The 288,358-nt window shown below is 38.4% G+C and overlaps 2 protein-coding genes and 4 pseudogenes across 12 annotated transcripts; 3 read left to right on the plus strand and 3 right to left on the minus strand.

Moving 5' to 3' along the window:
- Positions 1-21,037: 21,037 nt before the first annotated feature.
- VEPH1 (ventricular zone expressed PH domain containing 1) lies at positions 21,038-232,487 on the minus strand. 11 transcript variants are annotated; one of them, XM_036219927.1, is made up of 15 exons: positions 232,312-232,487; positions 208,953-209,103; positions 198,561-198,852; positions 185,376-185,591; positions 173,258-173,432; positions 149,957-150,123; positions 139,370-139,579; positions 115,879-116,099; positions 101,665-101,874; positions 100,663-101,060; positions 68,590-68,729; positions 65,823-65,957; positions 40,425-40,542; positions 25,109-25,245; positions 21,038-22,151 (listed from the first exon to the last, which is right to left on the minus strand). In XM_036219927.1, exons 3-15 carry the CDS (start codon positions 198,696-198,698, stop codon positions 21,915-21,917), a joined length of 2,502 nt encoding a protein of 833 aa, XP_036075820.1. In that variant the 5' UTR covers positions 198,699-198,852; positions 208,953-209,103; positions 232,312-232,487; the 3' UTR covers positions 21,038-21,914. The 11 variants fall into 11 exon arrangements, 9 of the variants coding, with proteins under 9 accessions (XP_036075820.1, XP_036075818.1, XP_036075817.1 ...); XM_036219925.1 differs by lacking the exons at positions 208,953-209,103; positions 232,312-232,487 and adding an exon at positions 207,023-207,867; XM_036219924.1 differs by lacking the exons at positions 208,953-209,103; positions 232,312-232,487 and adding an exon at positions 206,829-207,012.
- On the plus strand, positions 99,038-99,156 carry LOC118601968 (annotated as a pseudogene).
- On the plus strand, positions 157,073-162,921 carry PTX3 (pentraxin 3). Its single transcript, XM_016148771.2, has 3 exons — positions 157,073-157,350; positions 157,791-158,192; positions 161,700-162,921. Exons 1-3 carry the CDS (start codon positions 157,221-157,223, stop codon positions 162,311-162,313), a joined length of 1,146 nt encoding a protein of 381 aa, XP_016004257.2. The 5' UTR covers positions 157,073-157,220; the 3' UTR covers positions 162,314-162,921.
- On the minus strand, positions 219,634-219,752 carry LOC118601886 (annotated as a pseudogene).
- A 36,303-nt stretch (positions 232,488-268,790) lies between the features above and the next one.
- LOC118602078 lies at positions 268,791-268,908 on the minus strand (annotated as a pseudogene).
- Positions 268,909-286,978: 18,070 nt separating this feature from the next.
- LOC107513087 lies at positions 286,979-287,467 on the plus strand (annotated as a pseudogene).
- Positions 287,468-288,358: the final 891 nt, after the last annotated feature.

A 288,358-nucleotide genomic window follows, 5' to 3' on the forward strand; every position in this document is an offset into this window, starting at 1 on the left:
AACTCTTCACACCTGTGACTTACGTGCTCATTCTCCTCGTATGTAACCCATCTCTGCAGTCCCCATCTTGCCCACATGGCTCCTCGCCTCATTCAGGCTGAGACACCCTGTGCTTGGCTGTCCTCACTCATGGACACCTTTTGACCCTGCTTGGGCTCCAGCACTCTGTACTGGGTGGCCTGGATGCCCTCCTCACCCTATTTGGGCTCTGATAGCCTACACCAGGTCACCCTACTTGAGAACACCTAGCTCTGGATCTGATCACCGCATAGGACAGCCATTCTGGGAGGTTACTCCCTTGTTTGACTTGAGCTCTGATATCTGCTTGGGTCACTGTGTCTCTCCTTCTGTGGCAGATGCTTACCTTACTCCACTCCACTTCCTGATTTCAGGACTATGTTGTTGGGAAGGGCAAGCAGGAGAAAAGATGAGGGAAGAAAAGGAAGAGTAAGATCTACTTTAAATTCTAAAATTTGAAAGAAATGAAACAATGTACACTATATATTTGTTTTCCATACCAAGTGAAGCTTTGTCTATGTCTTTTTCTTTCTTTTTCTTTCTTCCTTTTTTCTTTCTTTCTTTCTTTCTTTCTTTCTTTCTTTCTTTCTTTCTTTCTTTCTTTCTTTCTTTCTTTTCTTCCTTCCTTCCTTCCTTCCTTCCTTCCTTCCTTCCTTCCTTCCTTTCTTTCTTTCTTTCTTTCTTTCTTTCTTTCTTTCTTTCTTTCTTTCTTTCTTTTTTTGTCTAAGTCTTTTACAAAGACTAAAAGATTAAACATGTTTTAAAACTTTACATTTACTTTTTTCTGGGACTAATATAATGCTGGGTAATTAAACTCAGGTTCCTTATTTATATTCGTATTTGGGGCCAGAAAGGAAGTGTCTTTTAATATACAATCTTTCCTTTTTTAATATGCCTAGAAGGATTGGAAAATATTGGGAATTAACAATTATTGGTGAAGAGACTAGATTGTAAAGCTATTATAGTTTAAAATAAGGGCTAGCATTGCTCCCTTTAATCATTTCATGCAATTTTGCCCCAAAGGCATTTATTCTTGTCTTTACCCATTGAAATGCATTGTAAACCTTATTAATTTAATCCAGATGAAGCCAAACAGTTATTTCTGACTCCATTTGCCATTCTATTGAGGTAATTACTACCAAGTGATCAGTGATTGAGTCTGAACAAATGCATTTAATTATTGTTAATTGAATAACCACTGAGTTAATTAAACTGTCATAGGATATTATACTGGAAACTGATTGAATAAAATTTGTCAGTATACCTTCATGAAATTACATCCTAGGGAAGATAATAAAGGAGGAAAATTTCTTTTCACTTAGATAAAAAGATACAATAAATGCTCATTAAAAGAGATATTTTTTTACTATCTGGGAGCTGGGGTGGCTTGAGGGAGATAAATAACAGTTTTATTTATACAAACTCTTAATATAGCAAACATCTCAAATTAATCAACAAAGTTGGAAAATCCAGTGCCTTATCTGAGAATTTTAATATCTAGCTAATAAGCTGGATTAAAAAAAATTTATCTGTATAGTCAGTTGTTTATTTTCCTATGTAAAAGCTAGTAACAAGGTGAGGTTAAATAACCTAAAGTCAAAGGGCTTAAAAATGGCCACAAGCCCATTCCTTTTTTTTTTATTTTAAAACTCAAGAACCAAGCAATTTTCTTAATAATAATAGAGCATAAAGTACAGGTTTTCTGTCTCTGACTGGCTCAACCTTGCATCATTCCATGATTCTGGCTCAGGATTCTTGCTAACCATAATGTAGAGTTGCAGGGCCTTAATGCAGACCATGATTCTGGAATTATTGTCTCATAAATTCACAGATCCAAAAAGAAGTGAGATGTTTTGTACTTGGTAATGCAATGAGAGAGTTTGAGGGTTTGAGGGTTATTGCAAATAAGTTAAGTTCCTCTGCAGAATACACAGAATTCAAGAAGCTTAAACTTTCTCACTGAAAATGAAAGATGATCAAAATATCCAATGATATGTTTAGTGATTCATCACGACCTTCAAAATACATTTCACTTTTCTTTAAATGGATGTGTGTTTTTAAAAACATAGTCTGAATTCAGTTTCAAGGCTCTGACAATTCTTGAAGAACATTGAATAACAGAATCAATAGAAACAAGCTTAAGGAAATTGTGAACAAGGATATAAAGGTAAAATTCTCTGGAAATAGTCAAGGAAAAAGATTACTGACCACAATGAATGAGACCCCATTTGAATCTGGGAGGATAGAGAAGCAATAACTTGAAGAATCAATAGGAAAAGTACTTTGCTATGAGACAAGAACAACACTTTCGCATTCAGAAGCGAACAACTCCGAGACTTCGAAGAAACCCTTTTTTTGTCTTCTTTTTTCATTTCTTTGTGTTTAAATCCTTAAGACTTCGGTGACGGAGCTGCATCTGATAATAGCATCATGCACTTTGGGAACTACTGCCTCATGCCCAGGATGTTGTCAGCCATCCCCAACATCCCTCGTCCATCCCTGCTTGCCTCCCCAACGCTCCACCGTTTTTAGACAGACTCCATTCTGAAACTGTATCTGAATTTCAAAAAACGCTTGCCTGAAGAAAGAGTTCTTTTAAATTTATAGAAGTTAAGGATTTTAAACAGAGAACTTTTCCAAGCACAAAACCAGATTATGAGGGAAAGAAGGGCTGTCTTTCTAGGGGCTAGTTTATGTCCAATTCATAAGTACAAACACATGGGGGCCTGTTACACAATTCAATACCAGTTTAGGAGATAAGGAAAAGGATAGATGGGAGTTCAGACCAGTGACTGATTATTCTGAATTCAGAAGTCCAGAGAGTTTCTGAGATATTAAATAGGTTATATCATGTATAACATCAAATTTTGATGCATATAAAACTCAAGTCATCTATTGAAATCTGTGGTTCTTAATGATGTGAAGAAGTCTTAGCCTGCCAGTAGTAATCAAGGTTATACTGTTCCCAGTTCTTCATTCTCTCCTATAATAAAAAGATACATGCATGTTCTTTGCCATGGAAATGTGAAGTGCTTCCCACAATGGAAAGATTATATTTTCATACCCTATTGACGATGGACTTGGTTGTGTGACTTCTTTTGGCCTATGGAATGTAAGCAAAGGTGACAGTGTGCCAGTTCCAAGCCAAAGCCTTAAGAGAAAGTGCATATTTCTGTACTTACCTCTAGCGCTCCATCATCACCGTGAGAATTACATGACATAGGTAGCTGTAGCCACTGAGAATTTGGGATTATTTCTTACCACATCATAAACTGGTCTATCCTGACTGACATGCTTACTTATTGTAAATATTGTATAATTACAGTGCTTGTACAGTTTTAGGCACTTTGACAATAAATATTAGTTAAATAAATTGAATAAAAAATGAATTTAACATTCAGTCAACAAACTTCTGTAATTGTGGGAGGAGTTAGCTCGGTTCAGCAAATATTTATTGACTGGGGCATATATATAAATTACATGAATTAGACACAATTTGTAACCTGAGAGATTTGGTTGGAAGATAAACTTGGAAAGGTTGATCATTGTCAGGATGCAGAGAACCTTGAATTAAAGACTAAAGAATTATATTTGGCTTTGTAGATAATGATGGGGGGAGAGTGTCAATGGATTTTGAGTAGAGAGAATTACTATTAAACTGTTCTTTTAGAAAAATTAATCTGCTGGTGATGGAGGAGTTTCAAAAAGACCAATTGTGATGCTGTTTTAGTAATCTAGGTCTAAGAATATGAGGGCCTGGGCCAGAGTGCTGGTGACTGAAATGAAAGGGCATAATCAGAAATGAAGAGATTAGAAACTAAAAACAGGATATTAGGTATGTGAGAGGTGGGAAGGTGAGGAAGAAAAATGATTTAAGAATAGTTCTGAGGTCCCACATCTGTGATGCCACTAGGGGGAAGTCAAGACAGATTATGGCTTTTTTTTTTTTTATGTGTTGAATTTGAGGGATAACAGCTCATTCGTGGATAAATGTTCTGAAGGTCAGTATGTGAAGAGAGATTGGATGGGGCTTGGCAGAGACGTCATGCCAGAACTAGAGTGTGACCACACATTGGAAATAATGAGCAGATGAGGTAGCCAAGGGAGAGCTTGAAGAGAGAGGACAGCATGGGGCTTTGGGAGAAGTCCACATTTGAGGACAAGACAATGAAGAGGAATCAGCAAAGGAGACTGGGGAGTAGTCAGAAATGTGGGATAAGTAATATAGATAATTTTTATTGAACACTTACTATGCACTCAGAATTTTACATATATTCTCTTATCTAATCCTCATAGCCTCCCCGGAAAGAAGAGTTATCCAGTTTTACAGATAAGCAAACTGAGACTGAGAAAAGCTTAAGAATTTTCCCTTAAGGTCAAATGGCTACTGAATAGTGATGACAAAACCTAATTGTTCTTAATCACTGCAAAAACTCAAATGATCTGTTTTACAAGAACCAATACAGAGAAGGGGCTGAACAGCATTAGGCTGACCAGATGCTGTAGAGTTCAAGAGGAATGTCGTTTGAGGAAAATCCATTGATTTGATGAACAGGAAGCGATTGTTGTGAGTAGAATGGTGGAGCAGGAGCTTCGATACAGGGGTAAAGTCATGGGTGGGCGGAACCGACACGGAAGGAATTGGTGGAGACAACCAATCAGAAAACATTTGGCCTCTCCAGAAAGGATCGTATCCGAGAGGGCTATCAGAGCTAGGTTAATGGGTGTAATTACTTCCAAGACCACTTCCAAGACAAAATGAAAGAATACAGTAGAGCCAGAAAGTGAAGATTCCACAAGAGTTCCACAAAGGTGATTTTTTGAGGAGAATGGAAAGACTGGCAAGGGAAGGGACAACTGCTAATTTCAGGAACAGAGGAAAAGGCCAACTGAGTGAAGGTCATCTATTCAATTCATTAGAATGTACTGACGTTTCCTTTGCTGCATTGATACCAAAATAAGGCCATTTTTAATTTAGACTAGCTCAGAATTAAATTTTCCAGTTATTAAAATATCTGACAGTTTGTGAAAGTGTGAGTAGTTCTTTAAACGTATAAATAAAAAGTTGATTTACAAAAACAAAATTATAAAAATTCTTTCAAGTTATGCTCCAGAGTCTTTAATACTTTACTTTAGGAGAAAACTATTCCTTTACCTGCTGAACTTACTTCTAGTGCCTGGTCTGTATTCTGACTCTAAAAAAAAAAATAGCATTTAATAAAATACTCATATTTTGAATACATTTTATGCAGCTGTTTTTAAAAAACATTATTAGAAACATCTTTGCATCTTAAGTGTACTTGTTTTGGCAGCTTTAAGTCACGATTTACAGATTGAAATCATTTTAATAATAACTCATTGGTTTCTTATATAAATTCCAAGGCATGTCTAAGAGTCTGTCATTTCAATCCCAATCAATTTTTTTTCTAAACAAACAAAATATCAAGACTTAAGAATTAATTATGTGCTTAAACATTTAGTAACTCCCTAAAAAGTTGGTGAAGTAAAATGCCTAGAAATCGTCCCCTTAGTATGCTAACTAAAGGCAACCTTGAAGAATGTCCTTAGCTTTGTCAGAATTTAAGGAACATAAAAGTTATTGGGAAATCTTATGAAATTTAAAAGGGAACAGAACACATGCTATAAAACATAGGAAAGGAACTCAATATTTTTATCAGAAGCAAGTTTCCTCATAAAAAGGAAAAAGAAATATAATTTAATTTGCATGACTTTTTGTCAACTCTGGTTTATTTTGTTGCTTTTGTTTATTTATTTGCTTGTTAGGATTTGGCTGTTGGGCATTTGGACTAAGGCCTGAAGAACTCTGAGCTCCATTGCCCCTGACTTGCCAAGCAGTGTAAGTAAATTGCATCTTTTAATATTTGTGAATCTTGGGACAGAGGAGATTATCATGCCACTTACTTTATAGAATGTGTTGAGAGTTTTTCTATAAACAACTGAGCAATGCTTCAAACTCCAGAGAGTAGCTGGCGAGGAGGAGAGCGGGGCCGAGGAGGCAGTGTGCAAACTGAGCAACCGTAGGGCCCCGCAGGGCTCACCTGCAGTTCTGTGCAGGGCTGGCTGCACGTGTGGCTTCCTGGACACCACTTTCTCTCCATTGTCTTTGTTGCTCCTCCAATCCCTTTGCTGACTCTTCTTCCTTGATCTGGGCCTGAAATGCAGAGATTCTCTAAAGTTCTAGTTGTACCCTCTTTTCTTCTTGCATTACCCATGGAGCTTTCTTTTTCACTCTGGAGTTTCCAATCATATTTCTAAATATCAATCGGACATCTGTCCATTCACACCCTGTTGGTACCCCAGATATAACACCTCCAAAATTTAGCATGTCTTCCAGCCCTCACCCACAATGCCTTCCTCCCCAGACTCCTGTTGATTAACAGGTTTTCAGAGTCTATGAAACTAGAAATGCTTTCACCTCCTTCACCTCCTACCTCCAGTCAATGGCTCCTGCAGCAGAGTATGGCTGCAACCTCATTTTCTGGCCATACTGCCCCTCTACCTGAACTGTGATTCAGATGTGCTACTTTTGCTCATAAAGCACATGATAAATGTTCTTGGCCCATGTTTGTTTGTCCTCCTATGATACCCTTCCTGCCTTTTCTGCTCGTTTGGATTATACCAATCCATCAAACTCCAGCTCCATTAGAAAAGCATAATATACTATGTTTAGAACATGTAGAACTCTAATAAATATTTTGGGGGCTGAATTAAGTGAAAAGTACAAAAACCTCATGGTACAAATACAAAACAGGGATTTAATTTCATTAGCTGAGAAATTTAATGTCAGTGTAAGTTAAGTTTACTATCTGATCTCCCTCCTCCCTGTAGGCCCATGCCTTGGTGTGGCTTGCCTTGAGCAATCCTTCCCTAGATCTTGACTTAAAGAGAATTTCCATCTATCTATCTATCTGTCTGTCTGTCTGTCTGTCTATCTATCTATCCATCCATCCATCCATCTATCATCTATCGATATAGACACAATATGTGTATATATAGATTTTTTTTTTAACTAAAACGACACTGCAATGAACAAATTTTATGGGTGACTTTTTCAAATATATCTGTAGCTTAACTTCCTAGCACTGAAATTGCTGAATAGAAAGGAACATGGATGGAAACGTTTGATACAGGTTGACAAATTATATCAGCTACCCTTATACCAAAAGTGTATGAAAATGTTTGGTTTCCCTGCCCTTGGCAAAAGTCGGTATTATCAAACTTAGATTTTTGCTATTTTTATCAATTAAAATGTTGTTTTAGTTTACATTTCCTTAATTATTTATGAGGTTTAGCATCCTTTCAAATGTGTATTGGTTATTTGTATCTCTTTTTCTGCCTTTCCTGTTCATGTCTTTGTTCAATGTTTTATTTAGTTGGCCATCTTTTTCTTTACCGATTATTCCTGTTCCTTATACATTTAGGAAACTAGCCCTTTGTCTACAATACAGGTTGTAAATAGTACAGGTTTACCAATTGTCTTTTGATTTTGTTCATTATTTTTTATTGTACAGAAATTTAAAAATTTGATAGTTAAGTTTATCCGTCTTCTTTATGCTTTTTTACATTCTGAGAAAAGTCTTCTACATTCTAAAGTTATAAATAGACATACCCAGTTTTCTTCAACTGTTATTATAGTTTCTTTTTCAGAGTTTAAATCTTTGATCTATATGAAATTTACTTTGATATAAGGAGTAAGACGGGGATTTGTCTTAATTTTTTTCCCAAATGGTTCCTAGTTATACCAATTCCACTTATTGAATAATCTTTTGCTCACTTATCTGAAATGTAGCCTTTATACTAAGACCTAGTGCATGGTAAGGTGTATTTCTGAATTCTGTACTATTTAATTAGAGAAGTTTTATGGGTCTCTAAACCACTAATTTAGGAGGTCCAGCATTAGATCAGCATTACTCTAGATCCAGATCTATTAGTGGGTATACATTTCACCGTCACAAAATTCAGGCGTGCAAAGATGTACCTTTGTTTTTCTACACCCGAATTTCATCTACGCTTGAGCCCCCATGTCCATTCTGCAGCAGGACACTTAATTCAGCCAATTCAAGGTATCTCCGTCTCCCATGGGTGATCTAAGCTCTGGGGATTGGAAATGGCAACAGCTTCACTCTTATTCAGGCTTTGGTTATGGAGTGAATCTGTTCGATGGCCATCTTTTTCTTCGTCCGTTTTCTGATGGTATCTAGGAGATGTAACTCAATCTGTCTGATTCGTATCACTGTGCACTGGTAGCAACTTCCATCCCCAGAAGGGCGATCATTTGCTAGTTTCAGGCACCTGTGCCCTCTTTCTCATCCCAGGACCCCTCTTAGCTTTCTCGAGCCCTTTACTTGGAGGCTTTGGAACTCTTGGTTGCTTTCCCTTCACTGCTAAGAGGTGCTGAGTTTCTATGAAACTGTGCTCAGGCCCATCTACCTGGGCATCTCTCAGCCTTTGCCACTTCTCAGTTCTAGCCTCATGTTGAATATGGGCTGCTCCATGAAGCTTTCCACATCTCTTGGCCACCCCTTGAGAAGGGAAGCAAAATTTTTCTGTGATCTCAGATCTTCCTAAAAATCTATCTGGGATTTTTCTTAGAAGTCTTCACTTCAGCACCAAGGATTTGAACTTGGGACGTGCAGGATATGGAGGGCCTTTTCTTAGGAATTCATATTAATTACTCATTGTCTTGCTCTCATTTCCTACTTCTTTCCTGCAACCTGTCAAATTTTTCTCTGGTTTTGGAGAGGAGGCAGTGGCTGTGGTGGGGAGGTGGGGGGGAATGATTTATTTATCACCCTATGATCTTTTCAACTCCATTGTTTATACAACAAACTTTGAAGAATAAACTTCTTGTTCAGACCACTGGATCCTGATATTCGAAGCCAAACTTTTGGAACGAAAATAATCTTTTGTCTCTCAAAAGTCCAATTCATACAAATAAAAATATTTTGCCTTTCAATAAGTTCATTTCTGTTATGAATTTTAAGAGACTGTTTTGGAACTCATGTTCTTGCTGAAGCAGAAAGAGTCATGGGCACAAAGAAGTCCTCGGGGGAAGGATGCTGGGGAGAAGCTTTTGTTAATACCTCAGAAAGTCATTTGCAACACTGAGTCCTTGACCTGGCACCTAGACTCCTGTCTCCATGCCGGTAATCACTCCATCGTTTATGAGATCTATTTCGACTAACTGCTGACTGGGGTCCTCCCAGTTCTTTTGCTCTTCTTTTGCTTAGTCCCTACTGTCTTTTGAACTGACATCCTGCCTGGCTTCCTTCACCATCAATCCTCCTAAGGACCAGAGTTTTAGAATCTACCACCTTCTCTTTGTCGGAGTCATCATTTTGATTGCAGAACTGTCTACCTTCCAAACTTTTGCCTCCTCTGTTCTGGGAGTCTCCTGATGAATTCGCCATCTGCCTCCTGTTGCAGCTGCTGGACCTTTCCTGATCACCTCCTTAACATACCCCAGCCCCTCTGCCTGGCAGGAGGGCAGAGAGAGTATTCTAGTGTGGGAGGCCCAGAGGTGTGGGGTGGGTGGGTGGGTGGGGACACAATGTGAGGAGGGCGCAAAAGAGAGTTACTGCAAGAAAAGCAACATGGGCAGAAGGTGGGTTGCCAAGCATCATCAGGTTGCCCAGTTGAGCCCAGACTGGCTTCAAAGGGCTGTCTGTGAATCCTTATGGATTATTACTTTGATGTTTTTCTGTAATTAGTGATTCTTTTACATGACATTTTCCTCTTCCCTCCCATTTTATTTCCTACTCCTGAATATTCTTCGGGTCTCTTCTGAGAATTTAGTCATCATAGAGATAGCTTCTAAACGTAGGCTTGACCTACACAGTTTATCTTCCATATGATTTCATTTCTTTTTTGATATTTTTAAATCTCGTTATACTGCATTAAGCCTAATCTCTTTAGATTTATGTCTTGGTTCACTCATTTTTTCTCCATTCTTTGCTACTTATCCCACATCCCAGGTTTTCATTTCCATGGTTATATTTTCATTTCTAGAATTTCTATTTCATTCTTTTTTATATCTTCTGGGTATTTGAAAATAGCATCTTATTCTTTTATTGTTTAGATCATATTTAACTGCCTTAATTATCTAATCTTCCGTGGGGGGCAACCTCACGTTTTTCTCAGGGGCTTTTATTTAAAACAAACAAAGACAAAACCTTTACAACTTTTTGCTTTTTTGAAGCTGATATCCTAAATATGGAAATATATGCATAAATAATAGAGAATCTTAATTCCACTTGGATGATCCTTGTGAAAAGTTGCTTGAAAGTTGTTCTACAGATTCCTCTACTCTGAAATATATTTCTGATTTAATTATGCCTCACTAGATGCTGGCTGCCTGGGACCCAGTTTTGAATCCCCACCTCACCTACTTTTATTTGTTCTATGTACTCATGTTGTGCTGTTGGTTTTCACTGTGGCCTATTATTTTTTTAAATGGTGGCAATCAATTTATTAACCAATATGGTTTCAAAAACAATTCTGTTATTCATTTGCTCTCCTGTAGACCCCTTGCCCTCCGCTGCCACCTCTATCTCCGACTACACGCAGAGGACGTCCATTGCCTCAGAAACAGGATGCTGAAAAGAAGTTAGAGAGAAGTAATAGTGAATTGTCAGCTTGGAATTTCAGAATAGATTCTGAAACTCACAGCAGAGATAACACTTAGAGAAAATAAGGTTTTAAGTCTCCCAAGTCAGGATTTTGAGGTTAAAAATTCGTGACCCCAAAGAATCAGGATATGAACCTTGTTGCATAAATCATATGTTTGGGAATACTGTGGAGAAGAGGGACCAGGAAAAACCTGTATAAACGGGGAATACCTTGAATTGACTTTCTCCTGAGTTAACTATGACACCATTTTTTAATATCTGAACTTATGGCTCAAGTCTTAAGTTCAGATATAAAGAAATAAAGAAAATTACATTACTTATGTGTTTGAATTCATGAGCTGGTGTTTGTACCCTCACACATCCTGTGAAACATGTCATAGCCTTGGGTGGGAAGATTTTGAGGCTGTTGTTCCATTAGAATGTTGTCTTTGTGAGGCCCTAAAGGAAACGTTCTTGGGTCTCAGTGTTGGGAGTATTTTCTTCCTCTGGGCAACTGGTTTATTTGTAGTCTTAGAAACTGGATCTGATTGAATCTCACTCTTAATTTTGGCTGCGTGAAAGCACGAGTCAGCTCTGAACCCTACCTACCTTTAGCTAATGGATAGGACTTCATGGCATGCATTTCATCTACTTATCTCACCCTGGTGACTATTCTTCCTGCCTTATTTTCCTTTTGCCATTTGCCTTTACTTACTCTAAATCTGATTAGACTCTCTGGGAAGCAGACTCTGATATAGAATTTAAGACACACAATGTTTACAAAGGAGTACCCTTGGGGTCAACATCTGTGCAAAGGAGTGGAGAAGAATACAGATTGGGGATGGGCAGAAGGCGGGCTTCAATGCAGCTCCAGTGATGGCATCGCTGACTGCCAGGGGAGATCCAGAGTAGAACAGCCCCTCAGAGTTGTCTTAAGTTGAGCCTGAACGCTAGGCCTTTATATGCCTCCAGTAACCATTCATTAGATCTCAGCTGCCCCAGGAAGATGACACTGGCCAAGTGGCTCTCTGCAGCTGAGGCAATCCTTGAAGGGAGTGACAGCTGAAGGGTGTTCACCAACAGCACTCCCAAAGCTGGGGCACCAAGTTCTTCATTGGAGGGGGGCTTCGTGTTGCATTGGTACTATCGATTAAATGTTTGTGTCCCCCCTCAAATTCATATATTGAAACCTAGTCTCAAATATGATGATATTTGGAGGTGGGGCCTTTGGGAGGCAGTTATGTGATGAAAGCAGAGCTCTCGTGAATGGGATTAATGCCCTAATAAAAGACACCCCACATTGCTCCCTCATCACTTCTGCCCGGTGAAGACACAGCACGAAGACCCCTGTCTATGAACCAGGAAGCGGCTCTCACCCAATCTGCTGGCACCTTGATCTCAGACCTCCCGGCCTCCAGAACTGTGAGAAATAAATGTCTGTCGCTCACCAGGCACCTAATCTAGGGTAATTTGTTGTGGCAGCCTGAATGGACTAAGGCAATCAGTATCTACCACACTTATTTAAAAAATCTAGTATATATATTTTAGAATATTATAAATAAGTTTTGGAACAAGGGCACAAATAAGTAGTTACAAGTAAGTGACTTCCATCCTTGCCCGTTTATGTTGTCTCTTTCTTAACTTCGATCCCGAATCTTTACATATGCTATTCCCTAAGACTAGAATGTCCCTCCTCTTTTTTGACTGTAAGAGTATGAAAGGAGAGGTCTAAACTAGAAGATAATTAGGTTCCTTCTTCAAGGCCCAGCACATTATCACCTCAGGAGAGGGTTTACTGACCCCCTCCAGGCAGAGTCAGCTGCCTCCTCCTCTGTCTCTACTGTGCATCCCCCAGCCCCACGTTACAGTATCATGATCCCTTTATACCCCTGATTCTCTACAGACACTTCCCCTCGAACTTCACCCCTTTCAAGTGTTTTCTTTATCATGAGTGGAGCTACCAACCAACCTACTGGTGCCAGAGTCGGGGGTAGATTCCCACTCATCAGAAAGTCCTCAAGTTTTATTTCTAAGTTTCCATTTCTCCCCATTTCCGGTGCTGCTGCCTTCTTTTTACTTGTATTATCATACTAGCTTTCTATCTTTCTCTCAGTTTCTAGTCTTGCTTTCCTAACAACTCATTCCGTGCACAGCAGCTGGAGTACTCTTATAAAATGCTGACCTAATCATGTCACCCTGTTTTAAGCCTGTCCGTAGCTCTCCCTTGGGGCCTTCTGACTGGTCCACCACACCGGCCTCACTACCCTCATCGGGTAGCGTTTTCTGGCCACACTGGCTGTTTTGATGCCTCTGATGTGCTGTGCACCTTTTCCTCCAGGGTCTTCTCACATTCTCTTCTCTCTTTCTGGTCTGCTTTTCCTCTACTTCTGTAGATTAGTAACCCCTCTGCATCCTTCAGCCTTCAGGCCCTGTATCTCTTCCTCTAAGAAGCTACCCCTCTCCTTTCACAATCCTTATCTATTGTGCTGCTTTGGAGTCTGGTCACATGGCAATGTCATAGTTAATTAAGAATAGACTTCAACATCTTTCTCATCTACTAGAACACATGTTGGGACATCTTGATCACCTCAGCATTCCTAATGCCTAGTGTAGGACCTGCACATAGGAGGCACTTTATGTTTCAATCTACTTACTGGATAAATATGTACTTGTTTACTGAGTTTGTTAAAGGCTTGGCCGGCCAATTTATTAGTCATCTTTGAGCTCCCATACCCTAGCATAGTATCTGGCATATGTTTGTTAAATGAATAAACACCTCAATCAAATTATTTAAAGTGTTATCTTGGAGGGGGAAGCAGATATTTTGTGTGGCTGTGGAGAGAGAACCAGGCTAGGACTAAAGTTAAAAATTAAGGAAAGTCTGAATTAAAAAAAAAAAATTGATGAGTAACCTAATAGGAATCACATCTGACCACTTGTTTTGGGGTTCTGGAATTATGGGTAATTGAAATTATAATTTAATATTCTTTTCATGTTTTCTGAATTTCCTATACTAAATCTTATTTTCATAATTGGAAAAAATTATTTAAAAAGATGCGGACTGGTGATAAAGTAATGGTTCTGTGTCCCTATAAGTGTTTGAGCAGCTGGGAATGACACCTGCCAATAATGACAAGAAAGAGACTTCTCCATGGGGTGGCGGTTTGGACCCTACATGCTCTAAGATTCCGCCTGCTCTAATAGCCTATGATATTGCTAAGTGAATGATAAGTGCTGAGTCCTCTTCCTTGGAAGAACTTGGTCTAGTCTCCTTGGCTGCCTTATATACTGCTGGTGGCTTCCTTACCCTGGAACCACACTGTGACAGTATTGGCTACAGTGACATTTCATCTGTATTTACCTGAGATGGCTGATATAACAGCAAGATTTCAGAGACAACAATATTAACAGTGATGCCAAGAGCATGAATATGTAGGTGAGAGGTGTTTGTGTGGTAATGCATAAGATATTTCTCTATGAAATGTTTGAGTGAGTCCTGATTAAAATGCCCTCAAATCAGTACTTAAAGCACACATACCCTAAGTGTTATATTTAATGGCTAATTTTCCAAGATAGATATTTCCAAACTGTTATTTTGATTAAATTAAAAAAAAAGATGAGCCCTCTTCTGATTTGTGTGTTTATGAGCTAGTTTGGTAAACAGGATTATTGTTTTTCTCTTTAAGAGATAAGACATTGAGACCAGTTCCTTCAAATTATAATAGCTCTGAATTAAGAGGGAACAAAATACCCTAGGGGAAATCTGGTTTGTAGAAGTGTCAAGGGCAGTTCAACACACATAAAATTTTTCTGATTGCATGAAATCCAGCCTAGTTAGACAGAAAGATGGTAGGAGAAAAAGCTAATTTAAGATAATGAAATAAGATTGATTTCTACAAAGTACATGTGAAAACAATTGTTTTGTTGTTGTAGCACCTGTGCAAAAGAGTATGTGTCTGTATATGTGTATAAATGTGCGCTATACCGAGAAATGTTATCCTGACATAAGTAGACTGTTAGTTAAAAAATAAAACAAGGCAAAAAAAAATTGTAAAAGAATTCAAAAGGGAAAAATTAGAATTTCCTATTATTAACCCCCTTTCTCTCCAGTTTCCAATGAAGTCTCGTGGAGCACTGTTATTCCTGTGAGCAACTGAGTCTGTCCTTTGTTTACTTTACATTTTCATATGATTTGAGTACTTTATAACTCCTTAGGGTTCTCGGGACCAAAGTGAATTCTAATAATTTTATTGATTGAATGACAGAGGAAATACATTTTCTTTCTATTTAATAGGAGCTTTAAAAAGGTTTGTTCTACCAAGGCATAAGGAACTATGTAAACACAATGTGTGTGATTATCCTCTCACAGAAAAATGCACAAGAAAGTTCCAAGATATCCAGCTCCACTCCCCAAACACCCAGAGAGTTTTTCTTTGAAGTGGAAAGGTTCAGTATGTCTTTGTCGGGGGTGTAGACTGAGAAGAATGTCAATATGAAAAGGTTTCTGTGAGGCTGGGATTCTCATGACAGGACCCAGGAGCTGGAGCTTGTTGTCTGTTCTGCCAAGTACATGACTCTAGGGTGTTGTACAATCTGGTAATAGAGGCGCTTGTGGAGGTGGAAACCTGTCTCATCAAAGTACTTTGAATAGAACCTTCTTCACCTAGGCATGCACCTGAAAAAACCCAGCCTTGGGGATTGTCCTACTCCTCTAAAGTTCATACATCCCACCACCCATTGCACCCACTCTGCTCTATGCCTACTTCTGCTCTTCTCTGGTTCTTCAGCTTCCAACTTGGCTCCAGACCTACTGTTGTGTTTGGTACGGTTGACCTCAAGGGTATCTTCCAGAAAATGCTCCTCCTACTTGGTTTGGAATTCCTCCTCAGAAACCATCCCAATTTCACCCCCAGGCTCTCCAGTCTGTGACAGTGTGTGAAAGACACACCGTGGTCTCCCTGCCCTCATCTCTGCCATCTTGCTTCCCTGGCGGGGAAGAGAATTTGGATAAAGGGGAGCACGGGAATGGGGACACAGAGGCACCGGAAACATGGCTTGTGTGTAGACATCAGCCATTGTTATTGTCATCAAAAGAGGGTGTGGTGGTTAATTTTGTATAAGTTGACTGGCCTAAGAGATGCCCAGAGAGCTGGCGAAACATTATTTCTTAGCGTGTCTGGAAGAGAGTACCGTTTTGAATCAATAGACTGAGTAAAGAAATCCACCCTCGGCAATGAGGGTGGGCATCACCCAATTCTTGGAAGCCAGAATGCAAAAAACAGGTGAAGAAAGGCTGAATTCTTTCTTTCTTTTTGAGCCAGGATGTTCATCTTCTGCTGCCCTTGGACATCAGAATTGCTGGTTTTTGGGTTTTCAGACTCTAGGACTTACACAGTGGCCCCTGGTCCTCAGGCCTTTGACCTTGGACTTGGAGTTACATTATTGTTTTCCCTGGTCCTTAGGCCTTTGGACTTCGACTGATTTATACCACTGGCTTTCCTGGGTCTCCAGCTTGGAGGTGGCAGTTTGTGGGACTTCTCAGCCTCAGTAACCGCATGAGCCAATTCCTATAATAAACCTTCTGTCTAGCTCTCTATACAAATCCTAATGGTTCTGTTTCTCAAGAGTAATATAGGGCGTAAGCACTCACAAGAATGGCTGATCTCACACCTTTGAGAATTAATGGATGCATCAGAGGCATTTAAACCATTTTAATAGATTAATTTTTTTTTAACATTTGCAATATGCTTTATTGTTCACAAAACATATATGTACAGTTTTGATTACTATGAAACAAGCCCCTATGGAACTCTTAAGTTAATACTTACTTTTGCTCATTTATTTACATTTTTTCTCCCATACTTTAACAGTTCTGAAACTGGGATGTGTCTCACAATCAGTAGTTGTCTTTCACCAGGAATGCTGTGGCTAGGTGTCGCTCGAACTTGGTTTCAACTCTGTGTTGTCACTTCATTTGAGTCAAGTGCAGAGTCGACACTACATGTGTTAATTGCTGTTTAGCAGGTTTTTAAAAATTATGATATGATTTGACTTTGAAATAAAAAGTTATTATATGCACAGTAAAGCACTGAAATCGTGGTTCGGGATGAAATGTGACATTAGCGAGCCTAAGAGCCATCATTGGAGGAATGACCACAGTTCCATATGGTCTTGCAAAGCAACCGCTAAATGTTTTTTACTTAGGAAGACATCGACATGTAGATAAAACCATGTTTCATTTTGTTGCTGAAATTGATATAACAGAATTACCTACCATACACTACACAAAGTACCTAAGTCGGAAGAAACCGCCAAATCTGTCAGAATAGATAAAAGATTAATAGATAATTTTAAAGTAAAACACTACTTGTTGTACTCCTATTAAGGCACTGCATCGTAATTCCATTGGTAGGATATTTTCCTTCCTTAGGGGTACACCAAAGATGGGGTGTCATTATCAAGCACCTGTTGAGTTAAAGGTCTCTGCTGGATCCTCTTAAATGACATTTAAGCCTTATACCAATTCTGCTCCATAGATATTTTCATCTCCAGCCTAGAGATGAGAGATGAGTAATTTGCTCAGGTTGGTAATTTAGTTTTAGTAGAGCTAGGACTCGAATCCTCATGTGTCCATGCCCAGAGCCCGTCATTTTCTTTAGACTCTACTTCCTCTGTAGGAATCTCCCTAATTTTCAACCTCTTTGTTTTTCAGAGGAAACTTGGGAGGAATTGCCCCAAGAGATCTACACACCGGTGCTATTCTGGTATAAAATGACATCTTGGATTTTCCTTGGTTTTTCATCTGAAAACTTAGAATTTAGGGATGAAAATCTTAACTGGAGCAATTTAAACCTAGCATTTAAAATCCTGACTAGGACATTTATGATACTTACTGCTCTTCAGGACACCTTGAGTTCAGCTCACATATTCTCTCATCTCATCTCAGAATCATTTCCTAAAATGCGAAATGCTCTTCAACCAGGTAATCTTTATTTATGCCTGAGAATAGGCCTCAAAGGATTATCCTAAATTTAAAAGTAGACAAGTTGAAGATGACCCAGTGACTGTCCCTCGAATCACCAGCTATAAGGATTGTTTAGAAAACCCAGTATTAGGAAAATATTGAACATTTGTACCTACCAAACTCCAGGTTCTCAAAAAATAATCAGATGAGATTCTCACACATAAACACTTATCTTTCCACAGTTATCTGTGTGGGAAAAAGCATTGAAATAAAAAATCAAAACCATGTGAATTTCCGTCCATGATTGTAATTGTATTCATACCAACATTTAAAAAGGATTAAACATGTTTCAAAAAGTGGTTTCTTCTTAGATCAGCATCGGGAACAGCCACCCTCTTGGGAAAGGCCAGTCTGTGGTAAACCAGCCAGCAACAGGGGTGGAAGTGCCAGAATCATCAGTGGTAAGCTGATGATTCTGAAATTCCTAGTGAAGTTCTGAACCCAGGAGAATTTGCCTGCATTTGGAATTACTGCATTACGGAGTGAAATCAGGAAGCTCGTTATTTACACTTCACACATTTACTTCCTTTTAGATCTGGTTCAAAGGCTCTGAGAGTTGTGTTCTGAACTAGAGGCATTCTGTTAATTAGATCACAAGGACTTCGTAGCAAGTAGCGAAGATAATTCTCTTCCTCCAGATTGAGCTGGTCGAGCCATGCTCTTTCTTGGGACAAACTTCCAGTGAAAACAGAGTTAGGACATGGCCGGCGTTTTACTGCAACCTGCTACGAAAGGTTCGAACACATTATTGGCATTTAAAATGCTAATAACTAATGCAATGGGACTTAATATTTTATTTTTATTTGTCAGTTACCAGTATTTTATTTTTTTAAAAAATTAATTTTTTTTTGTGGTGACGGTTAACGAAATCCAATAAGTTTCATCTGTACACTTTAACAATACGGCATATATATATATATTTACACTGTGTGTTTACCTCCCATAGACCAGTTTTTTCTAATCGATCAAACCAACTAGGGTTACTCACTGACTCTTAAGAATGAGCTAGTAGATTTAAAAATAATATTTAGAGAATCATTTATGACTCTGCCTAGTCTCACCCTTTTCCTACCCAGCTTCATAGGAGGAGATATTCCTCCAGTCCAAAGTGAATCATTTATTAATATTCTGAATGTATACATTAAAATTAAATTTGCCATCTGTTTCACCTCTCAGACCATAGCTTCAGAATTTTCTTGCTCAGTGAATGTCACCATCATTCATTAAGTTTCCCAAGAAAGCATTAGATGTTACCAGAGACTCTGTCCTCCCCATTCCTACACTCCAGCTCCCAGCTCCATCCAATTTGCCAGTGTCCTGTCCATTTTACTAATTCGATATTTTTCCTGCATTTCCATTTCCCGCTGTCTCCTCTGCTATGACATCAGTCCAGGTCCTCACTACCTTTCAAGAACTGCTCAAATAATCTTTCTGCTATAATTTTTGATTACCTTATAATCCATTCACTATATCGGTATCAAAATTTTAAATGCAAATCTTCTTAAAACCTTGTAATGGTGCTTTACCACATTAAAGGAAAAGTTCAAGATCTTTAGCATGGAACCAAGCGCTTCATGCTCTGGCCCCGCGGGCCCTTCCAGCATCACTCTGCACCATCCCCCAGCAGGCCCCTTATGTTCCAGTCCTAGATAAGGACTTGGTGTTTGGCAGATGGACCATGTTCCCTCTCCCTCTTTTGCCTCTGCAAGGTGGTTTCCTCTACCAACCATTTGCTCTTTGCCGGCAACACTCCTACTACTTCTTTACGATGAGCTCATTCTCTTGACACCTTTGAGAAACAGGAAGGGAGCCTACGCTGAGTTCAAAGTCAATTACAGTGGTACCTTCTCTTGTGTTTCTGTAGAACCCTATGCGAACCTCCATCAAAGCACTTGTCATGTAGCATGTCGATTTTTGTTGTTAGGGGAGGAGCTGGGTCTTTTATTTTTGTCTCTCTAGGCCAAGCTCGATACCTGTTACTTAGTAGCTGCTCCATAAATTGCTGCAGCATAAAAGAGTTTAATCTTTTCTTCATTACTTCTGGAAACTGCTCGAGCAAAGTTATTTTTCCTCTTCCTTTCTATATTTTAAATTTCTTGCCCTTAAGTCTAATTCATCTTTAAAATAAACAACAAAACACTTTCTACATCTTAGCCCTACTTTGTTGTAAAGATAGTCCAATTACTGCTTTAAATTCTAAACTCCTACTGATTACTCAACCCACTGAAATTTGGTTTTTACCTCATCGCTCCAATGAAATTGTTCTTACCAATGATAGCAATTGCTTTCCAGGTGCAAAAGTCATTCTTTATCTGAAGTGATTACTCTCCAGGATTTCACATGGTTGATCTCTCCCTTTTCCCTGAAAACCTTACTTATTTTGGCTGTTGTGACATTATTTCCCCTGGTCTGTGACATCTCTGAACACTAGTCAACCCATCCAGCTTGCCTTTGCTTAAATGCTGGATGTCCCAAGGAAGCCCCTGGTAGGTGTTATGGCTTATTCTCCCTGAGTAATTTCATCTAATTCCACATATTCAGTGACCATCTGTATATCCAATAAGCCCATATTTTGACTTTTAGAACTCTATTTCCAACTTGTAATAACTTCCGTGACTCACAATACCTTTGAAGTTTACATGTTAAAATTGAATCATGTTCTTCCTCAAACTTGGTCTTTTATATTTCCTATCCTAGTGAGTTAGCAGTAGAGTCAGGGTAAAATTAAAGGGGTCGACTACTTGAAATCTTTCTCTAGGTTTTTATGCTAGACTACACAGTTAATAAATGTCAAGGAAAGATATTATCTTTCATGTGTATTTCAAGTTAGCTTTTGTATTAGTTATCTGTGGCTATGTAACAAATTACCACACATTTAGAGGCTTAAAACAGCATATAGTTATTATCCCATAGTCTCTGCAGGTTGGAAGGCCAAGCATGGCTTAGCTGGGTCCTCCACTCAGTGGTTCACAAAGCTGCAATCAAGGTGTTATCTGAGGCTTGGGATCCTCTTCCAAGTTCACTGATGGCAAAATTTATTTACGTGAAGCTGTAGAACTCATAGCAGCTTGCTTATTCAAGGCCAGTGTGAGAGAGAGTCTCTGACTTGTTCACCCTGTTTTAAAGGGCTCATCTGGTTAGGTCAGGCCCACCCAGAATCATATCCTTTTGATTAACCAAAAGTCAGCTGATTAAGGACCTTAATTAAATTTACAAAATCTCTTCACTTTAGCCAGCTAATGTAACACAATCATGTGAGAGACTCTCTTGTCCCTTTGCCATACACTATTAGTTAGAAGCAAGTTATAGGTCCCACCACATTCAAGGGGAGAGGGTTATACCAGGGTCATTGGGAGTCATTCTAGAATTCTGCTTACCATAGTTTAATTAAAAAATATATATATATGAGTAATGGCAAAAACCAATACATGTTTGTAATTTGGAAGTATTAAAAGGTTGACTATAAAGAAAAATTATAGCACTTTAAAATCCCAAAGTTTAATGGAAGTGGCACATATTTTGAAGATGGAAGAAAATAGTTTTCTATGCTTATCCTAGCTTACACTTACTGCCTTGGACAGGGGATATATCAAAGTAGCTAAACTTTAGCTCACATTATATGAACCTAAAAGGAATCATCAGATAAGTAGTTCTAAAAGATAGACATTTAATTACCTAACTAGCTTAACTTGAGAACCGTTTTACCATGTACTAGCCTCATTTGCGTTAGGAGAGAATAAGCGTAATTATATGTCTTTAAGTAAGTCATATGGTTTTCCTCAGTGTCCATTAATTTGACTTTTCCTAATGGATTTTTTTCTCTCTTATAATACTTTTGAGACTGTTTTTTGTTGAACTCCCTTTCTTTCCTTAGGATAGGTAGTTTAGGTACCTTTTAAAGTTGTTTTCTTACAATGTACAATGACATATCTACAGAAGTTTCCAGATTCTGACTCTCCCCTTTCTGGCCCCATACCATCCATACCTCCTTTTTTTGTATGCATTACATAGATGTTCTGGAGTTAATGCAACCACCATTAGGATATGAAATGTACTAAGAGTCCTGCCACTTTTAGGTCTTGCTTCTTAGGGAAAACTGTTCCACTGGTATTTGGTAAAAAGTAACATGACTTGGTGAATTTATCTCTCTCTCTCTGTCTCTCTCTCTCTTTTCTTTTTTATCATTGGCAATGATAATGCAATGCCCATTGCATGCATTCGGTGTGAGGTCGGCTTGCAGATCCCTATAGATATGTGGTTACTTCTCTGCTTTCCCTCTCTTTTGCTTGGGCAACTGCCACATTGATGCACTGGAGCCACTCTTCTGCATTCTTCTCGTCCTTGGCCTTGAAAACATAAGTTTTATTGTCTGTGAAGATTTCGAAAGCCCGAGGGAGAGAGCGGTCCCTGCGTTTCCTGGCCACAACTTTCACACTCTGTACTTTGCTGAGTTCTATCGGGGAGTCATCAGGATCGTCTTTCTGGAAAGCAGATGGGAAGGAAAGAGCATGAGCTGGCTCCCAGGGTGTGGCAAGATCCCTAGCTGCTGGAGAATTTTCCAAGAGGAACAGAACCTTTTCATTTCTTGTGGCTCAAGACCCTAGTTATTTTGGGTACTAAGGCCTCAAAGAGTCATTAGAACAATGGAAGGAAGATGGAATTGGCCTTTTATTATAATATAAAATGGCACTAGTATCATAAGATAGACAATCTATTGAAAAATACAGTGAGATTGGGGAAATTGCTTAATTCATATTTCTTTGATTTTGTCATTTTTATTGATATTAACATGGTATTAATAGAGCAAAACACAACAGTACAATTTGGAGTATTATTAACTCAGAATTTGAGATAATTTGGGTGGCATGAAATTGAATTTTCCTTTGTGTTATCTCTGAGAAAGGGATATTAATTGAGTCAACAGGGTGCCAATGTTTAAATAGATCAAACTGTTTTTGAAAATTTCTGGAGCTTTGGAAGCATGATTTGTCTACAAACATGGAGTGGAGGAATATTAATGATTTACATTTCGCTTCATCTAAGCAGAGGCTTAAGAATCTCTATAACACAGGAGCCTCACAGTGGGCTAGCACCAATAGTCTTAAGGGATCACACACTTCTTTAAAGCAATTTCAGTCTTTAACATCTCTGAATCCACTTTGCCCACTGGGGGATGGATGTACCTGTGGCGAGGATCTTGTCAATTATCCTTTCTCGCCTGCCCTATACCATCACTCTTCTTTCAGTTTGCAATGGGAGGACATCCTTCTCACTCATCCCAAACTTTCTATATTTGCGACTTGGAAAAATCTCAAGAGCATCAAACAGTCAAACAAGCAAACAAACAAACAAACAAACAAAAAATCAGTTCAGAATACTGATGCCAGGGAAGCATCCTTCAATAAGGCAACATAATTATTCCCCATCTATTTCATTAAGAGATGCATTTCTAATAGCATTTCACTTTTTACTGTTTAATAACTATTTGTTACATTTGGTATATATGGTTTTTCATAAATGATATAATTTTTTTAAAGACAAAAATAAAACTCATTTAGACTGATGGTCATAAGAAATTAAAATAATTAAATTTCAATTTATATACATAGTTTTACTGCAGTGCAAAATGTTAGGGCGATCATGATAAAATGCTGTGGGAGAGGTAGAACAAAAATATGATTTCAAGGAAAAACGAAATGATGCAAACATTTCTGTTAAAGAGGAACGAATTTATATATTATTTTAAATGGATGACGTTGAGTGTCAAACTGCTATGATATTTTATCCCATTCACCTTTTTTTACCTATCCCCCAACCTCCTTCTCATCTGACAATTATCAATTGGTTCTCTGTATTTATGAGTTTGTTTCTGTTTTATTTATTTTGGTTTTTTAGATTCCACATATAAGTGAAATAATATAGCATTTATCTTTCTCTGTCTGACTTATTTCACTTAGCATAATACCCTCTGGGTCTCGAATGGTTACATTTAAAGGAGAAGTTTGATATTTTTATTTTAAAATGACAACATTAAAGTTCAACAGAAATTACAGTTTGTGCAACTGTGAAAACATCATAAAAGTGTCGATGTAACTTAAAATGCTACAAGGTAGTATGTAGATTTTCTAAAATTCTCTTAGGGGATATGCAGGGTAAAGTTTGAAGATGTCTGTACTAGATAATATTTTGTTAGCTTAATTTGGTTTGTAGTAAGTATCTGAAAGTAATAAATTGTATTTCTTTGAAATAGTCTATAGTACAGAAATTGACATATGGAGAAACTGATGAAGAAAGAAATGTTGCCATAGTTACCTAATGAAGGGCAGTGAATTAACCAAGACAGGAAGTCAAAGAACACTATTGACTAACTGGTTGGCTGAGATCAAGACCTTAACAATGCAAAAGTAGAAAGTTACATTACAGACTTTCATTTGTTATTTTAAAATGTACATTTTCTTCATTTATAAGAAAGGCCTTTTATAATGTGACTGAAGTTTCAACCGGACTGCTGACCACTGCTAACTGACTATGCCCCTGGGGGTGAGAGAGGCATTGTTTTGATCTTCATACAATCCCATATTATTTCTCAATATTTGAGCCACATGTTCTGGAATATCGAACCATTATTCCTGATAAAGATGTCAAACAAGTTAGCCAATTATAAAATAGTTTATAATCTAGTATGGCATATAAGCACTGATAAGCTATTATTATTATATTTCAAAATAGCCAAGTAGGTCAAGATTTCATTCCCTTGATCCTGAATCAGTAGAGTTTAATGATATATAAAACCAATTTGAAAAGAAGGGGATAATTTTGCACTGTTGATGAGAAATAGAATGCTATTTCAGAGTTTTCTCACTGAAAATTCAGAATACAGATATTTACTGAGCATCCTAGTTCAGATCGAAAATTATATTAAATGAATATATATTAATTCTTTTAGAATCCTATTTTATTCATTAAGTGAATATTAAATGAATGAAAGCTTAGTAATGTTTTTTTTGCTAATCAGAATTGAACTTCGTTGACTACAAATTTACTTAAAATAAACTGGCCTTTATTTCTTCCTCAGGTTCCCACCTATAAATATAGCCTATAATTATGAAAGAAATCAGAATCAATATAATAAGCCATAAATTTAGGTAGGTGATCCATAAGGAACAAAAAGTAGTGTTCCAGTCAAGAGCACGGAGCAGTCCTTTTGTAGTTCAACAACAACCAAAAAGTTCCCGTAATAAACTGAAGAGGGATTAGTGAAGCAACTAACAAAGAACTGAACAGAACAGACAAGTGAAGGGAACATATGTAAAATGACATTGTAAAATGGAGAAGAAGAAAAAACATTGGCATTTTAACTCACAACAAAATGCCTAGCTGTTTGCCACTGGCTTAAGATCTTAAAAATGCAAGCGTAAAAGATGACAGAAAAACTTACAGACTTTCCTTTTTGAAACAGAAGTTGATTTCCAGCCAGCGTGAAATAACGGGTTTTCCACCGTTTGATGAACTTCCATCTGACCTGCTTCTCTTTAAGTTTTCCTTCCATGAGAGGCTGGCCGTCTTGATTTACAACTGTTGAAGGTACCAGAATGGTCAAGCATTTATTTTCCATTTTTTATTTGGCAAGTGATCAAAAATCAGAATTGTCCAATGAACCAGAACCCAGTAAGCATATTTGGAAAGTGGGCTAATAAATTATGAATTTGGTTAACTTTTCCCCCTTCGTTTCTAAAAGAATGTGCAATTTAGACAGGATGATGGGAAAGTGTTGAAAGCCCTTATCAATATTTTCAAAAGGAAATAATCCGCAAAAAGAGCATCTGGTTAGCAGTTTCTAAGGTTCATCCAGATAGCCAGCTTTCTCTGTTTCTTAACTCTTTTGTTTCATGATATTCTGTTCATATAAACTGCTTAGAAATATAGCTTCATAAATAATCACAATCCACGTATATTGAGCTATTTGGCAGTAAAAGTCAATGCAGTGCTCCAAAAGACATGCTGTCCTAAAGCCATAAGAGCTGCAAAGGCAAATTTTCCCAGCTCTTTTGAACATGTTATTTCCACGCTCTGGAACACACATACTCTCTCTTCGCTCTCCACATTCCCATCTTCGCCTAGTCAACAACTAATCATTTCATGTTTCAATTCAAATGTTGCTTCCTTTGAGAGGCCTTCCACAAACCCAGACCAGACTGGCTTCACCTGTTATGTATTCTCATAGCATCTGGTATGTTTCTTTTATATCAGGCATCATCATTTGTAGATTGTTGTGGGTGTTTATTTTATTAATATCTTTCTTTCCTGTTCAGCTGAGCTCTGTGAAGGCAGCGTCTTTGCTTTGTTCACTGTTATATCACTGGGCATCTAACATGGTGCCTGGCAAATAGTAGGGAATCTATAAATATTTATTGAATGAATGGATTAATTTGACATCAAAGCAGACTGTTTATGATTACATGTAATCATAGAATTAGAAGATGTTACCGTATCAGAAGTTTAGGTGTCAAACTGAAGAATTTCATTTCTTTTGCCAATTATACAAAATTCACTCTTCAAATTCATATGAATTTCTGGGGAGTATGACAATATTTACTTATGTACATTTATGTTCAATTTGCACAGAATGTTGAAAGAAATGAGATTTGCTCTACCGGTTGGAAATTTGAACAGTGCCGTTCGATCATATGAACAGAGCCTATCCCTCCCACCCACCCTACCACTATTTTTTTCTAACGTAGGTCGAATAACTACCTCAGGGGGATTTGTCCACTTTGCCGGCATTTTCAGAGTAACAATAATGGAATGTATGAAATGTATAGTTTTTATAAACCAAAGTTAACTGAGGCTAGCAGGACCAGCTCACACAGTGTCCGCCTGGGCTAGCAGTTTAGCAAGTGTTTACTAAGTGTGCTGTTGAGTCATAAAGGGTACTACAGCTCATCTGAGAGGAGGAAGGAAAGGTCCAAGAGGAGAGTCAAGAGGATGAAGATGGATACAAAACAAACAAACAAACAAACTACAACAACAAAAACGAAGCCAAAATTATGTTAAAAATTTTTTTAAAACACAACCATTTCACATGCTTTCAAATTAGAAAAAAAATAGTAATCAAATTGTAATATTCCAAGATTTTGAATAAAAATTCAGAAGAGTTTAGATCTGAGTTCTCGCAACTATAGTTTTCTGATCAGCAATGAGGACATAATAGTAGCTCTCTCCTGCTTAACAAGGATGTTGAGAGATCAAAAACCAAAATAAAGAAATTTACGTGAGGACACTAGGTAAGTGGCAAGGCACTACTCCCTCCCTGCACTACTGTTATTAAAGACTTTACAGTTTCTATAATCACATTGCCTTCTTGCCATGGTTTTAATGGAAAGATGATTTAATGCGATGTCATTTATTAACAGCATACTTTTCTAGTCTTCATCTTTTCTATTTTTTCAAAGAAACATTTGAAGTAACCATGATATCTCAGCTAACTATGATAACCATGATTTGAAGTCATAATTGATTTAGATAATATTTAAGTACATGGATCCTTCTAGATATGAGATAAGGAATTAGCTATAAGTATTTCTCCTCAATGCAGGCCCAAATGTTTCACTTGAAGAGTATGTGACAAAAATTTCCATGGAGCACTTGGCAAAGTAGTTGAAGGAATTGTTCGAGACAAAGAATGGATGGATCATCATCCCCACATACCAGCATTCCCATAATGACAGTTGGGACTCAAAACAAAGTGATAGGCTTATTTGAGAGCAAAAGGATGAAGGACTGTAGAGATATGCTGGTAAGCAAAAAACTTTTCATCGTAGCCCAGTAAAAATTAACCCTGGAGAGAGGGTTTTAGGGAGAAAACATTGGCAGAACTTTAATGTAGCTGCGCGTTAGGGCCCTAATTTAGTCATTAGAGTTAGCTTTAGATAATTCTGTAAAATCCAGGTTACTTGTAGCTGTAGAATTAATTTAAAAATAGTATCAAAAGTGAAAGGAGAAGACTTAAAATTTTTTCCAGCTGCTATCCCGTATCTTAAATTGTTTTTGCAATTATGTCTAGCATATGCATAACTAACTGTGTGTCATTTTAATAGTTCTGCTGTCCATAGCACGTCCTTGTAAGCAATAGTTCTCATATGATATCACAGTCTCTTTATAGTTAAAACAGAGAGCTAATTCTTTCTAAGGATGATCACATTTCATTTGAAAAATAACATGTGAAATGAAGCTATGATCATGTGCCTAAACTACCTTGTTTGCACGTAATGCATACAGCATATTTAAATATTTTCTCACTTGCCAATTAGCACATTATTTCATTCAAAGCACCACAGTTTGGCTAAGACAATCTCTACCAAGCTGGATCTGTTCCTTTCTTTAGTTATCAGTTGGCTGAAAAAATTATGGAATATTAAACTGAATTCTGTAGTGCAACTGGAACTCAAACTGTTCCTGTTTATCAACTTAAAAAAGTCAGAATGCTAATTCAAATGTTTATATAGTAGTTGTATTTCTTTTGTGCACCTACCATTGAAAATACTTACATTGATAAAAAATGAATTTTGAAGTTGTTACTCTTACTCAGCATAAAGTTGGCGAATAAGAATGAATTACCAGATAGACACCTTAAAGCTGAGAAGCCCCACAGCAGGAAGAGTAAAGCAGTAAAGAATATTCCTCAGTTCATCTATTGACCATTCAGCCATCCCACACAGACTTTTGAGCATAGATAAGCTGTAAAGCACTGTATTTGGATTTGAGGAAGTTACAAAGCCCAGCTCAGGAAGAGCTTGAATTTATCATCTTTTTTTTGGGGGGGGGGGTGCAGCGGGGAAAAGCACTTTACAAATTCTACAGCTCGATGTTTGGAGAGTACCACTGGAGAAGTAACTACAGCACTACAGCACTCAGAGGATATTCTACTTCTAGCTGGGAGGAGGTGACATGTGAGCTGGGTGAAGAAGGGAGAAAGGATATTCTAGGAAGAGTGCAGCAAAGGACCGAAGTAACAGGAGGGATGTGTGAGGGAAAATACACGGAGAGAAAAAAATCCTAAAAATGCCGGAAGAATTAATGAACTCAGAAGCAAGTTTGTAAAGCAGTTGCTTTAGGGTACAGTTATGGGCTGAAGGCTGAGAGTATGAAGACGATTCAAGATTTCTTAGGTGTAAGATCCAGGAAAGAGGCTGGGTGTCAAATGGTCATGGAGAGGTCATATGGGACTTTATTTGAAAGTTCTTCTGAAACCCCATTTTGGAAGACTTTGCTTTCCTTAAGGACTAAGGAGAGGCCTCGGGCCTGTGAAGGTCCTCCAGTCAGCATGAATGTGAAGCCTCATGGATCCCAGATGGGATCGGCTATGTGTCACGCAGTGTCCTGGCAGAAACAGATGGCACTTCAAGCTGGGTAATTGAGGTGAGTTAATAAAGGGACTATTTATACAGATGTGGACAAGGTGTAGGAAAAACACCATAGTTCTCTGGGGCCAGAAACCCTGGAAGGCCTAACAAACAGTCCTCTGCCTGAAGAGCAAAGGGGAGAGGATGCTTGGCCGCACAACGAGAGCACTGCCTAGCAGGAGCTGTGACCATGGGTAGAGGAGACAGTCAACCTGCAGTGACAAAGCAGAGAGCGAGCAAGGAATACATAACCCAGCTTCACTGTTCTCCCTCCCTCTCAGCTCTTGCTGTTGTCCCCAGTGGTCACATGTAACTGAACACCAGAGCTAAGGGAGACTGGAACACACGGGAGAGGCACCTGTCTTAAACTGGGGCGTGGGAAGCGGGAAAGCCTCCTGGAGTGGATGTTGTCTGAGCTGAATTCTGAGGGACAAGTAGAAGTTTTGAGGGTGAAGTGAGGAAGGGTATTCTGGGGGAAAAAAAAGTCATATGCAAAGTGCCAAGGCTTAAAGAGGGGGCATGAAATGCGTTCTGGGAAATGTAACTCATTCTATGTGATGGAAACCTGGTGGGACTTGAAGAGCAAGAGATGAGTTATGAGATTCAAGGAGAGACTAATTCTAAAGGTGCTTAGACATCATGCAGAGTGGACTCTAATACTTTGTAATGTAACATAATGAAAAATAATTTCTGTAGTCATACAACCCCTTTTATTACAGGGGCTCAAGAATTCAACAATTCAAGGTCTCCACCTTGTTCTAAGATTTATTACAATTCTGTAACAGCCAATTACAATTTATTTAAACATGGTGTGTCGAAATCCATATTTACTCCTGATTATAATAGATTATACAGGGCTGAAACTTTCTCTGTTATATGCTTAGAGTTTATGGGGTAAGGGCAGTGGCTTCAGAGCCGGACCTTAGTTGAAGTCTAAAGTCTGCTACTTAACAGCTGGCTGGTTTTGCGTGTTATTTAACTTCACCGAGCTTCAGTTTTCTCCTCTCTAGAGATGTCATTTAACAACAGGGCCACCATGAATGGCTATGCAGGTTGTTCACTGCACAAGAGCACTCAGCTACAGTGGTGAGCAGGGCCTGAAATTCAGCCTGAATTTTGCTGTTCAAACCATGCACTCCAGGTGGACTTCACTCACCATAAATAAAGCCACATAAAAGTGCCACAAAGGTTAACATGGCCTTGCTTAACCAAGTGCCTGGTATGTAGTAAGGAATCAATAAATAATAGCTGCTATCATCATGATAATTAGCATTGTCATCATCGTTAACATATAATGATCATCCTCATCCTTTTATTGTGAGAACTAGCTGGTAGATTTATAAATACCATATGCTAATGGCTTTACAATAAAACCCACCTCTCTCCCTCCAATCAAAAATGTAGTGAAACATACAGTTAGGAACAGTGTGAGAATTCAGAGTGAGACAGGAACCCTTTTGAGGTTCAAGGACTGCAGGCTTTGAACTTCAGGTATGAGGGGCAATTCAGAGTCCCAAAAAGGAGTTTTTGAGTAACTGATTCGTTTATTCATCAATACTGCCATTTTCAAGCCCAGCCAATAATTGATTGAGCTTCGTTGGGAGTGTTTGCCACACTATTGGTGTTGGCTCCCTTTTCCTCCAGACTTTCTGCTTGTTTTTATGACAGTAGATGGTGACCCTCACATAACCACTATTCCCATTGCACCTCGACTTCCATCCAGACTCAGAAATTACTTACAGCATGTGCTTTCTGGCTTCTGCAACTATTGTTTTGAAAGTATTGTGCTGTGCGTGAATACTCCATAATTGACACTGTCATGAACTTAATTTGTGTTATTTGAATCCTTAGATGTTCTTTCCTGATTGTAAAGATAAATACCTTTTAAAAAAAGGCATATGAAAAATTACAAATCTCAAATACTTAGTTTTAAAATAGGAACTGAATTTTGAGATTTTTCCTGGAAATCACTGCTTCTGGGAAGCAGTCTGTGGAGAATTTCTTTGTATGTATTGAGAGTCTCAAATTTACTTGAATTTCCTTCCATGGTTTTACCGATTTGTGTGTGAATGTGCCAGCTGTCAGAAAGCCAACTGTGATTACAGGAGACATGCTTAACGAGGGATAGAAGCACTAAATGAGGAGGTCATAGGAGCCACATTTAGTAGACAGAGTGTCTGTGGTTTTTGGAATCACTAAGGATCATAATGAGTGGCATGTTTCTTATGAATATCCAGGCAGTGTTTTAGGGTGCTATATTTTCTTATTAGTAGTGAATAAATGAGGAGGCATAATCCCACATCGATTTTGTAGCATCCTACAAGATGCCACAGGTCCCAAATGGGCCAGACAGACTCAATCTGACAGCAGCCCTTTGAGGGCACTTTCACTTGTGACCGAATGGCTTTCTTTCTCAGTAATTCCATACCCATAAAAATGTAGTGTGCTTTCTATGCTTCTCTAGCAATTGCTGAAATAATCATCTAACAAAGCCTCAGAACTACTATTTTATAAGCCTGTTAAGCAATGTTTCCCAAACTGTGTTCTGAGGGCCACCCATATTGAAATTACTAAAATGCACATTCCAAAGCACTACTCCAAACCTATCAAATCACAATTTTGGGGTGGGTTTAGAGACCCTGCATTTTTAACAAGATCTCTAGGTGATTCTAATGTAGCTCAGGAATGTCTAGGAAATGATGGTAGCCTTGCAGTAGATCACAGTAATAGATGATATAACACACAAAATAATAAAACTACAAAACCAATAGTGGGAAGAAAATTGTTATAACCTTTGCATAAAATTAAAGAATAAAATAGCAGTGTAAAATCACATGCATGTCCTTGGCTTAAGTCAAGAGAATTACAGAAAAAAATGCTCAGAATCAACATTTGTAGAATTTGGCTTATTTATTATGTCAGCAGTTAAACAAAAATTCTAAAACCGCTTGCCAAGAAGGCAACCTGTTCAGTAGTTTTGAACAATAAGTATGATCTCCTTTGTGCCTTCATGGGAAGCTATCAAGAAAGATTGGCCCAGACTTGCCTGTAATGACTAGTAGGGACCAATGGCAAAAGATCAGGGATGGTGGAAGTGAATTGAAATAATGGCTCAATCTTAGAATTGAACTTTCAACAAGAAAGGGTTCCACACACACTTCTCATGTTGGTCCCACATTGTTCTCCCAATAATATGATCTCACGGATAGATATTACTGGCAATAGCTGGCTCCAGAGTTTTAGACAGTTTTAAATGTTGAATGCTTTCCAACACTGCTTATGCATTGTAGAGATCTCCTTGCATGGGGAAAAATAGATCAGACACATTTGTACCAGGTCTGTGACAAGGAGGGTCACCTTGTTTTGTTGTACAAATTGAGCACATCCTATTCATCGCCCTACCTGCCTGTACATCCTTGGTGTTTTAGAACATTCTAAGTGTTGTCTACAATGCTTTTGTGAAATTATTTGACACAAGTTCCATCTGTTGTAGTGCAACACTTGACCTCAGACCTTTTGGCAATAAATAGAAGTCTTCCAGTGTCTGCATTGGAAGCTTTACCATCACACTCTGTGTATTTGATATATAAGTATATTTGCTACATATATGTATACATGACACCTAGTCTCTGTTAAATAAAATGATCTCTCACAGTACTTTTGAAAACAACTTGTTTGAAAAGTTACTGTTTATACAAATAATATATTTAGCACAAAATGTATACTGCATATGTCATTATATGAATACGACTTTTTATCTCAAAATGTATCACTGTGAACTTATTAGTTTTTTGTCATAACCTGAGAAAAACTTTACTAAAAATTTTCAGAGAAGATACAAACTTTAGTTGCTCACTTATTTGGTAAGTATTTATTGAGCTTCTGACATGTGCCAGGGGGTGAGGATGGATGGAGGAGGGGAGTTCCTTTCGCAGAACTTATTATTTGTTGGAGGAATAGATGTTCATCGGATAATCACATGGAGAAAAACAAGATGGCAGCTGTAACGGTGTTTGTCATGAGGGGAGGTCGGAGGCACTTAGAGGATGTTAGTATTAATCAGGAAGGTGGCAGAAGGCTTTTCTGAGGCAGTGAGTTTGAGTTGTAATGAGAAGGCTGAAATCTACATTAACTAGGTAAAGAGGAGAGAAAGGGCACTTTGGGAAGAAAGGCAGCACAGGAAGAAGTGTGGTGCATAGTGGAAACTGAATGAAGGCCCTTCTGGCTAGAACAGAGAGGAGCAGATGGCATATGGGACAAGATGAGGCTGCAGAGGGTGGGGGAGACCGTGGCATGTGAGGCTGTGAGGGGCATGCTATGGAGTTTGGTCTTTAAGCTAAAAGCCATGGGAAGATACTGTAAGGTTTTATGCAGGCTGTGGTACCATCAAATTTGTGCTTTGAAGAGATCATTTTGCCTGAGTGGGAGAAAGATCTTCAGTAGAGTCTGGAGTAGCTCAATTATTGACATCATTTCAGACAATAGGTGATTGTATCTTGCTCTAGGGCAATGGAGAGAGACAGAGTTGAGAGCAATTGAAAAGCTAAAATCCACAGTATTGAGTGATGGATTGATTAGATGAGGGTGAGGGAGAGAACAGTGGGTCTCTGGCTGGTCCAATAGAATGGGTGATGTCATGTTTACTGAGATAGAGAATACTGGAAGAGGACCAAGTGGTCTTTAGGGGCAAGGGAGAGACAATCATGAGTTTTAATTTAAATGAATAGAGTTTGAGGTGCTTTTGAAGCACCAGCTAGGCAGTAGGAAAGTAAATCTAGAGTTCAGAGGAGACGCCTGGACTGCAGATAGGCATTTGGTAATTGTCTCATTGAAGTGGTTACCGGAGATGCAGAACCAGCAAAGACTGACTGGGGAGGGAGTGTACAGTGAGGAGAAGAGAGTTGCGCCAACAATGAATAGCTGGATGGAGGACGGTGGGCCTGGAAAGGAGGCCAGGGACTGTTTAGAGAGTCAGAGAGAGATCAGAAGTTAAAGAAAGAGAATATTTGAAGGAGCAGATACTGGTCAACAGAATTGAATGCCACCAAACAGCAAGTTAACACAAGGACTGAAACATATCCAGTGCATGGGTAACTCACATGACTTTAATGGCTATAGAGATAATGGGCTCAGAAGGCAGATCAGAGAGGGTTAAGTCAGGAGGAAAAGGAGACAAGGAAATGCAGAGGCTGAGCACTGACAACTCTTTTGGCTTTAAAGAGGAGGTGAGAGAAAGGCAGTAGGTGAAGGGAAAGGAGAGGGTAAGCCAGTTGAATGTATTTAAAAGCCAATAGAAGGGATGGAGAAATTGAATAGGGAAGACAGAAAGGGTAATCTATACTACAGAGTTTCTGAGAAGGTGAGGTCAAAATATGGCCACCCTCTTGAGATAGTGGATGACTTCATTCTCAGTGGGTTCTAAAAGCACCTGTATGTCTTTTACATAGGTGAATTTGTGGTTGAAAAACAAATTTCATTATCAAAGTATTCATATAGGTAAATAAAAAATTAAGATTACTCTGAAAGGTGATAGCTAGAGCACTTTTTTTCTTTTTCTTTTTTTCTTTTTTTTTTTTTGAGCACTTTTAACATATATGAAGTTCTTTATTTTAAAAGCTACATAAAATTGTTTAAATCAGTGTCATTCTGAGCCAGACCTTACTCAGTCTAGTCTGCCTTTGTAAAGCATGCTTCTCCTCCTTCGGATATTGGCTTGACTCAGCTTATTCTCCAAGTGAAAAAGAACATTTTTGCAAGCATGATGATTGGTTTATGGATAACCACAGAGTGACTAATGCTTTGCTGCAAGTATAAGGCCTTTCAGACACTTTTATCTATATCAAGACGATTGCTGACCCATTATGGAAAGGCAGAGAATTAGGAAAGTGATGCTGGATGAACAATAAATGTTAACCCCTGAAGGGTGCTAGGTTACTGATCTTAGCATATTTCTCACTGAGGCTCAAAAGTTATTAGCAAGTTTACTAGGGGCTCTGTGTGTTTATGTAAATTGAAACCTTTCAATACAATATAAAAATTGAGTATCCATAAGGTGTACACAGAAATATTTTCTTATAAAAGTTTATTTTGCAAAAGATGCTATTTCAAGGTTTTTATTCAATAAGATTTTTTTTTAATTTTGAGAAAATATCAGATTTTTTAAAGTTAGACTTAAATGTCACATTTCAAAATAAATCCTATTTTTTCCGTAGTCATCCTATTACTTAAATGATCCATGAATTACTCAATCATCTATCTATTTGCCAAATACTTATTAAACACTGCTATGTGCCAGGCTCCAGTCAGGGCACACAAAGGTAAATAATCCATGATCCTTCCTCCTCTAGTTTTCTGTCTAGTGGGGGAGATCGATGGCAACATGCTGTGTACACTGCATGGACAGAGAGCAGAAAGTACAGAGAGGAGAGAATTTATTCTGTCTAGGGGTGGTGTGTCCATGTGTGCCACTGTGAGTACACGTGTGCGTGCGTGTGTGTGTGTGTGTGTGTGGTTGAAAGAGAAGAAGAAGGAGAGAGGGAGAAAGGGGGGAGGGTGTTTTCTGCCAGAAAGGCAGAATACATGAAGATAGGAAGAGGCGGAAAAAGGAAAAGATTCCAGGATAACGTTATCTGAGTAAATAAGTGTGTATTTGTTTTGTCATAAAGTAATTCAAAGTATTTTTGAAAAACAAACTAGGTTTTATGTAATTAATCGATATTTAGTAGTCACTAACAGTATATAAACATGAAAATGTGAAATTGTCCTACAAAGCAGTGTATTGTTTTTGAACTCCACCAACATTTAGCATATGTGACAATATTCTAACATATGACAAGAGGGAAGGCTTCATGAGACAAACCCAGCCATTGTGTAAGTCCAAAATGGGTTTTTTTTACCTTTAAAGTTCTGTGAATGTTGATGCTGTAATTAAATTGAAAAGTTTTATATGAATGGACTCATAAGGCTATTCGTGTCTTACAGTCAGGTTCTCAGAGGTCATTTAGCACATTTTCACACTGGCACCTGGAATGGAAGGTCGCCCAGCCTACACTGAAGGTGTCCAGTAAAGGAGGGCCACCACATATTACTGGTTTGTAGTGTTTGAATAAAACCTCTTCACAGAGGCCTTTCTTTTCTTGATATCATCTTGAAACCATCTCTATTTTCCATGTGATATAATGCACAACATGTTCTTACAGCACAAATATTTGAAATCAAGTTCTAAATAGGAATCATGATAGCAGGTTGTCTGAAAAAATTTTCATTCTTTTGTAACTTAAGGAGACCTCACATTCAATACCTAAATTGTCTAATGACTAAGAGAGCACTCACACTGTGGAATGCTCAGTTTTGTAAAGGAGGACACAAGCGCCAAAACTGAGCCATCTCTGGGTTGTTTTCTGTAGAGTGTAAGAACAAAGGCATCTAAAGTGTCTCAAGAAACAAGAGTGAAAGTCATGACCTAGTTCCCTTGTTCTTTAAAAAATGTTACCGAATAGAAAGCCAGATACATTCCAGGAGGGCCCTGCTGACTAACTCTTACTGTTATCATGCACTAGCAATTCCAAGACATGATAAAAGGGATTTGCTCAGTTTTCCAGGAATAAGTCCTGTTCTATTGAATCTACTTGCTCAATATCTGTTCTCTCAATCCTATGGAGTAATGGGATTGGCAATAAACACCACTAGGCAGGTCTCTCAGGATTCTTGAGTTATTTCAGTGATTTTCTAATCTACTCTGTACTTTTATTAAATGATTATCAGAAACTGAATCAGCAATTGGAGGGTCTGGAAATAGCTTCTGCTGTAACCATTTCCCACATGCGATCACTTCCCATATATTCTCATACAAAGTCCCTGCACTTCTTTAAGTAAAATAAGTCATTGATCACTTGGTCTTTCCAATATATTGTAAGAAAGTGGAATAACTGTTGTTGGAATTTCCAATATTCCATGTCCTCAACTTGGATTTGCTCGAGATCAAAGTTTTGGGTTCAGGAATTAACCTGGATTAAAGTCTTAGTTCTACTGCTTAGTAGCTATGTGACCTTCAGACAATTATGAACCTCTCTGTGTTTTAGTTTCCTTATCTGTAAAATGGAGTCAATAATGGTGACTTACTAAGAAAAATGCATGTGAAATTTGGCGCATAGTGAGCATGATAAATGCCAACAATTATAATCATTTCAGGACCTTTATACTATTCTAGCATTCGCTTACCTCTTCGTCTGCACCTAATCGAACTAAAAATAATATTTTATTGAATACCAAATATTAAATTCCTGTGAATTCGGGCATGTTGATGGTGGAGTTGGTGGGAAGATGAGTGGGAGTTGTTGTGACGTGAAGAGGAGAATGTCCTTAAGGTGACCGTATAAACCAGATGGTTTGCTGTCAATTTCTCAAGTAGCATAGTTTATTCTACACACTCTTAAGAAGTATTTGTATTTCAGTATGTATTTCCTGAAGTCTAGTTAAAGTTTTCTAATTACTTCATGTTTCGTTCCTCTTTTATGGAAATACCAGAGAATTTTTTTTAATGCCTGAACAATGAATACTTGACAATAATTACTGTATTATTTGTTAGGACCGTAAAAAACAAAACAAAACAAAACAAAACAAAAAAAAACAAAAACAAAAACCCAAATCCAGTTTCTTCAGCCTTTTGCCCTACACTCCAATCATAACTTCTTTAGACCCTTCCTTCCCGAGGCTGACAGGACATCTGGACCCTGCGGGACACTGATGAAACCCAGAACAGTAACAGGACTTGGGCACAGTGTACCAGGCACTCACACAGGCAGGGGAGTGAACCCTTTGTTTTATATGTGGTGACTTCTCTCAAGGAAAAAACAAGCACCAACATCTATTTACCAGATTCAAAATGCACCAGATATGGAACAATGATGTGTTTGACATGATTAACACATAATCACAATCTTGAAACATCATATTTTAATATTCAAGGCTTTGGTGTTGCCATTTCTAAATATTCTTTCTTTCTGTCTTTCACTCACTCAACAAGTATTTATTGCATGCTAAAAATATACAAGAAAGTATGCTAGATCTTTCCATATATGCCTTCTGGCCTAACAGGATTATGGATTGTTTTAAGGCAGAGATATTGTACCATTTGTTATCCAAGGCTCAGCCTATAGAAGACATTTTGCCCAACTCAACAAATGTGCATTATATAAATGAAAAATGAGATATAAGTATTATGCTAGCTATGTATAATCAAATAACATTTATTTCTATGTCTTGATCATCTATAAACTTATAATTTAAGCAAGATATGAATGCAAGTATCATCTCTGTGAATAATATATATGCCAGTACTATTATATTAGACCTTTTACTTAGAGTAAATATATAATTTATATGCTTATATAAAAATCAGAAGATACAATCAATAACCCACATAAAATTTTTAGGGAGTCAAGAGTTTTTGGTGAAAATACTAGTTTAAAATGAGATTTCAATCAGACTCAAACCCCTTTTCATGTAGTAAAAGGAAGTGAGCAAAGGAATTCAAGCACACTGAAGTTTTTGGGGCCAAACATTTTGATTCAATATGTTCTGCTATAAAATATTTGGCCTTGTTTGAATTTTTATTGCTATATGTTCTCAGTCTATATTTAACTGTGAGAAATAAGGAAGAGTGAATGTGCAAAATGTTCTTTTCAAGTGCATAGCACTGAATTTGAGAAAACATATATTAAAGGAACACTGTGTTTTTAACTTGCAGCCCCTTTCCTGAGGCCTCTCTTGGCTAGATATGTTGAACTGTTTATTGAATTAAGGACTCCACTTACTTGCAATGGAAATTCTGAAGGACCTCTCAGAGCCGCCTAAGATAAGCACCTTACTTCATCATGCTCTCAAAGTTTTTCTTATGTTTCATCTTTTTCATAGGTGAAATTGGAAAGTTTTTTTTAATGGAGACATTCCATTTCGCAATTCCCTATTGCTCAAATTAACTTGTTAAAAATTGGAAATTGGGGTGTTCACTCTGGCGTCAGCTCAACCCTGGCTCTGTAATCAGCCAACAATCTGTGCCTCACAAAAGCTGCATTCTTAACTGCCAGCTTCTTCCATCCATACCTTTTCCATGGGGTAATGCATTTTAATTGGTACATCTCTGCGAGCCCCTCACATCTCCATCTGGCCAAATAAACACAGTTTTTTGTTTTTTGTTTTTTTTCTATTCAGCCTCAACTCCTTGGCAGTTAGCAAAGATAGACTTGCCACAATGGGTAATCTTTAAAATGCACAAAAGTCTAAAATCGAAGGCATGGGTATAGGTGGTATAATCAATGGCTGTCTAGAGGGTGGCTTGTCTACAGAGTGGCTTTGTGCTTGACAGTGTTATAACACAGCTCTTGTGGTTCAAACTGCAGTCCCTGAGCAGTGACAGTGTTGAGAGCTCTGTGTCCTCTCCAAGGGCAAAAGTACTGGTGACATATCCCATGTCCATGGACAACATAAAATTTTGAACATAGGCTTACTACCAACCAATTTCCACTAGTCAGATCGGGGCCCGTACGACCAGGAGGCAGAAGGGTGAAACAGTTAAGAGCGTGGGCTCTGCAGGCAGGTTGCATGCCAATCCTGCCACTGCTAACTTACTACCCGCGTGACTTTGGCAGTTATCAAATTGCTCTGTGCTTCAGTTTGTCCATCAGTAAAATGGAGATAATATTAGAAATAACCTCATAAGGTCATTTTGAAGGTTAGATGAGATATCCGACATGTTTAATACAGAGCTTGGCTCATATTCACTAACAATTAGTCTTTTTAATCAAGGTCAGCAGACTAAATTCCTTGGGCAGCAGAAAGGAAGGGGAAGTATGACTAACTAGTTATGAAGTTATTCTTTGAATAATTCCTTATCCTGTATTTTTGCTTCTTACACGATGTAATCAAAGCAAAGGTGTGAGGGATAAATGACTAGGCGATAACATTAAGTGTGGTCTTATGTCTTTGAGGCTTTGGACACAATGCTTCTTTTTCTCTAACCCTCAGGGTCATTTGGATTGAAATGAAGAATGGTTCCAGGGCCAAATGGCCAGTACTGCTTTCTTGGCAGCCTTCTATAGGTAAGATATTGTTTCTTTTGCTCATTTCCAGTTTACATTTCTCTCCCATTCCACATCATCTCTTTTTCTCACCCTCACTTCGGTGAGATACCTCTCTCAGCACGAAGCAGAGATGATCAGGCACACCTCTGTGCATCATCACGACTGATGATGTTTATGCAAGAAGAAGGCCAACTAGAAGAGCAGGGCTCATAGATCCTTGTTAAGACCAGGGGCACGCATGATGCTTAGCGGCAAGGGGGAGCTCTCTCACCGGTTGCTTTTTCAGGGTTGTTGCACATGAAGCATTGCCACGCTCCTGCTGCTTCACTGAAGCCGAACACATCAAAGAACCTCACTTCTTCCAGATGGAGCTGTACCTGGTCCAGATCCTGTTTCAGGAAAACAAAGCACAAGGAACACAATGATCTGCCTGCTACATAGCGCATTCCGAGACTGGGAAGCGGGTTGTAGAAGCAGGATGGCCAATGCTTAATCTGTGCTATGGATGAGGACAGAGTATTGAGAAGATCTCTCCTGTCTCACCGTGGAAAAGAGCAGCACCTCAAACTCTTCCAAGGGAGTGCTCTTTAATGCAGAGGCAGTGAGCATGGGCTCCAGGGCAGGGCGGAGGCTGAGGAGTCAGAGCCTGAAGTGGCCCAGAATTTTCTTGCATCTAGTGGCAGCTCCAGAATCTCTAAAAAGTAGGGATATCTAAGTGGCAGCATGGTAGAAAGGGATGCCACTGAGGGGTTTGTCATTTGCGTACATGTTACATAACATTGATAATCAATTATCCATAGCAAAAAATTATTGTTATTAGGTTGGTTTTACAGGGGGCTGATGAAAAATATGGGGGAGGGCTTAATCCTTCAGCACTCGGCTCTATCATTGTGTTAGCTGTATGTTTTATCTTAAAAGTGTATGCAAATTTTGCATTCTGTTCCATAATATGGCTGTATTGATTTTAATGGAAAAGAATGTCTTAAATTACTTATCAGTAAATTAATTAACTTTGTCTCCTCCAAATGGTTGAGCAGAATTGACACTCCAAGAAGACTGCCCATGTTTTAAGTGCCCTGCGGCATCTTGCCAATGTGTTCCTATTTAAGAGGCAGAGGAGAGAGGTTTCATTACACTGTAAATGGATGGAAAACTATTAGCTTAACCAAATTAAATAGCTCTACTGTCCTCCTGAGGCTTTCCTATTATGTAAATGACTTGTATCCTCTGCTACAGGGTGGCCAGAACTGCAGTCTTAAAAGGTTGCTTTCCTAAGAGGCATTTAATGCTCTTGCTAGCTTTGCATGTGCCCAGCCGACTTATGTGTTCATCCTCAGTAGCTCTGTGATTTTATTTCCCTTCCTCTGGTCCACAGACTCATTATCTTCTACCCATAGTAATAGCTCCTAGTGTGTCCAAGAGCTGAGCGATGGAGGCGCTATTTGCACTGTTTATGGTGGATCTAAAATAGAGAATGGTCAAGTGGCTACCCATATGCTACCCCAAAGTCCCGGTTTTCTAGGTCTTCATTTTTTGATGGAGGTGAGAAGTATGCTAGATCCTAAGCTCCTTGAGGGCAGAAACATATCTATGTCATTCATAGTTGTATCCTCAGACTCTAGTCCAGCATCAGGAGTGGATTAACACATTGGTTTACAAGCCCAGCACAAAGTTTATTGATGAACTATATGAACATATTATGAGAATTTTAAGGGGATTCTTTTTAGAGAACATTTACACTCACCGGAACATAAATACCATGAGGTCAGGGGTTTTGTCTCTTATATTCTTGTCTGTTGTCACCTCAGCACCTAAAAGTGCTTGTCACATAAGCAAGCATGAAATAAACACATGTGGAATAACGAAAGGCATAAACTGGCACTAGAAAAGCTTTTCTTTCTTTCTTTTTTTTTAGGCGAGGCAACCCTTGGTTGACCTCACAGATTGCAAGGATCTCATCAGTTTACAATCCCATATTTTTTATTTTTCACGCCTACAGCACCTGATCTCACTAGGTAGGTGGTCTCCCATCCAAATACTAACCAGACCAGACCCTACTTAGCTTCCAAGATCAGACAGGTTCGGGCTTGTTCAGGGTGGCATGGCCATAGACTAGAAATACTTGGAAACATTCTTTCTTTAGACTATTTCAGCTCATGTTATCAGAGTGGACATTTTGGAGGCTCCATGAGCTGAATATAGCATTTTGTTGGTAGCATTTAATACCATATTTTAGGCATTCCAATAGACACTGTATATACAGCATGTCGTTTCAACAAAAGTGATTTCTAATATGTTCAGTGTGAAAAAAAAGACTTGAAAATAATTTTTTAAAAACATGTTCCCAAGACAGAGACCAAAGAAGCACCTGGGAGTTCTGTAGGTTTCAAAGGATGAAATCCATATTAAAATTTATGGGAGAAAAGCAGATGTTCATAAATATCAGCTTCAAAACTGCTAAGTCTCTGAAGTCTGCACTTGGCCATTGGCATGCAGATCACTTCCCTATTTCCCACGCAATTAAGGATCAATTTTTCATTCACCACGAGCACTGCCAGCAAACAAAGTACTTAAGATAGTACTTAAGGGTTACTTATTTTTCCTGTTCAGAGACCAGAAATGTCCCAGGTTGTTGCCTATAATCCACATTTGTCTTGGCAAAAAGTTACTTAAAAAGTTTAAGACAGATGGCAAGCTCCATCCCGGTGTTCAGGTTCTGAAGTCAAAAGCAGGCTTCCTTCTTCAGAGGATTTCGGTGTCGTGCAAAGGGAATTGAGTGAAGAAGATGGATGGTAGTTCTATGAACTGTTGAAGTTGGCAGTAACAGCCAACTGTAATAGAGAGACGGATGAAACATGTGGAGTTCCAAATATTGGTGGAAAATCAAAGCAAAATAAACCACAAAACAAGCAAACACAAACCGACAACCAGTGATACCTAAATTTTTGGAATTTTTGACCTCTTAACGTGGTTGAGGTCATTATTTCTCTTGCCCACTGATCTTCTTTACCCTCCTGGGTCCTGTAGCTCCCCCAGACCTTGCCCAAGAATTGCTATATGGTGTCTCTTTCATTTTTCTTTTCTGTTTTTTTTTTTTTTTTAAGACAGGAGAACTAAGATTGACTCATTTAGAGAACTACAAATTTCCTTTAAGACAACTAGACTCCAGAAGAATAATAAAAACCATTTATATCTAAGTACTGTTCCATTTAGTTCAATGGGATTGGAGAGGACAGACTCTTGGGTGACCCCTCTCAATAATTCCCATCTCCTGGTGTTCATCCCTTTGCATAATGCCTTCCCCCTAAGGGTAGGAGGGATCTGGCAAATGTGATAGGATATCAAGCTCATGATTATGATATTACACTCACACAGAGGACTTGTCTTGCTAGATGTGTAGAGAGGTCCACCTGCTTGAAGAAGCAAGCTGCCATGTTGTGAACTCCCCGTGGAGAGGGTCACATGGTAGGGAACTGTGGGTGGTCTCTAGGACCTGAAGGCAACCTTCTGCCAACAACCAGTGAGAGATCCAGGCCTGAAGTCCTACTAAGTCAAATAAATGATTTTTGCAAACAACCTGAATGAGAAGCAGACCCTTCTCATTCGAGCCTCTAAATGAGAACACAGCCCAGCCAATATTTCCATTGCAGCTTTATGAGACCTTGAGCAGAGGACTCAGCTAAGTCACAAACAGATTCCTGACTCAAGGAAACAGATACAAAATATGTGTTGTTTTAAGCTGCTGGGTTTGCAGTGATTTGATATACAGCAATAAAAATAAATACTGAGATTGTGCCATGAAGAAGGGAATGTTATCCTGTTGGCTATTTCTCGATGAAAATAATGATTCTGCTTAGAGTGTCACATTTGTTCAAGTACGCTTCAGATTAGACCTCAATAAATCCTGAAGAGTACTGAAATCCAAATTATTTCTGTTGATTTAAAGAAAAAACATATAATCATAGTAAGCATACACTAAGAAGGATTTCTCTGATAAACACCATCTAATTCAAAAGGGATAAAGGCCCCTGAAGAAAAATCGATGTTTTTAAACAGCTGATGAAATGAGTGTTACTCCAGTTTTAGAAAATATCATTAATAGGAGCAGGAATTTGGAAAATCATATAAAAAGTCCCGTGCAAAGCCTCTTAGGGGAAAAATAAGCCAGGCAGCATGGAAAGATGAGAGGATATTTACAACATCATTTTGATGACAATGACAGCATGAGTCAACGCTATGGATTCCATAAAAGTGCAAAGTGGCCTCTGGATTTTATAATGTGGTCTATGTACTGTGAGAGGGCCCTGGGAAGCAATTTTCCAGAAATCAGTGAGAGCATACATCTGGAAGAACTTTGGGTTCTGGCACATTATAATTCTGTTCTAAAGATATTTTTGCACAGATACAAAACAGGATTGATTGCCTCATGTGCTGTGTGCCTATGGTTAATAGGATCAACTTTAGGCACATAGTTCAAGTATGTTTTTAGGAAACGTAAATGAGTGTTGTTTTTTAAATGATCCCCAATATTTTCACATAAGAGTAAAGCTTTATGTCCTTATAGCTATTTCTAGTGCATCTATTCTAACTCTATGAGGTCCCGGGTGTGAAATCAACTTATTAAGGAAAGAAAATTAATGATTCAGTTCTCTACTGTTTATCTTTATATTACTTATATTTTCCTACATTGTGCAGGTATAGTGCCTTAAAAGAGATACTGTATGTTGAATGAATAAACTAGCAAAAGACACTAAATAATATTATGCTATAATTTAATTTTTAAATTTATTTCAATTTCTGAAAAAGTTTGCTGTTGAATTCAATTCATAGAACTTAGTCTTTATAGCATCTGGTGTCAGGATAAATAGAGGAAGGAGACATAGTCTTGTATTCCAAGGAAGCAAGAAGGTAATTGATTGGGTCCACAGTTTCCCTTACAGAAGGCATCAGAAATACACCTTTATTTGTGTTTGGTTGTGATTCTTATTAAGATTCTTTTACTGTGACTCTTTTGGCCCCCAACTGGATTGAAGCTCCTTAGCAAGAAGAATGGCTATTATTCTGTAGCTTCTGACAATACTTAGTGTAGTACTTTACCATAGTAGATGTTCAATAATTTTTTATAAATTTCTACTAATTGAAATGCATAGATTTTATCTCTAATTTATGTCAACAGTAACATTTAATTTTTTCAATTTTCAGCTGTGACCATAACACCCTTTGGAACACATTTATTTTTAAAAATGTATATCTGCATCTTTGTGTGTATTATAGGAATTCGTTTTACTTAATTTGATAAAATAAGTTTTTAGAATAAAGTGTTAGTAACTGAAGAATGTTTGCCTGACTATATAGCATGTTGACTGCATGTCCTCAAGACTCTCAGCTTTTCCAGATCACCAGTTCTCAGGAGGTGTCAGCATCAGGAATCCTGGAGAAACTTGTTAAGTTTATATTAAGCTTACATCAGATATAGGTTCCACTCCTGAAAGCCTAACCCTATAAGTCTGTGTTCAGGCCTGGGAGTCTGAATTTTTAAACAAGCTTCCCAAGTTATTCCGATGTGCACTGACTGAGAAATTGATCCTACACCGTTAGGAACAGATGTGGGGATGGCTGATCTGTCTCTCTTAATTGGTATCTGAGGACTTCGTCAGTCCTTATGGGCATATATTCATGCCTTTCCACAATAGGTTTCATGTGACAAAATACATAATCTGGTTGCAAGAGCAAAAATTCCATTTTTGAAAATCAGAGACGTTACTCTTCCAAATTGTGCAATATAGAAGGGAGAGATGAAGTGTGAAAACTGAACTCGTTGGGCCTTCTCTGAAACTTGGCAGAAGGCAGGGATGAGTGAAAGCGAGGTGAGCAACAGGTGGGAGACAGACTCTAAGCAGAAAGAGCAAGGGTGTTTCATTATTCAGCATGGAACCGTCTCTCCTTTTTCCATCCCAAATCAGCAAGAGAAGTCTAGGTACATATGAATATATGAGGTCAATGTGGCAAGCTTCTCACTATCATTAGAGATCATGAAATAGACTCGACTGTCTTCCTATCCTTTGAGTCCCAGTGTGTTGGAAAGAAATGAATTGCTTCTTGGCATGTCACGGCAGTTTCTGACTGTGGGTCTGGCTCAGAGTGTCTGGAAGAAAGCATTCATTTTCGTTTGATTCATTTCAGAGAGAAGTTCTGAAGAACTCTTTTATTTAAGAACCAACCAATATGATAGGATATTTGCTTTGGTTCAAAAAGTCAAATCTTCACATTCATCTAAGGATCATGAAGAAATAATTCAATTACAGAATGTTGGCAATAAACATAAGAGTTTAAATAAAGCCAATATAAGCATATGGATTGAGTGGAAAATAAAACTGGCAAATTGGGCAAAGCTTCATAAATGTTTGATAAACTCATAGTTAATTTCTTTATGAATCCAGTTAAAAAATTTAGCCCATCAAAACCAACAAATTATTTTTTATCAGAGTGAAAGTAAGGACAAGAGACTACCGAGGTTCAAAACGTTAAGAAAACTGACGTTTTTACAGGGGTGACAGCAGTAAAATATAATCAGTGAAAGCCAGCATCCACATGCCCTCCTTTCATATTGGAAAGCAAAGAATTGCAGTGATTTTTTCCTTTCCTAATCGATGGTTGCCACCTGCATTGAACAACTATGTACCGAGCATCTAGTACAATTCTGTACTACTACGTGGTTCTAGACTGCAGAGTCTGGTATGCAAAGAGCTCATTGGAAGGCTTTCTTTTTCTTCCTTTGGAAATCATTTAGGGAGATAACCATGCTCCTTGGCTATGGGGGTTATTTGTCAGGGACAAAGTCTTATTTTTCCCTTTTATCCCTGATACCACTCTCATTCCTAGACTGTTCCTCCCACTTCCCCTTAAGTCAGTTCTCTTCTGAGTTTGATATGTGTCTTTCAACTGATACATCTCTTGAAATATGTGTAGCAACGTTTAGTGTATTTTTTCATTTTCACAAGTGATGTTTTGCCACAGACACTCTGTATTTCTTCTTCACATAAGATCTCTACATAGTGTCGTATTTAGTTTGTTGCCTCTGCTGTTGCCAAGTGACCTCCTAGCGTTCATGTACCCCACCACATTTTATCTAACCATTCTGCTAGGGACAGGCACCCGGTGTGCTTTCGCCTTTGCACTTACATGAACCATGCGACAGGAGTAGCCTCATGCCTGTCCCCTTGTGGACATGAGCAAGAATTTTGGGGGATGATCACGCAGAAGTGAAATTGCTGAATCATCGGCATGTGTAAGACTATAGATGAAATCTTTTTATGTTTCTGCACAGTTTGGATTTTCTGAGCAAATTTTACTGCAGCTTGAAACCTGGGTTAGAAGAACAAGCTTTAGAAGTTAGTTTATAGGGCTAATTAGAAAGTGAGAGAGCATCTAGAGAGATTTCTCTTCCTGGAAGTTATGTGTTTATTTTCCAAGGTAGGGATGAGACACAAGATTTGGAATTATCCCTGGGTTGTCAGCTGGAGACACAGTCCCATCTGCCTCTTGGAGAGATTTATTTACATACCAAAGGGTCAGAGTAGGAAACAGGGTCCTTCCTAAGGAGCAAAGATTTGTCTTTCCTTCTTTCAAATGAGAAGGAACAGCTGTCCCTCCCCTATATAAATATCTAGATTCATATTTTCAGGGTTCCTTAACTACAGAACAGACCCTTGCATGTGTAGAATGATGTCTGCTTCTCATTGTGTTGCCTTAGGCAACTGAGGCAAAGGGAAACTGGTGAGGTTATTTACTGTCAATAGTAATAACCTGCTCTGCTCCAGAAATCTTGCTTTCATGAGACATTAAAAATTTAACATTATGAATATCCTTAACTTCACTGGGTTCTGATAAATTGCTTTCCAAAATGGCCGTCTAATTTATATTCCCACAAGCACAGTCTGAAGAATTCCTTTTCCACATCACAACGGAAGGCCTATCTAGACTCTGAAACTTCTGGAAGAACTTCCATCCAACCACCCTTTCCCATGTCTGAAACAGGCCATTCTTTGGGTGACTACAGACATATTGGCCTGATTGCATCAGGGGCTTGCAACAGTCTCCAGAGACTTTTTAAACTGTTGCTTCTTAAGCCATGGGAAAAATCAACCACACTTCTGTAGAAACCATTGTCGTTTTCTCCATCTTTATCGCTGTCATGAGAAGCATTCCAGGTTTTGGGACTCAGACCACTCTTTTTAGGTACAATGATTTTAATACATTAGTGCATAGCAACGTTTGGCCAGGGTCTAGTTTTACTTTAAGAACCGTTATTTCGTTGACATTTTAACTACTTGGAGCAGTTACAAAGGTGATCAAACCGACTCTACCATAGACTTATGGAGAAGGTGTGGCGCCCCATGACATGGGAATTTTAAATGTCTCCATTTAGTCATTCAACAGATAGAGCACAGCAGTAAGCACTGGTGCAGTAATAGTGATCAAGGCAGAAGTAGTAAGTTGAACTTAGAGAAATAGATAAAGTGAGCTACGGTCTATTTATGCAATGGAAAAATTTCCAGACGCTAAAACGAATGCACTAACTCTGCGTGTATGAACAGCTATTTTTTAAAAAAGATAATGTTAACCATAGAAAGCATATTGCAAAAGATATATCAAATATGATAACACATACGTAAAATTTTAAAACAATAGTACAAAAACATTCATGGAAATAATACACACCAACTTCGTGGAAGTATTACCAACAGTTTCTTTTTGTAAAGGGAGATATTTGAAGTAAATACGGAAGAAATACAAGCATCTCTTCTATCTAGTGGTGGGAACAAAATCATGTTTCTGTGCTTTTCTGAATTTATGGGCTATTTCATAATTTAATAAAAAAAATAAGAGTGAGGCAGAGAACACAGTTCTGTGAAGCAAAGGGACACGCAGGGGTTAGTCTCTTTGGGGGCTTCCTTGTAGGGGAGTCCCATTATTTTGCCTGTGTGAGGCTGGCTTTGGGGTGAAAGTCAGTAAAGGACCATGTCTTTCTCTGATTTTTGTACATATTCCTGTTTGGGGCAAGGGGAGCTCCGTGTTAAGGCTTCTTTTAATCTAGGTCTTCAAACTGGGAGACAAAGAAAGAGATAAGCATGCAATGCAAAGTGTTTAAAATATATTCTATTATTTTGTTTTGGAAAACAAAACAAGCCAAAATAAAGCATGCTGATACCAAGTTTTATTTTAGGGAAGTGTTATAGAAATAAGTGACACTTAGGAATAAGACTTTTTCTCTGCAGAGTAGTATGGCATAAAGAAGTTAGGTTTTGGAGCCAGAGGATCTGAGTTTGTGCCCTGCTACTGTCGTTCACTAGCAGTTCTTGGGGAATACCTTAATTTCTCAGTGCTTTCAACGCATTCCTCAGTCTGTAAAATGACAGCAATCCCTAAGCTGTCTCCTTCAGAGAGTTTTTGCTGCAAATCTATTCATGGATAATTATACTAACTGTAGAGAAATAATACAAAGTAGTGATAATGGTGATGATTTGAACAAAACAAAATAAGAAGCTCCTTTTTATGAATATAAAATATAGTGCTTCTTCTTCTTTTTTTTTTTTGTCTCAGCTAGATGAATATGTAAGACTTTCTGAAATGAATGACTTGTTTAAGAAACACTGATGTTAGGTGCCTAAGAAACATATTTCATTTCTAAAAGAAAGTAACATATTATCTGTCTGTTTTTGTTAGTTTGTTGTCAAACCCAGGAATATTGGATGTAATGAGATGCAAACATAGCAGGATGTAATGTAACGTGAACATTCGAAAGGGGAATAATGACATGTGCATGGTTGATGGGGCCGTAATGAGATGTACAAATAGAAATGCACATAGAAATGTGCATGGGTAATGGTGGAATGAGATGCACAAATGGATGGGCGTAAGGATAAAAGCATTTAGGGGGGATGTAATGCGATTTACAAATGGAGGCATAAAATAAGGAGGGTAGGAAGGGCAGGTTGTGATAAGAGCTGAGAGAGAGAATGCAGCGCTACGCATGAATGGTGGAGCTAATAATAAGTACATGATGAGGATGTAATGAGATAAAAATGGAATGGCATAATGAGGTTCACAGATGGAAGGACGTAATGAGCTGTGCAGAAAGGAGGGAATAATGGCAAGCATGAAAGGAAGGATTTAATACTGTGAATAAAGAAATGGGCATAAGAAGATGTGAGGAGCGAAAGGAGGAGCAGGAAGAAAGGGACGTTGGTGAAGGAATGGGAAATAACAAGGTGGGCAAATGGATCACCCTAATGAGAAGCTGAAATTAAAGGGTGCAATGAGGTGTGCCCATTTAGGGACTAATTAGACACATACATGAGATTATAATAAGGCACCTGGGTCCTGATAAGATACAGACCATTGTATTCGTTTCTTACTAAGGAGGTGAAAACGGAAAAAATTTAGAGCAGAGCCACAGAGATACCTAGATTGTTACAAATCTGGAAAAGAGAAAACTAAACAGGTACTTTAACTACAGTTTTGAAATTTACGAATAGTTTTATTGGTGCTGTTTGGGACACTTACTCCATGCCAGGTGCTCTGCTGGGTATTTAAATGTATCATCTCATTTAGCCTTCCTAGCAACAATATGAGGAAGGTGGATTAGTTCCTAGTTTATAGATGAAGAAATTGAGCTACAGTGAGGTCAACCGGCTTTTGCTCAGATTCCCAGAACACACTGGTGATGGAAATGTAACTCAGGCCAAGTCGACTGGATCCAGCTGCCTTTGCCTCAATTCTGATGTTTCTGTGAGTACTCCGTGACACCCTCTGCCACAGAATCACACGATCACTTGTCAAAGATGCAGAGTCCCAGGCCCACCCCAGCAAGTACTATTTGCAAAATTCATGGAAGCCCCGGAAACTTGTATTTAAATAAGCTCTCCAGTACCTGCTGCATGTGCTAAGGTCTGGGAACTACTCAGCCAGACCAGAGTTGGGGACTGTTATAAGGCTTCTCGTTAGTTTTAGTGAATAATCATGAAGAAATGAACAGTTTGGGTTGGCTGCAAGAGGAACTGGACAAGGAATTTGAGACCCTGGAATGAGGAATCAGATGATTTGTGCATTTAACAGAGGATTTTTCAAAAAGGCCCCTTTCCCTCAGATTGGTCTTCAATAGGAACCCAGAATTATGTTAAAAATGTTATAAAATGCAAAAATGTATAGAAAATAATTAGACTCTAGGAAATGTGTATTTACCGATTTCAAAAAAGTAAAGATCACTCTATAGTCTATAACCCCTAAGGGAAAGAAGATAATGTGTCCTTAGAATTCAAAGTTGGCTGACCTACATGCAACTTTCAGGGTTCTAAAAATAAAAGCAAATAGTGCCACTGTTCTCTTTCTTGATAAGTTTAGTATTAAGATATTTAAATTGCTAAAATGTTTTAGATGAAAAACCCAGAACTTATATTTTGAAATGAATGTTAAACTTGAATGACTACTCCATTTTAGTGATACAGCCTCTGCTCAAAACATTTTTAGAAGTTTCTTTTGAAATTGTTTTTAAAATATATCCATGAGCCACACAGGAAAAAGTTTCATTACTTTAGTGAAACCCAGCTTTTAACTAGGAAAACTATTATTCAGTTGAAGACATGTATTATATGTATTATATATATATTTTTAAGTTTATTGGGGTAACATTGGTTAATACAATTATATAATTTTCAAGTGTACATTATAATTTGAAATCTATATATTCTACTGTGTGAGTACCACCAGAGTCCAGTTTCCTTCAGCTACCATATACTTGATCCCATTGACCCACTTCAACCGCCCCCAACCCCCTATATTTGACTGCCTTTACCCTGTCTACCACTTCCCCCCTCCCCCACCCTCTGGTAACCACTAGTCCATTGTCCATGTCCCTGAGTCCCTGTTTGTCCTGTTCATTTGTTGCTTTTAGGTTTATATCCCACATATAAGTGATATGTGATTTTCAACTTTTTCAGTCTGGCTTATTTTGCTCAGCATGATTATCTCAAGGTCCATCTAAGTTGTTGCAAATGGCAGTATTTCATCTCTTCTTATGGCTGAGTAATATTCCATTGTATATATATACCACACCTTCTTTATCCAATCATCTATCGTAGGACACTTCAGTTGCTTACATGTTCCAGCCACTATGAATAATGCTGCTATGAACATCGGTGTGCAAATATCTTTTCTGATATAGGTTTTCACGTCTTTGGGGTAAATACTCAGTAGAAAGATTGCTGGATCATATGGTAGATCAATTCTCAGTTTTTTGAGGAACCTCCATACTGTTTTCCATAGTGGCTATACCAGTATTATGTCTCATAACATCCCTGCACAATGGGTACTAGTATTTTCTGCACTTTGCAGGTAAAGAAGATGAGGCTGAGAGAATTAAATAAAAGAATTGGTAAGTGGAAGAGCTAGGATTCAGACCCAGATTGTGAATTTCTAAGGACCACACTTTAACTTTTCTTGAAAAGAGGTGCCGTTTATGCTAATAGTTTAGCAGCCAGCGTTTTTAAGTATTCACACAATATCCATCATTGCACCAAGGGAAAAAGAAAAAGATTTTACTCATGCACTGATTATTTAAGAAAAGAACCTAAACCACTATTGGGTTAGAATAGACATTTCAGAGGTACTGCATACCTCTGTCCCCCCAGGAATAGAGTTATTTCGTTAACTATTTTCAAAAGTTTTTTTTTTTTAATTTCCTTGACTGATGCAGAACATCTGGTTGACTGTGAAGGAATGTTCACTACAGTAGTAAAATTGACATGCTTCATTATAGGACAGTTTGGTTTGTGTAACATAAAGGAAATACAATACATATGATAAACCAAGATTTAAACAAACCAAGAAAATATTTCTTATTCCAATGTTAATTTCTTTATAAAAGCTATGTACAACATAAACACAGTATATGTGAATGGTGGTTAGGGAGATATTAACAGTATGTATCAATTAGACAAGTATAAGGGCAATACTTTCTAGTTTTTTAATAGTAAGCGTAACTGTCATTTAGATTGAATGTGTTTAACAAAATCATGTGTAATTGTTCGATATAATGAGTTGTGTGGATGGAATCAAATGTAGGGCCCTATAGATTTTTATAATGTAGAGTTCTTAAGGGAAAAAATGAATCCAAATGAATGTAGAAACATTATTTAGGGAGGCAACATTTAGAATTTGGCTAGACTTTCAAACTCAGTGGTCCCAAGGCATTAATAAAAGTCATGCTTGTAAAAGTCTCCAGAAGACATGTCAGTTTTCAAGGACTCTTCACCTTTGAGCCTTTCCTCTTACCTTAATTATGTTAATCCCAGAAGAACTATTACATGGTTATGGTGGAGGAGTGCAAATCCACTGATAATACATAAACAGAGATAAAAATTCATCTCGTGCAAAAGTTAATACTCTCCCAGTGCTACCCAGCATTGCGAGCCTCACGCACAGAGCCTGATGTAAGCACGGCGGTCACAGTCAGCCTCACTCTCCTTGCTCCATTGTCTGTCTGCCTTAGCCTTGGCCAGCAGTGTGACGAATGAGCCTGTGTCCTTGTTTCCAAGGGGAGTAGCAGAGCATGTGCTGGGGCCAGGAGGAGAAGCAGAGGGCTCTTGTGAAGAGAGGCTCAGCACAAATCCATCATCTTCTTTCAGAAAACAACTTTTTTTTTTTTTTTTCCTGGGCTCTAAAGACCACATTTCTGTTTCTCGAATCAGGTTTCCTGAGTGCGGACTCTTCTCCTTCAGCATTTTAAATCTTTTCTTTGGGTCTGCATCTTTACTCTCTATCTTTTCAAACACATATCTCCCCTACCTTGAAAACTCACTATTTCATTACCACACAACAACAACAACAACAACAACAACAACAACAACAACAACAAAAGCCCATTTTAGCATTTGAACAGCTGATCACTGCTGGATAAAATCATATTTCCATTTTACTTGGAACCTGTCATCTCAGATCCCAATATTCCTTATTGCCTGACGGCCCTACTATATTTCTCCAGTAAGTTCCTTTTGCTGAGGATTTAATTTCAGACTTTCTCTTTCCTCAAACCTCGCACATTCTATTCCTTCTTTCCCCAGCCTATTTTCACCTGATGGCCTCACCTCTTATTTCACTGAAAAAGATAAAATACTATCAAAAAGAACTTACTCATCCTTCCACCGTCAGATCTACTGCTTGATTTGAGCCTGCATGCAATGACTTTTCCTCTTATCTGCTTGTCATTCTCACTCTCTCTATTGCCATCTATTGTTCTGGGGGCTTCGGTGTTAAACCATCTCCATACTCCCTCCATTACCAACCCATTCAGCACCAAATGTTTACAAGAGCTGTCTGCATATGTCACATCTCCTTCCTCATTCTTTCTTTCACAATTCCCCACCTACCCTTGGTTGAACCTTGCCCTTAAAACTGCTCTTTCCACGTTGCCCAAACGATGGACTCCTTTCTGTACTACCTTCCTTGATCTGGCTGCCCATCCACTTCTCTCTTTTTCTTGGACATTATCTTAAGATCTGTAGCCTCTACATTTTCTGGGTTTCTTTTGTCTCTTGGCTGCTCTCTGGATTCAATCCTGACCTGAGTCCTTTTCCTCTCTGTAATCTTCCCAAGGCGTTCATCATCTCTGTGCTAATGATGCCCTCGTTTATATTTCTAACCTAAACCGCTTCACATTTGCCTGCTAGAACATCTCACAGGCATTTTACACTTAAGAGGTTCAAAAGCCTCCCTCATTCACCTTTACACCCCACCCATTCGCTTGCTATGTCCCTCTTACCTCCAAAATTTATATTGAACGTGTTGTCCCTACCAGGGCCATCCCAGCTTAAACTACTCTCTTCTCTCATCTGGGTTAGCAGTCGTCTCCTTTGGCATCTCCCTGATTCCGCTCTGGCCCCATCTGATGTAGGCTCCACACAGCAGACTAAGTGATCTTTTGAAGATAAACTGGGTCACGTCTGCTGCTCAAAACTCTTCGGTGACTTCCTATGGACTGCAATAAAATCTAATGAAATCGGTCCTGGCTCACAAGGCCAGAGGTGAATTCCTCCAGACGAAGGCTCAACTTGCCTTTCTGTTCACTGCGCTTTCCACTTATCCTTCCACTTCTTCCAGCACTGCAAGTTCACTCCTGGGGGGCCATGACCATCCGCAGGGATACAGGAAGAAGGCGATATTAGGAGTTTCACTTTATTTTTCATCTCATCTTTTAACATTTCTATTTTTGAAGGTTTTATAATGGAAATAGTAAGTTTAACAACACGCACATATTTAATTTATAAGTAAATAAATATAAACATTGAGGATGCTTGCTCAGAATTGTTTTTCTGATGGGATGTGTGATTTAAATTCGGAGGAGAACGCTCTAACATGCCAAGGCGTTGCCTTGCTTTTCTTATTCTTTCTCTCTTTTTGTTTTTTGCTGTCAAGGCCTTTGTACAAAACATTCTCTTTGCCAGGAAAGCTCAGCAGACATCACCTCAGTGAAGCCTTCCTTGACCATCCAACAAATGCTTCTATCCTTCATCACTTCCTTCGGCATTTTATATTTTTACAGTCTCTATCATGGTGGAATTGTGCATTTGTTTACTTGTATATTGCTGTCTCCATCTGGGCAGGGCATGATTGCTTATGTCTGGTCCCTGCACCTTGCTTGGCCTGCTGCAGGCATTCCCCCAAATATTTTTAACTGAATGAATGAACTTAGAGTCAGATGTACCATGACTTCACTGTGATCTTTTGTCTCTTCCATGTTATTGCTGATGTCATTCTCTTTACATGGAACCATTTTCCTCCTTCTTTAAAAAACCCAGACTCTGTATTTTAATGCCTATTATTCTCCCAACGAGCTAGCTCCCTCTGCACAAGGAGTATCTCAGACCTTTTCATCTGCACCCAAATCCCACCTTCAATCTGCCCTCTGAACCCCCTTGCCTCCAGTTTCCTATAATGATTTGCATTTTCGTGGAGTTTTCCCCTTAATCACTGGATTTACCCCTTGGCCTGGCTTCTTTGCATAGACTCTTATTCACATCTACTTTTTTTCTCTTTTCCTCACCTTTGCTTCTTAGATACTGCCTATCAGATGTTCCAAGCTCATAGCCCAGGAGCCCTTACCCCAATCCAGGTTTCTAAATTCCAAACCTAATTCCCATCTACTCCATTCCCATCTAGCTGCTCTGAAAAGGAGGTTCAACATAGCTAACCTCTCTCAAACACCACGATTCATACCGTTCTCCCATGAGGCTGGCCGACAACACTTGTCACTCACATCACGTGTGTAGACTTAAATTTCTCATAAGAATTTGAATAGTTAACAGCTTATATATAATAAGCCCACTCCTTATTTCCTTTCTTATACATTTATTTATTCAAGCACTGTATTAACAGTGTAACTCAAACACTAGATCTAAGCCTTGGGAGCATCAGGAGGTTTCTTTTTGTTCTACTCAGAATTGGTGCTTTAGTTTTATTTATGCTTTGACACTCCTGCCAGTTACCCTGGGAACTGTCAAGTGTGTTTGTAGCAATGTGGACCGAAAACAAATCTCCAAATGTTAGCCAGATGGGGCACATTTTATTTCAGCAGCAAATTTCATTTTTTTTGTTTTGTTTTGTTTCCATAATTGGCATAGTTTTGAGACCTCATTTCTATGGCATATGGAATTTCTCCATGCTTTGGGAACTAGAACATGTGTGTCGATGAAGGAGATTTCTCTCTTAAATTCTAGTCTTTATGAATCCCCCAGGCAACTCTGTCAAGTGTCTGGTCTTCCCCTGGTCAGAGCGCCTCACTTTCCACGGGCTGGGCGCACATGCACTGGAATGGAATTATCGATTGTATCTCTAGTTACTCCACGGATGCCATTCTCCTCATTTATGAAATAAATCAGTGGATTTTCTACCTTCTTTCTAACATTCTTATTTTATAATGAAAATTGATTATCTTAAAATGGAATATTCTTTAAGTAAGCTGCTCATTTACATTTACTTACATAAAGCAAAATAACTAAAAGTTGTACTTATGTAATATTTTTTCTTTCATTATAAAAGAAATACATACATAGAGAAAATTTAGAAAATGCTGGTTCCGTCAACTAGAGCTTACCATTGCTAACATTTTTGTATATTTCTTTTCTGTCATTTTAACGGGCGATCCTCCAAATAATCTTTATATAAATAATTTTCTATTCTGCAATGTGGTATTTAACTTAAGTATTGTTTCATGTCATTAAACATTTCTCATAAACATTATTAGGTTTAATACTCTTCCATATGAATAAATATATACATTATTTTAATTCTCCCATCTCTGGATATATCTCTATCTCTATATTTATATCTATACATCTATATGTAATACTCTCATTCTCCCATCTTTAGACATTGAGGCTATTTACAAATCACTCCACAATACTTTTTTGTTATGTATATCTTAAGTTTTGTACATATTTCAGATTATTTCTTTAGAACAGATTCCTAGAAGTGTAATCATTGTGTTAAAGGATAGGAATATTTTTAAGACTCTTGACTGGATCGCTAAATTGTTTTTTAGAAATGCTGAAATAATTTACAACAAGTGGAAATGGGTAAGAGTGTCTAAATGCTCTTACTCTAGCCAGCACCGATTACTGTCTTTAAAAAAAAAATTAATTAAAAAGGGTTATATTATTTTAATTTCAACTTTTATATCTTGACTATTAATAAGGCTGAATACTTTTTCTGAACTTAAAGTCTCATTTGCTCATGTCCTTGGCCCATTGATTATTGATTTCCATGAACTTATAGTACCACAGATATTAAACTTTGTCTTTTATGCTTGTTCCACATATTTTTATTTTAAGTTATTATGTGGACAGTTTTTGCTTTTTTATAAACTTTTTTTATGTAGTCAAAACTCTCAATCCTCTACTCTTAGACATTACTTATAAGTTTAATTAAATTAAAAAAAAAAAAAGAAAGAAAATCACGTACAAAGTATAATATAATAAATACCCATGTACTTGCTGGTTAAACTTATCAAATACTCCTGTTTTGCTTCTGATTTTAAAAAAGAAATGAAGTTACAGATGCAATTAAGATCTTAATCTCCTTCCCAGGAATGCTTCCCTCCCTCCTTCCCCATTTCCTCATTGTCCAGAGGTGATGCCATCATGAATTTGGTGTGCTTCTAAACGTGGTTTTATATTTTTATCACAAGTATATGTACTCATAAATAATGCATAGTATTGCCTAGTGTGTTTTAAAAATTTATGCAAGCTATCATACTATTCATGTCATACTCTTGCAACTTGCTTATTAAAACTCAATATTATGTTTTTCAAGATTTATCCCATTTTACTACATATAGGCCTAATTAATTCCCTTTCACCGACTGTACAGAATGACTGTACCACACATTTCTCTTCATTCTTCTACTACTGATGCCCTTTGCATTGATCCTGATTTTTTGATGCAAACAATGCTCAGTTAACACCTGTACATGTCTCCTGTTAGAGGTATGTGAGCATTTTACCTACAAAAGGAATTGCAAGGTAATAAGGTATGATGAATTTATAATATAATCAGCTATTACCAGACTGCTCTTTTAAAAAGGTTGTAAAGGAAAATTTGTCTTAAACCTTGTCTAGGACAGAACATTTTTGTATGTTATAATACAAAACCTCCTCATGAAAAGAAATGAGCTTTTCTGATAAAATACTTAAGCTCTACTAAGAGAGAACGTAAATGTTCTCACAGTGGAGAGATAAATATGTGTGGTAGTGAATCTGTTAACTAACTAGATAGGGGAATTCTCATCTAGGGATGCTTAGGCATTTTTTAAAAATTTGTTTTATTTATTTTTATTATTAGTTTCAAGTATACAATACATTGGTTAGACATTTATATAGTTAATAAAGTGATCCCCCTAATTGCTCTTTCTCTCCTCTGGCTCTCCACCTAGCCATTCCATTGCTGCTGACTGCATTCCCTATGCCGTGCTCCCCATCCCTGGGACCATCTATCAACTACTAATTTGAATTTCTTTAACCCTTTACTCCTTTCTTCCAGCCCCCAAAGTCTCCTCCCCTCTTTAAGCATTTTTTAAATAACCTTTAAATGAAATTAAGACTTCTGGAAAGCTAGTTACTCACCCATATTGACTGTCAGCTAGCTGTCTAATTTAATATATTAAATACATGTATTTATATATTTTTTATATTTGAATCTAATTTAATTATTATATATTTTTTTCTCAAATGCTTTTTCCTAAGCAGGTAAACCTGTTTTATTCTCATCTGTTGTGTATAAACATTCTCATTTTTTCATGGTTTTGCCAAAACTTGTATTGTTATAATTCTTTATTCTTGCTAGTCTGATCCTTGTAAAATGGTGCATTATTTTAAAAAATTCGAATCAGTTATTTCAATGATTTTTAGTGAGTCTAAATATCTTACATTTTTTAGTCATTTGAATTTCCTGTTTATTGACTTTTCTGTTCATGTTCTTTGCTGAGTTTTCTCATAGGTCGTTTGTCTCTTCCTTGCTGATTTGTAGGAGATTTTTGCATGGGTTATATATATTTCAAATACCTTTTCATAGTTTGTACTTGATTTTAACTTTGTTACAGTGTGTTTTGTTATACAAAAATTTGAAGTTTTCATGCAGTCAAATCTATTCATTTTTTTTTCATGATTTCTACTCACTTATATCTTAAGAAGTTCTTAGCCTGAAGTTGGTTATAAAGACAACCTTTGATATTTTCCTCTCGTTGTAAAGTTTCATTGATTACATTTAGACCTCTAATCTATCTGGACTTAATTTAGCTATATAGCGTCTGGGAGGTATCTAATTTTATCTTTAAAAGTATGGGGAAAGTCGCATGTCCTCATACTATTTAAAAATATTTTATTTTCTCCTCACTGATTTGAAATCCTCCCTTTTCGTCAACCAAGCATCTATATTTGCTTGAGGCTACCTTTGGACTCTTTATTCTTTACCATTAATTTATCCCTGTAGCAATAATTATGCTTTCATCTTATCATAGTTTTAGAATAGGCTTTCTTTTCATAGTAGAAAACTTTTCTCTTCTATGCTCTTTTTCAGAATCATTTTGGTTATTCTACAATTAGTTGTTAAACTCCATGAAGAAATTCTGTTGATATTATGATTAAAAGTGAAATTGTATTTATATTTTAATTTGGAAGAAATTTTCAGTTGTGTGATAATGAGTACTCCTAGCTATGAGAAGGGTATATCTTTCCATTAATTCAGGTTTAAAAAATGTTTTAATTAATATTTAGAAATTTTTCTTCACTAAAGAGTTTTTCATCTTTTCTTGTATTTATTCCTAGATCTCTTACATTTTTGTTGCTATTATAAGTGGTATATTTTTGTTGCATTTTCTAATAGTTAATACGCATATTTGTGTTTACTATTGATTTTATATGTTGATCTTCTATCAAAGTTATGATTAACTTCATCAATCCCCCTTATAAGTTCTAAAGGTTAGATTCTCTCAAATATTTATACAAATAATTTTATTGCCGGTAAGTAATTTCTCTCTCCCCCTGTCTCTCCTGTTTCTTTCAATCTTCATATCTTTTCTTTGTTTTTCTTGACTTTCTGCATTGGGTACTGCAATAAAATGTTAAATACTGAAGGTGACAGCAGGCATTCTTGTCTAATTTCTAACTATAGAAAATGCTTGTACCTTTTTTATACATATAAAGTTAACTCTAGGATTTTCGTGACTAGTTTATTTTTGCTAGTTTAAAAACATTTACTTCTTTGAAATTTTATTTTATTCTGGGAAGAACACTTAAAATAAGATCTACCTTAACAAATTTCCATGTGTACAATACATTATCGTTGAGTATAGGTAGGAGGTTTCACAGCAGGGCTCTAGAGCTAGTTCATCTTGTTTGACTAGTCTAGTTTGTTTTTTTTTTAAGGTTTTAACTTGTTTTATAGTAGTTTAACAATTATATATATATGTATAAATACATATATATATATAGAGAGAGATTATATGTACATAATTGAGTCAGTTTCTGGACTATGTAGTCTGTTCCATTTATCTGCATGCTAATCCTTGCCATAAAAGTGGAATGATTTAATGATTATAGTATGTGTTAATATTTAGGAAAGTTCTCTTATTTTTTTCCCCCCAAATTTAAAAACTAGTCTCAACTGTTTATCTTTTACTTATGTTTTACCATCACTTCATAAGGCATCAAAAATCATTCTGCTAGAATTTAAATTGGAATTTAGTTGATGTTATTTGCCTTAGAAGTATTAACACCTTTGCAATGTTCATTATTCCCAGCCAGGAATCTGATATGTCACTGTTTTTTCAAGCCTCATTTCTCTCTATTGCTCTGCGACTTTGAGAAAATTAATTAATCTCTCTTCTACTTAGTTTGCTCTTTGTAAAGTATGAATAATAATATCTATCTCACAGGGTTGTTGTTGGAATTAAGTGAAATAATTGATATTAAATGCACAGTGGAGTGATTGGCATATTCTAAATGCCCAATAAAAGTTAATTATTATTATGATGATGACTATTATTAATTCTAATAGTTTTTTTGATTCTCAGATTATCTGACAATAATGTTGATTTTATTTCCTTCTTTCAAGTAGTATAATCCTTACTTCTGTCTTGTATTCTATTTATTCAACATATTATTATTATTTTAATGCCTACTATGAGCCAGGCATGTTCTTTAGACACCCAAGATTCTGCATGAATAAGACAGACAAGGTCCCAGTCTTATTAGGGAGACAGATATTAATGAAGTTTTTATACAAAACATTTGATTATTAAAAGCAGATGTTGAATTTTATCAAATGCCATTTAAATACCTAGAGATGATAATATTTTAATTTGAATTATTGAACTGATACCTTATATTTATATTAAAATTTTCTTATATTTTTATAACTTAAAAAATTATAGCATTACACTGCATAAGGATTTTCACATTTCTACTCTTGTGTGAGAATAGTAAATAGTTTGCAAATTATAATTTGAATTTTCTACTGCAAATTCCTGTTTGACATTTGGAGAGTGTTTTCTGGTAATGTTGGTCTGATCAAATCAGAAAAGTACAATCCTTCAGGTTCATCTTTCAGGTTGTCCTTCAGGTTTATCTTTCCAGCTCTACTCTGAACCTCTCTTAATGCATCTGAGACAGATTTTGAATTTATGTTTTCTTGAGGGATGGAAGGAGGTAAGAGGAGAGGGAGAGAGAAAGGGAAGATAGGAGGGAGAGAGACAGAGAGACAGAGAGAGAACAAGATAGAAACACTAGCTCAAAGCAGAACATTAGCTAACATTTATTGAGAAATCACAAGGGTAGTAATTGTTTTGAAAGCCCTCTATGTATTAACTTATTAAATCCTCAAACAGCTCTACAAGGTAGCTACCGATATTATTTATCATCTTTGTACAGGTAAAGAAACTGAGGCACAGACTCAAAGGCCTCAGAATTGGAAAGTGGCAGAGCCAGATTTTAAACCCAGGTAATCTGGCTTCAGAGTCAACATGCTTGACTATTCTGGTAGGTGTGAGTTAAGATAGGTAGGTTATCTGCCATCATGAACACAAAACTTTAGTTTTTCACAAAACAAAAGATTGTTTCTTCCCTATGCAAAGTGTGTGGTGCCACCCCTGCCTTTAGGCCCTTTGCAAGTTAATAGATGTCTTGCTGTTGATTTTCAGTTCTAAAATTCCAAGATACTACAAAAAGCAACCACAATAACAGCCTCTCCAGAGCTTTACATTCTACAGACTCAGGACTTATTCAAGGAGTTTCTTCCTTCATTGCTGAATCCTGAACCACTTGGCTTCAGTGTTAACTCCGTCAGGGCAGCAGATAAACATGTGCTCATCACTTTAAAAACACTGCTCTGTGTGTGTGTGTGTGTGTGTGTGTGTGTATACTGTTCATATGGTAAAAATAAAGCAGTCTTTGGACCTTTTTCACAGCTATTTTGAATTTGGTGTGTAGAACACTTCATAAAAAATAGGAGACAATTAATTTGAGAAATACTGAGGCAAATAATGTTGTCACATAACGTATAGTCTAGATATCAAAGTTTTTTCTAATATCCAGGCATAAACCAAATTATGAAACTTTAAAAATTTTGAAACAGCTTGGTTTACAGTTAATTTTTCCCTAGAGGAACACTTATTGGTATAAAACAAGAAATATGAATAAGTGTACAGGTTTGCCAACTTTTTTTTTTTTTTTAAATCTCTTAGGACTTGACGCTGCCTGCCAATTTACTAGTTGCCTCTACTTAAAATACAGTTCATAATACAAAATTTATAAGAATTTGAGGCATTGTCTTTAAATGTGATACAGCAGTTTAAAACTTGAATGAAATATGCAAAGAATCCCCTTCTACTTTGCATTGATGCAATTGTGGTATTTCCTTTGCTCTTTAATACTGCACATCTAATTCTTAAACCAAAGCTAGCAAATAATGGTGCAATAGTTGAGTGTGTCTTCCTTGTCTTACTGTAAATAAACTGATTAATCACACCCATTTCTCATCCCTTTACAATCCTTCAGCACTTAAAAGGTATTGTTAGTTTCACAGTACAACAGTTTTTGATTATTTTGTTACTTGTTTGTACTTTGATTTTATTTAACATCAGTAGATTTGTTCCCCTTCTCTATAATAAAACAAGGATGGAGACCATGATCATATACTCTTAGAACCTCTCATTTGCTCAGTAAACATCTAATGCCTAATCCTGGGTTTTCTCGAAGAAAAATAATAATCAGGATCTTTGAGTATGGGAAGGGCTTAAAGAATCTGTTATCTGATAAGGAGATATCAATAACCATCTCTATCCTCATTGCACATATTCTCTGTGAGTGATTCAATCTCCTCTGGTCATGACGTTAAGTAGTAGTACCTTAATGTCACTCAAATTCATATCTCCAGTTATGGTCTTCTTCCTGAGGTCCATAACAGCATTCCAACTACTGTCACCACCTGGTTATCTATGCAAACAACTCAGACTCAAATATGTAAACCAGAATGCTTTATCTTCTTTCTCCACATCAGCTCCCTTTGTGGTCTGTCTTCTTCAGGCTGGTACCATCATCAGTCTGGCCATCCAATGCACGTAGTGCCATCCTCGGTTCTTTCATTTTCCTTATCAGGTACCAGGTCCTGCTGATTCTACTTCTTTCATAGCTCTTGAATCCGTCCTCTTCCTACGACTTCCAGCTTTAGTTCCAGCCTTCATTTCTTACCTGATGATAGTAAGAGCTTCCTAATAGTCTTCCTGTCTCCAGTCTGGTTTCCTCTAATCATTCTCTCCATTCCCAGGTGTGTGGCTTTCCTCATATGCAAACCTGACTACATCGGAATACATTTACTTTCAGTTTCACTCTGTAGACTGGATGGGGATATTTCCACATTCTGGTCTTTTCCTAGTTGGGAGACCTGCTCAGGAGGTCTCAGCCAACCTTGTTTTGAGAGCTATGCCCCTGTTTCCACACTTTTAAAATGTTCTGTGTCTCAAATCATACTTGCCTGAGTCAGCAGAGCTAGCGCGCTCTCTCTCTCTCTTTCTCTTTCTCGCCCCCCACCTCCTCTCTTTCTCTCTCCTCTGGCCCACCTTGTCTTCATTTTCTTGCTTTGTGGTAATTGCAGAGGACAAGGGGATGAGAAGAAGCATGGAGGGAAGAAATGAAAAGCGCTCAAGAACCTGCAGCCCAATTCCCTGATGCTCTTTCCCTTTCAATTCTAGAGTCATGTCCTTTTCTCACACATTTTCTATTCCATACCATGTATGTAGTTTTTGAGTATCTCTGAGTATAGTTTTTGTGGGCTCCAGGTGGGCTGTATCAAGTCACTGCCTGAGCTTCAGATGAAAGTGTCGAGAATTTAGCTAAGCTACTCCGTGATATTCCTGCCTTGGCATTCATTTTGTTTGGCCAAGTCACCTGTGGGAGGCTTAAACTGACAGCAGCCCTCCAATGAGAGTGAATGTCCTAGATAATAGCCTGCAGAGTCACAAGCAAATGTTAAGTTTCTGATATGATTCCCCCAACTGCCTTTGTAATGAATTCTCTTCCACTTTCCAGGCCTTCCCCTTGTGTGCCCCTTAGAGAAGGCTCCATGGGGCTCACCAAAGCCCTGTTCTTTTTTGGTTTAAATTGACTAATCTGGCCTTAGCCTGGGAACCACAAAGTACTTTATCCACAGACCCAAATACAGGCGTGTGCCCCAGGTCCTGCCTCTCTCTCCATCTGCACCTTGCCTGGACCCCCGCACATGTCCCCTCAGGCCTGTTGTGTATTTCCTCTAGGACCTGTGAGTAATCGACTCTATTTTGATTTCTCTTGTGGTCTTTACTGAACTTGGGCTCACCCTCTGGCACTCCTTGCACCACTTAACAAATGTTAATTTAACAAAGTCAGAACAGACCAATGACCCTGTCTGCTGATAGCACTTTGTCTTTAGTCCACTGTAGCACCGCCTGAAAATTATTACTTATTAAGTGTTTTTTTGATAATGATAAAAGAAGGAAAACATTGAACTATTGAGAAAAAAGCAACCTGTTTCAAGATAATCTTGAATCTTAGTTTAAAATAACATGTCCAAGGAAATAAGCATTTACCTTCTGCTGCAGAAATGTGGATTCCATCATGGCTGTTTCGAAGCTGTGAGCACCCTCTGCCTGGGTCTTCTCCCACAGAGATCTGAGAAATTGCACAGAACGACTCTGTATGGACAGGGGCTCCGGAAATAGGCTCTGAAAAGGAATTAATATTTGATTGACTGCAAGACACTATTTGGTTCGGTTTGATCTTTAACATGATTTAAATTTAAATAAAACAACAAAGAAATCTATCTTGAAGATCAAACATAAAATACATTTTAGGCTTTTCATTTTTAACAGAAAATTAAAATTATTGAATAGGATTTTCAAGACAGTTGCTATTGATCTCTATAAATATGCCTAAGCTTTGTAATGTAGTATTTACCTCAGTGATTTCCCAAGCATGTTTCCAAACTGGAAAATGGTTAATATAAATATTCATATTTATTTTTACAAAGATCTGAGAATTAAGGTATAAAATTAAAGCTAGAGTACAAATATCAGAATAGATGATGAAGACTAGAAATTAAATAACTAATTGTTCATTATGCAACTACTCAAAAATGAACAGTGTGAGTGGGCATGTGAGGAAACAAAAACGTTTTTAATCCTAAAATGTAAAATGTATGAATATTCCAAGAGCTTTAAGATACTCTAAGTTGTTAGTGTAAAAAAAAAAAATCACAATTATATATATTTCATTCAAACTAATGAAAATAAAAATTTCAAAGAAAGATTTAGATTGTGTTTGTATATTTACTAATCAATTATGTTTTTCATAGTCACTTACATGTTGTGATGTTATACCTATAAATGTGAGGTTTCAATACAAGGGTACAATTTTATAAAAATATGCAGAACATCAACAAAGGGCATGAAATAGTATTTTGTACATATAATACCATATGGATTATACTTTATGTATAATTAAATAATGATATTGGCTTATAAAATCCTATTTTCTATGTCAATGACATCCAAGTATTAACTTATGAGACTCTCTAGGTGGTTTGTGTATATAAAATTTCTATTTAGTAAATAAAAATCAGTAAATTATCTTCTAGTAAAGATCTCATTATTGTCATCAAGATTTTCTGTTTCTTACACTGAATGAGGAAAGGTGGAGAATTTTATAGCCTGTGTAAGTGGCCCACAGATTAAAAAAGCTAAGAGCCAGTAACAGATAAATTGAGTATGCAACCATAACGTAGACATAACTTGAAATTTCTTAATTATTATCAGAAACTTATATAGTACATGATTTTTTCATTTAAAGAGGAGCAGAATTGGACTTAATTAATTATCAGTCCAAAGAGGAGCATTTAGACTGAAATCAGTGAATTAAAGAGCTCCACAAATGTGTGAAATTACAGAAGAGAAACAGTCTGGCCCATCATATAAGGCTAGTAGCAGGCTTGTAATCATCAAGTCAAAGAATTGATTTTTATTCAAATCTTTTATTAATATTGTGAAGTCAGGGCTCATCCAGACCACTCAATATCAAAGGTGTGGAAAAGAAAGGAATCATTATAGCAAAATGGACAAAAAAGAAAAAGCAACATAAACAGATGCTTTTTGGTGATTTTGCCTAAAAGAAAGGCAAAGGATGAGACTAAGTAAATAAAATTAGACCCAGGAACAAAAATAAAAGCACATTTTCTTGGTTTGTTTTCAGAAAACTGACAACTGTTAAGAAGAAAGGCAAAGATGAAGCCAAACACAAAATCACTAATGAAAACTATTTGAAAAATTGAAGTAGAAGAAAAATAAGGTCTTCATTTTTAAGAAAACGAAGAAAGAGCGATGCTGTTTTTTATATTCCAGTACAATTTGATTTACATCAAAATGCAAGTTGTTCTCTATTAGGTGTTAATAAGTCTTCTTAAGAAACTTAATATAGGAAAAGATGATAGTCTTAAAATACCTCTAAGTAGTCTCTTTTCTTAATTACTATAGTTACATCTATGATTATGATATATTCAGCATTAATCTGCCTTTATAAAGAAATATAACTATCTGGTTGGTGACTTTTGTAGAGGTTATTATAGAAATATTTTATTAATAGAAGTAAGTAAACTATCTTATCACTTGGCCTAATTTTTAACCATCTTAAAAAATTTGCAAAACAAGGCCACTGGACCAGGAGTCAGGTGGCCTGAGTCCAGCCCTTCAATTTTCTTATCTACAAAAATAATACCTAAGATCTTTTCTACTGCTAACATTTTATAAAATATATTCAAAGTTTTTATGAAAATTTAATGCATTCAAGGTAAGTATTTCCAAATAAGAATCTCTTTTGATACTAAAATTTTTGCATCAAATTTTCATTGTTAAGTTCAAAGTTCCTCTTTATGTAATTTTACCTATATATATATTCTATGGGAAAAGTAGCATTCTAGTTTTTTAACAAAGTTGAAAAGAATAAGTTGACACAAAAGTTAATTGGAGATTGAAAGACTGTAAATGAAGGCTAGCTCTACACAAGGGAAGTTATTCCTCCATATAAGCTGGGATTTATCATTGTTGCCGTTGTTTAACCAAAAGCATTTTCCCTTTCATTCTTCTTTTTTAAAAGTAAGGATATCAAGATATTAATAGGTTTGGCCTCCTGATTAGTAATCCAGGGCTTTTTATAAGGAAACTATTCTAAAATATAGAAAACCAATCCTTATTTAAAAATTAGTAATGAAATGTATATGTATTGCTGTTATCTACATATCCACTTTGGTCAAAGAACAATTCAGTAACTCATTAAGGGGCCATGACGAACATGAATTGTACACACCTGCTGAAATAGAAACATGATCTGGATCCACGGCTGAGGTTCTTGGCTGATGAGAATAAAACTGGATTTACTGTATAGGCAGTAATGACCCTTCAAGGAGCAGGTGAAGAACAACTTGGCTACACAGCTTTTCACAGAATCTATAAACAAATACACATAACATTAAACAGTAGATTCTTCCTAGAGTTACACTTTATACTTCAACACACAAACACCTTTAGAAATGCATACTTAGTTTTCAGTTTGTCAACTAATAACTTCAAACAACTGGGAGAGGACTCAATTCATAGAATGTAGGTTTAAATACAGATGCTTTAAACAAGCTATAGTTTATCCATCTTTCTCTCGTTTTAATTAACAGTGCATGAGGAATCTCCAAGTGACTCACATGGAAGAAAAAAACTCTTTCCAATAAAGAAGGAGATACCATGTTATTTCTATCTGATTTGGGCACCTCGAAATGATAACCTAGAAAGAATAAGCAGCCAGATGAAGGAAACCCAGGCTTTTCCTGGGCAGTGGATGGTGTGCATGAACCAGGGGTACTGTTCTCTTGGTTGCGTAGGACCCACACTGACAGCCTCCAGAATAACTCTGGCTAGAAGTGTAGCTTCCTGTGAACTGTCCTGGTCTGGTTTCAAAAGGTCATTTCATCTTGAAGAGCTTCAGCAGAGAAGCTTAGTTAATATCATCCTTAAGGGACAAGAAAGTAGGGGACGGTGGAGGTGGCAGCAGATAGCAAAGGTGGGGAGAAGCCATATGTCGGAGGAGCCATTCAACATTTACAATCCTACAAGACGGGACTTATTATTTCTATTTTAAAGAGGAGGAAACTTAGCCCATTTGAGGGTTCAGCTTAGTGGACCGCTCTCACTGCCTTGTTCACCACTATGACCTTGGCACATGACACACAATAGATGTTCCACAGAGAGTACCTGGAGAGACGAATAATACTCAGGGGTCCAGAAAAAAATTGCTCAAGCCTGCCTGGTCTGTGGCAGAGCCAGGATTTTAACTCAGCTGAGCTGATAACCATGTTAGAATGCTTTAGACACTACCATACTGGGGATTTAAAAATCTGTAGTCAAATTAACAGTTCATGGGGGGATTTATTGTTTCAGAATTAATCTCACATTTTAAATGGAATATTTTTAAATTTAATAGATTCACTGTGCCCTAGTATTAAAAATGAAATGGAATAGACTTTGTTAAAAGTCGATGGGGACCCTAATAAGGTGCCAGAGTCAGTCCCTACCTACGAGGATGCGTTGGGTTCCTTTGGAAGGTGAGGAGGCTTCTCTGTGCACCAACAGGGGTCAGGTGTGAAGGCATAACAGGCTTTTCAGGAAGAGTTCGGAAGAGTTAAGGGAGACTGGCCAATGACAGATTAGAGGCGAAGGCACTGGAAACAGAACAATAAAGTCATAGGGCCATTTAGAAATATATACTGAAATCTTAATACTATTAACAGCTTCCTGTGATTCTGAAATATTGGTATGAGAGAGAACCAGTTTTCATGAAATTGTTTTGGAGAATTAAAAAAAGATCAGGGCTGGGCATTCGGTATCCGCATATAAAATCAGAAATTACTTCTACATTCTGTGGGTGAATGGATCACGAGGTGTAAAGAGTGCTTGAAGATTGGAAAGACCCCAGAATAGAACAGAGCACACTATCAGCTTAAAATGGCCCTATGAGAAATTGTTTGAGAATGGTAGTTAGAAATATATGTTGGGCACTGATGCTCTGAAAAATGGACTTTAAATTAATCTATGCTAGAGAAATAGCAAACCAAGTCTACCATAAAAGCACACACACAAAAACGGTATTTGCAATAACTCTAAAATATGTATCCATTGAGACAGCAACATGTTTTGCTTTAGCAGAAAGTTTCAAAAGGAAACAAAATTCTTTTCTAAGAAATCATGCAGGGGCCCGAGGGTCGCAAGTTGGACTTTAGGCCTCTGCCCTGAAAAAACAGGTTTTGTCTATTTCCTTGCCCTAAATTCTTGCTGCTCATTCATGTTTTCTTTTGAAAATGAACTTCGTTTGGATTTATTTTACTCACCCTAGGTCTACCAGCTTTCTACACACAAACCGCAGGGGTCCCAGAGTGCATAAAAGGGGCAAAGTGGTAGAAGAGAGACTTCTAACTTAGAAGCATACACACTGGCTGGAAAAATAAATCAGTGCTGTGATAGAAAGTTTTGTTAATGCTTTCAGTAAGGCTGACCTGTATCAATATTTTTCTACTCATTATTTTCAAGGCTTCCCTGGCTTAGAAAGTTTTCCTCACAACATTTACATTTAGTTGTTAGTTTTTCTCTGTAATTTTCCCCCTCCTGTTCATTCGATGACATTGAATGGTAGACGTATGCTAAATTGCTGTTGAACAAATGAATGAACGTCAGACACTGTGTGGAGAGGAAGGTGGTTATGATATGGACCCTACTCTTAAGACTCTTACAGCCAAATGGGAGAAACATCTATAAACAACATCTATGAAAAACGTTGTTTATACACATCTATAAACAACATCTATGAAAAATTGTTTCAAGTCCATGAGATGATGGAGGGACACACTATCATGACCATTCAGAGAAATGAGCAATTTGTTCTCACTGGGGACATGTTAGAGGTGAACCATGAAAGATGATCAAGACTTTGCACTTAGAAAAACATGTGAGGGAGACAGGCATTTTAGGTGTAGGAAGCACCTTGGAAAAAAATTACACAAGGCATGAACATTGGAATTCCAGGTGGTAATTTTAGTGTATCTGCCTCATTAAGAAATGTTTTACTCAACATCAATTGATGCCCAAAGGCTTATTTATTTTTTGTTAAATATATAATTCTTTCCATAATCCACTGAATCAGATTGTTTTTCCTTTACTTTTGGTAGATTGCAGCTTACTTCTCTAAAATTCAAAGGATTTGGTTTGGCCATTATAAAGACAGTAGTTAACATGAGCCACAATACTTATAGAATATATATTGTAAGCCGAATACCCAAAATATATACAGAATACACATGGATAAATGTAAAGACATGATACAAAATACAAGAACATTTGGTCTTCCTTTTGAGGCAAAATCTTTAAGAATTATTTTGGAATATTTTTTTTCCTTGTCACTTTTCTCCCATAGTTCGTACATCTTTATTCCTGCACTACATTCCCTATACTACATTAAAATGTTGTAAGTACATTTAAACAAACTTTTATTTTAGAATATTTTTAAATTAACAGAAAAATTATGAATATAGTGTACAGAGTTCTCATATAGTATACACTCAGTTTTCCCTAATATTAACATCTTAAGTTAGTATTAATGACAAGTAACCAATATTTATACATTATAAAGAACTTAAGTCCACAGTTCACTCAAATTTTCTTAGTTTGTACTTAGTGTTTAGTGTCCTTTTTCTGTTCCAAGAAGTCATTCAGGATACCACATGACATTTATTCATTATGTATCCTTAGGCTCCTCTTGGCTCGGACAATTTCTCAGACCTCTGTTTTTGATGACCTTGACAGTTTTGAGAAGTATTTTTGTTAGATATTTTGTAGAATGTCCCTCAGTTGAAACGTGTCTGTTTTTCTCATGATTAGACTAAGATTTCAAGTTTTGGGGAGGAAGACCACAGGTAAAGTGCCATTTTCATCATTATACCAACAGTACATTTTATCAGCATTGTCTAAGGGATTTGAACCTGCCTCCCCAGCTGAGATACCTATTATTTCTCCAGGGACAGGATGGACAATCCAAAATAAATTGCCTATATCTTTAATAAGACCACATACATTGTCCAGCCCTAGAATTGTAACTTCGGGCATTACTTTCTATGGAATTACTATATAGTCAACAAAATTCACTAACCTGGGGGTAGGACAAATCTTTTCATAAGTCTAAAGAGCCTTGGAAAATCTACAAAGAGAAGTTCTTTATAGGCCTGTGTAAAATGGGAATAATTGGTTTCTTTTATTCGTAAATACAACAGGAGAAAGTAGGAGAGGGTTCTGAACCCAGAAGAAATAATCAAAATGACGAGGCTCAGAGTTCCTTAGAGCTGGAGAGGTTGTGGAATGAGGTAAAAGAAGGGCTGGGTGGCACCTTGAATGATGCTTCGCTATGGGTTGATAAGTGCATCTGTTTTTCTAATTGTCTATGTTGTATCTGGGAAACACACCATTCTTCTTGGGAGGATAGACACTTACAACTTATCTTGCAGGGTGGTCACATATATAATCATGCCATTATATTCTTTTATTTAGAAATTAGTGCTTTTTAAGAATAAAAATAGAATATGGCTTTGGTTTTTTAATAGCTAGCAGAAATATCAAATAATTGGCTTTATGTTTTGGAAAAAGAAATAAGTAAGCTCTTGTTTTGAATTATTTATCAAACTTACACTGTGAAAGTTCTCTTCCAGCTAAATAAGTGTCAAATATTTGGCTTGTTTCCCAGGTTTTTCAACTGAGTCATTCTTCTCCAAACTGTATTTCTAGAATGATTTATAAAAACTCAAAACACAGGGATATTTTGCTGAAATTGCTAGGTTGAAAGTATTCACACATGTAGTATAATTTATAAATAAGCAACAAATTCAAAGAAGGCATTCGAGGGGCTTACCAGGAAGGGAGCTAATTTTCATCAACTTCTTATGTTGTACATAGGTGTCAGTGGAACAAATCACATTGAACTGTTATAAAGCAGGTTTTTTCACCCCCATTTTACTAAGAAGAAAATCTCAATTTCAAACTTCCAGGAAGCAAAGAAGCTGAAATTTGATCCAGGTTCCAGAGTCTATTCTCCTTCCAATATATTATTGAATGGCTCAGAAAATAGAGGTGATAGAAGTACCTCAAAAGAGGAAGTATAGTTCAGTAGAAAAATCCTTGGCCCGGAAGTTAGACAACCAAAGCCTTAGTTGATCAACTCATCTTTTCTCTCTGTCCTCTTGCTTCTTCTCTATAAAATGGGGTAGGCCAAAAGCTGATGTAGCATGTACTTTAAAAAATTTTACATTTTTACTTGCTTATTATCTATCTCTCTCTAGATTGTAAGCTGCATGAAGGTAAGGATTTTTTTTTTAGTGTGGTAAAATAAATATAACATGAATTTTAGCCATTTATGGAATACAATTCAGTGGCATTAAGTACGTTTACATTGTTGTACAATCATCATCACCATCCATCTCCAGAACTGTTTCATCTCCCCCAGCTGAAACTCTGTGCCCAGTAAAGTATAACTCTGCAATTCTCTCTCCCTCCCAGTCCCTGGCAACCACTAATCTATTTTCTATCTATGAATTTGGCCACTCTAAGTATCTTATATAAGTAGAACAATATAATATTCATTCTTCTGTGTCTGGCTTATTTCACTCAGCACGTCTTCAAGGTTCATTTACGTGGCAGGGTTCATCAGAATTTCATTCCTCTTTAAGGCTGAATAATTTTCCATTGTGTGTATATGCCACATTTTGTTTGTCCATTCATCTGTTGATGAATGTTTGGGTCATTTACACCTGTGGCTACTGTGAATAATGTTGCTATGAACATGGGTGTGCAAAGATGTCTTTGAGGCCCTGACCTCAATTCCTTTGGGTATAAACCCAGAAGTGGGATTGACAGTTCATATGGTAATTACTTTTTTGAGGAACTGCCACGCCAGAGTGTATCTTTTTAGCTCTGAAATTTTATGATTTGATGAGGGGCTATAGAAGGACTACAGTGTCTGTGATGACTGCTCAAAGTGGGTTGGATGTTTTCCCAGGGCTACCAGCACTTGGTCTCAGCACTCAATACAGGCCAGATGGCAACAGGGTCTGTTAGAACAGAGTTCCTCTTCCTGCTTGACTTTAGTCAGACAGAAACCACCGAAGGCATTTCTTCCATCTTCCATTTAATTCTCTTTTGATGTTTTTCAAAGACATGGAATTCAAAATACTGACCCAGAATGAATAAATATCCTAAATTGACAGAAAAAAGTAGAAGGAAATGAAACTAGTAATTTTCCGAAGTCAGTAAAAAAACAAAACAAAACATGCTTTTGAAGTCAACCATAAATTACAATTTTGGGAAAAAAATGTAGAACTAACTTACCACTTTAATATACTTTTGATTTTGCCTGAAAAAAGAAAAAATGGAAGGAGGTATCACGAGCCAGTGCGGACCACTTATTAAGCTTTAATTACATATGATTTGCAAAATATATTTTTGTCTTAGACTAAAGCTGTACTCTCTGTCATTCCCAAATTAAAGTTTAGAATTTTGAACAGAATAATAATTATCTCATAACTTTGATGTAGGAAATAGAAAAGACATTCCAATGTAAAAAATAATTAGATTCTCAAAAGTGAAGATGATTTTCTGAAATGACTGAAATGATATCAAATAATTTTTAAAGAGTAGACAATGCTTTAATCATCTTGATAGTTCCGGGGCTGGGTTTTGTAGTAGGTTCCCAGAAATGTGAGTTGTTGAACTGATGTGTGCTTAAGGAAAAACTGCCAAATTTCTCATTTGATGAAGAAACTAGAGCAGGAAGGTGATGAGAAAGAATACTTTGTCCCGTTTTCACTAAGCACTATTTACAACATTATTGGTTGAGAAATACATGGTCCCTTCTCAGCAGCTGGTTGGCCACTGGCCATGTCACACGCCCATGTGTACAGCATCTCACCCAGAGCAAAAAGTGCTATGCTCATTTTCCCAACTGTGGCAAAAATCCCAGCCAGTTGTCAAATAAGCATGACAAATGCTTTTGTTCTGAATCATCAGAGAAATGAAGTAACGTTCTTTTGCAAGTGATTGCTTTATTAATACAAATAAACTTCAGAGAAGCAAAGGGAAATTTGGAAATTGTATACTCAGGAATGTACAAACCGTAGGTGTACAATATCCTAGTCTTTGGCCCTGATTTTGAAAAAAAAGAAAAGTCAAAATTCTGTATTGGTATACTAACACATATATTTATATAAGTGTATGGAAGAAAAATTTGTAAGGCTCTAAATCAATCACTGACTGATTATTCTGGGTTGAGAAGTGAGATTGGGTATGCGGAGCATACAATTTTTATTTTATAGATTTCTGTATTTTTATAATTCTCCCTTTAAGGGTTTATATTCATGTGTTACCTATATAATTTTTAAAAAATCATATAAAGAGAAAAATTGATATTGCTTAAATCAGGCAATTTAAATAATGTTTCACTTACATTGGAACGGGGCTAATGTTTATGATTTTAAATATATTTTTCTCTTTTGCCTTCCTGGGTTCATAACCTTCACTCTAATGCACTTGAGCCTCCCCTGACCTGGCAGTTGGGTGGGCACAGGAGTGGTGGTAGGCTGAACATTAGACAGTTTTAGGAGTACAAAGGTCAGATAGGATTTAACTGCCGAACTTGAATTATGCAGCATGACAATAGGCTTGCAAGCAAAACTTTTGTCTTGAGGAAGGATATTCTAAATTTCCTCATGTCGCTTTAGATTAACCCCTGAACATGGAGAATTTACATCATAGATCTGTGGTGCGGAGGGGATGGCAGCCAGGTCAGTTCCAAAATTGGTAGGGAGAAGAGTATAACATAGAAGATGTAAAAGAGAAGACTTTTCAGCTCAGGGACGATTGTAGAAAAGAGAGAGACAAGTGAGAAACCATTAGAAGTGGCTCCTGATTTGCCCATCTTTGGACCTCAGCCTAGAAAAGGGGGAGCCTATTAGACAAGCTGTGATAACGTGAGGAGACTGATGATCTTCAGGAAGGAGATCCATTCCCAGGTACCAGTACAGGGCAGTCAATTTAATTAAAGATCATAGAGCTAGGCACAGGAGGTCTGAGGTTCAGCCTTGCCTCTGTTATGGAGTGGAAAGGAGGAAGAAGGAACTGAGATTCTTGCTTAACAGTTTTTCCTGAGAAATCACTACAGGGGTGGGGGAGGTCTGCAGAGTGCACTATAGAGAGAACAGTCCAAGCCAGGCCTCAGAGGGGGCCATAGATCAGTGAGTGTGAGGTGAGGTTAGATTGGCCAGGTAGAGCTATGCTCATGTGCACAGTGCCTGGATGTTAAGTTACACTGTCCTGGACTTCATCTGTGTGTGCCAGCCGGGAGAGGGTGATCAGACAAACAAAGGACATTATCTTTTAGGCAAGAAGACACTCCTTCTTTCCTCCCATGCCCAGGCACAATGCTTTTCCACCACAAGGAAACAGAACCCACCTCCTCTTGTTCCCAGACAAGCATGGGAGAGAATAAGAGAAAGAACATTTCCATCCAAATTAGAAATTGTTTCCTAAACATACTATCCAAATGGGATTAAATTCATACAGGGACTCTTAATTTCCCTCTTCACTAACCTGCGGTTACTCATGATGAGTTCTAGATAAAATGATAGTGTATTTTCTTTGCACATCTGAGTTGTAATGTGAAATTTTGTAATCTTGCAATAAGTGAAAAGTAATGGTAGAGAATTAGACTGCAGTGAATAAGAAGACTTAAGTGGAGAAAGAAATCTTGTCCTAATAAAAGATCAAAGAGCCTTATTAAGAGACAGTAATCGGCAGAGGATGTAGAGTAGGCAGAGTTAGGACATCGTATATTTTGCCCATGAGGGCTAAAATACAATCATACACAGTAGAACATAATGTCTCTTGGTGCATATATGATTGTGTATTTCTTATGTGAAAACTATTAAGAAATTGCATCAGCCTACTGTTTTAAGTTGCTATTAAAGAACAGAGTGAGACTCACCCATTAACCTTTACATGATGGAGTATTTGGGATGCGGCTCTGACACAGGACTGAAAAGCCTCTCCCTCAGAAGCCATTCTGGAGCTAATTGCTCTGAGCCCTCACTCAAAGCCCACTCCTTCTCCAAGGTGGTGGTTAAGAGCACAGACTCTGGAACTAGACTCTTCTACTTACTAGTTTTATGTCCTTGAGCAAGTTACATAACCTATCTGTGACTTAATTGGGAATAATAATAACAGCATCTATTTCTAATGGTTGTTCAGAGTCACCAACCAGCCTGGTTTGCCTGGGCTAACCAGTGCTAAAACTGGAAACATCCTGAGCAGTTGGGAAAACCAAGAGCAGTTGGCTAGCTTTGTCAATGCGAGAATAAAATGAGTTGACTTGTGTGCACTTCTCTGACATAAGTGTGCTCAGCACTGAGTAAGTGCTTAGTAATGTTTGTTATTGTCATGATCACTATACAACTACTACTATTGTGTCTGGAAAAAGAAATGATCCCTCAGCCAGGTGGAGGTATTTGCTTGTTGCCTTCATGCTACTTTGATTAGAGAAAAAGAGGCTGCATCATGACCCCTGGAATCTCTAGGTGTTTTAGTGTCCTGAAATTTTCACCTAATTGTTTATTTTAAAAAGAACTTAATATAGAATTAATACTTAAGTACAGACTGAAATGGAATTCTGTACAATGAAAATAAATTACTCTAGGGACATGACGAAAGATCTAACGAGAAAGAAGCTCTAGTAACAGTGCTTGAAGCCATCCACCTGGTCTCTCCAAAATCCTCCAAAGTTCTCCAAAGTTCTCAGACTCCAGTCAGGAGTAAGTGAAGCTTTTGATGCTAATGCTATTTTGAGGGTCAGAGTCACAGAAATGTGGTAAGAATACCACTGGGAAGCTCTAAGGAAAGGCTTCATATTTCGCTATATTCAAAGCATCATAAGTGAGAGGAAGACTTCCTCGCAGCAGAATAAGGGAAAAACAGCTAACATCAATTGATTGGTTTTTATGGTGGGCACTGTTCTAAGAGCTTTATGTATGTGTTGCCACTTAGTGCTCACAACATTCCTGTGATATAGACTTCCGGTTTAGAGAAAGAAGCTGTAGCTGAAAGATGTTAAGTAATGTATTATGCTTAAATTAAACAGCAATTACTAACAGTTGATGCCAAAGAGTGGTATAATTTATAGCCAAGTATTTTTAATTATGTAAATTCTATTATGAATTATATACCACTTTCATTTGCACAGTACCTAGGGATTTGTTGATAGTTTGTTTTGCTTTTGATTGCAGTTTTGATCATTATAGTACAATTGGATGAGTTATGTGGCATATTCCCATTCATACTCAAACCTCTCTTGACGGAAGCCCATGTGAGTGACCCATGAAATCCCACTTCTGGGTATTACTGTTATCTGCCTGGGAACCACCTGACCTGGAAGTATAGCAATCAGGGAAATAAGTCAAGGAAATAAATTGCCTCTGTCAAGTTAGCTTTGGAGACTAGAAAGTCTACAGTAAAAGCAAATGTCATAATCATAAAATTATTTTACTATAAATTAATGTTACACATGACAGAGGTCAATATATCTTTGAAAACCTTAGTTTTACCCATTGTTTCTTTCAAGTTTATTCAAATGTAACTTGTTTCATTCTTAGGTAACCTAAAATCTGGAGATGATGACATTAATCATCATAATTAACATTAAAGAGAGCCAACTTTTTTACTCTTTCTGGTTTAGTATTTCTACCTTCATTTTCTTATTGCTGCCCAGAGACAAAGTTATATCATAAAACAGAATAGCAATGTTATTCAGCCTCTAGAAACTCAACCTTCTAGTTGCAAATTTGAAACAGCTGTTTATATATTTTGTCCCATAGAGAAAGACAGAAAGATCTATAAAAGAGCTAACATTAGAGTTAATAGAGTTGAATTATCATTCTTGCCTCAATTATTTATTTCCCAGTGGTCTGTGCTGTAGCATGAACAATCAGCGTTCATTCAACAGAGGCTACAGGAGTGGCCTACTGCCCCCCCAGAAACTCTGGCATCTCAAATATTTGCCTTGTGTGGGAAATCTGATGCCAGGTGCCAGTTAAAAGGGACTCTCTCTATAAGACAGGATTGCAGTGGAACCACCTCAGAAAACTATTGTGTTCTTTAAAATCTTGAGATTCAAACACACTTGGAAGCATGGTGAAGTTCACAATACAATTTCCCCCATGTATTTAGATCATAATGGCTTCATTTTAAAATGAAAGAAAATGTATCTGCCTTGGTAAGGCCTTTATTGTTAATTTTTCTGCTTTACTGAAAGCCCTCTCTGGTGAAGAGGAACCTGAGAATCAGAAAGTCAAGATGTATTTATGACCCATAATACAGGAGGTCTTTATGACCCATCTGCAAGAGCCTGCTTAAAAATGATTGAGATATTCAATACCTATCTATATGTTGTGATAGCAACTCACTCAAAGGTAATCTCTTAGCGCAAAACCATTGGGCTGGTGCCCCAGCAAAGAACCTTCCACATTCATGAATTCACAATTATCTGAGCAACCAGTTACACAGTGTCTGGTATTACTCTGAATGAAAATACTCTATAAGGAAACAGTTATTATCGAGTCCTGGCCTGGTCTCCTGGATTGAAAGAAGCGGCAGCAAAAAGAGCAGGTGAGATAAGGGTTGAGGAGTCTTTCCTAAGATTTGGATGACAAAAAGGCAAGAAGTAGCTACAGTGTTAGGTCTCTATAAGCGCTAACAAGGAACCTGAAATGGCCATGTGCTCCAAGAACAAATACCACAGAACCCACCTTTGCCTATGCTAGCCCTGGCCACCCATCAAGAGCAACAATCTCCCATGGCAGGCTTTGACTGAGCCACCTCCAGAACCAAAAAGGGCAGACCTGGAGGTTAACCAGGAGCTCCGTCACCACTGGGCTGGAGACAGCCTGGGTTGGGATGAACACAGATGGAGATACATGAACAGCAAGCCATGGGTCCTCACTTTCTCCCACTGGGGGGACCCACCCCATTTCCTCATTGGAATAAAAGCTGGCTCTGAATCTTGCCTCGCTGCTACCAGAGCCCTCCCACGTGGAGACTGGCCCTATTCATGGATCTCCCTGTGGCCACTTGAATGGACATGCTGGAAACATGCCTTTGGCATTCATTTGCTGCCGAGAACTGTATCTGTCCAAGAGCTCTGTGTGCCCTGTAAACATCATCCTTTTAGATATGACTTTAGGCCTTTTTTGCAGGGCCACTGCTTATAGCCACATAGGCTACCCACTGCATGAGTTCAGCGGGTGTCATTCCCATAGGCCACAGTGTAAATGGTGCCCTTCTGGAGTAGCTGATGCAGAGGGCCTGCCCATCCAACACAAGTTGCCACACTCCTTGGACGGTGTGACTTGAGATTGTATGGAGATGCATGGGGAGGCTGACCACCTATTCTAGTTAATTTTTACTCATCCATGATGTCTTACCCCCATTCTCTGGGCTTATGATAGTTTTTCTTCTCTCAACTGCCTGCATACCTCATGGCCAAGACCCCGCTTTGTGATTCCACCAAGTCTCATTTAGCTAAGTCTAGCCCCAGGAATGAGAGACGGGGAGGGAGAGATACATTTGAGAAACTGTTCATGACTCTTGTTCCAACAGAAGAATGCAGAGAGCACAGGATGTCTCTGAACACCGTCAGTAGCTTATAGAGCACAGTGAATTTCCACTGAAAGAGAACTATACTTCTTGTGGTTCATTCATGGCATATGTATGTCAATGGTGACTAGGCAAATCAATAATAAAGGCAATCAAAATATGCCTGTACTAGGCCGATTTCAATAAAAATAGCCTTAAGAACCTGAAACTTCATCAACGCTGTTCTAAGAACCTGAGAACATGCTTCCACACGTAGGTCAGCTTCATTATCACAGGACGAGGTGGGCTCAACCTACAGCACAGCAGCCAGCAGCACAGATTCTGCTCCTGGACAACCGGGCCTTAAATCTCAGGGCTACCAACTATCTGCCAATGTGTAATTTGGGCCAATTTTTGGTCTGCATTTCAGTTTTTTTGCACTTATAATTTAGGAATAACAATATTTTACTCAGGGTAGAGTAAAGCATTTAAAGTGGTACTTGGCACGTAGTGCTTGCTGCCTCTAGCAACGCAGAAGGGCTCACCCAGAACCATGCTTATAATTATGCTTGTAATGTTTATTTATGGAGTACCCGATGCTTATTAAGTATGGAGTTTGTCACAGGATGTGCGGTCATATATTTTTGTTATCACATACACAACATAAAATTTACCATTTAAACCATTTTTAAGTGTACAATTTGGTGGCATTCGGTACATCCATGATGTTGCGCAGCCATCATCACCTCTACCTAGTTCCACAACGTCACTACTCCAAAGGGAAACCCACAGCCATTAAACATTCCCTTCCCTCCAGCCGCCGACAACCACAAATCTGCATTTTGCTCCTATGGAGTTGCCTACTCTGGATATTCCGTATAACATGTGGCTTTTTGTGTCTGGCTTCTTTCATTCACCATAATGTTTTCAAGGTTCATCCATGTTGTAGCATGTATTGTTACTTCATTTCTTTTGGTGAGTGAATAATATCCCATTGTTAGATAAGCTACATTTCATTTATCTATTCATTCATTGACGGACGTTTGGGTTGTTTCTACCTTTTGGTTATCGCGAATAGAGCTTCTATGAACATTTATGTAGGTATTATTGTTTGAACACTTGTTTTCAACTCTTTCGGGTTTATACCCAGGAATGGCATTGCTGAGCCATAAGGTAATTCTATGCTTAACTTGTTGAGAAATGCTCATATATATTTAAATAATTATTTCCATGTCCTTATAATGTCCAAATTTAAAAAGAAAACCATCGTATTAATTGTGGAGGAGATGTACTTGGATAGTGACATCTGGAGTCACTTTCCTGGTCCCCTGATCACACAGACAGTGAGGAGCAACCCTTATGAATAGCATTCAAATAAGGGTCATTTGTGATAGGTTGACCGACAACTTATAATTACAGAGAAGGGTTATTGTGAGTAACACTGTTCATATTTTTGTGTTAATTTCAATGTTGTTTCTAATATTTCCAGGAATTTAGTCAATGCTCTCCCCAAAATAAGTATAACCAAAACATACATTATGACGCTAATTTAAAATTGAACTTATTTTTAAATGACTATATTGATACTTTTATTACTTCTCCAGTGAACTTTTGGTCATCACTAGAAACAATGCACCCTGCAATAGAGCGATGAGTCTGACTCAGCTCCCGAAAGAGGAACGTGAGGACTTGTTCAATCACAGAATCTTCAGGGGAAGTTTATCCGGAAGAAGTCAACTTTTTCCTATCACACACTCTTGATGGCTGCCAAGTACAAGTTATATGTCCAAACAGTAAGGACACAAAGTAGTCAATATCAATATAATCAGAAATAAATTTGGGACACTTTTTTAGGAGCTAGCACGATTTGCGAATGCAAAATTAATTTTGAAATTTCTATGAATTTTAAATCAAATACATACATATGTATATACATATTTATACAAATATGTATGTTTCTGCATGATGCTAATGTAGTTGATTTCTGGCAATGATACAGAGTCACTTTGTGGTCACACTGAGTCAAGGGAAGCCCATGTGTTATAAATAAACATTTGGCTCTACCAAGCAGAGATTTATCAAAAGTTGTACAGAGGCAAACCAGGCAGGCATGCTGCGATCCCCTGCAGGTACCATTCCATGTGCTACCAATTACTTTACAATTCTGCAAAATGCATAACAGCAACCAGATTTAGGGTACAGAAAATTTTAGGAAATTTTATTATTAAACTCCACTAAAATGAGTCTGTTTACATTTCCCCCCTGAGGAAAGAAGGAAGGGTCTAAGATTATCTATAGGTGAATCATCTATCTCATTGCCCTCTCTAGTTGTCAGTTCTGAATGAAGACCTTCTGGCACAGCCGCTAGCCAACAGCTTCAAGAGAACACTCTTGAGAGAGGGGTATATTTTTACCCAAAGGTTTGATTATGCACAGGACCTCCACACAGTATGTATCAGCTGCCTCAAACTCTTTTGAAGCTCTTGCAAGAAGTGGCCTTTAGCAACTTCTAACCAAACCTGGCTTTCCAGGATATCCACTAGGGATCTGTTCTAAGCTGATTTCATAATCATGTGTCAGACATTGGAAAACTAGGGAGCATCTTGTTTCATTCACTACCACTAAATTGAGGTTTCACTGAATAGAAAGCAACTAATTTCATGCAGCCGGTTCTGAGGATATACCATGAAGTTGGAAGCTAATTTTAGAACATAATTTTAGTCTTAAGGGAAATTCAATACTGCAGACTACAAGTATGAGTTAAAAACCTCTGAGGAGGGTATTTTCATATGAACCGTACTCTTAGAGCATGAATGTTGCAAGATGATACAGGTTACTTTTCATTGATGCTGTTGCTTTAACAATATGGATAGCTGTAAGGCTTGAAGAAGCTTGATTTCATTTGTTATCCTGCACCACGGAAACGTCTAATATCATCATCATCATTAACAAATATTTTGGGGATTTATCAAGTCTGGGGCATTGGGCTGGGTACTGAAACTATAAAAATTAAAAGTCTCATAATTTAAAAAGAAATATTAAGAACACATGAACATAATAAAATAGCAATCCAAGGTAAAGTGCGAGATGAGTGGTAACTGGAATCATTGAGGATGTGAGACTTGATCTAGAGGAAGTAAGACTTGACCTAAACTTGGCGAATGGCAGATCTAGATAAATGGAGCAGAAGGCACCTAGAAGAACTAGAGATGATCAAAAGCATGGATGTGGGGATGAAAATGGCACACTCGCAAAGGCAGGAAGGGGTAGACAGGCAGTGACAAGGCTATGAATCAAGGGTCAAGTTCTGACTCTGACACCTATTGGCTTTATTACCTTGGACAGACTATTTGACTTCTTGAATTTTTTTTGTCCATAAAGTGAGGACAATGATAACTAGACTGCAGGCTTTTCATCAAGATGATATAAAGTAATTTATTCAGTTATTCTTTTAGTCAATAAATATTCATAAGCACCATGAAGATTCTTAGTAAAGTTAGCTATTCTTACAAATAATAAGTTGACCCATTGAGAAAGAGCAAGTCCATGTGGGAAATTACTGGAACCTGAAACCAGAAAGATAAGCCATATCTAAATACAAATGATAGTCACCATCTATTTATAGCTTCTCAATACCAGAACTGATACAAAGACAAGCCAATAACAGAAAGCAAATGATGGTCTATTTCTAGTACTCATTATGTGTGTATATATATATACATATATATATATATGTATATATATACACACACACACATACATCACACACATATATGTGTGTGTATATATATATATTTATTCAATAATTTATAAGTAATTCCTATTTTCTTATTTGTTTATTATTAAAGGATAAGGGAAGAAGGTAATCAAAACAGAAGCTATTAAAAAATAAAATTGAAAAATATCCAGACATACAAAGGTTAAATTGGGCAAACAGAGTCCCTTATAAAAATCTGCTTTTTCTAAGCAGTAAAATAAAAATTATTAAAAATATTTAATATAACACAGACATAGACTCATAGGCATTTTAAAACTTTTTCATTCTATACCATTTACTGAGTTCCTGCAGGATAGACATCAGGTATGTAGCAGAAAATAAAAGATGTGCTACCTGTTTGGTTTAGCAAGGGAGACAAACAATAAAGAATAATACATTAAAATACAAATGTGATAAGTACTATGAAGGAAAAAAGAAAAACAGGAAAATGCCCACGCCCAAACAATATGAGAACTGCTCATTTAAACTGGGGTGGGAATCAGAGCGGGCTGTTCTGAGGACATGATGTTTGTGCTCAGACCTAAAGAACAGGCAGGAGTGAGCGAGGGGAGAGGTGAGGGTAAAGCCGCCCAGGTCTGGGCCCTGTGGTGGGAAAGAACCTGGGCAATGGGGCAACATACACAGTCCTCAGAGACCTCGCCAGACCTGGCAGCCTATGCTTTTCTCTTTAAATCTGTATAAATCTTGACCATGACAGATGATGTCCAAGCCAACTTGGCCAGGGTGACCGCTAAGACCCATTGGCAACTCTTGGAATAGAACTTCAAAAACTATTTCTGGCAGCAGGGCTAGTCTATTTCTCCAGCATACCTAAAAGGAGGACTGGCAAAAGGTCTCCCAGCTTCGAGTTCACACAAAGCAACTCGTATTAGGCTCAGTGATTTATAGGAAATGATGTGACTATGCTGTGTTCCGAGAATAAAATGATAAGAGTGTAACAAAAGGTGGTAGGGTTAATTTTATTTCCTTTTTAAGATTGTAACTCCTCCTCCCTGCTCGAACTAGGTGAGATGGCCAAAGCTCTTCCTGCAGGACCAACATGGCAAATGTCCACTATTGACCTTTCTCTGGTCTTGCATAGCTGGCCTTTACCCAAATACAGCTCCCACTTAGCATAAATTCAAGGTTAATCAATCAACTGCAAGTTGCCCGCAGATGTCCTCACAGGTGATCCTGGGCACACAGGTGCTGTAGGTATCCACATTTACATAAAATCCAGTAGGCTTGAGAACCAGATTCCACTATGAGCAGACAGCATCTAGTGGGGAATGATGGCAGAGATAATGCTCCACACCCAGGAGAGGTTCATGGTCCCTTGAGTTTCGCTCTTTTCCTAATCCACATGGAGGTGGTGGGGGGGGGGGTGCTGTATTTGATTTTATTTTAATCTTACTTTCTGTCAAAACTGAAAATCAGTAGCCAGCCATCTCCCTTAATCACCCTTATTGATATCGTGATGCTCTATGCCCAGTGAAGTACTCTCTGAGAAGATGCTCTTGAAAAGCCCAAAATCTGTGAGTGTGGGATATTATATTAGGAGGTGTTTTTTCTTTGACATCCTCAAACAGAGTAGACCAAATTTAAAGGCTGAAAGGAATGTGCATGGGATAAAGAAAGGCAAATACAATGAACTGAGGACAGGAGACAGAACATCAAGAAGAGAGTAGCCAGGAAGATTTATTATGAGGAAAGGAAGTCAAATCAAAGGGAAAACAACCAGGCGACAGTGGCGGTCCCAACCCAAGTAGTCCAGTGCTTTTCCCCTCTGAGTAGAGCAAACAGGACCTGAATATAATTAGCGTCTGCCTTGGGACAAAAGAGAGAGCAGAGCACACAAAGAGTCTGTCTCAAAAAAACTCAGTCAACTTTGCGTTTTTTTTTTTTTTTTCCTCTTCAATTTTTCGAATACTCTGCTGGGAAAAAGAGATGCGAGTTATTGGCTCAGAGTTAGTGAAGCCTGTTCTATATGACCTCAGTGACCCTTGAAGTGTGCATCTGTCACAATAGAGCACATAGCTTCCTAACACCCTGACTTTGTCTGCTGGACTCACACGAGGCCATGGGGGTGAGATGCCCAAATAGCCTACCCGGCACCATAGCTACCAGCCTCCCTCCTTCTGTGGACAGAGGCCCAGACATGCAAATCAGCATCCCAGAAGCCTTCTTTGTACCATTCTTTGGCTTCTGATTTTGTACTTCTTCCTTCCTCACATATAGAATCTCATCAATGGGGATGACAATGCAAATATGAGCAAATGTTCCTTTGGGTCTTAGAAGACTGGAAGGAAAAGGTTTCAGAATAGTTCAATAGCAGCAAAAGCACTGGGTGTTAAACTGCTAATTCTTGCTGGCACAAAAGCTCATTGAATACCAAAATGTTTAGTTGGAGTCAAATCCCCACCCCCACCCCTCCACTTACTGGAGTTTTACAAATTAGCCAAGTGTGGCAGCTCAGACAGTGACTGGTCAGGTTAGGACCCAGCTTCGCTGAGCAGCAGTTTGACCCCCCTCCAACACCAAGTAACTAGGTCTCAGCAGAACTGTACAAAATCCTTCTCACGTGGTGCCTTTCTCGGACCACAAATGGTTTTACCCAGTCACTGTTTACCGCCAGGTTTGCATCTCCTTTATACTTCCAAACATTTTGTTGACATTCTCTGTCTTCTCCATTCTCATAAACTTATACCTTTTAATTCTTTTATTATCATTTAACTGAAATTTTAGTGGTAGTGGAGATAAACGTGTCTGACTAGCTGTATTTGCTGGAAGTCTTGTGTGTCTTGAGCAGAAGAAGGGGGGGAAGAAAGTCTTGAGCAGAAGAAGGGGGGGAAGAAAGGGCGGGGGGGCGGGGAGAGAGAGAGAGAGAGAGAGAGAAAGAGAGTTAGGAGGGGTGCCAGAAATCCTTAAATACTATCTAACATAAAATTCTAGGTGAATGTGGCAGTCAGTAAAAACTGTCTAGAACAAGGCTTGATAAACTACTATGGGCCAAGTCTGACTCATCGCTTGTTTGTGTAAATAAAGTTGTACTGAAATACAATCATGCTCATCCATTTATATATTACCTATGGATGCTTTTACACTACAATGACAGAGTTGAGTAGTTGAAACAAAGACTGCATGGTCTGTCTCTGTCCAAATATGTTTACTATATGGGCTTTTACAGAAAAAGTTTGTAAGCCTCTGGTCTAGTATACAAGTTGATAACAATGATTAATATTGCAAGACTTAAGATAAATATTTGTCTGTATTTAAAACTTGTTTGAAGAATGTTAATATTTTTAGAATTATTACATTTAATTTTGGTGTCAAAGTGAATGCCATGGGCAGGAAAAAATATTTTATTAAGATATGGCAAAAGGATATCTTTTTAAAGAAAGTTACTGTTCCAAATTCAATATCTTGTATCCAATATAGCTTTTAGATAAATGTTACTCACAGAGGGAAATCTGGCAACTTTTCACATATTAAATTAATGTTAATTGACTAGCAGGTTTGTTGTTTCCAGTGCTTCTACAGAAATATTCCATTTAGAATATTATCCTGCTAATACTTTGTAACAAAAGGCAGATATAATTTCATATTACTGGCTTAAGTCCTTAAATTGTACTTGTAAACTAGTCCACATTTTTCAAACTCAAATTTCATCGTCATGATTAAAAAGTGAAGTATCTTGGAAAAACATCCCTTTCCTAAAAGGTCAAAATATTTTTCAGCATAGGAGAAGTCCTGGAAGGAAATACATAAAATTTATAAAGTGGTAAAATGGTAAAATTAAGGATAATTTTCTTTATTCTTTTCTCTATTTTTCAAATTTTACAGTGAACGTCATACTTTCATAATTGTAAAAAAAAATTTAACTTCACGAGGGAAATTTTTCCAATGAGAAATGGATTAACATTTGGTTATGTTAGTTGATAAATTCAATTACTCTATCAGCTGCCACCAAGTTTTTATCAGAGTGGGCTAGCTTTCTGAGGGAGAAGTGCTGAGCTAAGTTTGTTTTATACGTAAAGTGATTTCAGGCTATACCAGCTTTAGAGACATAAAATATTCAGAATCTAAGAATTGTGTCTGAAAGCCATTGGCTATAAATAAATTGGAGCTTAGCTTTGGGTCCCCCCCCCCCCCCGGCTTCCATGTTCCATTTTAAGTTTGGAGAATAAGATCATTCTCCCACAGGAGGCACAGCCTTTAGAATGGTACTGGGGAGAAGTCTTTGCTTCGTCCACCCTCAGCTCATGCTTTTCTTAGGTATGGGCAGGGGGGTTCTGGAGAGATATACTGTGCCCTCGTCCTCCACCCCATATTCTCCTACAGATAAAAATCCATATGCAATTAATGTCCATGGTAGCTGAAGCCTACAACATGGAAACTGATTGAATTTCAGATTAAAAATATGGAAAGCTCTTAGAAGTAATATTAGAAGTAATAGTTTGGGGGGTGCTTATCTCATTTAATTCTTGAATATGCAATGAATTGGCCATTATTGTAGAAGAGCCACTTCTGGCTTCCACCCTGGCTGATCCTGACCACTGCACCCGACTTCTTCACTCTCTCACTTCTCCTCCAAGTTTATGAATAACTATAATGAAGCTCCTTTATTGAAAAAGAACCAGCACTTACCAATTTCCACTAATTCAGTATTTTCTTCAATGTATCAAATGTTTTGAAAAATCCCATGCACGTATTCCCAGAAAATGATTAATGATTTTACCTCATTTTTAATGTTTTAAGATATAATTTCTTTATTTGTGGCAGTTTCTGTGGGTTTTCAACTTTTTATGTTGAAAATAAGAAGAAATAATAAGGCAATTAATTTTTCTTTTTCTAATTAAATAAAGGCTGTCAGCCTAACCATAAGTGAAAGGTCACATGCAATATTCAAGTCTACTTGACAGAAGGATGCAGATCAGTCACACATTCATGGGATACATACACACTGTCTACTAGGTCAGGTTCTGGGAAGGCCTGCTCCTTGCTCATCATTTGTTGGTTTGTTTGTCCATTCAATCACTCAGCTGTGTGCATTGAGCAATTGCTTTGTGCTCGGCGTGGTGCCAGGCACTGGGGATAGAGAAGGTCCAGGGCCTGAAGAGAGCAGAGATGTCTCAGGGATACTAGCTCAGAGCCTTGGTGTTGACTGCTTTTGTCTTAGTTGCTGTGGTCGGGCTGCCCTCTCTAACTCTGGCTCTGGGAATCCAAATCTGACACTCTTGTCCCACCCTGGGCCTGGTCGAAGGCCCCAGGGGCTGAAGAGACCATATTTGATGCTCTGGGCTTCTACTTGTCCAGTGGGGAACTTCATATGAGGAGAATGAAGGGCTCCAACCCTTTCTAGGGGACAAAGAAGTATTTTGGGAAGGTCATTTGTCTGATGAGGCAGTGACCTGTGACTTGGGAAGGCCTAAGCTGCCTGCCAGGGTTGACTCTGGCTGGACTCACTGTGGCATGGATTTCTCTGCTCTGGTTAATTGGACACCAAAGGTGTCTCCCCCGTTCTTCCTCTTGGGGTGTCAGTGTCCAGTCCAGGGCAAACGGGTGCAAAGGCAGCTGCCTGCTATGATTGCTCTTATGATACTGGCCTCTTCAATGGGGACACCCCACCCCCACACTCTGCCTTTTGAGCTCCTGTGTCTCCAGACCCTTATCTGTCTGGAGAACTTCATCCCCTTTTGTCCTGAGGCAAGGGAGAAAGGATGAGAACATGCAGGAATGCATTGCTAATAGAGATTAAATGAGGCTCCTACCCAAGAAGGTGGTAGAGGTATAGACTTTGGATTGAAAAAGAGAAGAGAGATTCTTCGCAGACTCTTTATGGTCCCTAACTCCCATCACTGCTTCATCTTGGGGGTGGTTCCAAGCCCACCCTTACGTAATGTGAATGAGTTGAGAAGCCTATCCACATCTCCCTGTACAAGCCTTAAGCACAACCAGCTGATTGCATGATTCCATGTCAGTTAGGTTTTGTTTTGTTTCTAATGGTATCTGAGGTAAAGGAAAAGAGTGTGACTAAGATCAGAAAAAGACTTATTTTCTTCAAAAGTCAGTAGGGTCATCATTACAGCATTCTGGTACAGGACTCTTAATGCCAGCACAGGTCATTTATTGATGAGTATTCCATTATCAGTAAAACGCCTCATAGGGATCAGAAGAGTTTGCCAAGCCATATCTCTATGGGTAAAGTGAAAATGAATTTGAAACATATGAATTGCATTTCTTTAAAATGTACATGAGTTCAAAAGTTAACAATAGCAATGCTTGACTAAAAGCATTTGGGAATTTTTAAAACCCCAACTATTTGAAAAACCAGTTTCTAATTTAAACTTAGATGGGTTCCTTTACTCATTATGGCACTAGAATTTACATTAAGGGTATTCACAGATAACACTCTAACAAATCAAGAATGGCAATATGCTATTGTTTTATTCTTTGCTTTGGAGATTTACTCATCTTTTAGTGCTTTAAATTCTCAGATAAACCCTTTCATTTATATAGTTACTGAATTATTTTACAAAGACAGAATATTCTTCTTGCTGTTGCACATAAATTAAAAATATACAATAGTTCAGGGAAATGCAAAATTTAACATGACAAAATTTTTGGAAACATTAACAAACACCTTAAGTGTTTAATATACATTTGACATTGGAATTACAGAGAGATTGTATAACATCAATGTTGTAAGAACACAAAGGATGTCTATGCTCATCTTGATTATTTTTCTGTAGATTCAATTGTTTATAAGAGTTCAAAGGCTTTGCTAACAAAACAAATGAAAGAAAAAACCCAGGTTATAATTGTATGGTAAACTGGTATGACTATAAAATAAAAATTCAGTAGAAAGACATGATAGGGTTGTAGGAAGTCTTAACTATCTACATTTACTGGAAAAGATAGCTTTTATTTAAATATTTTCAAGGTTCTTTTTAAAAGAACTTAGGACAAATCATATAGATTCAGTAGAGAAAAGATGGCCCAAAATACAATGAATTCAGTTTCTTTTAAAAGAAATGAGGGCCAGTTGAGTTAATCCTTAAATATCAATGATAGGTGAATTCAGATATAGATACTTGTTTCAATCCACCTTTCAATGTTTTGGGTTTAGGAAAGCTCATATTTTTTGCTTAATTTTAATTCTCTGCATATTTTAAGGATAATATAATCCATATGTTGCAAATTCATTTACACAACGTGGCTAAACATGATTGAAACATATTTGATACTTGTAGGTCTTTTAAAGCTGTTAAAACTACCAGTTTATACAAAGTTAGAAGGTTACACACTAAAAATTCAAACATATATCAATAAGTAGAATTTCCTGTCTTTGAAGCCAATTTATCTTTTCCTATGAGAAGAATCTAAGGACAATGGGAACCACAAATTGAGTATCATCAACAGTCCAGATAATTAAGTTTGGTATCTTTGAGTGTCTGTGAGAAAAAAAAAAAAAAAAAAACAACTCATCTCTTCAATTATGAGGTGATGATTAAATTAAGAGTCAGTTAATTCAACCACAAATTCAGTATAAAAAAGAAAATTCTCCTCTTTACTATTGGGACTTGCCAGAATGTCTCATTCCTATAATAGTAGTGCTTCTCAAACTTTAATGTACACAGGAATCACCTGAAGGATCTTGTTAAACTATAGATGCTGATTCGGCAGGCCCAGGATGGGCCTAAGAATCTGAATTTCTAACAGGTACCCAGGTGATGTCAATGTTACTGCTCCATGGACCACATGAAAAACAAGGATCTGTTGCAGGGTTTCTCAACCATAACTGATATTGTGGAGGGCTCTTCTCTTCATTATAGAATGTTTAGCAGTATCCACTAGATGCCAATAGCACCTGCCTCTCTTCTCCCTATTACGGTAACCAACCATGTCCCTAGACATTACCAAAAGTCCCCAACTCTGGAACAAAATTGCCCCTGGTTGAGAACCATTGCTCTATTGTTATATTTAGTGGTTACATGTTTGTTGCATAACATCAACACCTTTTTTTTTTGATGAACTAGCTTCAGTGAGTACAGCAGTCATCGACCAAATAAATAGCTTTCATTTTTCTCTCATGGGCAATTATCATACTTATATTTATGGACACTGGATTTTCACGAGGGTGCTCAGAAGTAAATCTGCAAACCACATTTAACAATCGTGAGAATTTTCAGGTATAACTATCTGAAAAATAACTCAACTACTGGATTTATTTTGTTTCTGTTTTTTCTCCCTTACATTCAATGAATTGTCTTTTTGTTTCATATATTTTATAGGTGCTCATACACAATTTGAAGTAAGATTGGTTTCCATTAAGTAAGGTAAATGAAACAATTTGAATAAAAATAGACCAGCCAGGGTAGGCTAGAATGAATTGATTTGCTGATCATAATTGGCTCTTCAATAGATATTAATATATTTGGGCAGAAAGTGAGACAATCCTCAAAAGTATTGAACAATTCAGCCTATTTTTTCCCCCAACAAACTGAAATAAATTAATACAGAAGTCTAGAGAAAGGACAGGAAAGCAATATTTAAAAAGCAGTGCTTTTTTAAAAAAACTTTATATTGGAGATATAAAATTAGCAATAAAGTTGAGGCTGATAAAAGAACTCAGACAAAAAAACTAATGTTTCACATTTTGTTGGCTCAGACATAAGGCAGTTAGAAATAATTGACTTAGAGCATAAAGGACCTTTAAAAGGTCCTCAAAAATGATCCACCTGAGTATTTTTCACATTTCTTTAAGCCATAGAATTCTTGGTTTAAACAAGAATCTATCAGGAAGGCCAGTGTGTAAACCCAGGCAACTCAGAGCTGCTTCGTTTGCAGGGTAGTGGAGGGAGGAGGTCTGGGGCCCTTTGAAGAGGCCTCTGAAGCTCTTTAAGGAGACATGTTGAGCATCCACGACCCTCTAATACACTCTTAGCATAAGCGGGAGGAAGTGGTGGCACAAGGAGATGAAGTAACCTGTTTTAGCAATTGAAAACTGCCCAATAGCAGAGTTGGGACTGAATCCCTATTCTACAGACTCTGGTTAGACAGGATGCTGGAGAGTCTGGAGTTATCATCTGGGTCAAAGTTATCAGCGTCTCTCTCTATTACTGAAGCCAAATACTCTTGTTAAAAATTTCCAAACCTTGCAGAGAGGTATATTTCAAAATGTGCAAGTTTCTCCTTCCCATTCCCCTTTTCCTCAACTCTTGTCCCCAAAAGAATACATATTCTTTCCCCTTTCCTGGTTCTTCTTCGCCAGCTCTATTTTCCCTTTCATCATAGCCTTAACACTTTCCAATATCCTACATACGTTACTTATTTATCATTTCTATTATTTACATTATGCCTTTTCCCTCTAGAACAGCCTCTGCGAAGGCAAGGATGTTTACCTGTTTCATTCACTGATGTTTCTCAAGTTCCTAGAATAATGCTGCATGTAGTACGCACTCAGAAATCTTTGTAGAACAAATGAATAAATGAAAAACGAATAGCCAGGATGAACAGGCACAGCACAGAGAATTTTTATGGCAGTGACGACCCTCTTCTGTGTGATACCCAGTGACGGATGCATCCATACAATGTCATATTATTCAGAGCTAAAAGGAAATTAGCTACCAAGTTATGCAGAGACATGAAAGAACCTTATTACTAGTGAAAGAGGCCAATCTGGAAAGTCTACTTAGAAATTAGGAGGTTTGATGTGACAAGCAGAATCACACTCAGAGTTTCTGCAATGGAATTAACGTTTCCCACATTTGTGGCTTGTTTTATTGGTGCCATGATATTTTAATGGCTGTTAGACTAACTGATGTGAATATTTTAACTGAAAAATGATTATTTTCTGTAAGATAATTTATTTTTTTAAAGTTCACTGATTTGGGTGGTAAACACACAATAGACTGACTATACAGATGTCAAATTATAATGTACACCTGAAAATTACGTAATAGTATTAACCAATGGCACCCCAATAAACTTAATTTTTAAAAAGAAAACAAATTAAAGTCCACTGAAGCTTTTTTTCAATTTGCATTTTGTAATTTCTTACTCATCTCTAATGTGGCCAGGGCAACAATGTGGACAGAGAAAATCCAGGAATTCGGTATCCTTTATTTAACTTGTTTTCACTCACTCCAAGTGAGTCTGCCAACACAACACGAGGCTCTGCCTGCTTTAGATAGACTCATTTGCAGTTTATAAACATGCCCCTCTCTGAAAATGGACCATGACACCAAGGAGTGCCTGCTAAATTATCAAATATCTGGACCCCTGACTGCCAACTATGTAATTGCCTATGTGTCAGGAAAAATAGTTAAAAATACTTCGTCATCTAAAGTTTGATGTTTCTTGTGGAGCAAATGAAGAAATTATCTTTTTTTTTTTTTTCCTGGTTGCTTTTGTTTTTCCTTTTCCTCTGTCACAACAAAACCCTTTTCTCAGTCATATAGTCTCGTTTTAGTTTCCTGGCTACCAACTAGCTCTTCATCACCAACAGTGCTCAGAAATATGGATTTGCTCAGGTTTTAAATGAGATTTGATAATATCCAGGGACCATTTTGTTTCCCTACAGGGCATATACTGCCAGTTTCACAAAGGAAGTAAATGGGAAAATAACATTCACTTTCTTGAAATCTGGTTTATGGCAAGCCGGATCTGAATGCACTCTTCTGCTGGGGGCCATCAGTGGCTCAGAAGCATTTTGTACAGCACCATATCCTTGGAGTAAAGACAGTCTCCAAACAACAATAATGGATGACTGACGATAGTCTCTGAGTACCAGCTTCCCTAAAAACAGCTAAAAATACTCCTGTATATATGAGTATAATGCCATATAATCTATTTTACAAATAATACATTTAGAAGAAAATATTTAAAAATATGAAATATGTCACACCAAACTACTTCTGCTCCTAAACTGCTTCTTCCTTGTCTCCTTCTCCTGTTAATTTGGCACCTTTAGGTGAGATATACCCACCCAAAAATGCACTCCTGTGCATTTTTGCTCCATTTATGTATTTAATTTTGCTTCTGTTTATTTATTAGCAAAGTCCCTTTAAACTTACTAAGGACATACTCAAGGTGGACACTATATTAGGGAAACTGACCATTTCAAAGGACGTGGATGACTCAATTCAGCTGCAGGCAGATAATCTCCCCTGCATGGATTTTTATACAAAATGGCCCCAGAGTGTATGTGTTTTAACAATCTTACTTTGAGCTGTTTCCTAGTGGGATGAACATACGTTTTATTTGTAGATAAACATTAGATAAACCAAGAAGCAGAGAAACAATGTATCCCTTTGTCCAATAGCATGGTTAGAGCATTTTTTTCCTCTAGTTATTTGAACAAAGAAAATTAAACTTTTTTTTAAGAAGGAGGAGCTTTTGAAAATATAATTAATAAAAGATAATTAATGAGAAATAAAGTTATGTGATGTCCTCCCATGGGACTTTACAACATGTTACATTGTGGATTTAAGTGCGTAATGTCCTTACTGGTGATGCGGTTGTCCGCCTGGGCCTTGAAGCTCCTCTTGGCTGGGGATGAACAGTAACCTGGTGTTAGCTCAGTAGAGCAGTTTGAGGGGGTCTGTAGATCTTCCTCTAGCCTTATTATTTGGATGTTTCTCATGGGCCATTGCAGCTGACTGGGACCAGGATATAAGTGGCAAGAGAAAGTAAAAGGGAGAAACTAACTGCCATTATATTTGTCTGCCTTCGACTTAAATCCACTCTTTGGAGAAAAGGGAACCGGAGAGTAAGGTGATCCAAGATAAATTTCAAAGTACCAAGAAAAAATCTCTGGAAGAGTTTTTCCTAACAAGTGTTAAACAGGGGCCGAAGGGACCAACCACTTCAGTAGAATGGGGCTTCAGAAAAACTTTAACACCTTTCTCTTGGCTGTTTTCCCCTCTTGAATCGTGAGAAAAATTGTTAGGATTTTTGTCTGCCTCCCAATCTTACAACTCTCCCCATGGATAAATGATGCTTGTCCGAGAAGTAAATGAATCTATTTTTAAAAAGAAATAAAAACTAATCTATTTTTAAAAACCTCTGCCAGAACCATTAAGTGGATGAGTATTATCATTATCATTCCCCAGATTGGACCAACTGAGCAGACAGAGGTCAGGACTGCTGTCGCCTTTGGCCCCTCTGTCATCCCAACGTGAGGCTGGACTTGACTACAAGCAAAATTTCAAAAAGGAAGCTTCATTTGTAATTCATTATGAAAAAAAGCACCTGCTTCTTGATAATTACAATAAATTTTATTTTATTCTACTTTTTGTATATTCTCCTATCTGTTTAAGTCAAGAAAAATCAACTCGTGTGGGTCTATTAGAAAAAGGACATTACTGGCTTTAAAATTATCTTTCTGCAAGTCAGGCTTGCTGATATTTCCTACAGATGGGATGTATTTTCACCCAATCAGGAAATACTTCAAAGCTAACCAATGCAGCATTGATGGGTTCTTGTAAGCTTTTATATCATCCTTTATGGAACTCCAGTGATGGGCCAGATTTTTAAGGACGTATTTCAATATCATGCATTTTTTTTTAAACCTCTAATCACTTTTGTTCACATAAATGAATACCAGTGATTCAGATTTTTAACATGCCTTTTGGCAGATGAACTAAATTCCATTGGTCTTGTATATAAATATTATCAGGCAGTGATGTTAGACCATCACTCTGCATATGAATACATAATTTGCAGTGGTTGGCAAACCTGCACCAGTGCCAGAAAGCTCTAAGGCCCAGGAGAGAATTACTGACTTAGGAATAACAGGCTCTTTCATACCCAAAATGACACTGCTGACTCAACCTCAATAAGACCTGGGGTTTGACAATTTTCCCAGACATGATGATAGATTTGTGCTGATCTCTTTCTTTATACACCATTGTCTGTCCCCACTGTAATCAATATCATGCGATAATAATAAGATAGCTGACTGGGGATAAAAAAGCTATTTGTGACCTTGATTCACCACATACTAAATTCTGCTATACAGTGACTAGTGAGGTACTTGTTCCTTCAGCAAAGTTTATTACCGAAGTGTTGAACCATGAGAAAGTGACGTTTTTGTAGATCAAAATAAGAAAGTTGAATATGAGTTTTTTGCATATGATTCAAACCAATACCAAAAGAACTTCTTTAAAAGGTTTTGTCGTATTTTTGTAGTTAGACCTTATAACATCAGTCTAAAATTATTCTTAACACTTTTTTTGTTGTTGTTCTCTGCTGGCTATCTGTTTTTTGTTTTTTGTTTTTTGTTTTAACTTTAATGTGTGGAAGTCGTTTTTATGTTTCTTCCCTTTGTTTCTTAATTACTTTGTATAACTTAGCAAGAAAGACCAAATACCATTAAACATAACATGATTTCTAAGCCTAATTTTTTCTTCAGTAAATTTTTAAGGAAAGAAACACGATATTGTTGAGCCGAGTGAACTCATCGGAACAAGCAAACTTGTGTCAGCCAGATGACTGCTGGCATTTTGCTGAATGGTTTACACCATCTCTGAAATAATAACAATGTGTCCCCTGCAGTCAGCATGAGGCCTTTCTTGGTGGATTATTTACAGTGAGTCATATAAATCTTCTATCCCTCACACACATATCTGTGCAAGGAATTTCCCAGAAACATCCAGGAAATTACAAAAGTATGAATGAATTCCAAAGTGTCAACTTAAAAAAAAAATACATACTTAGTTTTAGGTCATTCCTGGTAGGTAACATCAAAAGAAAATACTTTTTTTTTTCTTTTTTTAGTAAAGATGATGGATTCTCTCAATATTTTGAAAAAAACCCCAACTCACCTAGTTAATTCTCAAACTCAAAATAATTCAAGGCAATGAGAAATATCATGTATTTTTGGCAACTAGATGCTTGAAGTAATTCTGCAGGACTTCTTCACATTTTCACAAGATTATAACTCACTGTATAGCATATCTTTAATGCTTTAGGCTAAACTTAAAACAAACAAACAAACAAACAAAACCCTACAAAAAGCAGAAACTGTTCTAATAGATAAGAATGTAGCTAACTTTATATTTGCTACAGACTTTCTTTGTCAACCTGGGAAATTCACTTAACCTCTCTTATTTCAGTTCTCTAATCTGTGTGTTAAATACATCGATTATTAATGAAATGGGCAATTGTAAAGAATTTGTGTTGGTTGAGTTTTATTGATTTTAGCTATTCTCAAGTCTTTGTGTATTTAATTATCCAAAACTTATCTTGAATATGAATAATATCACTTTCACTGCCACCATTTTAAAAAAGTTTTAACTACAGCCATGCCACCCTGAACAAGCCTGATCCCATCTGATCATGCAAGCTAAGCAGGGTCGGGCCTGGTTAGTACTTGGATGGGAGACCATCTAGGAAGATTGGGTGCTATAGGTGTAAAAAATAAAAAATCAGGGATTGTGAGCTAAGGTCCTTGTAATCTGTGAGGTTAACCAAGGGTTGCCTTGCCTAAAAAAAAATAATTTAAGAAGGCTCATAAATAAATTAATGTAAACACCTTTGAAAACGTCAGAATCTATACAGACATGCTAAATAATCATATTACCAAATCCTCCCTTTCCCTTTGTTATCATGAGGCTATAACTCTTTCTTCTGACTCGGAGTGAGAAGCAAGAGGAAAAACTCTCCCAGTTTCTAAACAAGGGGATGATATAGGTGGGGAATATGGATTGGATTCCCTATCCTTCAGCTGCGTTTCCTTCTGGAAGATGGGCTGCTCAGCTTTTTCAGTGAAGGTCGTAGCCTGTGAAAAGATGTCATGTCCAAGGAGAGGGCTAGGACTTTCATCTAAATCTCAATGGAAGAATATGGTTGCTGCCTGAGAATGACCGTAGGAGAGATATAATTGGTCTGACAATGCCTTCGAGTAATTCAAACTTGTTTAATCCACTAAGAGAAGGGTGAGCCTGCCCAGGACACTCTGCCGTTTAATACCTGTGTCTCAAACCCATCATCTTTCCTAGAACCAGGACTAGGGTGCAAAATGTAAGAAAGCATCAGAAAAGTTAATACTCAAGATAAATACTATTTTTAAAAATCAAAATTAATACAAAAAGTTCATGATGAACAAAGTATCAAAACCGAAAATAAAGATGTGATCAGTATTACTACTTACTCATTTTGCCTCATCTTCAACATGGCTCAGCAAGACATTGCTACTTACTGATCCTGTCATGGCTTAAAATTTTACTGAGCTTTTTGGGCACCTCCTTAAAATGCGGATTCAAAGGAAATCTCAGCCCCTGACATCCTTTTCTTTTTTTGTTCTTTGTTTTCTGACTAGCTCAAACTCTCACTGTCTCCTGACCTGTATCACATCCTGATTATGGTTTTGCTCTTTTCTTTCTCTATTCTAATCTCCAAGAGGTCAAGGATTGTGTCTGGGCCATGGATGAATCTCATACCAAGCTGAATTGATAGCACAGCACCGGGCACACAGTAGCAGCTTTAAAAGTGATCGCTGAATGAATGGGGGAAAAAATTCTCTTGGAGCTCAATGTTGTGCATGGCTTCCTTGCATGATTAGATGGATGGAAAAATGCCTCTGGCTGAACCCCTACCCCAGAGTCTGTTTTGGAGACCACAGATCCCTTTCCAGGATTTTCCCAAACACTAGTGTCAGAGAACCAGAAGCAAGGTATCTCAAGCTTTAAAAAAATCGTGTTTGGTGGACTAAAGCACCTAAGTACATTCAAATGGGAATCAAAGAGATGAATGACCTCACTGGAATAAGAAAACAATTAAAATCATGTAAAGATGTTTTCAAAATGATCTGTTTTGCAAGTGATCAAGAAAATAGCGTAGCAATTTATATTATTTGGGCATTTTTTTTTTTAAGCGATGTCTGAACTTTCTCAAGTTTGAGGAGTTCAGAGCACTTACCTTCAATGGTGCACTGGTCGGGGACTGGGATCTTCTTCCCGATTTCCACAGCATATGCTTTCACTTGACTGAGGTTCTCCTTTAAGTGCAAGTAGAGCTTATCTTGGTATTCTACAGGACTTGGAGTTGTCTCTGGAGTTTCTTTCTCGTCATTTTCTTTTCCTGTTTCTGGCAAATTTTCTGATTCTATGTGTATAATACTTGGGTGTGAAACTGAAGAATTTGCCAGCTGTGATCCGTCAATGTCTGCCTTAAAGGGTGACTTGTCGTTTTCTTGGTGATGAGGGTCTGTTTCTGAAAGAGAGACGCTGGCTGGTAGGTCTCCTCTCTCGGCAACGTCCCCATCATCTGAGCTTATGTTCTTTGTTGCCACAGTGTGCAAAGCCACACTCTTTGACCTAGAACACAAGCAAACAGAAGGCTGAGACAGGAAAGGTATTAAGCTACCATTCGCTGATAAGGAAAAGAAAGAACACTAACACTGGAGCAATGATTACTCCCGCTAGAGTGTGAAACTGAAAATCGGTACTATGTGATAAATAAGATCTGATACAACATAAACCACCAAGTTATGGCCAAGCCAGGCCTTTGAAGATCTAGGCCACCACCCAAGACAAAGATTTAAGAATCAGTTACAAAGCAAAACTGGCTGGGAAAAGGTGGACATACATATTTATATTATTTTTTCCTACTTTTGCTTTAACTTTTTCATCAGCAATCAAGAGACACTTTTATAAATATCATTCTCAATATTAGCATAGAATTTTAAGTGTTTTAAAAAAACCATAGGTTCCCCCCCCCCCATTTGGATTCTCATTTTTAAAAATGTGAGATTGTTTGGATAATGCAAGCATCATGAATGACATTTCATTTGTGAAAGGATGGCACTTTAGGTGGCTGTAGGTAAAAGAGACTTAATAATCACCCCAAAGAATATGATAACAAAACTAATAGCAAACATGAATTATATACTTTAAAAAACTAGCTTAGCAATATTTATACCTGTTAAATCTAATGTCTTTTCTTTCTTCCTTGGAAACTTGGCCCAAACTGTATCTTCTGACAGAGCCAGGGGTATTGCTCTCAGAATTAATTTTGTCTTCGAAAGCCTGTATTTTAACTTGGAGTCTTTCATGGTCTTCATTTTCAGCTATGCTGAGCTTGGGTCCTTCTAGCTTCTCAGGGAATTCGATTTCAGTGCTGGTTTTTCTCCTAAAGGAATAAAAACCATTGTATTAGATGCTGGTTATATATACCCTTCAGAGTAGCGGGACTTTTTAACTGCTTTTAAATTCAGAACTAAAAACTTTACTTGATAATTTTTTACTAATCGTTTAACAAATATTTATTGAGTGATAATTATGAACATGGGTCTTTGAAATTGTTTTTATAGCATATTCTGCCCGAAATTTAAAAACGTCGGTGTTTAAGTTAACTTTGTATTAGAAATACATGAAAGGATTTCGAGACTAAAAAGCAGTTTTTATGGTCATCTACCATATTCTTATCTAGTGCTCCAAAAGCATGGCTTACATATAAAATTCATGCCAGATATTTTCTAGAAAATTTACATGCACTAATCTGTACTGAAATTGGTAAAATAAGAGCTTTCAAATGGACCATGTAAACTCATGGTTATGTTAATTTTATGGAAATCAGTGTGTCTCTTTCATCTTATAAACCAAAAAACATCTTTCTGAATTTTATTATTGGATGAAAGAAGTTTTCCATTAATGATATTAATAGTTCCAAATATTTTTTTTATAGCAGAATGTATGAAACACTCAATAGGCTATTTAAATTACCTCCTTTAAGGCAGGGGCTATTTGTGGAATAACTTTGGATCCTCTCTAAGGGCTTTAGATAGAGTAAGAGCTGAGGATAAGCTGCAGAAATAGCTCGCTGATGCTAAGGCACTGAATGATTATAGAAAAGAAGTCTGCATTTATCTTCCCTAACTTGCCTTCTAACATGAGCCAGCCCAGACCTACTTTCATTTTTATTTAACAATCACTATCAATCATATCACGTGGGGTTAGTATTAAATCTTTCCTTTTAAATACAAAGGTTAATAATCCCTAGAAATCCATTCACCAAGATGGCTTAATGATTCTGTTGATTTGCATGTATTTACTTGATTTTCTTTAACATTTTTCAGAGAGGTTGAGGAAAGGTCCTCAAGCTTATAGAAACATCTCAACTTTTGCAAACAGAAGGCTATTTTCCCCTAAGGGCCAAAGTAAACCTGGCATAGTATTTAGGTGAGGGTGAGAAAATGCATTTTTTAATGGCACTGTTTTTTTTTATATTATATTATATTATTTTATTCTATTTTTAGTTTTAAGTATACAGTACATTGGTTAGACATCTATATAGTTTATAAAATGATCTCCCTAATTGCTCCTTCTTTCCTCTGGTTCTCCACCTAGTCATTACATTAATGCTAATTGCATTCCCTATGCCGTGCTCCCCATCCCTGTGACCATCTATCAACTACTAATTTGTACTTCTTTAACCCTTCACTGCATTCTCCCAGCTTCCCCAAACCTTCTCCCCTCTTGCCGTGACCAGATTATTCTCTATATTCATGAGTCTGTTCTTGATTAGTTCTTTTTGTTTCTCAGATTCTGCATATAAGTGAAATCATATGGTATTTATCTTTCTCTGTCTGATTTATTTCACTCTGCATAATAATCTCTAGGTCCATCCATGTCATTGCAGATGGTAGGATTTCATTTTTTTAATGGCTGAGTAATATTCCATTGTATATATGAACCATAACTTCTTACGTTTCTTACTTATGGAGATCTTTATTATTATTATTATTTGTACTCTTCATATCAATTTCTCTATCTATGAAATGGGGAACATAACTGTACTTAACTCATAGGCTTGTTGGGAAGATGAAATGATAGGACTATGGTGAAAAATTGCTCCTAGCACATAACAGGCAGTCAATAGATGCTAGATTGTATTGTTATTGTTATTAATTGTATTATTATTGTTCCTTTGGAAACTTACTCTGCCCTGTCTATACCTTGTGTTAATGTAGAGAAAACATCAGTGGCCTAGACACAGGCTGATCAATATTCCACATCTTGGAGGGAACTGATGTCCCTGGAGAATGGGATGGCATCAGACTTTAGGAGAGGGTAGTCACTAAGGTCCCTTTCTCTGCCACATCTCCAGTTACCAGGTATCAGTAAGCACCATGGCCTTAGTGAGCGAGGGTTCTTGTAGCTGGGCATAGACCGTCCTTCTCTCTCAGATTGTATATAGCATTCCTCTGAGGACACTTTGGACATGCAAGAAGTTAAGAATTATCCCTGGACATCTGCTGACCCCACGAGGGGCAGGGCAGGTGTCTCTGGGGTAGGTTTGTCAGGTAAAATACAGGACACTCAGACAAATTTAAATTTCAGATAAACAAAAAAATTTTTTCAGTATAGGCATGTCTCTAATGGGATATACTAAAAATGAATTATACTATACTAAAGTAATTACACTTATACTGAAAAATAATTTGTCCTTTATCTGAGAATGAACTAGGGGTCTTATATTTCTATTTGTTAAATCTGGAAACCCTATTCTTAGGTAGACCCCTGATGCTTGGAATACAGGGTCCTGTACTGCTCATTTTTGTTCCCCCGTGCCTGGCACAGTGTTTGGCACACACAGGTACCCGAAGTGTTTGTGGAATAAATGAACTGAGACTATCTTGATTTCTAATGCCAGCTTGTCCTCCCCAGGCCCCAACCTCCCGATGTCTACCAGATACCCACGAGGCACTGGTCACTTCTCTTGGTCCTTGGGGTTAGTGTCATTTGATAAATATCGAATGTGGAAAGAAACAAGGAGCAAGAGTGGGAGTAAAAAGAGAGATTTGTGAGAGGCAGAATAAGAAGAATGAAGAAGGAACAATCAGATAAAGCTCTGGACCAGAAAACTGATCTCTAGATATGAGGCCGATGAGTAGGATTCTCACCACGAAGACTTTCTCTTATACACAATCTTTCTTGTTTTCATTATTTGAAGATGTATATAACAAAGAGTCAGGGGAAGGGGTGGTAATAAAGAGTCACCAAGGAAGCCAAGCTGCAAGATGGACTAAAGAGTCCTTTATGCCACTGACCATCAATTCACCAGGGTTTGTCATGCAGTTTTGCTAGCAGGAAGTTAAGAAAGGTTATGGCTCCAATAAGTTGGAAGGTCAGGAAATGGTAGGTAGATGTTCAAGTTTAAAATAAACATTCGCTACTCCTTCACCTCTCCACTTGGTTTTTAAAGTTAATATAAAAAGATAGGAGAGAATTTGTTCAAAAACAAAGAACTTTTCCAGAGGTAAACTGCATTCCTTCTAGAGTAAGGAAAGGCATCCCAATGTGAAACCACTGGTCCTGTCTGCCTTTACTTGTGGGGGATGATGGAAATGAGGGCCAGTGGGCTGGGGTTGCTATTTCTTTTCTATTTGTCACTTTTAACTCCAGAGGTAATGTTACGGAAATTTTTGTCAGAGTTCTGTAATCCCCTAAATATTAACTTGGCTTTCACTCAACACACCACATTATAAGAGGCTCAGATGATTTCCAGTCTGAATGATTTCTGGTCTCTATTGCCAAAGTAAAGTTTTAAAAAATACCTCTAGGGATGCTGGGGAGGCCTAATTACCTCCCTCTGTGTGAGCGGGACTCCCCTTGGAAACAAATGGGCTCTTGGGCAGCTCTCTGCTCTCACTAAGCTGGGAGATGAGACTATAAAGCTTGCAGGCGTCGAGAGATTTGCAGCCTCTCTTCCTGACTCCTTAAATCAAAGAAAATAATATTAGTTAATGTTTGACGAGCTTGGCTTACGATCCCATGTCCAGGATATGTACTCTTGCAGAGTTAAGCTTGTTAGAGAAGTAGGAGAACATAATGCATCGAGTCCACATGGGAGCTCTAAATTCTTAGCATGCTATCTATTCCTTACTTTTCAGCCATTTCTTGGGTCATCAGTCATCATAAGAATGACAGAGATGATCCCCCATCTCCACGGTGCTGTCGTCTGTTTTGGAGCCACAGTGAGTAGCACTGCTGGACCACTGCACCCGAACACTAAGGCCAAGGCTTGACAAGCCTAGGTTCTTGGTACTCAGTTCTGCCTTGGACCTGCTTCATGGGCAAGAGCAGAGACCAGCAGAGGCCCTGTGATACAGGGACCCAAATGTTATCATGCCACTGAGAGACCTTTGCTGCAATGAAATGACTCCATGGTACATTTTATTCACACAAGATTTTAAAAGAGGTTTCAAAAGGAGATAGTTGTGGGCATATGGACTGAACATGGGAAATGTCCTAGGCTCATGACTCCAGCATCTTGTTTATTAGGAATGTGGCAAACCTCCTTCTGACTTTACATCTCATTATTGTCATATAAAATGGGATGACTGGTACTGCATCACCAGATCTCTGGAAGCGTTATGTAAGATAATAGGTTTGACTGTGTAGTCCATACAGAATGGGCATGAAAAAGTCAAACAGTAAAACGGGGGTGGCTGCTGCCCAGTGTGGGCATTTGACACTGAAAGAAGGTGGCTTGTGCAGGTGATGCCAAACCTGGAAGATGAGCTTCTCCTGCTCGGAGCCAGAGAAGACCACATAGTCCCCCCAACCACCACTGCAGCATCCTACAGAGTGTAGGCTAAAGGAGAGGGACCTTCCCTGCTTTGTGAGCTGGAATGTGGAAATATTGTACTGCATATGTGAATTCTGAGCTATTGCAAACAGAGAGAGAATTCCCTGCAATTAGAATCAAAGTTTAAAAGCCCTGATAGAGGGAAGTGATCACTGTAATGCAAACGCTCAGTCATTTGTTCACTTTCCTTTCAGCCGACATGAGGGAGAATAGGACATGGAAAAAGGATGAACAAAGTGCAAAGCCCCTGTCCTTGCTGCTCAAAGTGGAGGCACTGGACCGGCAGTACCGACATCACCTTGGAGGTTGTTGGAGATGCAGAATCTCAGGCTTCACCCAAGACCTACCGAATCAGAATGTGATCTTCACTTGATCCCCAGGTGCCCCACTGACACATGCAAGTTTGAGAAGCACCTGCCCATATTATGACATGACAGAAGACGAAGCAGACAGGGGCATTTTCCCTTGATCAAGAAAGGCTGCTAAGGGTTTCACTACTTCTCCAGGGAGATGAGTTTTAAAACAATGTGTGCCTTATTTGGTTTGCTGCGGGGTAAACAGCATGCAGTTCCCGTTTCGTAGTTTCCCCACCCATAAGCCTTCCAGGGTCTTTGCCAATTCTGAGCTAAAGCTACCTTGTCAGTTTTTGCCACTGATAAATACTGGTTCAGATGTCCCCCAGATCCTCAGTCAAAGTTCAGAGACTAGAACGGGCAGACTGGACGAGCAGCAACTTGAACACAGGCTGCTGGATCCTTACGAATTGCCATCCGGATGCGGCACAAGTCACAAAAGTGCTTGTAAAGCTACCAAGGGATATAAAAATGTAAAGTAGTAATGTCATCAGAGCACCTTGAATCAGGGGTAAGAACTGTAAAAACAAGTTCCCCTTTTCTAGGCTAACTTTATAGTCTGGGAACATAAGCAGGTCACAGGGTCTGCCAATTGGGATTAAGGTGAGGGTATCTGCCATGAAAATGCAACCACTGGAGAGGAAAAAAGTTAACACGTGGTCACTCATCAGCTTTTGAGGCTTGACAAGCAACAAGATGGTTAAGCTTTCCTTTCCGATACATCTTTTGATAGGCTCCACCCCAAATATGATACCTTACCCTATTTTTAATAGGTAAAAACATAACTGCCCAGAAATAGAGGAATATAGTTAGTCAAACACACTGATGACTGATCTGAGGCTGGAATTCTATATGCAATCCTGTGATTCAATTCCTAGTTCACTCAGAATTCAGCATTTACCTCCAGCAAAGTCTAGTCGACAGCCTTCAGGCTGCCAACTAATAAAAAGTCCACCTTTGGCCTGCTGGCAAATATGAATACCATTAAGAACTGTTTTTCCTCAGCTGAGCCATTCCACAATAGCTGTACCTCAGTTGTGGCTGACGTGTTGTGTGTTCATGACCTTTCATGTATTAAATCTCTTTTATTTTTAGGTCCCAAAGGAACGTTTAGGGAACGGCATAATAGTGATTAAAGAGAGTTCTGAGATTTGTCCAGACTCAGCTGCATCAAGGATTTAAGGCAATGCTTCTCTACCATCCGCGTTTTGGTTTTTTAATTTTCATGTGTCACAGACCAATATTTTTGTAAAATACAGTAAAAATAAATTACCAGAGTAACAAAATGAATAAAACAAAGACGTACACGGCATAAGCCCATCGATCATGCATTTGGGTATTGTAGTAATGGTAAATTGCTATGAAAGTTCTCAACGCTTATTTTCGATCTCTGGAATAACCTTGGTGCAGGCTGGTAAGGAACAGTTTGCAGACGGATGCTGGTTCATGAGCTACACCTTGAGTAGCTCTGGTCTAACGGACGTGCTGAGTGAGATTGCCATGGAACAGGGCACCGATGCTGTTAATATTTACTGAGGGCTTTCTATGTACTAGGTGGTCTCTATGCTAGTCCACTACCTGTATTATTTCTCACATAATCCAGGAGGGCAGGCCTTATTACCCTCTCCACCTACAGATGGAGGAACTGAGACGTAGAGATGTCGAGCAACTTACTGAAGGTCGACTAGTAAATCCAACATTAAACTTCGCCTCCAGAGCTCACTCACTGCACAGCCCTTCCCCACCGTCTCTCAGTGGGTGTTTGGTTTAGGTGGCATCTGAATTTACCCCAGGAATAAGTAATTCATATTATGGATTTGGAGAGAGTCACAAGAATTACTGTACCCTAATATCGCTGAATGACATCCCATGGGAAGACGCCAGAACAGAAATGACATCTAATCACTGAGCAACCCTTCACAGCGATCCGAAAGATAAATTTTGGCATCTCCTTTAACCAAAACTGGAAAGGTGTTCAAAACTCAGGAAATGTCATGCAAAAATAGCAACTTCAGAGTTCAATTATGATTAATACCAAAAAAAGAAGAGGGCGCGTTTGGGGAACCAAACCAGCATATACCAGATCATCAGGGTCGGGTAAGAACTGTTTTAGCCTCAGCCGTCGCTTTTGCACAAGGCCTGCAGGGGGCCAGTCCTTCTCACGTCTTCTCCCTCGGCCCACTTTTTCCTTCCCTCCAGGTTAAAGCTTTGGCGTTTGGTCTTATTCGAACTGGGAAACCAAGCCCTAGGAGCTCGATGCAAAGCTCTTTTCCTTTTCAGTGTGCCTTGCGTTTTGAACGCCGCTGTGTTACGGGAAAGGGGCCCGGCTCCCCCGGCAAGGCTGTGTTTGCACTGCTCACACCCCTTGGCAGGGCTGCCCGCCCCCCACTCCCACACCCCCAGGCCTCTTGCCCGCGCTTGCAGTCAGCCTCTCTGGGCCTCACCCTCCCTGGGCTTGCTTCATTGTCTCCAAAGCTGATAAGGATGTCTCCCACCTACATCTCTTGCCGATAAACGGATTCCTGAAATACCTTTACAGACCTTCACATCACCATAAATGCCGCTTTAAGGAAGGACAAATGGTGGAGTAAATGAACAACAGATGGGACATAAATGGTACCACATGTCAGACTTAACCTCTTCGGTAAGGAGAGGGGCAAAGAACCAAAACCCTTCCTCCCTTCCCTACGCAAGGAGCAAGGACAGCCAGGCTACTGCCGCAGACGGCTCTTATGATATTCTTTATATACAAGTGGCCAGCATAGACCTCTCTAGATTGAATATATATATATTATATATATATATATATAATTTTTTTTAAAAATTAAAACTCTGGTTACCTTGGTGGGGAGAAATCACATTTCACTTTTTCTAAGCAGGGGGCAAGGCTGACCAGAACATCATATGTTTTTAATTACAGTCCTGAACCTCCTTGTGTATATCCCCTGAGCCAACAGCTGCTCTCAAAGAATCAATTTCTCTTTGTATAAACATGTCTTGCCTAAAAATCTGGGCATTCTCGTAAGCATTTTTAAGGCTACTTTCTTTCCATTGAGAAAAGGCTCTGAACATTACCTCGCTCAAGTTTGGGGGAGACCAGAGGGCAGAGGGGCACACAGAAAGGTGCCTAACACTTCAGGGCAGGACCGCGAGTCCGGAGGGGTGGAGAGGCAGTCTGAGCTGCATGTAGTACGTCGGTGAGAGAATGTCACCATGGGCCAGGGTGGGGAGGGAAGTCAGCATGGGAAAGTGGTACCACAGCAGAGTCTTGGAGGAGGGCAGCCTTCGGCAGGAAGAGAGGCACAAAAAAGGCATTCCAGACAGTGATGATAAAGGTCAGTGGGGTACCACTTTTGGGAGGAAAAGGCAAAAGTCACCCTTGACATTTCTTTAAAATTCCTTTGAATGGTCCATGATGTACTGTGAACACTATAAATCTCATTGACATTCAAATTTGAGATCCACTTGGACTAGACTGAAAGAAGAAATGAAAGGAAACTCTGTGAGCTCATGTCTGGGTATTCATACCATTTCCCCCCAAGTACTGCCATGGACTGGGTAGAGAATTTTATTTCGTTCTTGCCTGTCCTCAAGGTTTACTCCATTATGCTTTAACATGAAGCCTCTGCAATCCTTGGACATATTTAAAGACTTTATTGTCATGAAGATTAAATGCTATAACATAGTAAAAGTCCCTAGCATGGAATGTGTCATGTGGTAGGAGCTAGTTAAGAGCTTGATCAGACCTACAGACATAGTTTTCTTTGCAAAGTTGTAGAGAAGAACTTGGCTCCCAGGTCTCTGCACTTTCTGTCGTGGACTCAGCAAAGAGGCATCACTCTCGAGCTCTTGGGCAGCGCCCTAACGGACTGTATACGACCCCGGGGTTAGGTTCTGATGTGATTCCCAGGATGTCAAGATGGGAACTCCAGAAGGACAGGTGTTAAAGGGTCTCACCATTTGAAAAGGGTATTTGCAGGTCATATTGCTTGGCTACACATTAGCCACACGTTGACATAAACATTCATTGTGTGAAATTTAGGATAAACTGAAAGTCAGGGGTTACTCTAAGGAGGGTAGATTTTCCAAAGCCATTCTCCTATGAAAATGATCTCCTCATTCTATTTTCCATTTATTCTTTCCTGCACATTGTTCATGTGTCATCGCTTTCCATTTGTACCGATTTCAGATTTACAACTACCTAGTTGGTTTTGACTATAATTTATCTTTCATTCTCCTTCCCCCGCCCCCTCCCACCATAGGCCTGATTCTTAAAAACAAAAACAAAAACCACAAAATCTGACCACTGCTATCACAGTTACCACCAAAACAACAAAAGAACACACCACCCACTTAAGTGAGCCAGAGGTTTGGGAAGGCTTTAATCACACGCTTTGCTTTAAAACTTTCCTTAAGAGCAACTCTTTTCCCCATGACTTTGATGGCTTTGGCTAAGGTTCAAAAACTGGGTCGGAAGCAACCATGACCCATGGCCTTGACGTCCCATCACGGCCTGGGGCATGGAGCTGTGCAGATGCCCTTTCTCCTCTCCCTCTGCTTTCCTCTCGTGCCCTTTCCTAGTGCCATCTTTCCTCCCTACGTGTTCTCATCTCTTCTATTTACTTCCCACTCCTACTTTCTTTCCATAATTTCCATCCCTCAAAGTTTCTGCCCCCAACTGCGGCCCGAGCTTAACCTCCTACAGAGACCACCTGTGGCAAATTGTCCCCAACCTCAATGGGGCCTGATTAGAGCGGCCTCCCTAGCACCACATGCATTTGGCAAAGGCACCTTCTAGTTGACTGATCGCTGCATACTCAGTCAACACACAGTTGCTGGAAGTCACCTTCTCCTTCCCCAGCTTCCCCTGGGTCATGGCAGGCCAACAGTGCGATGGATAGTGGCTGCCCAGAAAACCACATAAGGCTCACAGTTTCAAACACACTCAACCTTTTCCCCTATCTTGACATCTTCTTTTTTTCAGTCCATGATTGCTGTGATCCCTCTTTGCTTCTCTAGAATTGACTTCAAAATCCAAATGCTTTGCTTGGCCGTCCTGTTCTTTAGCCTCTGTTGGTTTATTATTTAGATATAAACATTCTTTCTAAGACACAGGAACAAGAAAAGTGCGAATGTGCTTACCTGGTGCATCTAATAAAGCTCACCCAGTTAATTCAGAGTCATTTGGCACAAAGACGTCTCCTGTCTGCTTTAGTTTTTGCGTCTTTCTAGGATGCTAATTGATTTTCTTTTGATAATCTTGTAGTTTTGGCTTGAAGTCTAAAATCTGGCCTGCTGGGCTATGTGTCAGATTTGTAAATTAGATGACATCTGTTTTGAATTTTATCATCTTTAATTTTCTTTCAAGCTCTCTTCACTTATTCATTTCCCTCCAATTGTAAGGATCAGACTTTGCTGGATGCTTTAGACAAAAATGTCGACCTTTCTACTTTGGAGGGCACAGATTAAAATTACTGAAGCTAAATGGTACAATGAAGGCTATTCAGGGAAAAGATGTTGGGGGAGAAGCCTTAGCAACCATCCCAGGGAGGATGAGCAGTTAATACAAAAGGCTGGCTCTCCACACCAGCATTTTGAAATTCCCAACGAATAATTATAATTGATTCGAAGGAGACTGACAGTGAGGGTTGAACTAGGTGAAGCATTTTGAATTGAGAGGTGGAGGTGGAGGTGGTGGCAGTGGTGGTGGTACGTGAGGTGACCGGTGACCTTTGATCTCCTCACATCTAATTTTTCTCTTTCTTTTTGGTCAGAAAGATAGTAAAAGGATGAGAAACTCACATACTCACATTTTAATAGTGAGACCTTATTTTTTCCTCCTCTCTATATATCTCCTAAGTTCTTCTTTTCATGGGGAGATTGCTTATTGCTTATTGGACTGGGCTTCTTATTAAGGATCAATTTTCCTGTTAGACTGCCTAATGCAATACCCTTGTTTAACACGTTTTTCCTTTATATAAACCTTTTTCACACATATAATCTCACAGATGTCAGTCGGCCTCTTTCAATGCTGCATTTGTAGAGGCAAAACAGAACGGATGAACTGCTGGCCAGAGCACGTGCCTAAGCTGTCACATCCGATCCACATGTCGGTCATCACTGGAAGGAGAAATAAGCAGGCTGGCTGTGTGAGGAATACCAAAGGGCTCCCCTCAACGCCAGCTATAAAAGCTCTAAACAAAATTTCTGAAACTACATCATGAAAATTGGCCAACTGTGACTTTTCGCTTGCATATAAATGACAAATCATCCCTTCCTGATGCTGACCTTGGATTTCTTGGATGCCGCAGTGTTGGGGCTGGTGCTAAGTAGGTCATGGGACTGTGAAAATGCTGTTTTTGAATGGAACAGGTATCTAGCAGTGGTTCTCAACTAGAGGCCATTTGGTAATGTCCAGAGACACTTTTGAGGAAGAGGGCTGCTGCTAACATCTGGTGGGTAGAGGCCAGAGATGCTGGTAAATATTCTATAGTGCACAGGATAGACCCACAATCAAGAATTATCTAACCCAAATTTTAATAGTACCAAAGTTAGAAACCCTGGTATATTGGCATCTATACATTGAAACAGGCAACAACGCATTTTTATATGCTCAATCAACACTGTGGTGTTGAGAGCAAAGGGCACTTGCAATCTGTCCTCCTCTGGTGAAGAGTGATTGTTGACTTTGATAATCATTTTGGCCAGATAATATTCTCTGTGTAGGGTGGGCTGAGAGACCCTCTCAGGTGGGCCCCCCTCCTGCTACCTCTTTTCTTGGTTATCAGCATCCTCTTCCAGGTGTATGCCATCACTCACGTTGGGTATCTCCGGGTTTTCATCCATTCTCCTCAGCACACCTTCCACTGGTGACCAGTTCCTCATAATCCTGAGCTCTCTTACTATAATCATCTGCTTTGATTTCTTAAGTTCCTCACCGCTGACCACAATCGAGGGAGCCTATTGTTAAATCCGCAGAGGCAGCCTCCGGGCCGCGCCCTCTCTTGCCGGCCTGCTCTTCCTGTCGATTCCATTCGGTGCTCCACATCACTAGCCACTTCTTCATTCATTCAGTCCTCTGCTGAAGGAATATTTATCGAGCGCCTGCTATCTGCTAATTGCCATGCTAGGATGTGTGATCAAATCTCTGGATTAAAAACTCTCTAAGCCTCCATGTGGTTTATAGGACAAACTCCTTGCTTCCTGACACAGCGTGTAAGGCCTCTGAAAATCTGTCTCTGACTTCACTTTTCAGCTTACTCTCCCAACTACACTGATGTGCTTGTTTCGGCCACACTGAACTAACTGCTTTTCCTTAGTCTGGGGCATACACTCCTAAGCTCTTTTATCTTTGCATGTGAGGAGTATCCTTTCTATTTGGAGTATTTTTTTCTACCCTTATCTGGGGTACTCATTCTTTCTATGCAACTTACTGTGGTACCTGAACAGATGTCTGGCACATGGAATCAACTCAATAAATAAGGAATGAACTTAAATTTCACCTTCTCCGTGGAACAGTCTTCAATTCCCCACTGTTAATTAGTACATCTCTCGAGCTCCATAGCCCATTTTATGCATTTCTATTAAAACCCCTTGAGGAATAGTGTTTTATGTCTTTCGTTTTGTTTTCTGTCTCTTGGAACCTCTGGGCTCTGCCCCATGCTAGGCATAAAGTGGACCCTTGTGACTAAAGTGCTCACTGTTTTCTCAAGATGGCTTCTCATGTTTTTGGAATACTTGTTCCATACTAGAAACAGTATGTATCCTTTGTTATTCCCAAAGCTCCCCAAATCTGATGCTAGTTTCAAATGGGCCCTGTGCCTACTCTAGAAGTGAATACTTTTGAATGCATAGGATCTGTAGTTTGAGTCTGTCCTCTATACTTAGTTGCTGTGCAAACTTGGGAAAACATTTAACCAATCTCTGAGCCTTCGTTTCTTCTTCTGTAAAATAGGAATAATGATCTCTGCCCTTCTTGCCTTGTGGGGAGGTCATGAGGATCCAGTGAGATTATGAGTTTGAAAGTATTTTGTAACTTCTAACTTTCCAAGTATCATCCTATTCAAAATATAACAAATCAGAAAAACTGCCCCCTCCCATCTTGCATGGTCTTCTTTATTTTTTTCCCCACGAACTTCTTTTCTTGAAAGGGCCAGTTCTGTGCACTGTGTCCACTCTCTCCCTTCAACCTCAGGCATCCTATTTTCTGCTCAGTCATACCACAGGCAGCTCACTCACCACAATCATCAAGAATTTCCTCATGGCTAAAACCCATGTACATTCCTCTGTCCTTCCTTCACTTGACCTGACTCCCGTCTATCTTTTTTTGAGATATTTTCTGCACTAGGACCAGAGTAAACTTCCCAGATTTAGATTATATCCTACCATGCGCAAAACCCCTCAATGACTCCTTCGTGACTACAGGGTAAAATTCCAACTCCTTAGGAAGGTACGTCAGGCCCTTCATCGTCCACTCCCTGCCTACCACCTCCTCAGCATTGCCTAATGCTGCTCTCCTTGTAACACACACCCTAGTCATACAAAATGATTTCTGTTTCCAGACAGTGTCATATTCTTTCACATGATGCCCAAAAGACAGCCTGGTGCATCTGGTCATCTTTCAAGACTCGGTTCAAAATATGACCTCTTCAGGGAAGCCTTCCCGGAGGTCAGCTTCCGACTCCTCTGCATTTCATGCAGAAATAGATACCCCCATTTCTGTGCTCCTAAAACTCCTTGGCACCACTGTGATTAGCATAACCTTCTGTTTTCTAATTACTGGTTAAATAGTTACCTCCTCTGCTAGAAAGCGAGTTTATTGGGTGCAAAGAACATGTTTTATTTCTCTATATATCTAGCTTCTGGTAGAGTTTCTGGTACAGAGTTAGAAATTGTTAAATATTTGTTGCATAAATAAATAAGTTATAAAAAAACATTAGTTGCACTAAATTCTTATCCTTTGACCATATTTTGTATGCTTTTCAGAATAATTTTTGTCACATTCTGGTTTTCACAGATATAGAAAAAATTGTGGCAAGTGTGATAATTTATTCAGAAGCTACTGTATGTTGAGATAGTAGGTTTGGCTTTCTTTGGGAAGTTTCACGCCTACAAGAGAAAGTATAGCTATCTATACAATGCCTCCATGGGCTGACGACAGATTCCTGAGTACACAGCTATTCCTGCTCACCTGCCACTTCGGGGCTCGGTGGCTTCCAGTTGTCGGGTAAGGAGCTTGGCAATGGCAGTGAAGCTGTTGCTCATGCGGAAGATGTCTCTGCTCTGAGGGCCCAGGATGGAGGAGAATGTGTCCGTGATGCTCTTAATCTCCAGCAGGAGAATATGGTGGAAAGAGTGCTCCATGTTTGCTAGCTGACTCACCAGGAATGGCAGGCAGCTCCTGGCTCTCTCCTGCCAAGAATAACGAAGAAAATGTACAACTGTTGATGGGAATGTAAACTAGTATAGCCACCATGAAAAATTGTGAGGAAGTTCCTCAAGAAATTAAAAATAGAACTATCATATGATCCAGCAATCTCACTCCTGGGAATATATTCAGTGGAAATAAAATCATTATCTTGAAGAGATATTTGTACTCCCATGTTCATTGCAGCATTATTCACAAGAGCCAAGACACGGAAACAACCTAAGTGCCCAATGATAGAAGAATTGTTAAAGAAAATGTGGTATATACATTCAATGGCATATTACTCGGCCATAAAAAAGAAGGAAATCCTGCTATTTGAATTAACATGGATGAACCTGGAGGGTGTTATGCTAAGTGAAATAAGCCAGACAGAGAAAGAAAAATACAACATAGTATCACTTAAATGTAGAATCTTAAAACAAACAAACAAACAAACAAACAGACAAATGAACAAACAAACAAACAAATAAAAAACTTATACAAACAGATTGAAAAGTGATTGGGGAATAAGGAGAGTTAAAAGATACAGACTTTCAATTATAAGAAGAACAAGGTCTGAGGATCTAATGTATAACCTGGTAACTATAGTAGAGAACATTATATCATGTAATTTGAAATTTGCTAAAATGTGTCAGGTGATGGATGAGTTAAATAACTCAATGAAGAGAATCCTTTCATAATGTATATGTATATGAAATCATCAGATCATACACCTTAAACATGTTGTCATTTAACTTGTCAGTTATATCTTAATAAAGCCAGGAAAAACAATAATGATGAAGAACAAATATCTATATTTTCAAAGAAAATCAGAGCCCCATGATGAACAGATGATAATTCTATGAAAGTTTACTAAGAGAGCTAGCTGGAGCTAAACAATGTTTCATTCATAGTGTCTCTCGATCAGCTTCCTTGAGTTTTTTCCCCTGATTTCCAGGATTCCTGTTACTCCTTTTTATAACTATGTAAATAGTCTCATTAACTTATCTTGCCAGGTTCAAATCTCTCAATCACCATTAGTGACCTTGCCCTACACATCTACCTTTCCCAACTTTGTGTCCTCTGGCCACTCTCCACACCTATGACTCCCTAACTCTGCCTACACAGGGAGGCCTGGTCAATGGCACCCTCCGTCCATCCATTTGTCAGATAATGTCATGTATCACGCTGGGTCCAAAATTTACCTCCTCTCTACAGGACAAGCTCACTCTTTTGCTCACTTTCAGCACCTTTCAACATATTCCAGAGAGTATGCGCCTGGTCGAACGAGCAGATTGTATCACCTAGCTTTAGTCTTAGTTAACTCTCACACGTGACTTAATAGGCTTCTTCAAAGAAAGTGAAGATGAAGGGCAATATGAAACATGCGGGCATGAATGAATAACATGAAAACGGCTTAGCCGACATCTCCTATGCCCATCATAACTCCTCATGAACTGCATTATTTAAACATGATGAGGAGTTATCCCAAAAACATTTTTAATTATCAAGAACGTTATTGGAAATGTATATTTGCGCCCAATATAAATGATGACATATCATTAATAAATAAATATAGCTTATTTCATCTTTAACTTTTAAAATCTTATTTATATATATATATAAATTGTTCATAATATTAGTGTAACAGAAAACATGTTTAATTATAAGTAACTATACATTGGAAGCTCATACTCAAAATCCTTTTAGTGCTAGATGTACAGTTTTAAATCGCTCTTCTAGCTAGGAATTCCCCTTTACACTTCATTATGACACGTGAAGCCTTAATCCCTTTCAAGATGTAATTCCTGTCCTGGCTCCTCTGCAAAGCCATTCCCAGTGACCTTTTCTGCCCGAATTTTCACCACATTAAAGATTCTTTTTAAAAGTCTTGTTTAGCACGCAATTGCACTAGCTCATGTGTTTACTCATGCTTTCATTCAGTCACCAAATAGGTATTTCATCCTGTAATACGCCTGCGCTAGACTCTAGATGACAAAGGTGAATGACAAGTGGTCTCGGCCTCTAAGGGACCTGCAATTCCCCTTTCATTTATAATTCTCTAATGGTTACATGTACCAGTCAAATCTCTTAAAGGAGCTACTACTTCTCATACATCAATCATCCTCCTGGCATAGAACTCAGCCCGTAGAGCCTACACCCAATGTGTATGTCTCTGTTCACTGATTTCAGCAAACCTTACACGCCAAAATACAACCTGACAAGTAGAGCGTGTCGTTGCAAAGGAATCTATGCTTTACCGAAATATTTATTACAGGACAGATTTAAGTAGTGAGGTTTTCTACTCTTTAATATTTAACTTGATTTTCAAAGATTCCATGTACAATTGACCGGAGCACATCTCTTGGGGGCAGTGGAGTACAGAGTTTGACAGCTAATTGAAGAGATATTTATCCATTAAAGGATAAAAACATTAGATGAATGAAAAATAAAGACCATTGGAACAAGTTCTAGATACCCCATTTTATACATTGGCTCATATGATTGCCAGGTTATATAGAAGGATACTTAAATGCTCTTAAGTCTAATATATGTATATTAATATATATATTACAACATAGATGATTTCATTCACGGAAGGGCTCCATACATCAACTCACAGTATGCAGTGCATCACAGGGACATTTTCCATTCCCAATTTGAAGGCAAAAACCTGGATGTGGAGTCCCTACCACGTGCCAGGCACTGTTGCAGAAGCTAGGAACACAGCACTGAAGAAAAAAGATAAAAATCCCTGCCATGATAATGAGGCAACAGATTAATAAACAAAATGTGTATGCAAGGTACATAGTGTGTTGGATGGAGAAGTGTGCCCCAAAGAGAGAGAAAGCTGAACATGCAGTCCCAGGGAGGGAGTCGATTTTAAATAGTACAGTTGGGCCAGATCTCACGGAAAAGGTGAATTCAACAAGATTTTAGACTCTAAATCCAACATTCTCAGTAACCATAGAAAACAATTATAGTAAAAGTTGTTCTACTTGATACACAGGGAGGTCAGAAGATGTAAGAACTGGGCCACGGGAGATGTAACATTTTATTGATGAGAATGTAATTTTAAATTTCAAGTAAATTCCTCAGCTTCTGATGCAGACTCCTCTTTAGCAGATTTTTTTTTTTTTTGCCATGTCCCAAACATTTCATTTGCTTATCTAAGTGTCCTGCGGTTTCATTATTAATTCTTCTCACCATAAAAATTAACATGCCCTTTCTTTAAAGCAAATGTTTTCCTAAAAGTGAAGATGGCTGTGTGGGTATTTGCTGAAATCAACCTAATTATGGATGATCTTATGGCAGCCAAATTGAGCTGAAGGGAAAATTAATCACAGTGCAGAAACAAAAAAAGTTACAACTGCCCTGAAACTAAAATATGAAACCAAGGTTTGTTCTGAAACCTTGGAGCACGTCCATGTGCCTCTCGCGGGTAACAGATACAATTTTGTATTAGAAAGTGTAACATTAGGGTAGAAGGCGTTAGTCTGATTTCTTTCTCATTTCCATGATGCTTTGTCTCTGGGGGCCAGTGACTGCTGTTTTCTCCTTTCATTCCTCCCTCTGCGGGGACAGGGGCAATGCCTCCTGTATGCCTTAATTGCGGGCCTGACTTTGTCCCTTCTGACATAAATTGATTATTTATTATTAAAATAATAATAGCTGACCCCCAGAGAGCACCTAATCTAAGTATCAAGCATATTCTGCATGCTTTTAATGTACTTATTCATGTATTTCTCCCAGTAATACTATGAGTTAAGTCCTGTGATCACTGCCATTTTACAAGAAGGAAACTGAGGAACAGTTAGAAGACTAACTTGCTCAAGGCCATACTGCCCTCCCTGTCTCTTCAGCTGAGTCTTCACTGGTTATATCCCAGCTCTTCTCATCAAAAATCCCAAACCCGCTCATGCCCATAATCTTCCATTTCCTTTTTTTCCTATTTCTTGTTCATTATCAGTTATGTTTATTTAATTGTTTTTGATTTAGTGACATAAACATCATAAATACTCTGTAAATACAAAACAGACCAGCGGGTCTTAAACTTTCTGGTCACGGGAGCCCTTTACTTTCCTAAAAATTATAGAAGACCTCGAAGAGTTTTTGTTTATCTGAATTATACCTATCGATATTTAACACATATTAAGTTAAAACTGAAAAATTAAAAACAAAACAAAACAAACCCCTGGAGGTATTTTCAGTTGTCACAGTGGGGAATGGAAGGAAGACCAAGCAGTAGGAATCTAGTGGGTAGAGGCTAGAGAAGCTGCTAAACACCCTGCAATGTATAGGACAGCCCTCGACAACCAAGAATTATCTGGCTCAAAATGTCTATAGTGCCAAGGCTGAGGAAACCCGAGTTAAGTGAAACTGGCTATCCCCTTCGCCCCGCTCCCCGAGAGTACGTGGTGGTGAAGAAGATGGCTACGCGTACCTTTCGGGGCCACTCTCTTGATGTGTGCTAAAGCTCTTGCTCATTGCTCTTGTCCTTTCAGTGCAAATGTTAACACAGTGGTGTATGGGGTTGATGATGTATGAGTGTTATTGTGAAAACAGCTTTGACCTCACGGATTCCCTGGAGGGGCCTCATGGGTCCATGATCACATCTACTATGTAACCTCCCAACCCTACCCCAATTTCCATTTAATTTCATTGTAATGGGTGGGGTCCAGGCCTAGAGCTTTTTCAAACCTCCCAGATAATTCTAATGTGCAACCAGAGTTGAGAATTACAAGCCTATAAGAGTCCCAAATCTCTGAAAATCTGATAATTAGCCGATTTAAGAAATGTGAATTTGGTCCTGAAACATATACTTTTCTCTCCTCTATTTTTTATCAATTTACAAAAGAATAAGAGAAAATAATATATTTGGCTGCCTGCATGAAAATATTTAACTAGTGGGCATCTGTTATTTTTGCTTTTTTTTTTTTTACTGTTATTTATTTTTTATTTTATAATGAAAGAATTATTATTTTTCATCACAGTTCGACTCTGAAGTCTCTATGCACCAAAGAAACACTGACTATGGCCCTTAGAAGTGTAAATCAAATAAGCTTATTGTTAGTGCTTTCTCAATGAAGCTTTGCCAGGGAGACCCCAGGCTTTCTCGGGAGTCCTCTGACGTCTAAGTGGGGCCAGAGGTGTTTAACTGCTTGGGGGTATATTTATTCCACGAGTCTTTTAGCTCCAGACAGTTGAAGGTTTTGTATTGGAGGATGGAGACCAATCCTTTATGGTTTGTCCTGGGGTTTCCTCAATTTTAGCACTGAAAGTTCCTCACCCTGGGAAACCCCTTAATCAGGGGCAAATTGGGACGGTTGGTTGCCCTGCTCTGGAGTTTACGAGAAGGTGGGAAATTATTTCGTCTCAGAGAACTATGCTCAGTAGTCAGTAGACTCACACTGCTGGTGAATATGATCCAAATCATTATATCTATTTCCCTCTCTTCCTCTCTCTCTCTCTCTCTCTCTCCGCCACCCACTGCCCCCCGTATGTACATGTGTATGTGTGTGTACACAGTTGATAATCATTGTTCACGGTAGCTATGTTCTACAAAGTCACTTCGAACTCTGAATTGGCGAAAATTGAGGCATTGCTTGTAGGGGGAATACAGGATTACATTGTTGCAAGCCTCTGCTCACACGTTTTCATCAACATAAGCTTGTTTTATGTGTATTTCTATTTAAAGACATCTTAATTAATATGTATTGTTAATCCATTAAAATTGAATTCACGGCCAACAGCACTCTTACTCATGCCTGAACAAAGCTTAGGTAATACAGGGATTTTCTCTGGAGGGTACATCACAGCCTTCTTACACTAGGACACTTGAGAGCATTTCAACACTACACTTAGGGGATGTTTTAAACAGTGAAATCATCAAAAAAAGCACAATGATGAGAAAAATGTGGCACCAAAGAGACCACCTGTGTACAGTAGGAGGGTCAAAACAAGGACATAGAGTTTTGACTAGTTCAGCTTTAACAGGGAACCTGTGCGTTGGGCGACTCAAGCTTCCCTTTGTTCTGTGCACGTCAGCAGCACCTCAAGTGTTGATTTGGGGTCACTGACACAGTTTAGCAAGTAGGTGAATTTGCAAATATGAAATCAGTAAGGTAGAAAGATAGATGATAGATAGATAGATAGATAGATAGATAGATAGACAGATTAATCAATCCATCTCAGATCTTTCCTTTTCTATAAAAGGAAAATATCTACTTTTACCCTGGTCAGAGTTGAAAGATACTCCACACCATTAAGACATGACTTTCCATTAAGCCATTACATTCATGCTCAGAAAAATGCAAGTTCAACTTTTCTGAGGTCAGATGGAGTTTGGTTTGAGTTTAAGTCTCCAGCACGTCTTCTAGTTTGTCTTTCCCTCTACTTTTGTACCATGAGCATATTTTCTTATTGCCTTTAAACTAATTGAAATTTTCTTTCCTTAACAAATTACTATACAGTCTTCTCTTGGTATCTGCAGGGGACTGGTTCCAGGACTCCCTGTGGATACCAAAATCTATGGGTGCTCAAGTCCCTTATATACCTAATACAATGTAAATACTATGTAAATAGTTGTTATACTATATTGCTTAAGGAATAATGACAAGAAACAAAGTCTGTACATGTTCACTACAGACACAACCATCATAAGTCTAACTATACAGGACATGTGAGCAATAACTTAACATTCTTTTTTAGAATATTTTCAATCTGCAGTTGGTTGAAGCTACAAATGCTGAGCCCGCAGATACAGAGGGCTGACTATACATCCAGATCTATCTGAGCTCTGTTTTTCACTGCATATTAATTCTTTTCCCCATTACAGATTTTGTATATATAATCCAACTTGGGTGTGCAGATTGAAGGCTGTCGACAGCCATTCGCTTTTTGCAACTCAGCTGACTATAGCAAAATATGAAAAACGTGGGTAACGTGACATATTCTGACTTTTTTTTCTTTCTTGGTTCTCCACATAAAAGATAAAAAAAAAGATAGTAGACTAATTTCCATTTTTAAAAAGGGGATCCATTTGATTTGGGACATTGAGATACGGAGCCCTCTCTGGATGGGAACTGTAATCATGAGAGGGAGAAACTTAACTGCAAATCCTTTTAAATACATCCTGATATTCGGTGAGACATTTATGAAGTGGTGTTCCTATTGTAGATGTTAAAATCTATATTCTTTTGGAGCTATTTGTGGCTAGGTATTTGTTATCATTTTTAATAGAATACCCCTACGGTGTTTTTTTCTGTCTCTCTGCCTCCTTTAACAACTCAGTTTTCATTAGTAACAGATGCCTTCCACTAGGGCAGACCTTTGGCTACTGGAAGCCCTTCCTCTCTTTGTCTTTCTTATACACATATCTTTAAACCAGCTCAAATGTCACCTCTTCTGTGAAACTCTCCCTCACGCTCCCATCCAAAGCTGGTTTCTCCTATCTCTGTGCTCCTCAGACCTCTGGATGTATCTTCACAAGAGCTCTAAATTTGTGTCATCTTCTCCCTTTCCCCGATATGTCCTTCAAAGGTTGGACATGTCATGTTCATCTTTGTACCTCCAGGGCTTATTGGGTTGCCTGCTTTAGATTAATGTTTAATGTTGAAAATCATCAGCGATACCCCTACAACTACTAGACACAGCTCTGGAACCACGAGGTGGGTGAAACCTAATGCTTTTCAGCAAAATGGGACTTTTATCTCCCTATCTCCTTGTGGGGAATGCTATACTGATAGAGTTTTTTTTGGTACAGCTGGATTTATATTGAGAAAAACTTGGAAAGACATCTGGTGCGGTGTTTTTATTAGCTGTATAACTTTGAGCATCTTTTAAAACTACTTTGAGCCTCAATTTATTCATCGGTAAATTTTGGAGTTAGCAATTTGGTGGCAGAATTTTAATTCTTATCAATAGTCATATCTCACTCTATCACCTTTTTTCTTATTTGTAGAACTTCCATCCTGCCATAAGGTGAAAGTGACAGCTATTTAAATTCCTCGGCCTTCTTTGTAGCTAGGAGATGGGTATATGACTCTATCCTGGGCATCTGGACCTAAGTAACTGGTGAGTAACTGATAGATAAGATTCTCCTCCCAAATAAAAAGGGACATATGGCTTTTCTATAACCAGACATTGCTCTGTGTACATTATGTACTGCCTGGATCGGTGGCAGTCATCATGAAAGCATGAGGGGGCATGCTTTCGGAAACAAGTCAATATACTGAGGATGGTGAGGCTTGTCATCAACATTGCAGAACTTTTGAATATAGCTTAGAACCACGTCTTCCAGACTTCTCGTTATATGAGATAAAGATTCTCATTATTGAAGCCAGCTTTAGTTGGATATGGTATTACCCAACTCATCTTAGCTGACACAAATACTTCATGACATTGTTGTAAGAAATAATGAAATAACATCTATAAAGGGCCTGGCATGGAGCAAATAATATTTAAAAATATTAGCAATCAATTGTTATTATATTATTTTTAACAAGATCTGATAACACCAGAAATATCAATGAATTAAAAAACAAACCACTTGGTAGAGCCCTCGTGTTTAATTATAAATATTACTGTTTTCAATGCCAGGCATACTTTTTGGCACATAGTAAATGTTAAATGGTTTTGGATTTATTTGGTATCGCGCAATATATGCTGCATATATTTAAGTAATGAAATATAACTTTAGCAATACCATTGAAGGCATCTCTGTGCCCCTTCCCTGAGCTTCTCCCTTCCTCTGAGTACCTTCATTGTAGGTATTCTTGGTTCTTTGTCCTGTTAAACTGGAAGACTTTTGGCACCCCTTATTCTGTTGTCTGAGTAGAGTTTGAGATATTAAATTTCAAAATAACATTTCAAATATTCTATTGACCGATGAGTTTGTAGTCATTCTTCTTAGAAAATCCAAACAATGACCAAGTCTGAGTCGTTTCAAACCTGCTAACGCTGCTTTTCTGTTAGATTCAGTGGGTCTGTGGGAACAGTGTGTTACGTTTCTCCATCCCAGCCACTGCTATGCTGAGGCCTCCCTGCTCTGCATTCATCCGGAGACACCTTCTAGCCTAAATTGTTCCACTGCCTACCATCTCCCCTTGAAAAATAGGAATGGTTGAGGCTTTCCAGAGCCTCTCTTTACTGTAGGCAATGTAGAATAGGGAAGTAAGAGACTAGCAAGGCAAATAAGAGTATTGGTTGTTCAAATTGACAGTAAATGTGCAAGAATTTCTTTGGTTAAATATTCGCAGAGGAAACTCCACCCTCAGAGATCAGAAAGGCGGCAGTACCGTGTAAACCCTCACAGCCGAGCCTCTTGTCTGAGCAGGCGTGGGCGGTAGTGTGGTAGTAACTAACAGAGTAGACTCAGAACATCCTTTGTGAGTTTGAATCCTGGCACTGCAACTGGCCAGTTGTGGACCTTGAGCACGTTATTTATCTTCACAACTCAGTTTATAAAATGGGTTAATAACAGTGTCTGCTTTATAGAGTGGCTGTGAGGATTCAGTAAGTTAAAAACAGAGTATTCAGAACAATGCCTGGTACGTGGAAAAGCTAAATAGATGTTAGCTCTTATTGCTTGAGTGTCAAAAATCCTAAATGTGAATACAAACATATTTGAATTATCACAAAAAATAAAACAAGGTGTCTCAGAAACAATATATCCTTAACTTTTCCAGGTAACTTATTTTGTAAATTAGTAAAGGTTCAGAAGTTCTAGAAATGTCTGAAACCCCAAAACCAGGTCTGTATAAGCAAATATGGGCCAGAGTTTTAATAACCTGCCAAGAAGTTTACTCTGAAGTGAAAAATGCTCGTTTACTGAGAAAACCTGTTTCCCTTTTTAAAAAAGTTGCACGATTAAGTCAAAACACTATATAATTTAAGATTTTCTTAGTGACTTGAATCCAGTTTTAGCTTTTTGCCTGTAGATAGCTAGATCTTTTTCTCATTACAATCATTTCCCAATCTTTTCAATCTTTTCTTGTGTCCGAAGTAAAAATATTCTACTATTATAACATTTTCAATCCCACAAAAAAGTTGCTCTTAGACAAGACAGTAATGGTCGAGCTATTCAGTAATCCACATATTCCAAGATAATTGTATAATTAATAGATATTATTCTTCAAAAATAACAAGCATATATACTTCTAGTCTTAAAATATTAGTATAAAAATATACATACAATGCTTGCATGGTAAGTAGGCATTAAATATTGTTAGTTTACCATATTCAAAAGCCAAGATTCAATAATTTTTTAAAAGAGCATTGAGAGGGCAAGCTCCCTGAAATTCTTTTTTAAAAATAAAGTAGGAAAAAAACATTGTTAATGTCTTTCTCAGGCAGATATACCTCAAATTTTGAGCTTGTTTTAAAAAATAGCACTCCAAAAAGTCATATTCCACAATTCTTTAATTCTCTAATCATGTCTAATTCTTTTATATATTGGCTTGGAATAACTGAACATATTTTTCATCTTATTAATAAGCAAAAATCTATTAGAATTTAAATATATTTACATATTCTAAATGACTATTTAATCCAATGTAAATGGAATAAGTTCCCCTTCTTTCCTTATTATTTTTGATTCCGTTTGCATGATTTAAGGAACTCCTAGTTTCTGTGGGCAAATGTGAGAGTAATAAATCATGCCAAGTAAAACAATACTGTCTAGGCAAAACAAATTTATAAAAATAAGTCCCATAATAGCCAAGAAACAGCTGATGAAAACGGATGTATCTTTTGTTTTGAATGAACCTTAAATTTTATAACATGGCAAAAATTAAGTATCGACTGAACTCAGTTTAACTCTATACATTTGGCACAGATTGCTAAAATAAACCCCACCCTTGTAAAAAAAATAGGTATAATTTTTGTATTTATAAAGTAAAAATGGTTTTTATTTAAATATGGAGCTTACTATGTCTTCCTTAAAAAAGATGTTTGAAATAAATTGACTTTGATTTAAAATAGAAATTAGAGAATATGATAGATAGCCTATCTTCATACCTTGCTATTTGAGACAACAATGTAATCACATAAATTATGTTTTTAGTATGATTTGTTTAAAGGTCAGAAAACTGGTCTGCTGTCATATAAATTTTTCCAATTATTTTTCACAAAACAGCATTTTGTGTTGCCACGTTTACATTTGAAAACCCAAATCTCTCTTCATTTGTGCTGAGTTTATTTCCCAGCATCTTTTCTTTGCATTGACCCCTAAATACTTGCAGACTGTAAGCTTGTAGAAGTCCATCTAATTTGAACTTTGAACATAATGTTATTTTGTGGATTGATAAAAGATTTAGAAGTTCTATAGTTCAGATTTACTCTCTAAAAACTGGGGGCTTGGGAACTTAGCCTTTTAAAGGTAAGTTTTGTGTGTGTGTGGGCTCAAGAGACCCAGAATGAATAATACTGAGCCAGAATTTCCTCTCCCACCACACCATGGTCCCCTCATGTAAATGACCTCTCATTGATTATCCCGAACAATGGTTCCACTATTTCTTTTGCTTCAATTAAGCAAACTTTTGAAAGATTAGTAGGGACTTTAGCATTGAAACATTTCTAGAGAACTCAAAGCAGCAGCCCATCCTTAATGACACGATATCTGTTTAGCAAATGTGGTGTAATCACAGAATGATAGAAAAAAGTAACCACAGAGTTTCTGGCCCAGTCATGGAAACCATTTTGAAGAAAGATGCTTATTATGGGTCCGAAAAGAATGAAAAGAAATAGAAAGAAAAAAGAAAGGAAGAAATAGTGTTTGAACCTTTTGCCAGGAAAAAGAAGTGTTTTGTGCTCATTAATAATATGGTAATATTTAACTCAGTCCAATTATACATCAGCTACAACTGAAATTTCTATAATTTCCTCATTACATTACATAATTCACTCAGTATATAATTAAATACGAGATGCCTATCTTTCTTTGCACCTACTTATTTTTTTAAAATAGCCAGATTTTTTCTTAGTAGCTTAGATATTACTCCCAAAACACAAGTTAAACAGAAATATTTGGATAAGCATTAGTTCATTACTAATAGGAAATAATGAAATGGAAAAATGTAGTTTGCAAAAGTATAAAATTTGTTTGATATTAGAGATTTCCTTAGCTAGGAGACTTTGATATAGTTTTTTTATTTTTCTTTTCTTTTTTTTTTTTTGTCCTAGAGAAACTATATTTTCACAGTGAACTGCCTTAACTGCTTACTGGAAGTAAGTAGGACATAAATAAATAAGAAAATAAAAATATGCAAACAAATTGTAGCTAATAGGATGGGGTTTTGACGGTATGTCTGGCCAAGGTATGGCTCTTTCCCCCTCCAAAAAAAAGTTTGAAATATACTAGTATGGAGAAAACAATTACTTTCTAAATTGCTTTCTGTTCATTTGTGAGTTTACCTTTATGCAAACAGCGGAAGTAAAACAGCTTTTTAGGATTTTTAGATAGGGTTGCATTGAGATCTTAAATGGACTCATGGTTTGTCTTGGTCTATTCAGGATGCTATAACAAAATATCACACACTGGGTATTTAATCTTGCCATTTCTCTACAGAATGACAGAAGAGTTACCTCACTGTATCTACCGTTTCCATTGTATCAACTATATAGAAGAATAATATGTGTGCTTCTTGCCTTCAAGGTCATTCTCACTTTCTAAGGTAGAAGAAGGTAGTCTATTTACTTCAGGAAATCTTTGTAACTTCTACTATTTCCTCCCATCATCCTCTTTCCCCGCCGTGGGTCCCAGGTCTGGCTGTGATCCAGGCTCGTGGCTAGGGATAGGATTTCGGATTTAGAATGTTACATTAATGTTGTAGGGCGCCTGTGCTTAACTTATGTAAGTAAGATTCAGCTTGTTGTATCACACATGTGTGGCAGATTCCCACTATTGCTCTGACTTATATAAAGCCCATGCAGTCCCCTAGCACAAAAGTGCACACTCCCTGCAATAAAGTTTCATTCTCATGTTGGCTCCTTGTGCGTTCTTTCTACTGGGCATCTTACCACCAAAACCTTCCCTTCGTGAACAGCTTGGCGCTGATATCTGCCAGTTTAATTTGTAGCTACCAGTCTTAAGGAGAAGTTGGTAAACAAACAGAGCTTTAGGAATGTGGAGCTGTCATAGAGAAGATGGGCTCTGAAAAGTGTTTTGAATGAGGAAAGGGACATTTGAATGAGATAAGAACTGTCAGGGAGAAGGCTATCTACTGCCTGAAGGAAGCTTGCCCTCCACAGAGGAAGGCAGTAGAAGAGCCTGAGAGATTGGAGAGGATGGTAGGAGCTTGGCATAACCCAGGGATTTCTGAAAACCACTATACTTAGCACATAAAGATTTCCATAATGTGAAGTCGTTAGGTAAGTTCTCCACTTTTCTGGGGAACAGCCATATATTTGAAACTCTATGGGATCCACATAGCACTAAAGTTAGTAAACATTACTGAGATCATTTTCATTTATTCTTGTTCTGGGAACACTTATTTTCTAGTCATCACGAATATATTACTCTTAAATAGCAAAAACTATTCCTTTATATCCTTTAGATTTATTACTTAAGAAGAAAATAATGATGTAAAGATACCCTTCTCAGTGTAATTTCTAATGTGTTATCTACATGTATTTGTACAGATAGCAAGACTCATTCTGGTTAATGCTGAGAACTGTAATGAACGTATCAGCAGGAGTCCACTACACATCAGCCAACTGTCAGATGCATCTTAGAGGCTTTAGTTTAGTTCATGTGAACCAGTACCAAGTTCCCAATTCTAACTCACTACAAAATAAATGTAGGCTTAAATTTTTTTTGATAAATCTCTGGGGGTTTCTATAGCAGATAAGTCCTATAGGGCCTGGGTCCTTGAGACACGCGTCTAACACTTTTGTGTGCATACACATCACCTAGGGATCTTGCTAAATTGGAGATTCTGATTCAACTTCCCGGGTGATGCCCAATGCTACTGGTCTGGCAACCACACACATTTGTCAGCAAATATACTGATAAACTCTGAAAATCAGTAACCATCACCCATGACTGGAACCCATTGCCTGTAGTTTTCCTGGTCCTCCTTGAACACTGTCATTTACCAGTACAAGATGCTGATGCTCAGTTAAGTTCCAGTCTCTACAGAACAGCTGGTTGGCAAATATCTGTGGGCCACCTGCTAGAAGCTCATTACCAGGATGAGTGGTGCAAGGAGCATGAGGAAGTGTAAGGCATGGTTCTTTCCTTGTGAGTGCTGAGAGTGGGTTGGGAGTATATGTATCCATACACTGAATGAATGAATGAATGGAAGCAAATGTGACCAGAAGAAAATCAGGCGCTGAACTCCAGGTTACAGATGTACACTATCGAAGGGTCAGAGCAGGGGAGATTGCCATGGCCTGGGAAGATATGGAAATGCCTCCTCACTGAATTAGGCTCTCCAGAAACAGATGCTGAGATGGTTTAAGTGCAAATCATCTGCTTGGCAACTGCAGGAGATCATTGGGGGAGCAGAAGAGTGTGACAGAGAAGGAAAGTGGCTCAGAAAGGGTGCCCGGAAATTCTGGGGAGACGTTATTTCACAAATACCCCATCGCCAGTGGAGGACTGCTGGCATCTATCCCGCTATGACTGTTAGCAGAGTGGCTTGTGAAGTTGGGGAAAGTCGTAGGCTCAGAAATGCAGGTGCTGGAAGTTGGAAGTAGCAGACGTATATCAAGTGCTTTAAGTCAGAGGGCCATGGTGGTGATGGAGGGGCCGGGCAAGCCTTGCTGCTGTAGTTGTGAGAGAGCAGCAGGATTTGAGCTGGAATTAGCAACTACTTCACCCTCTCAATCCCCCTGTGGCCAATGGCCAATTGTCCTGGATTCATTCACTTCTTGAGCCCAAGGCTGGAAGGGGACAGTCACTATGTAGAAACGTTCTGCTTTCCTTGAGGCAGGCACACACTTCCCTCACGGATTTTGCTGTAAGAGAGTCAGATGGTGCCCCTTTGAAGAAAAAAAGATCAGATCTGTGGGGAAAATCTGACTGAGGCAAAGGCCTTAGCCTGCTAAGAGGACCTGAGAGTCCTTTGTGGAATTGGTTAGTTAGCCTCAATTACAGTTGATAATTGCAAGACATTGCTGAAAATTGTTGCAACATGTAACTTTTATAATCATTATTTACTACTCTATGTTTGCAACTATTTGTGGAGACTGTCTGTCCTATTCCCAGGCTTGGTATCTTGGGAATGGAGGTACATAGTATTCATTTACTTGTCTCCATCATGAAGAGAAACAAAATACTGTTCCAAGGTCACCTGGGCACTGGCAGTGAATAAATTTAGAGAGAGAAGGAAGAAGATAGGAAGTGTCTGGTACTCAGTGAGGAGTTTTTGTAATTTGTCCCCAGTCTACCTTCCAGCTTCATCCCTCTCCCTTGCCATTCAAAACTTCAGGCGCTTGAAACATTTCAATATCCAGAAGACTCTGGGTCCTTCCCTATCTGCTTGCCCTTGCTCTCATGGGCCCCCTTCTCGTCCTCCCATGACATAATCTCATCATCTGACAAGCCCACTTTATACCACATTCCCCGACTCCCCTGTCCTTCCTTCTTGATCCAGTCCAGAAGTCATGAGTAACAGGCACCAAATTAAATTTGAATCAGCTGCTTATACATCTCCCTCATCCTCATTCACTGTGAGTTCCTATAGGACAAAGACCATGTCTTTCTCCTCTCAGCGCCTCCATCGCCAGCCCTGGGTCTTGCACCCAAAAAGAATTAGCAGTTCAATCCTATATCATTGAAGAAGGGAGGATATAGAATATCAGCAGTTATTTGAAAGCACATTATGTATATATGCAAAGGTTTTCGGTTTTTGTTGTCTTTACCCTGTGCAAGAGATTTATTTATAGTATTATTTACAATTGGCATGTAACCTTACAATATAAAAACAATAAAGCTATCTTAATTTTGGGATTAAAAAATCATCCCCAATTGATAATAATTCTTTCTGTAGGATTAAGTAGCAGTCGACTGGCACCAACTAAGGCTTGAGCAAACAAATCCTCAAAGTCATGGAGCCTATCAAAGTTTTAACTAACTTTACCATTTGGGGGGAAATTATGGTTCTTAAGTTACAGATCCTTCCTGTTATAGAATTGCCCCCAAATCCTTTAGTCTTGATTTATGAGTTAAAGGCACAAACCGTTGACCCAGCCCCTATATCTCAGGATGTTTTTCCACAGTCAGGATGAGGACAGTAGTGTGGTCCTCAGTCGCCTTTGTCATTCTTTTCCTTTTCCTCCTGTAAGTGTTTTTGTGTAAGGCCTGCCGGATGTCACAGAAACGCGACCTGCACAAGATGTGTGTCACTTCTAAACTTGAAAAGTGTCCATGACTCTGAGCCCAGAAAGGATGTAATAAATACGCCCTGGTGTTTGGCCAGCATATCCCAGCTCGTTAGGAAAACAAGGCAGAGGGAACAGGATTTCACAGCCACCCTGGCAGCGGCTGTACTCAGAGGGCGCGCCATTTGATTCTTCACAGGTGCAGACTGTTGGTCTCCAGCTGAGGAAAACAACCAGCCATAGCATCCTTCCGCCTGCTATGAGATCATCTGTAAAGACCAATTCAAAGCATCATGTGTCTGTTTCCGCCACATAGGTCTGCTGCCTTGCAGATCTGGAATAGGAGCGGAAAACATGGCAACAAAGTACACGCTGCTAACCAGTGGTGCCTTCTAAGGAGACAAGGTCCTAGTGAGGATTTGAGTATTAGACTAAAATTGTTTCAACTTGTTTGAAACTTAAGCAGATGAACAGAACACATAGATTCAATTTGGCCTCTCAAAAATGCAAAGCCATGTCTAAAGGAGTCTCTTTGCCATGTTAGGAACAAAACCACTTGCTCGGCTGAGAGAGTGTAATGAGTGAAAAAATAATGAAAAAAAAAAAAAAAACCCCTCTAGAATTGAAACATTCTATTCCAGTTCTCCATGTACAAGAAAAGTCAATTTTGCCTGGGTTTAATTTAAACCACTTCAGTTTAGTTAATGAGAATTTTAAAAAAATGGCTACAAACTTATTTGAGTCATTTTTATAGGTGGGGAGCTGGGGACCACCTGCCCTTTATAAAAGGCAATGCACTTCCAGTGCCCCCAAGAAAACAAGGCCTATTTTAAACTATAAAAATTTTTTATAAAATACGGCTCCGTTATTGTTTATGTCACTCTTATTCCCTTTAGGAAAAATGCTCTGCAATATAAATATAAATATAAAACAGATATACATTTAACCAAAACAAAACAAAAACAAAAACAAAAACCAAAAAACCCCACATATACCAGTTATTTCCTAAAAAGGAAAGAATATAGCCAGTTCTACTTCACCCTTTAATGATACATGACGTTATCTACAGTACCTAATTCCTTTCCGGTCTGGCCTTGTTTTGACTTGTCCCAAACATATCCATCCATTCAGCCTCCTTCCCTGGAGAAGCAGGGAAAAGGCAAGCCATTTACCTGAATGCTGCCTTCCCCAATTTGTCTGTTAGGCTTACGTTTCAGTCCATATCCCAACACGAGCAGTGAGAAAGCCTTGGGCCACACCGAGAAAGGAAGCAATAAATTTAAGTGCTGACATTTATTGAATGTTTGCCATTTGCCAGACACTGTTCTACATGGTTAAACTCTTTAAATCCTCACAACAAACCTGTGATGTGACCAATATTGCTATTGCCATTTTACAGATGAGAAAACTGAGTCAAGATTGGTGATGGAACTTGCCCAAGGCCACACACTTGATAAGTGGCTGAGTCAGGATTCAAACCAAGGCAGTCTGACTCTTGAGCACATGCTCTTAGTCACCATGTTATACTGTAAAGGGGTCCCCACGGTAAGCAAGATCATTCACGTGATGGATTCTTAAACAACACATGCTAGGTGGTGATCACTGCTCAGTCCATAATGAATATTCTTCAATCAGTTTGCTGCCTGCTAAGGGTTCATATGTGAAAAATCTCCTTTCATGATCCACACAATGTCTTCTTTCTCTTATGTCACCAAGAAGCCAGGATCTTTTAGAATCATAGATGGATATGCCTCATCACATGCTTTCTGACCCCATGTCCCCTGTCAAACTCATCCTCATCTTTCACCTGTTGGAAGTCAGAGATAAATTGTGTGGGCTCTGAAATATCAAGTCCTCTCTCTCTGAATATTTTTTCCTCCTTTCTCTTAAGTTATAATTATTTTGCCTAGAAGAATTAGAGACTTGAGTGAATGAAAGTGGTTAATGAGAATCCAACCTTCAAACTCTTAATTAACAGTACCCTCAATGACTCATTCATTCTTTTGGCCACAGGTGAATTCAGATGGATAAGGTATAATTCCTTTCCTCTGTGAGCTCTTGGAGAAGAAACAGACATGACAGGTAAATTACAACATGGCACAGTCAGTATGACATTTGAGGTACAACCAAAGTGCAGTGGGAGTTGAGAGGGGGGTGATTAACTGCCTAAAAATACTGGGAAGAACTTATTATACAGGAGGCAACATTTGTTCTGGGTCTTAAAAGATAAGTAGGAGAAGGGGAATATCCAGGCAGAAGAATAGGCTGTGAAGATCACGACATATCAGAGCAAGGTGTGCTCAGGTTGGGATGGAAGATACTAGTAGACAGAATGTAGGGAGATGGAGTCACCTGGACGGCAAGAGCTTAAGCTAGAGAGGAGTCTAGAAAGCATCCTAGCTGATGAGCCAACAGAAGACTGTACAAAGAAATAGGATCACACTTGTATTTTTAGGGGGAAAACTGGTGACCCTACAAAAGATGCACTAGAGTGGGAGGAAGCACATTCCTCTCTCATTAGCCCTCTCCAGCTAGGCAGGTTTTAACTATGTTGTTGCTGCTCGTGCTGCTGCTGTTATTATTATTAGTTGAACTGTATCAAGCACTTACTATATGCCAGACACTGAGCTAAGTGCTTTATGTGAATTATCTGGATATATGCTTGGGCATAGACCCTTAGCAGCTACTAAGAAGTCATTTCTGCTATTAGCTGAGAGGTCTCCACAGAAATCTTCTCATATGAGAAAGACGAAAGAACCTGAATAATTTTGCCATGTTGAGATCATATCTAATAAAATAATATTTCTTATGTGTGCATTTGTTCAACGGAGCACACCACAGGAGTGGGGTGAATCCCGGCATGATGAAGAACCTGTTCCGTCCTTTCATGAACAGGGCTAAGGAAGGTGCACCTCAGGGGCAACAACTCATCAGTTGCCTCAGGAGTGATTTTTTTCTGCCCGTTGGTCCTCCCAGTTCCATTCTCCATCCAATAGATATGCACCGTGAGTCACTGTATAGCTTCCTACACACAAGTACTATATGGCTATTAAGTATGATTTCATGTAAACCTGAACCAAAAAAGATCCTTGAAGTAATTCGGGAGACACAGAAAATAAAGATCCGTAGGGTGTTATTTTTACACTCTCCCCAGTGTAACGCAGATGGACGCTGCTGTCAAGCTGTTGCAACAGTATGCCCACCCAGATGGGATGTGATCTGAAAAACAGGGACACTGGTCTGGTTCCCTGCAGCCAGCCCTGGAGTTCTTACACCTGTCTGCACATGAGCACAGGTGAAGCATGTCAGTTAATAACTCGTGTGATTGATTTTGAGCTGATTCTACCTCTGAGGCTCTCCTTGGCCTTCATACCCCCCCTGGAGATCCCCTTCTTCCTCTTAAGGATCAAACAGTGCAGTTTTCTGGAAGCCGAAGACAGGGGACGCTTCCAACAACAGGCACCAATTAGTCACAGATTGTGCACTTCAAAAGCTGGAGCAAGACACTCAAAAGCTGGATTAGTGTTTCTGCATTTCCAAAATCTTTCAAATCCTAGACACAAAATCATCTGATACTTGGAATCCCTGAATATATCTAAAATTTTTACTTTGGTGTCAAGGGAAAATGTTTAAATTAAGCCAATTTTTAGATAGCATCAGGATAGGACAAGGAGAGGATCCTAGAGCCTGGGATCACTGGGGTCCTGTGACTGTCTTACCATTAATGCTCTGAACATTTTCATGTCTTGTGTATTCTCACGTCCCTTTACCTCTCCATAGATCTGGCTTCCCAAACAGAAAGTGGTGGGGCCGTTTCAGGGCAAAGTTCCTGCTGCTTCCTCTTTATTGCAGTTTCCTCCTCCATAGGTGTCCAGGATCATATACCAGATTTCTGCTCTCATGCCTACCTGAAAATGTACTGCAGTAATTTCCTGTTTCCTTCTGTAAAGAGGCTGGGCAGAAATATACATACATATATATCTTGCCTATTGGTTTTGGTCTTTAGGAATAGGGCTCCACACGATTTTAGAAAGTTGAACAGATTCACTCAAATGAAGCAGTTATTAGTTGCTTACACCACCATACTTATTCCTGGGTCATCTGAGCTTTGGCATTATTTAAAGCTAAAAGAAAGACTTTCTAATGGTGATATTTAAGCATTTGAAAGAAATAAGAAGGAGTATTATTCCTGAGTAAAGGAGCCTGACTGACATTTATAGGTACTTTTGTAAGGCTGATCCTAAATGAAATGGAATAATAGAATCCAAAAATATCAGAGCCAGAAGGGAGGTGCTCCTGTGCAAAACATTATTTTTTGAAGAGAGAGAAGAAACACCAAGAAATGAAATGACTTGATGAGCTGCAACAGAGACATTTCTGCCCTTCTCTCTCAATTAACTGGACATGTGGTCATTAGCATCCTGATGACATACTCCAGGCTCCCTTGCAGCTAGGTATGGTCACATGTGGCTTTGCTCCATTTTGCCAATGGGATATAAACCATAGGTTGTGTTTGACTGTTTGGAAGAGTCTTTTACCCCTTTTCTCCTCCTGCTGGCTTAAATACTGACTTGATAGGTGGAGATGAGTGGCCTTGGAGCATGATATGGAAGCCATGTGCTCTTTGGCATGCTCAAGAATGGTAAAACAACAAAGTAGAACAACCCTGGGTTTCTGCAACATAGAGTTCTAGACTAATTGCCTTCTAGAATTATTTACGTGCAAGAGATATGGATGTGGATATTTATTTAAACCACCGTTGTTTTCAATCTTTATGTTACTCTCAGCTACATCTAATCTAAACTGTTATAGTTTCCAGTAGCCTGGAAGAGTTTTTATTGATTAGCATGGCTTGATGGAGGAAGGGAAGATGGAGGATAGACAAGGCCTGATTCTAAGTCCAAAAGAGAAGATGTTTTAAATATTTTATGTCAAGTGATCTCAAATACTGATCCAGAAACAGTTGCATCAGAATTACGCTGGCAGAGGGTCCCTTAAATCCAGAGTTCTGGATCCTTTTCTTAGAGATTTTGATTTAGTAGATATTCTGTGGGGCCCAAGAACTTGTATTATTTAAAAAGCTCCCCAGGTAATCTTGATATCCAGATACATTTGGAAGAATTTGATTTAGAATTGTTCTCTGCTGGAGAGCCGAATCAGAACCACCAGAATTTTTTTTTTCTCCCTCAAACATAGATGCCTCCATGAGCACATGAGAATGAGAGACTGAAGGAGAGAGAATGAGAGCAAGAGAGAGAGGAGAGAGAATATTCTGATATCCCAAATTCTGAAATAAGTGATTTCTCATGCTTTTAGGATCCCTTCTTCACCCTGTACCCACCTGGAGTCACACAAATGTCTCCTAATAGACCATTCTCTTCCAGGTTTGCCTTAGTTCAGATGAACTTACAGTGACATAATTGTATGTGACTAATTTTCTTACGTAGTTACATTTTCTGTGGGAAATCACTTCTAATGTGCATTACTACACATTAATGAATCATAAATGTATTTCGGACACAAGGAACACCAATAAAGCATAGGAAGGGAACACTTTGTCAAGCTATCAGGGTCTCCCACAGCAGAAGTTGAATTTTTTGGTCCACAAAAAAATCAGCAGCGTCAGCAGATTTAGGCAAACAGCTGTCAGCTGAAGTTGGCAAAAGCACTTGGGCCCATCAGCAGGTCCTCCTGGCAGCAAAGGTGATGGCATGGGAAAGTTACCAGAAGGCACATTGTGTCAGGCGTGCGGCATTCCCAGCAGCAGTGGACAGAAAGGGATTAGACTAAGCAGCGTGTCAGTACCAAAGTAATCCTCTTACGAGCTCCAGCCTCACGCTGACATGTGCACACCGCCTGGGAGCTCGGCTCTGCCGCCTTCTTGGGGAAGCTAGAGGAGCAGGGTCCTCCACTAGGAGGAAGTCTAGCGTTCACTGGGCCCTCTGCAAATTTCAGCAGAACCGAAGATCCATTTTAAGACAAAATTGGAAGAGTGTCAAGGATATCGAGATCTAATTCCAGCCGCGTCACCAACTAATACAATCTGAGTCTGGGTAAGTGATGTAATCTCTCCAGTTTTTAATTTCCTCCTGTGTAGAATCAAGTAGTTGAGCTTGATGAACTATGAAATCCCTTTTAAAAGTCATACAATTATATATATATATATATATATATATATATATATATATATATATATGTCTTATAGGAAACTATATTATATGTCAGTGGGTGAAAGTAAATGCTTCTCTTAATTATATATTTGCTTTCACTTTTTAAACAAAAATCCTAAATCCCAACATAAAATCATCAGACATGTATGAGTGTGCACGCATGTATGCACACACCTTTCAGAACCTGAATCTCTGTAACTTCTTTCTTAGTCGCCTAATCCCCACAAGCTCTGATGGCATCCTGTTATCCCTGCTAAAAGATCTCATTATGCAAATATTTAGGCTAGGACTTCTAAACATCCACAAACAGTTTACTTCACTCTCCCAAATAATGTCGCCCAGAGGGCTGGAAACACACTGAGACCAGGCTTATTGACAGGATAGCTATGGGTTCTTATTAACAGGTAGTCTCTGAGACCTAACTCTGTGCTTACTGATGGCCTCCTGGGTTAAGCAGATCTGCGGCCAGAAATGAGATGAAATCCTTTTCTAGGTTATTGCTATAAAAAGTGGTCTTGAATCTCTCATAGTGCTGTCTCCATTTTAACCCTTCCCTTTCCTCAGGAGATACCCCAGTAACAAAATTCTCACTTCCTGAACCTTCCACATAGTCTTGCTACTATGCACCCTTGATCCATAGGCCGCTGTTCACACAAAAGATTTGAAAGAGAAACGGGAACTCTCGGAAGTCCCAGGAAAAATTCATAGGTCATAGAACTCCAATAAATTAAGTGCCAAAAGAATTTAGGGAAATGGAGAGGAAAAAAAGCCAAACTTACTTCATCCACATGCCCAACGGCTCCATAGATTCTTGCCACCTGTCCAATGAGGTAGGGTAATCTCTCACTAATTTCCTTCAACATTGGAAGAAAACTGTTCAGGGCTAGTGGTTCGTAGCCCACTATCTCTATGAGGATGTTTAGGATGACGTCATTATGGGCCGAGTCCTTTAAATGCCCGATTAGGAAAGGAACACACTTCTGAACCACCTACAAGAAGAAAGGAAGGGAGGAGAGGAAAAAGAGAAGGAAGGAGATTCATTAAATCAGACTCAATCTAATATTTTTTGTATTCAATCGGAACTCCACACGTTCTGAGATTATTACCCTCATTGGAACTCAAGCTAATGTCTCAAGTCTGGAATTTAAAATTTACTATAAAATTACAGAGGCTTCCGTTTCTTTTTCTTTTTATCTGTGCTACTGAAGAGTGAAGTTTACAAGTGCTCAGGTACTGCTATTCGTAAACCCAGTTTTGACATATTATGTCCCCATGAGGAATGTTATATTTCCACAAAACTGCCACAAAAGCTGCAATTTAGGGGGCAATACAAGTACATAAGAAATTCTTGATGACTTTAATCAAAGCCTTCAAATTGGAGAAATGTGGTTTGGAAATATTTAATAATAAAAATAAGAAGGCAGAAAATAATTCTCACATTTTCTTCAGTTTTTTATTTTTATTACAAAAATGTAACAAGGTCAAGAATTATTAAAGTAAAATCATTTCTACCATATTCCCACACACTAACGTTTCTTTCTATATTTTAATGCTTTTGTGAATATAAGGATGCAATAATTCATGTTAAGTAAAAATGTGACTTTTTGTGGAATAAAGTCATTATGTTATACAGACATGTTGCACACTGATAATGTCATGAATTTTATCTGCTAAAATAAAAGAATTAGAAAGGACAACCTGCGGAAAAACTGAATGATAAAATTAAAAACCATTTGCCCATCCGTATTTCTGCTATACTTACTTCTTTTGCTTGTTGTTGGTATGCTTTTTTGGTTTATTACTTTTTCAGGAAGGTAGACTTGGAATAGCCTCCAGTATTAAAACTGAATCTGATGCACAGCTCAACTCACTGAACTCATAACCTGCCACCTGCCCGAAACCTGCTTTTCTTACCTCTCTAGCCACAAGCGTCTCCTTTCTCCATAAGTGACACTATTATCTGCCTGGGTTCTCAAGCCAGGAAACCGGAACTCATTTTTGATGACTGCTTTTCCTTCACAGCAGCCTCAACCATCAAGTCCTATTGATTCCACCTCCCAAGGATCCCATAGATCTGTCCACTTCCCTCTATTTTCATTCATCTGTCTGCCCATTCATTCACAAATATTTTTTGAGTCCTTTCTATTTGTAAAGTACAGTTCTAGGTACTGGAGTTACAGTTGTTAACAAGTGAGACAGGTTCCTGACTTCATAGACTAATTCGCTCTCTAGTAGAGGAGACATTTTGTAAGACAAATAATTACAACAGAAACACATATATTAAACTTATTAATAAATTCCATATAGGGAAATACAGGATGCTGTGAGAGACTGTTCCAGAGTCCTAATTTAGGCCAGAGATCAGGGACATCCTCGCTCAGCAGGGACATTTAAGCTGAGATCAATGATCCAATCGCTCAACATTTGGGTTATTCCAACAACCTCTTAACTGTTCTCTCTGCCTCCAGTCTTGCTTATCTAATCCCTTCTCCACCCGGGGCCACAGTGGTGACCCCTCCCTGCTTAAAATACTTCATTAATTTGGCACTGTTCTCAAGATAGAGGCTTAACATTTCTTTTCTGAAGTGTCTCCCATCTACCTTTTTAGACTTATTCCTACACCTACCTATTCTACTCTCTCCCCATCCAGACCACATCACATAGCACATTTTAACCAGGCTGACATTTTTTAAGTTTTCTTGACTGGTTAACTTTTCTCTTGCAACTGGGATGTTACTCATGTGAGTTACTCTGCCAGTATTTCTATCGCTCCCATTTTTCTGGATAACCCCAATCATTCTTGAAGTCTCAGATTAGCTGTTACTTCCTTAAAAAGTCTTCCTGAACTTCCTTCTTCTTCTCCTCTCAGTTTCATGGCCCTGCTGAAGCTGCTACAATACCCTAAATGGCTCTGGCAGGTCCTTTTTATGCTGTCTTCTTATTGCTGGTCAGGATGTCTGTCTTGTAGGCTGGATTGAAAGCTCCACAAGGTCAAGAATCGTTTCTATTTTGTACACCATTGTATACACAATGCCAGCACAGAGCCTAACCAGAGGGTGAGTCAATGAAATATTTGAGGAGCAAATCAAGGAAAGGCAAATCTAAGTGATTTTACAGGGTTGCATTTGGATAATCCCTCAGCCCTTCACCATAGCACTTAAATAGTACATAATGCTTAAACATATTTACTGTCATTTGTCATATACAACAACTAACATAAAAGGGGACAGTTTTGAGATAACTAAAATTATACTACCTGTAAATTTAAACTTATATTCATATCTAGTACCTGTGGATGAAAGGACTGGACTAGTTTCTGGTACGTGGCACAGATGAATGAACAGTTCAATAAATGCTGCCTGTGCATTGGGAGTGATTATATGTCCTTCAGGAGAAACCATGAGAGGTTCCTGGCACGTACGGCAGATGTGACAGCCAGCTGCTCTGGGTTCAGGGCAGCATACTTAACCTGAGGCTTTTAGGAATGGAAAGTGCTTACATGTTTCCTGTTGCATTCTATAACCTTCCATTTTCCCAGGCCTTACTCTCCATAGCCTATTCCTGGAAGACCAAGGTATCTGTGACATGCCATGCCATTTTAATTCAAATTCCACATGCAGAGTTGTGACATGCATTTACCCCCAGCCATGCAAAAGTAGATCAGTTGCCCCAGAAAGAAAAATAAAAAAACGAAAAGGAAAGACAGAGGAAAAAAAAGGAGAGAGAAAGCGAAAAAGAAGGTTGAAGGCAAATACATAGGCCTGGGCAGAGGTAAATGCACAAGAGGAGCACAGAGAAGAGACACCTTGGTTACCGTAAAGAAACTAATACCAATTCTACCAGTTAAAGAAAAGTCGACTCTTTTGCTATAATTTCCTGATAACCCAAAGTTTATTATGATAATGCTAGAAAAGATAGATATTTCTTGAAGTTTATCATACACATGCAAGAGAAGTTGCGCTTTGGGCTTTAGATAGATTATTCTTAGATAAGGAAGAATTTTATTTTCCAAACACAGGGCATTTCCTTAGCTTAGTCTCTCAGTGCTGCCACACTGGGGGCTGCTTCGTGGCTCAGAGAAAGCCAAGTTATTGCTGAGAGCAGAGTAGCCACTCAGACAACATAGACAGCCAGGAGAGAGCAGGTCGACATGGCCTTGGTTCAGGAAATATGCCACATTCCATGGACCATTGAAAGACCTTCCCAACTGGACTCCTAACTTCAAGCATCTCTCACTTCTGTTCAGCCTCCTCACTGCCGTCAAGAGTCACTGTCCTAAAACCCCATCTGATCACGTCAAGACTTCAAAGATTTCCCATAGCACGTGGCCAGAATCCCAACGCCACAGCATTCCGGGGGTCTTCCTTGGTGGGCATATCTGCTGCCTCTTCCCCTCTGAACCCTCTGACTCGACAAGCCACTGAATACTCACAGTGGCTTGAACATGGAGTGAACTCTCATACTTTCAAAGCCAACCTCAAATATCTCTACTTCTGGGAAGAGCTCTCTCCCACCCCTCCTAACACATGCAGGACCTAGAAGCCCCCAGACCACAAATGCAAATATTCAGCAGCTATAAAAAATAACATTCCTTCATTCTACCTGACACACAGATCTTTATAACAGTGGGAGGCTTGATTTGAATTTAGAATTTTTGGCTTCTGTTGAAGAAACAGGGAGAAATGATCCTTTGCCCCCATTCCTTGCCACTCCCTTCTCTTCCTACCCCTGGCCTTGCCCCACAAAGAATCTCTGATGCACATATGTGGATACATCAGCCCACGGCTCATCTAGGCCACCCCTCAGGCCTGTGGGGTGACACTGTTGGCATGGCCTGTCCTCAGGGTAATAGACTCAAGTACAAGGCCTGTAAGCAGGATGGAGATATATAGAAAGGGGATCCCAAGATCCCAGCTACCCAGACTGTGCTACCTAGTGACCCAGTTACTTAGGTGAGACAGTAGATGGAAAATGGAAGCACAGGTAGAGTTGGGCCAGACTGGAACCCTCTAATGCAAGTAGCCCAGGGGAGGGTCTTATTCCTGGCTTCTCTGGTCCTTCCTGAAAACAATTAATCACTGCCATTTCTGTGCTCCCACAGCAGTCTACTGACAAGTTTAGCATCTTGTCATCGAACTAAAGTTTTACAAACACAGCTCATCACAAGCACCTTGAGAGTAGGGCCATCTGAAAACATAGCACCATAACTTAATTGGCAGCCAATGACATTTAAATTCTTATGTATAGAATAAAAGGTAGAGCTACTGTGCATGTGTGTGTGTGTGTGTGTGTGTGTGTGTGAGTGTGCGTATGCATGTGTAAATGTATTCACTCTGAAATCAGTCCTCAAGCTCAATTTTTTCTTTCAGTTAATTTGTCTAGCAATAAAAATCTCAACTAATTTCCAGAAATCTATACAATAACTGCCACTCTTTTCATTTACTACTTACTCCCACTGTACTGACAAAATACATATTCTGAAAACTATAATTCTGCTTCAAACACTTTTTTAGAACAGTTTATATATTTCATCACTTTATCTTCTTAATGTTCTGCAACTGGCTTCTTATTTTAAATACCGAAAGTGACCTCTGAGTAATGTCAGCTTGCAAATACCATGTTTGGTGCTGCAGGATTAAGTACATGAATACGAATGCTCTGTGTCGCCGAGAGAAATACTAGAAAATGACTCTCTTTACTAGGGATCAGAATGCAAAAGTAGTTCCTCTGGGTCTGGACATTAATCAGCAGAAGGCTGAACTTGCCAGTGCTGCCACTCAATTCTGTATGGTGAGGGCTAGAAGCCCATGTCCTGGGAATAATAACAGATATGCTCATATGTGTTACTAAATTCTGTTCCTTTCGTTAGCCAGACTACTGCATAATTCATGGCAGCCAAGAATACGGACTTAGCCCCAGAAGGCCATTGACCACACAGCTTTTTCCTATAAATGAACTCTGAGAATTCTCTGGAGGTTCCAGCCATGAATCACCAACCAGGAACTGCCTGTCTCCATGCAGGAAGATTGGTTTCCTGAGAAAGGGATACCCAGAGGGCATGATGAGGGAAGGGCACCCACCTGCCTGGCCAGCCACATCAGAAACTGACAGATGTTTGGATGTTGACACTACGCCACCTTCATAATCTCATGAGCTATTCAGCTATATGTACAGAATTTTTTTTTCAAGGGCAGCTGTTTACCCTCCAATTCTAGAGAGCCAGGTGATTACCAGGTACAAAAGGTAGGAGTGAAGAGGGCATTCAAAACAGCACGAAACATTCCTGTACATTGCTCTCATTGGAGAACACACTCAGTTTACTTTTGAGTTACAGAGAATTGGCAGAGCTTTCACACAGAAAAAAAAAAAGCTCCACTTTAGTATAAGTTTCACAAGGTCAAAAACCTCCTTATTCAGTTTCTCATTTCATCTGAAATCGAATTAACTAGACTTGCATCGACGGTCCCAGTGCACATTTCTGATTGTTGTGAGTTATTTCACTTTCCTCTCTCAGTAAACCCTTTTGCTATCTTCCTCTCATTCTCCTTGCCCACTGTCTATGTAAGAGAGAGAAGGTGAATCAGGAATTTCTCTAGCTCGCTGCCTGTGTACCACGGCAATCAAGTGTGAGCTCACGGAGAACTAAGAGATGACGGAGGCAAGAGGAGGGGATGCTTTCACAAGGAGGGAAGCGTCGATGGGAAGCAAAGGCTTGGGCAGTTCCCCTGTCACAACCTCTTTGCACCAGTTAGGATCTTGGCACAGGTGGGGTTTGACCACATCACTATGAGGCTTCTTTGTTCTTGAATCCATGCTCAACGCTTACAATACCTACAGGAATCTGTTTTTACCCTCTCCTCCTCATTCAGTTCAATTTTCCTTCTCTTGTCTAGCTACAATGTACCTTGGCCTTACCTGGATGGCTTTGGGAAAGTGATCTAGCCAGTGTTAGTCCCAGGTTTTTTTGTAAATGGCAGTCTTAGGGAAGGTAGTATGACCATAACAGTCAGTTGGAACAAGGGCATTGCTCATAAAAAAAATTGGAGAGTCTAATAAGGTGGGGGTGAGGCATGAAAAGCCACCTCCTCAAGTCACTCTTTGGTAAGACCACCTTCCTGACCTTTCCAAACTTTAACTTCTCTGTTTATGGAATAAAAATTCTGTTGTGGGAATAAGTGAGATAATGTCTATAGAAGACCTACACCATGCCTACTACCTGGTATAAGCTTCGCTACTGTTAGTGCCCCTTGATCCCCCTCCCCTGCCCTCTGTAACCAGCTGAGAACACCGCTCTCTTCTCAAGTGGAGGCTGCCTGGTTACTTCCCCAGGCCAAGGAGAAGGGAGTTGGGAATCAGAGTCCTGGACCTGTCACTTATTTCTTACTATCTGTGTGAGAAGGGGCAAATTAACCTCTCAGAGCATCTATTTCGATGGTATAAAATATACCAGAAAAAAAATAACACATTATGGAGGTATTAGGGGGTTTAAGTGAGATATCAGATATTAAAAAGTGTCCTTTGTGAATGACAAAGTACTTTGTGAATTTAGGCACTAATAACACTAACTTATCCATGTTAATAAATATTCACAAAGTGACTTCTGGATGCCAGATACCATGCTAGGTGTCAGGGACACAGTTGAATGAGATGGTCCTCATGTCTCAAGCATTTGCATCACAGCCAAGGTGATCCAGAGGGAGAGAGACAAGTAGAGACAATGTGAAATTTGCTATGGCACGGGTTGGGGGAAGAAGTCAGAGAAGATTCCTGGCAGGAAAGTGACATCTAAGCAGCTGTCTAAAGGACCAGGAATAGTCAGCCCAGAGAGGACGGCGGTGGGGAAGCATGCTCTGAGAGGAGAACGTAGCACGTGTGTGAAGCCCAGTGCCCTGGGAAAGAGAGCTCGCCTGCGGGCCCCTGGGACGGTTGAGCTGTTCAACCAGGGGCCTAATTTTAAATGCCTCATAAGTCCTTGTCTGCCTCTCTGGGCAGCCGTTGAAGGGCTGTAACCAGGGGTGTGACTGGATCGCTTTGACGGTTCCACCTGGTGCTACCTTCAGTCTTGGACCCCAACTTTTTTTTGGGGGGGTCACCCAAGTCCTTTCCCCTCTCTCTTCCTGTAAAAACATGCTTTCGTGTTGCTCCTGCTCTCAGGCTGCAGATAACATGTAATGCCGGTTGCCTCCTTTACAAAATCAAGTTTGGCCTTTAAGTCACCGTTCCCTATTTCCCATGTCACCTACCTTTGGTGGGCAGAGTAATGACTCCCCGAAGATGTCTATAGCCTAATCCCCAAAACCTATGAATCTCTTCCCTTACGTGGCCACAGGGATTTTATAGATGTGATTAACTTGAGGGCACTGAGCCGTGAGATGATCCCAGATTACCTGGGCGGCCTCCATGTAATCACAAGGGCCCTTAGAAGAGGGAGGGAGTATGGTCAGGGTCCGAGAATGCCACGTGATGAGAAAAGCAGAAGTGAGAGAGGCAGACAGCCTCTTGCAGTTGGAAAAGGCAAGGGAACCGATTCTCTTCTGGAGTCTCCCCCTGCTGACACATTTTGGACTTCTGATCTTCAGAATTGTGAGATAATAAATTTGTGCTGTTTAAATCACTAAGTTTGTGGTACTTTGTTATAGCAGCGATAGGAAACGACTACACCACTCTTTCTGTACCCCCTCACTCGGAGCCTCTTTTGAGATGATCCAGTGATCCCTTGACTCCATGCCTCGTCTACACTCTGCTGTAGCTTTGCTCATCTTTTCTGTCCTCAGTCCTTTCTGAAATTAATTCCTTTACTTGCGCTCTGCAATTCATTCTCTAACTTCCTCTAGCACCTTGATATTATCTAATATTTCCTCTCACATCTTCGATCTCTTTATTCATATTAGGTTTCTTTTTAGCCCTCTTTATTTTCTCTAAACTTCCCCACTCATGGTCATTTCCTATGCTCCCTTTCCATACAGAATCCACAATAATGCCTTCTACTCTCCATCCCACCTCCACAGGCACTGCCCCTCACGGGTCACTCGTGAGTTGCCAAATCTAAGGAAAATTGTCATCCCCACCCAGGCTCCTTTACTTCTCTAGATCATGACTCTGTTCAGCCATTTCTCTGCTTTGGGAGACCACAACGTATCTTTTCCTGGGTCTTCATGGTGTCCACATTTTTTGGTCTCTTTTGCTCATTTACTCATTTCCGAATTTAACAACTTTTTATCGAAACCCTACATGTGCCCTGCGCCATACCAGGAAGTGCATACAGATATGCAGATACAGGTTCTGTACTCCTCAAGGAGTTTACGGGGCGCTAGAAGAGACAGACAAGCAAAAATAATGAAAACGCAGCCTTCTAAGGGCAAGAGTGAAGATGCATACCAGGTAACACAGAGGTTCCCAGTCCTCTGCCCAACTGCCAGCCTTGCTACTCAAAGTGTGGTCCCTGAAGCGTCAGGAGTAGTGTCACCTGGAAACTTGTAAAAGAACAGAATTGGGACCCCGATTCCAGATCTACTGAATTGACATTTCTGGGGGTGGGACTTAAGCCTGCCCTCCAGTGTCTGGGACTCCCGGCCCTGTCTCTACTTCCTGAGGCCCTTCGCTTCTCTGCTCCACCCGGAACAAAACTACACATCCTTCCAGGTGTGGCGCGGAAGCCCTCCCCTCGTGGGTCTGCATGACACACATGACCTATTTCCCCCGAGGCAGAATTCAAATGCCCCCCCGCCCCTGTTTATTTTATTTGCAGAACACTTGTCACCCTGTTTAATGCAGTTTGGTTTTATGAATGTTTTCTGAGAGCTATCAGATACTATGCCAAGGTCTGTGATCCAGAAGAAAAGTAATTCCTTACCACAAGAAGCTTGCAATCTATTGTGGTTAACTGTGCATATGACCATTCTTGCCTGCCTTTCTTTAGATAATTTGAATGTTGAATCCAAATATTGCAGTCTTTACCTTAGTTGCTGACTGGGTTTTCAGGGAATAGATATTGACATTATGACACAGTGATAGATAATAAAGCATAGATGCAACCATAACTGATGTAACCTTGACTGTTAATCTTCACTGCACACATGTGTTGGCACTCTGCACAACCCATTTCTACTTTCCCCTTCCTGGCAGCCTCAAGTTTCTATCTGAGTACCCTCGGGGTTCAGGAGGAGCTTCCAGGGAAGAGGATGTGTCATAGACGGAGAACGTCAGGGCTTTTGCTTGGATGTTGGTGGTGGTGGTGGAGACAGAGGAAGCAAAGTGCCTAGAGAGCCCCTAACACCTCTCTGGAGCCAGCCAGTTGAAAGCATGCAGAAAATGGAAGCCAAAACCTAGAGATCAAATTTGAGAAATGGAGAGAAACTGTTCTGTTCATATTATTTGAGTCCCTGGATCGAGTCCCATCTGAAGGATTCTTTTCCTATTACATTAACTAATAAATTTCTTTTATCGTTTAAACCACGATGGGTTGGGTGTTATGTTACTGATAATCACAAGCATCCTAATAATTATAATCTTTTACTAGAATCTGAAGAATAATGACTAATTTACTATTTTAAAAAAAGGCCTTTGCTCTCAATATGGGCTGATTTCCCCATAAATCGAGGCATGCGTAGGTCTTTCCCTTGGCTCTGTCTGAGAAACCACAGATTCCTAGGACTGCATGGCCACACTAAACTTTCACTAAAGCCATCCTGCAATGGCTACATGTTTACATATTTGTTGTATTACTGTACGTGTGATGGTTAATTTCAGCCTTACTGGGTTAAATATTAATCTGAGTGTTTTCAGATATGATTGGCATGTAAATAAGTAGCATGAGTAAAGCCCACCCCATTCATCTGGGGCCTAAATATGACCGTTTGAACTGGGACTTCAGCCCTCTCTTGCCCTAGGACTGGTACTTACACCATCAGCCCTCAGGTTCTCAGGCTTTCGGACTCTGCACTAGGACTCACACCATCAGTTTTTCAGTTTCTCAGGCCTTCAGGCTGAGAGTGGAACTATACCATTCGCCTCTTGGGTCCTCAGCTCGTAGATGACAGACTGTGGGACTTCTCAGCCTCCATAATCGCGTTAGCCAATTATTCATTATAAACATATATATGTACACACACATGTGCGCATGCGCGCGCACGCACACACACACACACACACATCCTATTGGTTATGTTTCTCTGGAGAACCTAGGAAAGTACCCAATTTCTGCCATCATCTCCTGACTTTTAGGTACTAGGAAAAGTAGATGAGTGCTTTCATTTAAAAATGGGCATGTGTAGACATATACAAGAAAACCTGAAGCACACATCCTGCTCACATCCCCAAACCATGCCCGGTTGCGTGACCCATCACACATACAATGTGATCTTTACCTCTGGCTGCTTTCTCTTTGCAGCTACGTGCAAAAGCCGTAGAAGATGGTACTGTTCTGGCTGTTCCAGCTGAGACATCAAGGCCAGCAGTTCTGCCAGGTGTCCATTAATTGGCTGAGGCTGCTTTTCATACACAGCAGGTAATACCCTCAACAACATGGTGTTACCTGTTGAGGAAACAATAAAGGGAATGATGACTATCAGCCTATGAGCAATAGAAATAACACTATTGCCAAAGCGAAAACTCACTTTGCATTTACTCATACATTATAATGAGCTGATGTCCAAATCTTCTGCTGAAAATAACACAGTACCTTGTGCTACATTTTTTTCCCCCAAAAAATCACAAAAGCACAATTTAAACTGATTCCATAAAAGGGAATATTTTATGATATGATCAGCATTATCATCTAATGAAAATTTTTCCTGAGTAATGCACCATGGGGAAAAAGGAAACTTTGACAGTAACCAGACCACGCCCTTGAGAAGGAAACAGTTCCACTAAAGAATTCCTGATGAGAACATTTGGATGCTGTTTAAGTGAAAACTAAGCAATGTCATAAGCATGAACCTAAATGAAACTGAACGAAAACAAAAAAGTGCAAAGGAATGTATTCACGTTCCTGAGAGATACAGGCATGATCTGGAATATGGAAACTATGCCTTATTTTTATGAATAGTTAGAAAAGTAGCAATGCAAATTTAAATCCCTAATTTCTGCACTATTTCAAGAGAAGTTTAGAGTCAGCTTGTTTGTCACATGTGATTTGCTTCAATGACATGTATGAACAACTGGATTTAAATGGCAAAATCTCAAGAAAAAATATTACGTAAACTACAGGGATTTATCTGCAAACAACATATGGGAAACATCTGCCTATCACTTTACAGTGAATTTTTTCTCAAAATCTTCTCAAGTACTTAAATGTCTCAGAAATGGTTCCTAGAGATTTCTTGAAAAAGAATTTTCTTGCCTTTATTTACTTTAAACTTGGTTTTGTATGTAGCAGACATACACAGAAAGAATCAAAGAAGCAGTGATTACACATATGTAGACCTTTATTAAATGATGGGGACAAGCCTATCTACAAAGGACATTCAGATATGAGAATTAAGGAAAGAAGGCCAACATTTTCAGAATGTCAGTAGCTAAATTTAATGAAGGGCTGATTTGGGATCAAATTGAATGTATTTGGGTGACCATAAATAATGAGAATTGCTTTTTCCACATGTGGTTCATAGAATTAGTCTCAAACAGATTTTAGTTAGATGCCCAAAAAGTGCAAGGTATTGGAAATAGTAAGGATTTTCTTATATATAAAAAAAGTTTGTCTGTTGGAAAAAATATTGTTTTATTTTGTTTCTTTGTTTTCTGTTTATTTTTACTAAGAGCATTTCCTTAAAGAATCAGAAATTTTAAATGTAAATCCTGATCTATACAGAGCACATTAAATCATAGAGTTTAGTTACACGGGTGACTGATCAACTGCTGAAAATGGTCATGATAGATGGGACTCTCACTGGAGCGGAAGATAGGAAATTGGTGTAGGCCTTTTGGTATATTACTCCCCAGAGGCCTTGGGAGCCTTGAAGGGAAAAACCTCATATTAGTCATTTTCAGCTGATTTGAACTTCAATCGAATAATACAAAAATGAATGTGTAAGAACTTTATTTTAAAGTTAGAAACTGATGAAGATACTTTGATGTAGAAAGCCTATAAAATCCATTTATAAACTAGTATATTTTTAATTATGAAATATTCCCGGCCATTAGACAAATTCAGACGATGTTATGAGGAACACTGGTGTACCCACCAACCAGTTTTGTCAAGACGTAACCTTCTGTCATCTCACTTCTCATCCCGCTCATTTCCTTTTCTCCCCAGAGGCAACCACCATCCTAAAGTTGGGATTTATCATCTCCATGAATGTTTTTACACTTTAATTGCATGTGTATGTATCAATTAGCATTTTATAGTGTTGTTTGGCATGCTTTAAAATTTTGTATCAATATTAGCATGTTGAACACATCTACTGGCAACATATTTTCCCCCTATTCAATTTTACATTAAAGTTTTATCTCTAAGAAGCTCTCCATTTATTCTCACAGCTGTATGGTATTTCACTGTATAAATATGCAACAATTTATTCATATACTCTATGGTTAAAAGATACTATTATTATTAATATTGTTGTTATTCTTCTTATTATTTAATCTTACCAATAGTGTTGCAATTTTTGTACCTATTTCTTTGTACATAAATGGGACATATTCCCTAGGGGACTGTTTCTGAGTTTAATGTGCTTCGAAATCACCTGGGCATCTTGTTAAAACAGGATATCGATTCACCCAGTTCAGGGAAGGGCTTGAGAATTCTGAATTTCTAACAAGCTCTAAGGTGATGCTGATGGTCCCTGGGCCACAAAAGTAAGTAGCAAAGCAGTGGGTATTTCCCCGGGGAATTAAGGTTCAGGATACTCCAAAATTTCTTTGCAAAATGGTTGTAGTAGTTTTCTATGGCTGCCATAAAAAATTACCAAAATCTTAGTGGCCCAAAATAACACAAATTTATGATCATGTATTTCTATAGTTCAGAAGTCCAATGTGTTGAAAGGGCTGGATTCTTGCCTGGAGGTGATCTGTTTCCCTGACTTTTCTAGTTCCTAGAGACCACCAGCATTCCTCAGTTTGGGGTTCCCTTCCTCCATCCTACAGTTATCATCATAGCATCATCTCTCTGACTCTGCTTCCATCATTGTATCTCTTCCTCTGATTCTCAATTCTGCCTCTCTCTTCCACTTTTACATTGGATGTATCTGGGTAATCTAGGATTTTCTCCTTATCTTATATAGCAACCTTAATTCCAGCTTCAGTGCAATAAAACCTAGTGTTCACAGGTTGTGTGGATTAAGATATGGACATCTGCATATTACCAAGATTATAACAACTTTCACACCCATCAGTAGCACAAGTGTTTCTGTTGCTACACATCCTTGCTGACATTTGGTCTTAACAGAAATCAGTTTTTTTCTAATCTGATGGAGTGTCAGATGAGATCTCATTTTTTTGGTTTTAATTTTCTTATCTTTAAATACTTGTGAGGCTGAGGGCCCTTTTTATATGTTTACAGGTCATTTTCTCTTCCATACTTGAGCTATTCATATCCTTTGCCTATTCTTGACTGGGATATTTGTGTTTTCTTATTGATTTGTAGATGTTTTTTTATTTATTCTAGAAACTAATTATTTGTTGTTTCAATTTTAAAGTTGCAATCTTAATCTAGTTCATTTTTCAAATTACTTTGTTTTATTATTTATTTATTTGTTATTAAGACAGCTTTCTCTACCCTATTTGTAAAAAAAATTCTCCTATATTTTCTACTAAAAGCATTATGATTTGTTTTTATATTTGTCTTTAATTCATGTGAAATTTACTTTTGTACGTATGAGGAAGAGATCTAATTATGTATTGTTTGACTGCTTATAAACAGTTGTCCCAGACCCATTTATTAAGTAGTCAATTGTATCCCTTCTGATTTGTAATATTTCTTTCATATATTAGGTTTCCCATATGTCTGGGTTTGTTTTGGGGTATTTATCATACCTTCACCGATTACACATTTTCTTAATTACAATAACTTTATAATAAATCATTATATCTGATAAGGCAAATTTATTCACCTTCTACTTCAAATTCTTCTTGGTTTCATTATACAAATTTTAATATTAGTTCATTGACTTCCTTGAAAACCTAGGTTGGGATTTTATTTTTTCTACATTGAATGTATAGACTAATTTGGGACAATTGGCTTCTTTGTTAAACCGAGTCCACTCAAGAACATGATATATCCTTCCATACATGTAGTTTTTTTTTACATCTTTCAATGGTTTTGTAATATTTTACTTTATGTACCTTTTATTAAATTGATTACTAAGTATCTCATATTTGTTGTTGCTATTGTAAATAAAAGCTTTTTTAAAAAATGTATTTTCAATTGTCTGCTGGTATTAAGAAAGCAACAGATTTTTGCATGTTGATCTTTTATCTAGCAAAACTTGCTCAATTCTTATGTTAGATCTGTCTTTAAAGTCTTCTCTTAAGATTTTTTGTACATGGATAATTAACTCAGAATAATTGAAAACAGCTTTTTGTTTCTGTTTTTTGAACCTTATTCCTTATGTTGTTTTTAGTTGTTTTTGTTTGTTTGTTTGTTTGCTTTTGTTTTTGTATGTTTTTTGTCTTACTTTACTGGCTGGGATCTCCAATTCTTCAATGAATAGAACCAGTGTCCACGAGTATCCTCTTGTTATTCCTGTTTTAAAGAGTATGTTCTAAGGATTCGCCATTATGCATGTATATGTTTCTATAGATTTTTGGTATTTACATTTTGTCAGTTTAAGTTCCTGTTTCTTAGTTTGAACGTGAATTTTATTAAATGACTTCTGCATCTGTTGACATGATTATATGATTTCTCCTTTAAATTGTTAATGGAATAAATTAATAGATCTTCTAACATTTAATCAATCTGGCAGTATTGGAATAAATTCAACTTGGTTGTGATCTATTTTTATGCATATGTTGCTGGGTTTGTTTGGTTGATATATTATTTAGAGCTTTTGCATTTACATTCTTAAATGAGACTGGCCTGCAATTTCCCTTTCTAATAGTGTCCTTATCTTTTCTTGGTATCATACTTACTACACATTTAAAAAGAATTTAGCGCATCCCTGCACACTCTATTCTCAGAAGTTGTTTGGATAAAATGCAGTTTATGAGTTCCTTAAATGTCTGCTTGAAGTTGCTTATACAGCCTTCTGGGTGATGCTCTATGTTTTTCATTAAGTTGAACTTTAAATTATGTGGTTTGTTTCTGTATCTTTTAGACAGCTTTTTTTTTTTTTGGCATTTGAATGATCAGTTATGACAAAAGTGAACTTAGTTATGAGAGAAGTATGTTAAAATCTTCCTCCATAATTATGAATTTGTTAATCTTGGGTGTATATTTTTAGATAATATTTTACTGGATAATTCTGAAATATTTTCCTGGTAAAATGTTTCTTTTATCGTAAATTTTCTCTTTAGCCTTAAGTTCTATTTTTCACTAATATTAATATAGTTATGCTAGCTTTTTTGAAAAGCACTTATTTGGAATATTTTCCCTTGGATCCCCTTTAAATTTGTCGCTTTCAGCATTTCTAGATTCTAATGTTTTACTTATGACTCTTGAAAGCTACATATAGCTGGGGATTTTAAAACTATACCTATCTGACAACTTTAGTTTCTTAACTGGAAAGTTTGTTTAATAATATTTATAGTGATTATTGGTATATTTGGATTTATTTTTACATTATGGTGCGTTTTTTATTTATTTTGCTCTTTGTTTGAGTCCCCTCCTTCACTGCTTTCTATTGGATAGGTGGAGTATTTTTTGCTTTTTAATTCTCTCTATTCCTTCTATTTGGATGTTCTATCTCCTTTTGGTTTTGGTGGTTGTCCTTAAGAAGAGAAACATTCTTTAACTAGCAAAGCAAAATTAATTAATTTATCTATCATCTTCCTGAACAACGAAAGGCTCTTAGGCTAATGAACTTAAAAAGTACATTTTGGATTATTTTCTTAGTTCTTTCTTCCAGTTTCTTAATATTCTCTTCAGCTTTGCCTAATTTCTCATTTAACCCATTTCTTGAGGTTTAAAAAAATCGATTAACTTTTTTTAAATTCTAAAAGTTATATTTGGTTCTTTAAAAAGTTCACTTAGTCTTTTTCTTTTTTTTTTCAGGTTTCCAATTCCTTCTTATAGGTCTTAAAATAATTTAAATACACTTATTTTCTAGTTTCTAGCAGATATTTTAAATAAATGAAGTATTGGGGGAGGCTTCTAATCCTTTTGGGTTTCTGATGATTGTCATTTATGGTGGTTTGTTTACTCATGTTTAAATATTTTAAATTATGAGTGGCAAATAGCATACATTTGAATCTGAAACACGTGTGTCACACACTTTTAGGGACTCTTTAGCATTCCATCAAAGAGAGACATGCTTACCTCTCACTTTTTCGTACTAGAGCAGAGTACTTGAGCTATTCATATCCTCTTTGAGAGTCAGTCCTGCTTTAGGTGAGGGTCTCATTTCTAACCCCCTCCCTCCCTACAAGCTTTGTTCCTCCTACATGGTCATTCGCACTTGGCTGTTACAGAACTGATAATCCTCCCTCCACAGGGGCCCTAGCATCACCATCAGTTCCTGGGTTTACCTTCTGGTTTAACGTTCTTTGTCTTTGGCCTCTGGACATTTCTTTTATCTGGTGGGGCAGGGAGGGGGACAGCTCATTTGTACATTTAAATTTTCTATTTTTGTTATAAGTTAAACACATTTTCAGTTGTTTTATGCAGAAGGATTTTCAGCTTATACAGATCTCCATATATTGGCAGAAGCAGGAATCCCTAAATTTACTTTAAAAATATGATCTTTGACTCTAAACCTAGCGGAACAATATACTTTACACAAAATATCAGGTTATTAAAGACATAGCTAAAATCAGTTTATTCCTTTCCTGTAGCTCTTTCTCATTTTAGGTTTACCAGTTTTGCTGTGTTTTCATTTAAAAAGTATGGTTATGAAAATATAGATGCAACTCCAGAAAGATTAAAGATAGAACAACTTGGCTTCTAGAGACAGAAATTCTTATTAAATTGGTTTATCTTGGAATCAAGAGAGTAACTTTCCCAGTTGAGACCCCTAAAACTCCTTCCCAAAAGAGAAGTGGAAAAAGTTCTCTATATGTAAAAGGCTGTGAAATAATAAAAGTGCATACAAAACGCTGAAATGATAATCTTGCTTTCACACCCCAACGCCGCTGAATTATTTCTCCCCCTAATCCGGCCCCCCTCCCTTTCATCCTTAGTGCTACCACTCGTTACAGCAGCTAATCCTCGGGGGCAAGGTCTTAACTCAGTTTTCCTCCCTCTTTCTCCTGTGACCCTCCTCCAGTTAATCTGGCTGCAGTGCAAACTTCTTGTGCAACCTCCACGTCTCCCTCACCCTCCCACCCAGCCCCCTACTTCCCAAATTCAGAGAAACTCCCGTTCCCGCAGTGCCACTGGCATTACTCATTCATCCTCATTCGGGCTTCCCCCAGCGTTTATTAAGGGCTCCGGGCTCCTGCCTCTCACTCTCACTTTGCTCGGCTCACCGGAGAGGCTCCTGCCTGGTCCCCTCCTGCCAGCTGTGGGAAGCCGCGGAAGAACTTTGTCTCTCTCCAGCAATGCATCTCCCTGCGATTCTACTTTGTGTGCTCTGGTCTTCAGTGCGCGCCGAGAACTTGGATGATTATGAGCTCATGTATGTGAATCTGGACAATGAAATAGACAATGGACTCCATCCCACTGAGGACCGTAAGTTCATTTTAACTGTTTCTCTGCTAATCCTAACTACATACCCGCCTCTTTGGCTCTAAAAGTTGTACATAATACTTTGGTAGACAATGAAATGAGCTAAGATTATAGTTTTGCAAAAGAGAGAGGCACTTTAGGAAAGGGGGAGGTTTCCGAAAGTTATTTCTGTCAGACACACAATGGTTTGAATAGCATTAACTCGCTATTTGCTTGTTTTGAGCGACACCAACGGCAACTTCATAAGAGTTCGGCTTAACGTGTACTTGCATGAATGGTTTCTGCCATTCTGGAGATATTTACACGCTGTTTTTCCGAGGTGTCCTTAAAAGGGAGGGAGGTAGGGCCATAACTTGGGGCCACCGAGGGAGGTCAGCTTTTTACAAAGCACAGCCAAGGAAGGCCTGGGAGGGTCGGTAATGTGTGTGTGTTCCGCGCTCTAGCCACGCCGTGTGACTGCCGTCGGGAGCATTCCGAGTGGGACAAGCTCTTCATCATGCTGGAGAACTCGCAGATGAGGGAGGGCATGTTGCTGCAGGCCACCGACGATGTCCTCCGGGGCGAGCTGCGGAGGCTCCGGGGCGACCTGGGCCGGCTCACGGGCAGCCTGGAGAAGCCGTGCACAACCGTGGCCCCGGCAGAGGCCAGGCTGGCCCAGGTGCTGGACGAACTGCTGCAGGCGAGCCGCGACGCGGGCCAGAGGCTGGCGCGCCTGGAGCGCGCGGAGGCGCAGCGCCGGGAGCAGGCGGGGAGCTCCCTGGGCGCCGTGCTGGAGGAGCTGAGGCGGACGCGAGCAGATCTCCGCGCCGCGCAGGGCTGGGCGGCCCTGCGCTGGCTGCCAGCCGGTAAGGACACGGGCGGAGCAGGGACACCGCTGCGGCTTTGTTCTCGGAGCGCGCGTTGCGGGAAGCCAAGTCACGCAGCCCTCCAGGGGAAGCTTTAAAGTTAGACAGACAGACAGACACACACACACACACCCATGCACGGCCACAGCATCAGGCACACCATGCAAGGCAGGAAAATTGGTCTTAAAACATATTCTCCAGTCCTGTGGAAGCCCAAAGACAGCTGTGGACGTGACCATTGTAGTCTTGAAATAGGCAAGGGCCCCTGACTGACACCCGATCCCACCCGGTGTTGCGGCGGCTCTATTGGCCAGTTATAACAGTGACCTCTCTAGCTGGCCAGCTTCCCCTCCGTCAGGGATTTCCACTTCTAATTTTAGCCTGCCTCTCTCTTTAGCGGAGCTCTGGTTCCCCGCACTATTTCAGGGCCCAGCCTAATTTTTAGGGACATTTTCCAATCTCTGGGCCGGCTTCTCCTCCCTGCTGGTTCTGAGCAAGAGACTTGAGGCTGAATCTGATCTCCTGAGGGGTTAGTGGAATTCTTGAGAGGCCCCAGCCCCTGTAGTCTGTGGAATTAGCAGGAGAGTGAAGGTCCCAGGGTGCGAGCTTTAGAGTAAACCAGCTACTGAGCGATCCAAAATGGAACAGTCAGTGCAGGAGCCAATTGGTACCCCAGTTCCGCCTCCGGGGATTTGGGGGGATCAGGACCAAAGAGGGGAGAAGTGGTTCAAACTAGATGCAACTTGTCAAAGTCCCATGTAATAGTCCATGAATCTTTAAACACATGTTGGCCCAAAATAATACATTTTAAAGATGGTTAAAAGGAATAAAGAGAAGATTTGGAGCCAAGTAACACTCCTTTATGAGTCAAAATTTCTAGAAAATTGTGATGCAGCAACATCTGTGGGTTATACTAGAAAACTAGTGTCCTAGGTAAGACAACATAATTTGCATTTTTTTCCTGAGAATCTCAGAAACCGAAAACAATTACAAACAATGCCATCCTTCCCTATATTTCCAATTAGATGGAGTATGAGGAAGAACCATAGGCATGTGTGAGGGCACATTTCATTTAAAATTCAGAAACCATAGCAGAATATCAGTCTTTTCTACATATTTTAGGACTGTTTATCAGTACAGAACATATTTTCTTAATCTGCATATTTGTTAGAGCAAGAAAGGGATGTATTTCTGATTTCTAAAATGTTAATTTTTTTATTACATCCAATAATACATTTATGTACATGCTTTGATTTCTCCTCTCTTGGTTTCCTGCCAGCTTGGCTCCTATGGGATTTCTAATCATTCTGTTGTAGGTCTCCTAAGAACCTGGTTTTAATTTTGTTTGGTCTTTGATAATATAATCAGAAAAACCTATTAGTTAAAAGCCATTTCATGAAAGAGTTTCTGACATTTTAAAGAGATAGCAATAGCCTCAATCACTGGTCCACAAAAGAAACCACCAAAAAAAAAAAAAAAAAAAAAACCTGCCAAAATGCAGTTTCATTCCATTAACTCACATATCCAGTGCAGCCTACAGAGGAAGCTGGGTCTCTGAGAGGCAATCAAGGAATGCTTCAGAATGTAATCCTGACTGCCAGAGATTATTTAAACAGGAAATCAGTTAATTAGATTGTAGTAGGTACCCTCATGGACACCACTTTACTGAAACATTACAGAGTATCTCAAATGTCCATGCATACGGTAATCTTTTGTTCCATGATCTTTGATTTATGTAACACAGCTGGCAAAAGATTTCATTTGAAAATAAGAACCAATGCCTCATTAAAAATTAATTTTAAAAAACCATCAAAAATTCAAATTGTTCAGTGAAAAGTTAATACTAAAGTGTAACAGGACTAATTTCATGCTTTAGTATCATAGCTACTTTTACAGGATTCTCTGAATCTGTTATTGTTTGTTTTTGTTTTTGTTTTGTTTTGTTTTGAACAGAGCCTAGCCCTTATCCACTTGCATGCTTTTAACTCAGCTTACCATACTTCGCATGGACATTTGGTTCCTGCAAGTTCTGACTATTCATCAGTTAGTCTTTAAATGTTCTGGGAGTTTCTTTTTTCAAAACTATCTTATGGCAAATCTTCGCTAGATCATTATAAAGTGAATAGCTTGTCCTAATTTAGATTTAAAAATATTTCATTATTTGGTCTTTCATACATACATGAGGTTAACATAAAGCAGAGCTCACCTGTTAAAGGTTTTAGCACATTGTTTTCTAGAGACATCTAGAAGGTTTCACTTCAGCATCTCCAGCTCCCTGATGGGGCATGTCATCTGGAGACGACAGAGAAGGGAGTTTATTGAACTCCCAACCTCCAAGTCTAAAAGTCTCCTTTCCCTTGGAAGAATTCACTCTGTTTTTCTGTCACTGCTTAAATAGTATTTATAAGCATGAGGACAAAGTAAGAGTTTTTGGGCATAGCCTTGGTCTACACAGCTCTTCTTGAGTGCTACATACTTGTTGCGTACAGACATGCAGAATATTAGAAGAAGAATGAAAGAAGAGCCTTTCGTAGATAAGAGTAAAGCCTGGAGAGTTCAGGGGTTTATCAAAAACTGCAGAGCTTACTAGGTGTACAACAAACCGAATTCCAGCTCTTCTAGCCAAATCCAAGGGTTCTTCTACCGTTAAGAGGCAATGCAGTGTGTAAGTTAAGAGTTTGGTTTCTGCAGCCAGAGTGCCCAGGTTCAAAACCAGTTTTACCAATTATCAGCTATGTAAGCATAGCCAAGTTGTGGAGTGCTCTATGCCTTAGTTTTCATATCTGTCCAATGGGATGATATGAGAGTTAAAATGAAATTTAAAGTGAAAAGAACAGTATCTGGCACATAGTGAGTATCCACTAAGAGTGAGTCATCATTAGTATACATTGTTGCCTTCAAAGGTAGTTTTCTACAAACTTTATAAAGTTTATAAACATCTGAGAACATGTGGTGTATTAAAATGCATCAGTAACACCATGACTGTCCTAGAGTTTTTATGTAAAAATGCATGTGGACAGTGGCTAAATGGGTGAGCAAGGTCCATTGAATTTCACAGGTTTTTGTTCTGGGAGCTTGGTGAAATCAAGGAGAGGGAAACAAGTTTGACTCTGGACTCTGAGTTCAATTACGGTGTCATTGTTTGAAGTTAACGCATAGTGACTGAACATTTTTTAAAAAGCTGTAACAAAGAAAATAAGCTAATTAGGAGGGGAAATAGTTATTAAAACGTGATTTTCATTACTTTGTGGGCTTGGATAACTTGATTTCTCAGCATACCTTCTCCTCCATTTAGCCACTTCATTGAATGAAACAACTGGCTTTCTTTATTCCCATTTTCTTTGCTCTATGGAGATAACACTTGAGGACCCTCAAGTCATAATGTGATGTTGCATATAATTTTCAATTGTCATTAAAATACCCATGTTAAAATACCTAAATGCCAGAATCGTTTCTGAATGAATTTATATTTTTCTCTCATATTCTTCTCATTTTCTGTTACTTTAGGTTGCGAAACAGCAATTTTATTCCCAATGCGTTCCAAGAAGATTTTTGGAAGTGTGCATCCAGCAACACCAATGAAGCTTGAATCTTTTAGTGCCTGCATTTGGGTCAAAGCCACAGATGTATTAAACAAAACCATCTTGTTTTCCTATGGCACAAAGAGGAATCCATATGAGATCCAGCTGTACCTCAGCTATCAGTCTGTAGTGCTAGTGGTGGGTGGAGAGGAGAACAAACTGGTTGCCCATACTGCAATTTCCCTGGGAAAGTGGACCCATCTGTGCAGCACCTGGAATTCAGAGGAAGGGCGCATGTCCTTGTGGGTAAATGGTGAACTGGTGGCTACTGCTGTCGGTATGGCCGCAGATTACATTATTCCTGAAGGTGGAATCCTGCAGATTGGCCAAGAAAAGAATGGCTGCTGTGTGGGTGGTGGCTTTGATGAAACATTAGCCTTTTCTGGAAGACTTACAGGCTTCAATATCTGGGATCATGTTCTCAGCAATGAAGAGATAAGAGAGACGGGAGGAGCAGAGTCTTGTCACATCCGGGGAAATGTTGTTGGATGGGGAGTCACAGAGATTCAGCCCCACGGAGGAGCCCAGTATGTTTCGTAAGCGTCGTGAAACTTGACTTGAAACCAAAGAAAGAAACTCACATTTTAAACACATGCCAGCTGGGAAGGTCTAAAAATCTCAATGCATATTAAGAACACTTGAGACTAATGAAGGGGAGAGTTGAGATCAATATTTATCTTGGCAAAATACTCTATAAACAGTTGAGAGAAGACATTGGAGAAGGCTTTTGAGGATATTATTACTAGACTTTATGCCATGGTGCTTTCAGACTAATGTTAAGTCTTTGTCAGATAAACTCTCAAATAATTAAAAAGGACTGTATTATTGAACAGACGGACAATTGTTTTACTTTTCTTTGGTTAATTTTATTTTGGCCAGGGATGACTTTTTCATTGGAAGAATAATAAAATAACATTTGTTGTCCATTGTTCATTGTTATTGGCATGTACTTTATAAAAAATGATGATGAGGCATATTTATACTACAGTGTGACTTAACAAATACAAATGTAGTTTCTGTGTTATAATCAAGTGTCATTTTTTTGGAGAAAATAGTTATATAAGTTATATTGTAAAATGGTTTTGTATTAATTTTATTAAAACTATTTTTGTAAAGCTCTACTGTAAATAAAATATTTTATAAACCTAGTGCATGTCATGTAATTATAAATTTAAAAGATTTTGGAGCAAGTCTATTCTTTTTTCATCTATAGCTGGCAATTAGTCTAGTATGTAAATAGTAAGAGTTAATATTATTAGAAACAAACTATGGTGTTGTTTTACTTTTTGGCTTCCTATAAATCATAAGGTACAAATATGATCTTGGCTAAGTCAATTCATCTCTCCGGGTTTAGTTTTTCTGTCCAAAAAATCAAGAAATAATGATCTCTAGGTCCCTTCCAATTTGATGAGTCTATGAGGATACAACTTTCCTGTCCTGTGTAACATGGGGAAAAAATCATGAATTATCAGAGTTCCCAGATACACATGATGACTGAAAGAAATGGTTTAGGGCTATTATTTGGGGGATCTAAGAATCCGGCAAAGGACAATGACTCCTGACCTTAAAGCAAATCCCATTCTCTCATTTACACATGAAAGAGGGAACAGTCAAACCCCTTCACCCTATATATGTGGAAGTAACTTTCTACCACACTGGTATTCTCCTCCTGTCAAAGTCATGTAGGGCTGTTAGAACATCACAAAGCTACTTCTTAATAAGGTCAGTGGGAAATATGGTAGAACCATAGTGATGATGTTCTCATTTAAAGATGGGGCCTAAACAACCACAGGCCATACCCTGTTTATGTGGTTTAGAGAATAATGCCAGGAATAATGATCAAAGTACATTTTGTAACTAGCTGGATGTCCTTAGATAAGTTGCTTAACAACTCTGGGTCTTCTCAGCATAAACATAAATTATGTCCGTTCAAGAGACCCAACATGATACAGGCCAAGTATATGCAAACTCATAGCGATAGACTTAAATGTAAGGACACTTCAAATATTTTACAGGAATCACATTTTGAGGGCAGAGAAAAAAACAAATAGAAGAAAATAAAGTAATACTTGGGTTACAAAAGTAGAAACTTCATTTGCTACAGCATTAAGTCTGGATAGGTGTTTCAGGGATTTCTAATTGTTCCCTGATGTCCATTTTTCTCATTTTCCCACCTACGTAACACATATGGGCACTCAGACTAAAGTCGGTATTTTACAGCATTAATTGCAGGTAGGTGTGGCCATATGACTAAGTTTTGGCTGATATTGAAACAGTGAATGTGTTTCTCTTTTTTTTCTTCCTTCTGACTGATTGGAATATGGTAATGATGGCTGGGATCCCAGCAACCATCTTAGAACATAAAATTCAGCATAAAAATAGAGAAGAAGCTGGGTCTTCAATGGTATCTGCCTTGCCAGCCCTGAGCTGCCTATCCCTAGACTTCTTTTACATGAGAGAAAGATACACTTCTATAGCCTTAATCCCACAATTAACTGACTATATAATTTAATCCTGATCCAGTAGAACAATTTTTTTAAATTAGAAAGACCATGAACTTTATTCCCTCAAAATGCTCATGGATTTCCCATGTTCACCACAGCATTATTTACAATAGCCGAGAATGGAAGCAACCTAGATGTCCATTGAGAAACAAATGGATAAAGAAGATATGGAATATTACTCAGCCATTAAAAAGAACAAAATCTAGTCATTTGCAACAACATGAATGGACCTAGAGGATATCATGCTAAGTGAAACAAGTCAGACAGAGAAAGACAAAGACCATATTATTTCACTTATATGTGGAATCTAAAAACAAAACAATGAACAAACAAAACAACAGAAACAAACTCATAGATACAGAAAACAAACTGATGGTTGCCAGGGGTGTGGGAGTAGGGGATGGATGAAAAAGGGGAAAGAAATTAAGAAGTACAAACTGCCAGTTAAAAAACTAGTCACAAGGATATAATATACAGTACAGTGAATATAGTCAATAATATCCTAATAACTATATGTGGTGCCAGATAAGTACTAGACTTATCGCGGTGATCACTTAGTAAGGTATGCATATAAATGTCTAATCACCATGTCATATACTTGAAACTAATATTGTATGTCAACTATAATTTAAAAAAATTTTAAAACCCTCATAAACTATACTTAGAAAATACATTTTACAAATTTCAGGAAGTTGGTCATCTCAATTTTTTTTAACATAATTTAATTTGTTTTAGAATACATAGTGACAGCCAAAAGAGAAAATAAGAAATGTGTAAAACTGATATAAAATATCTAAAAAGAAATATTAGTATGCTGTTTTAGTTTAGCACATTGGCAGAGTTTCATTCACTAAAACGGTTATTAAGGGTATGGCCATATTATGGCACAGTAAAATAATTATGCAAGATGATTCAAGTTATTAAAAGGGAAAAGTATAATATGTTCCACCTGTGTAAATTATTAAATATTATATGTGTGAGTTAGGGTGATTAACTGTCCTGATTTGCCTAAGATTGTCTCAGCGTTAGCACTGGAAGTCCTATGTCCCAGGAAAGCCTTTAGTTCTAGACAAATTGTGACAGTTTGTCACTTTGTCACTCTAGAACATATGTATGTATATCGGCAGAACAACTTTTTTGCAGTGATAATATAAGAACAAAACAGAGGTGATACACTTTCCTTTTCTATTGCAATATAAATTGGCTTTTAATTCAGTATTAATTTGTTAAAAATACATTTAGAACATTTGATTACTAACTGTATTTTGTAGAATTTTAGAGCTTGATATATACAATTAATTTACTTTAACAAAGAATTAGATTTGTGAACAAAGAAGAAATTATAACTGAATTTATTTCATCTAATTATCTTTTATATTAGAAAGCTCTTTTTTGAGAAGACTACTAAGGCCAAATGTTCCCAAAACTATCTTTTAGCCACTTAAGCAATAGCACTTGTAAAGTTAAAGTAACTTAACTTGGTCAAAGTAACATTTATTTATATATTCTTGAATTCAGTGAACTTGAAAACTCAGATCGCTGACACTTGGCTTTCAGTTTTATAAATCTGAAGTATAGAAGAAATCTTGCTGGGTTTGCGTTCAGAAATCCAGCATCCAAATCTTAACACCATCACCTACTAACTATAAAAAGCTGAGCCTGCCAAATAATCTTTATCAATCTCAAATTAGCCAAGAAGTAAGGGTTAGCAGGACTTGTTTACCTTGCTGAAGGGTTATTATGAAAATGACATAAAAACAGATAATGTAACTAAAAGTGCTTTCTAACCCATAAAATAATATTTGAAATAAGTTATCTTAAAAAATATTTTCCCAAGCCATTCCCAGTGGATTAAATAGAAAATAAGCAAACAAAATACAAACAAATATAAAGATTCTCTTCCATTAGGGTTAAGTCATTCTCAGAAATTCAGCATATAGATGCTCATATCTGGACAGGCCTTATTCTACTGCATAGCAACATCTGCTGGTGGAGTCGAAAAGGTGCAAACTCTGCCAAGCACCTCATCTAAGATGTGGTTAACAACTCAGAACATATATATATTCAAAAAATGCCTCTATTTCTTAATCCACATTTGGGTTGGCTTTTTATAACGTTACATTTAATATTTCCCTATGTATATAAGTATTCAGGTTGAATATTCTTAATAAGATTGCTTAGTCATCCATTTCCTAGAATATTTATTAATAAATTCTTTCTCAACAACCTGTAATATGGTGAACTTAAAAAACCTTTTTCTTTAAGAATAATTGTATCATGAATTTTTAATGGCTATATATCTCCCAGGGATTATGAAACTCTACAAATGGATATGGTTCTTGCTTCAGTATTTTATTATGCCCTGACACATGGTATATGATACTCAATTAATAATGACAACGATGATGATGATGATGATGATGATATTAAGAAAAATCAGAAAGCATGGGAACTATAGTACAAAGTATTTCTGCTTTATCTATTTAAACCTCACATCCACCCTAGGTGGTACATATTATTACTGCCATAATAAATGGGGGGAGGGGGCCAATTTCCATCTTCATTTTTTCTGAGACATTGCACTCATCAGTGGTTTGAGTTTTATCTCACATTGAGAAAGAAATGAGGTGAATCTATCATAATTAACTAGACAGTCTTTTCTAGGTTATTGCCCATAAGTCAGAAAGGAATTTGGACTCTTGCTGAGACAATATTACATTTTCTTTCCAAAACCCTTCTACTTAAGTTTCAAATCATTTGAAGTCATCTTGTTACTTGTGCCAGAGGACCATGTGAAAGGCATATTGACAGAGGGACATGGTATTTCCTTATTATGACCATCGATTCAGAAATGCAGAGGAAGGGACATCACCGCTTTAGTTTGTTAGCAGTGGTGTGCATTACATCACAGAGTCTTAAATCAAAACTTGGAAAAGGTTTTCCTATGAGCCCTCAAATAACCCCTCAGAGTTGAAGAGACTCTCATTTTAGGGGTTTCCAATAATATTATTAGCTTCTTTGGTGAAAGATATGCCAACTCATGCTGCACTAAGCATTGATTATGCCTTTATATTCCAATACTGAACAGGTTCTACATAGCATCATCACATGGGAAAGAACAAGATTGGAGAATTACTCAGGACCATTAGAAAGCAACTCTCCCACTCTGAAAAGGTTCTGATGTTACAACATAAGCAATTACCTCTGCTATGATTTAAGTGGAAAACAAATTTATTACCCAAATGACATCCTTGTCTTATTTTTTAATTCAAGGGGAAACATTCATTATTTCCTCATTAAGTCGTGGGGTTTTTGTAAATATCCTTTATTAGATTAAGGATGTTTCCTTCAATTGTTAGTTTGCTGAAAGATTTTTTTTTTTTAAATCGTGAATAGATTTTGTATTTTAGAAAAGAAGATATTTAAAATTTTGCCTATTATATTTAGGTCTTTATTCCACATGAAATTAATTTATGCCTGTTGTAATATGGACAGTTGTCCCGGAGCCACTTAGGGACTAGCCTATCTTTATTCATTGTGAAGATTCCCCTGCCGATATGCAATTTCCATATGTGCATGGATGTGTTTCTTGCCTCTTTATTATAGTCCATGGGCTATTTGCCTGTTCTTGCACCAGTGCTACAGCATGTTAATTACAGATGCTCCTCAACTTATGATGGGGCCGTGTCCTGATAAACCCAACATAAATTTAAAATACCATTAAGCTGAAAATACATTTAATACATCTAACTTGCCAAACACTATAGCTTAGCCTGGCTTATCTTAAGCATGCTCAGAACACTTACATTAGCCTACAGTTGGGCAATTATCTTGAGTTCCATCTCAAGTGTAATTGCTCTCTTTTTCTCACTAGAAACAGGAGACACAGATGGGCATTTTGTAGACATGATGGGATACAAAAACACAAAAGACAATATCCAAAAAACCCGAGCAACACAGTGTCAGTTGTTTACCCTGATGATTGCATGTCTGACTGGGAGCCATGGCTCACTGTCGCTGACCAGCATTAGGAGTATTGTACTGCATATGGCTAGCCTGGGGAAAGATCAACATTTAAAATTTGAAGTTTGGTTTCTACTGAATATGTACCATTTTCACACTTTTGTAAAGTTAAAAAATTGTAAGTTGTACCATTGTAAATTGGGGATCGTCTGTACTATGATTTTACATTGTCTTGGTATTTGGTTTGGAAGTTACTACTTATCCTTCCTCCGCAAAAATTTTCTCCTGAAAAATGGTTTTGGCTCTCTGTCAATGAATCTTACCTGTGATTTTGAAATCAGCTTGTCATCTTTCAGGGTAATCTTTGTTGGGATTTTATTAAAACTTCATTGCATTTATAGATTAGCTTAGAGAACATCGACATATTTGCTACTTCAAGTTTTCCTATCCATGAACATGGTTTATTGCTCCATTTGCTTACCTTTTATTTACCTTCATTGAATTATTTTCAATGAAGTTTTATTATTTTATTTTCAAAAGTCACACACATCTTTTTCTCTGTGTATCATTTGTTTTGCTACTTTAATATTTTTATTATTACACTTTTAATTTATTACTGGTAAAGAGAAAAACAACTGGTTTCTATTAATTGATCTTAAATCCAGCAATTAATTGACTTCAAAGTATTTGGATTTTCTACTATAGATAATCATATTTTTTAGAAGTAATAATTGTTTTGTTACTTCCTTTATGATTCTCATAATCAGAATTATATAGTGTTGTAGTAAAATAGAAGTAGATTTAGTGGCATTCTTGTCTCATTCTCAACTTTAAAGGAGTAATTCAAATATTTCACCACCATACATATATTTTTTTAAAAAAAACTTTTTTGCATGAATGGGTACTAAATTTTATGAAATGCTTTAACTGATCACATGATTTTTTCCCCCTTTAGTCTTTTATTGTAGGAAATTACATTTTTAATATTAAGCCGTCCTTGCATTCCTGGGATAAATTCAACTTGGTCATTATAAATTTTATCAAATGAAGATAATAATTTTTCCTTCATAAGGTACTTAAGAGAGTTATATAAATTAAAATACCAGGATCTGGTACAGAGAAAGCACTCAGCAAATGTTAACTATTATTTACTTTAAGCATTGCTGGAGTCATTTTGCTAAATTTTTTTTTATATGTTGTACATCTATGTTATAATTAAAATGGGCCTGTACTTTCTTTTCTTCTACTGTTCTTGTCTGGTGTTGATATCATGACTATATGAGCATTGTAAAATTAGAGAATGTGCTTTTCAAATTATCTGAATAAGTTTAGGTAAGATTATAATTATTCCTTGTATATTTATTCTAATTTGCCTATAAAACTAAAAGAGACAGTTTTTGCTTTTGCTTTGTGTGTGTGTGTGGGAGGGGGAGTTGATATAAAAATGCTGATGGAGTTTTCTTATTTGATATAGAAATAGCCAAATTTTTCATGCCTTTAGCTCTCAAATATAAATTATGACAACACTCTGCTAATGTCTCTAATTGTTTCTCCAAAAGGCAGAACCTTTCACAATTTCCTTCTAACTGGTAGAGTTCAGAAAACACAAAGAGACAAATGGAAACTAAACAATTTGAATAAAATGAATTTGTACTTAAATTTAATGTAAAAGTAAAACTATTACTTATATATAACCATTAATAATGAGAAGTAGCAAAAACTGGCTTAGAACTATTGAAATATTTGCTTTAGGGATAAATACACAAGCTCATTTGACAAAGTCTCTCATGACTGGCTTATAAGCATAAAGGAGACATTTGGTTTGGAATCAGGGATAGACATGTATAATACAATTGAAAAATATGATCAGTTGAATAATATCAACCAGTGTAACAGGAAGTCACTACTGGTACACAATACGGGTTGCTTGGCCCCCTCTGGCCTACTTTTTCGCTAGTGTTTTAAAATGAAGGTAGAATGGTTCTTTTCATTAAATTTACAGATGATGAGAACCTCAGAAGAACTACAGATACATTAATATGGAATAATCATTATCTAATATCTTGGCATATCAAAACAATAAGCTGAGTCTCTTAAGAAGAAAGTGTAAAGATAAAGATAAGTCCATAAGGCTATAAATGGGAATGTGACCCATGTTAGGTAAAACAGAGACAATGAGACTGGATATGGAGTTTCTTTGCTTAATTGGTATTTATGGTGATATAAGCTGGAAGCTTCAGAGGCCCATAACATGAAGCACGAGAGTGAAATCAATCCACAGGAAGCGTAGATGAGTAATGACATTTGGGACCATAACTGAGCCTTGAATTAAACCATATGGAAATCCTGATATATTCATGCACTTTTCAGTTATGTGTTCCAGTGAGGAGTTCTTCCTCCTCTTCCTCTTATTCCACCTCCTTCATTTCTCTCCTTCTCCTTCCTCTTCCTCTTCTCCTCTCCTTCCTCCTCTCCTTTTCTTATTCTCTTTCTTCTTCCTCTTCCTCCTCCTCTTGTTCTTCTTCTTCCTCTTTTTCTTCTCCTTCTTCTTCTTAATCAACATCATCATCATCATCATCAAGTGCTTAATACAGTATTTGGCATAAAGAGAGCACAAAATAAATTTGGTATTATTGTTGTTATTGAATGGATGAGCATTTGGTGGAGATTCAAGAATTGCTTGGGTAACAGAGCAAAATCATGTTTAATGTCCCAACCTAAGATTCTACACTTCTATAATTCTAGTCTTGTAAAAACTTAGATTAAATCAAATAACTGCAATACTTTAGAGTTTTCTGTAGAAGTAGAAAAATGGGAGAATGAAAATTAGAGATAATATAAGCCAAGGAGGAAGTTCTAACAGGGAGAAAACTTCAGGTTAAGAAAAAAGAAATCTTAATGGTGGCTTCTAAGGCTACATGGCAGGGGATACAGGATAAAGATTTGCGGAGCAGAAAATTTACTACTCAGAGACAGCAAGATCATTTTTGCTTTGAACCTCGAAGTTTGATGTGGTCATGTGGCTGATTGTAGAGTTTTACACACATATCTGTCCTAAAAATCTAAACCACAAAATATGTAGCCCCAACCTTTTAGGTCAAATTATCACATATTTTATGGTAATTTTCATTGTGCCATATTAAATAAACCGAATCATTTGTTTATTTCAAATGCTTGAAGTGAATTGAGAAAGCGAATTTTGCATTTCAAAAGATATCTTTGTCATTGAAAGTGAATTTCAAAAAACCAAAACCAAACCAAAACAAAACAAAAAACAAAAAAAACAAACAAAAATAAACCAAACTCAAATACATGACCTAAGTTCCTGGCAGCTAGAAAGAGACAATTTAATTTTTTTTTTTCATAAATCAGTTACTTGCAAGTCTCTTATGGATTTAAAATGTGTGGTGGCTATAACTGTTTGTATTTCCTATAAAATCTGTTCCAAATACGTATCCAAAGTGGTGAAAAAAACACAGTTGCTTTTCTAGACTTTTAGCAAATTTAATATCATGTATAAAGTGAAATTAGCAATTCAATCCCATGGCTAAAGGAAATGAGAAATGAATGCTATCGACTAGTAATATCGATAACAACTCTTTATAGGGGAGTATCTGGCAAACCATTGGGGTAGCTGGTCAGATGCAGGAAGGGGTTGCTAAGAACTCTTCTTGGGAATGTTTGGCACAATGAACAAAACCTTAATCCTGGGCAGGCCATAGGGTCTTTTGAGTATTAGAGGACCAATTTGTCACTAGCCTGATTCTTGGGTCAATAGTGAAGCCCAGGAAAAAGAGAGTTTTAGATAAAACAGAACCATTTATTTGATGGCAAACTCGGTAACACAGTTTGGCACTGAGAGTCAAACAACTCTGCTCCAAAGCCTGTCTACTAAACTGAAACACAAAGGAGAAAGACAGATAGTCTCCTTTATCTTGCCACAGGCTGCCACACAGCATTAGTGGACTGAGAGCTGGTGGCTCCTGAAGCTTCAAGTGGAACAGCACAAAAGGACAGACAGGCAGGGCACTGTGGAATGGAGTCTGTTCCTGGGATCTTAATGGTAGCAGCTACAGCATTGGCTGGGCTCAGGGTGGTGGAGGTGGGCACCACCACAGCATGTCATGCCAGGACACAGGGAAGGAATCAGCATAGGCTTGTGCGCGGGTCTGGATACTTCAGGAAGAGAGCAAATGTAGGACTTCCTCGGGAACTCTAAGAAATATTTTGTGTAGGAGCGCTTCACAGGGGTTTGATGCTCACCTTGAACATGTGAAGAGGAGGTGTCAGTAAAATGTAATCACATAATCATTTTTATTAATGAGAACTGGGGGCATTTGGGTGCATATCAAATAATACCGCATATTCTCCTCTGATCCCAAATCCAAAAAAAAAAAACCAAAAATGGTTTCAGATAGATCTCAAACCAAAGGATAAAACACAAGGCAAAGAGAATATTTTGAGTAGACTGATTTGCTCTTTCATTCAAATGTGAAAGAATTCATAGAGGTGATCCGATTTGAGTTTTTATAATAGCATTTAACACAATTATAAATCAGTCGCCAATCATGTTCACATTTAAGAAGACTTTACACATTTTCTGGTGTGTTTCATCGAACATTTCTTGCTTTTGGAAACCAAAAGAACAAGAGGTTTTCCATCTGCTCCCAAGAGCAGTGGGGTACATTCCACTCAGTACAGACCGGCTCTCTAGAGTAAGCAGCCAGACCAGGTGACCGGAATCATGGAAAACAGTTCTCCAGACTGAGAGATCTGAACGTGGAAGGAAGCTTACAACTCCTCTAAGAGTCCCAATAATTCATCTGCCCGGTGAAGAGACACAGACTCAGCCGACCCGAGTAACCTTATTCATGTTCACAAGTCAACTAGTGGCAAAGCAGAGAATCTAACATACCTCTCAATACTCTAGGTCTCACTTTCCACAAACCGTAACTACACAAAAATACTTTTAAATGACGTCTACAACAGGTCCCCACCCTCAGCCTTCACACTGTACCTTGGAGTATGCTCTTTACTATAACCTCTGTGTGATCAGCCAGGAGATCCGCCTTGGTAATTGCAGCCAGAGACAGGTAGTTGGACATATTCCTGCACAGCTCCTTGTTGCCTCTGTGGAGGAATTTCACGGCAATGGGGATGGCTAGTGCCATCACAGGGGCCCGGGTGTAATTCTGAGGAAGTGTAAGAAAACAGCAAATAATAAGTGTCTTACTATTCATTCATTTATTGATTGACCCAAGACTATTTCTCAAAATGCAACTGTAAAAACAAAGGTCCCACCCTATTTGCATGGTATTTGGGAACTCTGAAAACTCTTGTTCTTATTAGGAAGACTTAAAGGCAAACAGGCTATTAAGGGCATAGGCTAAGAAGGCCATGATAGGTAAAGTGCAGGGTACTGATGAAGCAAAGAAGGAGCACCTAATCCAGTCTAGGGGAGGAGGTCGGTCAAGAAAGACTTCATGGAGGAGGTGATGCTTCAGCTGAGACCTAATAGATGAACAAGAGATTGCTGGGCGATGGCAAGAAAAAGAGTGGGCAGAAGGAAAAGAATATAGGTGGAGGCACAGAGGTGAAAGAGAGAGCTTATGCATTTGGGGAATTCTAATAGTTCAGTATGGCTGGAGTGTGGTGCATGTGAACAGCTGGGACTGGAGAGGTAAACAGGAGTTGGTTTTGAGAGGTCTGGCATGCCATGCTAAAGGTTTGGAATTGGTGAGAGGAATAACTCATCAGATTTATACTTGGGAAAATAACTCAAGGAATGTTGAACAAGTTCCTTTTGGACCGTATCTTAAAAACTAAAGTTTCAGCTAATGAAAGACAGAAGAAAAACAAATGAATGAACATAATAACTAAATCTAAAGGAATTCTATATCCTAAAATAATTCTCTTTTTGATTTACTTTGTGACCGAACATCAATATCTAACATATAAAATAATGCTATTAGCATTTGATTACCTAATTAGATAATAATATTTGGAAAATATAACATGTTTTCTTAAAAGTGAATGGTATGTCTTCACTACCATCTACCATTCTGACCATCAACCTCACTCCTTAGACTAACTCTAGGGCAAAAGTTGCACAGCACATGTGTGTTTGGGGAGCTGGCTCTACATTTTTATATTAGAAATAAAAAGTGGTTGTTATTCTCTAACTGCTCATGTGAAAGGTGCTTTTATCTTTCCACCATGGATTATCTCCTCTATCACTTTCCACAATTCTGGGTTTATGGTAGTGTTCAGTAAACATCTGTCAAATTGAAAAACTAATAAAAAATGTAACTCTATTGTTATAGTTGTCATTGGGACTATAATGTGGTGGGAAGGAAGGAGGGGCATGGGGAACCCCGCTCATTCCTATCCCTCCCTCTGGCATTCCCACTGCCAACGATGGCCTGGTATGAGCCCAGTGCCCCAGCACCATTCATTTCCAGGGCTGGTTGATTGGGCGGGGGACTTGTCACATACTACTTAGCAGGTTTCAACTTTCACCATTTCAGGTAATTCTAATGAAGACATTGACACTCTTGGCTTCGAAAGTGTTCAAATGGCTCAAACATTGACCAGAAAATCACATTTCCCTGGTCCAAGTGATAGGTTCAGGAATGGGCAAGATACCCAGTTATAATTAAGGAGCCATTAAAGAGTTCTGTGAAAGAGGTTTCTGTTTTCTGATAGATTCAAATTGAGAATGAAAGATCAAGTAGCTGCCGCCATCTTGTGACCTGAGAAGGAGAAAATTTGTTTCAGATTCAAAGCCATATGGATATATCTGAGAGACAAGTTGAGAAAAAACAAGTCCTGGTGACATTTTTTGAGCCTCAAGCATTAGGCTGTGCCTTAGACCAATTCGATCTCTAATTTTTTTTCTGTTTTTTCTTTTTCTTTAAGTGAGCTAGTTAAGTCTCTTATTCTAAAGTTTTTCCCTCCAAGCTTCTAGAAACAAAAATTGGCCTGATAAATTCTCAATTCATTCCTGTAGTTCCACCTATTTTTTAGACTCAAGGGTCAATCTGACTTCTGAGCAGAAAAAATAGATATTCAATAACCCAACCTAAAGTCCCACCTTTGAGTCAGCCATGATGAAAGCTCTGACCTTATTCCTTGGTGACAAATCCTACTTATATAGCACTTCCACTCACTAGGTTTCTGTTCTAACCTCACAGAGTTCCTAACAGGATCTGACTATCGAGACCATGGCCTGCAGCTTTACTCCTCTGATACCAGGCTTTGCCTTTATCTCATGTCTCCCTCTTGGTGAATTTAACTGGACCTGATTGAACTGGACTAGTACTGATATGATGAACTATGAGGCCTCTCGAGGATATTGACTACTCCTCTGCCTTCAGCTTTAGAAGTCTGGGCATGTGCTTGGTCAGCCATACAACATTCTTTGGATCCACTTAGGGATTACATTAATGGACTTCCAAAAGGCTGGTACATTATGAGGCATGCCAATTTACTCATCCACGGTAAGGGTCTTTCCCAGGTCACATCTAGGGTATCTTTTTCACATCAGTAGGATACCAGGAGCCAGATTACTAACCAGAATGTTCGCTCACAGGCTCAAGATCAGACTGGAGCAAAGAGAGATCCTGAGGTATAGTTCATTTAGACCATGTGAAAACTAAAATAACACTCCTGCCCTACAACCAAATCACCAGGTCTAGTTACTGAGACTTTCTCATTATCATGTTTAGGCTCCATCCACTCTTATTCTACTGTCCTCTCCCCATCCCCGGGCTGGGTAAATGGGCCAAAATAACGACCCCATGCTAAGCATTCTCTTTTTGTGGACACACTCTTCAGACATGTGGTGTTTAGGAAGACCAATTAATTTGTCCATTTCCTCAATTATAATCTATCCCTGTTTCCTTGCAGTTATATTCATATTACTTCGATTAGTGTTTCTCAAACCCCTCAGTCTTACTATACAATTTCTTGGGTCGGCACTATAGATAGCCAATCTCTCCATTACATGTAGTTTTTTTTTTGCTGGTTTAAGTTTTAAATGACACATCTATGTCGCTATGACAGCAAGTCAAAGCCCTAGTTTGGAGAGTGAAACACAATCACACAATGCTTCTCAGAGCTTTCCCATGAAGAACTACAGGCTCAAGTTTACCTACTTTGTATCTTTAGTCAAGAACAAGTCCCAGCTATAGAGGAGGTACATGTCTTTCATTGGAGGACTCTGTCTCCAAGCCATTTACATGTAATTTACTGAGAAACTGCACATGGTTGCATGGGGAGTACAATTCAAGTGTTCCTAACTAACAGTTGACACAGACAGTGGAAATCAGTATTCCCAGCAACTGGTGTTTTGCATGTTGGGTGTGAGCTAATGCTTGCCAGCAACAATGAAATAACAGGCTGTCTTAGCCAATTTGATCTTTTTTTTTTTTATTTTTGCCATAATTCTAGATGTTTTTGAGAAAAATAGTGGGCAGCTATTAAAGTCTTTAAAGTATGGAGCCAAGTGAATTATATAAAATCTCCCCCTACATGTATAATGTCATTATTTGGGGAAAAAAATGCAAAATTTTAACGTGCTCTATTTTTCTGTTTTCCTTCCATATATGTCATCTGGAAATCTCTCAAATGACGGGAGAAGTAAAACATTAAGCAAAGAACAAATAGTTCATATAAACACTGAGGAATTGTGACCAGAGACTCACAGTCTCTAAACAGCGTGCAGACACTTCCCAGTGGATTAGGAAGCCACAAGCATTGCTGACAGCAATAGGATGTAAGTGAGGGGCTGGGAGGCCAAGATAAGCCTGGACAGACACGGGTCCTAGGACCTGACAGGTACTATACAGCCTCCTTCTAAAAGCTGAGCTTTGCTCTCAAGTGAAGCAAAAATAGTTGCTAATGCAGATCTCAGGCCTATGACATTGTTTCATCACTGGGATTATTTGGATCACGGGAATGCTAATGGCACACATGTAAAGAAAGCCCTATGATTACTTGCACAAATAAATCACTTTAGCAGCGGCTGTTAATGCCAGAGCCTATGATAGATCTTGCTACTCGGTTCAGATGTGAGCATGTTGGTATGTGTATCATCTTACACACAATTTAGTAGCCAGTACTCAGGGAACAAATTTAGTGAAGTACAGGGTAGAAATAAAGACACGTTCATGGGAACAGTTATATCTAGCTGGAAAAGCAGAACAAGAGGCCTTTGTTCTACGGATGCCAAGAATTATATTTCTAACTAGATTAGCACCAATTTGAGGTTTCAGTGGAGTTTTTCCTTTTGAAAATGAATGTTGGGAACATTTCCCAGTGTTTTAAAATTGAAAAGAATAAAGCTAAGTAGAAGAGATATCTATCTGAGGCGATAGCCACTAAAAAGTTCTTTGGCTCTCAGGCCTTGAATTCAAGTGAGTGCCATAAAATAGTAACCTCAAGAAACAGTAAACATCGTTTACTAAAATAGCTATTTTATGTTCATTCATTCCATATCATTGATCAGATAATTAAAATAAATTTGGATTTGCAAAGACAATGTTTGGTTCTTAGCAGCATAGCTATATATAAAATCTAAATGGCATATACTCCTAAGTTTTCCTAGTGTATTTTCTGTCAGATAATGAGAGAGCGAGTTTCAGGAATCTGGAGGTGTGTGTCCCAATCTACTATTTCGTGCCACCATCTCGTATGGCATTAATAGAGAAATAAGGACCATGGTCCATTCTGGGGAGAAGGGTAGCTTGTGTGGAAGCCAGAAAGCAGACACATCTCATGAGCTATTTGTTCATTCGGTCATTCAATAAATCAATATTATTTTGAGCATCTACTGTGTGCCATTCACTTGTTCTAGGTGCCAAGATTACATCAGTGAATAAAACAGAGATTATATTTTGGAGAGGAGGAAACAGGCAACAAACAATGGCTTTAAATTAAATCGATAGCTTGTTATAAAGTGTTGAGTGCTAGTTTAGAGTCTGCTGTAGATGATGCTAATGATGATATCGACCAGAGTCAATATTCATGCAATACTTCCTATGTCCTAAGGATTTTATGTCTATTTTTAAATGACTATTCATTTAACCCTCACATCAAACTCAATAGGCAAGTATTCTTATCATCTGATTTTAAAAATGAAAAACTGATGGCATAAGATTAATTTGCCCGATCTCACACTGCAAGTAAATTACAGAGCTGGGCTTATCTACTGAATCAATTTCTAGACCAACATAACCAGTCCTGTCTCTAGAGTGACAATGGAAATGCTCTCAAAACTGTCCAAGGCACTTCAGATGCAATGCCAACCAGGGGCAGATTTTAAATCTTCATACAACATTAAATGGAGAAGACAAAATAAGAAAATTAAAGTGTATAGTCAAGGAGAATGGAAAATAGGCCCCTCCATAAAGAGGAAAAATGGACACTTCCTGATTTTCCAATAGTAGATTTGGGGATTATTCCTATTCTTCCTTCCACCCTCCAGATAATCCCCTTGGGTAATCTAATCTTCCTCTTTATAGGTGTCATCAACAGTGTGAGCAGAGGTGGAGAAAGAAACGAAATGCAGCGCTTCCTTGACAATACCTCTGCTAAGTGATTTGGTTGGGGAAGAGGCTTTAACTAGTACAGTAAGGGTAAAGCCAGACACTGGCTCTCAATGTCAGGCTGGTAGTTCCCTTGGTTCTCTAGAATTTCATTCTAGCACATCAGCCATGTTGATAATTTCAACCTCTTTGAGGTGCATTTAATTTTTTTCAACCCTCTTCACATTTAGATTTATTTTAGAATGTAATATGATTTCTAGGGGGTTATTGTCCCTTTCAGGATTTTTTCAGGGGCAAAGAAATATATATTGATTAACTCCACATCAAAATCTGGTCAGAGAAAAAAGCCATGGTAAAATAGGTACTTCTGGATAGTGGCTAGACTACACAGGGAGATTGCTTTTGTAATAAAAGCTGCTCTCCTTGAGCAGCAAGTTTGTTATGTCCATTTTACAGGTAGCAGAACAGAGGCTTAGAGAAATAAACTAAGTTCCTTTATTTATATAAGACCAAGAGCATCGAACTCTAATTCCCTCAAGCTCTAAATCTCCTTATTATGCTATCTCTCTCAGCATTTCCTAAGTGAGTCAGAATTTCAAACCAAGAAGTGATTTGAGAGATCATCTGGTTCGTCCTTTGTTTTTTATTTTAGATGACAGGTCGAGAGGCTCATCTAAGGACATGAGGTGAGTTGGTGAAAGCATATCACCCAAGGCAAGAGAAAGCAGAACTCACAAGTGCATACTGCACACCACCCGTAGTGATTTTATATTGAGGAAGTTATAGGAGGTGAATTCTGGAATTTTAGAAGTTACTGTAAGATTAATGTGGCAAATTCATAAATTTAGGGACCAAGAAAAGAAAAGATTCACTGTAGTTACTCATTCAAAGAGGAATAGGAATGGTCCTTGAGGTAGGTTGGAGTGTAGGTTGAAAAGGGGGAAAAATAAGACAGAAAGGTTCTGTTGTGAGTCAACATATATAAGTTTGAAATGACAGTGAAGTGACCAGGGGAAAAAGTCAAGTGAAATGGACAAGGACATGGTAAGAACTGGTGGGCTCTTGCTGGACGCTGGGATGTTTATCTGGAGAGGTGAGGGAGGTAGAGAGGAAATCATTCTTTTTATGTTGTACCAGTTAAAAATGCTAAGGATGATTTTGAAAGTTAATCTATTGTTTTATCTTTCTAAAAAAAAAAAAACACAGAACAGACTATGAGTCATCTGGATCTCTACATGGTTCACACAGGAACCCAAATTACAAGTAGGATAAAATTACCTTTTCATTATTTACTGCAGGCCTAAAAAGTTCTCCTTAAAATGTGATGATAGCTAAATGTCAGTGCTGCAACCATAGCCTTGCCTTGAGTTACTGGGGCTGATTTCTGGGAGCATATCCTCAAGGATGGCCTGAACGAATCACTGGCTTTTGGGATAAAAGGCAAGTTTGCCTTTAGGACTTCGCGCTTTCCATTCTAATACTGTCTGCCTCCTTGGAAGACACACTAAGGAGACCCTGTGCCTACACTGGCCCTATGGGCTGGAGTTGTCCACTTCTGTGATTCATTTGTCCCTCTCGACCAAGAGGCCTATCCCTTTGCATTTTTATCTGTCCCTTTCCAAAATATCAGTGCTTGTACTCATAGCCCTACTCTCAATAATAGTATAATCTCATTTACATTGAGTCATTGATCAGCAGTAAATTTAGAATTTTTAGCTTAAAATCAATTCACTTCCCCTCTACCACCCCCACCCCAAAATTTTAGGTAGAAGACATAATGCCTTACCCAAAATTTGGGGCATTTTGAAAGGCCAACCTGCTTATAATTTTCTGACCCTGGTTTTATTTCACAAATCTAGACTTTTGCAAAAGCTGTTTTTGTTTGTTTGTTTGTTTGTTTTTCTGCTTGAAATGTCCTCTCACTCCATCTTTTTTATCTGGTGAAATTTCTGGTTATTTTCTATAACTCTTTCCAAATGTGATCTCTAGAAAGTCTTCCTGACTCTCTAAAACTGTGCTAACACAGGAGCCACTATCAGCTTTAAAAGTAATTATTCCAAATTAATATCTGCTAAAACATACACCAGGTTTCTGGTCAAGATGGAAGAGTAGGTGAATGCTATGCTTGCCTCTTCTCTTGACCACATTAAAATTACAATATAGAACAACAGTTATTGAGAATCCCCTGAAGTCTAGCCAAACAGAAGTCTTACAACTAAGGACATACAGAAGAAGCTAACTCGAGATTGGTAGGAGGAACTGAGATGTGGAGCAGTTAAATCATGAGCGATATCTTGGCTGCAGAGTTTCTCCCTGAGAAGTGAGGGATCCCAGACCCATACCACCCTGGGGTTCCAGTGTTGGGAAGAGAAGTCTCCAAAACTTCTGGCTGTGAAAACCAGTGGAGTGAGATGGAAGGAGCCTCCATCAATCTGGCTAACACTGGTCACTCTGCCCTGGTGATTCTGTGAAATTCCACCCCACCCAAGCTGGAGGCTTTTTTATACAAATGGCTTGTCGTGTTGTGGACTCTTAAAATCTCTCAAATGCTCCCAAAACTCAAATAAGCAACATCTGGCATCAGCATGCCCCATACCTCTTGCTGAGCAGCCCTAAGCCTGGCACTAGTGGTAGCCAGCCTGTTAGTGGCTTATCCTCTCTAAGCACCTCTAAGCCCAGTGTAGGTGTCAGCCATCTGTGATTTCTTTGGTGGCTCAAGCCACATGGCATTATGAAGGGCACAGGCTTTGGCTGAACTTAGCCTTTGGTAGGGCCCATCTCAGGAGGCCCTGGAGCTGACACACATGGTGGCTAACTTCAGACAAAGCTGGAGCCCCACCCAGGGTTGCATCCAAGGATAACACACCCATAGGCCAGACTGGGAAGGCACCACAACCCTGCTAAAGTAAATCCTGTTACATAGAGCCAGCCCCTCACCAGCCAGTCCTCACAACCAATCAGCCTGAGGGTCAATTCCCACTGACGTGCAAATAGCAACCAAGGCTCACTACAAATAGAGGGCACACAACCCATTCAAGGCACATACCTGGAGCATCCAGCTCAAGCGACCAGGGAAGACTGCCCCTGGGACGCACAGCACATCTAGTACATAAGGTCACTCCACTAAGACTGGGACACATAGCGGTCCTACCTAATACACAGAAACAAACACAGAGTGGCATCCAAAATGAGGAGACAAAGAAACATGTCTCAAATGAAAGAACAAAACAAAGCTCCAGAAAAATAATAAATAAAATGGACACAAGCAATCTACCAGATACAGAGTTCAAAGCACTAGTTGTAAGGATGCTCAATGAATTGAGGGGAAGAGAAAATGAATTCGGTGAGGACTTTGGTAAAGAAATAGAAAACATAAAAATGGAGATAGAGAATATAAAAAAGAACCAGTCAAAAATGAAGAATACAATGAAATAAAGAACACATTAGAAGGAATTAACCATAGATTAGATGAAGCAGATAATTGAATTAGTGATTGAGAAGATAAGGTAGCAGAAAACACCAAATCAGAACAGCAACAAGAAAAAAGAATCTAAAAAATGAGGAAATTTTAAGGGGCCTCTGGGACAACTATCAATCACACCAACATTTTTATCATAGGGGTATCGGAAGGAAAAGAGAGAAATAGAGGAACTGAAAACCTATTTGAAGAAATAATGATCGAAAACTTCCCTAACTTGGTGAAGGAAGTAGACATATAAGCCCATGAAGTGGAGAGAGTCCCAAACAAGATGAATTCGAAGAGGCCGACACCCAGACATGTCATAATTTAAATGTCAAAGGTTAACGACAAAGAGAGAATCTCAAAAGGAGCAAGAGAAAAGCAGTTTGTTACCTACAAGGGAGCTCCCATAAGAATGTCAGCTGATTTCTCAATAGAAGCTTTGCAAGCCAAAAGGGATTGACACAAAATATTCAACGTGATGAAAAGCAAGGACCTACAACCAAGATTACTCTACCCAGTAAAGCTATCATTTAGAATCGAAGGACAGATAAAGAGGCTCCCAGACAAGAAAAAGCTAAAGGAGTTCATCACCACCAACTCAGTATTACAAGAAATGTTAGAGGGACAACTTTAAGAAAAAGAAGAAAAAAGAAAAAAGAAAAAAATATGAATAATAAAATGACAGTAACTACATATCTAGCAATGATTACTATAAATGTAAATGGATTAAATGTTAAAATCAAAAGATAAGGTAGTTGAATGTACATGCTGCCTACAAGCATCTCATTTCTGATCGAAAGACACTTAACTGAGCGAAAGTAAAGGAATGAAAAAAGATGTTTCATGAAAAAAAAAAAAAACTCTGGGGTAGCAACTCATATTGGATAAAATAGACTTTAAACTAAAGGCTATAACAAAGGACAAAGAAGGACTCAGTAATCCCACTTCTGGGTATTTATCTAAAGAAACCCAAAACACTGTTTTGAAGGGACATGTGAATCCATATGTTCATTGCAGCATTATTTATAATAGCCAAGATTTGGAGGGAACCTAGTGCCCATTAATAGATGAATAGATAAAGAAGAGGTGATACATTTCTACAGTGGAATATTAATCATTCATAAAAAAGAATGAAATCTTGCCATCTGCAACAACATGGATGGCCCTAGAGGGTATTGTGCTGAGTGGAGTAAGTCAGACAGAAAAAGACAAATGCCATATGATTTCACTTATATGTGGAATCTAGAGAACAAAATAAACAAAAACAGAAACAAACTTATAGATACAGAGAACATTTTGATGTTTGCCAGATGGCTGGCGTTGGTAGGGGTATAAAAGGGAAAGGGAGTAAGAAGTACAAATTGATAGTCATAAAAGACCCATGGGGAAGTAAAGTATAGCATAAGGAATATAATAAATAATATTGTTATAACTGTATATGGTATCAGATGGTTACTAGATTTATTGAGTTGATCACTCTGTAAATTATATAAAGTTTTAATCACTGTGGTGTGCACCTAAAACTAATACTATATTGTATGCCAACTGTATTTGAAAAATAAAATATTATTTAAAAAGTACATGACATAAAATAGTATAAAAATATCTCGTTAATTTTTATGTTGATTACATGTTGAAATAATATTTTGGATATGTCGAGTTAAGGAAAATATATTATCGAATCGATGTCATCTGTTTCTTTGTACTTCTTTTTAATATGGCTATCAGAAAATTTTAAATGATATAGGTGGCTAGTGTTTGTGGCCTGCATTCTATTTCTGTTGGTTAGTGCTGCTCTAGAATGTAGATCAATGGTTTTGAAATTCACTGGGAGCTGGAGTGTTCAGCCAACTTATGTCTGTGGAATGGCAATTTGGAGTAAAATAATCTATGTTTCTAATGTATATCAATAACATACTCAAGATAATCAGTGAAGAACAGATATATTAGGTCTTTGTTGTTATAGCCAAGTTGCATTAATCTCATTAATTTTGTCGAAATCCCCTTTTCCTCCTTTTCCATTCCAAACCTTAGGAACAAAAACAAAACAAAACAAACAACCAAAAAATCCAGTATAATAGTGTGTAGAGTCTTTTTGTTCAGTTGGCCAGTCCCTGGACTAAGGAGAAAAAATGAAACTTGTTCCAGTTAAGCAATGACAACTGTGAGAAAAAGAGAAGAAATGAAACTAATATTAGCTGCTTTACACAGTGCTAGTGGAACCATAGTTCTGAAGGTTATTCATATATGTTGTGTTGGGGGTAGGGAGGGGAAAGAAAGCTCCATGGTCAAATCAGAATGGAAAATGCTGTACTAACCAGCCTTTCTTTATTGCAGGACTTTCCAGAGCCTTTAATATGCTACAAAGCATTGTGATAGCTCAAAAGGGAACATTTGAATTCAGCGTTTCTCAACTTATTTGACTGCAGAATTTTTTTTTGAGAAATACCTATCAATATTATTGATTGACAAAATTTGTCATAGACAATGTTGCTTCACTTGTATTTTACACAGAGAACACTGTGGCTTAGAAAATTAGGTGACCTGCCCAACATTTCAGTCTTACATAACTGATTTTTGGCTGAGCCAAAATTCCAAATTCACATTTTTGCCAAAAGACAAAATTTAAGCATGATCAGAACAGTCGAATATAATTATGGATAATTCACAATACATATAGATATATACATAAAAAGGACTAAGTTACTTTTCCCCACATATTCCAAGCTCATTGCCCCTTAGTTCAGTCTCCGCCCCCTCTTTGGTCTCTCTGAATGAAAGTTCTCCTTTTCTGCTTTTTCCAATGTATCTCATTTGAATCTTGGCACACATTGCTTTACTTCTAACATTTTATATGCGCATGTCTTTTCTCTCCTGACAAATTAGAGCTAGCTGTGGTATTCCTTTGAACTCCTCATAGTGTGTCTTGTATACAGTAAGGGCTTGAGAGAAACTTCTCGGTTTATTAATGACCAAGCCTGTCTGGCTTAACTATTGATGGTTTGTGGTGTCTTTTTACAGTATCCAAACACTTCAGAAACATTGGCTCTTGATTCAGAAACATCACATGTTCTCCTAATCTGCCAAGCCAGTATCAAATAGTGTGATGTTGAACACTGACATACCTGTAAAATGCAGCTCATGATATCAGAGGCGATTTTTGCATGGGGAGTGTCTTCATCTTTCCCAGAGGGTCTCAGGTTGTGTTCCAAGCAGGAGTCCCATAGTCCCACAAGGGCCTTGGCATGCTTTTCAATTGACTCTGTCTCTCTGATGGCTGTCGTGATTCTTGTGATACAGATTTCAACCACTGCCTGGTCATTGTTATTGGTTTGGTAATCCTATTTGAAAGAAAACTTTCATGTTAAATAATGCTCTGAAAAGTTATCCTTCAAAGGACCAACAAAATACAAACTCAGTCATTTAGCCAACAAGTATATCACACTGAGTGCTAAGAGGTGAGGCTGTAAAGCTCAATACAATAAGGGCTCAATACAATTAAATTCTTGTGGAAGAGCCTAATTTTCACATGTGCCAAACTGAAGCAATTCTGTGTTATCACAGATATATGTATAGGGAGCTATGAGAGTCCAAAGGAACATAATTATTCAATTGCAAGTGAGTTTCATCTTCACACTATTTTGGTTTCTAAGTCTATTACAGCTCAGACTTTACATTTTTACTCTGACATTTCAGTAACTTTTGTGAAATATTTGAAGTTAACTTTTTAATTTCTCATCATAAGCTTTCTTTTCCTGTACACAATAGAACACATCATTTCATCTATCTTTTTCAATTCAAATAACTACAAAACCCATTTTTTCCTCCCCAACAAATTTTCTTCCATCCCTCTATTTTAAATCTCCTTCAAATAGCTAATTATCTTTATTAAGAGATACATGCCCCTTAGAAACATCTAAATGTAGGCCCTTCACTTTAATTGGGAAATTCGTCTGACTGTGAACTCTACATGGTGGAATGACAAACCTGAAAACACAATAGAGAAGTGAAGCACTGAAACCTCACACCATCATTGGCCGTCGGAGCTGGGAAGCGATGTGGCTCTTGTCCTACTGCAAGCTCCAGCTCTAACGATCATTTTTTACTGTTATTACTAATGCTGCAGTAAACATCTTATGCATGAAACCTCCTCCAAACTGTAGATTCTTTAGAGCCCAGATTCTCCAGAAGTGGAAATTTCTGAGGCAAAGGACAGTAACCTTTTTAAGGCTCAAAACTCCTTAACTGTTTTCCAGAAAGATCTTACTACTTTATACTCTCATCAGCTGGGTGAAAACATGCTCTGCCCATTGTACCTTTGCAAGGACAAAGTATTTTTGTTTTGCTAATTTGATCAGTGAAAAACAGGATCTCATTGCTGTTTTACTTGGAATTTTTTTGATTAGAAGCGAGGCTGAATATTTTCTCATGTTTATTGGCCATTTGTATTTCCTCCTTTGGGAATTACTTATTGTATCTTATGTCTATTTTTCCTTAGATGACTTCATTTTTTGGTCCTCCTTTGGTGTAGTATCTCTTTCTCTTAAATCAACATTTGGCATATTGCTTGCAAATATGTCTCCATGTTCTATTATTTTTAGTTTTATTTTTTACAGCTATTTATTGATGATAGATTTTTAGATAGTAAAATTGGTTGGTCTTTGGGGATTTAATTGTTTTTCCTTTCTTAAATTAGAAATTTAAGCTGTTTAAATCATTATTTTTTGAAAATGAAATTCATGGACATGGTATAAAACTTCAAAAGATACAAAGAAAGGTTTCCCAGGAAAATGTTAGTCTCCCTCTCAGCCCAGTTCCGTTGCTTAGGGGAAACCAGGCTCATCATTTTCTCACCTACTTCACAGAGGCACTCCAAGCGCATGCAAATATCCATCTACACATACTCTTTTCTTTCTCCTTAATTCTTATAGCAGCTTTTTTTTTTCACATCACATTTTCCTTAGCAAAGTTTTAATAAAAATTTACCTATATTTTTCTAGATTAAAAACTTGACAAAACACTTAACATTTGTTATTTTAGAAATTAATTTCTTAACTAGTTACTTCGCTCTTAAATCTATCTGGTATTTATGGAAGTAAGTAAAGATGTACACTGTATTCTGAATAGCTAATCTAATTCTCCGACCATCATTTACTGAATAATTCATTTCTTAGTAATTATTTTATACATGTCAGATTATATTTCAAGGCTGCTTTTTCTGTGTGCTTGTTCCATTTCTCAATTCTTTTACAATACTAATTTTGCCATTTTTTAATATAAGCTCCACAATGTTTTGAAAGTCTTTACTGGTATACTGCATGTATTTGTTGTTTTTGTCAACAAAATCTTTGTTTTTTCCTCATTAGAACTTTTAGTTATTGCTAATTAAGTCAACTTACAGCTTTTTTGTATTTATTTTGTACACAGATATTTAACTCCACTGTTCCTAATTTTGATAATTTTTCAGATCATTCTCCTGGATTTTCTAGAAAGATTTCTGTTTGTATCTCTATCTTTTATATATCTCAAGGCTTATTGAATCAGCTCTAATTTCCTAAGCTATTTCACATAAGAGTGATAAAAGCAAAAATTTTAGTTTAATTTCTGATCTTAGTTTCTCATTTTTTATAGAAAAATTTATGGTCAAATGCAGGAAGATACCGTAAGTGTTTTATATCATATAGGATGCATCACTTTCTATTTTCAAAGTTTATATATTTGTTTTAATTTTTTTAAATGCCCTTCCAGTATCTATAGAGGTAACCATTTTTTTAAATCTAGTTTATGCATATGAAGTTTTATATTACCATACAGATGAAATTTCCAGATATTAATCCACCTTCCCATTCATAGAATGGACAACACTAAATCTGATGAACTGTTTTAGTGTATTTGTTTTTCCTTCCCTCCTTTGTTGATGTGTGTATTCTTTATTTTAATGCAGCAGAATTATTACTTTTACCAGAACAATATCCTGCTATGCAGCATTTATCTTTACAATACACAGTGAGTTACATATATTTCTTTCTGTAGTTACAATTTTTACACATTTATTCCACAACCACTTAATACTGTACAACACAAAAGACCACATAGTTACTCCCTTCTTATTGTCACATTCTATGTTGGCATCCCTGCTAATAATTCTTTATATTTATATCACTTTTTCTACTTTTAAAAGCATACATATACACTTATTTATTCTATTATTCTAAGGCTGTCCAAAGTCAAGACATTAACAATAATAGCAGTAACAACAATAAAAGTTGTCCCGGAGCCAATAATATTGCTGGAGTTTCCAGCAGAAGCAAACTACTTTGAGGGGCAAAACGCTCAACTCAAGCCATTCAGTATTGACACGGTAAAATTATTTTTAAAGTGAACTCAAAAATCCAAAATTATAACACACAAGGAAATAAGCCAATATGAACACATGTAAGCAGATGAAATTTAGAATAGATTAAATATTCAATAATTTCAGGTAATGTAATTGTTGATTATGTTATGCAAGCATATGTTCAAAATGATTTAATGTATAAAGAAAAATTATTTTTTATATAAAAAAAGACCAAATCATTTTTATAAGGACCAGAAAAATGTTAAAAAAAAACATATGAAATTTTTGAAGTGAAAATTTCAATGAATGAATGAATTAGTGGATGAGATATAGCTAAACAAAGACTCAGTGGATTGAAATATAGAGCTGAGGAAATTAAAACATAACGTATCACATAGAGATGGAAAATACAAAGGTCAAGAGATGTGGAGAATAAAATAGAATAGAATATGAAGGATAAGAGAGGAAATGATTTTTGTCTGCTTAGTTTAATATTACATTACAAATGCCTAGAATATTGCTGAAAGATAGGAGATACTAAAAAATATTTATAGAATGCATTAATGAGTGAATAAATAAGATTAAGATTTCCAGAAGGAGATATTAGATGGAAAAGACAATATTTGATATAATATTTTAAAACTTTCCAAAATTGATAAAAGGTAAAAATTCAAACTAACAAAATAAAATGATGTTTGAGTAGGAATATACAAATAAAGCTACATTTAGACACACAATAGAACCACAGAACACCAAAGATCCAGAGAAAAAGTTGATTAGGAATAAAGAATGGCAAACTGATAGCTAATTTAGTAGCAGCAATAGTAAAAATTACTGAGAAATAAAAAGACTACCAATCTAGAAATTTACATCCAGGTAATTCAAATTCAAAATTAAAGTCAAAGTAACAACTTTTTCAGAAAAAAAATCCCCAAAATTGAGAGAGTTTATCACTAACAGATCTCCACTGAAGGGACTTTTAAAATGTATCCTTCAGAAAGCAGACAATTGGATACAGAAAGAAAAAAAAAAGATGACAATGAAATTAAAGAACAGTGAGAAAGGAAAAAGAGAAGTAGGTACTCAAAGTAAACACTGGCTGAATTTTTAAAAAATCAGTAATTTGAAATAGTTTTGGTGGCATTAAACAAGGTGAAATAAAAGTGTTGCTTAAGAATAGTATGTAAGATAGGCATTAAAGCATTCCAATGTTTTAACGGTAATAGGAGGAAAATAAAGCTATTGAATAACTTCAGACATAGTTATTATAATTCTACAAATGTCAGAAAGTGTCAATTATAAGATCTTCCATTTTTAAGAAAGAGAAAAGACTGCCATGCCAATTAAATTATGAGTTACATCATTCCTTAAAGAGAATTCTATGCAAGACATTAAATGATGGTGCTAGCATCTAATTCCCTTGAAATTCCTTTCATCTCTTCCAAGGGGCTTGCCTGTGTCTCCTCTGTAGTTGCATTACTTACTGTAGTGTAAAGACAGTCTTTGACCAATATCTCAATCACAAAAGAGTAATTTCTCTTTTAGTCTTCATAAAGCTCTCAGTTGTTGTTTTGCAAGAAAATGTGGAATTTCTGTCATTCCCCTCAATAATGAATATTTGGTTCGCTAATATAAAATTTATATTCTGGTGCTTTCTTTCCATGCCTTTATGCATTGCCAGTAAGTTTTTGAAAACATTTTAAATTGATATTTAATTCAATTATTTGTGGTAACAACACACCTAATTCAGTTGGAATGGCAACAACATGAAAAACTACAGCAAGTTCATGCATATTCAGGCAATGGCAACTATACTATACCTAATTCTTAGCCAACAGCAATTGTAAGATTGCAGTCAATTATAAAATATATACTTGTTTCAGAGATATAAATATGTGGAAAATGTCTCAGAATTGATGAAGTACAGTAAATATGTGTGCTGACAATTTAAAGGTAATTACTAGAAGAATAGAAATAGAATGTGTAACTTGCAAATCAATAGAGCCAATAGAGATGGAAAATGAAACAATAACTCAGTCAGTTAAAAAAATTGCAGAACAGAAAATAAAAATTTAGAAAAATCAGGAAATGTAACACAAAACAAAATGAAGAAATGCATCCGAATATATTATTTATCCCAATAAATACAAATTGACAAAATTTACCATTTAAAAGAGATTCATATTGAATTATTTTTTAAATTTATAAAATCTTGGACAAGTTAAATTATTAATCTCTCTGTGCCTCAGTCTCTTTGTCTTTAAAATAGGGATAATATCAGTACCTTTATCTCAAAAGTTACTGAAAGGAATAAATATGTTAATATGGGATCAGCTCTTAGAATAGTTCCTGGCACAGTCAATGCTATCTAATTATTAGCTATTATTACCTATATAGTTAAGTCTTAAACTATGCTACAAAGCAACCAGTCTCATCCAATTCATATTCTATGACTACAGTGCAGTTAAATTTTAACTTAACAACAAAAAGATGATAAAAATCTGTTGGGAAAATAAAACACAAACTTTTAAATGACTTATGAGTCAAATAGGAAATCACAATAAAAATAAGAGACTATTTAGAATTCATAATGAAAATAATATATCTCAAAAACTTGTGGGATTAGGCAAAGTGGTCTTATGATTATGTTTACGGTCTTAAATGCTTTTATTAGAAAAAAAGTTTTTAAAAAAGTTAATCATACAACTGAGAGAATTAGAAAAAGAATAGCACAATACAACCAGCGCAAGAACAAAGAGGAAAATAGTAGACATCAACAAAGAAATTAATGAGATTCAAGATGGTGTAGAAGGTAAAGGATGTAGAGGCCTCCTCTAGCGACTACACCAAAATTATAACAAAACTACAGAGCAATCAGTACGCAGAGTCGCTGGAGGTCTGGCTGAACAGAAGCCCAACAACTAGGCCACCTCAAATAACAGGTCACCTCAAAATGGTAGGCAGGGGTGGCAACATGAAATGGTCTGGTCCCACAGCCTCGACTGGTTGATCAACAATTGGGAGGGCTAATTTAGCTATAGAGCCCGCTCATTCACCTGCAGAGTGATGGTCCTCGCCACACACAGGGCTCCCCAGTTCAGGGTTCCAGTGCTGGGAAGAGAAGTCCTCATAACTTCTGACTGTGAAAACCGGCAGAGGCTGCAGCCGAGTGAGATGGAGGGCTGCGGGAAAAGGAGGCCTTCCTCTTAAAGGGCCCACACCCGGCCTTACTCACAAACAGACTTGCTTGCTCTGAGCTCCAGTGCTGGAGCAGCTGCTCAAGGAGCTCCAGGGACATTCAGGAGGCGATGAACTGTCAGGCTTCCATGTGAGGGATGGAGGGGCGGTTTACTCTCTGACAGAGGTGCAGGCAGAAGCCATTTTTCCTTAGTTGAGCCCTCCACCGTCCCAGCCTGCAGACATGGGTGCCATCAACCTGGATAACACAGGTCGCTCCACCCAGAAGATTCCCTAAGACTCCTTTCCCAACTGGTGAGCCCACCCAAGCTGCTTCCACTGATTTATTCCATACAAAACGGCTGTCTTGGCTCCTGCTATGAACTTTCATAAAATCTCTCAAAGGCTCACAAAACCCAAAGAAGCAGCATCTGGCCTCCACGTGCTCTGTACCTCTTGCCGAGCAACCCCAAACTCTGCACTAGTGGCGGCCAGGCTTGGTTTCAGACTTGACCCCTTGAGGCACCTATAAATCTAGCACAGGTAGCAGCTGTTTGTGGATTACTTGGTGACTCTTACCAGGTGGCCCCAGAGGAGCACAGGCTGCGGCTGAACTTGGCCTGCAGCTGGATCCCTCTCAGGTCTGTGCCAAGTGGTCCCATAGCACATCTACTACATAAAGTCACTCTACTAAGACTGGGAGACTTAGGAGTCCTACCTAATACATAGAAACAGATACGAGGAGGAAGCCAAAATGGGGAGACAAAGAAACATGTCCCATTTGAAAGAAAAGAACAAAGCTTCTGAAATTCACCGAAATGGAGACAAGCAATATACCAGGTGAAGGATTCAAAACACTGGTTATAAGGATGCTTAAGGAACTTAAGGGAAGAATAGATGAGTTCAGTGAGAACTTTAACAAAGAGATAAAAAAACAAATAAAAATGGAGATGGAAATTATAAAAAGGAACCAATTAGAAATGAAGAATACAATATCTGAGATGAAGAGCATGTAAGAAGGAATCAACAGAGTGGAGGAAGCGAAGAATCGAATCACCAGTATAGAAGATGGGGTAGTGGAAGACACCCAATCAGAATGGCAACAAGAAAAACAAATCCAAAATAATAAAGATGATACAAAGAGCCTATAGAATAATATCAAACATATTATCATAATACAAAAAGCCTATAGAATAATATCAAACATAACATCATTTGCATCATAGGGGTACCAGAAGGAGAAGAAGAGCAAGAGGTTGAGAAACTTAATACAAAATTGTTAAAGAACAAAAACAAATCAAAACAATTTTAAAGAAGGAATTGGAAATACCTGTCCTACCAGATACCAATACTTAGTATAATAAAAGGGGAAAGGTAACCAACATTTGCAATAAGAAATATGCAATATGCGATTAATAAAAAATTATTAAATTTCAATAGAAAAATGGAAGGAAATAAAAAAATAAACCCAAATCATAAAAAGGTACTTTACTGAAGAGGAAATCCAAATGGCAAATACCAAATAAACATATAAAAATAAAGGTTGGCCTTATCGATAATGGAGTGCAAATTTAAACAACAATCAGATACTTAAATTGACAAAAACTTTAAAAATCTGATAAAAATAAGCATTGGTGAGGATATAAAGCCACTTGGATTCTCACACATGACTGCTAGGAGCATAAATTGATAAAACTACAATGGAGAGCAATTTGGTGTATTAGAAAGTTGTAAGTATTCAACTCCCACCCCCAAACAGTTATTTCACTCCTAGATGCGTACACTAGAAATTCTAGCACATTTGTCAAAATTGCCAATTATAAGAAGGTTCACCATAGTACTGTTTAAATAGTAAATGTCCATCAGATGAAGAGTGGATAAACAAACTGTGTCATAGTTGTGTAATGGAATACTCTACGCCACTGAAAACAAATGAATTAGAACTTAATGTACCAACACAGCTAAACTTCAAAAACATAATATTGAGCCCATGGCAGCATTTATATAAAGTTTAAAAACATAAACTCTAACACCGTAAGTAATTTTGAGTCATGGATATGTAGCACAGAAATAAAACATGCATAAATAAAACATGCTACAATAAGCATATTAGCTACCCTTGGAAAGAAAGGGAAGAGATAAAAATTGACATGCAGGTGATTTCCATGTTATCTAATTGATTAAATTGAGTTATTTTTGAGCACCTAACAATTTTATTGTTAAAAAGTTAAAGAGAATTGGAAGGTGGGTGCAACAATTAGGTACAGGTGAACATTATGGAGAAGATGGAGTTGGGAGTAGCAGAAGAGGATGAGTCGAAAAGGAGACAATCTCACCCAAAGCAGTCTGGGAGGAGAGCCAAGGGAGCAGAAGAAATGATTATTAGGTAAATGTATTCCAGAAAGGACTTAAAATGAAAAGTCAAAACAAAGGAGCAATTGGGGAACTTAAAGAGATTTTGAGTGAGAAGTTACATTTTTAAAACAAAGCATGAATACCAGGTGCTGTAGGTGTACCAACAACAGCAGCAGCAACAACAACAACAACAACAACAACAACAACAACAAAGCACGAGGACAAAATATTTTCCAACAGTGTTTTTGAGTAACAGGTGGAAAAAGAAGGCATGAATGGCAGAGTGAATCTAATAAATTTCAATTATTTTGTGAGTGACTTTAGGAGGATTGGAGGCTTGCTTACCAAATTTTCTGATTTACAAAGCTTGGAATGTTAACTAATACATTGGACAGAATCATAGTTTTTAAAAGGTACAGATATTCTGGAAGAAAGGCCTAAAAATAATAATATTGCAATGACTTAAAATCTGACATAATTCACTTAATTTTTTTTTTTCAAATTATCTAATTACAAGTCTTGATTCAACCTGAGGATCTTGGCACATTACAGATTAAATGTGGCTAACTATGTGATGCTATTATTGGAAAGAAATTTTAGAAACAGAATTATCTGACTAGTATCAGCAGTTGTTCTAAGCCATTGATTGGTTCAAGTACTGGACAATGATACTTTACAATAATACATTAGAAAGATTCCAGGGGAGGATAACCAGAATGTTTAGAATGCAGGCAGTACTTGGGAACTGCAATGAGGCATCCTCCAAGAGCTTGGAAACAAGATAGTCCTTTGAGGATTAAAACAAAACAAAACAAACAAACAAAAATCCATTTGTATAAGTGAGACTAGCCAGCTACTGGGCTAACACAAGATACTATATGTACATGGGTGACTTCGCAGGTGAGTTAAATATACTCTCAGGGAGGTAGAGCTGAAATATAATTGTAATAGAGAAGGAAGACGTCTAATCAATAATCTATTCCTTGTCTAGAGAAGGCCTTGGTAAATAGACTTGGAGAGAACAGCATGGAGCACACAAGTTGTTTAAATGTCAGCTTCTGACTGACATGAGTTTTATTTTACACTGTAAATCAATGTCAGCACTCTCATTTATACTTCTGAGTCTTGCATTTGGATAGCATGACTTGGATAGCATTTCTCATATATTGGCAAAATTGAGTTTCCAGACCTGTGACTGGAAATGTGAGGTAGTATAGCTTTTCCATGTCATAGGCCCCTTTTTTGTTATGGAAAAACATAAGGGCACTAACGATGTTTATCTGGGAAGAGAGAAGGCATATCTTCACATGTTTATAGTTCTTCTAGAAGTTAGATTCTTTTGATTGTTGGTGCAAAGAGCAGAACAAAGCACAATGTGTAAAAAATACAAAGAGTAAGATTTCATGACCAAAAGGAGGAACAATGCTAACAATTTGAAATTCTAACGGTGGATCAGTTATCTCTTTGTTAGTTGGAATTCTTTGGTCCTAAGCAACAGAAAAAGTCTGGATAATTGAGAAGCAGAAAAAATTATCAGAAACATACTGTGCTCTAGGATTTCTGTACTGGAAGGAAGTTGGAAAAGATGATTTCAAAGGTCCCTTCTAGTTCTCTGTTTCTGACAAGAAACTGAGAAGTGGAATTGATTACTGAGATCCAGGTCACTAAGAAAGGGCTAATGAAGAAGATCTTGTCTTAGTTCTAAGGAAAGGATGGGCTGCAGCTAACAGGGAAGTAATCCACAGAGTGGGTAGTTCAGTGGACTATCACTGGCATTGATCATTGAAAGTCATGGGCATCGAGGCATTATGGATAGATTATAAACAATGGAGAGACAAGTAATAAAATCTGGTTTAAGAAGTTTAATCTGATAGCCGTTGGTAGATTGAACTAGAGAAAGGCAGGAACAAAGGCAGGGAGATCAATCGTTTTGAGGGCCTGAACCAAGGTAATGAAGCAGGAAGGAAAAAGGAGCAGATGATGATGAATTCTCTGGCGGTGTCTACAGAACTTACAAGGCAAGAAGAGAATGAGAGAAAAGGGTCAAGAGTAACTCCAGGTTTCAAACCTAGAGATCTAAGAAAATGACAGTGTAACTGGAAGAAAGACGAGAACTTCTAATTAAGATATACTGATTTTGAAGTGCTGGACATCAACTAGTATGAACATGAAGCTTAGAGAGAAACGTCAAGGCTGAAAACATGGATTTGGGATTTCCTAATGTAGAGATTGAACCTGAAGTTGTATGAATAGATGATTTTCTATAAGGACAAAATATAACGTAAAAGGCAGCCCAAGACACAAGAAGGTCTCTGCACTCACCCATCGCCAGAATCCTAAACATTTGTACAGAGACCTTAACTATGTCCAGACGGTCTCAACAACACATCACTACTCCCTCAAGGCAGCAACCTTGGAAAATGGCTTCTGCTGTGGGAATAGTGGGCAATTACATCTTTTTAGAAAGAAGTAATCACTAAGGACTAGAACCACTAGAAGTCATTTCAGAAATTATGAAACTTGAACTGGCTTTTAAAAGAATGGAGAGGGAGAAAAAATTCCACAAAGGGACATGTTTATAACTAAGATTGATTAGGAAATTTAAATATTGGATTGAGCTGCATGATCCCTCTTTAAAAAATGATTATTTTTATTCTGCCATCCACCTGCTCTACACCATGGTTACAAACAGAGAAAAATGAAAGAGGTGACATGTGAGAGAAGCTAGTAAATGAAGAACACAGGAGAACTACTCACTGTCTAGACCTGCCTGTCTGGTGGGATGCTGATTTGAGGTCTAAAAGGATGGACAATGCTCTTGATGACAAAGAACCTGACAGCCCTAATGGTTAAAAGTGGGACACAACAGAATTTATCAGTCCCCAAATTCTGAATTTAACATATGTGAGACAAAGCAATGGATGAAGGAAAGAAACAAAAAAATCACTGACACTAGTGACCTCTAGTGGAAATAGGTTTGGGGAAACATATAAATATATAAAATAATATATTATTAGTATAAATATAACATATTTATTATATCAAATATTATAAATGTTTATTAGAATCATACATATACATACACACTAGATGAAAATCAGTGACATATGCAGCCAATTTATTTTCAGAGAAGTGTGAAAAAAGGGGCTGCTGAAAATAGCACATAAATCCTACCCGGAAAGTGGAAATGTACCAGGAATACTTTGTGTTTTGTGTCAGACTAAGTTGATTCATGTTCTGGAGAAAATGTGGACACATAATTGCTGTCAAAGACATTACCTGAGAAAAGAAGAGTGTTTGGGCAGTGACTTCATTGGTCACTGGGGGAATTTGGCATGTTAATGGCAGCCAACAAGAGAACATGCTGACAGCCTTGAGGAGGAAGCTACACTGGCTGCTAGCAGGTCTTTTAAACATTTCTTCATTATAACATGGAAGAAAGCTGTTATTTCTGAAGTGTGTACACATCTGCTAATTCAGTACTTTATGGCTTGAGTCCTGTTTTTTTTCCTATGCCCAGTGGGCGTTTATGCCACATGTTGGCAAATGCCGTTAAGCTTGGAGGATATGAGAGGATGCTTGGTGGCTTTGGCCTTTGAAATGGGGCCAGTCTCATGAAGGGTCCACACGTGATCAGGAAGGTCAACATTAAACGAAGCCAGGCATTCCATATCCATCCCCTTTGGTAAGTGCTTTCAGAATATATAATTTTGACATTGAGGAGAAGCAAAGGAATGGGAGGGTCGATGGAAATTTTAAATTTGTTTGATCACACTAGTGGCTAATAATGTGTGAGTTGAATAAAATGGTGTATGTGTGTGTGGGGGGGGGAGGGGTGTTTAGAAAAAGGAGCAACAGAAACAAAACAAAACCAGAAACGATATAGAAGCAAATGGAATCAGCATTATGAAGCCTTAGGCAACTGTCACTTCTGGCAGCAGGGTGATCGTTGTCCTTGTCTCATATTACTTGTGTGGCAGAAGGTATCCTGCCTTCTTTCATTATTCAGCCTCCACCACACACCCTGTTTTGTTTATCGATGCTGCCATGCAGCTTGACAGGTCTGCTTTTCCCTGGATTCTTCCCCTCTCCTTTCCACGTCATTCTAAGGATGTAGAAACAACTCTTAGATAAACCTTTTGTGAGAATTCCACTCTGATATGCAATTTCCAGAGTTCTGGTCTACCTGAGAGGTGCGGGGGTGGGGGGGTGGGGGTGGGGGAGGGGAGGGAGGGTAAGGTGGCCTGGCTGATCCCTAAGTCAATGACTTCTTTGGTGTTATTTCTTAGATACCAACTAAACCACATACCAGATTTAAGAGAGAACACTATTAAAGGTCCTTCTTTCCCCTGCAAAAATCCTTTCCCCAGGATATATATAAAAAACCTTAGTTCTAGAATAAATTGTTTCAGGGGTCTAATCTAAAAACCAGTTTACTTACTGAAGATGAGCTAATTATTTTTATTTGTTCCAAAGCTTCTGTCAGGCTGTCTTCAATCTCAGAGTCATCTAAGGAGAAGAGGTCCCCAGCTCGTGAAAGATCTTTTTGTCCCAAGACCAGTCTGAACAGGTGATGCATGATGAGGAGTTTGGTAGTCAATTGACTTTCTGTAGGCTCAGGGCCATGTGTCCAGTTACCGGAAGTCAGTAAGACAAAAACATGTAGCAGGTGGTATACTTTGTATTCACTGAAAGGTCATTTTTCTCCAGACTTGGATGTCTTATGACACTCTCTGCAAAAGAAACAAATGACCCAATGTAGGCATTAGCAGAATGACATGAGCTCAAAATGTGAACTTGGTGCTCAGCAGAGAAAAAGGGGGCGGGGGTGCGGAACTTTGGAAATGTGCATAGAGTAACAGATTCCAACTTGATGATCTTTGAATGAGTTCTTTCCTTATTTATGTCTCAAAAGGTCCTGTCAAAAATTATTGTTTCTTAGAACTGAATTTGAACCTTAAAAAGCAAGCAGATCCCACACTTATTTTTCCCTTTTCCATATTCTTGCTATACACTTCCCTTTATGCCACAAGGAAAGAGTGAACAAACAACAAATATGCCCAACACTTGCCGGGTTTTCCCCATACCGATTCCCATGGAAACCAAACAGAAAAGGGCAACGAAAAGAAAGAAGGAACACAGGAAGCATCTTGTAGACCCACTTCCTGGATTCCTCTCCTTTCCTGGATATGCTTACCTTCTTGGCTGGGCTTCTTTGCTGTATTGATCACAGAAGCTGCCCCGACACTCTGACCATAAGTCGATCTCAGTACTTGCCTTATTATTATGTACTCTCTACATAAGTTGCAGTGAAATAAAGGACTCTGCTTAAGAGTATGTAGCTAGATAAACTTTAAGAGAACATGATCATGAACTTGAACTTGAACATTGAACTAGAAAGTGATAACTTGCAATGTAGGCTAAGGAAGAAGGGCTTTGGAATCAGGCTATTCTCCCTCTATTCCCAAAGTTGAATTAATAAAGTCCCACTGTACTTCTCGCTCAATTAAAAATCCAAAGAGAGTAGGGTAATGGCACAAATTAAATAACTGATTATCCTCATTAGCTCCCTTCTGGGCCTAATAAAATCACAGACCATTTGCACTGGTAGAGACCTTAGCAATCATTTAATGGCTAGGGAGGTTTAATAACTTCCCTAAGGCCCCATGGTAACTGTGGCAGTGTCAGTGGGCTTCCCTCATGGTTTACAGTGAAGTGGAGTCATCTTATACATACAAGTAACACCCAAATGCAGCTGCATGCTCAGAACGTGAAAGCCGAGAGTGATTTATTTAGTATAAGCAATAGGTGATTCTGCCCAGCATTTCACTCTGCATGTACTCCCCAGAATGAGTGTGTAAAGGGGGAGAGAATTCTGCCACATCCTTGGGCCATCTCAGACCGCCCGTCTAAGCTATCACTATGAGAGCACCTCTCCATACTGAATGCAGGTTTAAAGTGTAAAGACACATACTCTCCATGAAATATGGTCTCCAAACACAAGCCAAAGCCTTCACCAGACAATTAAATAAGCTACCAGTAGTATTCCAAATGGTGCAATTCATAGGCCATTAAAGGAATTTCCAGGGTAGTAGTATTGCCTACATGTAATTTTTGCACTACCTACCAGCTTTAGGGCAATGACACCCAGTATTTATATATGCTTACCTATGTGCCAGGCACTGTTCTAGATGTTTTGTAAATATTAACTCATCTAACTCTGATATACACTATATGAAGATATTTCATCCCCATTTGACAGGTAAGGAACTCAAAGTATTCGACGACTTGCTTAAGCTACACAGCTAATACACTGGAGAGCTGGATTTTGGACCCAGAATGCTAGGTTCCAGGTTCATAACCACTATGTTATGTAGTGCTCCATATGAGGCTACTATTAGGTGTAAAGGTCCTCAGAATACTACTAACATTTGAAGATGAAGGGATAGGTAGTGTCTTAAAAAAATGAAATCTTCCCTTCTGCACCAACCCTGCATCCTTATCCCTCTGTTCTCTGAAATTTCAGCCAACCAGAGGCAGGAAGGTCACAAGGAAGAGAAGCTTAGAAAAAGAGAAATGAAGGAGAGTGGTAGGAAGGTTTCAGAGGGTGGAGAGAGAGAAGGGTGAGGGTCCTACAAAGTGGTCTGTGCCCTGGCATATGTGGAAGGGTGAATTACAGTATCTACAAGAACAATTAGGATAGTGTTTTCCTGAATTTTCCCCTTAATACATTTTCCCCTACCCACACCCCCAGTTTCAACATATACAGTGACAGAGCCTCAGAAAAATAATATTCAGGAAAATAAGACACTGGACGGAAATAACTTCACCTTGACTAGTCAGCTCGTTGGCCAATATCTGGCACTTCCTGAAGCAGCTTCAGCTGCCCCACACACATCAGAGTCGGAGCTCTGAGAAGGAGCAGAAATGCGTGCTGGGGGAGAGGGGCACCCACAGGCTTTTCCTGGGCTCCTTCTTTCCACGCTTACAGTGACGCCTGGTGTGGAGCCCCACATTCACGCGCCCACACAGCTGTACATGAAAACTTTCATACGTCTGGGGGTGCAGAAGAGATGAGGCTTATATCAAACATTCTACAATATAAGGATGACCCAGAGGTCAGTCTCCTGTGCACTGTACAAGGAAGTTTGGGGAAGTGTAAGGGAGAGAGAGATCTCTTCTAGAGGAAGAGGATAAGAATGGCTTTGTGGAGGAAATGGTATTTGAACTGAAGCTTTTAGAATGGTTTCATTCAATGCATGAGTCCTGAGTATATACCAAGTCAGCTTCTTGTCTGGGACTGAGGTTCAAGTCCCAGCCTGGCCACTCAGTTGTTATGGGATTTTTTGGTTCATACCTTTCCCTTCCTCAGCCTCAGTCTTTTCATTTGCAAAATGATGCTAACATGTGCCTAGTCTATCTCATCATTTTGAAGATTGAAGCTGATAACACATAAAATTGCTCTTTGTAAAATGACACGAATAGCTCATGTTTAGCGGGTGTTTACCATGTGTCAGGCAAGAATGAGTATTAAGTCGTTTAATTCTTATGACAATTCCATGCAATGAGAAACTGATTTTCAAAGGGGAAAATAAGCCCAGGGCCCTGGCACCTGCAGGGTAAGCTGCAGAAGCCAGATTGAAGGCATTTCGTCTCCCAGGTAAAACCCTCTCAGGATTGTATACATTGTACAAAATTGTGTATGATAATTATTAAGCTGCCTCCCTTCCTATCAGTCCTCATTTAAAAAGCATCCGCATGCTACATTATCCTGCCCTTTCCTGGATAAGGATCAGCAAGCCACATTATTTATTTTTCAGCAGCTCGGGTCAATGTTTCGCTCAGGTATCTGGCTTCTCCTGGCTGGTCTCTGCAAAAGCAGAGGTCGGAGCCAGATCAAATTCAACCTCATCTTCTGAGAAACTCACTATTGTCCCTTATGAATGTCATAGTCCTGTAGTCTATATGCATGTATACAGATGCACCCACTGTACACACACACACGCACATGCACATATGCATGCACACTCAGATACTTTCTATACACCAAGCTCTTTGCTAGACACTTTCTTCTCTGAGTTCTCTCATCAACCCTGAAGGTAGATATTATTACCAAAGAGGAAACAGGACTGTGAGGTCACACACAGAGCCAAGATTCACATCCAAGCAGGTCGGCCTCCAAATCTTGTACTTTTTGAATTACAAAAAACTGCCTCAGAAAATTCCTTCTTACTGCCAACTTTCGCTCTTATAATTTCTTTTTCTAAGGTCTAAGGAACTCAAATCTGAAGCCCACATTCTCGTTATTTAGTATATATTTTTCAAGCAGGTATTGATTGACAAGTCAGGTTTTTGCAATAAGAAACAGACACCACAGAAAGAGAAATAATTCTGCACTAAGCTTGACGTATTTCAGGGAATCACAGCTCTCCCCACAAACTCAGTTTACCTGCGTGCTACTCCTCAAAGGCAGGTTTGTTGTTACTCAGCTGTATGTTTTGAGACTGGGCGGGAGATTCAGGCAGCGGACTCCTGGGCACAGAGAGCGGGCAGAATCCACTGAGCTTAGTGAACCTGAAGTTGTTCATTGCAGAGCCCATGCAGGGTGAAAGAATTCAAGGAATGCAGCCTGATGCCACTGGCTGCTCCAGAGCTGATCAGGTGACAGCCTGCCCTCACCCAGTGAAGAGAGAGCTACTTCTGAGTGAAATGCTCTGTTTCCTGGGGTGAAACATAAAGCCTGCTCCAGTAAAGTAGAGTTGTTTTTAACAGAGAAAACAAAACACTCTGTGTTCATGAAAATCTATACTTTCCCTGGGAAGAATGGGAAAAGAAACAAAAAAAACAAAAGCGATGCAGGAAACAACAGTTTCAACATGAACTCAAGCAGGTGAGTGGAATGGCTATTGGGAGACATTTCACAAAGGCTGGGGAAGAGAGAATTGTAACTTAATTAACACTTCCCTCCCTCTTGAATTTCACACACATAGTTTGAAACACTGAGCATTTGTCCAATAAGAGCTGCAGCTCCTGAAGAAGTGATCTTGTTCTGCCACTAGAGAAATATTGCTGAAAATTTAAGGATGCAGAAAGTTGCTAATAAACGGAACAAACTCACTGAACAAAAATGCATATAGCAGGTCCTCGAATAAGGCATTTCGTTCAATGTCATTTTGTTATAATATTGATGAGGAAAAAAAAATTGATTCCCAACTGGGGTCATTGTCTGTGTGAAGTTTGCACTTTTCCCGACATCTGCATGGTTTTTTTCTGGGTGCTTCTGTTTCCTCCCACAACTCAAAGATGCACAGCGAGGTAAATGGGTGTGTCTGCATTGCCCCAGTCTGACTGAGATTGGGCATGAGTGTGAGTGCCCCCTGATGGAAAGGCGTCCTATCCAGGGTGGTTCCCGCCTTGTCCCCTGAACTTCATGGTCTCTGGCCAACTGAGACGCTGAACCAGAATAATCAGGTTGGGAAATAATATCTGACCTATTTTTATTACTTTTTCTTAAATGTAATACATTTAATGTATACATTTCTTAAATGTATAGCTCGCTTTTATTTTAATTATTAGAAGTGTTTTGGGTCTTTATTAAAAAGTTTGGTATTTTTTTTTGTGAAAAGCAATGTGCCATAGGAACTTAACTCTTGTTTATATTAAATAGCCTATGGTAAAATTGGTTTCCTTACACCTTGTTTTGCTTAAAGTTGCAGTTTCCAAGAACCTATCAATGATGTTAAGTGAGGACTTACTGTGTACTCTCACTTTATTTGTTGGAAGCTTCTTCATAAAATCCACTTGGACCAGATATATTAGATTTGTACTTTAAATAGTGCAGCAATAGTTGGAGAAAATGTTTATTCTGTTTGATCCATTGACACTCCAGAGGAGAAAAAGTTACAATCCTCCTTTATTGTTTCAACCAGTTAACCGCATTGTAAGAAAAAAACCAAAACTACTTTGTCTACTGCCCATCAAATCACCTATCTGCTGGCAACGTGCACTGGAAGTTGTGCTGCAGATAAATTCATCTGTGTGATCATTAAGGTGTGGACATTGTGACTGTCTGCCCTGGAGTGCTACCCCACAAAAGTATGTACTCAGACAGACACACACTTGCCATTGAACCAGGTCATGGGCTCCAGGCAAATGACCTCATAAATATTCCTAGATATTGGGTGATCAATCATATTTTTATGCCATCCACGAATGGAAAAATGTCCCTTTGAAAAGTTTCATTTATGAAAATAGAGAATCCAGTCATTGGCAATTGGCTTTTACTAGCAATTTTCTGGCTTATAGATAGGGAGAGCATCTCATTTAATGGAATAGACTATATTTCGTTAGCCTTCTCTCTTTTTCATCCTCTATTCATTTTAATGGTTTTTATCACTAGATTTTATACAATCTTCTTACACTTTTAAAGGAGTGTAAGGTCCCAACATGGACACTATGGGACTTCAGTAAGAAGAGCCAAGTGGTTACAGTATGGGAACCTGGACACAACTATGCCACTGCCTGCAGTGTAAACCTGGGCTGGTTAATTAACTTCCCTAAGCCTCAGGTTCCTTATTTGCACCTGAGGATTGTGATATGGGTTGTTCAGAGGTTTTACGAGATTATTATGTAGAGCATTTAACACAGAACCCGGCAGATAACAACTACACAGGAAGTGACAGCAATCATATCCTTAATATCCATATCTTACAGGTCATTCTCCTGTGAATACTGTCCCATGCCATCCCTTTTCACAGCCAACGCACTACTGTACTGCTCCCTGGCATTGAGTGCATAGCATTACAAATGTCCAGGAACTTTCCCATTTGTGTCACATTTATATCCCAGTGGTACTCTCCCCTAATCCTAAATCTGGGTGGTTCATGCACTGTCTTGAATGTGTCTCTATTGACTTTTTGGCAAACTGATCTTGTTCCCTGGAGAGACAGCCTTACTGTGGGGCTCCCCCTAATCATGGCTGAATAGCAGCAGCTAGAAGGGAGTGTGTAAGTCCCTGCAGGACACTGGAGGGAAAGTTCTTTATGACTTTTCAAGGTGACCTACCTTTAGTGGGCACTAATAAAACATTGCTGGTTTACTCTATTATGCATCAGTAGATTCTCCTAAACGGAAATATATAGGAAAACTCAGGAAGCCAATTTTTTTTTTCTGAGGAAATTAGCATCCAACTTTCAACCCCAGGTTAGGATATTCTTTGTTTCTTCACTTCTAGAATAACCATATTTATTTACGTTATGCTTTGTACACCACCACTGTGCATTAAAAAAAAAAAAGTTATTTTATTCACCTGTCTAAAAAATGCCCACTGACACACTTAGACCCATTTGGGTTCTAGAAACTTTCAATAAAGTTCTCAGAGAGACTGTCCCTTGAAAGAAAGGATTACAGATTCTTTTCAAGGAGCATCTTTTTCACACAGTGTGAAAGAACCACAGGCGTTCCCATGGGAACGGGCCGCGTACATTTCGGCCCTTCCCACAAGATGTCTATTGTTCCCTGGGCCTCTCTCAGTGTCCTCTGCCACATGTTGCCACACTTCACTTCTACTGAAAACCTCCGAAGCTGGGTTTTTCCAAATGGTGATAAAGAACTCAGCCCTTGGACCTTTTGCTAGGACTCGTTTTAGTCTAAGGTTGTGGCAGGCCTTGTTACCATAAGCATAGACAACAAAATAGGTTTGGTGACTTGTTTAGGCAAAAGCTCAAAAACCGTAATTAATTTTGAAAATATATTGCAACTTACTGAAGCACAAATAGGAAACATTTTTTTTTTCTTTATAGGGAATGAGGGGAGCATCTTTAAGACTAACCAACTTTCTAAATCAAGAATTTGTGACTGTCATAATGATTTCGTAGGGTATCCATTTGCACCTATAAAGTTGGACTTTGTAGATCATATTTTCTCTGAAATAGATTTAAATCTTCCTAAAACTTTTAATTCAAATTTTGCAGGTTTGTTTTTCCAGAAAGCATACCCAAACTCTCAAATTACAAGGAAAATTCCATGTTAAGTGTATCTTTATTTACATTTAAATTCCATATATTAAAACAGCTGCATGACCAATTCAAATAATGCCTTAAGTATTTTTCTTTATTCTTTAAATTGAAAACATGTATGTCATGAAATCAATGGTTGATTACTATAGCAATTTAAATATATATTTGCAGGAACAAAAGAGTGGTTAGATTCAATTATGATTTCTAAGATATCTGAAATATCAAAGGGGAAAATGATAGCAAATCCAACAGCAATAATGACTGTTTAACCCAGTGACCATAGCGATGCTATTGAATTTTCTTTGAAAATCACAGGCAGGGGCAGTTTCTTTACTGGTTGCAAAATGTTTCTTGAGGTAAACAAAAGTATGAAATAGAAATGAGCCTAGACTATTATGGAATAAAACAAAAATGCACATAGAAGCACAGTTTTCTGCTCCTGAGGCCTAGAGACATGTTTTAATAACCCACAGAGAGGTGGCTTTTTTACCCTAATAACTGAAAAGAGCATGCATACCCGGCTAGACACACACCTCCCAAAGCGCTGTATCTGCATAATCAGCCAGCCCCTGGAAGTTTCTCTGCCCTATTTTTCCGCTGCCCCCTCCTCGCCTCATTGCAAGCGTCTGACATTCACTTTAATTAGCTTTTGTTTTTGTTGAACAAAAGGACAGGGAGGAGGATAGCCATACCTCTTCGCACAGGAAACCGTGGCCATCACAGGAAAGAGAAGGCAAAATGCTTGATCTCTAGGGCATTTCTCCAGGACCATGCTCAGAGGCAGCCTGGTAGCCCCCCCGCCCGTTCTGTCCTGCCGGCAGCAGCGGCTCGTCCCTGTGCCGCTTGTCAAGCCTGCGGTACACTTGATTCCCTCCCCTGGACTCACCGTGTGGAATCCGGCAAATGAGTAACTTCTCCCTCTCCCAAACTTACGCGTAGAGCAAACAATTGGCACACCGCTTCACTTATTTCTACAGTGGATTTACAGAAGTTTCTCCAAGCAAATCAGTGGTTTTAAAGACTTAGAGGATTTGCCTAACAACCAGTAATTTAGCTTCTGTTAATGAATAACTCGCTTTAAGGAATCAAGGAAGTTTTAAGTTCACATGGGATGTGGGGCCTTTTATCTGGGAGGCATCAGTGAAAAGGCTTGGGGAGGGATGGTGGGAGGCAAGTAGTGAAATGTGATAGTATTTAAGCCAAATACGGTAGAAGAAAAATACCACAAGAAAAGCAAAACGGCTAAAGGAGAAAAAAGTCTAACTATGCTATCAGTACTGCTGGTGAAACACTGAACAACTAAGTGAAAATCCCCTAAGAACCTTTCCAAGCCAGCACCCTTCCTAATTGCTAATTCACTTCCTTTTACCATCTAAACATAGAACTTTTCTTCTCAGGCCTAATACTGGGGATCCTTTACAAGCAGTATGACATCTCCTTACCTCTCTCTTTTAAGAAGAACGCTCTTCAAACCTTTAATGCGTAGGTTAAATGGTGGTACCCAGTGGAGGCTCTTCTCTCCTCTTTAAGTGTATGACATGGGCTTTCTCCCCTTATTGATCTGAGGTTTGGCCTATGCATAAGGCAATAGAGTATTTCTGAGCTGCTTTTAACTAGCTTTCGGTAAAACTAAGTGTGTGAGTGTGGTGGGATAGTGAGATGGGGAGAGTAAGGTATAAGGTGTACAACTTGAAATATCAATAATTCCGTGTCATCGGTAATCATGCTGCCGTTTAAGTAAATTGCTGGCTCAATTAAAATGCATACTCCTGGGGTAAATAGAGTTTTTTCCTGTGTTTACCACCCAACATCCACTTATTCTACTTCTGGTAGAAACTATACTCAGATTTCCTTTGGGATCAATCTTCTTTAGTCAGAGTTGGGTCTGAGCCAGTCAGAGAAATTGCGTTCCCCCTACCATAGTAAGTAATCTAGGGGAGGTGTGTGACCCCTCCCAGCCCAATGAGAGTCATGACAAAGATGAATGTTTGACTTTGGGGGACAGAGTGATTCCTGCTGGACTTGATGACAAGAAGATATAAGGTCTGGTTGCTCTCGCCATCCTGCCAACAAGAAACCAAATCTTAGTGACTTCATTTGGGCCCCTTAAACCAGCTTCTCCTGAAGCTGACAAGATCCATCCTTCCCTATAAGCCAATTCCTTAATAACTTAAGTGACATTAGGTTGGGTTTTCTGCCATTTGTCACTTAAAAAGTTCTACCTGACAGAATCAGCCAAACCCAGGTTTGTGGGAGGGCTTTTCTGGGGACCCTTTCGAAGGATTCTCCTTGTGAAGGAAGTGGACAAATGGGCCACTTTAATGAGAGCTGCAGGCTTCCATGGACAACCAGCAGAAGTGGGAAAGGCCTGGGAAAGAAAATAGTCATTCGGTGTACCTGACAGCGGGACTTCCCAAATTCTTCTTAACCAACTCCATGTCTAGTTCCTCAAATACTTCCACTTTAACCACCTAGACTTGTCCGGTGGTTCCTAGCCACATACCATTTGACCTCAGTAAGCCTAATCATGAAATCCACCCATGCATGCACGATTTTCATAAATTCCTTTGGTTAATTAGTTTCACAAACTATTGCTCTCTCTTTATTTTTCTCCCATCTGTTCCTGCATAGCTCCTGCCTCTACCCCACCCATGGTGAATGTGAAATAAAGAACATTCTCTCTGACCACAAAGTCAGACTAAGATGCTTCCTTTACAGAAAACATATAAATTATAAAGCAACTTTAAATGGATAAATTACATATAAACATTGAGAATTCCTGGCGGACTTCATTTTGTGTAAGTAACTTTTCTTACCTGAAACCGCTGACCCTCCTTCAGGTATGCCACTTCTCTGGTTCTTCAGGTACACCACTCTCAGCTTCGCAGAAGCTCACTACAAGCACAGGAAAGCTCACACATATCCAGGAACCACTCTTTGGCTCAGGAAAGTAGCATGTGGCTTGAACTGCGGGAGTCAAGTAAAAGCAGGGGAACAGAGACCTGTGGCTAAGGTTTATTCTGTTTGTTTCATTACCATAAAGTATAATTTAATAAAAAATATGGTCATAAAAGTAATATCTTTCACACCCAATTAGAGAGGACTCATTCTCCCTAACTAGCTCCTCTTTTGGTGCTTCTTGTCTTGGTGAAGGGCCTTCACCATCTACCAGTCACACAGACTGGGAAGCTGGGCGTCATCCTATATTTCTCTCCTTTTCCCACTTGCATCCAATGATCCCATTATATCTTAGGTCCTATCCATTCGGTGCCCTTAACATTCTTTGGGGTCTATGGTGGAGAGATCCTAGGGTCACCCTTGATTCATTTTCTAGTGTTCACCTAAGCCATATCTGAACTCCTGACCCACAGAAAGTATGAAATAGTAAATGCGTGTCATTTTAAGCCCCCTAAATTTATGGTAAGTTTTTACACAGCAATAGAAAACATGATCATTCCCACTTGATAGCTAGATCGCCATCGTTTCTGTTAAATTTTTCATCATCTCTTGTCAGGCTGTCAACAGGTGCCTCCTAACAGGTCTTACTGTCTCCAACAAGGTCCCTTCAACTCTGCCACCAAATCAGCTTTCTAAAACAAAATAAAGTATGTGGCTTTTCTACTTAAAATGAATAAGTGGCAACCTGTTGCCTAAGGATGTAATCCAAATCCCTTGGCTTGGCACATAAAAGACCTTGTGATCTGGTCCCCATACTTCTCTTTAACTTTGCTTCCACCACTTATGCACACACAACCCTGTGTAGAGAGGTCAATGCCTTCAGAATATATCCAGGTGCCTATCACCTTTTGGTCCTTAACCATTACTAGTGTGATCAAAACACCGTAATCTCATGTCTCACTTGAATTGTTGCAATAGCTCTCTGGCTTCTGTCCTTGCCTTGTTAAAATATGGCTTAACACAATATCTAGACAATCCTATGAAAAAACAAACAAACAAACAAACAAACAAAATCAGAAATAACTCCCTACTGCTCAATACTCTGCAATGGAATGGCTCTCCACCTCACCCAGAGTCAGAGCCGAAGTTCTTTCACTAATCAGCAAAGCCCTATATGATACAGCCTCCCCCTTCTCCCTCCACGTCTTTAGCTTCATCTCCTATCATTCTTGCTTTTGTTCTCTCTGCTCCAGCCACACTGGAGCCACACGGAGTTACCTTGCTGTTCCTAAGACACAGCAGACACATTCCCACAAGAGAGCTTTTGCATTTGCCATTCTGTCTGCCTGGGAGGCTCTATCCCTCCCCAAAGGTCCATAAGGCTTGCTCCTTCCCTTCGTTCATATCTTTACCCATATATCACCTTAGCAGTGATGCTCTCCCTGACCACTCTATAAAACAACAACACTCTTCGCCTCCCCCACCCCGCCCCCGCATGTCTCACTTCCTGCTTATTTTTGCCTATAGCACTTACTGTCATCTGGGATACTATATGTTTACTTATTTCTTTTTTAAAAAATTATTTTTATTCATCATCACCCCTTTAAACATATGAACTTCATTTCATCATGATTTATGGCACATAATATGGACTTGAATTGTTGAATAAACTTTGAATAAATAAGTGAAGGTGATTTAAACTCAGATTCTCCATGAATGGCTGTGATGAGAAGTAAACAACCTGATGAACGATAACTGTGTAGAACTCACTTTGTCATTGAGTCTGGGAGCAGAAGTTTTCATCTTTCGGGGGCAGAAATGGTTGCAAGGTCATGGTCCTGGCTCAACATTGGCATTTGTAGGGCCAGAACAAAGGTGGCTTCCCACAGCACTCAGCACACTAGCAGCAGGGGCTTCCTCATTAGGCTTGTTCTCCAGTGTAGTTTTGATCCTCCAGTCCTCCTAGCATTCTGTGAACTCCCGATATAGATTTTCAATAAAAATCTATTTCTGTTTAATCAACCAGAAAGAGCTGCTGTTGCTTGCAACTAAAAGTACTGACTGATGCTATAGCTATCATTCTCCCTTTTTCATCTGTGTCTTGCACCTGGCAGTCCCTCTACCTAGAACACCCTGGTCTGTTTATGAAATACCAACTCATCTTTTAACCATGATTCTTACCCCTTCCTCTCTGTAAGGGTACCTATACCAAGCACAACTGATTACATCTTCCTTTGTTTCCACAGGGCAATTTGTACAGACCTCTACCGTATTATTCTCATTCTCTCCCACTAACTAGCACCCTTATGGGCAGGAACCAGATTTTAATTCACCTGAGGAACCCCAGGTCTAGCCTACTTTTTGGCACAAAGGATAAATTCAATAGAGATTTTATTAATGATGCCATCTTTTATAAAAGCATCAATAAAATAATAATCCTATAATTGAAAAGAATTCTGATATAGGAACAAAGAAATGAATAGCAAAGAAATCTGTTTCGCTGAGATAGAATTATTTACTTGTTAAGCTGGTAAAAAAAATTTTTTTTTAATTTTCCAAGTACTGGTAAAAACAGAGAAAGGGATACATTCTTTTACTGAAAAAACAATAATCAGACCAATTAGAAAACAGAGAAGACACAAATTACTTATATCAAGAATAAGAGCTGACATCACTGCAGATTGTATAGATATATTAAAAAGAGATATGGAAATTTTATGTGAATAAATTTGATAACTTAGATGAAATGAACAAATTCCATGAAGGACAAAAACTGTCGAAGCTCATTCAAGAAAAAAAATAACCAGAATAGTACTATATTTATATATTTAAAAATTAGAATTATAGTTAAAAAACATTCACATGGAGAAATCTTGAAGCCCAGATAGCTTCATTGGTACATTCTCTAAAACACTTAAGAAATAAATATCAATTATATATAAATTCTTTCAGAAGTTTTATTGTATTTCACAATAAGATGCTTTGAGAACTATTCATATATAAATTATAAATAAATATCTATAGATGTATAAGTATATATATAGATGTATAAACATATATATTCTTTTAGTGGCTGATAGCATTTCATCCTATGAATATAGTACATTTTATTTATCAATTCCTCTTCCGATGACGTTGTAAGTGGTTTGTAGGATTTTACTGAGAGACACTGTGTTGTTGGGGTAGAAAGAACACACGGGCTAGGCTGCCTGGGTTTACATCCAGTCTTGCCACTTACTAGCCACATGACTTTGGGCCATAATCTTAACCCTTTTAAAAAATATTATCAGCTTTTTTTTTAATCTATAAGGCAAGGATATTAATTGTACCTACCTTCTAAAGTTGTTAGGAGGATTATCTGAAGTAATATTTGTAAAGGGCTTAGAACCATGACTGGAATGTAGTAAGGGCTACATGAGTATTTGTTAAATATGCGCTAGAAGGAATACCCTTGCAAGTGCTTCCTGGTGCACAGTTGTAGAAATTTGTTTAGGATATATACTAGAAGTGAAATTTCTGGGTTGTATGTAGGGTATGTACATTTTTCATTTTACTCAACACTGTCAAATTACACTCCAGACTGTCGGTACTAACCAATATTTCCACAAGAAGGCACATTTTTGTTACGTACCAGACAACACTAAACAGACCTATTGGATGAAAATGCTATCTTTTATATTAACCTGCCTTTTCAGATAAGTGATACAATTAAACAAATTTTAAATTCAGAATATATTTATAATTTCTCTTCTGTTAAAAATCTGTTTACTCATATTCTTCTCATGGATTTGTAAGAAGTGTCTTTTACTGATTTGAATGTTTTACATATAGTAGATACTAAGGCTTTGTTGGCTACATATGTTGTAATTATATTTAACTTATGTTTCACTTTTGTCTCGGAGAGGTATTTGCTGTAGAAAAGTTTTGTTTTAATTTAAAATTCAAGAAGTAATAGTCCCCCCTTCTACTTAGTTCCTACTGGAACTTCTGCTAAAAGAAACAACACGTATCATTCCAAGCCTTCTTAATTCAAATACAAATATAAATATGCATTTTATTTCCCCAATTTTGCATAAATTATATAAAATTATATACACTTAATTATGTATATTGCTTTAATCACTTAATAATATATTTTGGTGTTTTTTCCAGATCGGCATGTAGAGAGTTTATTCTTTTTAAACTGTGTATCATTCTATTGTATGGATACACCATAATTTATTTAATAATGGGTGTTTGTATAATTTCAACCTTCCTTCATCTCAAAATAAATCAGTAAATTAAAACAGAAGGTTTTTAGCTTTTAAAAAATTCATCTTTCTATTTACGGTTATACCTTTTCTTATTTAAGAAAGCTTCTCTACCCTGGGTTTATATAGATAGATAATTCTTCTATATATTTTCTAAAAAATATATATTTTTTTTCACAGTTAGGTTTTAATGCAAAATGTTTTTTGTTTATAACATAAGGCAAGAATCTGCTTTTATATATCTATATATACACACTACATATATACACAAATATATATATATACACAAAATATATATCTAACGAATTTTTCTAATATAAATAATCTGCTCTTTACCTATTGATTTATGATATCAGTGATTTGTGATTTATAAAATCAATATGATCTATTATATTCCAAGTTTACATATATGTTTGGGTCTATTTCAGGAGTCTCCATTATGCTCCATTGATCTATTTGTTTTCCTTCATGCTAATACTACACCGTTTTGATGATCTTAGCTTTTAATTGTTTTAATATTGTACAAAAACGTACCTATTCTTTGCTCTTTATTTTTGAAATTGTCTTAACAATTCTTTGACCTTTGACCACGCAAATTTGAGACTCAGTTAATCATTTCATAGAAATCAATTTGAGATCTTAATTTGAATTATAATTAGATTTGTATGAATTGTAATGAATTATATATAGATTATTTGGCAAGTACTGATGTCTTTTCAATGACGATTTATTTAACTCATGAACAAGGTAAAATTTCTACTTATTTATGTCCTCTCTTATGTTCTTCAATAAATAGTTGCATATTTTTATGAAGTTCATGCACATACTTGTAGTGTTTTTTCCTAGGTATCCTTTTTATGATCCTTTTTTTCTATTACATTTTCTGTTTTATTATTCCTAGTGTGAGGGAAATTTAAAGATTTTTGTGTAATGATGTTGAATCCTGTTATTAGTTTTAAAAGTTTGCAGAGTCTCTTGAATGTAGACAATTTTATCATCTTTAAATAAAGACAGTTTTATTCATATGCCTCTGACTTCTTTTTTATTAATTTGTACCTCTTGTCTTTATTTTTCCTCATTTTGCTATTAATCATTTCAAAGAACTAGATTTAGTTTTTAGTCAGTCCTGTTTTTTTTTCTTTTTTCAGTTTTTATTTCATTAACTTCTGCTTTTATCTCCATTGTTTCTTTTCTATGAATTTTATTGGGTTTACCTTTTCCCCTCTAGCCTCTTAAAATGACTATTTAGCTTATTCATATATTTTTTAGTTATCTTGAAAAATGTTCTTTAAATTATGTTTATAGATTTTATACTCTTAATTATTTTCTTTCTTTTACTTTATATAGTTTTATTATCCTGTTCTTTTTCTATTTTCTGAGTTGGAATTTAAGGTTTGATTTTCAGTTTTCTTTCTTCATATTTGGCTTTAAAATTGTGACTTTCTTTTTAAGCATGGTTTTAGCTGTTATTCATAAGTTTTGATATGTTATATTTTCATTATTATTGAGTTCAAAATATTTTCTATTTTCACCATAACTTCTCTGACCCATGAATTTTTTAGAAGTCTATTGTTTGATTTCCAAACATTTATACATTTTCTAGTTATCATTTTATTTCCCCACTGGGGGCAGAAAATTCACTCTATTCAATCTTTTAGTATATTTCAAAACTTGTTTTATGTCTCTGTATGTGGTCAATTTAAAAAAAATGCCTGTGTATTGACTTCAGTGTTCTACATGTGTAACTTAGGTCAAGTTTGAAATTAGTTTTCTAAATGTTTTAATATGACTTTTGTATGGCTTTTTAAATTAGATATTTCAAAGAGTATTACAATTTGTTTTGGAATTGTCAATTTCTCCTTTTGTCTATTTTAAAGTTCTATTTTGTAAGTGAGGTTCTGTTCACATGGATAGAAAGTTAGAGTTGTCATAATCTTTCTGGTATATAAAAACTTTTAATATTATGAAGCATCCCTTACCTATATTAGTGCTTTTTCTTTTAAATTCAGATTTGTCTGATAATAATACAATACAGTCTTTCTTTTGGTTAATATTTGCACGCTCTATTTCTTAATTTCAACTTCTCTTTATTTTTGTTTTAGATATGTTTCTTTTTTATATCATTTGTTCCCCATCCCCCCAAAACTTTTGTCTTTTAATTAGAACATTTAGACCATTTTCATTTACTCTAATTAAACATATATGTATGCAGGTATTTAGGTTTAAATCTAAATATTTAATATTTAATATTTGTTTTCTATCTGTTCTATTTGTTTTATGATTCTTTTTCTCTCCTTTCTTGCTTTTGTTTTGATTGAGCATTTTTAAATTCCTCTTTTCTCCTCATAAGCTTGGAAATTATATATCATTTACTATTTTGGAGTTTTTCCCCTCTCTTTCTATTTATATTTTGTTGTTTCCTTGGATGCTTGGTTATTTATGTGTATATGAGTATATATGTGTGTATGTGTGTGTAAGTGGACATTACATTTGTAAAATCGAGTGTAAAAATCATTTGAGGTCCAGCATGCCTTGTTCTTAGGAAGAGGATTTACTTTAGTTCATTAGCATTAGCATTAGCATCACCTCAATTCAATTTTAGGCATTGAGATAAATTGTAACTGAGTTTCATTTCCTCTATTTCCAGTTTATCCTGTCCCTAGGGTGTAGCCCTTTGGGATTTCTACAGAGGTTTCTACAAGTCCCCTTCCCTTTTCAATAGGTTCTAGACTCTAATGTCTATTCTCTTTTCTCTGTGAAGCTGTGAAAAGTAATGCTCAGCTTCTTGGCCTCTTAGACTTTTAGGTTCCTTTTTGAATCAGCAAAAGCCTACTGGGAGAAAAAAACGGCCTCCAAAGCTAGATTCATCTCCCTTGGCTTTCGTTCTCCTCCACATCCTGGCTTACCAATACTTTATTCTTTTTGTCTTTTCAATTCCTTGAAACACATTTTTTCCCCAAACACTTAAAAAAATTGTCCAGGTTATATTGTCTTCAGCAGCTGGATTAGTTAGATAAAGGTTTAAGAGTTTACTCTGTGAAGACATGGAATAAAGCAATAAAGTGCCTTGAAACATGCCTGAGCTCTAATATGCTTTCCCAGCATACATAACTTGGTTATTCATAAGCGATGGTATTACAGTTGCTAAGGAAACAGCTTACCAAGCTCCTTTACCCTTGAGCCATCATAATAGATTTCCACCTAAATTTTCAAGGACAAAACAATGGCTAACTTTCCTAACTAAAGGGGATTTCAGAAAACAACTAGTAAGGCTGATATGAAACATATGCTAAGAAGGTAAGACTGTGAAATTAAATATATTTTTTATGTCGGTACTATCGTCTTTATCTTTACTACCCCATAAAGAATGGTTTGTAGGCTGGATACAACCTGCATCCTTAATGTGCTTCATTATTAAAATAACACTTAATTAAGTGGTGGACAAAGCCAGAAACATGCTATGGTTTAAGGAAATCTCTTAGGTTATTTTCAGATGTTTCTAGTTTAGCAAAAGCCAAAGCATATTTTGTTGAGCACATTTTATTCCTATGTGTATTATAAGAAAAATCTAACCCATATGTTTTATTTCATTAATATTTTGCCAAGTTAAATGGTTCTTTTGCAAGATATATTTAATGTTAAGTTATTTTTATGAGGCTTTTTTCCTTGGATTATGAATTCATATGTCACCTAAAGTAAGTATACTTTGATCCAAATATCTTGTAGTTATGAAGTCAGAAACCCACAAAACTTGGGTGATTTCCCAATAGTGCCAAATACAATATTTCATTTCTACCACTAACATCATGATTTTTTCCTCACATTTGTCAATCAGCACTTAGTTGAGAAAACAGAAGAGTTATTCCCCTTCTTAAGCCATGCTTTTTGATATATGTCCAAATGAGGCCACAGCCCAATTCAGCATGGGCCACTAACTTCAAATCATGGGAATAGATCTAAGCGCATGGTTTGTATACTGACTGAATCACATATGCGATTACTTAAGAGTATGATATAAGTCAGCACATCAGAGGACTTGATGAATACTAACTCAAAAGAGTGGCAAAAGTGACAGGTGAAGATATGGGCAACAGGAATCTTCCATCAATACTGGTGGGAGTAAGCTGCTGTAGAAAACGATTAATATCTAATAAAGTTACAGATGTGCATGCCCTCTAAGCCAATAATTTTGCTCTTACATACAGTCCCAGACAAACTTGCACATGTGAACCAGGAGACATGTGCAAGAAAGTCCATCATGTTGTAATAACAAATATCTGGAAGCAACTTAAATATCAATCAATAGAAAAAATTGATAAGTCTGTCACGATATTCATATAATGTAATTGTAAAAAGCAATAGAAGTGAATAAGTTATAGGCACATACATTATATCATGGACAAGTCTCAAAAACAGACTGGCAAATGTTAAAAAAAAAAAAGTCATAGTATAAAAATGCAATATTTTCCCAGTACCATTTATTGAAGAGGCTTTCTTTTCTCCACTGTATGTTTTTGGCTCTTTTGTTGAAAACTATTTACCCGTACGTATGTGAGTTCGTTTTTTGAGTTTCCGATTCTGTTTCATTGATCCGTGTGTCTGTTTTTCTGCCAATACCATGCTATCTTGATTACTGCCACTTTGTAGTATAATTTGAAGTTAGGCCGTGTGATACTTCTGGCCTCGTTCTTTTTCCTCAAGATCGCTTTAGCTATTCAGGGTCTTTTGCGATTCCATACACATCTGATGACTTTTTTGTTTTATTTCTTTAAAAAATGCCATCGGGATTGGAAAGCCATATGCAAAAGAATGAAAATAGACTGCTATTTGTTACCATACATGAAATTCACTCAAAATGGATCAATATAAGACCTAAAACAATAAGATGCATAGAAGAAAACATGTGTACTGAACTTAGGGACCTTGGTCTCAGAGAGGATTTTATAAACCTGGCCTCAAAGGCAAAGGAAATAAAAGCAAAAACAAATGAATGGGATGACATCAAATTGAAAAGCTTCTGCACAGCAAATAAACCATTAACAAAACAAAGAGTCAACCAACTCAATGGTAGAAAATATTTGCAAACAACACATCTGATAAGGGGCTAATATCCAAAATATATCAAGAACTCATACAACTCAACAATAACAACAAAAATAATCCAATTAAAAAACTGCGTAGAGGACCTGAACAGACACTTCCCCAAAGAAGACATATAAATGACCAACAGTTATATGAAAAGATGCTCAACTTCACTGGCTTTTAGGGAAATGCAAATCAAAATCACAATGAGATACCACCTTACACCTGTTAGAATGGCTATTGTCAACAAGACAAGCAATAACAAATGTTGGAGAGGATGTGGAAAAAAAGAAACCCTCATGTACTGCTGATGGGAATGTAAATTGGCACAGCCACTATGGAAAACAGTATGGAGTTTCCTCCAAAAATTAAGAATAGAATTGCATGTGACACAACAATCCTTCTTCTTGGTTTCTACCTGAAAAATTTGAAAACATTTATTTGTAAAGATGTATTTGTAAAACCATTTATTCTTATGATCATTACAACACTATTCACAGTGGCTAAGACATGAAAACAACTGAAGTGTCCTTCGATAGATAATTAAATAAAGAAGATATGGTACATATATACAATGGAATACTACTCAGCTATAATAAAAGATGAAATACTGCCATTTGCAACGATATGGATAGATCTGGAGAATATAGAGAAAAGTGAAATAAGTCAGACAGCAGATGTGAAGACCATATGATTTCACTCACATGTGGGATATAATACTGAAAACAACAACCAAGACAAACAAACAAGCAAAAACTTATAGACACAGACAACAATTTAGTGGTTACCAGAGAGAAAGGGGTGGTGAGGTAGATAAAGGCGAAAGTGGTCAAATACATGGTGATGGAAGGAGATTTGGCTTTGGGTGGTGAACACACAATGCAGTATGCAGATAATGTACTATAGAATTGTATACTTGAAATGTGTAATTTTATTAAATGTCTCCCCAATAAACTTAATAAAAAAGAAAAAATGCAGTATCATTGTATTTATATGAAGTTTAAAAATCATAAAAACAAAAAATTTAGCATTTAGGAGTATATATAAATATGTAACACTATAAACAAAAAACAATGGGATGATATAAATAAAATTCGGAATAGTCATTACTTGGCATGGGGTAATAGAAAGTGAATGGGATAAGATATAGGAAGAGTGTTTAAGCTTACATTAATGTCCTATTTTTTTTTTTTTTTAGGCAAGGCAACCCTTGGTTGACTTCACAGATTGCAAGGACCTTGTCGGCTTACAATCCCTCATTTTTTTAAGCCTACAGCACCTGCTCTTCTTAGGTGGTCTCCCATTCAAGTATTAGCCAGGCTCGACCCTGCTTAGTTTCCGAGATCAGACAGAATCTGGCTTGTTCAGGGTAACATGGCCATAGACAATGCTGTATTTTTTAAAGCTGTGTGCTGTGTGCACAAGATTTGTTTTTATCATTATTTTATACTTTAAAATGTTATAAATATTATTTTGTCTTTATTCAGCCTTAAAAATTAATTTTAAAATGCAGAGAAGTATGCAATCAACATACTAGATTATTTACATACTACCCCAATTCTCACGAAATTAAAGCAAAAGTTACAGTTTGTCAGAGTTTGGTTATAGGCTTAATGCTTTCCTTCCTGTCCTGACTTTTCAAAAAACATTCCCTTTGGGTTCTTTCTATGCCTTACATAGCTGAGTTATTTCTTATGTTTTCAGATTAGATTAAATACTATCAGGCAGCGTCTGTCATTCCGCATAAATTATAATGGTTACTCTATCGAAAAAAAAATCTATAATAACATAGCATAATAGTTAATGTTTGACAAGCAAGTCTCAGTGGTGTACTAGAGCTGTCAGTATAGCCATTAGTAACACAAGACACAGTGGGCTAAATTCTGCAAGAGAATACAGCTCTCCCTCAGTCAAGACAAGACCGAACTTTTCCCAAACAACAGGGAATCTGTTTATTGTGTAGAATCAATTATCCACAAATCCAGGGTGGCCAGCCTCCTTCCCTTCTCACCCCCTTCTCTACCTTTTTTCTTCCCTCTCTCTCCACCCCCATATCTCCCTTCCTTTCTCTTTCTTTTCCTTTCTTTCCTTCTTTCTTTCCACAATTGTATTAAATAACTGTTATGTGCCTGGTGCAAAATACTCACATGCACAGGTGTCCCAAAAGAATAAACGGGACCTTTAGCTGCTTGTGCTGCAGTCCCACCTCCTTTTTCTCTCTGGCATAGAATGACCCTACTTGGTCAATGAAGTGATAGCTTCACAATTTTTGCCATATTTGTTAGCTGTATAATTGATTTAGTTTTTTTTTTTAATTGTTGAGTTCTACAACATATACAAATGAGTGTATATAATGTATATTTTTATATATGCAATAAGAGAGAATAAAATTAACACTTATGTACTCACCATCTGCCTCCGAAATAAACATTAACTATAGTTAGAATGTGTACCCCCCTCTAATTTTCCCTTCCTTTTTCAGCCAGAAATGATGCTATTTGAATTGTATACTATCATTATCTTGCTTTTCTTTATAGTTTTATAGCCTATTTATCTAAATATTTCATGTTTTTGAAATTTTAATTGAATAATATAGTACATATTCTTCTGTGACTCAGTGTTTTTTCATTCAACATTCTGTTTTCACAATTCATTCATGAAGCTGTGGTTCATTTATTTTTACAGTTGCATGGTATTCCACTCTATGCCTTTGTCCCATTTTATCTTTTCTTTCTGGATGGGCATCTTGCTTGTTTCATTTTTGCTGTTATAGAGACTCTGCTCTGGATGTTCTTATATACTCCTAGTGCAAATGTGCAAGTATTTCTCTCGGGTATATACTTAGAAGTGGAATTGTTATGTCATAGAATATGTGAATTCCCCACTGTCCTGGAAAATGCTTATTTCTTTACCATTCTTACCTGCAATCAGTGAGAGTTCTTAGGTCTGCATCATCACCAACAGATAATATTGCTTGACTTGTAAATTTTTGTCAATCTGATAAGTGTGAAATTTTATCTTATTCCGGTTTTAAATTGCAATTTATTGATAACCATTGAGTTTGAGGATCTTTTAATATTTATTCGCCATTTATATTTTTATCTGTGGCATGCCTAATAATGTCTTTTATATTTTTCTATTTATTTATCTTTTTCTTAATGATCCGTAAGGGTTCTTTACACGTATTTTTGATATGATGTCTTTTCTAGACATATATATTTCAAATATGTTCCCAGTTTATGTTCAAATTTCACTCTTTATGATATTTTTAAATGGTTTTGATATCTTTATTTTAATGTAGTCAAAATTATAAATCTTTTTCTTTATGTTTTGTGCTTTTTGTGTCTTGTTTAAGAAATGGAATCATACAGCATTTGTCTTTCATTGACTGGCTTATTTCACTTAGTATAGTGTTCTTCAGATTCATTCATGTTGTCACATATGGCAGGATATTTTTTTAAGGCTGTAATATTCTATTGTGTGTATGTACAACATTTCCTTTTTTCATTCATTCATCCGTAGACACTTAGGTTGTTTCCATATCTTGGCAACTGTGAATAATGCTGCAATGAACATGGGAGTAGAGATATCCTGATTTCAATGCTTTTGGGTATATGCCCAGGAGTGGAATTTCTGGATCATATGGCAGTTCTGCAGTTCTATTTTTAATTTTTGAGGAACCTCCGTACTGTTTTCCAGGGTGGCTGCACCATTTGCATTTCCACCAGCAGTGTACCAGATTCCAATTTTCCCACATGCTTGACAACATTTGTTATCTTTTCTTTTTTTTCCTTTCCTTAAGAATAGCAGTCCTAGCAGGTGTGAGGTCATATCTCATGGTGGTTTTCATTTTAATTTCTCTGATGATTAATGATGTTGAATACCTTTCCAAATACCTGGTGGCCATTGAATGTCTTTTATAAATCTAGATAAATATCAAGTCCTTTTTCCTTTTTAAAATTGGGTTTTTGGGTTTGTTGTTGTTGTTTCTTTTTGCTATTGAGTTGTTGGAGTTTCTTAAATATTTTGGATATTAACACCTTTTCAGATCTATGGTTTGCAAATATTTCCTTCCATTTTATATGTTGCCTTTTCATTCTGTTGATTGTTCCCTTTGCTGTGCTGAATCTTTTTAGTTTGACATAGTCTTGCTTATTAATTTTTGCCTTTATTGCCTTTGCTTTTGATGTTATATCCCAGAAATTATTGTCAAGACCAATGTCAAGAAGCTTTTTTCCCATGTGTTCTTCTAGAAGTTTGACAGCTTCAGGTCTTACATTTAAGTCTTTCATTCATTTTGAGTTGATTTTTGTGTGTAGCATAAGATGAAGATACAATAATCTTATTTTTGTTGCTATTGTAAATAGTGAGATTATAAATTGATAAAACTATTTTGGAAAACAATGTGACACTATCTTATCAAGTGGAAGAAGCACATATTTAGGACCTAGCAATTCCGGTCCTAAGTATACACTCAAGGGTATACCCATGAACACCAGGAGAACTGCAAAAGTAGCATTGTTCATAAAAATAAAAAGTGAACAGTATAGTGGATAAATTATTGTGGTATATTCACTGGAATATTACACAGGAATGAAAATGAATAAACTAAATCTATCCACATTCACATGTATGGAATAAAAAAGTAAGTTAAGAAAAAATCATATAGTATAAGTCTTTTATTATAAAATTGAAAGACAAGAAATATTAGGTAATATATTGCTTAAGAGTACATGCACACTCATTATAAAACATGTCAAGGAAATGATCAACATTAAACTTAGTAAAATAGGTACCTGAGAAAGGGAGAGAAAGAGGTTGCCGTTAGGGAGCACACTGACAGCTTCAAAATACTAGTCATTTTCTACTTCTTAATGTAGCTAGAGGGTACAGGTATGTCTTCTTATTTTAAAAACATACATATGTGTGTGTGCATGTCATACATACATATACTGTATATATACTTTTGATGCATGCTATAATTTACAATAAAATATTAATAAAAATTTAACTAAAACTTTTAATGACTGAAAATTAGTTTTTGGTAATTCAAAGAGTACTTTCATGGTTTTCTGACAGCTTATTAACGCATTAATGCCTCAAGAGTATGACCTTCTTACTTTGCATCTTTGTATAAAGTGAGGTAATAAGCTAACTCCAGTGATGTGCTCTTAGATTGCTTCACTTCTGAATTACAAATTATTATTATTATTATTATTATTATTATTATTATTATTATTATTTTGAAATTCACAATTTCTGATTGATCTAAGAAAGAGGGCTCTCATGCAGACCTGGTTCGGGCCCCCATGGCAGCATTGAGCAATTTATAATTGGTGTCATGGACAACAATATCTGTTGATCCTTAACTTTTTTGTTTTCCCAGGCTTCTGGCTGGAGAATTTCCCTTAGCTTAATCAACAAATGAAAATGAGGTTAGCAACAAATTTTGAAATTCTTCTTTTTTCTTTGCATGATTTACTCCTTTCATTCTTCCTTTTCTGTTTAAAATTATTTTAAACTGAAATATACATTTTTCAACAGATACACAGTACTGTTTTATAGGATGAACTGCATGAAACTTTCTTGCTCAAGGAAAATATTCTAGCCCAAATTTTTCTAAACTCCAGCCATCTACAATCCATTTATGATTTTTGACATATCCATTTATCATGCATTCTATTATATATGCAGTATTTTTCTTTAAATTTAGTTTAATTTGCTATCTTTATCTTATTCTAAAAAGTAATATTAGTTAAGTCATGGGTTCGATGTGCTATTTCTATTTTATCTAATATTCATGAAAATAGAATCATAACTATATTTTTTTAAAAGTTTGTCCATATACCTACCACATTTGACCAAAAGTCATTTGGTGTATGTTCATGTGCTACGCTTAGGAAAAGTCTATTCAAATTGAGAAAGACCAAAAAAAAAAAAAAAAAATCTACCTCTCTCCCACCTCCTATGCTCCAACAGTACATGTTCAACAGAAGGGCGACTGGCAGCCAGCTCCAGTCTCAGCATTTGCCAGACTGCCAATCTCCTCCTTTGTCTGAAGAATGTTTCTCATTTGGATTTGCTCTCTGCCTTTTATCTGGGATTGCCATCTTTCTGTTGCCCAGCTCATTATAGAAGGGGGTAAATTTATGCCCTGGGAAAACGACACTCCTGCAGCTGCAAAGCAATGCCAGCCGGTCGGCCACGATGAAGTAGCAGAGCAGAATTAATAGACTGGTGTTCAAGTCCCCATTAATCCATGGGCCAAGTCACTTGGGGGCATGTGTGACTGTGTTAAAAGTGGGTTGTCAGCCTCCCCTTCAGCTCCTGCCAATAGCCGGGTAACAGCAGGCCCCCTAGTCTTCTGTGACAATCCAATTCACATATCTCCTCGGTGATCATCAACCGCTTGGGCTTAATTTTCTCAAATTCTCCACCAACTTTCTAGCTGTAGCATTCTTGGTTTATTAAGCTCTGCTTTTTTCTCAATGGCATGGGGCATCCTTGATACAGTTTGATTAAAGAACTTTTTTTTTTTTCTGTTCTTTTTAGCTGTTCTTCAAGGTCAGATGGTTTAGATATTTCCAGAAGGCTGCCATTGCCTCTTAGTTCCACACATGTGTATATGATGCCATTGGCAGGGGCTTCCAGGCGCATGGCTGAGTCCATTAAGGCTTAGTGAAGCCTGAAAGGGAGAATCAATGTTTCATTTACATCAGAAGGCTCAACATCTCATCACATCCTGCTGGAAACAGGCTGGACAACATCTTAATACTAATCAGTTCTCTCTGACATTGAATTCTAAAGCCTGGTATTTTGAAAATCAACAGTATTAGCTCTGGCCCTCCCACTTCCTCTCAGGCAATCATCTGCCCCCCTTGCCAGACTGTACAGTTTGACACTCTTGTTCAGCGACTTCTCACTCATTAAACTGATCAAGATACAAAACTTGTTAGTTAATTTTTCATGCACTTGGGGAATCTGGTTGCATATTTTAATGATCTGCTCTCAGAATGTGCTGATCAAACTGCATATTTTGTTGATTCGCCGTGACATATCCTTAACCACAGCATTGCTCGTGCGGGGTCCTGGGTGATGTGAGCTGCATCCCGTAATCATGGAGTGGACGCTGTGTGTGCTAATTGAGCTGGTACAGCTCCATCGAGGCATTGATGTGCTCTTTACTCATTGATCTGAATAATAACCATTTGGAATTTTCATATTTCGTACCCTAGGGCTCAGATGGTATCAAAACCAATATTTACCAGAGTAGCATTTGTGCTAGCTAGGACTTGAACTTGAAACCATTTTCTCATTTACTTAAGGTTTGGACATGAAAACTAGGTTGTCCCCCAACCCTCCTCCCCCCCACACACATATACACATAAATGAAATAAATGAAGAAGTCAAGGAGTAATTCTAGACAAGTTCAAACAAAAAGGTAAAAACAATCTTTAGCTACTCTCTCTGGATACTGTCAATGTCGAAGGCTTAGAATTGGCTCTAAGCTTTTAGAAAACAAATCTTCCAAGCTTGCTGTCTGTGACCCCTAGTATTGACTCCAAAATAACTCCTTCAGGCAGAGTGGGTGCTCAGGGTACCCTGCCAATGAGGAGGCAGAGAGCTGGGCTGCTAGGGTCTTTGTCAGAAGGTCAGGAGACGTGGGTTCTTGTGCGGTCCCTACACTCGCTTGCTCACATGACTCTTAGGAAATAAATCAGGGTCAGACCTCGTTTCCCAATCTATTTTTTTAAAAAGAGGTGGGAGAGGCCATGGGTACCTTAAATTTCTAAATTCTATAAAATAGAAAGGGCCAGGTCACAGGCTTTTAAAAACATCTCCATGAAGAGAAGATACTTTATGTTATAGACAGATAGGTTTTCTTTCTTTCTTTTTTTAATGTACTATCAAAACACAACAATAATGAAAAGTGGAAAATTAAAAATTAAAATAGGGTTTAAGAATAGTGAGGTTGTCTTCTTGGGATATAAATAATAAGATAGCATCAATAAACATGATTTTCAGTATGCCTTAAATAGACTTTTTGTGTTAAAAAAAAAAGCAGAAAGAAAACACTAAGAAAAAGCGGAATTATGTGAATGGAGGTGGGAAGAGAGTGTGAAGAAAGACATTGGTCAACCATTTGACACTTTCTAGAGGTTAAGGAAGATAAAATCTGAAGACAGGTTATCAATGACCCTCAAGAAAGCATTGCGATAGAGTGGTAAGAGCTAGCCTAGATGGTAAAGAACATAGTCACCTCAGATATACTTAGAAATCTATTCCAAGAAGTCTGAAAGAGAAGTAGAAATTGAATGGTAGGTAAGCTTAGTTGGAAGCAATTAGACAGAAGGAAGAACACACAAAGAAAGCAACTGGCAAAGGGACAGGAAGAGGATAATTGAAGGAGCAGGACGGTGAATCTTCGAGAGACAGGATCCAGAGCAGAAGGTAAGCTCGGCCTTGGCAGAAAGGAAGGGACGCATCCCCTTGAGACACCTGAGAAAATGTTTACAATAAAAACAAAAATTAGTTTGCATGGGCAAAGAAGAGCCAAGAAAAATTTTCCCAATTCTTCTTCCAAAGTAAGGGATGGAATATGATTTACTGAGAATGAGAAGTGGGGGAATTAGGGCTGGGACCCTGAGGGCAGAAGAACAGGTCTGATCCAGATACCGTGGAATGATAAGGAATGAATAAAAGATTTGAAATAGGACTTGAGATCCCAGATCAGATTTTGAGAGCACGAATACCTGATGGACTCTCTGTGGGGATTGCCCCTCAAGCAACCCTTGTCAGGCAAGATCAAGAAAAGACAAAACGGAAAGTGTAGATTATCCAGAGGTGTGAACAGGCTGTATGAGACTTACACAGAAGCCACAAGGAGACGGATGGTAGGTGCTAGAGAGAGGGCTGTGGGGACAGTAAAAGAATGACGAAGGTCAAGTGGCCAGGCAAGTGAAGCCACAAGGACGCCATGGGTGCAGAGAAAGTCATGGCAGCCCGATGTCAATGACTAGAATCATGAAGCTGGCTTTGTTTCATTTTCTAACATTCACTAGAATAAACTGATTTCCAAAGCTCACTGAGCTATCATTTTGTGCTAAACAAGGGAAAACAAGGGAAACTTACCTGTTCTAGCAATTAAAGAGAAGAAAAGGGCAGGTAACTTCCAAATGTTAGTTAATTGAAATGGAATTCCCCATCTGATAACTATTTCACGAAAGCTGCATTTAAAACCCAGCTCGTTAACTCCCTGGTTGAATGTGAGAGATGGGCAGAGCTGTCCACCGGCAGGACGCCCTGAGGACAGCCTTCAGCCTGGCTCGGCCCACGGACCCAATGCACACAGCGACCAACCTCCCTCTTGCCAGCTTGAGAGTCTTAGTGGCACTAGTGCTTCTTGACATTTTCAAATACCTGAGTTTTTGGCAGCACATTTGAGGGAATTAAAAGACAAACACTTTTTATTTTATTTTTTTTAAATCACAAGTTTCAGAAAACCCGGAAAACTTCCTGCAATTATCCTATTTTTTTGTTTGCCCACTGGCACCATGTCGCCATTTGAGTGTGAGTGGTTATCACCCTGAAAATGTTCTCTCGTGTTCTCCTAGAGCACAACTCTTTGGGTTCCAGGAACCCCCTGTCCTCTTGTGGCCCTGGCTTGATTTCCCACTTCTGCCTTTACCTGTCACAACAAGTTGACCCCTGCCCCACACCGCCCATCCCCTAGCCATGCTCAGGCGCCTACCCAGCCCCGACTGACCTTTCCTCAACTTCAGTAAACACGAGTTGGTCACACTGATCCTTCTGTGTCTGGACACCTTTGGTGATGCACACATGGCAGATGGTGTGTCTTACAGAAAGGTTCACAAACCTTCAAGCTTCCAACTTTCACTGAGCCACAGAGCTTCGCTCTGTAGTCGGTGAACATCTATTCCTGGAAGCCATTTTTAAAAATAGAAATTCCAACCTCTTTCCCTGATTTTAAATATATACACTGGTAGGTCACAGTGAGCGCTATTTTAGTATAGCAGTCACTATAATAAAAATACTTTCTAAATATTATTTCATTTGCTCCTCATAACAACACTGATCTACAACTACAACCAACACCTAATAGGGCACTGTTATTATTCTCTTTTACAGATGGAGTGATTGAAGCTTAGAGAACAGCAAAACAACTCCCCGAAGTCACACAGCTACTAACAGAGCCAAGCTCTGCACCCAGGCAGGCTGAATTCAGAGATAACATACTCCTCTACCACTTTACAATTCATTCAGTGGCTTTTTCATTTATAATTCATCATAAATGATCCAAGTCTTCTAGAACCTAAGACTACAAGCTTAATTGCTCCAGGCTCTCCTTTCTACCCAGCTACGCTCATTTCCTTATTTGATGAAGTGCCTGCTTCCTTACACAGCTCTTTACAAAATGTGGTCAACAGGCATTTTATTCATTGCCTCCTTAAGTTTCATCTCCCTGTCCTCAATTCTCTCACAAGTTCTTGAGTGCAATACTGGTTCCTCTGAACCTCTTCTTACTCACATCTTCCACAAGGGGGCGCATTCTGACCATAATGCTTTTGATGTTCTTGCCAGTCTGTTAAAATACAACCAGTGTCACCCTAATGCTTTCATTCTGCTAGAAGAAATGGTTTTATTCAAGCTACACTCCTCATTGTTATTTCATGGAGGGAGACCAGCGGTAAAAGAGGAAACCATATAATTTTTGTGAACTGTTTCTCCATAATTCATTCACTGAATTTCTGTGTTATGTTGTATGGAATCCATTAAGCAGGATATTGAAGCTTATGAATGGAGAACTAGTAATTCCTCTTTAATAAACATGAGTTACTTTTATTTCTTAAACTTTATTAGGCACTTACTCAAAACATTACTCAAAAATGCTTGTTAATAATATGAATGATGATTTTGATTCTGTTTGCATTATTAGTATTTCTACAGGCCTAAAATACCAAGTCTGGACTATTTTTAAGAATCGAGAAAATGGCTGGCACGTGAATGCAGATCTTTACGCCTGAGTTTAATTATGTCTTGACACTTCTCACCAAACTTCGTAAGAAAGGTAGTGGCTGCTACCACAGGGGTCTTTTTGTGTAACTGAGGAAACTGATATCCGAGGAGACTTACTCAGAGCCTTAGAAAGAATCCATATACGGGGATCAGGGCTGCTTCATGCTGATTCCCTGCCAGCTGCACTACTCACAAAGCAGAGCTATCACAAAGGGTAAAGAAATATAAATACGCTTCTCACTGGAAAGTAAAGCTTACCTTGTTCTCCTTTCCTTCCAGACCTCTAAATGTTGGGATTCCGCTTAGTTCTATGGCCCTCTTCTCCATCACGCTTCTTCCCCAGTCAGTCTCATCTATTTACGTGACTTGGAATACCTTTTGTAGAGCGATACTCTCAAACATACATCTTCCCAGACTTCTCCTCTGAACCCGGACTCATATCTAAATACGTACCTAACAGCACCCTGTGGATGGCTTCTTGCTATGTCAAACTGAGCAAGTCTAAATGGAACAATTGTTTTCCCACCACAACCCCGAAAGAAATCAACACCCTCTCAGCATCACGTTTTCTCCAGTTTCAGAAAATGGCCCTAAAATCCACCTGGTTACTAAAACCAAACACCTGGGAGTCATTCTGATACCCACCTTTGCCTTTTCTCAAACTCAAATACATTGACTAGTCCTCTTGATTCTATATCTAAAATATACCATTTATTTTTCTACTTTTTTCTTTCCATTTTATATTTCACTTTCATTCAAGATCCCATTGTTTCTGGCCTGGACCACGGCAGGAGCCTCTCACAGGATCTCTACTCCTGTTCTTATTTCTCTCACTAAAAATCGAGTCCCCACACAGTATCCTGATTAATCTTCTTAAAATTTAGATTTGGCTCTGATTTCTCTTGCTTAAAAGACTTTGCACAGAAAATAAAATCCCAACTCCTTATCATGGCCCACAAGATGCTTAACCTTTTCAACTTTATACCAGTCCTTACTCTAGTCAGCCGGCCTTCTGTGGGAGCCAGAAGAGGCCAAGTTCTTTCGCACCCCAGGAACTTTTGTGCTGGCTGTTCCTTCAGGCCTTTCCTGACCATCCTAAGTAGGTAGGTCCTCATGTTTATTCTCTAACACCCTACTTATTTCCTTCCTAGTGCTTTTCACTGCCTGTAATTATAATATTATTTGCTTGCTCAAAAATTTATTATCATTTATTATCCAACTGTTCCCAAACCTGGTTCAGTTGATAAAAATCACTGTCTATAACACTGGTGTCCAAATACAACTATTTAAATAATTAATTTTTATTTACAAATTCCCGTTCTACCAGGGTAGACAAATTTAATCTAAATCGACATGGTCGTCTATTCTCTTTCCTGAAGTGGCACCCAGGTCCTCTTCAAGATCTCCATGTTCTCTGGCCACACAAGCACCTGCCAAGACACCTGTGGTCCTTCCAAGCTTTTGTCAGTGGTTCATAAAACCTACCAGGAAGACATCCCCTTTCTAATCATATGGCCTTTCCACCCAGTGTTCCCAGCATTGTTTCTATTAGGTGTAAAGCCAACCATTGTGCAGTTCCTACACCACGCTGGGCCCAGGCTGTCTGTGCTGCTGACGGAAGCCTCGTCTGTCTCAGTCTGACTCTGTAGACACTCCCACCCAGAGACAGGCACAGGGCTCCCTTCCCATGACCTACCAATGTCTACATCCTTATTATCTTCTTCCACCTCTCCTAACCCTCTTAGTTCAGAGAATCTTTTCCTAGAAGGAAGAGAGGAAGGGATAGATAGAAGCCTTGCTCTTTTTTTGAGGTTTCTCTCTCCACTATTTCATCTGTATGGAGTTCTGTGACCTGAGAGTCTAGTATTTTGAAACTCAAAAAACAAAGGGAAACTTTTTTATCTGCTTCCTGTTTTCACATCATTTCCTTCTATCTATAAATCCAGAAAAACCCAGCTGGTTAAACTGGGGGAAAGAACCAAAAATGGAGGTGGGGAAATTTTTTTTTTAATTAATTAATGATTTAAAAACATTTTGCCATCACATTAGTATTGTTCCTGGTACACTGTTGGTTTGTAATACGTCTTTGTAAATTTAAAAAATAATAATAAATGAATGACTGAGTTAATATATGCTCAGTGTTGTTAGAAAACCACAGTTAGGTAAATAGAAAGGCCAGACCGCACTAGGAGCAAGTTCTACTCCTTACCTTCCTGTTTGGTGTTTGAGCCCTTATGGCTGATTTAATTATACCATTCCAAGCCTTCCAGAGAGAATTATGATCGATATGGTTGCTAGATGAAGATAATCACTTTGCTGAGTTCTTTGAGCAATGTGATGGCGTATATTTTTTATAGAAATAAGTTTATTATACTATCTTCTCTATGAGCAAAAGACTTGCCAGGATTCTTCCATTAAATTGTTTTATAATCTCTCTTGCAAGACAGAATACTCTGGTTTGCATTCATAGGTCTACTCCAAGTTTTACTCAGAATTTAGATTTTCCAAAAGTAGTTCATATTGGAAGTAAAAGATATTCCACATTAAATGACTCCTTGTCACTGGCATATAGAAAAAAGCCAAAAGAGTTGAAAAGAAATAATAATTATGGCACTAATTATGATACTATAAAACATGTTTGTGCTCTATGAGATTGCATCTATGCCTTTATGCATCAGTCTGCTCATCTATAATATGAGATTAATAATAATACCTACTTCAAGGGCTCATTTTGAGGACTAAATGATAAACTACTGTAAATTCCTTACCTATTACCAGGCACAATAAATGTTAGCTTTTATTATTATTTCATAACAAAGCAACAAGCTTCTTTGTCAATAATCGATTGCTGCATAACAAATCATTCAAAATTAGTGGCTTAAAACAAGAGACATTATGTTATACTCACAGATTCTGTGGGTTGGGAGCGCAGAAAGGGCACAGTGGAGACAGCTTGCTTCTGCTCCATAGTGTCTGAAGCTGTTGCTGGGAAGACTAGAAGGCTCAGAGTGACTGCACAGCTGGGACTAGAGTCATCTGGGGCTCGCTCCCTCAGATGCTGGGCAGTCAATGCTGGCAGTCAGCAGGGAGGGATCTCAGCTGAGGCTAAGGGCTAGATCACTCACACATGATTTATCCATTCCTCGTGATAGTGGCCGGATTCCAAGAACAAGCACCCTAAGAGAGGCAAGTGGAAGTTTTGTCGTCTTTGACGACCTAGCCTTGGGAGTCACATAGCACCACTTCTGCCACAGTCACAGGCCTCCCAAGATTCCAAGGATAGTATTGTAGACATCCCCTCCCAATCAGAAGTGTCAATATCACATCATAAGAAGAGTATGTAAGAAGGGAGATCTCGTGTGGCCACTTTGGAAAATATAATCTGTCACAGTTCCAAATTGACAAATGTCGAGACACATGCACATGATTCCTGCTATTCGCCATTCTTGAACAAATTTGCTTTTTTTTTTTTTTTTTTTTTTTTTTGCAAATGAGAAGTAATTTAATAGGCATGACGTATAGAAATAAAAGATTCTCCATCTGTGGAAATCCAATCATCATCTAGGGAGAAAGAGAAGAACTAAAAGAAACCATAAGGTCTACTAAACTGATAATGGCATGAACTCTACAAGAGCTCATTGCCAACAAGACATGACTACAAAAATGCTACCAGACTTGGAAGAACTGCTATAGACAGATGGCCCAATCAGGACCGTGCAGGGTTCTGAGAGGGCCAGGGTAGGGGGCCGGCAATCCTAGAACTAAAGAGGTGAGGTTATGCTCTCTTCTATGCTACTGCTCCCTGCTGTTGGGCTGAGAAGAAAAGGAGGGGACCCTTCTAATGGGGTCTCGCATGTTCCCCAGGGCAGGGCAGCTGAAAAAGCAGATTTGGGAAGAAAGAAGATGGGCCTCCCGGGTGGGTTTGCTGTGGTTAATGGTCTATCAAAGGCAGTTTCTCTTCTAGGTAAAGTAATCTGATTCCAAGACTTTCAGAATCTTAGGCCAGCAAACAAACAAACAAACAAACAACAATAACAAAAAACAAAACAACAGCAGAAACAAAAGAAAACAAATATGTAACTACCAACTATTAAAATTATACTTAGAACATTTTTACACAAAAAAGAAACCGCACCTAAAATTTTTGCCTACTTTCCTCATCATTTCATAGAGGAAAGGGTGTTTTCACACACTCTCTCCACCTCCACCAAGAGATAAGGGATGCTTTGGAATACCTTGATCTCAGAATAAGAGCCAATTCTCTAAACCGAATGAATGTAGTTTTATGAACAACTTTCTACATAGTCTGCATCTTTCTCATTTTAATTTGTACCAGTGGAAATTACTTTATGCATCTGGTATGGGGTCAACAATTGATACTTGAGAGCCATTGATTAGTGGACTCCATCTTCCCTGAGGGAATCGGAGCCACAGCAGCAGACTCGCTGGTGGAAAGAGTTGTGTATGGTCGCCGTCTCCTCCCCCTCACCTTCCTTGCTTCTCTCGCAGTGAGGGCCACCTTCCTACTCCCATCCCTTCAATGGACTTGGTCTCAGTAAGGTCACCGGTGACTTCCTAATGACCCAATGGAGTGAGCACCTCTCGGACATCTTTCTTCATCTCACTGGCACAGGAAACTTGATTATTCCTGTTATTCTTTTTTTTTTTTCTGTAGCATTATTAAATGTTACCCCCAGAGATTTAGGTTCTGCTTTTTCTCACTTTTCACACACAACTGAACTAGGCAAGATTTTAGCTACAGAATATTAATAATAAGAAGATTGATAGATGTTTTGTATGGGAAATGTTGGAAAAAGACTTTTTTTTTCCCTATGTGGTAATATATATGTACCACTGCCAAGTACAAATGATTTAGGAAAATGGATATTTACTTATTTTTATGATAGTCAGAAGAGGGTACAATCAAGTTTTACCTTTAATTACTTATAATGAGAAAAACATACTGAAAATAGTTTTATCCAAGCCCTAGAGGATGATTATTTTTTCCTTGCAGCTCATTGAATTGAATTTAACTATAAAATTACAAAAAAAAAAATCAAGTTCTGAAGCAATAAAAGCAATTATTTATGGGCAGTACGTTTCGTCCCTATTCCTGTAAAGATAGTATTATGACTCTTACATCTCCACACCATTTCTTAAATTTATATCTAAAATGTATCTTTGTAGTGGAAACATTATTTTCTATAATAATGTAATATAATATACCCTTTTTTTTTGTACTGTACATTTTAGAATTTAGTTATATTGTGGAGATAAAATTGGCCTTTTCCTATTCTTAAACCTTGGGGTTTTAAGAACTAAATCATTAGTCAAAGCACTGAACATAAACTTATCCTTATTACTAACGTAAGAGTTTATTCATTTAACGTTAGAAACATTTTCAAGATTCAAATAACTTCTTATAGAGCCTTCCTTAATCCTTGAATTGAGTAGGTACTCAATATTTATTGAGTTGAATCCTTCAAGGAGATGATACAACATCTAAACTCTGGATTTGTATTTTTCATTTGCCGCTTTTCAGTCTTCTCTGTATTAATGTTATTTGTATGTATTTCATATCACTGATGATCCTCTTAGTTTCTCAAAGTAAAAATCATGTCTTGTGTATCTTCATCTATTTCATAGCACCTAGCACAGTTCCTTTCATGTTGCAAATGTTCAATAAATATTTATGCTGAGGGGGAAAAAGGCCCAGTACAGAAACTGATGAAAACCTATAGCAAACTTCAAACTGGTGAAATGCTAGAAAAATTGTGTTTGAAATCAGGAATGAGATGAGAAGATCTGCTGCTACCACTTGTATTCAGTATTGATCACTGAAGATTCAGGACAGTGTAATGAGAGAGAGAGAGAGAGAGAGAGAGAGAGAGAGAGAGAGAGAAAAAGAGAGAGAGAGAGAGATAGACAGACAGAGAGAGAGACAGAGAGAGACAGAGAGAGAGAAAGGGGGAAAGGACAAGGAAGGGAAAGGGGGAAAGGACGAGGAGGGTAAGGGGCAGGAAACAAAAAGAAAAGAAAAAATTGTAATAGCATTGAATGATGGCAAATGGTTGCTGGATTTATGGTGATCGCTTCTTTAGGTATAGAAATGTTGAATAACTATGGTGCACACCTGAAACTAATATAATATTGCATGGTAGATATATTTTCATAAAAATCTTTTTAAAAAATAAAAGAAAAAAGAAAGGAAGGAGGAAAGGGAAGGGGGAATGGAGGGAGGGAAGGAAGAAATAGTTTACAGTGGTGAAAATTAATGAGCCAGAACTATAACTGTTAACATGGATAAATCTCAGAAATGCAATTAAGCAAGAATGAGCCTATATAGACCATGAATCTTTGCCAAGACTACAGTTGCTTAAGCCATTCTCTATTTCTTTCTTTATAATAGAACACTAATATTATTTGGCAAATTGCTTCTCAAGCTGAAGGAGACCTTGCAACTTGGTGTGGTCATATGACTTAGTTCTGGCCAATGAGTTATAAGTGGAAATGATGAGTAGGACTTCCAGGAACTTCTTAAAGGGGTTGTTGTTCAGCTGTTAATAACACGTCCCCTCCCCCCACTCTTCTGCCTTTTCCCCTTCTTCCAGCCAGCAATGTGAATGTAATGGCTGAACCACTAGGAACCAACTTTTGACTAGAAGGTGCCATTGAAAATGGAAGCCATGAGTTAGGATGAAACAGATTCTTAGGTATTACTATATCAGCCCTAGATGGTCTACCTACAGATTTCTTTCATGTGATAAAGAAATAAACTTGTATTTTGTTTAAGATACTTTCATTTTGTCTTTTTCTTGTTACATTTATTTGTTTCTGTTTACATCTGACACAGATGTAAATAAGATTTAAAGACATGTAAAGCAATTAGCATGTAGCAAAGGCATGGAAAAGCATACGGTAGCAAACAATGAATTCAGGATAGTGATTACTTTTGGGGTGGGATGCAGGGGGAGGAGATTGGAGATATATATAAAACGCATATTGAGTTTTGTTTTGTTTTAGTCTTTGTATCTTATGCATGTCTTAAATATTGGCATAATACCATTTAAAACTCTGGAGCTTAAAGCATATGGAGTTATCATTAGGGACTATATTGTGTCCATCTCCCTCAATTCTCTGGTCACTTTGGTGCCTGAGTTGGACAAACAGAAATAAACCTGATGATTCTCTTGACTCTCTTCCTTGAAGGCCAAAGGAGTCACTCTATCTATTTCCTTTCCTCTCTTCTCCTGTTGCCCCTCATGGATGCTCAGAGGAGCCTTCCCTTAGCCAAAAGTCTTTCTAGTCTTATAACATTTTCATACTTCCTTTCCAAGTGTTCCCTCAAGCTGTATTCTTAGACAGGGGGGAGAGAAAGGCCCTCAATAATCTCTGCACCTTGGGGTGGAGTTTGGTTCTACTTCACATTGAGATTTTCTTGTCTCAGATGGCATCATTCCAAGGAGTTAAAGAAGAAGGGGCCAACTGTTGCTTGGTACTTGGCACATCTGGCTGTTGTCTCCCCACCATACTAAGAGGATGTCAAATCTGTTGGGCATTTAGAAGCATGCCAAGAGCAGAACAGCTTCTACAATGACAGTGTAACAATTTCCCTCTGGAACGTTTCACAAATAGGTTGATGGGATTAGACAGCATGCCTTTCTTAGAAGACTTTATACACACGACCGCTTATATAAAGATGAAAGTGATGTTTTGGGGAAAATGCCAAGTTGCAAATCTGAGGTGGAGAAGATATTCCATTAACCTTGCATCTACTATGCTGTCTATTAATTTCAAATGATAAAGGGATGTCAGATAAAGCCAATTAGCATAAAACACTCTTAGTCAGCTTTGTAAAACTTCAACAAATAGCAACGACAATAAAAGACATTTGGGGATGTTTTTTTCTTTTCCAAAGGACTCTTAAAAGTGATTGTGCCTTCACTTTCTTTCATCTTGTATATTCCACGTGCAAGTCCTAAGGCAACTACTAAATGATTTCCTAAATCCACTGTTCTTCTTGTCTTTTCTCTCCTCTGTGATTTAGTGGCCAGGATCTCTTTTCAGAGAAGAGAAAAATGGAACACATTCTTCTGGGGAAGGAAATACATGATTACACCTGATATCCAGATTAATCGGGAGTCTCTCAACCCACTGGGAAACTGCCACTTTCAACTTCGTGGTACAATTGTAATGATGAGGTTTCCACTTGGGGTTATTTTAGGGCTTAAGATAAGGATTGAGGTACAATAATGGGTGAACGCTGTACAAATGGAGTTTGTGTGGTGGTGACTCTTAGTTTTCCAAACGTATCCTTGGGTATACAATTGCAGGTAAATTTTTAAATGTTTACCTATGCTTGTCTCTGGGCTGATTAACATAGAAGACCTGAGAAGCATCTAAGGTATGGAATTCTCTACTGCTGTAAGGAACTTAGGGGCAAGGACCATGCATTACTGATTTGCCTAGTGTCTGGTACATAGTGGGTACTCAATAACAATTTTTAAGTGAATAAATCTATATACATCAAACAATTAAACAATGAATGACAGTATCATATATAATAACTACCAAAATGTGATACTGACCAGAGGAGCTAGAAGCTCCAAGAAAAGAAAGGTCATGCTCAAAGAATGCTACACAGCAATAGAACTTGAGGACACACTTGAATAATGGTGAGTACAGAAGGCACTCTAGGGGACACAACTAACATGAACAAAAGCGTTGAGGAAGACATGAAAGAGGGTATTGCAGGATGAATAAAATAGCCTTGTGTTGAAAGTGTAAAGCATTCTTTTGGGAAATAATAATGTTAACAACAACTAGCACTTTCCTAAGCACGTTACATCAATTAAATAATTTAATCCTCATGATAATCTCATGAGGTAGTATTTAAAATGATCTTTATTTTATAGATGAGGAAAATAAGGTAGAGAGAAGTTAGGTCACTCATCTGAGGTCACTTAACTTATATGGGGAAGAACCAGAATTACATTTGTTATAAACTGAATTTTTGTATTTCTCCAAAATCCAGATGATAAAGTCCTAACCCCCAATGTTATGATATTTGGAAATGGAGTTTTGGGGAGATAATTAGGTTTAAATGAGGTCATGAGAGTAGGGCCCTCATGGAGAGATTAGTGTTCTTAGACAAAAAAACACAAGAAAACCTCATCAAGGTTTAGCCCTGGAAGATGGGAGGAAGTGGTTAGCCAAGCAGTTCTGACCTCTCCCATGGTACTTCGCCTTTCCCTCAGAGTTTCCTTATGTAGGGGAACAACAATAGTTTGTCCTCGTGTACCCTTATCATCTCCATTTTGTGGTTGAAGAAACTGATGCATTGTCTTCCAGCCAGAGAATGCTCCACTAATTCAAAGGGCTAGTCCAAATAAAGACAAAACCCATTTTCTGTTTTAGTGCAGCAAGATCAGCTAAAATTCACAAAAGGAATTAACAAACTATGACTATAAACAAAAATAAAAGGAAACGCAATAGGGGAGACAAACAAAGGAAAGCCTATATGAAGTGTTGATTTCTGTATTAAGCATACTTTTGGGGTTTACACCAATCTGAAGTTACTAACTACAAACCCAGGGGCAGGCATCCTGAGCCCTCAGCCAGAGCCCCAGGCCAGAGTATCAGACCAGCCTCCACACCTCTGCTAGCCACTTAGAAATGTCCACATACCCTGGTCCTGGCCAAGAGAGTAGCCCTTTCCCTTGTCTACCCACAGCCCTTCCACTAGTGGCACAATGGCCACAATGACACAAAAATGAATATTTTCTTTTAAGTAAAACCGGCTGCCTTTACCAAACCAGGATACCATACCTTATAGTCTTAACAGAAAATATATCTTTTCCATCCATTAACTCATGAGGAGAAGACAGGGTAGAAAATGACTACACAGAGTCTAGATAGGGTGGCCAACTCATCTCCAGTTTTTACATTGAAAGTTCTGCATCTTGGGCAATCCCTTAGTCCTAGGAAAACCGGGGCATCCAAAACCATCCTATGCACAATTTTCACCGAACAGTGGTGGAGACTTTGATGCCTTTAGCTCCACTAAAAATACAGGGAGATAATAATATTAATTATAATAAATAGCTAGCATTTGTTTAATGTTTACTATATACCGAGGGCTTTCCTTAATGCTTTACAATATTCATCATAAGAGGTAAATATTTGTATGAGTTAAGACAATGCCACCTGCTCTAACAAACTCCAAAATGGACAATGGCTCAAACACAACAGATGCTTCTTTATCCATCCAAGTCCAGTATGAGTGTTCCTGATTGGCAGGCAATTCTCCTCTTTTCACATTACGTCACTTCTGCTCATCTTTCATTGAACTAACCACATAGCTCTACTTAGGTGCAATGGGGGCCAAGGAAATGTAGTTCCTGGCCAGAATAATTCCTCACTATGGAAGGGGAACAGAAATCATCTGTCCTTGTGTACCCTTATTTTCTCCATTTTGCAGCTGAGGAAGCTGATGGATAGAGAGGTTAAGAAACCCGCATGAGGTCACAGTGCCTGAGTGCCTTGCGCTCCTTAGAAACACTTTTTACCTTAAAAATTCCTGCATATCCTTGAGTGTTTGCTTTGTGTTTATAATTACGGATACCTATTGCTAAATCAGGCACTAGTAAATGTAATGAGAGGAAAATGTAGAGGCCGAATTCAATTAAAAAATAAAATGTAATGAGGACCACCCCCCTGCGTAGCACCACCTCTGTTTGGAAATGTGTGGTCAGTTTTGATTGTCACAAAGGCTGGGGTACTACTCAAATTTAATGATCAAGGCCAGGATTGCCAAATGTACTGTGATGACTGAGATAGCCTGACATTATGAAGAACTGTTCATTAAGAAAGCCGTAGTGTCCCTGGGTGACAGTAGACTAAGGCTGTCCCTGCTGTGGGGGGCTTACATGTCAGTGTAGAGAAAAGAAGTGTGTGCCGAAACAAGCTAGTAGAGTGTTTTAGATGGAGCACAGATGCTGGGGTTGGAAGTTTTCTGCCTGAGTTCTGTCCTGTTACTGACAAGATAGTTTAGGGGAATCTAGTTTATGAAAATAGCTCAAGTAAGAGATAAAATGACCATCTGGACTAAAATAGGGAGCGGAGAGGAGAATCCAGTTTGGAGAGATTAGATCTGCGTGGCTACAGGAGCTGGGGATACGGTGAGGGATGAAAGGGAACCTCATTCAGTAGAGCGAGGCATAGGGAGTCAATCACAGTCCCTGCTCTCTGGGTGTTTCAGTCTCGAATGGAATCATGCGTAGCATGGCCGGAGGGAAAAGTGGAAACCGAAAGGGACTTGAGGACGGTAGAGAGAACAGTTGTTGCGTTTCGAGGGTACGAAGCCTCTTTCAGCTTTTTTCATTACTGCTCTTTTTAGATTCTCTCTCCATAAAATGCTGGTGTGAACTCCCACTAAAGTGAGACTCAGCGTCTGGACTCTGAGGATGATGACTGCAACATCTGTGTGCCAGACAGGCATGCTTCTAAGAGCATTTGTTATGCTCTGTCGCAATATACAGATGTCTCATTTAACCCAGCCGCAAGAACAGTGTCTAACACAAGGTAGGAAGCACTCAACAAATGGTAATAGTATCAAGTTATCTTAATGAAAATCTGGGAAAGGTGGAAGATGAAGGAAGAGGAGATGTCATAGTTTAGATCTCATTTCTGGCCTGTAGGTACTTTACATCTAAAGGAGTTGAGAGAGGGGGCCGTTTCACCTGGTTGCAATTAATGGTCTATGGATGCTATGGGTACTTTGGAGGGGACAGAGATGTATAGGAAGTATGAGATTTTTGTATTGACCTGTTTAGGCGGGAAGGCTTTCCAGCACCAAGGGGCTGCATGGCTGGTTCTCTGCATCATAAACTGCCCAGATAGAGTAGTAAACTTCTCAAACTTTCTTTCCTCAAAATACTAGGAGCTGCACTCAGTGATATCTGATTACGAAAATGGGCCAGGCATGGTCTCACCCAAACCACAGGGGGGAAAAATTAAGTTAAAATTGTCTTATCTTTAAGTATTTCCTCACTCACATTTCCTAAAGCTTTGGTGCCTGTTACAACTTGTTGGCTTGTGAGTTATCAAGAAACAGATGAATATTAATGGTACAATTCAGAATATCTTATTTTCCATGATGTTCCTCAGAGAGATCACCATGACTTTGGGGCTCTGCCTCCTAAACATGTTGAGAGCCTCAGCTCTAGAAATGAGGAGTTCAGGCCTGCTTCAGAGATCTTGCAATCCTTTCTTGAGCGCTTAGGAAAGATGCTCAAACTTTCTGAGCCTCAGCGTGAGCATATATACCTTAGTAATAATAGTTCCTACTTTTGCAAAGATTATGGAACAAATACAGGTTATCCGACAGTGCCTGGCACATAATTGGCACTCAATGAACAGTCTGAACAGAGATAAATGAGAAAAGAGCCCAACCGACAGTATATGAACTATAGCCCTGCTCCTCACACATGTATATGATAGGAATCTTCTGGAAATCTCATTGGATTGCAGTTTCTGATTCTGTAGGCCTGAGTCAGAGCCTGAGATTCTGTATTTCTAGCAGGCTCCCAGGTAATGCTGATGCTTGTCAGTAGCAAGGAACTAGACTATGATGTATAGCAAGGCATAGGTGACAGATGTTGAGAGATAGGTTTGGCTAAGCATCCCCTTGGGAGAAGGTCTGGATGGAGGATATGGGATTGATTCAAGGGGAGAGCAAGGGGTAAGGACAAAATTTTCATTTGGGAGAATTTTTCATCTCTATCTTTTAAATTGAATTTCACTCTTGAGTTCTCTGGGATGATGGTTTTCTTTTCCCTCGGTTGACATGGGTTCATATTAAAGCTAATGTAATTTTCAGCATTCCCTTTACAGAGTCCTCAGATGCTGTCTCCCTGTCTCCAAGAATGGTGGGACATCTAAGGGCTTGACTCCTATTGTCTATAGGACATAGCTCTAGGGAAGGAACCAGCCTTATTGAATTCCTGCTGTGTATCAGACATAGTTCTCGTTGCTTTATGTACATTTTCATATTTACTCGTCACTTTATAAATATAGTAATGAATGCTCAGGAGTTAAACTTAATAAAATCATATAGATATAAAATGGCAGAGCCAGGATTTAAACTAGATCTATTTCTTACCACCAGACCTGTGCTCTGCCCTCGATACCGTATTGCTTTATCATTTGGCTTTTGGCAGAAATAATTTTCTTTGACATTTAAGCAACTAAGTGTCATTTGGTGACCTATTAAAAGATAGTGCCCTGCCCTGCCATTAGTTCCCCTGAGCCATGTTGATTTTGCATGGCAGATCGTAGAGATGGGACAGTGGAGTTGGGGGTAGGGGTGGTGTCTGACTTTCAAGACTGAACCTGCTGTTTTCCTTATCTTCACACTGGGGGAAAAAAAAACTGTTGCGTACCTCTAAGTGGGCAAAACCAAGGGTAATAGTATAAAATCTTCCAGGGAAAAAAAAAGAAATTAGCAAAGGAGAAAAGGTATCTTCAGCCATTTAACAAATGGCTTTAAGGAAGTGAGGAACAGAAGGTTCAAAGAAGTTAAATGCTCCTCAAGTAAGTAGAAGAGATAAGATTAAAAGATAAAAGTTTGAGTGAAGGAGATGAATAGGAGATCAGAGAGTTATAATGGGCCAGTCCTACTAAGACACACACAAAACCAGGCCTCCCATTAGAAAAGTAATGCCTCTCTTCCAGGTTCCTCTGCACTGACACTGTAGAATCTGTGACCATGTTTTAAAAGTTTGTGGGGACCTGAAAAGCCAGAGCCGCAAACTCAGATGCCAACAGGCCTGTAGGCCGCTCGTCCTGGCTTAGAAGGCGAAGCTGCTCCTCAGCTCCAGCCCGTTGTGGTAGAGAAAGCTGCTCTAGTGGCCAAATTTTTCCATTTCCAAGAAAAGCCCAAATTCTCTATTTTCATGTGCAATATCTTCGTTTTTAAAAATTGGCAACAAATTAAAAAATTTTTACAACTACACGCCAAAAAATTACCTGGCTTCAGGCCACATTTGACAATAGCTCTCTGTTATTGTATCCTCAAAACAGATCTCAGGAGAGAAAGATAAGAAAGTGAAGCTGGTAGCTGAGAAGGTTCAAGAAGGAGTATGGTATGAGCTGGACTCATTGCTTTGGCAATACGGCCTGAGATTTGTGTTCCCATCAGTGCCTGTTTTGGAATTATCAGGGGCACTGTGCCCCAGAGCTTGATCCCTAGCAACTCTCATACCCAAAGGGAGCCCCAGGGCAGCTGCCCCACTTGTATGGCTTTAGATAAGGCCCTATGGCAACAAAGCAGCTGATGACCCTCTCAGGTACATATTGTATCTTTACATCCCTTTCAAGAACCAGAATCACTAGTGGGGAGTCCTGTGTGGTGGTGGTGAGACATGTAAAGGGGCACTTTGGAATGAGGAAAGGGGAAATTTGTCTGGATGGGTCCTTTATACTAAAATGCTAGACTGTGGCCCTAGATCTGGCATTGCTAACTGCTGGAGTAGAAATGTTTATGATGCCTGTCTTGTGCATTGTCTGGCATTGATAATTGTATGCTTGGAAATTTGTGCATGGCAATCAGATACCAGCACGTCTCAGTCTTGTACCCAATTATGAATTTCAAGTCTGTGAGGGAAAAAGGGATGCAGTGTACTATAAAGAATTTCACCAGCATAGCTCGGATGAAGAACAAGATGTGAAATATTTCTTGCTGTGGAAATTCTTTATCTGACACTTCTAACTTAGTCTTCATTGGTGTCATCCATTCAACAGACTTTAGTTCATCGTTCTTACATGGTCTGAGGAAATTGTGAAAGTGTGTTCTTCAAGAAAGTAAGAGGATCAGTATAGAATTTCCAGTGAGTAATATGTATTTAATGTTCGTATAGCTTTGATCATTTGTATAATGATTATGATCTGCTGAGATTGGGTTTTATTTAGAAGTAAAATAAATCTTTGGGAAAATACTGATGTCATAGCTCCACATCACTGTGAAGGGAGTGCTGTGGGATCTTTACAAAAACATATTTACACTTTAATTGCCAGCAGCATTTTGTTTTTGTTTATTATTATTATTATTATTAGTGTGTGTGTGTGTGTGTGTGTGGGTGTGTGAATTACATAAAGTATCAACATGGGCAGCAAAATTTCTTGGGTTACCCTACCTGGCAGCTACTTAATTTGTAGGTGGGTGCTGGTCAGTCGGAAAGCTAGATTGATCTAAATACAAGTATAGTCTTTGATGCATGATTTACATCTTTGATTTGTTTCTAAGCATAGCAGAGTGGTGCTAGAATCATACATTTGAACTATTAAAAAAGGCCTACTGATGACATGGTGGATGGTGTTTGCCTCATTCGACTAACATTTCCTGGCTTTGATGCAATAATGTTGATGTGTGAGTTGTATGAGATGTGTGAGCTTTCTCCTTTTACAGTATTTAGACTCCAATTCAGGAGAGTTTACAAAAGATTAGACTGATGACTTCCATTTTCTAATAATTTTGTTTTTGCAATTAAATATTACTGAGAAGTTGAAAATGGAGAATAAACTCTGTGTGTGTCTTGAAGCTAAGTGTAATTTTAAAAAGAAAAATAGAGTTTTTGCTTAATGGCTTCAAATAAAATCTTATGGGATTTTATGGACAGAATCTGAATTTTCATACTAATAAAGCTGATAACATTGGTTAAGGTGATTAATAACTTATTTGTCTGTGGGAGAATGAATTTTGTGAAAAATATAATGATGAAACATAATCTAGAACTTTTAGAAAAAATTTTTTTTCTCCTCTGCTCTATTCTTTTCTTTAACATATGTATTAAAAGAAGTGGCATGTTTGGGAATGGTAAAGAGAGAGAGAAAGAGAGAGAGAGAGAGAGAGAGAGAGAGAGAGAGAGGTTTCAATCTTCAAATTCTAAAACAAGTTTCCAAGATACTTATGTATGAATCATTTTTCCTCCTGAATCTAAAACATGGTAGGCTCTACCTTTAAGCTCTATTTTGAATCTAATTTCTTTTGATCACACTCATTTTTAAAACACAGTCTTCAGGACCTAAGCATATAGCACTTTGATAAATAAGATAGGCCTCTGCATTGTTTCAGATTCCAAACCAACAATCATGTTTCATCAAGTCAAGTACCAGGAGGTAGGAAGAAGCAATAAATAGAAAGGCAAGTTGATTTGGTTGTATGATTTTATTCCCATTAGTATTAGTGTTTTAGAAGCTAACCACTACCCAAAAAGCAACTAAATAAAAGGTCAAATGAACACACAACCTTCTCTAAATGCATCACCTTCCCTAAACAAGCAGCTCTTCAAAAGCAGCAAAAAGTTCCTGGCCTTTTTCTCAATTTGGGAGAGCTATGAGATAAAACTTTGCTCTTTAGGAATGTAATAGACAAATTTTATCTAACCCTTCAAAGAAACTCTCCCAAGTGTCCTTAAATTAGGATTGGTTTCTCTGTCTTCTATGTCCTTCATACCATCAAAAAATAATCTATTCTTAGAGAATAGAAAAATAGAGGGGATCAATGAACCAAAGCTGGTTCTTTGAAAAGATCAACAAAATTGAGAAACTTTTAGCTAGACTGACCAAGAAAAAAGAGAAGACACAAATAACTAAAATCTAGAATGAAAGATTGTTACATTACCGATGTTACAGAAACCAAAATAGATTAAAAGAGAATACTATGAACAATTGTAGGTCAACAAATTTGATAACCTAGATGAAATGGACAGATTTTTAGAAACACATAGATAACCAAATCTAACTCACAAAAATTGAAAATCTGAACAAATCTATAACAAGTGATTGATTTAGTAATTGAACCTTTCAACAGAGAAAAGTCTAAGACCAGATGGCTTCATTGGTGAATGCCACCAAATATTTAAGGAAGAATTAGCACCAATGTTACTCAAACTCAAGGTAAGGCTAGCACCTAACATCCTGCCTAGAATGTGATATGCATCCAGTACTGGTTGATTTTACATTGAATTTTTCCTTTGGCACTTGCCTCATTCTCTTTTCTTGTTGGATATAGTCCTTCCGTTTTCAAGACAAGGTAGTGATTGGTTTCTCCAAGTGATCCTGAATCATTCTGTAATATAAACTTCTATGGATAACATTTTGCTGGAAGCAACCACATAAGCCAACTGGAGATTACTATATTAGTTAGAATAAAGTCTTGGCTGCAATAGCACAGACCTAGTAATTGCTAAAACAAAATGAAAGTTTACGTCTCTCTCTCCTGTCACAGTCTGAGCACAGACAATTACGTGTTAGAATCACTGTGAGGACCCTGGCTGGGTCTTTCCAGTTGCCTGGCCACCTTCAACATATCACCCAACAAGAAGAGAAAGTTAAGTGGAAGATATGTCCTTTCTCTTAAGGACATAGAAGTCTTTATTATAGTGTGTATTAGTACTTTCTTCTTTTTTTATGGTTGAATAATATTCCACTGCATGAATATACTATATTTCGTTTATCCATTAATCATTAAGAGACTTTTGGGTTCTTTCTACCTTTGGCTATTATGAATAATGCAAACAAGTCTTTGTTTAAACACCTGTTTTCAGTTCTCTTGTGTATATATCTAGGAATGGAATTGCTGGGTCATATTGTAATTCTATTTTAACTTTTGAGAAACTGGAGCTTCTGAGAGGATAAGTAATTAATTGTCTTATTTCCCACAGGTGACAAGTCATGACTTCTGGTCTTTTGGAACCCAGGGCCCAAGCTCAATGTGGCCTACACAAGTGGAAAAAATACTTTCTCTGGGCTTTCTGCTGTGCTTGATAGGTAGGGACCTGAGCATTTTCATAGGCTGCTACCTGACTAACCGACTGCCTCTTCAGGTAAATCTTTCTCAATATTTATCTTCAAAGAGCGAAGGTCTGTGTTATGTGTGCGTAGATGGTTTATATATAGGTTTCCCAGATTATCAAATAAAAATACAGGACACCCAATTAAACATGACTTTCAAATAAACAATGATTAACTTTTTAGTATAAGCATGCCTTAAATATTACATGAAAATCCTGTATTTTATCTTACAACTCTCTTAATATTCCAACTTGTTTAGAGTAAAATAGAGGCCAGTCTGTTTTCAGATATTCTTTTTTTTTTTTTAAAGCAGATATATGAAAAAATGCTCAACTTCACTAGCTAGTAGGAAAATGCAAATCAAAACCACAATGAGATACCACCGCTTACCTGTTAGAAGAGCTATCATCAAAAAGACAAGTAATAATAGGTGTTGGAGAGGTTATGGAGAAAAAGGAACCCTCATACACTGTTGGTGGAATGTAAATTGGTACAGCCACTATGGAAAAAAGTATGGAGTTTCTTTCAAAAATTAATAGAATTACCACATGATGCAGCAATCCCTTTTCTGAGTATCTATCCCCCCAAATTGAAAACATTTATCCATAAATATATATGTCCCCCTGTGTTCATTGTAGTATTATTCACGGTGGTCAAGACATGAAAACAATAAAGTAGCCTTTGATAGATGATTGGATAAAGGAGTTGTGGTACATATATACAATGGAATATTACTCAACACTGAGAAAGATGAAATACTGCCATTTTTGACAACATGAATGGATCTTGAGATTATACTAAGTAAAATAAGTCGGATGGAAAAAGTCATGTACCACATGATTTCAGTCATATGTGGGATATAAAGCAACAAACAAACAAGACAAACAAAAACTCATGGACACAGACAACAGTTTAGTGGTTACCAGAGGGAAAGGAGGAGAGGTAGGTAAGAATAAATGAGGTCAAACATGGTGATGGAAGGAGATTTGACTTTGGGTGGTGAATACACAATTCAATATACAGATGATGTATTATTGAGTTGTACACTTGAAACCTATGTAATTTTATTATCCAATGTCACTCCAATAAATTTAATAATTAAAAAAAGCACAACTAAAATATGTTTGCATTTCAGATAATAACTTTGCAGTTTCTAACTCCAGTTTTTATTTCTTATCTTCATCTAGTTTTAATATTTTCTTGCCTCAAGGTAGCTGAACATGATTTGTTGCCAGTAGGGGATATCTTATTTTTTTTCTGTATAAAGAAGGCTGAAGAATGATCCACAGATGCTGACAGATAGTCCACAATGAAAGTAATCATTAAAAATAGAGTCAGTGGCTACAGGCGAACATCTCTGTGACAATCTTCAAATGGAAAAAAATATTAAAGTGGAAGATTTGTAAGCTTTTAAAACTTCTTATTAATGTATTTAATCATGTAAATGACTTTATCACCTTCATGCACCACATTATAGATGTTGGATAATGATAGCTTTGGATTTTAAATTCGCAAATGTCTATGCTTATTTACCACTCCAGATTTTTACAGCTACCTTCCACACCAACGAGAATGTAATCATGCTCTCACAATTCATGTGCTATAAGTTAAAGAATCAGAAGGAAAAATGTAAGATCCGTAAGAGTGTATTTTAATACTGTTTGCAACTGACATTTAAAAACGAATAGAACATTTTAGAGTTATTTTTAATGAGATAAGGTACACTTTGATAAGAGATAACACTTCTCTTCATCCCAATAAGCCTTTTGAGAATTTTTACATGTGGCACATTTAGATTCCATGTTATTGGCCTTTATTTTAATTGGGTTGTATGATCAAAAAAAATGAACAGGAATGATAAAGTCAGAAAAATATTGGTTTCTATAGTAAAAGAAAGATTGGCAGGAAAACTCAGTCAGGTTCCCGTAAGTGACAAACAGTACCATGTGTCCCTTCTCAGCTGCTCTGAAAACACATCCTCCCTCAAATAATAACTGCACGTAGTTCCTGTTTGCAGTACTGCTGTAACTCATTGAATCCTCACACCGCTGATAAGTAGGCACTATTTTTATCTTCAGAGGCTGACACAGATTAGACCCTCAATATACATTTGTTGAATAACTCAATATTATTTTTACTTTGGCTTTGATTATCGCTTATTTAAATAATTGGTTAATTTATGGTTTTTTGTTTGTTTTCACTTGTTTATGTATGAAACAGCACAAAACAAAATGCATTTTTAGCTTTGTGTCAGTGAAAGTGGATCCGTTTCTCTACTTGAAACCAACGGGGCACATTTCTTGCTGCCCTCTGTTGGCTGTAACTATGACATGGATGAGAGCTGCGACTCAGACCTACAAACTCAACTCCACATCCCACTGGGTGCTGTTCTGAGGAAGGCAGGGGGCACCCAGTCAGTTCCCTCTGCCCCGTGCCTTCCTCTACCCCCAACACCAAACCCACTTTAAGTATATTAAATAAAATGTGATATTAAGAACTAAAGTAAAGAGACCACTTGGTAGGAGGTGACTAAAATAGCAAGATGTGTGTGTGTGTGTGTGTGTGTGTGTGTGTGTGTGTATACATACATATATAGTCACCATCATAACTAGTTCAATCGATCTAGAACTAACCCTGAATTTCTATGGCAAAGAGTCTAAAACAGTATGACATGGTAGTCCCTTCCATTTACTCCCTCAGGCCTACATTGAGCAGCTCATACAATTTATGAGGTTTCCAGAACAGAGTTTTGCTTAGCTGCAATATCTTGTGTGGGCAAAGTACACTAAATCTGAAATGATGTTAAACTTGAGGTCAATGCAGGGTTCAAAAGAAAATTAAGTTCTTCCAAGGAGCGTGTGCTCAGTGGTCTCTCTGACCCAGAGTGTTAAGGGATAAAGCAAATCCCCCAAATACATAGTGTGTTTGAAGGTAATTTTTTTTTCGAAGTCTATTGTCTTAACATGTGGTTGTAATGTGAAAGAAACCAAGAGTTCTCTCCCTGCAGTTATAACTCCACAAATGTTTTTAAATGAATGCTTCATCAGTCTGATGTTAAGCAAGTGGCAATGATTTACCCCAAATCTTGCAATCAGATGTCTGAGTGTCCGGTGTCTCCCGATGCCTTCCTAATACAGATGTAACATAACTTTAAAAATTGAAAATAAAATATAAAGATTAAAACTGTATGAACTTACTCTGCCTCCCTCAACCCATGTTGGATAATATTGTGGTTTTCCACTTAAACATAAGTTTTTGTATGTACATTTTTTGGTTTATTTTTTTGGCCTCGCCTTTCATATTTGCTAAGGTTCCACCTCCCAGTATTTCCTCACTCTCTGAACAAGGGTGTTCTATTTGGTCATCACTCCTGGAAGTCCTCATGTTTTTATTATTACCTGGTGGAGCAAGAACATCGCCAGCAGTGCCCATGGAGAAGGAGCCCTGCTAGTCCGTATAGTTAATGGTTTATGGACCGGTCGCTTTCTGTTTTATTCCTTGGAGAGCTTTCCAAAATGTACCTGTATTGGCACAGCTGACTTAACTTTGATCTAGATGCAGATAAATGGGATGTGGTCCTGAGGATGTAATGACTTAATAGCATTATAGCATCTTGGAGCACCAGCATGAATTATTCATTTTTACATTTCTGATTCCTAGAAATGTTTAAGTGTTTATTAAGAATGTATCGATTACATGAGTCCTCTGTCCCCCATCACAGGACCCTTGTTGACGTGTTTCTTGGTTTCTCTTGGTGACTTTGCTTTTTTTATCTGTCTCAAGTGTGGGCCTTTAAGGTGCCTCTCTCTTTCCATGAGGACTGGATCGCTCTCCCCATTACTGCTTTTAATTTCTCTTGGCTACTGCTGGAGCTAAGATTGCTTTTAATCTCCTCTAACCTACTCTGCACTTTCTTCCTACCTCATCTCCGCAGTGTTTTCCTTTCTTGTCTGCCGTCCCCTCCCAAAGCCAGTCAGTACTAGGATGGATGCTCATAAATGCGTAGCTGGCAATTAAAAGAGTGCTTTGCTTTCCTATAATTGAACCAGCCAATCACCACGATCCATCAGGTGCTATCCTCTTCTTGGATGCACTTGGTGATACTGAGTTCTGAGTAAAAGGCATATTTTTTCCCTGGATACCTTTTATTGTGGAGCCATTCTGGAAACACAAGTACTCAGAAGATTAAGTGCTATTTAGCTGTGATAATTTCTTTCGGGGTGCCAATGGGTATCAGTTCAGTAGCTGGTGCCCCTTGTTCACCCTTGCCTTGTTTGTTCTCTAAGCATCAGGGCGTAGAAGCCTGCAGAACTGATGTGTGACTGGGTACTGGTGTTTATTGTGCTGCCAGTGGCAATATCAAGTCTATTATTGGGGAAAATTTGACATGAGACTTTAACCAAAGCAAGAAAGGTAATCTTCATTTCAGAGCCATAAACTCTTTCTTTTAGATCCATTTTTGGAGTCACTTTAAAATATTTTTGTAGTTTTTCACTGTTGTTAGTTTTATAACCTCTATTGTAGATGTACTGAAGTTAGTCTAGAAAATATTTTATTTCAAGAAGGAAATGAGGCTGTGCTGGGAAGCTATCCCCACCCCTTCCATGTTCTCCCAATAAAAGAATTCAAGAAGAAATTTTTATTAACTTTGTGAAATACATCTAAGAAATTTCAAGCCTTTGGGATTTCACAAGTAGTGAACTTTAGTATATCAGAATTTATCAGGGCTTAATAAGAACCAGATAAGTGAAAATCCGGGGAGCACCTTCTTCCTGCATGGAACAGAGGCTGGTAGGCAGGAAGGCCTGACCCAAAGGGAGGAGATCTACCCTACCGGTGAACCAGCAGGCTATAGACAAAGGAGGGGTTCTGTAGGACAGAACCAGAAATGGAGATGGAGACCAGGTAACTAAACTTGCATTGACATTATCTGGAAAAAAATTTTAATTGTCATTATTCAAAACAATGTGTATGCGAGCAGATAGAGATAAGTGATTTTGCTACCTGATTAGGGAATACTACTCGTCCTAGAAAGAGGTGCTTAATATTCATTAGTCTCCAAAACTACAAGGACACAGAAAAAAATACTTCCATTCCAGTTTTCTCTAATGACTCCCAGTTTCCCTTAAAATATTTAGTTGCTAATGTATGTTTAGATTGAACTTTAATGCTATTATTCTTTCTGTGTTCCTGCTTTTAGGATACTCTTGGCATAATTGAAATGTCAGGCTTTATTTGTGGCTGTATATCTTGTATATTCTACTTGGGATCTTGGGTCCCTCAACTATATAGAAATGTAAGTACATTATTTGCTCTGTTTGCTCTGATCAATCAAAAGTGCTTCTTATCTTTCTTTGTCTACCTTTGAAAAATGTGCCTTGGAATTCTGAGGAGTGCTTTTGGGACCCGCAACATGGAAGTCACAGTGTTGAATTGATTCTTGTCAGATTTTTTGTTGTGTTACTGCTGTTTATTAAGCTCCTTTCCGCTTAGGCAGCAGAATATAGATCCATCAGGATCGTTGTCTAAATCTGTTTTGATAGGCTTGCATATCGACACCTGCAAAATGAAGTCGCAATAAAATATACAAAGCATTTTGCATGGACATTGTGATTGTTTCAACTTGTGAAGAAGTCCTATTCCCTTGCACTTTGCAGCTAATATACTTCATTGTAGCGAGCTAGACAGAATCCAACTTGAATACTGCAGCTTATCTTGTTGATTTTTAACCATCCATGGTTTATTTCAATTTCCAATTATATATTCTTTTGTTCTGTCAGGTCCTAGAAATTAAAACCTTAACTAAAGTTCTGAAGGCTTAATGGAAGTAAAATATTATTTTTCTCTAAAGTATTTAAATTTCTGTGTGGTCTAAATATTTTTACATATTTGTAAATATTTTGAAATAAATTATTACAAAAGGTAAAATTATCTCTATCTATCTCTATCTATTTATCATCTATCTATAGATCATCTAAACCAAGGTGAATAAATAAATCAGTAATCAGCAATAAGGAGGCATATTGCAGGCTCAGAATCAAGAAGCTTTGTGGAAACAACACTTTCTTCAGAGGAGAGTATTATGGTCTCTTTCTCAGAATTGCCTTGAAAATGAACCCAAAAGGCAGCTACACAGTAGGTAAGCATTTACTAGCTTCAAATTCAGTATTGGAGCTAAGTGACAAGTGCCAAACGGCATCTAAAAGGGCATTTAACTGTTACCAATATTACACATAAGATACATTTAAATCTTAAATCTTAGTACTTTCTTATGAGAAGAAGTGCATGAGAAGGGAAAATAGTTACAAAATTAACTGTAAATATTTAACATGTCTGGGCATCAAATGTAGATATGAAATCAAAACATAAAGAACACATTAGAAAATAATATGGTGAGCAACAGAATATTTATAAGAATTTCTATAAACCGAGAAGAAAAAAACAGTCAAACAGAAAAGTTTACCTAGGGCTCAAAAACAGAAAAATGAAGAAATAGAAATAATTATCACATACATGAAAAATAATTTAACTGCCATAGAAGTTGAATAAATGCAAAAGGAAATAATAGACCTTTTTCATCAATAAAATTAGCAAACATATAGAAATCATAGGAATCAAATTGATAAGGGCAGGGCTTGGCACAATCATATGCTGCTGATATATAAATTGCTACAGCCTTTCTGCAAGACATTTTAGCAATTTGTATAAGAGCTTTAAAAGTGTGGGTTCCACATCTAGAAATCTATTCCAAGGAAATTACCAGAAAAACGAAAAATGATGTATGTACGCAGAAATTTGTCATAGTGTTGTCTGTAATTTTGGGGACAACCTAAATGCCCAATATAGTGAAATATTCTGAAATGATTTTAAAATGTCGATAAAGAATTTTTAATGACATGTAGAAATTCTTATGATATAGAATAGTGGAGAAAGGGGCAGGATATAATATTGCATGTAACTCATCTTCATAGGGGTACTTATTATATTTGAGACCTTCATTTATAATAAGGAAAGCTCTCTCTTTTCCAAGGTCTCCTAGGTTATTAGCAGTTTAGCAGGAGATCAATAAATGCAGGTTGCTTGGTTATCTTTGAGTCATCAGATAAAAAAAAAATCTGAACCAATATTACGCATTTTTAGATATTAAGTTCCAGTTATATTTTAATGTCAGGTGTTAAGAAAAGGCACCATCTCTGAAAATTTCTATAGAGAACACTTAGAATTCATAAATAATAACTGGTGCTCTGCCTTCTGACAATAAAGCAAATATTATGAAATAATAGTTTATGGTAAATAAAACCTTTGACTGCAGGGAACAAATTTAAAAATTATAATAGCTATGTAGTCAAATTGAAATATTGCATTTCTATGTTCTTTTACTTACTGATACTTTTGAGTGCTTTTTGTTTTGTTTTGTTTTTAAAAGGCAGCTTATTGTTGATCAGCTAGATAAAACTGGCACTAGTTGTCCTTTGGAATTGCAGAGTGAGGGACCCAAGGCTTATGTTCTGGATTAACAAACAGTATCAAACATAATCACTTAAGAATTCTTGGCATGAATTTTACTTTTATTTTTTGGACTCAGCTATTAAAGAAAATCGAAACAGCCTCTTGCACTTTAGCGGCTTTTCATGATGTTTAGTACTTTGTGATAGATTGTTAATGATTACTCCCAAAATGTTTTTGTGAAACAGATAAATAAGAGCCTCATTTAACATGGGACACTTTGAGGCAGGGAGCCTAGGAATACATTGCGAGTGAGTGACAGGCTGAGAACGACTTCTGAGTCCCCGTCCTAATTAGGTCCCAGAGAGGGAAAAGGCAGTCCTGAAACCCTTGTGGAGGGGAATTCTTGAGTCATTCTCCTTTCTTCACCCTCCTAGTAGGATGGAGGGCAGAGGAGAGCACCTCCCCATTGCAAGACCACAGCAGGGAAATTGTTTTGATTTCTTTCAAACTGAGGGAGTAGGGTAGATTTATGATTTCTTCAATGAACAACCAAAAAAGACTTTTTAATTTTGATTTGATCATATATATGAATGCTTAATCTCCTGCTCCATATATTGGAATTCATGGGAGGGTACTGTCCTCCAACTGACCTTTCCCAAAATGGAATCCTGAGTCTAAAAGCTGTAACCTAAAACCCAAATCATGGCCTTAAAGAAGTCTCCCTGAGAGAATTAGGCAGTTCCCTTTTCATTTCTAAATGTATGTGTCTCGTGCCTGGGTTCAGAAAGTGTGATATCCGTAGCTTCAAGACTCCCTGAATTTGGGGATCTGTGGCTAAGCAATAATCTCTCAATTCCAACTTGATTGGAGCCTGAACCCAGTCTCACCCGAAATTAGTTTTCAAATTCAAACACAATTAAAAACAGATGTTTCCAAGTAGACTGCAAAGGGCTGTGAAGCACAAATCAGGTTCGCTGCCTTTAGAACTGGCTGAATCTTCTAGGTATCTGTAATCAACAAGAAAGGTTGAAGAACTAAAGGTTTTTCTCGGAGTCTGCTGTTTTTCCCTTCCACCCCAAGCCCTCCAAATATTTGGAATGTGGGCCTTTTGAGGACGTGTCTTATAATTTGCCAGGCTGGACTTTTCTGCCTGATTCGCTTTCTAATCTATTCCAGGTCAAGACAAACTTATGTCTTGGGTTAAGCACTTAATAATTCTTATTATTGAGAATTAATTTCTACATATAGAGAAAGGGCTACAAGAAAACTTGTTATTCAAAAGTACTAGAATATTAAAGATTCTTGACAGAAAGTTTTATTTAGCACATGCTTTAAAATTCCTTCTAAAGCTAGACTAATAATAATTCAGGAAACATTAATGTTCCCCACCCCCCCTTGAATTAAATCCCTATTAAAGTTTGCATGGTTGGGAAAGGGTGAGGGGAGCTTACTTGTGGACAAATAGTACCCACGAACTTTAATGCATTAAAATGGATTCATACGTTCTTCTAAGATGAAAAACATATGTCCAATTACTGTGAGATTCACCATTCCTTACAAGTTCAGAACAGACAGTCCTCATGTCCTTGTCTTAAAATGAGTATGTCTATTTTCAGAATAATTTTCAGCATTAAGTCTGGTCCACCATTTGCCTTTTAATCTCCTCTTTTATCCCTGGAATCTTGCATTCCTGGTACACTTTATCTTTTTTTGTGTGGAATAATATCCCTCAGAAATCTTTGATGCATTGGTGAATTAAAAGAAAAAAATGAGATGTAAGTGCTTGCTCTATTTGTCATTTTTAATATGTTGTGAGCCCCTTGATTTATGATTAAGCATTTCTTGGGAGAGGAGAATGTTTAAGGTGGTATTTTGAGCTCCATTTAAGGCAATTTAGTTGTCATCAGGCCTCCTTACCCTATAACCTTGGTAAGACCTTGCTTCATAAATGGGACCCAAACAATTGCCTTGTGTTTCGAGTAGACAAAGCCTTATGGAAATGATACTTGCTAAGTGTTTTTATTGGACATCTGGGTAAGAGTTAGCCTTTCTCAGACCAGTCACAGACCACAGCTAGTCTGACTCCTACACCCTTGGTGGCAGTTTCTTCTCTTAGAAAACTCTTTTAAAAATTCTTTTAAATTGAGAGGGAATAAGATTTAGATTTATTTTTTTCCCCCCAGATTCCTGCTTTGATTTCTGATTCAGTGGCTGAAATTAAGGGTGTTTCCTCCATGCCTTCTTCATCTTTGTGTCAAATCTCCACATTTACTGCCCCTCCATTCTGTGGCAGCGTACCCCAGCATCGGGGGGGGGGGGGGGAGGAATCTCTATAGCCCATGTGATATCCATGTTATACCAGGAGGTTGTGGCTCTGCTAAGGAATGGCAGAGTGACTTCAGGCCCTGAAGGTGCTAAGTTGACTTTAGTCAGCTTGAAAGAATGACTAAGATTGTCTTTGTCTTCAGCACTTTCTCTCAACAAATCATCATGATCTGAACTAATGTTGGATGCTCAGTGGCACTGAACCCCCTCATTGCCTATTTGAGTCTAGATGAGAGGAGAAGTTAGTATAATTTCACTCCCTTTCTTAGTAGCAAAAATTATCTTTTGTTTAAAAGAAAAGCAATGAATACGATATCCCTTGGAGGTTATCAGCAGATGAAAGATCGAGGCGCTCTCTGTAATATTTTTCATGACTTGTAACGCAATATAAAAATTTTGTTTGGAAAGTACTTCAGCCATGAACTTAATTCTAGAAATTCCTGGGCCAAAGGTAGAATATCTCTTAGATAAGAACTGCCAGGAAGAAGGTTAGGAAGTGACTCAGACAAATATGAAGTAAGTAAGTAAATAAACAGAGGAGGGGAAATGTTCAGAGTATTCAAAAGATGATTTTTTTTTCTTGTTTTAAATTAAGAAAAAATGCCCATTCCCCTAAAGAGAATGGATCCACACGTGATTCGGGGTGCTGACAGGAATGACGCATTGTCCCAGCAGGCCGTACCCTCCCTCTTTTTATTATTGCTCTCCCGAGAGTTCTGGGCCATTTTAAATGTGAGGATTAAGAAGTGTGCATCCTATGGAGGTGCTCAGTTAACTCCTTCCAGTGAGGGCGCTCCCCGGAAATCTTATCGAACTGAATTCTCACACATGTCCTTGCTGTACCTCGGTGTCACTGCAAAATTGAGGCGATATAGATGTCACTGGAGTGTACCGATGATAAACAGTGTTTTTAGAATGTTCAGACATTTGAAACAGCACCCAGTGGACGAGCAGTTCTACACACGACTTCTCAGACTTTGGCGGAAAGGCCCTCGGTGAGTCCGAAGAGGTAGCATGGTCCTTGCTTCAGCGACGCCTGCACCAGTAGTTACTGGAGCGCTGCACGTGCAACCAACCAGAGCTGAAGAACTCTGCCATAACCAGCTGCCATCACTTGGCACCTAAGTTTTCTGGTCGATAATGGAAGGAATTGAATTTCATCTTTGATAGCCTTTCCAGCTTTAGAATTCTTTGTCTATACTCTCTACTCGACTCAAGAGGTTTTTTTTTTTTTTTTTTTATTTGTTCATTTTGATTTTGCGGGGTGTAGGACATAAAGGAAAGCAAAGCAAGTCAGAGGAGTAGGTGAGGAAGGCAAAGATCAGGAATGAGAAAGAACTTGGAGAAGAATGAAAGGAAATAGGCTTATCGATAAATAATGGGGTGAGAGAACCGTGGAGGCGGATTAATTTCCTGTATCTCAGACTCAGTATGAGGGGGAAATAGCTGATGATTTGCAGGGTAATTCTATAAGGAGTGTCGGAGTTAATAATCCTTTAAACTTTTTACCTTAAGAAAAACATACTCAGTGACTGCGCAGTTCATGCCGCCTTGCAGGCAGAGACCACATCAGATGGCCCAGTTGGCGGTGCTGGCAGGAGTCTCACTGCCGGTCAGTGAGGAGGATTCCACACGCGCAAGCTGCCGCCTCCCTCCGTCCCTGGTGCGCGAGGAACACGTTTTGTCGCGGCTCTTTGGGCGCAGGCGTGCGCTTATGCCTTTTCTTTTCTGCAGCATGTTCACAACATAACTTTCTGCTCCACAGGTCCACTGCTAACACAATAAAGAATGCTTTTCCCAGCAAGGTTTTCTGCACTTGGCTATGTTTTAGCTGACCTGAAAATCTGTGGGAATTACTATGGCCGTTTCTAACTTTATTCAGTAGTCAACAGTGGTTCTTATTTCTTTAATGTGCAGGATAACAGAAACCACTCAGGTGTGTTCTGTGTGACACCTGGTCTCTGAAAGCAGACAGGTTGAATGGGAATCAGGCCCTTTCCTTTGTGGGTAATTGTGAAATGTTTCATTTCCTAGGGGCCTATAACATATTGATAAAGCATGGAGCGAACTTGTTCTGGAAAAGATTGCAAAGCATTTTCAAAGCAGAATTGCCTGGTGTTCGCAGCCTTTCTGGGAACATTGGATCAGACGCTGCGGAGTGGACTGATCTGTGGATGTGGGTATGGCCGGGAGGGGGCCCCAGTGCAGGCCCTCCCCAGGCCTTCGAGGTGATGGGACCATGCTAACAACTGCAGCCACTCCCCAGACAGAGTGTTTCAGTTTAGGACTTTGAGGTAATTGTCCTAAACTCTTTGTTTGGAAAGAAACATTATTTCTCAAACCTCAGGTCTGTCAGCTGCTACCTGGAGCTTAGCAAATCCTATGGTGGGCTCTTGTAACTTCTTTGTTTATGAAAAGCGCACCTCAGTACAATCCCGCTTTGATATAGCAGCTGATTTAGGACGGTTCCTCTTAACTTATACACAAGGGATGGAGAGCTGAATAGCTGATTGGAAAACTTACATAAAATGAAGAGTGTTTTTTTTAAAAAAAATACATACATACTATAAACATTTGCTTTTAACCTAACATATGAAATTGTGTTTTTATTCAGGAATCATTTGATACAGGTGGGCACAAGTCTTTACTTTGAATCTGGGTCTGATATTGGGGTGGTCTTTCATGAACCACTTTTATAAGACATCATCTACAATTCTGAGCTTTAAAGTTATGGCTTCATTAGAGTAGACCAAGAACTTAAAGACACTGGTAGAGTAATCAGAGGGTAGAGGCCTCCAGATCGTAATTGTTACTTTCCCCCCTGACATTTACAGTTGTCTCACTGACACATAATTTAACGGTACTTTTAGGAGCTCCCTTTTGGCAGACTTTTTGTTTCCCTATAAACGATTCCTTCCCTTTGCATTCGTATTTCATTGCTTCCCATAATATTTATTTAAATCGTGTAAATATTTTAAGTCCATCAGGGCATAAACAGTTTGGGGGTCAAAAACAACTGATTCTTGGTGAACCTACAACTCAACTAGTCAGAGTAGAGTCCCACCAGCTGCAGAGAAAGGCATACTCCCTGTCGGCCTTCAGTATTGGGGGCAAGGAGTGTGTGTGTGGGGGGGCCTACGGAGGGCGTGCGTGACCACTTGTCTGCAGAATTTGTAAGCGAGGTTCTGTGAAGCAGCTTCTACTCTAATAAATTTTCACCATGTACAGTACAGTGTGACAGTTCCCAGCTGGGGAACAAATAGAAGTCCAGTTGCTGCTAAGTGTTATGTGCAACAGAGACAATCAGCACCAAGGAGGAGCGATCACTTCTGGTTGAAATGAGCGACCGAAAGGTATAAGTTTATATGTTGAAGTGCTAACTCCTAGCACCCTAGAAGGTAATTGTATTTGGAGATAGGGTGTGTAAAGAGGTAAATAAATTCTAATGAGATAAAAAGGTGAAAGGATTCAGAAGCACAAATTGGCAGTTACAAAAAAAACTCATGGGGATATAAAATACAGCATAGGGGATACAGTCAATAATAACTATGGACGATGTCAGATGGGTGCCGGGCTTAGCGGGACGGTTACTTTGTAGAGTTACATAAATCTTTAATCATGAGGTGGTATACCTTAATCTAATATAAGATTGTATGCCAACTGTAACTGAAAAACACAAAAAATATGTTTAATAAACAAACAAACAAACAAACAAATAAATAAATAAAATGAGATTGGTCGGGTGGGCCCTAATCCCAAATGACTGGTCTCCTAATAAGAAAAGGAGATTTGAACACAGACACTGACAGAGGGAGGATAATGTAAAAACAGGAAGAAAATGGCCATCTAGAAGCCAAGGAGAGAGGCCTGGCACAGCCTCTGCCCTCACAGCCCTTAGAAGGCACCAGCTCTGCCAACACCTTGCTCTTGGACTTGTAGCCTCCAGAACTGTGAGACAACATATATATATCTATTGTCTAAGCCACACGGTGTGTGGTGCTTTGTTACGGCAGCCCTAGCAGACTCATACAGGGGCCTTCATGGAGCAGGGAGCATCTGATGTGGACTTGAAAGGATGGGTTGTTTATCAATAGCCCAAGATAAGAAGAAGGACATTCCAGGCAGATGGAAGAGCAAGAACAAAGGCTTAGAGATGGGCAAGTATCTGAGCTATAATAAGACCGTTTGGCTAGAGGAGGGTTGCTACAGAGCAGCAGGAGAAGAATAGGCTAGAGAAGGCAGGTCAGATGCTCAGGGCGTTGAGGGCATCCGTGGCAATGGGCACTCACCGAAGGCTTTGGAGCAGTGACAGGGTCAAAGCAGCATTTTGGATACACTATTTTGTATAAAGGTGTCAGAGAAGGCTACCTGGCACCTGCTGAATTTCCTCCTGTCTGTCAAGGGTCATGTTCACGCCCTTGGGAGTGACACTGCTCAGGAGTCAGGTGAGTGGAACGGGTGGGAGAGAGGACTCACTGCTACCTAAGAGCAAGAGAGTGTTGCTGCCCTATTAAACTTCCATCTTTTACCCATCTCAAGAAAAAAGAGACTTGTCAGGCTTTTGGACATGATTTGCTTCTTGATTGAGCAGGGAGTAGATGATGTGAGTGGCAGAATGCAGGAAGCATGCTTGGCTCTGGGCTTCTGATAAAAGCCCCGTCCCAACTCCTGAGGGGCAACTAGGCTTTAGTTTATCTTCGGGTGAAGCAATGCTTGTCACACTGAGGTGTTGAAACCGCAACATTTTATATTTCACGCAAGACTTAAAAGGCTGTTTATCTGTATATAGTACTTCTGAGAAGGCCTTTTAAATCATTGGTGCTTAATAAATATTTTTGAATAAATGCAGTAGCGACCACTTTCATGGCTTTTGATAAATGCTTTTGTAGCCTGTTGCGTTAGAAGAGGTTTCTCAGACCTTTGTTAACACTAGTTTTCTAGAGCCTTGTGCCATTTTTAAAAATGATTGTCTAGAAAAGACTCATTAAGAACAAAGTCCCAACAGAACAGATTCTGATTTGGTAGGTCTGGGATAAGACCCGGGTATATCTATTTATAGAAGTTCTGTGGATGATTTTGAAATACATCTAGGGTTGAACAATCACTGATCATATTCAACTTTTCAAACTTTATAAAGGTTGAGCTACAGATGGATTGGCAAGGTTCAATTCGCTACCAAAGAATTTTAATCCTTATGACTCTAATTTTATCAAACTTTATTAGCTTATCTAAAAAAAAGATCTTTGCCAATCTAGAATTCAAACTAGTGACTTCAATACGGTGACTTCTAAAAAGCATCAAGACCTAATTTGAAGAGATTCTTTTTCCTTCCTCTCAATTCCCTCAAACCAACTACATGATAAAAGACAGAAAAATCTATTTATCAAAACAAATTCCTGCCCAGAACCACACCCAGCTAGTTCCAATTAAGCTTAAATGCCAAACTCTTTATAAAAATATTGCAGGTGGGAATACTGTCCATGAACTTAGGTGTGCAAGAAATAGAACTTTATTTTTCTATAACTCAATTTTTATTTCAAGATCCCATTCGAGTAGGTGGCAAAATCTTAGTTTTAGTCAATAAAGAGTATTTTCTACCTCCTTCCCAGGGGCTGCACTAAATTATTGTGAATTTAAACAATGGTATAAGGCATGGAGGTAGAGGGGGTGACAGAGAGGTTGTCCATCGGATCTGAGTCATCACATGTTTTCTGCTGGCATCACTGAAATGTCCTCATTCCTGTCTGGTCCTTACCACTGCCCCTTATACCCCACTGATTTAAGTCTCTACTAATTTCCATGCATTGCCTGAGCACGAGAGGAAGAGTCTGCTGCTTCTTCCCCACCTTGCGCAGAGGAAAACTGTGTAGTTGCCTCTGGCAAATTTATGTTGATACAAGAGGTAGCCATTTCAAACCTGGGACCTTATCACTCCCCATGAATGGTTTTCTTCCATTCTGACGTGTTTGTGATTGCAGGCCCCCTCTCTCAAGGTCCCTGGCAGAGACTCCTCACTATCCACTCCCACCCCCCGCCAGTATAAGGAATCTTTTCTAATCTCTGAGCCAGCAAGCCTTGTACTCATGTAATCAAGCATTCTCACAAATCTGTTATATTTTTTTCTGCACAAGCATTCTTTTAGTTTTCCTTTAAGGGTTGGATTTTGAACAAATCAAAGAAAATGCCTTGTTTTCTTCTTAGGTCCCATCACTTGTTCCCCAAGGCAATAAGCGCCCAACTGAAAGCATGGGGGTGACACTAAGAAATAATGGAAAGAGGAAGTTAGACCTCCTCGGAAATTTATTTGGTTTAGCAGTGGCTGCAATCGTGACCAAAGCCAGAGGATCACGAGCTTTAGTGATGAGTTTAATGAAGAGCTTTGAAGAATGCTGGCACAGAGCTTGGTGAATACAAAGCACTGAGTTAGCCAGAACATCTTAATGTATAATAGATGGAGAATATAAGATATTTACTTTAAACACACTAAGAATTCAACAGCAGGGTTGAGGTAAAGGGTTCTTTTTCATGTTTATATTTATTCTGTATCTTGTTATCATTAAATCATTCTCTGACTAGTTTGCAAGAATTTCCTCAGAGAAATACTGACTTTAGATTTTATTGTTATTTTCTATGGACTATAACCTTAATCTCAGAGACATGCTTGCTTGGAATGGAAAATTGCATTTACTCACTCTAAGTTTGTGAAAGGAAATTGAATTCGATAGAATGTTTATTGCTAGAAATCAAGTTCACTCACCTAAACTTATAATGTACACGCCAGCTCTGCGGCCTCTCTAACTTCGTTCTGTTACTTCGCTCCTATATAAGGCCTTGACTTCACTTAGTTAAAAAGCATTGAGACCTTTACTTAGCTTTCTCCCTCTAAGCCTATTTGAAGAACTCTAAGACCCTCACAAGAGTAGTTTTAAAGAGCAGTATGAATTGAAGTTTTTCTCCGCTAATGAAAAATGGCAATACTAAAGAAAAAAACATTGATTAATACTTTTCACTATTATTCTTCTACAAAAGTTTAGATATCTTTCTAACATCTATTAGTGGTAAATACACAATTTCGGAGTGATACCATTGAAAGGGACATAGAGCAGGGAAAAGATGAAGAATTAGAATACTGATATATTCAGTTTCCTAGGTCAAGTGCCCAGTTCTGTCTTCATACCCAAGGTGCTACTGCTCTAGAAGGAATTAACTTGGAAAAATTTATTCACATGAATGCACTAGTTATGTCCTGTATTACCTGTGCTCCCCCCACTATTATATGTTTCATGAGGGCAGAAACTTGGTCTATTTATTGTATTTCAAGATATCCTACTAGGAAAAGGGTAGGCAGTCAATAAATATTCACTGAAATTTTTTAAAAAAGGAATAAACAAATGGATTCTCCTAGGGTTCTGGGTAGGCTTTCTCTCTATATTGTTAAAAGTATGCTTAGAAAAAAATGTCAATTTAATGCAAAGGTCGTTAGAGTGGTTGGCACACCAGCGTTAGCCATGGCTGTCCTTAGAGCAAGAGCGCTTCCCTAAATCCCTCAAACCCCTCACCTTGCTGGTCTGATACCAGAATCTTATGCAAAGCTGCTCTGTGTCTACCCATTTGGAGTAGATGGGCTTGGTCCCTGTGTCTAGTAGGACACACTTGCACATTTGCGAACGGTTATTTTCCTATGAGTAGTTGATGTAGTTTTGGTATATGGATGGTCAACGGAATACATAGGTGGAGCTGAAATCTGAATTGACAAGTTTAAAATTTATTCTTTCACTTTCAAACGTTTAAAAATTATGGAAAGAAGAGCAGTAACTCTAGCCTTTTACCTTTTCATTGTACTACAGCTCTGAAACTAGGAAGATAAGCCTAATTTTTTTTTTTTTTATTGGAGGGAGCAGTACATGCACACTCTCGTATGTGTGCATTGCTGTTTGCTTAATAAAATTTTGAAATTAAATTAACATTGATGATTTCACAAGCCTTCTCTAAGTACAGAACTTCACATCATTTCATGACTAAGAAGTTGAGCTCCATAATCTTTAGTTTTTGTTTTGTTTTCTAACATAAAAGGTAATTATAATTTGGGGGGAACTTTGAAATTTTGTAACATACTATATCTGTGGCACTTTTTAAATTCATGACTAAAGAATTTTGGTTGATAATTATCACATGTAATTATAGTTTATTATGACTTGTTATTACATTTAATTTTAAAGATCAAAATGTTCCCATTATAATATGTTGCCTACCATCAATACCTCAAGTATGCGAGGTTATTTTGGATCATCCAGCTATATGCCAGTTGCCCTAAGTACACATTTGAAGTGGATACAGGTACAGTTGCCAGAAAAGTTCCAAAAGGGTGAGCTCTTTTAGACTTTAGCAGATTTAGTTTATCAAACTTTTCATGAAATATTGGCAAGACTCTACAAGTTGGTGTTCTGTATTAAGATGGAAAAGGTATTCACTGAAATTGAAATGTAAACATTGGGTTTTAAAAAAATAATATTTCTGTTACCAATATTCTCCTTCCAAGAACATTTCGACTTCAGTTATTCAAAGTCTCTATCATCTGAAAGAAGATTGGATTGTCACTTCTGGGGAACCTGTGCTCTTTATATGCTTCATTTTCATTCAGATAAGTGAAATTAGCATATCTAAGTATTATATGTATTTATACCATGTTATAATGAATATTTCTAAATGGATATTTTTATTATAAGTCACTTCAAAGATTTACCTTGATTCTTGACACTTGCAATTTTGTTAGGTTGATGTATGAATGGTATATGACCATAACATAACTATGATTTCTATATTGGCTGAATCAAGTAGGGTATATGAAAGCAATTAAGATTTCTGGGACATTCTACACTGAAATGTATAGAAAGAAGAAGAAGAAGAAGAAGAAGAAGAAGAAGAAGAAGAAGAAGAAGAAGAAGAAGAAGAAGAAGGAGAAGAACTTCCTGTTTTCCAATAGTGTGGTGGGTGTAAGGTACTTAGCATTTTCTTGGCACATTGTAGGTCCTCAATGAATGTTAGCTATTATCATTATAAACTATAGATGCTCCTGTTATTTGGCAGTTTTTATCTTTCTCTTGACTAGTGGTGGTACTTTGCAAGTAATATGTCACACAATCTAGAAAACTAGAGCTAAAAGGAATGAGTCGATCTCCCTCCCCATTTTACATATGAGGACATTGAGACTGCCAGAAGTTAGATGATTTAGACAAAGTTATACTGGTCAAGTGGAAGGTCTGAGACAAATCCCTGACTCTCAGTTTGCTATGACTTTTATCATCCCAGGTCCAGGAACTTTCAGACATGTAGAGCCTACAGGTGTTTCTGAGCAAGGCCTGCAGCACTGTTCTTATTTAAAAACACCAGGGAAGAACGAGTTTGGGTTAAACAGCTCACGAGAAGAGGGGAACATCCCACAAGACCAGAGAAAGCTCTACATCTGTCTGGGACTGAATTTTCAAGCTTGAATTTTTTTTTTCAACAGCACAGTCTTTTGGAATCACTTGATTTTTGGTCATATGGTGGAGGAGCAATTTATTGATTTAAATGAATAAATTTCCAAAGGTCTATTTCATCTTTAAATTCAAGTAAATTGAATAATAAGTCATCATGAATCATAAACACAAAGTAATGCTGCCTCGTTCAATTTTTTCACCCTAAAAATGTGGGTAACAGAGATTTTCACATCCAGCATTATTTCTGGAAAAATATTAAGTTAGCCAGTGCTTCTTATAAAGAAAGTTATTTCCCCCACTCTGAAGAGATTTGATCTAGAGAAACTGAGGGCCACCGAGACTATGTCCTGAAGTTGTTTTTTCTTCCATTTTTGTTCCCACTGTGGTTCAGAAAAAAATGTAAAACTGTTTAAATTTTGGATATTCATTAGTCGCTCTATTTTTAAACCAACACCTTTTCAGAATATTCTGTAACACCAAGGGAAATTAAAATGTAGTATTGTTCCTGCTTTTATACCTTGGTTTTTGGAGTTAGATTTAGAGTTTTTCTTTTCAAGATACGTGCTAAGTCCTCATCTGACTTCTCACTTGGGCACAACAAATTAAGACAGAGACTAGATGACCAGCAAATGTTTCTCTGATATTTCAGGGGACAGCAGTACCTACCTCAGGGCCTGAACATCATTCTCTGTGAATTTAGGTGCAAAATTCAGAGAGCTCTAGGCAAGGCATGGTTGAAAGAGAATGATAAGGAAGATATTTGAGTGTTTTGAATTTTTAATTATCTTATTTTGAAATTAGAATCATACAGGTGGCTAGTTTAGAGTGGTTTGCCTTGGCTTTTTGGTTAAATTTTTGTTTAAAAAAAAATGGAAGAAATTTACTTTTGCTCACCAAACTTCCATGTGGCCCAGTTTGGGGCCATACAATAATTTGATTACAAAGTCACATATTAAAAAAAGAATTCCCAAGTGGAATTTGTTGAAAACAATGGGTAAAAACCTCCAACAGTCTACTAATGCCAGGATACGCTGTAATAATTGGTAAATATCTTGTCATATGCCCTGTAATGAATGACTGGTAGAATAAGTTACTAAGTCTGTTATTTTTATTTTTTTGTCTCACAAACTATTGACACATGTTAGAGAAACACATGCTTCCTATTGTTTTCCTCGTCTTTTAAAATGTTGGTGTATGTGTAAAAATAATGACAGTCACAAAAAATGGCAGAAGGACCCTGGGATTTTATTTTGTATTTTAAGAGTATACCCTAGATTTCCTAGATTCAACCAGATTCCAATTTCTGCCACTTATATTATGCTTGGTAGGTCTCATCACTGCAAAAGTGACTGTTGTATTCCTTTGAATTTGGGTTCTATGAATCTTTTAAATCAATTTTTTTGACATTGCAACCATTAGTCTCCGTATTATAAAGAAAGGGAAACCCAATGTTTTCTTTTAAGCTCTACCATTTTTATTGTTAGAAGTACCTAAAAATGGGTTATTATTTTTTAATCTGCCTTTCGACCTATTTCCTGAAAGTTAATGTGAAATGTTTATGAAATATTGCTGATGCTTTTCTAAACCAGATTGCTGATATAGCAACTTCTCCTTTTATACACAACTTTCGGACCCTTAAAAAAAACAAACAAACAGAAGTATAAACAATATCTGAGAAAGATGGCATCAAGAATCAATAACAGTGACTATTAAAACAAGCCTAGCCTAAAGTCACCACAAAATTGGAGTAGAAAAGTAGAAGTGGCTTTAATTTTCAATCAGCAGACACTTACCAAGGGCTTGTCATTCACAGAGGACCGAAAAGAACTGAAGAACATATGTCACTACTTCTGAGCATCTCTAAGTGAGGGCTATAGAACAGCTGCAGAGAGCTATAGAACTGTCATCAAAAATGCAGATTCAAGGCCCCACCCCAGAACCGTTGAGTTAGAACCTCTGGGGTGCAGCTTAGGAAACTGCACTGAGCAACAGTCATATGCGTTAAACTTTTAAAATAATTAAGCTAGGAGCTGACACTTTCTATATGGGGAAACAGACTTGTTAGCAAATAATGCACATTCTCTAAAGCCAGGCGGATGAACTGAGCTGTAATAAAGTTGCGAAACCTTTTAAGACAGAACAAATCAAGAGGAGGACAAGGAACATGGTTCTATATATAAACCCCTCCTGTGGTTCTACGGGAAAAGGTGAGGCTTTTTTTTTTTTTTTTTTTTTTTAATGATTGCAAGGACCTTGTCAGCTTACAATTCCTTATTTTTTACACCTACAGTACCTGGTCTTCCTATGTGGTCTCCCATCCAAATACTAACCAGGCCTGACCCTGCTTAGCTTCTGAGATCGATGGAATTGGGCTCATTCAGGGTAGCACAACCATAGACAAGACAAGGCTTTATCCAGGTGCAAACAGCTTATCATCATCAATATTAAGCAAAGTCTGAAAAGTTAAACTTTATAGTCCACGGAGGGTAGTAGATATCCTGGCATCCCTGCCTGGGCATTTGCACTCACTCTGGTCCACATGCTTCTCTTTTCTATCAGCATCATTGTCAGACTGCTTCCTCCAGGCTAAAAAAAGGATCTCCCCTTTCTATGCCAAAGCCCATGGAAATGAGAGAGTAGGAGAAGTGGAAAGGGAAAAGTAACTTACCATGTATAATTTAGGCTTGCGGGTAGCATGGTGCAGGTGAATGGAGGCCTGGTTTCTTGACCCAGTAGTAGCTGTGTGATTATTGGTGCAATAATTCCTCAGAGCCTCGACTTCATTCCCCGTGAATAAAATTTTCCATGATTCCTCTGCTGCATTTTAGCTCTGAGACTGATTTGATTTGCAAGCGTCAGTGTCTTATCTAATTGCATGGTTGTTTAGACAAGGGAAGCCTGGAATCTCACTGGCCTTAAGCCTCCCTTGTAATCTAGTCAGGAATTGATATGTCAGCATCAGTGTTCCCTGCTTTTGACGGCATAGTGGTTAAGAGAAAAGGCTTTTGAACCAGGTAATAATCCAGTGTCAGCCCCTGCTCTGTCACTGACCTGGAGTAAACTTCTCCCGGCCTCAGTTTCTTCATCGATGAAAGTGGAACAAAAATACTCATCTCGCTGCACTGTTGAGAGTACTAAATGATATTTGTAAATCACCAGCTCCATGCCTAACATATACGAAGGACCCCGTTAAGACCAGTGACTACTATACTTCAAAGCCACAGAATCAGAAGGACTGCAGACACCTAGTTCTTCCTTTACGAACTTCTGTCTTAGAGGAGTGCCTAGATGAAACCGGAGGGGCCACTGTCTCTATCAGTTACAATTAAAAAAAAAAAAAACATACCGTGTAACTCGTCGTAGTGACATACCCCACATATTTGACATCTGGAGTGGATGACTTTTTAACATTCTCTTCTTTATACGATAAAACTATTTTCAGTAATTATTGCATGATATAATCAGTAACGATCATCTTCTCTACTTTTTCTTTAGTATGAAAACAAATAATGAACAATTTTAAAGGAAGAGCAAATTGTAATTTTAAAGATACTCAAATTCAGTCAAATATTTCGCGAATGAACTAAAATGTGCACTTGCCAAACAAAAATATTATACCCTGTAGTTCTGTTTCCTGGTTTTAAATTTGAAATACAAAACCTCCAAGAGGTGATAGAATTGGTATAATTCAACATCTTTGTTTCTTTGTTTTTGGCAATCACAGAGCATCTATTGTTTATTTTCAGTCTACTATTTAAATGCAGGAAGAGGTGGTACCCTGAGGGTTAGAGGCAAAACCTGTGCCAGAACCAACCACCCCAACAATTTCAAACAGTCGCAGACCTGCTCTAGAACAAACTCCTGTGGCTGGGCACACGGATGTTGGAGCGGGGAGAACTGGTAGTTCTTCTGGTTAACTTCCATGTAGAATACAATATTTATTTGATTTTAAAAACAAAACACTATGGGCTTACACGAGTAGTATTAAAACCCAATAGTAGCCACAATAGTTCTCTAGAACGTAGACCAACAAAGAGATTCGGGGCAGGGAGGGGAGAAGAATATTTTATTACTGGCATTTTTTAGAATTATTGGCACATGTTGATGACAAAAAGCAGGTCAGCTTTTAGTCAGCTTTCTTATTGCTTTTAAATTCTCTCTACAGACAACACGCCCCCTGTTTCCTGAGACCGGCGGGCTCTCTCTCTGTCCCGCCCTCTGCAAACTGTTGATTCGGTTGTTTCCTTCACCTATGAGTTTCCAGAATCCTCTGTGTCCCCAGCACCCAGTGCAGCCCTTTCCACACAGGAAGTACGTAATAATTATTTATTGAATTATGAATGCCAGTAACACTACATTTCCCTGTAGTAAACATGGTAAAGGGCAAGTATTATTATATGCCTTTTAGAATCAAGCTCTGAGAAATTATATGTATATCCTGCTCAAATTCACACACCTCATTAGTGGCAGAGCTGGAATTTGAACCCAGGGCTCTCCGGCTCCTGTGCATTCAGCACATGGCCAGGGACACGCTTCTCATCTGAGCTGCAATTTGCTGACACTTGACTACTGACTTTAAAATTTATAATGCATAATTAAAGAAGTAACATTTGTGGGTACTATTCAAGCTTGTTTTCATCCTAAATGCAAGTTGGAAAAATTTTTGGCATTGGTGACTGTCACATTCATTAGGAGCCTTAAACCCATCTGCAGCTCTATTGATATTCACCAGCCTTGCTGAATCATTTACACCATCAGGAAATTAGTCTAGAATGACCCTCCCTTTCAGAGAAAAAGACCAGGAAAATCCAGAGAGGCAAGAAGCTGAGCCCTGATGGGAGGCAGATAAATAGATAACTGCTCCAGGCCCAACTGCCAGGGGGACCAGGGAGCCGCTGTCATCTGTAGGTTGCAGAAATAAAAACCCAGCCACGGTGGGATTTCCATTCATATGGCAACACAATCCAGTGCCTGGCAAGTCACTGAGCCTGCACAGCCAACCATCTGTTTCAAAGCCTCCTGCATTTTCCCATTCATGGAGCCATTTAATCTGCCCTTGGCAGGATTGAAAATAAAATTTGAGAGAGTCGCTGAAAATGTGTGGCCCGGAGAAGCCCTGATTGAGATAAACCCAAGCCTAGCACCCCAGACCACTGAGGGAAGCTGCACACAGCAGCTCCTGGTGCTTTTTCTAATCAGAAATTATCCCACCCGCTGTCACCAGGGGGAGCCCCACAGGAAACAGCTGGCCTGCAGCGGCACCCAGGAGTTGATGATTCCAGGGGCCTCACAAAGCTTCCGATTTAGTGATTTTTTTTTTTTCTTCCTGTTTCGATTAGAAAGGGAAGAGAGATTTGAACTTTTTCTCGTTTTGCCTAATAGTGGCACCGAGAAGGGGAAATCGACTTGAGCCTTCTTAACTCATCTCGTATTTGAGGGCTCAAGAATTAAGGGAACACCGGTTGGGGAATTTAGAGCATGACATCTTTTTTTATAATTTCCTCTTACTAACAAAACATCTTTTTTAAAAAAGTCAAAAACTTAAAAAAAAATGTCTAGAAATTCTCAGTCTTCATTAAGTTTCCTTGTTTCCTTATGCCTCCTACATAATTATAAACAAAAAAAATTCTACTTTGCGTGAACTCTCAGGAGTCCCTGGTTCCCAGATGCTGGGAGGAGCATCCGGGTGACGTACAGAACCATTAAACAGTATATAGATGTGGTTCACCGAATTCACGTTGAGGCCTGGGAAACTGTATTAGGAAAAGACGCAAACTAGGTGGTTCTAATTATCAGCCAGGTTTCAGAACAATTCTCGGGAACAGCCGCCATAACACGATTTTATCTGCCTCAGCCACCTAGGGCTCTGAATTCCAGTTTGCTGATGACCGACAACGTATTTGGTTCTTCTCCTGATTAGGCTTTTGCTTCCGACTCCGTATTTCTCAAACTTGCCTGATTTACAGATTATATAGGTGTTGGGTATCAAACCTGACTACATGTTGGCATCACCTGGAGCCCTTTAAAAGGACCCCATGCCAGGACCCCACATCTAGTGACTCTGATTTCGTTGGCCAGGGATGAGGCCTGGGCATCTGGGTGCTTTAAAGCTCCCTGGTGACTCTAACGCACCGCACAGTTTGAGAACCACTGATCGAGGGGGATGAGATGCCTCGGCCCCAGGCTAGACCCACCAAACCAGTACCTTGGGGGCAGGAGCCAGGGCATCTGAGTTGTCAGCGTGCCTGATGAGGTGGCCTTATGGTCTGGCAAGTCTGTGAACTGAAAGAACCTCACATTTCTTTTTCCCAGTAGTCTGTGGCCCTTTTCTGTCCCTTAGGGACAGTTGTCATTTTGCTAGAGCTGCGGCTGAAGGGGCCAGAGGCTAGTCCGGCAGAGATGTGCAGAGGCAAGGACTGGGGCCAATCCTAAGGCTCCCTCCTCCCCACTCTGCCACCCCTCCACACACATGTGGATGGTTCTATAAATCACTTGTGATGTGTGGTTCGTATTCAGGAAGTGTTCTGACTGCTTACCCATGTAATGATGGAGCGGAGGAAAGGTCTAATTTTGGAATGACTGCGGCTTAGGCAGTGCCGTGTTCCCTGCGAGTCTGAATTTCCTCAGCACAGTGGCTGCAGTTCTCAGGCTCCTCACCACAATTACACGGGCAGTCTGAGGCACGCTATCCATCACTGCAAATTACTGGTGTGCTCCGCTCCAGAATCAGGCTGGACGGCCTTGCTGATGGCAATCTTTGCAGAACCTTCTTGATAACCAAGAAAAGGCAAGGTGGGAAGAAGAGCTTAGCGAGTCAAGGCTGCTGAATCAATTAGATCTCTGCCTGAGAGACAAGGGTTGCGAGAGCTGCTAGCGCACAGACAGCATTAGACCAGGGTCAACGTTCTTGTCCCCTCAGTTTTATAGGTACGATGTAATCGGGAAAGGGAATTAGGATTTGTGGAACACGTTACTAGCGGCCATACACACTGCCATGTCCGAACACACTTTACGTCACGTAATCACTCATGAGCCATGGGGCATCACTCTCATTTTCCAGATGGGGAAATCAAGGCTCAGTTTATGCAGGATCACAGAGTTAAGTAGAGACAGAGCAAGGTTTGAGCCCAGTTTCCTTGGGCTTCAAAGCCCTTGCCCTTTCCAGTATCTTAGGCCAGTTGAAACCCCACAGGCCCTGGGATCCATCTCCTCTCAGGTCAGCTTCCAGAGTGCTGGGGAGGCCAGGCATGAAGGTCAGGCAGGCTGATGTATTGGCAGTGATAACCAATGAATGAGCTGCAGGGTGACCCCTTTCCCCTGGAAGGACACAACAGGACAGGAAGTTGAACCCCATCCTCCTTCCATGAACACAGAACAATGGCTTTCCCAATCTAGGACTCCGGGTTTGGTAAACTGTTAAGAAGACACTCCCAGGAGTGTCTCCTGGCTCTAAAGGGCTTTCTTTTTCTGTTTCTGGGGTCCCCACAGATCTCAGCAACCGCTGTGCTGGGACTCCTGACGTCATCCTTGGGTTCCAGGTTCTGTATCCTCTGGGAAGTACCCTGCGAGTCTAATCTTTGGTGATTTGTAGGGGCTCAGGTGGCTGAAGAAACCGTAGTAAGAGAAAGGACACTCCGCCTTGCCCGGAGTGGGGGCCCTGCAGAAGCTGACCCCGCGTCGTCTGTCCGGGGGCAGGGAGTGTATCTGGGAGGTGGCCCAGGAAGCACTGGAGGGAGAGCGAGGGTGAAACAGAAAAGGGAAGAGAGAGCAGCCCGCAAGGTTGCCCCGTAGTGGTTACCACCGTGAGTGCTCAGGGCTCAGCAGACGGCAGAGCTTGGAGACCAATGTAGCAGAGCACACACGCCTCGGACTTACGGCCTGCCCCATCCAGGGACAAGAGGGCTGAGGGACTGATCCCCTAACTCCCACTTGTCATTGGCTGAGAGCTGTTCCTGGGCGGAGGGGAACTAACCCCCTGCTTGACAGGACCCTGGGGGCTGAGAGGCAGCCCTTGGGTGTCCTGACCAGGGGACGAATAATGGAGAAGATATGAGCGAGGCCCGCACAACATCTGTGACAAACTATGAATCTGTGTAGGGTTGGAGAGTTTTATCATTCAGTGGCTCTAATGACCCCGTCCTGAGGACGTTGGATGAGGATATACTATATGCTTACAGGTGACATGAAATACATAGTTCCCAGTTAAATCTGAATTTCAGATGAACAATGAGTCGTTTTTAATTATAAAAATGTTCCACACAATTATTTGCCGTTCATCTGAAATTCAGATTTAACTAGATGTCATGTATTTGTATTTGCTAAATCTGGCAAAGCTCTCTATGCCTCGTCTCTGAGTGGGAGGCGAGTGCAAGGTGAGGTCACTCTGGTGGCCCGCGGACTAGCAAAGGGTATGAGATTTAAGGCAGCAGTAACATTCCTCCTCAGTTATATGAGCAGGAAGTGGGAATGTCTAGTGGTAAAAGAGTGACATTGATGCTTCAAAGGAGAAAAGACATTGGTTTTGGAAACAGAACGAGTAATTACTAGAGCTGCACAATCTATAAATAGCCTTTGGAGCTCACGGCATCACTTATTCTGTTTAGAACTCCTATTAAAGTCACACTTCTAGAACACCTGCTATTACGATCTTCCCAATGATCGCGTCACTTCACCGTCACAACCATTCTCATTTTACACTTGAGGAACACGGTCTCCCAAGGGACAGCAACGTCCTAAGTGACCAATTAGCTGCTGACCTTGGACTCTTGGTTCCAAGTCCCAGGATCCTGAGTTGTGCAGGGCTTCTGATTCCAGGGGCATCTGACTGCACATCCCTGCATTGCCATCATTGTTTTTATCAGGTATAAGGCAGAGATTTGGTTCAGTAAGTAGGAATGTTTGTCCCATGTGCAGAACTGGATTACAGACAGCTTTCAGCCTGCTAATGGATTGCCGTCTAGACCATGCCACAGATACCATGATATGTTGTTCATATTAATAAACAACACACATTCCTCTGAACACATTGCCTCTTGAGAGAACTCACTCTGAATTTGAACAGAGAGTCCAGGGCCAACTTGGTCCTTATATGGTTTCTGTAAAAATAAGATGGTCTCATCCCACAAGGCAGACTCATCCAAGGATTCCGGTAAGGCAGGGCTGAGGTAGAAGGGCCCCACCTGGTACAAGGCTCCTTCAGGTAGGGCTGGAGCCCTATGTGGTGGAAGCCCCAATGTGTGAACCATCAGGAGGCAGCGGCAGAGGCAGTAATGTTGGAGAACCCAGTCAGGGCACCTGTGGGGTGAGAAGGGCTGGGGAAAGTGCAGACCTGATGTCCATGCTCTGACAATAACAAGGAAGAAGTCGTGATTATGGGCCTTGGGGTTCTCAGCTGCAACCTTCAGAATTCTGTGGTTTTCCATAGAAAAGAGAGAGAGAGATGGGGGCCCCTCTAATAGTTGTTGTTCCTGCTAAGATTTGAGGGACTGACATTTTTTAAAAAGAAAGAGAGCGTAACAACCTTGCCATGGCCCTGCACATGCGGCAGCCTCCCCCATAAAAGACGAGGCAGGAATGTTAATGGAGGAGCGGCAGCCATTTTTATGGCTCATTCCTAGGCCAGTGCTATTCACCTAGGAATTTGCAAGGACCGACCGTACTTAAATTGAAAGTTATTCCTAGATTCTGGATAAACTGATGGGCTTGAAGAGTCTGATGTTAAAAAAAGACTTGCAACCATTCCTTTGATCCTAAACCAAATCCCAATATTAACCAACCAGTCAATGATGCAGTACCTAGTGGGGACAGGGGCAGCTCCGTGTCAGGTACTGATGAATTCAGAGAGTCACTTTGTATCAGAGAAGGATGAATCATGAGCTCAGCCTTCCAAGAAGGTTTGTGAAGGGGGAGTCGGGGAGGGTGAATGTAATTATCTAATGCAATGGCAGCCTCAATAAAGGATGACAAGGGGACAAGCAATAAAAGAGAGCTACCAGGCCATCTGATTAAGGCCCCAGATGTAAAAACAATAGTGATCATTCTCAAGAGAGTAGCGACAAAGTTTCTTCTAGGAGATTAAAGTGAATGGAGCCCTACGCCTCTCTCTCACTCTCCTGTCTGAGACATCCATGAACTCACCACAAAAGAAGCTTTGCTGAACTTTAAATCCAATATCAGGTCTTCGTGAAGGACATACACTGGTTCAAAGTCATGAGATTAAGGGGCCAAAGATTTTTCCTATGACAAGTTAGGTGAAATATTTATCCTGAAGGAGGAAATAGCACCAGATGTCTTTCTGCTAGCGAGTAATCCAGGTAAGGCTGGTGACAGCTTCTTGTTCCATAAGGCGTCCTTGAGGGGAAAAGGAAAATGAAAGGAAGCTTTCCCAGTCTTCCTGGCAATCTCTCAGATCCAATACTCAGAAAACAGGCTCATTTGCAGAAGTGGATCAACATCCCCAAAGGAGTATGAATAACAGGAGCCTACAGCTCTGTCGGGGCCCAGGCTGCTCGTGGACGGGCTGCCATGGCTTCTCTGCTGCCTGGCACAGGGACTCTGGCTGCTTCTTCTCTGAGGCTCCAAGGAGCAGTGCTGCAGCGGAGGAGTCTGTTCCCTCATCTGTCACGTAGGCCTGTCGAGGTCTCAGAGCGTGCGCCACATTTCCTGCACGGCATCGCCAGGATGTTGAGGGGCTGCTTGAAAGTCAGTGGGAAGGACCACAGGACATTCACATGGTCAGCTCCACTGTGGGGCCGCCCAGACGATGTACACAGATCATAAGCACAGGGCTGGTCCCCGATGCTCAGTTAACCCTGCCACTGGCAGCTCAGTGAAGGGAGAAGGTGAAGCCACATCTCAGACTCCAGGAGACCTCGTGACCCCACGCTGGATGATGCTGCCCCTGCTGGCATGTGGTACTGCTCTGCTGTGAAGGGCTCAAGCCTCATGGGCCCAGACCTAGCTGGTCCCCTTTCACCCAGCGCTCCCCAACAATCTCTCCCCTGCACCAAGAAAAGCCTGTCTGAAGGGGCTCTGGAAGGTGCATCGTATTCCACTGGACAGTCTTTGCATGGCTTTAAGGCGCAGGATATTGCTCTTTTCCTGGTACCCCATAATAAGGAATTATATATTTTGATGGTTCTTTGATTCGATGGGTCCTTAGTACACATGAGCTAGAATTTTGGAGAACATGACTGTAATTTGGGGCCTGCGGATAAGTACAACTCAGATGCTGGATGTAATTCCCCACCGCTCCGTGCTCTCGGGTTTTCCACGTGTCTTTCCTAATTCTCTCGTGAAGGTTTTCTTAGAATGTTCGTTCCTTTCTTATTTCCCTTCCCATTTTCTGAATTCATGCAGAGAATCATTCCACTTCAAAAATTGTTCTAAGAAGCTCTAGTTTGATCGGCGTCATTTAGCTCCTCTAAATTCAAACCCTTGTTCTACAGGTGAGGAAAACGGAGGTTGCCAACATGCCCAGGTACTTACAGAGGGCAGCTGGCAGATCCAGATGGGAGGAGAGGTGTCCCCAGAGCTCAGTCCATCCTCACATTGTGTTTCCGATCATTCTACATCCATGTGCACCCTTGTGATTTCTCCTATATCTGTATGCCTGCGGCGCTATTTTATTTACCCAATACTTTTCCTTGAAATTGACTCATAGTTGTATTTAAATAAATTCATTTTAAAGGGATATTCTAGACCATCACCTAATGAAGAAGCAGTATAACTTGCCATTGATAGAAAGTAATAACTAAAAGACAATGTGAAATAAAATTATATGGAACTCCAACTAGCTATTGTTGCCTGGGCATGGAAGACAAGCTGGCAGCCTGTTCTCTTTGATTAGAAAGGACAATTGGCAGGTTTTGGAGGTTCTAAAGACCAAGAAGGACTGAACAAAAATGGGTGCTGGAACCGATTCCAGTGTTACCTAGTGCCATCTTCATATTATTGAGAAGAAATTATCTCAAATACGATCAGTAGGATAGTCTCACACTTGGAGACCCTTGTAGTCCACAACGCCCACACGCCAGGCCCCTGGGACTCCTGAGAGGTCAGCAGACTCCACTCCCTCTCTTTGCACAGCAAGGCCTTTCAAGGATATCATAGTAAAAGAGCTTCATGCACATTTATTTGGCCACCAAATGCCAAATGAATACTAGACTCTCTTTCATTTTTCACAGTAGAATACATGTTGAATTTAAGTATAAATTTTAATGTCAAGAGAATTAAATTTTAGATAATAATGAATCAGGGAAGTTGATCTCAACAGCGAAAAAATCGCCGTGATTTAAATCGTCAGTATACAGATACTTTTAGTTCTTGGAAGGCACTGCCAACTGTGCCTGCCGGAAGTTAAATTCTCAATAATTTGCTATGATTGATGCAGGCATTAGTCATTAAAAAAAAAAAATCTTGAACTAAATGATTTGCATCTACAGGATGACATCAGTTAACACCGTGAGCTTGTCGCTTCAGGAAGAGGCCACTAGATGGAGCACTTGCAATTCAAAAATAAAAAAATCTCAGCCCCTGAGGTACTAGCATTTTACCAAAGGATCTATTGTACTTAAAAACACGCATCGACACAAGGCATGGCTTGCTCTGACGATGGTATTCTTTTCTTTCCTCCCAGACTTTGATATGCCTTTTCCTCTTTCCTCAGGACAGGTCACTTCTCCCCACATGCGGTGTCTCTGTATGAGTTCACCTTTTTAAACTTCTGGCGTGTCATTCTTCTATTCCTAGCCCTGTGGCTGAGTAGAAAAACGTGTTCCTTAAGATGTGGTTTCTTTCTTCCCCCTGCTCACTACTCACTCCTGAGCACTAAGGCACGGCCTCTTCAAGTCCCGTGCCTGGATGCCAATCCGATGCACCCTGCCAAAGCACCCTGAGGTGTAAGGCATTCATTACATGAATTACATGCCACCTTTATTCTCCCCCACAACAGTAATACATTTTCTTTAAAGTTTTTTTTTTTTTTAAATAAACTCCATATCAATGGAGTAGTTGTTCTTGTATTAGCCCTTTAAAAATGAGGTATATTAGTCCAGTTCTCAAAGTGAGGACAGGAAGTAGGAGTGACATCTCTAAGCAATAGGGCTAAAACAATAGAATACATTGAGCCCATTGCAGCGAATTCCTGAGTTTATTAGCCAGTTGGAACGAACTCGAGGCTACGCTTTCTCTCTACGGCTCATGAGTGGTAGGGCCTGTGTGTTGGTGTGGCATAAAGGGGGAAAGACAGAGCAGAGGAGCCGAAATAGTTACTTATTCTCTACGCAAATAGATAGGTCAACAACATCACTCACAAAAAAGAGCCTCTTTGTGGCTGGGGTTTCCTGGCTGCAGCCCCAGAACCTAAGAACCCAAAGCTCTATTCCCAGGTGGCCTCTCCTAATTTGCTAAATAACCTTGGGCAAGTCACTTAACCTTCCCAAACCTCAGCTTCCCCGCTATGAAACGCGGGTGCTGAAAGCTGTCTGTTCTCTGCTTCTCCGGAAGTTGTGAGGATTAATGATGAGAGAAAGGCAGTCAAGGGCCTAGAGTTTCTTTAAGACAGGTGCTGCTTACCCTTGGATGGGAGTCATAGAAATAAATTGAATAAAGACACACCAGGCCAAAGTCATGAGTTCTCTGTGTCCTGTGGGCTTCCACGTTTTTCATTCTTTAAAGAGGGTTAGCAGGAACAAAACAAAACAAAAATGCCCAATAAAGCCTTTGTCTGACAAAATCCTCACTGGATTTTTTTTTTTTTATCTGATTTGTCTGTGTCGATAGATAAAATGATTTTAAACATCCTGCAAGAACTGGAAAAAAACAGTTCTTCCCAAAGACGTTGGGCACTGCTGCTTAGCCCTTCATCAGCGTGGAGCACATTTCACCGCACGGAGAGGAGAGAACCCCTCTGACAATTAGCCTTCCAGTTTGGTGACAGTCATTATCACCACGAGGGGCTTTTCTTTCCCTCTTATGATGAAATATACATTCACACTGCTGAGGCCCCGATCTGAGTGAGGGCTGTTTGGGCAGAACCCAAAATGCAAGGAACGGATCGATTTTAACCTATTTGAAAACATTTGATCTAATTTGATATTTCTAGTTTTCAACGGCTTCCAGCAAATAGATGAAAATAAATGTCTTGTCACATGTCGTGCTGTGGACTATGCCATTTGCTTTTCAAAGACTCCCGAAAACAGAAGGAGAATCCTCCATTAGCTATGTCTGAAGCCTCAGGATTTTCCAGCTGTCATTGTTCAAAGGTCGAGTTTTTGGAGCCGTGAGGAATGACCAAGTGGATTATTTGCTCTCAAATGCTGTAAGTGATCTGTTTCTCAGTCTTTCAGCTGTAATAATGGAAGGGGATGGGGCGGAGGAGCAAGTAGAAAGTCCTCTCAAGTTATGTGTGGGGTGCATGTGCATGTCTGTGTATATTTTCAGGGCTAGAGATCGAATTCTGGTACTTAAAAAAAAATAGATAGAAAGAACAATAAATAATCATGGAATGTGCCGCTGTTGGCTTTCTTTTCTGAAATCTAATTACCATCGTGGCCCACTGCCTTTATTAAGTCTTTCCTCCCTAAATAATTAATTTGCCTTTATGCAAGTGTATTTGCCTCTTACAAATTTTAACTCATAACGATGAGGACCCAGGCTCAGCAAACCCACTCTCAAGCATATAAATTTAATTGCCTTGGAATAATTAATGATTAACCTTGATAATGGAGGGCTAGACATTAGTATATTATATTAATTCGAAGCAGATATTAGCTGTTTGGTGTTAGAAAATGTTATAAACACACATCCATTTTTAAACCTACATGGTCAATAAATTTAGTTGGTTGGAATATGTTAACTAGTTCAAAAGAATAGTTTCAATGTAAATATTTAACCAATTTGTTTTGATCTGTTTCAGAAGCATTTATGCCAACCAGACTTTTTTTTTTTTTTTTAAATATAGGTCCTGGAATAAAGAACAAGGATTGAGAGAATAAATGGATGATTAAGGTTCCTTGCCCCCATCTGTAGCAAAAACTCAAGACACATGGTTGATTGACAGTGGGTGGGTGGCGTCTTCTTCACATGTATAGAATTTGGGGGTGAACTACGCTGGAGCGCAATCCCACCCACTGTGCTGCTGGATCCAGGGCTTCTGTAAAGGAATATAGTAAGAGGGTTCCTCGGTTTCCTAATGCTTGCCTTTTCCTGCACAGTTCTCACTGGGGAACAGAATCTTGAATGCCGTGCACCCTCCCCACCCCCAACCCACACCCCCTGCGCCACCCACGCCACCCGCGCCACCATACTGGTGAGGAAACGGAGGCCCAGATGTTTCCATCCCGGCGTCGTTCCCATCTCCGTGGTTCCTCCATATTTAGCTATTACCTCATTCCCTTTCAACCTCGTCAAAGCTGCGTGGGATGGAGTGAGGCCGGGCAAGAGGACCCTCCCACCGAGGGGGTTATGGAATGCCCGTCCATCCCCAGGGTCCCCAAGCCCTGGGTCAGGGCCATCAAACTCCAGGGCCTCTATGTCATCCTCCTAAATCTGACTCTAACTCTAACGGATGTCAGATAGTTTGTTTTCAGTGTAAATTGCCTTTCCCAGAAGATCGAATTCTAATTTCCTAAGGCATATATAAAAATCTCATATTCAGTTAAGGCTTCACACTAACTCTCTCTGGTCAGGAGTTTGACTTCCACATCATCTGACACTGTCCCTGGTCCTCGCCAATTTTCTGACATCTTGGGATTCAATGTTGCCATCACAGAGCTGTGAAGCTACAGTACAGAAAGACTAGATCTGTTAGAAGCAGTTTCTAGCCACAGCTCGGGCAGCTGATTGAGCCCAGACCCCTCCCCACCAGGTACGGAACATCTGGTGCTGGATAAAGCTGCTTTGGTCTCTGGGATGTGTCCTCTTGTCTGAAGACACTCTCGCTTCCTGCACCTACAATGTCTGGTGATGCTTCTGTGAGCCTCACTTTTTTTTTTTTTTTTTATGGCAGTGGATTTGGTCTGTCCCCACCCCCCCTTTTGTTTGTTATTGTTGATGTTGTCCGTATGACCTGAAATCGTGGAAGAGTGTGCACCGGGAAGAATCATCAGGCTTGTGCCCACAAAGGTTCTTTTCCTCAGCCCTTCCTTTCTGTCATTGGATTTGATTCTTAAAGATAGGAATAGGAATGTTAGGCTAACAGTGACACAATGAAACTTTTTGCGTTAGGTATATTTCCTGCTCAAAGATTTTTCGACAGTTTAGCTTTCAGAAAGCCATCGTCTTAAAATTCTCAGTACAACTTACCACTGTCTTAAAATGATTTTTGCTGGTTTGTATTAAAAGTAGGGTAAGGATACGGGCCGGATGAATTTCTCCAGGATAAGCTGCATCCTGAAGCAGTGTGCCCATCAAGAAAAAGGGACAAGTGACGCAAGCTGGGAATCATCGGCACTGATAAGTAGTATTGATTGTGTGTCTACCCGGTGCTGAGCAGCTAAGGAACAGGGGCGAAGATCAGAATGAGAAGGGACGGGGTAGTTTGGAGACTTTATAAATGGCTGTGCTAAACAGAGGTAGCTCATGAGCCTGGAAATAAGGAATCAAAAGGGGGGAGGGGCAGGTGGGCACTCCTGGACCCCTAACTTAAGGTATCCCTTGAATAACTGGACTGATGAGGGAAGAAATGATGAGGGTATGGAATAAGCGTATTAGCTGCTGGCTTGCCTACTGTAAGAAAGAGCATTTATTTTATTGTTTGTTTTTGGTTTTTCCTGATTGCACGTTTGAAATTCCTTTTTTTGATCTTTAGTCCTGGAGAAAACATAAGGCAAAAAAGATGTTTGCAAACTTTTGTATATTTCATTGAAAGTAAATATTACAGAGAAGGTTGTAGACCAGATGAGTTGTTGTAGTGTCATTAGCTAAATGAATCTAATCTTCCCTCTGCTGTGATTATAATGAGGTCATTCGCCTTTGTTTTTCTCTCAGTTAATTGTAGATGTTACATTTTACCATCTAGCGAAGTTGGTATTTAAAAGAATTTTAAACATTTCTAGAAATTCATGTTATAATAAGATTTATAGCTCTGTACATTTTGTACAACGATAGAAAGTTATTGCTCTATATTATCATTATTCTGAAATCTTGAGATCTTTGCAATAATTCAAGACTTCGACAATGAAGGATTAAGCCAAAGAATCTGGCATATTGCTCTGTTCTTATTCTGGGTAAGGTTTTGAAATAACTTAATTGAAATTTTAAGAAAAGGTACCTATATTTTTTCAGTCTTGAGTGTGATTATTACATTTTTATACTTCCACTATGTTTCTTAACCCTTTACGAACAATTTAAAATATGCTTTTTCTAGGATTTCTCTTCCATTAAGTTTCTGTGACTATTATTAAAGCATTATTGGTCTCATTGACTAACCGCCATTCAATATTTACCAATAAGTAGACAGACTTGAGAGGCCAGATTTGTTCCCATGACAGTGATGGTTTCTGTGATAAACAGTTAAAGCACATTGTGTTTTCAAGTTGAAGGCAATTTCACTTCCACTAGAAACAATAGCTCAGTCTCAAATATCTCTTTAAATCTTAGAGTAGTTTTCCCATTACATCCCTAAATAAGATGAAAAATATACTTTGGAAATCTACAGCTTTCCAATCAAATAATGGTTTTATGTCTGTGATTTAGAAACACAATCTGATGGTTATGCTGATTACTGAACAGGTCAAAGATGCACTTTTTAAAAGCATCACATTATCAGGGAAACGGAAGTAGCATTTATCGAATCCCTACTCTGAGTCAGGCATTATGCTCAATGCTCTCTGGACTGTCAAATAAAATACTAATTTTAATTTTAATACAAGTCCAAGGCATGGTGTAGTGGGTTGAATTGTGTTTCCCAAAAAGATATGTTCAAGTCCTAACCCCTCCCCCTCCAATACCTGTGACTATGACCTTATTGAGAAATAGGGTCTTTGCAGATGTAATCAAGTCAAGATAAGGCCATTCTGGATTAGGATGAGCCCCAGTCCAATGACTGGTGTTGTCATAAGAGAAAGGAGAGAGAGACTGGATATAGAGACCCTGAGGCTACACACATGGAAGAAGGTCCTGTGATGACACAGGCAGAGATTGGAGTGATGCAGGTATAAACCAAGGAATACCAGAGACCGGCAGCAACCACCAAAAGCTAGGAGAAAGGCCTGAACAGATTCTACCTCAGAGCCTGCAGTGGGGACCAACCCTGCCGACATCCTGATTGGGACTTCCGGCTTCCTGAACTGTGCGAGAGTAGTTTGTGTTGTTTTAAGTCCCCCTGTTTGTGGTCCTTGGTTCCAGCAGCCCTAGGAAATGAGCATCACCTCTGTGTCCCAGAAGAAACTTGCTCATGATTGTTTAGTTGGTGAGATGAGCACTGTGTTTAAGCCCAGGCCTGATGCCGAGGCCTCTGTGCTTCCCGCATTCTTACCAGACCATTGTACACATAACTTTGCAACCTTGATTTCTTCTCCTATTGATGTAAACTCTGTATGAATAAATGTTACAGCTGCACGTCCAGGGTTCCATTGGGGAGACCATGCTGTAACAATGAGCCATTTTCAGTACTTAAAATAACAAAGACCCCAGAGACTGCAGGCGATTCCTGGCATATCACAGAGTACCCACGACAATTGTGAAATTATGCTTGAATCGGTTACATATTTGAAACATGCCAGCTAGACTAAGTGAATTTTTCATCTTTGATGAGGCCCAAATAATTTTTGTTACTGTTGCTAACCCCTATAATTTCTGGGACAAATAGCAGATCCAAGGAGAATTACTCTTACTTACAGATGTCAGATAATTTGTTTTCAGTGTAAACTGCCTTTCCCAAAAGATTGAATTCTTATTTCCTAAGGCATATATAAAAATTTAATATTCATTTAAGGCTTCTGTAACTTACACGCGATGTTAGTTTATTGAGAAACAGCTATATATAAAATAAACTTAATGTGGGCCTTTTAGGAGTTACCATTAATTTTTCTAAATTCGAATAAATTGAGAACATTTGATACTGACAAATAATGACTGACTTTACAGTTCCAGGAGCTTTTGGGACAGGCAGTTAAGGCAAGAATAGCCCTAAATGGCTGGACCATAGTACAAGGAACCCAGACCTGGAGGTCAAGAGCAAAACATAAGAAGATTTCAGTGCCATTGGAAAAGAAAGAGGAGGGCCTGGCACAGGACTCTTAGGGGGTGTGATTTCTCTCCACGTGGACAGGGGACAGGGCCTGCTGGCAGTGTAGGAGGAAGGGTGGGTGGAGCTTTCTGGTAGCTCCAAGAAAACTGGGTCCTTCGTTGCCTGTGAATGAGGCTCGGGGGAATCAGGATTCTTAGGCTAAAATAAGTCCCAATCCTTAAAAGCTTGTAGAAAATGCCAATCATAAACTGACTTTTCAAATGTAGCTTTAGTGGCAAGTTTCAAACGGGTGTGTTGTAATCAGGCTGTATCAGCAAGCTATATATTTCAGATCCATGAGCTTCATTAGGAAACAGGCAAGTTATCAAAAAAAAAAAAAAGGAAAGTCTTGGAACAGAGTGGCATTTGGAGAATCTCGGGTACCACACGAAGAGTTTCCTAAAAATCCTACCAGACACTAGAGCTACAGAATTTTTAATCTTTTATTCTCTAAACCTAGCTCATCCTTGAATTCTCTGGAACCCAGCTGACCAGACAGCACCGTTTTTTCCTGCTCACCCCACACTTCCAAGCAGGATGGCAGACGGGTTTGTCCCGTTCTCCAGCAGTCTGCGGACTAGCCTTTGTCATTCTGAGCTGAGTATCACTGAAGCATTGCTCTAGACCAGGGAGGTGGGAGTGCTAAAGGCAGAGAGACTAGGGGAGAGGGCGGGGTGAACTCTGTGCATGTTCCAGCACCCCCAGGAGCCTCTGACCTGCTTCTGCCTCTCCCGCCAGACAATGATTTCTACTCCCTTCACAGCAAACGTGGTCAGATAAGGAACTCCAGAAAAACAAGCCCTAGCCTATCAGTACTTTTCAAGAGGAAATCAGAGGGGAAAAAACAAATCCTTTCTTGGTTAATACTTTCCTCTTTCAGCATTATGAAATAAATATTGGGCAAGATGATGGTTTACTTAAAAATGCACATGTATGTCCAAATGCAAGGGGTGGTGGTGGGGAATGTTGCCTGTTTTATTTCTCTCTTGAATGTTCTCTACCTACCTTCTCTTTTGAATATCATTCTCTACTCACTTGCTTCTTGTTGTCTTTTTTTTTTTTTTTTTTTTAAATTTAGAAACATGTTTTGAACATTTGGACAAGTACAGAGAATACTAAAGCAAACTCTCCTCATACCGATTTCTAAGGAATAATATACCTTTTTAGTCAGTGTCTCCTGCGGCGTCTCTCGATGCCCTAGGCCTCGGATCCCGGACGGGAGCGCGCCCCGCCGAGTCATGACGACCAAGGCTGTGTGTGTGTTGAAGGGCGATGGCCTGGTGCCAGGCGTGGTCCACTTGGAGCAAAAGGGAAATGGGCGGGTCATGGTGTCAGGATCCATCACAGGATTGACTGAGGCGAGCATGAGTCCCACATCCATCAGTTTGGGGATAACATACAAGGCTGTACCAATGCAGGACCTCACTTCAGTCCTCTTTCCAAAACATATGGTGGGCCAAAGGATCAAGGGAGGCATGTTGGAGTCCTGAGCAACGTGACTGCCGGCAAAGATGGGTGGCTCACGTGTTTATTGAAGACTCTATGATTCTCCTCTCAGGAGACCAGTTCATCATTGGCTGCACAACAGTGGTCCATGAAAAACCAGATGACTGGGCAAAGGTGGAAATGACGAAAGTAAAAAGACGGGAAATGCTGGAAGTCATTTGGCTTGTGGTGTCATTAGGATCACCCAGGAAACTTTCCCTAGGATAAGGTCTGAGTCCTAGTAACTCATCTGTTCTCTTACTTGTTGTAGAAATTTAACTTGATAAACATTAGACACTGTAACCTTAAATAAAAACAAAACACTTTTTCATATTTATTTTTTATTTTTTTTATTATGATTCACATATCGCATAGTTCACCCATTTAAAGTGTACAATTCAGTGATTTCTGATACATTACATTATTATTTTTTTTGAACTGTGGGGGAATGTATAACAAAACTTGCCATTTTAACCATTTTAAGTGTACACTCCAGTGACATTAATTATATTCACAATGTTGTGCAACTATCACCTGTATCTATGGCCAAAACTTTTCCATCATCCATCATCTCAAACAGAAACTCTGTAACCATCAACAATAACTCCTGCTTTCCTGCTACCCAGTCACTGGTAACCTCTAACCTACTTTCTGCCTCTTGAATTCACCTATACTGAATATTTCATATATGTGGAATTATACACCATTTGTTCTTTCATGTCTGGTTTATTTCAAATTGCAAAATGTTTTTCAAAGTTCATTCCTGTTGTAGCATGTATTCAAACTTCATTTCTTTTTCTGGCTAAATAACATTCCCATTATATATCTATCCCTCATTTTTTGATTCATTCATCTGTTGATGGACACTTGGTATGTTTCCATGTTCTGCTACTGTAACACTGTAACAAACATTGGCATGCAAATATCTGTTCAAGTGCCTGCTTTCGATTCCTTTGATATATAACTAAGAGTGGATTTGCTGGATCATATGGCAATTTTATATTTAGCTTTTTGAGCACGGGCCAAACTGCTTTCCATAGCTGATGTATGATATTACTTTCCTACCAGCAATATAGGAGAGTTCCAATTTCTCCACATCTTCATCATCACCTATTAATTTCCTTTTTTTAAAA

This window comes from Rousettus aegyptiacus, unplaced genomic scaffold (assembly GCF_014176215.1).
Source record: "Rousettus aegyptiacus isolate mRouAeg1 unplaced genomic scaffold, mRouAeg1.p scaffold_m13_p_4, whole genome shotgun sequence".
Classification (NCBI taxonomy): domain Eukaryota; kingdom Metazoa; phylum Chordata; class Mammalia; order Chiroptera; family Pteropodidae; genus Rousettus; species Rousettus aegyptiacus.

Excerpts from the sequence above, each read along its gene's own strand:
- PTX3 (XM_016148771.2), top strand. The coding sequence starts at position 157,221 with ATGCATCTCCCTGCGATTCTACTTTGTGTGCTCTGGTCTTCAGTGCGC. Across the intron at positions 157,351-157,790 it reads ACTCCATCCCACTGAGGACC|CCACGCCGTGTGACTGCCGT; the intron begins GTAAGTTCATTT and ends TCCGCGCTCTAG. Across the intron at positions 158,193-161,699 it reads CCTGCGCTGGCTGCCAGCCG|GTTGCGAAACAGCAATTTTA; the intron begins GTAAGGACACGG and ends CTGTTACTTTAG.
- VEPH1 (XM_036219927.1), bottom strand. The coding sequence starts at position 198,698 with ATGCATCACCTGTTCAGACTGGTCTTGGGACAAAAAGATCTTTCACGA. Across the intron at positions 185,592-198,560 it reads AAATAATTAGCTCATCTTCA|GATTACCAAACCAATAACAA; the intron begins GTAAGTAAACTG and ends TCTTTCAAATAG. Across the intron at positions 101,061-101,664 it reads AAAGACATTAGATTTAACAG|GTCAAAGAGTGTGGCTTTGC; the intron begins GTATAAATATTG and ends CTTGTGTTCTAG.